The sequence below is a fragment of the Diplotaxodon limnothrissa genome, linkage group LG4 (assembly GCF_057381915.1).
Source record: "Diplotaxodon limnothrissa isolate DT_005_m linkage group LG4, D_limnothrissa_male_GT1.1, whole genome shotgun sequence".
Classification (NCBI taxonomy): Eukaryota; Metazoa; Chordata; class Actinopteri; order Cichliformes; family Cichlidae; genus Diplotaxodon; species Diplotaxodon limnothrissa.
This window is the reverse complement of record NC_140599.1, coordinates 4,861,482-5,149,839: the sequence shown is the minus strand read 5'-3', so window position 1 is coordinate 5,149,839 and position 288,358 is coordinate 4,861,482. Positions and strand designations below refer to the sequence as shown.

Sequence of the window (288,358 nt, the reverse complement as noted above, 5' to 3'; positions counted from 1 at the left end):
GAACCTTTTCCGCACATATACAGTCTTGAATGACCAGGCCCCATCTTACTGTATCACCCCATTACAGCACTTCACTCTCAGACTGCAGGCTTACTTGTGGTTCCTGAGGCATTTAAATGTAGAACAAAAGGAAGAGCCTTTAGCTTTCAGGCCCCTCTTCTATGGAACCAGCTATGGGTTTGGATTCAGGAGAAAGACACCCTCTCTACTTTCAAGCTCAGGTAGAGGCAACATCCTGGGGGTTATTAGATTCAGGATCACCTGATCCAGCCCTAACTATGCGTTGAAAGAAAAGTTTTAAGCCTAATCTTGAAAGTAGAGAGGGCAGTTTTTCCTTCCCACTGTCACCAAAGCCATTGCTCATAGTGAGACGTGATTGTTGGGGTCTTCTCTGTATTATTGTAGGTTCTTTACCTTTGCAAGTGATTTCCTATAGCTCAAGCGTTAGAGCGGGTCCTCTACTATTAGGAAGGCTGGTGTTTTGATCCCTGGTTGCTCCATTCTAGCCAGATATCCTTGGGGATAACCTCAAGTTGTTCTCTGATGGATGCGGTGCAGTGTGAATGTTAGAAAGATGTCTTTGTCCTTATTATGCCTTATAATTGATCCATCCATGGTCTCCATGGAATTGCTAAATTGAAAATCAGTCACAGCAGGTCTTATGGTGTGATGACTCCAAATTTGAAATATTTGGTTCAAACAAGAACTGCATGTTAAATAATGAAGAAGAGGAGGCAAAGTTTTTTGGATTTATGTTTTAGGACACAGCTGTGGAGCATGCATCTAAATCTGCTTAGGTAATGTGGCACCAAGTACCGGTGTACACTGAAACAACAATTGTTGTTATCTCCGTTTATTTGTGACCTCAGTAAGCACCTTCCTGACGACTTGATGGTCTAAACTGCTAGTTTGAAAGTAGGGTATGTTTTACCATGTCATTGCTAGCCTATCAGAGCCAATGTCCCTTGGTTTCTCAGACAAGTTGACACTCTGAAAGACTACATGACCGGGAGTATTCACTGATGTCTTTGTGGCTCTACATTTTTATATTCAGTCTGTGGAAGCATCACACAGAGTAGCTGCTGTTCAATGACAGTTTTGTAAAATGCTAGCAATATTTCACTTAACAAGTAGCTTGAAAATTGTTTGGTTAGCTCTTCATGCATCTAAGGTCATTAGTTGTTGAGCAATATTTTGGAAAAGACTACTCAAGAGGAGAAAAAAGAGGTTGTTAATACATCACTGTAACGTCCTGTGAAGGTGCAAAAGATATCCGTGGCTTTCATGAGAAACACCCCGGGAAAGAGGGACTAATATTTCCTCTTTGCTGCATGTGCCAAGGAACACCTGATGAGTGGAAGCATGTAATTTGATCTGATGAGATCATTTTGTTCCGCAAGACATTCAGGATTCATCGTTTAGATTCACCTGTCACTCAACGTGCCCAAATCGTGCAAACTTAAAGCCTTGAGATAAAAGGTGAACAGGTCAGCTAAAAACAATAAACAAACAAGCAAAAAACAACCACGTTACAGAGACAAAAAACTGATACAAGCACACTAACACAACAGTGGTCTATTTTCACATGCGGATTAACACGCATTTGTTACTCTACGAATCATATAACGTAACCATGTTGCTCATTGACTTTCTCCAGCAAAATAAATGTGCCTTTTGATTAGATTTATTTCTGCAAATTACCTTTTGGCCGCTAGATGTCGTCGTCGCGAGCGCTTCATCGCGACTACGCTGGTTTAACTGAACCCAGCCCAAGCATTCTGTTGTTTGTAGCACGCGCGCGCACCCAAACACACACACTCCGCGTATTGGCCACGCCCCTCTTATGAATAATGCAGCACCTCCCGTCGACCGGAGGAGACTCGTGCCACCGGAGCTCTTCAGACGTCAGCTCGTGCTCACCGGTGGAAGGAGAATAATGAGCGTAATATAACCAGTCCATCTACTGATAAAAATATATTAATATCCGGTAATGAACGGGGAATTTGGGAAGTGTGGGAATCCGCCTCGCGCACAACAACGGGTCCGCTGGTTTGTACCGGGGTTTTACGGAGGAGGATACACCGAGGGCTGGATATTAACCCGACCGTGACCGACCTATTATCCACCGGTCAGACGGTTGTTATTCTCATCGCCGCTGAATTGAGGAAAAACAACACTTAAGGTAGGCCTTGTCTTTCCTGTGTTTCTCTGTGTTTATACGTGTATGTGAGCGAAGGAAGGAGCTAAATATTATAGTAAGGTGGTACGTACGTGTGTGTGTGTGTGTGTGTGTGTGTGTGTGTGTGTGCGTGCGTGCGCGCGCGCGTGTGTGTGTGGACGTACAGCCATAATATCGTGTGTCATATATATATATATATATATATATATATATATATATATATATATATATATATATATATATATATATAACGTATTACAGGCCCATTAATCTTAAAAGGTCCATGTTTAGTATTATTGTTACCCCGTGTTTGTGTTTTTATTTAATAATCATTGTATTGTTGGTGCTTGTAAAAAATGTGGTCCTATATTAATGCTGAACTCAGCACGGCAGCTCTTAGTCACTGCAGAAATATTGTGTTGACAGCAAAAAACATCACTATAAAATTATGCTTGAAGACCACATGAGCACATTCTCATATTCTCTGAATCATATTAGAATCATTGCTGTTAATGTAAGGTATAGCTGACACACATTTGAACATCACGTGTAAAATACAAAGCAACAATAACAGCGGGAGACTGTGGCTGTACTGAGATATAAAAAAAAGCAGTTGAAGATAAAAAGGAGAAAATAACAGCAGAGACAGTGAAGGGAGCATCGTGACAGACTGGAAAAGATGACCCTCACCTGGAACTGTGTGCATGTACATGTGTGACACGGGTTTTACTTTTCCCGCCCTGGTGTGGTCTTGTTTTTCTCACACATTTTGGTCACATTTTAGTTTCCCCTGCCTCCACTGCTGGGCCGGATGTGTGATGGAGCCAGCTGGTGGTTTACAGTTGTGTTCGAAGGAAACACAAATCCTTTGTTTGGAAATGAGTGGATTATCTCCCACACTATGTACATGCTACATTATTGTGATGTCTCTGTTGGCTGGAATGGCTAAATCAGATCTGTTTGTCTGTGTGTGTTGTTATTTAGCTAACATGTTACAGGTTGAAATTAATTAGTATAGGTACAAATTACACCTAATTACTAGGGGTGAAGAGAATGCACCATCCAGATATTTGTCTTACTTTCAATTTATACCTTACTGACACCTATATGAGTTGACATTTATTGATGGCAGTGTACCAATATCGACATTCTTCTAGAAGCATATCTCAGCACTTGGAAGCCATCTTGGTAACACATCTTATGAGCAGTTAATCTGAGGCATTTTGTACACTAACTTGCATTTCAGTGGTCACTAGAATAAAGCAGTAACAGTATTATCCAACACCAGTCAAATCACCATTCTTAAGAAATCCTTTTTCTTCTCTGGAAGGTCCCACCGTCTTTGTTCTTACGAAATTCTCCCATATATGTAAATTCAGGAGTCTTTCGAAGACATGTCTTATAATGTGTCTTGTATTAGTGGCAGTTATAGCTAACTATTAGCGGTGTAATACATGGCCAAATGCTGGCGCTGATGCCAGTGGCCAAAGGCCTTCTGGAAGGATCTGGGGCATCACTGAATACACCAGCCTGCATCATATTGGATCATATCTGCACAACCTCATCCAAATAACAACAAAACATAAGCGCTTTGTGAAAAAAATTTTTTTTGCTTCTTTTGGTATGGAAATGGGTATCCTTTTCAGTTTGATAGGATAGTTTGTTGAAAAGATGCAAAAATGGACTAAGGAAAAGAGAACGATAAAATGAGCTGGTGCTTATATAGCACTTTTTACAACATGCCTCCTTCATATAAGTACCTTTCTCTATGCCTAAGTGCTTTTCTACTTAACACTCACACGAATACATCCAGAGGCATCCAGAGCAGCCAGGGATCAAACCACCAACCTTAGTAGATGACCTGCTCTACTTCTTGAGCTACAGAAAACCAGACCAAATGTGGAAAAAAATTATTTGTATTTTGTGACAAAACTGTTGAACTATTTTAACTGATTATTGTTGAATTTGGTCGTATCAGTGGCTTTTTGGAAAACAGCAGAAATTGTATTTTTTGATTGCAAAGTGTTGTAATCAACAGCAAAAATTTAAGGTCCTGGCAGCTGACTCCCTGACAGTTAAAGAATATTAAGGTATAGTCCTAGTTCTGTCACTGTGGCTAAATGATCAAAGATGATATGATGAGGAGCTGTAAGAAAAGAAACTGGTTCTTTATTGAGAATAATGGTGTCGTTTTTTTCCTGGAGTCAAAGAAAATATCAACAAAATTTCAACAGCTTACTGAGACTTACTGGTAAGTTAACGTAACGTTTCAGTGGTAACAAAAAAGGAAAACTGCACCGGTCAAATTTGATTTCACCACCATCAGAATTCTCTCATAGATTCTCTCATGATATCTCTGATGATTCATGCAGTACTCCCTAAAAAGTGTTCAAAAGTCACACATAGAAACTATTGTCAGAGTGTGGGAATACAGAAGTCTGCAGAGTATAAAAAGTCACATTTCATATTATAACCTTTTATCCAAAGTACCGTCCAGACCTCAGCATTCAGCAAATATGAGGTTGCAAGTCAGAATTGCTGAATGAGGGTAGTAATTTGTGAATCTATTCCACTTCCATACTCGAGCAGAGCATAAGTTGATTTGCTTAAAATATTTAAAGAATTTAAGCCATCAAGAATCTTCCCTTTTAGGCCCTGATATGTAAAACAAATCAAATAAAAACCTCTTTTCACACAAGAAATATCTGTAATGGACTGAAATTAAGCATTAGCTTGAATGACCTAAAACTTAAATCGTCCCTAATATAATTTCAGCTCTAGAGTTGTGCAAAGTAATGTAACCTTCCTCTTTTTTTGTCAGTATTCAGGACTCTAATCTTTATCCAATAAACTCTGTTGGATTCCTCCCTATGTTAAAGCTGGTAGGCAACAGCTGCTGAGGCGTGATGGATAGAACTGAAGCTGAGATGGTCTATTTTTCACCAAACTTTATTTTTTCAGGATGCAGTTAAACGTCTCTGTGATGGAGTTGTTTGTCATGTATTGCGCACTCCCAGCCTTTTGCTGGCTTCTGTTCCTAGACAGTGGGAGTGCAGATGGGCATAATCCTGCATTAATCTGCCTAACCCTGTACTTCGTAGTCTGGGTTTAACGGCGCTCTGATTAAAAGCCTCCCCCTCCCCACCATGTCAGTCATTAGTTTAATTAGATCACTTGCGTGGCCTCACTAGTGCCAATTAAAGGAATACAAACTGAAGTGCCCCAGCAATGTAATTTTATTAGGATTTTTTTTAAACACTCTTCGCAAGTTCAACATGAATTCCAAATTCACCCAGCAAATAAAACCCGTTCTCCCAAACCTATCTGCCTGATTAATTCTATTTTTGAGCTCAGCGCAGTGTAATCAGTGATATATTTCTCACAAAATGCTATGATGACTGATAGAAGGGAATCCAGAGTGTAAGTGCTTGTATGTGAGCATACCCCACCACTCTGACTCCCTGTGGGAAGAAACTCTCTTGGAAATGGGCATCTTGTGATTTAATGCCCCACCATCATTTTCCACAGAGTGAGTGTGGACCACCTGACCTGTGTCCTTGATGATCTTTTGAGCTTTTCATATTGGCGTGACTAATGCACCTCTCATGGAGCGAGGGATGCCAATATTTTTCTCTTCCGTCCTTCAGCAGCTCGCCATCCAAAGCGGCCCAGTTGTCATAAAGTAGAGTGATGCACCCTATCAGGATGCTTCCAATGATGCAGTCCATTTACATGAAATGCAGCCCTCTGTGTGGTGTTTGCAATGATGTTTCCAGTTGTTCAGTTATTTATTAGTCAGATGAAATTCAGCAGTAATGTGATGGCTATACTATGTCAAGGAGTGGACTAAATATCAGAAACACCTGATTAGGAGAGGTTTATTATTATTACCACCAAAACAAGTTGAAAAACTTCCATGTACAGTAACGGAGTCACTACTTGCTCACTACCGACTTTGTGGCTTGGCATATATTATCTCCCCCTGCTGGTAATGCAATTTCTGCATGCGTGTCACATTTTGCCTTGATACTAGGTTGCTTCGTTGGATGTTGGCTGCTTTTTGTTCTGTTCTATGCCAAGTTGATCCCACCCTGCTTCAATAATGTTGAGGTCTGGGCTGTAGGGAGGCCATGACTGATGTGTTTTGACTGCATTAGCTGAGACTTCTGCAGACAGTATTGAGCAGATGCATCTCTTAGGTCCTTCGTCAGGTCGTTGCTGGATAGTTTCTTATTTCTTAAGGACTTGACTTTCAGATATTGTTTATCTCTTGTAGATAGTGTTTGATCTTTTGTCCAGTTTACTTAAAATTTTTAAGGATGCACTGTAAAGCATGCTAAGATATGACAGATTTTCTTCTTAGAGACCTTTGGGAATCACTTTATTGGTGAAAAAATACAATTGTATACCTGTCAAACTGTGTTATTGTTGATATTTTTCTTGTAGGTTCCACAAATGGGAGCAAATTATATACACACACACAAGAACTTTATTATTCTCATGGTTAATTTTTGTGACATTTATATGCTCAGTGCAATAAAAATAGAAACAGGAGCAGAAACAGAAACATCATGTGTGAAGTCGCACACAGACCAGAACAACAAAAATACATTTAAAACAACATAATAAAGCTCTGTTGCTGAAACAAAGATGCAGGATACAGACACAGGATCGAAACCTTTTAAAACTGATTCTTTGCTAAGTTACCTGTTACATGTAAACACAACACTAGTTTGTCCCTTGAGTTAGGTGCCCTTTATGTGCTGCAGTGATTTATTGGTCAGTTAAATCATTCCCCTGAAAATGTTCAGGAAAAAGGACTGTACTGAAAATGAGAAAAGTTGAAAATGAACCACCAGTCAGTGTCTAAAGAAAAACTTTGACAGACTTATAGAAAGCCTGCAGAACTTTTTACTTAAGACCACTTAAAAAAAACTAGCTTGGCTAGCAAGCTGTATCTATAAACTGTATAGGTATAATAGACAGATGTACATATCAGCTAAGTAACAGACTAATAAAATATTCCATCCATCCATCCATTCATTCACGTCCGCTTATCCTTTTCAGGGTCGCTGGAGCCTATCCCAGCTGTCATAGGGCGAGAGGCGGGGTACACCCTGGACAGGTCGCCAGTCTGTTGCAGGGCTAACACACAGGGACAGACAACCATTCGCACCTAGTGGCAATTTGGATTATCCAATTAACCTATCCCCACAAGCTGCATGTCTTTGGACGGTGGGAGGAAGCCAGAATAACCGGAGGGAACCCACGCAAACACGGGGAGAACATGCAAACTCCACACAGAGGTTAATTATGGAGTTCCACAGGGTTCAGTGCTAGGACCAATTCTGTTTACATTATACATGCTTCCCTTAGGCAGTATCATTAGAAGACATAGCATACATTTTCACTGCTATGCAGATGACACCCAGCTCTATCTGTCCATGAAGCCAGATAACACACACCAATGAGTTAAACTGCAGGAATGTCTTAAAGACATAAAGACCTGGATGGCCACTAACTTTCTGCTTCTTAATTCAGATAAAACTGAGGTTATTGTACTCGGCCCTGAAAAGCCTAGAAATATGGTATCTAACCAGATTCTTACTCTGGATGGCATTACCTTGGCCTCCAGTAACGCTGTGAGGAACCTTGGAGTCATTTTTGACCAGGACATGTCCTTCAATGCACATATTAAACAAATATGTAAGACTGCGTTCTTCCATTTGCGCAACATCTCTAAAATTAGAAATATCCTGTCTCAGAGTGACGCTGAAAAACTAGTTCATGCATTTATTACTTCCAGGCTGGACTACTGTAATTCATTATTATCAGGATGTCCAAAAAACTCGCTGAAAAGCCTTCAGCTAATCCAAAATGCTGCAGCAAGAGTGCTGACAGGGACTAGAAAGAGAGAGCAGATTTCTCGTGTTTTGGCTTCCCTTCATTGGCTTCCTGTTAAATCCAGAATTGAATTCAAAATCCTGCTCCTCACATACAAGGTCTTAAATAATCAGGCCCCATCTTATCTTAATGACCTTGTAGTACCATATCACCCTATTAGAGCACTTCGCTCTCGCTCTGCAGGCCTACTTGTTGTTCCTAGAGTATTTAAAAGTAGAATGGGAGGGAGAGCCTTCAGTTTTCAGGCCCCTCTTCTGTGGAACCAGCTTCCAGTTTGGATTCAGGAGACAGACACTATCTCTACTTTCAAGATTAGGCTTAAAACTTTCCTTTTTGCTAAAGCATATAGTTAGGGCTGGACCAGGTGACCCTGAATCCTCCCTTAGTTATGCTGCAATAGACATAGGCTGCCGGGGGATTCCCATGATGCATTGAGTTTTTCCTTTCCAGTCACCTTTCTCGCTCATTATGTATTAACAGACCTCTCTGCATTGAATCATATCTGTTATTAACCTCTGTCTCTCTTTCACAGCATGTCTTTATCCTGTCTTCCTTCTCTCACCCCAACCGGTCGCAGCAGATGGCCGCCCCTCCCTGAGCCTGGTTCTGCTGGAGGTTTCTTCCTGTTAAAAGGGAGTTTTTCCTTCCCACTGTTGCCAAAGTGCTTGCTCATAGGGGGTCATATGATTGTTGGGTTTTTCTCTGTATCTATGAAGCACCTTGAGGCGACTTATGTTGTGATTTGGCGCTATATAAATAAAATTGAATTGAATTGAATAGCATAATAAAATGTTAGACTTTAATTCACTAAAAATGTAGCAACACTTTATTAGATGGCATGTACCAGACCGCAGGGTAGAATATTAATCGGGTAAGGAATTAAAAATGCTCAGTTCAGTTCAGCGACTCTAAATAGTAGAGACAGACACTCAAGAAATGTTTTTGCTAATCTTTGGATTAGCAAAAACATTTCTTGTATCAGCCACAATGCTGTAAAGTGGAACATTATAACATTGGAGTCTATAGGGCCGAACTTTCATACCCATTGGTCATGGAAAATCCCCTCACTCATATTTTTGAAAGTTAAGTGGCTGCTAGCTTCCTCCTGTTTCCGTAGCAGCTGTAGCAGAAGTGGTGCTCTGAAGATTCACTGTAAGCTTGAAGACCACTAACCAGAGCCTGTAGCAGTGGAGTACTGGTTGATGTACTCAGCCAAGCTCCAGGAAGCTTCAAAGCAGTACAAGGACCACCAGTACCAGCTGCAATCCAAGATGGGGGAGTTAGACTTCATCCATGACATCAGATACTCCCTGAAGAAACTGATGGTTACTGCTCTGTTTTTAGTGTCACAAAGTAGGCTCACCTAATTTATTTAAGAAAGCCCCTGCTACCACTACTGTACATACATTTCAAATACTATCTATTCTAGTGAAAGACAGAACTAATGCCCCCAAAAACTGATTCTGTTCAGATGAACAGATCTATTTTGGAGGATTTACTTACTATCATGCTCATATCATTGAGTATGCATCAAGAGAGAAATAATTAATGCTAGCAGAAAATAAATATTTTGTGTACTTTTACAAAAATCACACAAGATGAATCTTTGAATGTTTGGAGAGCAGAGCAACAGCCATTAGCAATAGCGAACATTATCCTGGTAACTTAAGAAGTAAACAAGACTCAATTAGTACAATATGTGACTTCATCACTTTATCACTGAATCAGCATTTTTATGCAAAATGCTGATTAAAGTCTAAACTAAATGTTCTTATGAAATGAATAGTATTTCATAGCATGCTGCTTTCTCTGTCTGTTTACTTTGCCCCCTTGGACTGACCAGTGTCCCCAGAAAGACTGCTGGAGCTAGACAGTCTGGCTTAGTGGAGCTTAATTACAGTAGATTTGTTTGGTCAAAATGGTTGGCCGATTTTTAGTTATTTCTTACAGAACAGTTATAGGTTGTGTCTGTACATGAGACCGCTTGTTTTTTTCTAAATCACTTTTCACCCCACTGTGGGAGGGCAGTGGTGTGAAGTTGTCTTGTGAAGCTTTAAATTACTTCAAAGAGTGGAAAAGTGATGAAGTGTTTACACCATGAGGAAAGGGTAAAAGGTGAGCATATCACTTAGGCCTTTGTTTGTTTATCTGCAGGAAGCTGTTTTGGGGGCCACACACGCACACACACACTCTCATTCCCTTCCTGTACTGTATGCGGGCAAGCCAAGTGAGTCCTGAGTGATTGCAGGAAGTCAGGATTGGCCTCTCTGGGGAAGAGAGATAAGAGTCTGGCACAGTGCATGTGTGTGTGCATGTACAAGTGGATTCAGTCTAATGCAAGACCATCTGCACTCAGCTATTGCTAATAACAGACACACCTATAGATACACAACTAAAGCTAGTCAAACAAACCTGTGTGCTCTAGGTTCAGTGTGTTTGAAGTTGTGTTTGAGTGTGTGGTGTGAATATCACTGGTGATTTCCTCTGCTTATATAATCAGACACTCTTTGGGTGGTTGATAAAAAGGGAAATCTCTCTGTGGTGTTGGGGGGCTATCGGTGCAACACCCAAGATAACCTAACAGGGAGGCGAGTAGGACTACATCTCCCAGTACACCTTGGGTTATTTTAGACTCCCCACAGAGCTGCTGGAAAAACATGCCCAAAGTTTGTCTTGGAACAAGTAGAGCAGAGGTGGGGCGATTTGAATTAAATTTGCATGCTATGTCAACCCTGCCTGAGAACTGCAGGGTAAATAATGACTCTGTTGTTTAAACCAGGATCCACACTGGATCCATAAAACTTTGAAAATGCCTTTGACCCAGTTTTACTTTGAAAATCTGGCATGACAGAGACTGAGACTTTTGGAAACTATGATGCAGAATCACTGTGTTTTAGTTACCTTCCTTTTAGATTAGCAAAGCTGCGACACCAAGAGTGCAGTGGGTCAGCAACGATCCTCAGTAGTGGCTCTCTGGTTTATGACAACGGGAAAAGTTACACAGAGAAACAATCTCTCTAGCGGTCTCTCTAGTCTCTATAAAAGAAAAAAAAACTGCTCTCCACCATGTCAACAGCATAATGCTGTAAAGTAAATTTAACAAAATAAATTTGGCAATGAAGGAATTCTTTGTACTATATGTGCAAAGAGTCAAGAGTCTTTATGATAAAATATGACAGATTCAACTTATGATGTAGAGACAAACAGAAATAAAGGGTTATCTACAATACAAGTACAGTTTAAATAAAGACCTATTCACTACATTTCAAATAAAGGCATTTTAGCTGAGTAATTAGTTGTTTTTGTTTTGTTTAAAGCAGCCATAAATTGAATTCTTGATTTACTACTTTACTGTATTCATCCATAGTACCACTGTAGCTCTCTCTGAGCACAAATGTGGTTAGACAGAAAATGTGCAGTTATCTAAAGTAAATCCAGACCATCAGCCACATGTAGCTAAAGGCACACACTTTATTTAGTGTTTGTAAATGTCATCAATATGGTCACCCTGGTTATACTTAAAAAGTGTATCGGGCAGTAATTGAGTCTTTTATCTGTGCTGTCTGTTCATGTGCTTTGTGTCAGTGTATTTCTGGCCCTAAATGTGCTTGCTTGACAGTAGCAAAGATTTTTGTACCAAAGTGTGCTAGTATAACGGCACCAAGGTATTTCTGTCCTTACATCTGGTAGCATGATGGTATATAGCTCATATGGAAATATGCTAGCTAACATATTTCCATGCATAAATGTGGTAGCACGATAAAGAACATAACTACTCAATGTTAAACTTAAATATTTGATAGCGCAAAATAAAGTAAAACCAAAAACAAGCGACACTACTTAATAGTAAGTTATTAAAATATGTTCATATTACTTGATTCCAACTATCAGTTATAGTCTTCGTTCTGTAAGCTGTTAGACATGAATGTATGTGAGTTTGTTAACTGACAACAATACAAGTAACGGAGGGCAACATTTTTCTTTACACTGGTGTGAACGCACCATTACATGGATGATAGATGGGTGGGATAATAATATGTAACACTTTAGGGTTTTAGGGTGTTTGTTTGGCATCAACAGGTAGCTGTGCTCTACAGCAGTATGCATAGCACCAGCTTTTTCAGGCGCACATTTCATCTGTTCGTGAATGCAACTATCTAATCAGCCAATCACATGGCAGAAAGCAACTGCATTTAGGCAGGTAACCATTTTGAATGTGAAAGAAAGATGATTGACGTGATTGTGAACGTGGCATGGTTTTTGGTGTCAGTTGGGCTGAGCAGCTGACCTGCCCATCAGAAAGTGCTGATCGACTGGGATTTCTCTACACTCCCATTTCTAAGGTTTACAGAGAAAACAGTGACTGACAACAATGTGATGTTAATGTTAGAGGTTTAATAAGAATTGGCAGATTGCTTTGAGCTGATGTGGATGATGTTTTAGTGGCACATTTGGGCCCGTTAGTATTTGAGCGGTATTTAATCGCAGCAGCCTACCTGAGTATTTTTCATTCCCATAAGACCAGAGTGTTCCCGTCTTCCAATGGCTGATTTGACCACGATAATGCACCATGTCACAAAAGCTGAAATCATTCCAAACTGGTTTCTTGAACTTTACAGTGAGTTCACTCCACAGTCACCAGGTCTACATCCAATAGAGCACCTTTGGTGTGTTGTGGTGGTAGGAGATTGGCATCATAGGCGTGCATGCTGACAAATCTGCAGCATCTGCGTGACATGTCAACATGAACCAAAATCTCTGAGGAGTGTTTCCAATACCGTGTTGAATCTACACCATGAAGAGTTCAGGGAGTTTTAAAGGCAAAAGCGTACTAGCAGAGTGTACCTACTAAAGTGTTTGGTGAGTGCATATATGAGCTGAGTTTCTGCAGCTCAGCCGGCTTCACTATTATGTATATTTTGTGCTACAGTTAAATCTGGAGAGAACTCTGTTTTTGTGACACACTCACTAAAAGTTCGAGGAAGTCAGATGGAGGAGGAACTCACGACAGATGGTGTGTTTGTGTGAAAGAGAGAGAGACATGCAAACAGCACGCTTATCTGTGGCTTTGGCACTCACATGAATGAGCTTCTCACCACGTCAGCACTGAGTCACGTTTACTGGCCTCCGTCTGATCAGAGTGACTCACATCAGATTCCTCGTTTCCCGCATGTCTCCTCAGTTCTGCATGTTTTCTGGTGTGTTTGTGGTGATGTAGAGTGCAGATTGTACACATTTGGACAGCAGCAACATTGTTTTGTTGTTCAGTCTCTCCTTCAACACAAAATTTCAAAGGTTGCTGGATACTGCAGCGAGTTTCTTGAACAACTTCCTGACATAATGAATGATCTGTCTTCAAAATGCATTAAATTGTGAATTCCTGTGTTGTTACATTAAATTTTTTTATATTAATGGTTAGCTTAAGTTTCCACTCACATAAGTGTTGTTTCTCAAGCACCACCACTGGATGTTTTTCACAGAAAAAAAATCTGTCGAAACTTACTCAGCCACTAACATTTTGTGGTTGCTAACTTTTGGGGGAGAAAAGTGTAGTCCCTATGGCAGTTAAAGAACACAACTGGTGAATGTCGGGCTGAAATGGCGCAGTTTATCACATTCAACCCCATAATTTTTATTCTTGTACTTTACTAGAGTAGCTTTGCATAATTTATAGTTTAAAATAATCCTTCTTTAGTTCATATCAGGCCTTGATGGAGCTTCTCAGTTCATTCACTGTCTGAAACAAGATATTTCAGCTTCTGACTGTTTAAGAGAACTTCCTGCTGATTGGCTGTCCCTTGGAAAAAAGAGCTGAGATACTCTCTCCTTATGACATCATACAGAGTCGAAAGAAGAAGAAGAAGCTGTTTACAGCAGTTTAAATATGAAGCTTTATCTTGCAGCTGGGACACACTTCGATTGTTTGATAAGAGGATCCACCACAGGAACTCTGTGACTGGAAATAAGAAAAAAAACACAACTTGTTCTGAGGCTGCTTGATTAAAGTAGAAATCATAATTAGGATCATTATGGTCAGTATTATTGATCATAATTATTTATGAAACTAACAATTATCTTGCTGTTATCAGTTATAAGTTAAAAATATCTCTTTTCATGTACATTTTTTATTTAAACTTTAAGAATAATTTGAATGAAAAAGTGTAGAAAAGAGAGAGTTTACATAAAGCCCATCTTACAATTACAACTGGCTTTACCTACTGCTCTGCTTCCACCGTGGGATGTCTGCGAGTGGAGACTGGGATTGAAGAGAGGCCGAAACAGCAGCCGACTCGGGGGGAGTCTGAGAGTAAAGCTAACAAATCTGGGTCTACATCTTCTAGCTTTCACAAGCTGCAGTGAAAGATCCCTGCCACCGCTCCTCCTTCATGGCCCATGCTCCAAGAATTCTGATAGTGTAGCTTGCTGGTGTTGATTCTGTCACTTATTCAATTATTGAATCATCTGCTAACAGGGACTTAGATGAGCTAGACCTAATGCATAATAGTTAACATTTGCCTGACAAAGAGCTAGGCTGGCACGTTGGCTATAAAAGCATTTTTACAGCTCATTCTGTTTACCCAGGTGGCCAAAATAATAGTTACTGTTGCTTTATGATTGTCTGAATCAGTGCACTGGTTTACCGTTCTTTCAGTTTGATAGAAGTACAAAACACAGGCTCCACAGCCTCCTTGTGTAACAAACCATGCGTGTAAGTAGACAAAGTTTATGTTAACTCACTTAACAGAAGTTTGTGTATTTTTCTCTCATTTTTGGCAATTTGATAAACAAAAGTGAGACCAAGCTTAAAAAAACGGATCTAAAATGCTTTTACTACAATCCTGGTGACTTTTCTTATGTGGTAAATACAAAAACATTTTTCTCATCAAACCCGTCTTCTCCTTTTGTTTCATTTGTGTACGTGAACATTTTTATGTTTGTTATTGCTTGCCTTCTCATTTTTCCATCTCAGGCAGACACAAAGGACTCGTGGTCTATTTTCCATTGTCTAATTTGTCTTCAGTGCATTTACATAAGAAGGCCAACATCTCTCATTTCCCAGACACATGCACTGTCATATTAATATATGTGCTGCAGTTCAGTCATGCGCGTGCTGTCGATTGGGGGGGTGTCTGGGTTTTTATTTTTTAGACTCAGTCCCGTCACTCCAGCTTACTTCCCTTCAAGGATTAGCACACTGACACACATTACACACCCATGCAAGGCTGAGCTAGTCACTGCTGTGTGTGCATCATATCTAAAGAGCCAGTAGTCCTCTAGCTGCTGCAGCTAGAAGCTCTTTGTGGGATTCTTTCTCAGACATGGATTAGGCTTATTCCTAAACTCCCCTCGCAGATAGCCATGGGGTTTATTTGCTCAGGTTTTGAAATATCTGCTGCCAAGAGAGGTTGCACTGGGAATGAATGTTATGCTAAATTAATTTCAGCACTATGCTTTTCTTCAAGAATGAAATTAAACATTCGAAAGTGTTATTTACTGACAGCAGTGGCTTATCTGACTGCACACACATGTTCCTCACACACTCACTGAAGAAAGGTTCGTCCTTGTGGAGTCACTTCGCTCTCTTGCTCATAGTGCACCTGGTAGTAGCACCTGATCCACTCTCCCTTGGGCACACAAAAAACACACACACACACACACACACACACACACACTAAACACACACACAAAGGAGAATGTTCCCAAGAGAAAACATAGTCAAACACAAAGGGAGAGGAAAAGAGGAAGAGGCTTGGACAGCATAGAGACTCTGCCACATTCTGCTCACAGTAATGATGATATGCTGAGTGGTTTCCTCATCCATCATGTACCTTTATGCACGCGTGTGTGTGAGTGTGTGTGTGTTTTTGTGTGTGTGTGTGTGTGTGTGTGTGTGTGTGTGTGTGTGTGTGTGTGTGTGTGTGTGTGTGTGTGTGTGTGTGTGTCTTTCCAGAAAAAACAGAAATCGAAACCATGGAATATGAGACTAACAGTAAAAGAAAAGAAGAAAAAAAGTGGAAATAAAAACAGCCGATGGAGAAAGAGCTGCTCAGACTCAAACTGGCAGCACAAGTTTGGATGGAAATGTGTCATACATATATGTGTGCACATATTTCATAAAGTCTTTTCTTCCATCACGACAGTGTTTGTTGTTGAAATTATTTAGGGCATGCACAGACCGCTGTGGTATTTTTGAATGTCTGTAGTCAATAAGTACAAACTCACTAAGACTGTAAATATGTCCAAAAAGATTTTACTTCAGCAGCTTCACAACGTGATGCAGCTTTGTGAGTCCTGCATGGTGAGGAAAGGGCAGGCAGTCTTCAGTGATGAATGTGAGTTACAGTCATCAGGAAAGGCATAAGGGTGCCCGCTTAGCTGACTACTTGTGCCTTTTATAGCTTAAAGTATAACACAGTTAATAAAGACTGAACTGAAAGTCAATATTTATTATGACTACCTTTATTTTTCTAGCATATCTTTATTTGTCAGCACAAAAGTTTAAAATAAGCCCAATTTTATGGCATTCAGAAGCATTTTTACTGCTTTGCTTACACCATGTGGCTGCTTTGGTTGACAGGTTTGTTCACATGGGCAGTTTTAGATCTGAATGTTTTGAAGAAAAAAAACCATTTTTTGGATCCACTATAAATACTTTCTGATGTGTGTCAGTTAGAATGATTCTTTTCTTCTTCTCCTTCCAAAAAACGTTTTTATTATTACATTTCTGGTTGTATAAGTATAATGTAGCTTATTACCTATGGTGACTTAATCCTAACAGGGTTCATGTAGGACTGTTAAAAGCAGGAAAATATTTGAAATTTCAACTTTAAATTGTTGATGTAGTGAAGTCTCCCAGCATACATTGGATTCATTTTAGATTATATCAGGAAACGGGTAGTGCTGTGTCAGTCATTTGAATTAAATTTGCTTGTCATGTGGATCCCACCTCATAATTGCAGGAAGCCTACATTTCCATTATTAAATAATGTGTGTGTTAAAGATTGTGCAGTTTAAACCTAAGGTTTACCTCCAGTGTAACCCCAACACCCCAACAAAAAGAACTGGACAAAAAGAACTGAAAAACAGTGATGCTCTTTTTTGTTAAGCTTTACAGTGGGGCAAAAAAGTATTTAGTCAGCCACCGATTGTGCAAGTTCCCCCACTTAAAATGATGACAGAGGTCAGTAATTTGCACCAGAGGTACACTTCAACTGTGAGAGACAGAATGTGAAAAAAAAATCCATGAATTCACATGGTAGGATTTGTAAAGAATTTATTCGTAAATCAGGGTGGAAAATAAGTATTTGGTCACCTCAAACAAGGAAAATCTCTGGCTCTCACAGACCTGTAACGTCTTCTGTAAGAAGCTTTTCTGTCCCCCACTCGTTACCTGTATGAATGGCACCTGTTTGAACTCATCATCTGTATAAAAGACACCTGTCCACAGCCTCAAACAGTCAGACTCCAAACTCCACCATGGCCAAGACCAAAGAGCTTTCGAAGGACACCTGGAAAAGTATTGTAGACCTGCACCAGACTGGGAAGAGTGAATCTGCAATAGGCAAGCAGCTTGGTGTGAAAAAATCAACTGTGGGAGCAATCATCAGAAAATGGAAGACATACAAGACCACTGATAATCTCCCTCGATCTGGGGCTCCACGCAAGATCTCATCCCGTGGGGTCAAAATGATCATGATCACGGGGGGACCTGGTGAATGACCTGCAGAGAGCTGGGACCAAAGTAACAAAGGTCACCATCAGTAACACACTACAACGGCAGGGAATCAAATCCCGCAGTGCCAGACGTGTTCCGCTGCTGAAGCCAGTGCATGTCCAGGCCCGTCTGAAGTTTGCCAGAGAGCACATGGATGATACAGCAGAGGATTGGGAGCATGTCATGTGGTCAGATGAAACCAAAGTAGAACTTTTTGGTATAAACTCAACTCGTCGTGTTTGGAGGAAGAAGAATACCGAGTTGCATCCCAAGAACACCATACCTACTGTGAAGCATGGGGGTGGAAACATCATGCTATGGGGCTGTTTTTCTGCCAAGGGGACAGGACGACTGATCCGTGTTAAGGACAGAATGAATGGGGCCATGTATCGTGAGATTTTGAGCCAAAACCTCCTTCCATCAGTGAGAACTTTGAAGATGAAACGAGGCTGGGTCTTCCAACATGACAATGATCCAAAACACACCGCCCGGGCAACAAAGGAGTGGCTCCGTAAGAAGCATTTGAAAGTCCTGGAGTGGCCTAGCCAGTCTCCAGACCTCAACCCCATAGAAAATCTGTGGCGGGAGTTGAAAGTCCGTGTTGCTCGGCGACAGCCCCAAAACATCACTGCTCTCGAGAAGATCTGCATGGAGGAATGGGCCAAAATACCAGCTACTGTGTGTGCAAACCTGGTAAAGACCTATAGTAAACGTTTGACCTCTGTTATTGCCAACAAAGGTTATGTTACAAAGTATTGAGTTGTATTTTTGTTATTGACCAAATACTTATTTTCCACCCTGATTTACGAATAAATTCTTTACAAATCCTACCATGTGGATTCATGGATTTTTTTTTTTCACATTCTGTCTCTCACAGTTGAAGTGTACCTCTGGTGCAAATTACTGACCTCTGTCATCATTTTAAGTGGGGGAACTTGCACAATCGGTGGCTGACTAAATACTTTTTTGCCCCACTGTATATTTGAGTAGCACACCTGTGACACTACGAGTGCAGTTGGTTTACTTTACTGTAACTTAGGGTCGGTAAAAGCAGAAAAAAATGTTAATGGAAGAAAATCAGAATTACAGATGACTTCTTGTGATCACTTGGTAGTTTTGATGTTGTACAGCACACTACAGTTAACCATCCTGGTAAGACAATGACATAGCTTTTATTTTCGTAACACTATTCACCTTATCAGACATCTAGATTTCTTTGCTAATGTTATGCTCACATATTGTGACATAGCGTTCAACCAAAAATCAAACTTCAAATGTATCTATTTTACCTCCAGTCTGTAGTCCTGTTCATCTGTCTGTAATGTTTTGGAGTAATCTCAGCTTTGGAGATGTCAGCTATCTAGGTATCTGGCTTATTGTCATGGTCCTGCGGCCATGACTCAGTGACTTTGTGTTTGTGTTCCTTATTGTTATTATTCTCTTTATTATTCTTGGGCTGTTTTGGGATGGTTTGTGTTTTGGGATTTTAGATACTGGGTTTTGGGTTTGTGCTCCCTCTATTGGTCCCTGGTGTTAGTGTTCCCCTGTCTCGTCAGGTTAATCAGGTCCAGCTGTGTCTCCCACCTGTGTGTGATTTCCCAGTGTCTCTTTGTGTACTTTAGTGTGTGTTTTCCTCTGCTCCTCGTCGCGTCGTCTGTGTTCATACCTGGTGTAATCCCCTGCGTGCTCTCCCTGCTGTTCTCCCTTCATGCTCAGGTTTGCTATTTCTTTGTGTAGTTTCTCCCAGTTAGTTCGTCCTTAGTTCTGTTTGCCATCTCCACTTTATGTCTGGTATTGTTAATAAATCACCCTTCACGTCTGAATAAGTGCTGCATTTGAGTCCTCCTTCCACTCTTCACACGGCCGCTGCCCCGAACCGTGACAGTACGACGCGACCACAAGATGGACCCAGCAGCGCTTAATCCGTCCAGGGAGCTACGGGAGACGCTCATCGATGCCACACAGGAGCTGATCGACCTGTGGCTGGAAAGCCCGGGTGGCACGTCCCAGCGCGCTATAGAGAGGCGGCTACAGCGTCTGGTGACCGGTCTCCCATGGCTTCTGGACTCGCTCTGTTCGTGGGAGCAGGAGTTTCTCCTTTTGGACCTTGGACTTCACCCCCCGTCTGCATTTACTTCCGAGCAGCCCGAGGCGGTGAGTGAGCGGGATGCATGGGCTTCCCCAGATTCCGGGACTTTGTTTTCTGGGGCTATTCAGAGCGGGATGGGAGACTGTACGGGTCGCTTACCCACCTTCGTGGTAACAGATCCTTCGCAAGTGGGCGTGTACAAACCCTCTGTAAAACCGAGAGACTGTTTCTCTGCCGCCCCTTCTGAGCCAGGACTTTATCGCCATTCTCCGGCTCAGTTCTGTGTCCAGCCACAAGCCTCCCAGTCTGTAGCTCAACCGCTAGCCTCCCCAAGGACACAATTACCTGTTCTGCCGCCGCTCCAGTTAGCCACTCAGCCACCACCACCGCTTGCATCACCGCAACCCGTAGTTCAGTTAATGGCTGAGTCACAATTTTCACACTGCTTTTCCACCGCTGTTTCTGAGCAGGGAGACAAACTGTTTCACTACGGACCTGTTCCTCAAAAGCTGGCAACATTAGAGACTGTTGCTCACTCCGGGGCTTCCCCAGAGGCTGGGTTTCTGCCCTCAGCTTACTCTGGACCCCTGGAGGCCAAGATGCCAGCTGTGAACTGCACCGGGCTGTCACTGCCTGAGCAGGGTCAGTGCTCTGCGCAGCTGCAGCCCTCCTTATGTGTGCCGGAGGCCCACGTGCCTACTGGTTTTGTTTCATATGTGCCAGAGGCCCACGTGCCTACTGGTTTTGTTTCATATGTGCCAGAGGCCCACGTGCCTACTGGTTTTGTTTCATGTGTGCCAGAGGCCCACGTGCCTACTGGTTTTGTTTCATGTGTGCCGGGGGCCCCGGTGCCCACTGGTTCTGCGGCTGTTTTCGCTGGGGGGCCCGAGGAGCCCGTCCAGCCTCCTGTTTCGCCTACTGGGGGGCCCGAGGAGCCCGTCCAGCCTCCTGCTTCGCCTGCTGGGGGGCCCGAGGAGCCTGTCCAGCCTCCTGCTTCGCCTGCTGGGGGGCCCGAGGAGCCCGTCCAGCCTCCTGCTTCGCTAGCTGGGGGGCCCGAGGAGCCCGTCCAGCCTCATGCCACACTGACTGCCACGTCGGCTGGGGGGCCCGAGGATCCCGTCCGGCCACCTGTGGCTGCTTCTCCACCTGTGGCTGCTTCTCCACCTGTGGCTGCAGCGCCGCCTCCTGCAGTATCATCACCTGCAGCGCTACCACCTGCTACTGCCACGCCTCAGCCTGAAGCTTCAGCCTCGCCTGGTTCTGGTCCAGCTTCGTCCTCACCTGGCCCAGCTTCAGCTTCAGCTTCAGCCTCGTCTGGTCCAGCTTCATCCTCACCTGGCCCAGCTTCAGCTACAGCTTCGTCCTCGCCCGGCTTCAGCTACAGCTTCTTCATCGCCTGGTCCGGCTTCAGCTACAGCTTCTTCATCGCCTGGTCCGGTTTCATCCACGCCTGGCCCGGTTTCATCCACGCCTGGCCCGGCTTCATCCACGCCTGGCCCGGTTTCATCCACGCCTGGCCCGGCTTCATCCACGCCTGGCCCGGTTTCATCTCCAGCTTCATCCACGCCTGGTCCGGCTTCATCCACGCCTGGCCCGGTTTCATCTCCAGCTTCATCCACGCCTGGTCCGGCTTCGGCTTCGGCTTCAGCATCGCCTGGTCCGGCTTCTGCTTCAGCATCGCCTGGTCCAGCCTTCGTGTCTGCATCCTCGTCTGGTCCAGCCTTCGTGCCCGCATCCTCGGCCACAGCATCCTCATCTTCACCCACTGCGCCTGGTCCAGCCTCCGCTTCAGCATCCTCATCAGCATCGCCTGGTCCAGCCTCCGCTTCAGCATCCTCATCAGCATCGCCTGGTCCAGCTTCAGCATCCTCATCAGCCTCGTCTGGTCCAGCCTCCGTGTCTGCATCCTCGTCTGGTCCAGCCTCCGTGTCTGCACCATCGCCTGCAGCAGCGTCTTCAGCATCCGCACCATCGCCTGCAGCAGCGTCTTCAGCATCCGCACCATCGCCTGCAGCAGCGTCTTCAGCATCCGCATCATCGCCTGCAGCAGCGTCTTCAGCATCTTCGCCCGCTGCGGCCCCGGCTTCCGTGCCTTCAGCCTCGCCTGGCCCAGCCTCGTTTGGGTCTGGAGCTAAACGGCCGTTTTCTAGACCGCTGGCTAGGCTAGTGGCCGGGCGCCGTCGCCTGACTGGCCGCCGTTGCCTTCCGCACGGCCGGCCACCGGACCGCCATCGCCTGAGCGGCCGCCGTTGCCTTCCGCACGGCCGGCCCCCGGACCGCCATCGCCTGAGCGGCCGCCGTTGCCTTCCGCACGGCCGGCCCCCGGACCCTCTTCGCCTGAGCGGCCGCCGTTGCCTTCCGCACGGCCGGCCCCCGGACCCTCTTCGCCTGAGTGGCCGCCGTTGCCTTCCGCACGGTCGGCCCCCTGAACTTTTTGCGCGCTGTCACGGCCTTCTTCGTGGACGGCCTCCCGAACTCTTTACGCGCCGCCACGGCCTTCTTCGTGGCCGGCCACCTGAACTGTGTTTTGGACTCTGCTCCCCTGTGAGTTTTTTTTTGTGAACATTTGTTTGGGACTCTGGGGCCTCCGTCTTTGGTCTTGGCCCGGTCCCTCCGTCCTGGGCCCCCTGCCGCCCGCCCGGATCTGGTGGTGTGTTTCTGTGGCTGTCGGGGGCCAGCCCTTGAGGGGGGGGTACTGTCATGGTCCTGCAGCCATGACTCAGTGACTTTGTGTTTGTGTTCCTTATTGTTATTATTCTCTTTATTATTCTTGGGCTGTTTTGGGATGGTTTGTGTTTTGGGATTTTAGATACTGGGTTTTGGGTTTGTGCTCCCTCTATTGGTCCCTGGTGTTAGTGTTCCCCTGTCTCGTCAGGTTAATCAGGTCCAGCTGTGTCTCCCACCTGTGTGTGATTTCCCAGTGTCTCTTTGTGTACTTTAGTGTGTGTTTTCCTCTGCTCCTCGTCGCGTCGTCTGTGTTCATACCTGGTGTAATCCCCTGCGTGCTCTCCCTGCTGTTCTCCCTTCATGCTCAGGTTTGCTATTTCTTTGTGTAGTTTCTCCCAGTTAGTTCGTCCTTAGTTCTGTTTGCCATCTCCACTTTATGTCTGGTATTGTTAATAAATCACCCTTCACGTCTGAATAAGTGCTGCATTTGAGTCCTCCTTCCACTCTTCACACGGCCGCTGCCCCGAACCGTGACACTTATTATGAATATAATGGAACTAAAGGGGCATGTGGCTCCACACAGTGTCTAAGTAGCAGTGTTGCTTGTGATCTTCTTGTGATTAAAATATTCCTGCCAATACGGCTGGGCCATATCATACCGTTCACGTTAATACCGGTATAATGTTGGGCAACGATAAGAAAATAAAATATCACAATAGAATATGGATAAAACGCGCATGCGCAGTGCTTTTGTTTTACACACATGGCGGAAAAAGCACGGCGGCGGCGATGGAGAATGAGAAGGGCGAAAGCGGATCGTTGAATGAAACGGATGAACCAGAGTTGGTTTGTTGTTGGTTTCTAAAACTGCTGCAACTTCAGTGGTGTGGAACTGGTTCAGCTTTCGTCCGTCAGATACACAACAAAGCACTATTTTTGGTAGAGCATGCTAGCGGGCCGTCGTTATTACCGTGTTTTTTGGAAAATACGGCACACTTAAAATCAGTCCTTTGATTTTTCTGAAAATCGACAGCGTCCCTTATAATCCCGTGTGCCTTGTGTATGAATTCTGGTTGTGTTTACTGACCTCAAAACGATTTTATGTACACGGCGCTCGAAAATCTGTCAAATGTTTCAGTACGACTTTGCTAACCTACGAAGCCGCACCGCTTGATGGATTGCCGGAGCATTACGGCTATCGTAGGCGGAGCCTCGCGGGGTGATACATACTGTGCTTCAACATAATATTACCGTATTGTGTGTGTATAACCTCTTTAAGTTTTGTGGATATTATACATGGTTATGCTGAGGATATGTCGGCCAATTTCCACTGGAAATGCCTTTTGGTTAAACTGTCAGCGAGGAATTTGCATTTGCACTGTTAAATTTTTATATAACTTTAATGCTTTAACGGTATGTGCTCCTCCCCTTTGTGAGTGTGGACGCTTCATCTCTTTGCTCTTGAATGCTTTGCTTCTTATATTGATTTTTATTGATTTTTATGCTGATTTTTTCCCTTTTTTCCGTGTGAGCTTACCTGCGATAACTTCTGGACACTTGTAGATCATTAGGACTAGAGTGTTCTTAACAGAAACAGCAACATTTTATGGTTACCTTATCCTCAGCGCTCCGTGTGTCTGTGGCCTAGACACAGCTGAAGCCTGATTACAGCGTCTGGGCACCGAGCAGCCTCAATAGCCTGGAAAGGTGCTAACCGCTAGGCTAACTAGCAACAAGATGCCTTCCCTCTCCACAGATGACTACCACAGCCTCCTGCAGAAGATTGCAGTACTGGAGACAAAAATTCATCGCTTAGAAGTAAACGTGGAGGTAAATGGACTGTGTGGAAATGAAACAACCTTGCCTTTGATTCAAAACAATGGCGATGAGCAAGCTAGTACACAGCTAAGGAGCACAGATAACATGACCAAGAAAGTAGACTCTGTGCATTATTATAAATCCTCAAGTGATAATCCCCCCTTAGACTGTCTTGGTGCAAAACCAAGACATAAATCATGTCTCCTGGAAGGGGGAGGACGTATCACAGGCAGGGCACAGCGAGCTGAAATCTCTGAAACCGACTGGCCTTCACTTCCTACGAGACAGAGAAGCTCTTCTACCCCTGTATACGGGAGGAAACAGGACTGGACAACCGTGAATAGGAAGGTTAACAACAAACCTCCAAAACAACTGAATGTGAAACTGCAGAACAGATTTGCTCCACTATCAAAGGACCCTGGATCTATATCGGACAACCATCCATCTAAAAGCAGCGAAATAAGGTCTGAAAATCTGTTGAAAAGTGAAAGGCCACAGGGAAAGCTAAAGGCTAGGCCTGAAACTCTGATTGTGGGTGACTCTGCCGTAAAGGATGTACAAAGGATGTGCGGTAAGAACACTAAAGTCCTCTGCTTTCCTAACGATATGGTCAACAACCTGAAGGAGAGAATTCTTCAAATTGCAGATGAATATCCAACTGTGACAAACATTGTTCTGCATACAGGGTCAAACTATGTGTCCAAACAACAGTCGGAGGTTCTGAAACGGGACTTTACTGGATTATTAAATACTGTAAACTCTCTGAATGCAGCTGTATTCATCAGTGGACCTGTACCGCCGGTCAGAGGAGGAGACGAGAGATTCAGCAGGTTGTTTACACTGAATAAATGGCTTATATCAGCATGTGCTGACCACTCAGTGCACTTTATCGACAACTTTAATATTTTTTGGGAACGCAGGCATCTGTTCAAAGCAAATGGATTTAATTTTAACAAGTCAGGGGTGAAACTGTTCACCTCCAACTTGTTTTATTCCATACGTCATCCATCCGTGCTTGGTGCCAAGGCTGAGATAAACGAGGAGTTATCTCATAAAGAGGAACAAACAGTACTCCAAGAACAGACAAAGCCCAGCAGAAACCTTGAGGAGGAGCTCCATTTGCCCCCACCCGGGAAGAGCCTCAGAAAGGAGAGACATCCATGGCATCTGAGGAAGAGCCTCAGAAAGGAGAGACATCTAAGGCAAGAAGAGGGGTCCCTATTTGCCTCCAACTCTCTCAACAACACCAACGACCAGGACAAGGGACCACGATCTTCCCCAGTCCCCCAAACCCCTGACAGGCCATCACCCTCCTCCCCCTCCCTTTCTCCCTCCTCCCCACACCTGAAATTCACTGAGGAGATGATGGAGCGGGTCAATGCTGGGCTCAGATCTACCCCCCGTCCCAATCCCTTTTTGTCCCCCATAAACCCCCCACCAGAGCGGCCAAAGGTTCGCCATCGAGCCCCACCCTCAACAGAGCAATCGAAGTCACATTGCCCAGCCTCGCCCCCCTTAGTTCCTCTTCATGCCCTGTCTCCGCAGTCTGATGTGTGATGTGTGAAGGGTCCGGGCTGTGAGGATTATGGCAGTGATGACTTTTCCCAGGAGAAGCTGGGACCCTGTTTACTAGAAGGTTTTAAAATTTCTGTACTTTTAGGTGACAGGAGACATGTGGCCTGGTCAAAACACAGAGAGCTGCACTCTAAAAGATCTTTAAACATAGTAAACATACCTTGTGTGCCACAGACTGCTCCCAAACACGAGGGGACAAGTAATACCTCTAAAACACTTAAGTTGGCTTTATTAAACATTAGATCTCTAGCTGGGAAAACATTTTTAATTAATGATTTAATCACTGAGCACAGCCTTGATTTTATGTTTTTAACTGAAACTTGGTTGGACCAAAGTAACAGTGGAGCTGTTCTCATCGAGACGACCCCTCCTAACTACAGTTTTATCAGTGAGGTCAGGGCGAGCAGGAGAGGAGGAGGGGTTGCTGTCTTATTTAATGAATCATTTCAATGTAAGCAGCTGTCTCCTGGAAGTTTTCAGTCTTTTGAATATGTGGCTTTACAGCTGAAGGCCCCATCCAAAGTTGTGTTTCTTAATGTTTACAGGCCTCCCAAATACTGCACAGACTTTTTTAATGACCTCAGTGAACTGCTGTCTGTGATCTGTGTTGATTTTGACTGTGTAATTATTGCTGGGGATTTTAACATTCATGTGGACAACCCTCAGGACAAAGGGACTAAAGACCTGAGTAACACTCTGGGCAACTTTGGGCTGACTCAGCATGTAACAGAGGCCACACATAATAGAGGACACACTCTTGACCTACTGATCTCCAAAGGCCTGAGCATTTCAAAGGTTACTGTGTCTGATGTGGGCCTGTCTGATCATTACTGTGTTTTCTTTGAAAGTAAAATCTCAGCCCACACAAATATATCAACAACAGTGATCACAAAACGGTGTATAACTGAACACAGTAGTGCAATTTTTAACCAGGTCTTCCCATTAACACCTGACCTGCCCAGAGGGTCAGTCAATGAGCTCGTCAATAGCTTCAATGCTAACATGTTAAATGTAATGGACACTATTGCTCCCATTAAGGTGAAGGTTATCTCTGGAAGGAAAAAGTCTCCATGGAGAAACTCCACACTGGTGAAAAATGAAAAAAGAGAGTGTAGGAAAGCTGAGCGCAGATGGAGAAAAACAAACCTCCAGGTTCATTATGACATTTATAAAGAGAAACTTCACAATTATAATTTACAACTGAGGAATGCAAGGAGGTCCTACTTCTCTGACATCATCACTAAAAACAGCCATAATGCTCGGGTCTTATTTTCTACAGTTGACAGGCTAACAAACCCTCCTGTGTCAGTGGCAGCTGAACTTCATTCGACCATGGCCTGCAATGACTTTGCCAAATTCTTCACTGAAAAAATCCAAAAAATTAGACAAGCAATTGGTACATCAACAGCAGATCCAGGATATGTACTGTGTCCACCAAAAAACTGTTTAAACACCATGAAACAGTTTCAACCTATTAACAGCAAAGACCTGGAGGACATCTTAGGTCAACTGAACTCCTCCTCCTGCTGTTTAGATGTCCTGCCAACAAGTTTTTTCAAAAAGGTCTCAAAGACTTTAGAGTCAGACCTGTTACAGATCGTCAACTTTTCTTTATTATCAGGTGTGTTTCCAGAATCACTAAAAACTGCTGTAATCAAACCTATACTGAAAAAGGACAATCTTGACAAGACACAAATGAACAACTACAGGCCGATCTCAAATCTCCCGTTTTTAAGTAAGATCATTGAAAAAGCAGTTTCCCAACAGCTCAGTTACTTCTTAAAACAGAATAATTGCTACGATGCCTTCCAGTCAGGTTTTAGACAGAACCACAGCACTGAAACCGCTCTGACCAAAGTGTTTAATGACATATGTCTGAATACAGACAGTGGAAAAATGTCAGTCCTAGTTTTACTGGATCTCAGTGCAGCATTTGATACAGTTGACCACAACATATTACTCAAACGACTGGAGAACTGGACAGGTCTTTCAGGAACTGTACTAAACTGGTTCAAAACATACGTAGAAAACAGGAAATACTTTGTATCAATAGGTAACTTCACATCTGAGCAGACAAGTATCACATGTGGAGTTCCCCAAGGTTCCATCTTGGGACCCCTTCTGTTTAACATCTACATGCTCCCACTGGCACAGATTATAAACAACAACAAAATAAACTATCACAGCTATGCAGATGACACACAAATATATATCACAATGTCACCAGGAGACCGAGGCCCTGTACAGGCTCTTGGTAAATGCATTGAGGAAATCAATGACTGGTTGTGCCACAATTTTCTCCAGCTAAACAAAAACAAAACTGAGGTAATAGTCTTTGGCGCCAAAGAAAAACGATTACAGGTCACCAGAGAACTTCAATCTATACATCTAAAAACCACAAACCAGGCGAGAAATTTGGGTGTAGTTATGGATGCAGACCTAAACTTAGAAAAACACATTAAGACAATAACAAAGTCAGCTTACTATCACCTCAAGAATATATCAAGGATAAAAGATCTGATGTCTCAACAGGACCTGGAAAAACTAGTCCATGCATTCATCTTTAGTAGGCTTGATTACTGTAACAGCATCTTTACAGGTCTACCTAAAAAATCAGTCAGACAACTACAGCTCATTCAGAACTCTGCTGCTCGAGTCCTCACTAAGACCAAAAAAGTGGACCACATCAGTCCAGCTCTGAGGTCCTTACACTGGCTGCCTGTCCGTCAGAGGATAGACTTTAAAGTTCTGATGCTGGCCTATAAAGCTCTGAATGGTTTAGGACCAAAATACATCAATGACCTCCTGACCCAGTATGAACCATCCAGATCCCTCAGGTCATCTGGATCCGGTCTTTTATCAGTTCCCAGAGTCAGAACCAGACACGGAGAAGCTGCATTCAGCTTTTATGCTCCTTATATCTGGAACAAACTCCCAGAAAGCCTCAGATCAGCTGAAACACTCAGTTTATTTAAATCCAGGTTGAAGACTCACCTGTTCTCAGCTGCATTTGAATAAAGCACCAAATCCACACTTTAAGCTTAAATTTCAAAACTTACATTTAACTACTGATTTTATCTACTGTTCTGATTTTATCTGTTTTGATTTTATATACTGTTGTTTGTTTGTTTGTGTGTTTGTTAATTAGTTAGTTAGTTTATTTGCTTGTTTTATTCAATTTTAAATCATGCTTTTTATTTGTTCTTGTTTCTAATGTCTCTGTAAAGCACTTTGAATCACCTTGTTGTTGAATTGTGCTATACAAATAAACTTGCCTTGCCTTGCCTTGCCTTGCCTTGCACATAAAAAACAGCTGCTTGTTTAAGTGAAAATACATTGTTTTTTTTTGTTTTTTTGCACTAATAAAGTTGTGGAGTTGTAAAGTTTTTTGTCTCGTGTCAATTATATCGTCAGTTATATCATTATCGCAAATTTTCAAATGTATATCGTGATATATATTTTTGGTCTTATATTTGGACTTATGGTTGTCAGACATATCCAGTAAAAAGAAAACACGATAATGATAAATCATATAGAAACCTTATGCCATATGTCGTATTTCGAACTGGAATAAGCCAGCAGTAACATGACAGAAATTAGTGTGTGTGTAAAAGCCTAATTAATATGCACTGTTGCTGACACGAGTCACACTGGTAGTTTAATAAAGCTGAATGAGAGTACAGTTATTAAATTGCTGTGCTGTGAAAACATCAGTTTCCCAGTGGAAACTATATCTATGCTGCTGTTATCAGCAATGGTCAACAGAGGGGGCCAGAGGTCAGTGCTTCCTTAAACTGTTTAAACTGTAAACCCCTGGTGTGGTTTCAGTGCCAGTCCTAAAACTATTCAGTGCATGTTGTACATGGATTTTTTTCAGAGTGTAAATCCTGAAGCAGAGACATTTTCTTAGTAAAACAGTGAGGAAGCAATGCCACTGCGACTCGGGCTTCCTGTGTTATTTAAACGTCCCTCTTGCCATGTAGGCTCTCTCACACAAGACACAATTTGGTTTTGTTATGTAGCAATACTTTGAACCAACTGAGATTAACCCTGTGAGGTCTAAGTCAGCATTGGGTTCCCTAACTGTAACCCTAACTCTATGCTATCAGGAAATATAACTTTTGTTTTTATTTGCATTATTCTCCCACATTTTGGAAATCAGGGAACAAAGAAAATAATCCCTCTAACTGACATCACAAACTATTTAAATTTTTTACAAGGAAGTACATTTACTTTCCTCCACTCCACTTATTCATAGTACCGCATTTGTTTCTGTTTGCAGAGGTATTTGCCTAAAAACCGAACAGTATGTAGCTCGACGTAGATCACGCTCTGTGTAGATTGAGTGCTGATTGGAAGAAAAGTGAGCTGGAACAGGAAAGGGATCACCAGCAGAGTTCAGAACACAGGGAGAGCGAAAAGGCACGAGGCATGAGCTAAAATTGACAGCAGCACCGTGCACCACGCTTTGGCGTCATTTTGCCTTGGATACTCTCAATTTTTGAAACCAGCATGGCCAGTGTGGTCAGGTTAAAGATGTGCATGTACAATTGCGCCTGTATTTACCATTAATGATATATCAGTATAAGAGCTCAGAGATTCCCAGATTATACAGAGAGAAAAACAGCAGCATCTTGAAAAGATGAGTTTTTCAGAGTTTTTTCGGAGTGGCGATAATGTCATTCAGGAGAAGACCGAAGGGATTTCAGCTTCCCCCCACATTGATAGTGCAAACAACACTGTGTCGTCTGATGAAGTTACAGCTGGAACACAACAAAACTAATGCAGCGCGTATTCGCTACCACATGGCTAACCCCAAATCTGAAGTCAACACTAAAACACATCTTTTGTTCCCAGATGTCAGGTACCCATACGTGTAATCAAATCAGTGCCCTTGAAATGTAGAGTACATCTTCTTTATCTTCTTACCCCTCTGAGATCTAAGAAGTAGGTGGTAGCCCTAACCTATCCCTATATTTTGGAAAAATATAGTTAGAATGAATAAATTTTTTTTTCCTGCTGACTTAGGCGAACAGTTTAATAAAACACAAATGAGGTATTCATTAGATTGCCCAAGGTCGGTTAGGGTTTGACAGCTTAGACGTCACAAGGTTAAAGATGTGCATTTGCCATCTTCAGTTTTAGGATATATGTCAGAAATCTGTTTTTTAAATCAAACTATCTTTCAATTGAATAGTTTCACATATTTGTCCTGAGTGTCTTTCACGTTAAGTTAAAGTTGTGTAAAGTCTCATGGAGTTGCTTATTTGCTCAAAATCAATAACCTCACACTGACACAGTGACCCACATCTGAAGTTCTGTAGCCTTCATACGGCACAGATAAACCAGAGAAGCATACACCACCAGGCAAAAAGGGTTACATCAATATGAATTATCATTAGGGGATTGCTTAGCAACCGCAGATGGTTGCCTAGCAACAGCATTGCCAGGCAGCAGTATGGGTGTGTTCAAAAGTCACACTGTAGTAAAGCAAAAGAGCAAAGAAGGGAAATGTTGTGTGATGTGTGATTCTGTGTAGAATCAACTCTTAAATGTAATACAGCTTTTTAGTTTTCCATGGATAGACCCCACCTCCACCATCTTGGACTGCAGCTGCTGACAGTGGTCCTTGTTCAGCTTTGGAAATGTGCTCTGAAAAGACTGAATTCCCAACTAAAACTTGGAGGCTGGAGAGTAGAAAAAGGATTTTAGTCCGCAGCTACAGTCGTAGACAGTGGTCATAAAGGTTCATAGAGGGTGCACCACACACAACCCTCTGCTAACACCAAAAGTGGGTTGGTGAGCTTATTGCTATAACACTAGCTAACTGGCCATGGTATATCTGTAACATACTTCTGGTTATTTCAGCACGTGTTTAGACCCCATTATGAGCAAATGACTGATTAGAATGAAGTTCTGAGCTCATATATGTTTAGCTGTGGGTCAGGAGGTAGAGCATACAGCTCCTTTGGTTTGTATATTTAAGTATCTTTAGGCGAGATGCTGAACCCCAAGTTGCCCCTGATGTATCCATTGGTCTGTGAATTCTCCAGGGGAATGTGTGAATGTTAACCCTATAATGCCATTTGTATCATATTTCCTACATTAGTTTCTGAGACCTCTATCTCATGAACATGATCAATACTTGCCATAATTTCAAAATGTTATGGACAAAACTCTTTTTTGTCTAAAATTAACATTGTTGTTAACAAAAAGTTGCCAAAAATGCCCAATGTATCAAATGCCATACAAAAAATATATAATAAATATTAGTGCTGTCAGCGTTAACGGGTTAACGCAGGCTGATCTGCATTAACGCGTTAAAACGGGCTAATTCGCGTTAATGAGTTAACGCAGATCAATCCATGTAAGGGGTTACTCAGCATCCAGCGTTAATGCAGCTTAAACATGTTAACGCCATCATCACGACTAATGCGATGAACAATTAACCCGTCTGGAGCGCAGACTGACTCAAAATCCCTGAAATGACTCTGCTAACGCATTTCAGGAAGTTTGTCCAACGTGTGTCCATTCTGCGCTCCAGATGGGTTGAGCCCTTTAAAAATTGTAATCGTGTTAATCGTGATGACAGCATTAATGCGTTAACACTGACAGCACTAATAAATATATAATAAAGATATACCATAAACAACATGCTATAGCAAATATATACATGATATAGCATTTTGTTATAAGGTTTATTAAACATCTCAGTTCCAAAAAAACAGAATTTTCTGGCTGTTTTTTGATGGGTTGGGTCTTACGGGGTTAAGTCAAAATTGATAGTATGAATGTATGTGAATGAGGCATGTAGTAAGAAACTGAGTAATCAAACAGAAAAGAACGGGGCTGTGTAAGTAACAGTCCATTTATGTATGTATTAAAGCATCGCAGCGGTATGACGCCTTTGCTAGCTTCACAGAGCTTTCAACTGGATGTGATGAATCAACACATCTGACAAAAAAATGATGAGCTTAAATCCTCCCTTACTTTGCTGCAAAAGGTCTAGGCTGCTGGAGGATTCCCATGATGCACTGAGGCTATGACCACACTAGCCCGAAAACGCCGTCTCAGTGTGGACGGGAGGCCAAAACGGAGAGAAAACGATGCATTTTCAAACGAAAAGTGTGCCTGAGTGTTTCACTCACTATGTGTTTATACACCTCGTGTTATTATTAATCTCTGGTTCTCTTCCACAGCATTTCTTTGTCCTGTCTTCATCCACTCTTCCCTAGCCGATCACGGCAGACAGCCGCCCCTCCCTGAGGGTGGTTCTCCATGAGCCTTCTTCCTGTTAAAAGCCACCAAAGTTCTTCTAGAAACAAGTCATGCTCCTTTTTATAATGCCAGAATAAATGGAAATCTGATTCATCTTCTACCTGACAGAACCTATATAATGCACATAATCCTATAACAGATGTATTTCCTTATCCTTTTATTAGTCCTCCGTGCTTATCACTGATGCAATGCACAACAACAGAATTCTTACATATATTTCTATTCAGGATTCTCAGGCATTCAGGAGTGCCACGTCTCCTCCCTGTTTTCTGTTTCTGCCACCCAAGCTACATAAGTGTCCTTTCAGATACTCTGGGGACCTGCTGCTATTGATGTTATAGCACTATAGCAGTATACTGAGTTCGGTCAGAGACATTTACACAAGGAAATGACATTCACTGCAGATGATTAAACTGTTAGAGCAATGAGATTCTGTTAAGGAACACATATGGATCATAACATGACTGGACATAAGGAGTCAGCTGGAAAAGGAAGTGATTAGTTCTAATGGTTTACTGACACACTCTCTCTCTGTCTCCATCTCTGTAGGAGTGTTGACAGGAAGTGTGCTCATGTGTGTTTGCTGACATCGTGAGCAATCATGTTCCGGAACAGCCTGAAGATGCTACTGGGCGGCAAAGGTCGCAAGAACAATACCAGTGGTCAGTAAATTCATATTATATGTGTTTTTCACCCGTCGTTTTGTGCTCCGACCAGAAGCTGTGCCTCTAGTCTGTGTGTTTCAATGAAGCCATGTCATGGATGTGTAAATAGATAGATATGTTAATGCTATATTACACAAAATATTTTCGTCTAATATTGTTGTAAAACACGCAGATCATGGGTGGCTGTTTGTTTGGGCACATACAGATGAGTTCTTCTTATGTACACCACTGTTTCATGCAGCAGTGTCTCTCTCTTGCTCTTTGTCACTTTTCCAATAGGTAACACGGACTCAGAGGCATCAGAAGTCAGGATGATCGAAGGATTCACTCGTTCACTCCCCTCCTCTCCTCTCCTTAACCTTCGCCTGGGCAAGAGACCTGGTAGGACTGTCTATTTATCTCAGTGCGTGCTCAATGAAAGGTTTCTCCCACTGAAAACGTTACGTCCAGATGAACAGAATCAACCTTTTGGGGCTGTCTGTGTAGCTCAGTATGTTGGTCGATCACTCATGTTTAGTATTTGATTGTGTGACGTAGGGCTGGGCCATATTATACCGTTCACGGTAATACCGGTATAATGTTAGGCAACGATAGGAAAATGAAATATCGCGATAGAATGGGAGTAAAACGCGCATGCGCAGTGCCTTTGTTTTCATACGCACATGGCCGATTGTTGAGTGAAACAGATGAACCAGAATTGGTTTGTAAAAATGGTGCAACTTCCGTGATGTGGAACTGGTTTGGTGTTTGTCCGTCAGATACACAACAAAGCACATTTTTTTGCAGAACATGCAAGCAGCCGTTGTTATTGTCGTATTTGTCGGACTACGATGCTCTTAAATCTGGGAGTAATCTGGGTCCTAAACTCCGTATGTTTCAGGTCAAACAACACTGCAGCATCACTTAGAGTTAAAAACTGTCTAAATTCTTTCATCTTTAATAAAACGATCAGCATTGCTGCTTTACCAGGTGTAACTATAAAGTTTAACTTCCAGGCATCCATGAAAACAAAAGTTATTACATTTAACGGAGTTAGAAGTTAGCAGGAAGCTAGCGGAAGTTAGCTCGCTAGTTTCGCTAGTTACCTAAGCATGATATTGCATGTTCTGACTGAGAGATTTCTGAAAAAATTCAAACGTACAGCTCTGCTATCACTTCCAACATAAATGAAGACAGGAAACTAAACAGCAGTGACGTTTGTAGGGTTACTGAAGTTGGGCTAGCTGCTATATAATGATGTGCTACGTGATCGCTAGCGACACAGCTATGTTAGCATAACATAAACAGTGAAGCTGGAGGACGAACACTAACACTTTTCCACTTATAAAAGTTAACGTGAAGGTTCTTCATGGTTAGAGACAAATGCAATCGCATGGCAGGATGCTGTAAACGGACCAAACTTCAGTCAGGAGAACAACTGAGATAATCCATCCACAATACGAGGTTAGTCATTAATATACTGCAACAACATGGGAATAGAGCAGCTGCCAGAGAATTCAACATTAATGAATCAATGGTACAGAAGTGGAGGAAGCAAGAAGAATGAGTTTAATAAAGTTTGATTTATCTGACTGCTTTGTTTCGCTTAATGTGCCTTATAATCCCGTGCACCTTATGGTCCGAAAAATGCGTACTGCACACTGCAGTTTAATGTTGCAAAGCACCTCTTTTTAACTTCAGTGGATATTATACATGGTTATGCTCAGGATATGTCAGCCCATTTCTACTGGAAATGCCTTTTGGTTAAACTTTCAGCAAGGAATTTGCATTTGCACTGTTACATTTTTATAAAGCTTTAATGTACATAAAAACCAGCTTCTTGTTTAAGTGAAAATAAATGGAAGGTTGTCTTTTTGCGCTAGTAATGTTGTGGAGTTGTATTTTGTCTCGCATCAATTATATCGTCGGTTATATCGTTATCGCAAATTTTCAAATATATATCGTGATAAATATTTTTGGCCATATCGCCCTGCTCTAGTGTGACGTTTATGTGGTCTTATAAAAACAACAAGTAGTGCTGGAAATATGTGTGCAAATATTAGTCACAGTATCTGTGTATATATTTCTGCATCTTATAAATAGAACGTGATTGTAATTATTTGTTGACATTTTTATTTGCATTTAAAACGGTTGATAAAAAATATTTTTGTTGATATGGCATAGGACTCAGAAATAACTACCAGTAGTGATGGCTACTGTGATATTTTAAAACCAAAACTTTAAATTGTCTTTAAATATAATATATAAACTGTACTGCACTCCTTCCTTGATTTTCTTTGTTCCTGTGGCTTCTTCTCCCCGTAAATGCACTGATCCAATTCCTTTCCTGTTCTGATCCAATGTACATACCTTGATTTTATTTTACCTTACTAATGTGATACTCATGTTAACCATCTGAGGTCTAAATAATGCTGGGAGTTAACCCTAACCTGTACATTTTGACCTGGGAGCACAGTTTTTGAAAAGAACAGAAACATCATGTTCTGAAAGCACAGGATTAGGGCAAACTCATCAATGATAACGACTTAGACCAAAAAGGGTTAATACCTGCAGTGTTTCATTCATTAGTAACCAAGTGTCCACTGTCAGAGCCACAGCCCTGGTTCTTTTTAATGGACAAGACCTACTTTTTTATGTTGTAACCCAATGAAAATATGAACACACTGGTAGGATATACAAATATTTATAAATCTGCCCTTAAATCTTACATCAGAGCTGTACTTCCTGAACATGTTTATGATGTTATCAGTATCAGCGTCACTGAGTGATAGTCGAAGGACTTGGAAAGAAAAGCAGCTGGACTTCTTTAAAAAGTTGTGCCAATTGATCTCAATGGGTCACATGATTGGTGAGGGAAGGTCTCACAACGGTTTCACTCGAAACCTCTGCTGATAATGACCCATACCCTTTTTCACACCTTGGCTTACATCATAGGCGTCAAACTCCAGGCCTCGAGGGCCGGTGTCCTGCAGGTCTTAGATGTGCCCTTGATCCAACACAGCTGATTTAAATGGCTAAACATGTCTTGAAGTTCTCCAGAGGCCTGGTAATGAACTAATCATTTGATTCAGGTGTGTTGACCCAGCTTGAGATCTAGTCGCTTTTCTTTTTTTCAAGTTCCATCCATGACCTGGATGACTGAACCTGCACAGACACACTGAGTGATAGGTATGTTTACATTCACAGGTGCACTAGAAGCAAGAATAACTACCAGACAATTCTGCATGCCTTTAGTTGTTTAAAATAACAAAAATGCCAACAAATAGTCTCAATTCATACCTCATAATGCCGCTCACTACATGATATTGTGGATTTTAGATACTAACTCACCACGCTAAATGCCATCTTATCCCCCAGCTTGTGTTAGCTTGTTTAACTGCTACAGTGCTGCTGGTGCCACCACTTAGTACAGGACGAAGCTGTAAGTCTTGGGGGGTTGTTGTATTTGTGAACCACACACAGGGAAAATACTTCAAAAAATCTTAACTCACATTATACTAGATTACTTCATCGTTTCGTAGCTAGTAGTTAATGTTTGCTAACTTCAGTTAGCTTACCCTTTGCTTTTCCCGTTGCTGTAAAGTGAGCCTATATAAAAAATAACCAACCAAAACACTATGTCAGCTCTTTCTCACTAGTATTTTAGTAGTTCATTTTTACTTACCATCAACTTCTAGAAATCCATACCTGGAGTAATGTTTATAAGGCAAAACTAAAATAGTTTCTAGAGGGTGAAGCTCAACTCCTTCGAAGAAAAAGTCCTTCAAGAATAAATGAAAGGTACAAGACTAAAATACATTTGTGTGAGAGATGTAATAAACATGTTGGATATACATGTATACATATGAAATGCATCCTTGCAAATTCAAGAAACCTGCCCGTTGTTGTGAAGCGTCGACTCACGTTTATCATGTGAGTACACTTATACAGTGGAAACCCACAAATGTTTGCCAAAGGAGGAGGAGGAGGACAACCAGTTAGTGTAACATATTGTCAGGATTTCAGGAAAGTCCGTATGGCTGTTAATGCAAAGTTAAATCATAACCCTCCAGCTGCACACAGACAATGGCAGTAAGCTGGGGAATCCTTCTGGAACAGTCTGAGCTGATAAGCTCTGTCATTAAGCGAACGTTTCAATGAAGATGAAACATTGTCAACTGACAACATATTCATATCTGTCTGTGTCGTTTCATCAGTTGATCTTTGCAAATGCTTTGCTGCTTAAAACGTCATGTTTGGTGTGAAACATGCTGAAACAACAGGATTCAAGCTGCTGGGAGGGTCTGTGTCCTCTTCTGTGTGCATAATGAATCTATATCATAAGAAATCTATACGCGCAATTTATGCAAATCTTCTTGTAACCATGGTAACACAAGCCTGTTCCTCATTAAGGCACTCGAAGGCAGTTAAAACTGCAGACTGTTTGTGTCATCTGCGCACTATGTGTTTTCTTCCTCCCTCAGACACACAAACACACACACACACACAGAGCTGTGACCTGTTACACAGCGTATGGTAGCAGATGGGGGTGGGTTGGCCTTTGACCCTGTATTTGATCGTCCCACTGTGCCTGAGTGAGAGAGAAAACACTGAAATATTACACCCAGCCCCCTGCCAAGCTCTCCAATCCTCTCCTCACCTAAACTCTTCTCCCGCTGCTCCTCTTCCTCCTCCTCGGGGCTGATTTGACACACTTGTCTTAAACATTACCATGTGGAGTTTATCTCTCTGCCCTTTATAAAGTACGGCACTAAAGAAGGGAGACTTCTTTAGTTATTGCACAACGTCTACACACACAAACACAGACAATCTCAGATTTGGCTTATTTCTCTTAACCCTTTTTTTTTCTTCCCATTGTGTTTTTCCCCCTGTGCTTATACTCTTTTTCACCACCCCGGCATATCCCTGTCCTTTGTTTTGTCCTGCTCCTTTCCGTGACTTCTACACATCATTAGTTGCTGACATGGATCCACAGTTTGATCCTGGGAAGAGACACAAATACCTTTGAGGTTGTGTCAGGAACAAGCAACACAGAGAGTTGTTGCCTGTACTGATCTCAGATAGAGGCAGTGTGCAAAGTATGTTGTGGTATGTAGCTTGGGCTATAGCAGTAATTAAGTGTAAGCTAGCTTTTTAATAGCTAAAAGTAATTTAATTGGAAATTAAGTTGTTGCTTTGTACAAAAACATTTTTTATTGTGCCAAATATTTAGTTTTTTAGTAATTTCATAATAAATAAATTATATGTCCTCAATCCAGAAAAAGGAGCTAATGCCTGCTTAACATTTCAACTCACAGTTATGCTTTTTTTAAGCCACAGATGAACTTTTTGTCAACAGTAGTCTAAGGAGCTTGGAAAGAAAAGCGTCTGGACTCCTTTAAGTTGCTTGAAGATGTTTCACCTTTCATCTGAGAAGCTTCTTCTAGGGTCAAATGGTGGAGAGTCCTAGATTTAAGCCGATTTAAGCAGATTTTTGTGAACAGTAAAATCTTTTGGCCACCAACATTTAGCATCTTTCATTTTAAGAGCAGTGAATGGATATCTCTTGCTAAAATACAATTTGGGACTTGTATTTTGCTTAGTAAACACTATAATCTGATGAATTATTATAAAACTATAATAATTCACCATAATTAAAGCCTTTGCAGTTAAATTCAGTCATTAAAAAACAAAAAACACAAGCTAACTCTAGCTCAAGATTGACTAGAGCTTATCATATCTGAGCTTAACTGCAAGGTTAGCTTTTAGCCTTTTTTCAGTTTACAATATTTGATAAACTTTCTTTGAATAACATGTTTAAACCTCCCGTTATTAACTATGTACGTGCTGTGTAAATAAGCTGCAAAGACATTATTAACATATAATCAGATTTTATGCTGGTATTTTACACTAACTAGCAAAAATTTACTAATAAGTCCAACAGTGTAAAAGATGGATGTAGTTCGGGGGTCAGAAAAGTTCATTCAAAACTGAAGTTGCTTAAATCTGAATTCTTTTTAATGAACACGGAGGGATCCTTCAACCTGAAAACACTTTGTGTTGGATACAATTCTATCTGTGTCTGGTAGACTCTTTATTAATGAGTTTATAGACTCAGAAAGGAGGATTGTTTAACATATTGTCATTTGCTAATAAGGTTGGGCGATTGGATGAATATATCGACTATTGACGATAGGCCGAGCCTTTCGCCGATCGTTTACACAAGAGCGGTGTATTTATTTATTTGCCCACGAGTAAGTTTGCTAATATTGTTTATTGAAGCTAAGAGAAGCGGTCAACCAAAAAAATAATAGCGCTGTTTTAATGGCACACTCTTCCAGCTGTGAACAAATGCACATAACTCAGAGTGCGCAAAATGCAGCGACTCCTTTACTCAAACTCAAAAAGAACGAAAGGCAGCGGCCTGTGTTCAGAAAAAACACAAAAACATTTTATTTGAATAAAAAAACAACAACAATGGTGGGGAGGGAAACAACGAGAAACTGCATCTTTTTTCTACTATAACCGTGTTTACAGGCTGTTCCAGTGTTTGTCTTACAGACTCGACCAAACTACAAATACAAATTAAACAAAAAGTAATTAAAAAATCAAAATGTCTCTTCCAGCCAGCACAAAAAAAAAATCTCAGACGTAATGTTAAGTCTTTTGTATGATTTGGCGAATCTCAAACAAAGAAATAAATGAATGAATAATCCAAAAAGTAGCTATATTAATACTGAAACAAACAAGAAAAGAAGGTAAAATATTCCCTCAACAAACAAAACGTATAAATTCTAAACGCGAAAATCAGTCCATGCATGATTACATGGCTCCGCCCATCAAAATGTCTGTGCCTGCGCGAATATATCGCCTGTCATCGGTTGTTGGACTGCCAACATATCGCCCAAGCTTATTTGCTAATGACTATTCAATCAGAGGAGGTTATTGTTTCACAGTCAGCTCCACTTTTCTATTATCACATCTGGCTTTCAAAGAGATGCTCATGGTAAAAATGTTTGACTCGAGCCTTTATAGCAGGACCTCACAGTCCAGTGGGTGACATCACAGAGGCTTTAAACTGTGGCTTTACAAAAGGTTCTTACTCTGTATGTTTTTAGAAAACTAAATAAAAAAATAAATAGTGTAATAACGTTCTAAGATGAGTGGATAATGCTTTAGATACATTATCTCTAGTAGTTTCATTTTTCTGTACATCTATATGTTACCTATAAGGTATTAATGTAACCTGTTAAATGTTTTAGGTTGCACTAAAACTATTTTTAGGTGAACAACAAAAGGTCAAAGATAAAAGTTGGAGACATTATAGAATCATAAACCAGCTTTTTGTGTTTTTTCTTCGTTCTTCCACAAATTTCAGCCTAAATCTTTCCTTCAAGTCTTAAATTTAAACCCGTTTTTTCTGCACTCTTTCATAAAATCACATTTTAAATAATATTTGTTTCAATTTAACTAGTTTTTTTTTAGTTCATATACATTTTCCACATTTCTTGGTCTAAAGTGGATTACAGTCTTCCATGTTCACTGTGATTTGTGGTCGCACTCTCCTCTGTTCTTGGAAAGAGTTTCACTTTAATTGCAGCATTTCTTTGCTCTGCTGCTTTTCAGAAATTGTTCTGTCTCTGCGCGTTTTTTCTTCTTTTAGAAGAGACAAGGCTGAACTGTTTTTCTAAACTTTCCTCGTGCTTCTCGACATGTAACAGATTACGCTCTCGGTTCAGCTCCTCCTGCAGGCTTTCTGTTTCTCGCCTGTGTGGGGTTTTTTTTCTTTTTGGGGGTTGGAGGAGGGGAGGTTTTAATTTGCGGTGCAGTCGGACGAGGGAGGTCGTCTTTCAGAACAGATATGGAGGCTCTGCTGGTGGAGAAAGAGGCTTTGCACACTTAGAAGTGTTCTTTTTTGTGTGTTCTGACCTAAGAGCGTACCGTATGTGAGAGGATTGTTGTGGGCTTTTTTGCTTGTTTTTGCACTGGATGCTTTAGTTGTTACTCTGTTTTCTGGGACTCTACCTGTGAATGAGAAAGGCTTTCATTTTTCTGGCTACAAAGGACAATAACCAGTGGAAATGCATTTCCCAGGTTTGTGTGAGTTGCAGTCAACTTTAGAGCACTTCTCATGTATGCAGATTGCTGTTTCACCTCTGAAGAGTAACAAAGAAGTTCATCTGTTACCACTGGATTTGCATGTTTTATTGTCCCGCAGTCACTCAGCCTGAAAAGTCGGAGCACCTCTGGTGTGTTTTTTTTCTTTTTCCGGAGAGTCTCTTCCTCTTCTTATCACTTCACTTCTACCTCCTTCATCTTTTTCTCCCCCTCTCCTTTGTGTACTCTGGAGAAGGAGGAGCTCGATACCAAAGTGAAGAAGACGGGATCATGATGTCATCACATTTTCACCAACAAAACTTAATGGAGAGGGAGAAGAGCACAACTTCAGCTGACTTAGTTTACTCTGCCCCCTACATGGAAGTACTGTGAACCAATCAGAGTCCTGCTGACAGCTAGCCATGGACTGCACGGCGGCTATTTTGAAAGCATGCGCCCGCTCCAGAGCCAAGTGGTGTTGCCACGGGCGCTCCAGTGTCCGTCACCCGTGGGGGCCGGCGAATGGCTGCGGTTGTGGTCGAGGTGTGTTTGCGGGGGGCTTCGTCAACCACACCTCGTCCCTCCTGCGGCGCTTGCTGTTGCACGTTTGCTGTTGTCACTCTCACGAGGAGAGTTCGCAGTTGTGTCGCGATTGGGGGGATTGTCCGATCCAAGGAGTGGAGAGAGATCGAAGAGGAAGGAGACAGGAGGAAGGTGAGAGTGATGGATCTCTCTATGGCCAGAAATTCTTGTTTTATCAGTCAAATACCATATTTTTTTAATTTACTCTAATCTGTTATCTCTAATTGTGTTTGATTTTTTTCAGATTTTGTACAAATAGTATGCGAAAATATCTTTTTTCCCTTTAAATTTAGCTAAAAAAAAGTGGATTCTACATTTCCCCCCAAAAATGAGTCGAGCTGCTCAAGCTGGCAAAAACCTGGTGATGCCATTTAATGTCTGATTAGTATGTTGTTCCAAGCGTGTAAGCAAATGAATCTAAAAAAGTTTGTTTTTTATGAACAGAAAGGTTAGAAAAAAACTCGCCTGTAAACATGTTTACCTGTGCTATGATTTTACAGTCAGCCCCAAGTGGCTGTTTGAAGAACTGCAGTTTTGTTATTTTTTCAGCTATGCAGGTGTCCACAAGGCTCACATGTCTTTCTTGCCAGAGCAGGAAAGTTTGTCCTTTTAGTTAAGGAACGTGATTATCTGCATTTTTGACAAAGTATTACATCGCTATATATCGATATGTGGTGACTCCTCCTCTTCAGCAGCTTGTGTCCTAGCCTCAGGTTGTTCACTGTTGGTTTTGTGTACTCCAGCGTATACACTCAGCTGCTGCTTTCATTTCTCTTTTGTATTTTCACTTTGTAAGAGGTTTTTTTTCTGAAATAAGGGAGAGAAACTTGTGTCTTATGTCTTCGCAAAGAACTAAAGCAAGATCATATTGGTTTCCAAACAGATGTTACAATGTAGAAATGAGTTAAGTTATATACTAATGGCCTTTAGAAAACCCAAGGTACTTACTGTGACACTGAATGATGTTGTTAAAATGAAGTCAGGACCTCTCACAAGGCTGTTTGGTTAAGTAATGTTAGCTGATGTAGTCACAGCTAACTCCTTAGACTGAGTTTGCCCTCAGGACTATGTGTCAGGCTCTCTGTGAGGTGGTTAATAGTCTTGTTCACAGCCTCGTTACCTCCCACATTGACTATTGTAATTCTCTCTTACATCGTCTCCCCTAAAAATCCCTCCATAAGCTTCAACTGGTTCAAAACTCATGCATTATTACCAGAACCCCCTCCTACCAGCACATCACCCCCGATCTTCAGGAGCTTCACTGGCTCCTTGTGAAATTCAAGAGAGTGTGCAAAGTTCTTCTGCTCACCTTCAAGGCCCTTCATAACCTTGCTCTTCCTTACCTTTCTGACCTGTTAAGCACTACTTCTTCTGCTCGCTCACTTCAATCTTCTTCTATCCAGCTCGCTGTGGCTTCTGTCCGCCTCACCACCATGGGAAGCAGAGCTTTCAGCTGCTCTGCTCTCAGGCTGTGGAACTTTCTACCCCCAAATATAGGAAACACTGGTTCTCTCCCCCAGTTTAAATCCCAACTCAAAACCCATCTATTCAAATCTGCATATTCACTGTGAACTAATTTTTTGTTTATCTTGTGCCTTTTTTATTGTTCTTTGTTGTCATTGTTCTATTGTGTGTTTTATTCTATTGGTAAGTGTCCTTAGGTGTCTTCAAAGGCCCTTTTAAATAAAATTTCTTATCATTATTATTATTATTATTATTATTCAGAGAGTTCACAGGGTCTATTTTAGCCACCATACTTTCCCAAAAATATAACCAGCTTGTTCTGTTGCTTTCACTTACAGTGGGGCAAAAAAGTATTTAGTCAGCCACCGATTGTGCAAGTTCCCCCACTTAAAATGATGACAGAGGTCAGTAATTTGCACCAGAGGTACACTTCAACTGTGAGAGACAGAATGTGAAAAAAAAATCCATGAATCCACATGGTAGGATTTGTAAAGAATTTATTCGTAAATCAGGGTGGAAAATAAGTATTTGGTCACCTCAAACAAGGAAAATCTCTGGCTCTCACAGACCTGTAACGTCTTCTGTAAGAAGCTTTTCTGTCCCCCACTCGTTACCTGTATGAATGGCACCTGTTTGAACTCATCATCTGTATAAAAGACACCTGTCCACAGCCTCAAACAGTCAGACTCCAAACTCCGCCATGGCCAAGACCAAAGAGCTTTCGAAGGACACCAGGAAAAGTATTGCAGACCTGCACCAGACTGGGAAGAGTGAATCTACAATAGGCAAGCAGCTTGGTGTGAAAAAATCAACTGTGGGAGCAATCATCAGAAAATGGAAGACATACAAGACCACTGATAATCTCCCTCGATCTGGGGCTCCACGCAAGATCTCATCCCGTGGGGTCAAAATGATCATGAGAACGGTGAGCAAAGATCCCAGAACCACACGGGGGGACCTGGTGAATGACCTGCAGAGAGCTGGGACCAAAGTAACAAAGGTCACCATCAGTAACACACTACAACGGCAGGGAATCAAATCCCGCAGTGCCAGACGTGTTCCGCTGCTGAAGCCAGTGCATGTCCAGGCCCGTCTGAAGTTTGCCAGAGAGCACATGGATGATACAGCAGAGGATTGGGAGAATGTCATGTGGTCAGATGAAACCAAAGTAGAACTTTTTGGTATAAACTCAACTCGTCGTGTTTGGAGGAAGAAGAATACTGAGTTGCATCCCAAGAACACCATACCTACTGTGAAGCATGGGGGTGGAAACATCATGCTATGGGGCTGTTTTTCTGCCAAGGGGACAGGACGACTGATCCGTGTTAAGGACAGAATGAATGGGGCCATGTATCGTGAGATTTTGAGCCAAAACCTCCTTCCATCAGTGAGAACTTTGAAGATGAAACGAGGCTGGGTCTTCCAACATGACAATGATCCAAAACACACCGCCCGGGCAACAAAGGAGTGGCTCCGTAAGAAGCATTTGAAAGTCCTGGAGTGGCCTAGCCAGTCTCCAGACCTCAACCCCATAGAAAATCTGTGGCGGGAGTTGAAAGTCCGTGTTGCTCGGCGACAGCCCCAAAACATCACTGCTCTCGAGAAGATCTGCATGGAGGAATGGGCCAAAATACCAGCTACTGTGTGTGCAAACCTGGTAAAGACCTATAGTAAACGTTTGACCTCTGTTATTGCCAACAAAGGTTATGTTACAAAGTATTGAGTTGTATTTTTGTTATTGACCAAATACTTATTTTCCACCCTGATTTACGAATAAATTCTTTACAAATCCTATCATGTGAATTCATGGATTTTTTTTTCACATTCTGTCTCTCACAGTTGAAGTGTACCTCTGGTGCAAATTACTGACCTCTGTCATCATTTTAGGTGGGGGAACTTGCACAATCGGTGGCTGACTAAATACTTTTTTGCCCCACTGTATCTAAACCATAACTGAAAACAGAAAATAACATCAAAGAAAGGACGTCTTTCTTCATTTAAAAATGCATTATGTGACCAAAATGATCTGACCAATCAGATCTCAAGTATGTGGACTGCATTTGCACCTTTACCTGTATCCAGTCACTTGTGCTTAGATCAGCTAAAACGCACGCTAATCCCAGTTTACAAAGCTCTGAGTTTCTAATTTATCTAAACGTCCTTGCCCCAGGATTATGCTCTTGATGCTGTTCATCATTTTATTCACTGAATGTTACAGGAAGTCAGAGGTGCAGTTAACAAGCAGAATCATAGTGACACTTTCAGACTGCTCCAGAACTTCAGAAATGATTGCATCATTTTACTGACAGAAACATGTTAGAGTTTCTATATCAGGATTCTGTTATAGCAGAAAGTCCTTCTGGTTCAGGAAGAAAGGAAGTAAAGAGAGTACATGAGGGCAAAAGAAAGAAATCTGGGAGGGAAGAGATAAAAGAAATAAGAAAGAAAAGAAAAAACGGAGGAAGGAAAAACAAAAGAAAGATGGGACCAGAGAAAACACAAAGGGTGCAAAGAAAGTCGGAAGAGATAAAGGAACAAAAGAAGGAAGACTAATGAGGGAAAGTAAGGAAAGAAACTGGAGGAGAGATGAAAAACAAATGGTTAGAAGAAGAGAGAAACTATGACAGAAAGAAAAGCTGAACGTAAGAATGGAAAGGAGGAAAGAAAAAAGAAGAAATACACAAAGAAAGAAGAGAAGAAGGGACGGCAAAGGGAGAGGAAGGCTCCTAAGGAAGGGAGGAAAGACAGGAGAAGCAATCAGAAGCTGAACTAGTTAAGAAAGCAGAAATGGAAATGTCTGCGCGCTCTGTATCTGATCTTTCCATTTTATTTTTCTTCTGCTAAAAACGACTCACAACCCTGTCATTGACTGACCACACACACGCATGTATGTGCACACGTACACACACACACGTGCTTTGTGTTGGATGGCTTTTTTTTTTGGTGTGTGTGTGTGTGTGTGTGTGTGTCTGATTCTTCACCAGCAGTCAGCAGTTTAAAGCTGTAATTACAGAGAGAGAGAAACAGAGTCGGAGCTTTCGTGCTGCGGCTTACATTCTTGTCTTGGTGTGTGTGTGTGTGTGTGTGTGTGTGTGTGTGTGTGTGTGTGTGTGTGTGTGTGTGTGTGTGTGTGTGTGTGTGTGTACGTGTGCAGTGCTCTTGGATTATTTAGGTCATGATAGTGAATACATTAATAGCAACATCAATCACTGTTTTGCATGTGCTTTGAGTGAGTTGCAGCGTGTGTGAGATTCTCTGAATTGTTCTATTTTCATAATTTCTTCTGATTGGATGGACTTATAACAGTGTCTGCTCTTGAAGCCAGCACATCAAATTGGGACTTTTTAGCAGGTTGCCAGTGGATGTCTGTAGAAAACTGTGATTGAGGCAGCTTTATGCTGAGCATATGCTGACCCCAGCCCAGCAGCCAGACACTGAACTTCAACAGATAACAATCTGATGAGCAGTCAGGCTACAGCCTGCATTTCTATCTGTTCATGTTTTAAAGTCTCTTTGTGCTGGTTTTCATCTTTGCTTTGTGTTCTTACCTACGTACTTAGAGAAAGATTTGTGTTGGTGTGTGGGGCTGTAGCCTGTGGGTTTATATTGTTAAATGGTAATCATGAGACAGTGTGTTTCAGGTCATTTTATGGAGAAACATGAAATTAATGTAACGTGTGCTGGATTAGAAAAGTGTTCTGTGTAATACAGAACACTTTTTTTTGAGTAATGACTCCAACCCAGATGGCAAGAAAGAGGGGACATACCTCCAACATGCAAAAAAATGTAATCACCCAGCATGCAATTCATTTGCACAAATGTAATGTGTTTGATAAGCTGCTTGGCGATGGCGGTGACTCTCAAAGTGACGCCATTGAGAATCAATAAGGAATGGACTCGATAAGTGATGGAAGTGGAATCACTACAGTCCCACACACCAACACAAATCCCCATATGGACACAAATACGGACGGTGGACACACATGGAATATGTATGAGCGTATGAGAGACCTGAAAACAATCATCACAGTGATTCTACTATGAACAGGTAGAAACAGAGGCTGACTGCTCATCACTGCTTTGTCTTGTGTTGAAGCTCATCCTCTCCCTGCTCATCACGCTAGGTTTTTCGCTAGCCCTGCGTTAGCATGTTGTCCGTGCTTGCAAAAAGCTCAAATCTTGCCACCAGTATAATCCAGTTGTTTCTGTCCTGCATGCAGATTCAACGTTATCATCACGCTCTCGTCCCTTTGTGCCATAAAAATAAAATGAATGTCCATATCTCATTCCTGACAAGCTGTAGACTTCATCGTTCTGCTTCTGCTGCACACAAGCTGAAATCTTTGTAACACAAGTACTGGCATAATTGCAACTGGAATTACATTTTTCACTAATGGTTTATGTTACTGCATTACTGAAAAAATGTAATGTGATTATAATACATGAAGGTATACGGTCTCCATTGCTTAACATGTCACAGTCAACAGTCAGATGACATCATCAGCATAGTATTTTTTTTTAATTCCCTTTTCTTCACTCGTTAGGTGAAGATGAGGAGTTAGGACCACCCCCCTCAGTAGATGAGGCAGCTGATGCCCTGATGACGAGGCTTGGTTTTCTACTTGGAGAAAAGGTCATCAGTGGAGAGCCAGGCTCCCCTTACCATGCTCAGGATGGGCAGGTAAGTAACACACACGCTTTTGTTCCACCTAAATCATCGAATGCTCTTAGGTTCAGAGATTTAACTGTGAATCTGCCATACGATGTTTTATCGAGGTCGTGGAAAGTCTCGTTCCACTGACAAATCTATTTCATCCATCCACTGTGTTTCTATTTGAATATTTAAAGATGTTTTGCCAAAAAATGCTAACTTATACAGACACATGATAACTATAAGAATGAGAACTGTACGATATAACATTAATACCTATAATGCACAATAATAGAAGAATATTTCTATTTTTCTTTTGCCTTTCCCACAGAGGATGTCTCCTTCTTCCAGTCTGGCTAGTAGCAACACCTCGCCCAGTTCCACACTGCACCCTCCCACTGGTGCTGAAGGCAGTAGTAACAACAAGCACGCTTCCCCGAACCACGCCTCCGTCACCTCCCCCACCTCAACACTGGAGAGCAGAGACAGTGGGATCATAGGTAAGGGGCAGTTGTCTTCAAATGGGCCATTAAACAACCAGCTCTTGTTGCTAATGCCCCCTGTTTCCCCTTCTCTCTAATTTTCAGCCACGCTGACTAGCTATTCTGCTGACTCAGCTGCAGAGAGGGATGACGGCGCTAAGTATGCAGGAGAATGTTACCATGGCAGCAGTCTCAACCTGTGGCAGCAGGGGGGTCGACCAGTGGTGGCGTCCACTTCGTCTACCAGTGTGGTAGCGTCAGGAAGCAGAAATGAGGGTTTTCTGTATAGGGTGGACGACAGCATGGCTGCCTCCACTTACAGCCTAAACAAACTCCATCCAGATCGAGGCACTGGCCTCACCCAGTCATCAGGTTCCACCTATTCCATCCCCCTCTACTTCATGCCTCGCCCTAATTCGGTTGCTGGTAAGATGGCAGATGAATGCGATGTGGCCTTTTTTGCCTTTCAGCACAGTGTGAGGTTCTGTTGCATTTTACCAGATATTTATAGTCAGTGTGGTCTAGAAAAGTCACAACTAACTGGCTGACACCAACCAACCATAAAAGTCCAGCTTAACAAGCTCCACATATAAAAGAATCTATAATTTTGCAGATTGCTTACAGATAATTTCATTTTAGACCAAATCGTAAAAGAAAACCTGGTAAAAAGAGAGCCAGCGGCAGGACAGGGAACTCAGTTTAAACTCAGCACAGCTCACTAAGCCCATAATCTGGCTTCATAGTGCATCCCTCTGCTCTGCAAAAGTGAATTCAGAGTGTGTCCCAGTGCATACGCAACGCACTTGTATTCAAATTTGTATACAAATATACAAACAATTGCAGTGAATTGTGGGGGCGACAGTTAGAAAAAGATTCCTATATTATTAATAAGTGACACGGAGGACTTTATGGGCACGTTCATTCATTTTGCATCAAACTGAATAAAACATGAAATTTGTTTTTTAATGTTGCTGTTATTGTAAAAACCTGCCAGGACACTTTGCAGTGTGATTGGATCACATGCACGCAGTAGTGAGGAATTAAAACACAGCTTGTTCTCTAGTTTATAATCTGTCTTTAAAAAAAACCTCACCTTTATGTAAAAACATAAATATAATAATAAATATATATATATAAATATATAATAATCATACAGGTTAGGGCTACAGTTAGACACAGAGCGTTAAAGACAGTGTTTCAGAAGCACACATAGAAAATCACAGTCCTGGATCCAGGCCATACTTCACCAGAGACATAACTGAGGCACGGGCAGATGTTAATACAGAATCCTTATCACCTTAAAAAGAGCACCTATTAAGACTGTCTGGTTTCTTTCAAGTTTCTGGTTTATTTCATGTGTACACAGGCAGGTGTGTTAACAAGCTCGTCATTGGTAGTTTATAAACTGCTGATAAAAGGCAACAAGCTGAAAAATGGAGATGGTGCCTGGGTAACGTGTTCAGAGCCCATTCTCCTTTTCCTCTTCTCCTTCTCCTGTTTCAATAAAAGCTAAAAGTCATGAGCACTTTGGGGAAGGAAGGAAGTGACACACAGGATACAAGGCACAGCCTGCACTCGTATTCTCTGCAGTGCAACAGGATTGTTACTGGAGTCATTAAGACAAAAGTTCTGGTAGGTTTCTCACAGCTTTGTGTTTGCAGCCAGGGAAAGTTAAAGTTTTTAACTTGTATTAGTCCTTTGTTAGGTTTTATATCAACTTTTTAGGAACTGTCAAGATGCTGAAATCCTAGTAATCCTGCCTGTTTGCTTTGCTAACAACAGATACGGAAATCTGTTCTAAAGCTATAAACACGTTTGTCTTCATACAAGCTAGAAGACACATGAGTACTTTTGCTTGGTTGGTGTTATGTTAAGATTAACTTGTTAAATTGTTCATACAGCGATTTGTAACATATTTGTTACTGAGAGTTTTTAAATATTTCTCATTGTTGTGGAGCGTATTTGTGGAGGTATGTTAATGGTAAATGAACAATAAGAACAGTTTTAAAAGAGATTTAAAGTCTAGGAGCTATATGAGTCCATAGAATGTAAAACAAGAGTCTCGCTGATGAAGGTGACTCTACATATATATAGCTCTAGGCTACATAAAAAGACTTCACAAAGCAGATGGTGACATCATGTTGGCTACATCCATCTTTTATACTGACTAATTTCTCCTAGCTGTGTCCTCCTTTAACAGAAACAAGAATTATAAGAATATTCTCGTCTAACCTTTGGCAAGAACGTGAATGCATCGGTTTACCAAAGTGCCAGACCTGTTTGTACCAAGTAGTAAGGACACATTCACCATAGCTAACTTAAACTTTGGAGTTTCTTCAGTGGAAAAAAATATATCTACAAACGGCTCTAATTTAGTTTTCTATAACCAACTTAGCATCTGTATAAAGCACATTATGTCAGTTATTTTGCAGCAGTCTTATTACAGCATTTTTTTTTTTATTTCTCTTTAGCCACTAGTTCAGCCCACCTTGAAGACCTGGCTTATCTTGATGAGCAGCAGAGACACATCCCTTCAAGGACATCCCTCAGAATGCCTAGACAGAATTCTGGGATTCGTAGTCAACAGGACCACAGAGGTAAATGCACACATGGTGCCAAACATCCTGAGATGCAGTTATAATAAATGGCAGCATTACACGCGCTCCTCTCTTCCCTCTCTTCCAGCAGTTCGTTTCACTCCCTCTCTGAACCTGAAGCCGCTTCACTTTGAGGTTCCTGGTCTCTCATCTGATTGGCTCTTCACCGGCAGGGAGTGGCTCTTCCAAGAAATGGACACCTGCCTCCGCAGTGATGATCCAGCAACCAGCCGGGGCGCGGTTATCATCGGCAACATGGGATTTGGCAAAACGGCCATCATTGCTCGCTTGGTGGCACTTAGTTGTCATGGAAACCGTATGTGGCCAAATGCTTCTAGCAGCCAGACCATAAACAAACGTAAGAGGAAAAGATCCCTCCTGTTTCACAGCTCTGTAAACTGTGTCGTACAAGAGACATTATGTGGATATTAGCAGAACCCTAGAAAAAACGTATGCAAGAGTTAAACTGTCTTCTGGTTGCGTTTGCATATCAGAAAGTTCATTTCTTGTGTAGCCTCTCACCACTGACACTGGAAAAGAGGTTCAGCAAGATAAAGAGCCAAAGCACACAGCCAAGACGAGGCTCTGAGTGTCTTTGACCAGTTTAGACAAAAATGTTTATGTACTTAAATTCACTCAGACTAACAGAGTCATCATATGTAACCCAATAAAATCCACAGGGCCAGTAGCCAGACCCATAGCTGAGCCAGGCATCAGAAAAACAGTGTAAAATCATGCAGTTAATGAAGGCAACAGCTGCTCAGAAAGAATGACACGTTTGTATGTTTGAATTTCCCAGATGTGGAGACTTTTTCCCACGACTCCCTGGGAAGAGGTGGAGGAGGAGATGAAGGGGGGTCAGGAGAAAGCTGTCCAGGCACACCAGAAATGAGGAGGAGACAGGAGGAGGCGCTGAGGAGGCTCGCAGGACAGGTAGTGTCCCTACTTCATTCCTCTTTCTACTTTTTAATCAAAGATGACCTGTTGTGCTTCTCATAATTTTCTGTAGGCTGCTTGTGTACAGCAGTGGAAATGACCATAAAAGACCCACATGAATTAGACTGCTGTAATACCAACCAGTGTAATGAATGATCACTTAGTCTCTCAAGCTAAAAGGCCAGCGTGTGAATCCACCTCAGCAAAGTTTTACTGAAAATCTACAGATGATTCACCGACTTTCTTCTGCCTCTGTTTTGTAGGTAGTCTCATATCATTTCTGTCAGGCCGATAACTGCCACACCTGTCTCGTTCCGGAGTTTGTCCACAACATGGCGGCTACATTAAGCAGCGCGCCTCAGCTGGCCACCTATCGTGAACTACTGCACCGGGCGCCACAGCTCCAGAGCATGCTCAGTCTGCGCTCCTGTATCCAGGATCCGATCTCTGCCCTTCAGAAAGGAATACTAGAACCGCTCGATGCTCTCTACAGAGGTACAGCTTCTACTACATTCTGCTGTGGCACATTAACTGATGTGCAGTGATGCAATGTGAGTTTGTTTTGTTTGTTTTCCAGAAAATAAACTGCATGTAGAAGGGGCGGGCCTTATTGTACTGATTGATGGGCTAAACGAGGCAGAGTTCCACCGGCCGGACTACGGCGACACGCTGACCTCCTTTCTATCCCGAACCATCCAGAGATTTCCTTCCTGGCTGAAGGTCATTACCACTGTCAGGACCAGTCAGCAGGTAAACACAAGTCACAAACACACAGAAGTGTAAAATCACAAAGGTGACCGTGAAATGGGAACAAAAGAGCACACAGGTGCGTTAGAGGGGCAACAATGAGGCAACCCCCAAAACAGGAATGGTTTTACAACTGGAGGACACAGACATTTTTCCCTCCTCATCTTTTCCGACTGTTTTTTCACTACTTCTGCATTTGTTTGCATTTGACTGGGGTCACCTGGTAGCATGAGAATCAGAATCAGAAAGGTTTTATTGCCAAATGTTGAGCAGGTTTACAACATTAGGAAATTGCTGCGGTGCTTCAGTGCAAACATACTGTTATAAATTACGCTAAAATAGACATGAAAAATAAATAAATAAATAAAAATAAGAATAAGAATTAAAAGTGCTAAGTAGATAGATATATACATGATATATACATGAGTGCAGGTGGTGATCAGTGCCAAACACGGAATGATGCAGTGAACACAGCGTAGGGTCATGTGTTAGTGGTGGGAACAGTCATATGGTTATTGTTCATGTGTCCGACAGCAGAGGGGAAGAAACTGTTCTTATGGCGAGAGGTTCTGGTGCGAATGGACCGGAGCCTCCTGCCTGAGGGGAGCAGGTCAAACAGACTGTGTCCAGGGTGAGAAGGGTCAGCTGAGATCCGAGCTGCACGCCCCAGTGTCCTGGAGCTGTACAGGTCCTGCAGAGATGGGAGTCTGCAGCCAATCACCTTCTCAGCAGAGCGCACAACACGCTGCAGTCTCTGTTTGTCCCTGATAGTGGCTCCAGCGTACCACACGGTGATGGAGGAGGTGAGGATGGACTCGATGATTGCAGTGTAGAATTGCATCATCGTCCGTGTTGGCAGGTTGAATTTCTTCAGCTGCCTCAGGAAGTACATCCTCTGCTGGGCTTTCTTGATGACGGAGGTGATGGTGGGCTCCCACTTCAGGTCCTGGGTGATGGTGGTACCCAGGAAGCGGAATGAGTCCACAGAGGTGATGGGGGTGTCAGTCAGGATGATGGGGGGGAGTGGGGCTGTGTGCTTCCTGAAGTCCACAATAATCTCCACTGTCTTCTGGGCATTCAGCACCAGGTTGTTGTGGCTGCACCAGGACACCAGACGTTCAACCTCCCTCCTGTAGGCAGACTCGTCCCCGTCCGAGATGAGTCCGATAACGGTGGTGTCATCTGCAAACTTGATTAGCTTGACAGACTGGTGGGTGGAGGTGCAGCAGTTGGTGTACAGGGAGAAGAGCAGAGGAGAAAGAACACAGCCCTGAGGGGAGCCGGTGCTGATGGTCCGGGAGTCCGAGACATTCTTTCCCAGCCTCACGTGCTGCTTCCTGTCCGTCAGGAAGTCAGTGATCCACCGGCAGATGGGATCAGGCACATTCATCTGGGAAAGCTTGTCTCGGAGATGGTCTGGAAGGATGGTGTTGAAGGCAGAGCTGAAGTCCACAAACAGGATCCTGGCGTAGGTTCCTGGGGAGTCCAGATGCTGCAGGATGAAGTGTAGGGCCATGTTGATGGCGTCATCTACAGACCTGTTGGCTCTGTATGCAAACTGCAGGGGGTCCAGGAGGGGGGCCGTGAGGGTCTTGAGATAGGAGAGAACCAGGTGCTCAAAAGACTTCATGACCACAGATGTCAGAGCCACGGGTCTGTAGTCATTTAGTCCAGTGATCCTAGGTTTCTTGGGGACAGGGATTATGGTAGAGGACTTGAAGCAGGCAGGCACATGACATGCCTGCAGTGAGGAGTTGAAAATGCCAGAAAACACTGGGGCCAGCTCGTTTGCACAGTGTCTGAGGGTGGCAGGAGACACACCGTCTGGGCCAGGAGCTTTTCGAGCATTCAGACTCTTAAACTGCTTCCTCACACCTGCTTCATGAATATGAAGAGTTGTGGTGGGAGGAGGTGGTGTGAAATCCTCTTTTGTGTGGGGTGAGGAGGGGGGTGTTGCAGGTGAAGTGATTGAAGGTGGTGATGGCTCTATGGAGGGGGGAGAGGTGGGGGAATGAGTGTCCAAAGTGTCTCTATTGTTGGGGCCGTTGGAGGTGTGAAGGCTGCCTGATGGCTCGTCAAAACGGCAGTAAAAGTCGTTGAGGGTGTTGGCCAAGAGCAAGTCGTCAGTGGAGTGGGGGGTTTTAGGCTTGTAGTTGGTGATATTCCTAAAACCTTTCCACACAGAGGCCGAGTCATTCTCTGAGATCTGCTGCTGCATCTTCTCAGAGTGCTGATGTTTAGCAATGTCCACTTCCTTAGTGAACCTGTACTTGGCCTCTCTGTAGCAGTCCCTGTCTCCGCTTCTGAACGCCTTTCTCTTTTCCAGCCACAGCTTTTTGAGTTTAGGAGTAAACCAGGGTTTGTCATTGTTATAACTCACCCTGGTGCGTGATGGCACAATGCTGTCCTCACAGAAGTGGATATAGGAGGTGACAGTGTCCGTGAACTCGTCCAAGCTGTTAGAAGCAGCCTTCATTGTGTCCCAGTCTGTAGACTCCAAACACGTGCGAAGCTCCTCCACAGCCTCGTTGCTCCACAGTTTTTTGGTCCTCACGACAGGTTTGGAGAGCTTCAGCCTCTGTCTGTACGCGGGGATTAGGTGGATCATGACGTGGTCAGAAAGTCCGAGTGAAGCGCGGGGCACCGCGCGATAGGCCCCGCTGATCGTGCAGTAACAGTGGTCTAATGTCCTCTAATGTCCATTAACAGTGGTCTAATGAGGTGATACCTGGACCCTACAGAGGTCACACGGGTAGTCCGGCTCCTGCCAATGCGTGCCATTCCTGCAAGGTTTGCTGTGTCTTTCAGCACAGTCTCAAGAACATCGAAGAGATTCCAGGAGACTGTAGGAGACCTGGACAGGGTTGAAGAGGATGAGAACATGTGTGAATGATTCTGACCAAACAATCAGAAACAGACTTCATGAGGGTGGTCTCAGGGCCCGATGTCCTCTAGTGGGCCTTTTGGTCACAGCCCAGCACTGTGGAGCCTGATAGACATCTGCCATACAAATCCAGAACTAGCAGCTCCATAGATGAGAGCAGGTTCACCCTGAACACATTAAAGGAGAAAGACTCTATGCTAGTGCAGTGGGTCCTAGGTTCCCGGCATTGTGAAGAGAGCATAAACATACAAACAAGCACATGGGGACTATTTTGAGTTGTGTTGGTTTCTGCCATTGTTACCAGTGTTAACTGAATATCTCTTATCAGTTTGGAACCTTCTGAATATGATTAAAATCATATTATTCTGAAGCAAATACTGTCTGTGCTGCCAAATTACTGTGAGCAGCACACACAGCTAATAAACACAACTTTTTCTGAACTAACAAAATCTGTTTCTTTGTGTTTTTATTCAATCAGGACATCACTCATTCTCTGCCCTTTCACCGCATCTCTTTAGACCGAATGGATGAGAATAGCGCCATAGACCAGGACCTGCAGGTAAGGTGTAAATACATTTCTATTTCTCTGTCTGTCTGCACATCTGTACTGCATCGGTCTGTCTTTTCTCAGGGTTACCTGATGCAGCGTATCCACAGCAGCACTGAGATCCAAAGCAATGTGTCACTGAGCAATGGCCGCCTCGATAACACTGCACTGTCCAAACTGATCAGCCACCTGAAGAGCCTGAGCAGAGGCTCATATCTCTATTTAAAACTGATCCTGGACCTGATAGAGGGGGGATACCTCGTTCTGAAGAGCTCCAGCTTCAAGGTGAGATGGAGAAAGAAGGTAAAGGTCAAATAAAGTCCTGAAGAAAGTCGAGACTGCTACAAACTAGACTAAAGAAGTAACTGACAGTTGAAGTATAATCGACACAGATTAAAGCACTTTCATTTAAACACGGATGAAATAAATCAAGCAGTATTCATAGTTTCCACATGACATCACATTGTTACAGGAACTCCACATGGACGGCAAAAATTATTTTCTCTACTGTCTGCTTGTCATTTTTACCAGATTTGTTTAGCCAAAATACAGGACAGTTACTAATCTTCCCCATACTGGAAATATTTAGTGTGTGCTACTGTTTAAAAAGCTATAGACACATTCAGTCAGTTACCGTGCCATACCGCTGGAAAAATGTCCGTCACAGTTGGCTCTTGGAGATTATATCAGCATTTGAGTAAATGTATTTAAAGGGACTGACTGTTCTGACTACATTTTATTTTAAAATTAGTTTCAGTCATTGAATTTTATGTCAAACAACTTTGTGAAAGGGACAGTCTCTGAAACTCAGCAACATATTTTCCACTGAAAATCACCAACATCAGTTTCAGTCGACCCTGAACTTAATCTGTATTTGAAATGTGCATGCCAAAAAGTTTACTAGCAGCGATTCTGTGACTTGTTTAAGTTTCAGTGTAAACATAATATAAACAAATGTCAGCTGAAATAACTGAAGCGTACAAGAGCGAGAGCATGTTAGTTTAAATAATTGGACACTGCGGAAAATAGTGGGCGTGGCATTTTCAATGTAAACAAAGAGATACTGATGTGTAACCATAAAGCACAAATGTGTGCACTCTTTGTAGCTCATCTGATATACTGAAAAGGCTTTTAATGGGTGTGTGTGTGTGTGTGTGTGTGTGTGTGTGTGTGTGTGTGTGTGTGTGTGTGTGTGTGTGTGTGTGTGTGTGTGCGTGCGTGCAGGTGGTTCCTGTGAGTCTAGCAGAGGTTTACCTGCTGCAGCTCAACATGCGCTTTCCCACCCAGTCGTCCTTCCAGAGAGTTCTACCTTTACTCAACGTTACTGTGGCATCACTGCACCCGCTGACTGACCAGCAGGTAAAGGCTCAGTCGCAGTAGAGTAAAAACAGGACAGCAGCTTCCTTGCAACTAGGAAAAATCAGTAATTGACTGCAGGTAGTACATTTATCATAGTTATTCGTTTTAGCATCACAAAAACATTGCATATAATTGCTGACTTGACGCCAATCAGTTGTAGACTGATTCTGTCTTATTGCTGTTATTCTGCCATCTTGACACAGCAAAGTTGTTTTGAGGATGGCAGCTGACTGAGCTGACAGGCCTGGTCACCGTCTCAAAACAACCATTTCAAAGGCAACAAGTTTGTAGTAATTTAGTAATTTGTGGGCTGTGGTCCCCAGTGTGATTGTAGCATAGCACACCAGCATTTTCACGTTGGTAAACTTTATGTAGTATACTGTGGACTCGGAACATGATGAGTTTACTGGAAGTAACGTTTGTAACACTACTGAATTTTGTGAGCACACATACACGAGATACTTTTTTCTTCAGTGAAGATGACTGTTTAACAAATATACACACCGAATAACTCTAGTGAGCATTAGCAATACTGACAACATATTCTTCCCCCGCTGGCTCAAAATTGATTGTTGGTCCCTCCTTCAGGGAACTGTACAATGTTCCTCTGTCATCTTTATCACCGTTTGTGGTGGGGCGTGGTCTGCGGTGTTGTGCAGGGAGGGCGGACGCACCTGCACGGCATCCTTCATCACGCCCGCCTAGTTATAAACACGGGGACTCAGGGGTTGGTGTGTTGTGGTGTGAATATTGAATAAAATGGCTCAAACCTATGATCCCTGGACCCGCCGTGTCTCATTCACACCACACCGTTATAATTAGACCATGATATTACTCACAGAGCCATATTTGATATTGCAAATAGATTTAAGCCCTCAAAGTAATGACTTGAAATGCATCGATTGTGTGTATAATTGTGTCACCTTGTAAGAACCGTCCTTTGAAATCAGTGACCTTATCAGGATATTTTTTTATGAACAAATATCATCAAACTTCCTGATGTGCCTTTCAGACTCAGCTGTGCTTCAGTTAGTGCTAGCATGCTAATAGTTGCTAACAGTGGATACAATACTGTCAATGCACAGCTGTTTGAGGTGGTAAATGCGGGCACCCTGGCCGGAGGTTCGCTGGAGTGGGCGGAGTTCTCACAGCGCCTGGAGCAGCTCTCCTCGTTCCTTTTGCGGCGCAGCGACGGCAGTCGGATGCTAAACCACACCTCCTTCAGGGAGTGGCTCATGTGGAGGGAGGAGGGCCAGGATGACCGGTTCCTCTGCGATCCCAGGTATAGTCAGAGGGCCAGAGGGCATGAGTGACAAATGGAGAGAGAAGAAAACAGGGACAGATGTTTCTCACTGAGCTGTGTGTCTCTGTTTCCAGGAGTGGCCACACTCTCCTGTCCTTCTGGCTCTGCAGACAGGCAGGAAAGCTGACCCGACAGCAGACACTGGAGCTCGGGCATCACATCCTGAAGGCGCACATCTACAAGGCGAGCTCTCACACACAAAGTTAGACACGCATACGCAGATACATGGGGCTGGAAACCACACCAGTAGATTTTTTTTACAGATCACAAACCAATGAGATGCCACTGTTTTATGTCTAACTGTTGGTTTCTGTCGCATTTGTTCTCCTCATCCAGGGCCTGAGTAGGAAGCTAGGGGTTTCCTCCTCAGTTCTGCAAGGGCTGTGGCTGTCATACAGCACCCAGAGCCTGAGCCCTGTTCTTGCGTCACTGCGCAACCTCTACACCCCCAATATCAAGGTAACAATGCATACTCACACACACACGAGTGTATTTCCCACCACAGTTCTGCTGTAACTTTCCTCTTTTCCTTTTGCAGGTGAGCAGATTGCTGATTATGGCTGGGGCTGATGTGGATTACTGTAGCGATGTCCTGAACAACGCCCCCCTGCTGTGTGTCCACGCTCACCTGGGCCACACTGATGCTGTAGCACTGCTGCTTGATCATGGAGCACAGGTAAGGAAAAAGAAAAGGCCGTGGAGCTTTTTAAACATCATGTGAGTTCATAGAGACGCGTCATTGGGTGTTAACAAGAGCAGATTTACTCCAACCACAATTCCACCTTCAATTTTTAGCTGGATGCTTGGTCACATGACGGTTTGACTGCACTGGGATTCGCTGCTGCAGCTGGTCACCTGGATATCGTCACAATGCTGAGTCAGCACAGAGCCAAGGTAGCTACCAGTTCTACTCCACATGTGCAGTTTGGTGTCAGACAGATGTTTGCAGCTAATGTAAAGAATGACAACAGCAGGATTTTCACAGGCTTCTGTGCAGTACATCCCATAATTCAGTAGCTTGTAGATCCACCATTTGCTGAAAAAAGTAATAGTTTTCTGTCCCTCGCGTTGTTCCAAGGTAATTGTGCACAAAAAAATATCACCGTGGTATGCAAGGGGCCAACCTTATACATACAGTGAAATATGTTAAATAAGGAAAATTGAGATTGTTGCAGTTCAGTTGCTCTTTTTCTTTTGATTCTTGGTCTCATAACCTTTTCTGATAGTCAGTGGCATCACTGCAATTTAACCTAGAAAGAGTCCCAACCCTGTTTTTGAGTGTCTGTCTCCCCTTGGGTGCAGGTGGGTCACGTGGACGGCTCCGGTCGGTGCGTGCTGGTTCACGCAGCCCAGCGAGGCCACCTCGAGGTGCTGCGCTTTCTCCTAAAGAGGGCGGAGTGGAGTTGTACTACCTGCTGTGGACAGAAGGGGGCAAGCAGGAGCCAAGCAGTGCAGCAGGCTTTGATTGCTGCAGCCAGCATGGGACACACAGAGGTGATACAAACACACACACACATACACACCTTTAATGTATAACACTGTGTGGTACAGAATATACAATCACATAGTCGGGTGTGTGTGTGTGTGTGTGTGTGTAGATGGTGTCATACCTATTGGACCTTCCAGAGGAAGATGAAGAAGGGGAGGAGAGACCTGAGATCAACACATATGACAGTCTATGGGGAGAGACAGGTAATGACCATGTAACTACTATTGTGTAACTACTTTGTCACGGCAGGCTTTGTTTTTCTGTCAACCAGACGCCATCAGTGTGATAAATTCACGTGGAACATGGTGGGAAACAATGTTTTCATAAACATGCTTTGGTTTGCTTAAAAGGTCATTTACAATAACGGATGATGTAGCAGGATCATTTTCCCACCACAACCTCATAATTAATGAGAGGCAAACAGGAGACAACATGACTGATCACTATACTTTACATTAGTAGCATCTAGTGGACGAAAATGTTCACTTCAGTAAAAACAGAAAAAATAAGTATTTAGACTCTTCTACATGTTTGGTTCCTCTGGCCAAGATTATTATATTTATATTATATAAGAGCAAAAAACCAACACAATAAAATAAGTCTTTGAAAAATATAATTAAAATGAGACCAAAAATAAATAAATAAAAATAAAAACATACAGTAAATGTGAAAAACAAGCTGATACAATAACAACTATACTGAAGCAATAAAAACGAAATGGAAACGAGCAAATACACAATAGAAAACTACACTGAAAACAAAAGGTTCTCCTAAGAAATACAGAAGTTTTATTTATGTACTCATCTCGAGGTCCTTTATGTTGTAAGATAAAGACCCTAAAGTAGTACAGTGAAAATCCCAACATCAGACGTCCCCTCGGTGAGAAAGCGCTTGGTGACAGTGGGAAGGAAAAACCTCCAGCAGAGCCAGGATCAGACCTGGGTGATTCTGTCTCATTGCAAATTTTTCTTACCAAAGCTCAGACGTGGATTCATTTAATATCCGTCGCGTCATTTCAAAATAAACTCTGGCTTCTATATTTAATGTTTGTTCTCTAACACCTACCACAGCTTTATAATGCCATGTGTTCAGTTACAGAGCTGAAGTTTGTAATCGTCTGGTTTCCCTTGTCTCACTCTGTGTGTTTGCGTCAGCTCTGACAGCAGCAGCAGGATGTGGCTGTCTGTCTGTCTGCAGGCTGTTGTTGGATCAGGGGGCAGCTGTGGAGCAAGGAAACAAGCAGGGTGTCACTCCACTTTTCAGCGCCGTGAGACGGGGTCACTGGCAGGTATGGTGGAACCAGAAAGCAAACAGGCACATGATCACACGATACCTGCAGCAGATAACTGCAGTCTTCCTCCTCCTGCATCCTTCGGTCAGGTGGTGGAGTTGTTTCTGAATCAGGGGGTGGAGGTGAACATGGTGGACCAGCAGGGGCGAACATCTCTGATGACTGCAGCCTCAGAGGGACACATGAGCACTGCCCAGCTGCTGCTGGATCATGGTAATCACACACTGCACTCTGCAGCCAGAAAAACAGCAAGAGTTGCTGCAGCAATGCAATTAAACCAGCAGTCACATTGTTTATGTCCAACTTCAGTTCAGTCAGAAAGTATTTTTTACTTTTTCTTTTATCAGGAGATTCCGATGTTAAAAAACCCTTGAAAACGAGATTGGTCCTAATCAATAATACTTTAACTACAAACGCTAATCTTAGAGGACAGCTGTGATACTGTACAGTATTCTCAGCGTGTACACTGCTGTAAAAACGTGTTTTCCTCTTTCCTGACACTGACAAAAAAGTAGAAGAAATATGAAATGAATCTGTTGTCTTCGTGATCAAACACTCCACTGTAGGAATTGACGGTTTTAACAGAAATGGCATGTGTGCTGAGACTAGTGAGGCCATGTTTGTAGCCATTATTTATAAGGTCGTCCTTAGAGCCCCCATTCTAATCACTCTGACCCTGACAATAGCTCCGACCCTAATGAATCTGTCTGTTTCCAGGAGCCTCCCTCGAACAGACCGACAGAGAAGGGCTAACGGCACTGAGCTGGGCGTGTCTAAAAGGCCAGCTCTCATTGGTCAGAGAGCTTGTGGAGAGAGGAGCAGCCACAACTCATGCAGACCGCAATGGACGCACGCCTCTGGATCTGGCTGCATTCTGCGGAGACCCAGATGTGGTGTGTACAGCCAGAGTAACCATGATTGTGTTAGTTAATTTAGAACAGTTACCTGTCCTACCTGTTCTGCAGCCGCTGCAGAGGGCAATGTAATGTAGCCGGAGGAGAATTTATAAAAGTGGTGAAAAATGTCGCTTTGATCCGTGTCCAGGTGCAGTACCTTGTGGATCACGGTGCGTCAGTGGAGCATGTGGACTGCAGCGGGATGCGCCCTCTGGATCGAGCAGTCGGCTGCAGAAACACTTCTGCAGTCATCGCTCTACTGAAAAAGGGAGCCAAAATAGGTAGAAGCATGAAGCATGTTCAGTTTAACAGCAAGAATTAAACCATGGATGTTGTAGTTATGCAGTAAGCATCTTCACTGCTGCATGGCCGGACTCCCATATAGTTCATTTCCATTAGCAATACATCATCCTGCAGAATGAACCTTCATGAATTCTAAATCATCCTTCATATATCCCTAAACTAAACTTGCATGTGTGTGTGTGTGTGTGTGTGTGTGTAGGACCTGCAACCTGGGCCATGGCGACCTCTAAGCCAGATATCTTAATGGTTCTGCTCAGTAAATTGATCCAAGAAGGAGATAAATTGTACAAGGTAGCGCACATTTCCATCTTGATGAGATTTGATTTGATTGACTCGATATCGATTTGATTCGATATTCCAAAGTTCTTTCTGAAAGAGTTTCTTTTTTTTTCTTTCCAGCAAGGTAAAGTGAGGGAAGCCGCTCACTCCTATCAGTCAGCTCTCCAGAAGTTTCCAGGAGACGAGCTGAAGACGTTCAAACAGCTCAGGGTGTGCGTGCTGCTCAACCTCTCACGCTGCCGCCGCAAGATGAACGTGAGGCTTCTTCTTACACACACACATGTTGAGAATATTTTGCTTATTATTTTGAAACAAATCTCATCTCGAAAACTTTATTTCAGTATTGATATATCGTTAATCTTCCTTACAGGACTTCAGCCTTGCTGAGGAGTTTGCTACCAAGGCCCTGGAGCTAAAAGCCAAATCTTATGAAGCCTTTTATGCCAGAGCCCGTGCCAAACGCAGCCGCAGGTAAACAGTGTCGTGAGAAATTGAATAAAACTAACTGATCGTCATCTTCTGAGAGTTTGGGTTCTTTGGATCTTCAGTAGTAGAACTGTGATGATTTTATTGTTTGACATTTTTAAACTATTTGAAACTTAGACACGAGATTGCAGTGAGAAAGAGTTGAGTAGTTTTAGGCTCACTACCATGTAAAGAAAACCTGAGAGATAGAGTGACCTGAACTGTAAGAAGTAGAAGACATATGTGCTGTCAGGTAAGGGTCTCATGTGTTTTAACTTGGCGGGGTGTTGTCAGTTTCCAGTTACCTCCATGCTAAGGCTCTACACAGTTTGCTAAGGCCTCAGTTACACAGGCCCAGAGACCAGCTGGCAATCCCCTGTTAACCTCCAATCACTAGGAAAGCAAAAAGGGTGCTGGACCAAAAACCATCTTGTGATTGCTTTCATTGCTAGAAGATTACTGCGGTCACTCATAGTTTGCGTAGAAGATGCCAGCTTGTCTGCACTCAGTCACTAACTAACCACCATGTAGTGGTGAAGCATGAAAAAGTACAGCACAAACCAGAAACGGAGACCATTTCCCTTCAAAGTAAAAGTATTCCACTCTGTGACCACATGCAACTTCCTGCAACCGCTTGCCAACCAGACACACTTTCCACTAGTGACGAGTGGTTACCGTGGGGTCACTGACTGGCACCGTTCACCAGAGAGTAAAGACCTAAAGCTTTGACCTAGCATTGCCTTACAGTCACAGTGACTGAAGGCATAGATTTCAGATGGAGGGACACATTTTTAAGCCTGTTTTTTTTTTGTGAATGTGATTGCAGCAAATTTCAGGTAACCAGACATCGAAAGATTGGAACAGACCTTCTAAACACTGACAATATGAAACCTATAATTCCGGAAACATTCTGATATACACATTCTCTGTCATCTTCTGAAGTTTGTCCTGTTTTCACTCCTTGTCACTATCACAACCCAGACAATTCCACGCTGCTTTGGAGGACCTGATTGAAGCCAGCCGTTTGTGCCCATCCAACCGGGAGATTCAGCGCCTGCTGTCACGGGTCAAAGAAGAGTGTCGGCAGGCTGCACAGCAAAAGGACATTCATCCTCCATCATCTAATCACGTCTATCAGCAGAACATGTCCATCAGCGAGGCCAGGTCTAGAGATTCAGGTTGTTTGCAGGTACAGGATAGAGAGGGGCTTACAGAGGAAGAGGAGGAAGAGGAGAAAGCAGAGAGCAGTTTCAGGGAAAGAGACTCCTCTCCCTGTCACCTTCAACCTGCGGTTCAAAGTCTTGACACCCGCTGCCACTCTGGGGTACCATCGCCCTCCTCCCTTTCCCCCACTCATCTGTATCATCACCTCCCCAGTCCCACCCACGCAGCCTCCCTTTCTTCACCTAGTCACTCTGCACCTCCCCCTCCTTCCACATCTTATCACGATTTCAGCCCTACTTCCTCCCTAATCCAGCATCAGCAGCGAGGTGGCATAGTGTCTGAAAGTATGCCTACATTGTCCGAAAGTGGAGGTGTACAAAACTATCCACAGTCTGACTTAGATCAGAACCAGGGAGTCCAGCGTCACCCCCATCTGGCTGGTCAGAGGTTCCAGAAGCAGAACCCCGTCCAAGGCCACTGGCTCCAACCAGCCAAAGCACAGGTGGTCCGAACCAATCAGCCCAGTTCTTCTACCCACTCCAGCATGGTTTTGGGAAGTTCTGCCTATTCCCAGTTCGCCCATCTGCCCAAAGAACTAGCAGAGCTTGGGGAAGGCTTTTGCTCAAATCCTATGGATGTCAGGCCTAGCCCATTGGCTCAGCCTGGTCTGAGCTCTGGAGCTTCTTATGTACAGGATGAAGAAGAAGAAGTTGACCTGGTTAGCCAGGCCAGAGGCACATCTGGCTATGGGAAAGCAGCAGGAGCCGAGTGGGCGGGGGTAAACCGTTTTGGCCAGTCCCGTCAGTTCAGCCGTAACCAATCCAAAGCAGCCTACTACCCTTTGGAAGTTACAGAGGCAGCAATGGGGTCTTCAGATAGGCTTCAGTCATCGCACGATTATCAGTATCAACACCAGGGTGGTCTTCGACGTCCACTCAGTGCTCACCCAACCTCCTCCTCTGGTCATTCCCCTAGGCCTCTCATCCATTCCCAGAGTGTCAGCGTCCGTTTCTCCCCCAGCAGTGGTAGTCTTGCTACTGGACAGCCAGCTAATCTTGGGCCAGGCTTTAGGACATCGGCCTCTGTTCAGCACATGGATCTACCTTCAGATCTGGCCTCTGCTAGAAGCATTAGTGGTTACCATGATGATAACTTCCTGATCGCCTCTCCCCAGTCAGAAATATGCATGTCAGGAGGCGGGACTTACCCTGGAGAGGTGGGACGTTCATCTAGGAACACTCCTTTTATGGGAGTAATCGACAAGACGGCAAGGGTGCACCAGCAATATCAGCAACAGGCTCCGTCCAGCTCAGCGTCCTGTCTCAGTCCGTCTCGCTCCTGGGCCGTGTCTTCAGTGGACACAGTTGTCACTTCGCCCAGCAAAAACCCCCCTCCACCCCAGCTCTCATCCTTTGCCTACCACAACCGCAGCAACAACAATGCCCACAATGGTCACGCCTCTTATGATAACCAGCTGGACTTCTATGACGTGACGCCAGGAAATGTTCATCAGGGTGAGGGCTCAGTGCAGGTTGCCTGTCAGAATCTCTCCTACATGGATGTGAAGGTGGCTCGGACGCTGCCCATGATCCACAGCTGCTCGGACAGACCGACTGAGAGACGTACGGGTCCTACGTCTCCGGTTAAACCAAAAAGACCCTTTGTAGAGTCCAATGTGTAAAGACAATACAAGAACATTAATGAAAAGTGGTATAAATGAAGTCACTGTACCGATATACTGGAAGACTGTTCTTGAAACAAAGTAATGTCAAGTTCCTACATTTAGTACTTGGAGTGTTTATAAGAGCAAGACACACCAAGTTCAGACTGGGTAAAAGCTTTTGTTTTCATTTGGTTGTATTTGTTAGTATGCTTCAGAGAACTCCACCTCACTTGCTAGGTTAAGTGATTGCTCTATGTTGTTTTTGGAAAGAGTGCCACTTCATCTTAGGCATACTGACTCCTTCATGGTGAAGATGCCTAACCTATAAGAACGGCATGGAACATATTCACCAATAATGAACTGGTTCTGCCATTTGGAAGTGAAACATTAACAGGTGTTCACCTCACAAAGCACAAGAACGAAGAAGATAATTATGGAATAAGACTGTATTCTTCTTCTTGCACAATTCTGGCTTGAATTACATTTTAAAACTGCAGTTCAAGTCTAAATGGTGACGTCCAGACAGGAGAGAAAAAGCACCGCAATTACCTTTGCCTGCTGCCGACGCCTTTAATAAAGATCTCATTTCAAGATTGAAGCGCTTAAATAACACTGACTTGAAAGAAATGGACGAATCCAGGCTCGCGTCATTGTACCAGTCAAACGCTTGTTAGTGACCCAGACCCAAGCCATAGTTTGAGAAACTCGAAAATACTGTCATTGAATAAACACTGAGTTAAAAAAAGGAGAAAAAATTGTATTTATCTTTTTAAGTTATGTCTGTATCAAACTGTAAAGTTTCTTTTTGTTTTTTCTTAAAACGGTATTCCTTTGGGATTTGCCATCGTGTTTATTTTGGGGGATCGTCTGTGAGAACACGTAAACTGAAACTTTAGAGTTTTAGTTTACATGAAGCAGAAACTCTAAAGATGTTGGGTTAACATTGGTCTCTTTCTGGGTTCAATTAGAACGATATAGCGCATTTGTAAAAATTGGATTTTTTTGGAAGGGTCATCCATTCAGCCTTTTTCTGTGCTCTCTGAAGGCCTTTTATATTCTGTAGTCCTAATGGTCTAATTATGCAAACCATATGATTCCAAGTGATACACCAGGGCTCTTCATACTGTATTATGTTGGAAACATTTTGCTTGTATGTGCCTCGGTTGTCAGTATTGTCAGTCACTCTCACTCTGACCATTAACTAGGCTTGACATGTAATTTCTGGATATTTGTCCTCAACAATGTGCATTTGAACTCTTTGGATGGTGTTGTATGTTTTTCTTGCCTTTCCAAAGATAACTGTGTAAAATTCCAATGAAACAATCTATTTATCTGCGCGAAACCAGCTTAATTTATGACCATGCCAAGCTAACTATCTTACCACCAACAGCAGCCACAGAGCCTTACCAATGAGGCCCAAAAATGTACCACTATTCAACTACATTCATTTACTGTGTTGAGGTTTGTTTGTTTTTCAAAAACTAAAGTTCAGTTCACTCTTTTCATCTTATCATCCACTGTGTATTTCACAGTCAGATCAGAATCGTAGCCTCACAAACATTAGCATACGTAGCCGTGTGTTTACTTACTCTTCAGATGGTTCCTCCAACTTTGGTGTGTTTCTGTGCTTGTTATAAACGCCTGCGCTCAGAAAAAGTTTAAAATCTTCAAACAAAATGTGAAGAAACAACTTCTCCAAAACATGTACATTGTACTGTGTTGGAGTAACACCATCTTAAGTTGTACTAGAGCCAGGCAGGACTTTTCATGTGAAATCGGTTTGTACCATGAGCTGGTGCAGTGAATCAATATAACCTTTATTTAATAATGTTCTTATTTATAGTGCTGTTCTGGGAAAAGGCAAATTCTCTTGAGGCAACAAGGGCAGAAATAAAAAGAGACAAGAAAAGTTTTTTTAAAAGTGGTGAAAGTTTTTGTTAGAATTTGCAAAGTATAATTAAAAAAAGGAAGTTTAGGTCAGAACATAGACCTAAATTTGGATGTTAAATAGGAAAAAAACTGCCGTAATCAAAGATGATAATTAAAATGTTTGTCTGCAACAAATGATTTTAAGTCATTAATCAAAAGTCTTATTATATAACAAACATTTATAGTTGTCGACAGTGTTTCTGCTTATGTGATATCAAAGACTAGGCGTCAGTAACAGTAACTGTGACATAAAAAAAGTTTTCCTCATTGTGCCACGTTACTGGGTTTTAAAAGTCGTTACTTTGAATGGAAAATGCGTTTTTCTTATCGTACCTTAGATGCTAGGGCTAACAAACATCTGCTGCAATACAGAAATTACGCTGTTTCTTTTTTGCGTTTCCCAAAGTGATCACCATCTACTTGGGATTTTGAATGTTACCAATTTTTAGCACACTATCGTTTATGAATCCATCAAGCACATGCTTATTTATGTCTTTACAAGGTTTTCCTTTCAAACCAGTAGTTTGCCTAGCTTGCTAAAACAGATAAAACAGACAACATATTTATGGCAAAAGACACGGTTTACTGCTCAAAATGCTTTTGTCTATGTCAGCAAGGAATGATTTAACTTTTCCATCTTAACCTTGTTAACGACAAGGGGAGGTGGCTAGCTGAATATTTAAAAGAGGGACAAGTTTCACTTTAATGATATATTAAGATCAGGCTTCTTTAAAACTGTCTTTTATAAACATGAATGCCAGTTTTTGTACATTTGTAGTGCTTTTTTCCCCCAAACTTCTCACTTTCAGTTGCTGTTGCTGATGAAACAAGTGATGTCTGACATAGCACACACAGTACAGTCTCTGACCACTGCCATCATCTCGTACTGCTCAGGGGACTGCAGCTGTGAGATGATATTAGCAATTTGATGTTCAAAGTGAAAACGTGGAAAATCTGTTAGCAAAACTGTGTGTTGTGCATCACATGTAGGATGTTTACCTTCTGTCTGCATTGGTGCCTGACTGTGAAATATCCCGTCAGAACAGAGCCAAGTCAGTGTGTACTTTGGGCTCTTTCACAGTGTGTAAGATGAGCTTACATTTAAAACCAAGGATGGTGACGAGAAGAGCTTCATTATCAAACATTTCAAGCAACATGAATGTGTTTTTGGCTCATGTGGAATCACTGAGTTAGAAAGAGGAATAAAGCTGAATAAAAGACTGAACTGTAAGTCTGTCTCTCATTGTGTGACCCAACAAGGAAAAGCTTTTTTGGGTATAATCTTACATTAGAACAAGAACATTACCTTCTTGTTGTGTTGATCTTATATGCAGTGCTCTTACAATAACTGATTGTTTTTTGGCCACTTGGGGGCAGCAGAAGCAATCTAAATAGAATATTGATTTTAACATAAAGCACCAGTCAGTGGGCTATCGGGCCTTTTATGATTGCTTTGTAAGAATGAGCCAGACTGCTCCTTCGGCCATCCTAAACTTTTTTCTGTGGAAAACTTTAGGAGTGGCAAGCGCAGCTCTCAGGGTGAACTACAGATCTTTTATCTGTTTAACCTTTCAGGAAATAAAGCGGGAACAGACCTGAACTGGCCATCAAACTGCTTTTCAGTTCCATGTCCAGTTACATTTGAGCGTTAGAAAATGTAAACCCTGAACAGTTAACGTGATCCCCACTTAGATTATTACTGAATGTCTGCACTTCAATGACATCTTGCCTGTGTGATTTAAAATCCACTATGTTGGTGTACAAAGACAAAACGACAAAACTGGTGCAGCTTAATGCGCATAAAGGTGACGTGAACAGCTTGTTACGTACAGTAAAAATGTTTGTTTTAGAATGTTCATTTTAAAACAATCTACAATTCAAATATGTTTTCTTGCTGCTTTCACATCCAATGTTAAAAATCTGGGGAAAATAATTTCAAACACTTTATTTCAGGTTGTCCTGATGAGATCGCGACTTCCTGTGAACAACGACACTGTCACAACTTACAGAAAAATGAACAACCTCCACCAAGCTCTCTCTGAGGCACAAAGACTGAAGTCCGAGCCGAAGGCGAGCAAAACAAAAATAAGTAGATTTAAAACATACATGTAGGTATTTGAATACACACAACAGGTTATTGAAGCATTTAAACAGGAACAGTTAATGATAGGATTCGGTCAGAAAACAGGACTTTATGGTACTGCAGGTCACGAAGACGGAGCAACAGCAGAGGAAATTTTATCATACAACCAATTCACACCACCTTTAATGCCACATATTGACCCCAAAATGAACGTGGACCTGTGGCTCTTTAGTTACACAGAGAGGAACATGAGGGGAACTCAACCAATGTTCACAGACAGAAAAGCAGCACGGAGAGTAGACAGCGGCTGCGGAGAACAGTTTTTGAACACGTGGTTCTCCAGCAGAGCACAGAGTCTATTCTACAGACTACCAGCGCACCACCCTGCACCACCATGCTCCACCCTGCTCACAGAAAGGCTACGTTTGCAGGATTTGTACAATTGTTCTGAGGGTAGTGTAGCTTCTTTTTGAGCGTCAAAGTAGAAATTTGTGTTTGTGGTTTCTTTCTTTAGTCAAATTTAATTCCCCTGATAAGGTGCCAGATTTACTAAAAAGGATAGCATCAGCACAATCACCAAATAACGCCCATGTCAGCCATCTGCTGTGACTTTCTGGAAGGTACAACTTGAATCTTCTCACACCGCTGTCTGTCTGAGGGTTAAGACCTGGTTTTAGAGTTATGTTAGGTGTGAGATTTACTGTAGTTAATATGGTTAAAATTGGGGGTGAGACGCTGGGAGTGCATTAATGTCAATAACTGTCCTCACAAAGCCGACACAGAGCAGAGCTGAGGAGGAAAGGACGGGAGAGGAGAACACTGCAGCTACTCCGGTCGGCTGATGCTACATCTTTAATATAGTTAAGACACAATGATAAAACACAAGTGAAGGAATCCAAGACACATTTAAGCAAAACGAGAATCCCAACCTAACCATGAACACTGCACAACAGGAAACAATAAAATATAAACTGCGCCCTTCAACTACACAAACATCCATATCACAATGTGTAGTGAAACAGTACATTTTTAACTATGTTTGTATAAATGTTTTTCATGACAAAGCTGACAGAGCTGGTTGGTATAATAACATGAGAAGGACAGTTATTACAGATTTCTGTTCTTACTTCACTGAACCTAAAGCTGAACTCATTTTCTGACAGGTATGCAGGTACTAACAGAGACTGGTAGCACAGGTGGTCTGTTGGCTCTGTAGATGTAGATCACAGAGAGGCTTCAGAGTGAGATTAAGGCGTGGTTGGTGATCCCCCGTCAGTCAGTGTCTTGAAATGGACGGACAGAGCTTCTTCCTCTGGGTTTGGTGGGCGTCTGTACTCCTCCCTCGTCATCAGGTGTCCCAGCACCAATCCAAAGCACACCAACAGGATACCCAAGACGTTGGCCAGCACTCCCTCTGGGGTGAACTTAGAGTAGGTCGGCCTGGCCCCAAGGAAGCAAGGAGACATCATAAGTGGGTAAGGGCATAGTAAAATTTAAGGTTAGTTGAGATAAATCAGGAGCAGATGGTGGTTATTGAGGATTTGCAGACATGTGACCACAAACCATGTGATGTTAACTTGTCTGACATTCTGCACTTGTGACATTGTGGGATCAATGAATGTAGGTCACTCAGTGACCATCCCTCAACCAGCAGTTGTGAGGGAAAATTTAGTACTCCCCGACTTTACTGCGAGTGGTTGGTGGAGTTTGCTGGGAAATGATTGCTTAAGGATCACACAGACCTACAGACTGGTCAGTGATCAACCTGGCAACCACGTGTCACCAGGGAAAAACTTATTCCGGTTGGCAATGACCTTCTTCCGATTGCTTTGGTCACTATCATATTGCTGTGTTTGTAGTTTGAATGGAAATGACAAACTTGCATTTTGGAAAGTTTTGCTACCTCTTAGCATGTCATTAGCAAGTATTTACAGACAACGATTTTTAAAAATTGCTCACAACCTCAGCAGCCTGCTAGGAGGTCTTTGGTGTAGCGCCTTCTTTGCAACCAATTTCATGCAGCCAACAACCTCCAGGAACCACTACACATTTTCCTTAGCAACTGGTGATTGTACCATGTCCACCATGGTAGGCAACAAGAGCAGTGTGCGGATGTACTGGATTAGAGTGGTGGATTTCTTTTTATCAGAGCCATCTGACTTCTGCGATCCAAGCTGTAATCAGCGATGACCCTAGCTAAAAAGGCCTTTACGCACCAGACTCGTAATATCTGATATGAAGCCATTAAAACCGGCCATGTTATATTCCCTGGACAAATGTCCAGCTTTATATTTTCAGATCAAACCACTGGTGCTGAATATACAATAATGTGGAAATAGTCAAATAAATGTAGTTACTTAAGCAAGAAATGATTTCAAAAAGAAATGACAAAAACACAACGACCTTCACAAGCCACTCGTGTGATGTCATATTGTCTGTGGTTTATGCCTAAAGAACATCACTAATGAAATGAAGAGGAGACGAGGGGGCAGATACTCGAGTACAGACATACATGATGTTGAAGAGGAGCGTCTCCGTGATGCCCAGCAGGCTGGTCCCTACGGACATTACCAGCAGAGCCAGGCCACAGAACACGTGGACAGGCAAGTATGAGGCTCGTAACCATGCCGACGCAACAGGAAACAGGAAGAACATCAAACCCATCACCCACTGGCAAAAATGGAGGGATAAAAAGTTTAGTGTTGTAATGTGTTACATTTGCTGCAGAGATTCAGTCTGTGTGTGTGTACCTGTAAGCAGAACAGGATTAGGGTAGTCATACCGCACCAGCTGTGTAGAGAGTACATGTCAGGAATCTTGGCTGCCCTGTGGTAGTCAAACACAGCCACAAAACCTGCACGCACGCATAGAGCAACATGTCAGACGGACACACACATGGTTATTTAAAAAAAAAAAACATCTGCAGCAGTCAGACGCCGGCTGATGTAGCTCCCTTACCTACAATACTCATGATGAGAGCGAGCAGGTGAATAATGCCGTGAAGCAGCTTTACGTTCTTCTTCGGCTCATTGTGAAACACTCTGTAGACCAGGATGGCTGGAGAGGCAGACAGACAGAGACATGGAGACAGAGGGAAGACTATAGAATCCATTAAATGCATTTAACACTGATCAAACATTACACACATGTTAATTGCTGTTTGTTCTTTTTTAGACTTTTGTTTTTTCATCCAATGCAGTCTGAAACAGCAAAACATGATTCATACTCATATTTCATAACCTCAGGGTCGGTGGTTCGATCCCAGGCTGCCTCCTGGCTGCATGCCAAATATCCTTGGGCAAGATACTAACCCCATGTTTGCCTACTGGTGGTGGTCAGAGGGCCCAGTGGCGCCAGTGTCCGGCAGCCTCGCCTCTGTCAGTGCGCCCCAGGGCAGCTGTAGCTACAATGTAGCTGCCATCACCTGTGTGGACCCATTGTCCATCATTTTTAAAGGTGCCTGGCAGAATGTGACACGTTACTAATGAATGAAGATGTCTGCAATCAGTCTTTAACACGGTGCACGCCTGTAAGCTGTTTGCATTGACCACTGGGCAACAAAATTAGAAGACCATGTAAAGTATGGAAGGAATCACAAGTAAAAAGAAACAATTGTTATTTTGAGGTCTATCTTTACTTTGCTAGAAACATAATCTGTATTTTATTCAGAATTCAAGGCAACACAACTAAACAGCATGATTGTGTGTCACTTCCTGCAGTGACACCATTATTGGAGCTAACATTTGATTTTCTATAAAATAAAGCAATTACAGATTCCTTCCTTCATTCCTTCTATCCAGTATAAGGTCACAGTGGGGCTGGAGCTTATCTCAATGGTTATGGCTCCAGAGGCAGAGTACACCCAAAACAAACTGCCAGCCTGTTCCAGGGTACCAGATACAGACAGACAATCTGTCAAGCTCACAGCCACACACTAATTTAGAATGAACAATCACACGACCCCCTATAAGCAAGCATTTGGCAACAGTGGGAAGGAAAAACTCCTTTTTAACAGGAAGAAACCTCCAGCAGAACCAGAGTCAGGACGGTCCAGCTGGAAGTGAGGGGACACTGTGGTAAAAGGTCAGCATTAATACTGTGCAGCAACTGAGCCTCCAGCTCTACCACACACACTCTCTAATTGTTCTCAGCATAAATCCTTCATTCACCCACCTGAGCCAACAGCTTTGTTTAATTTCCACTTCACAGCGTCACAGAGATTTAAGCCACCTCATGGGGGTGCAAGATACTCAAAAGAACCCAATATTAAAGGCGAAGGAGGGGGGCATGAGCTGAAGTGTAACAGCATTAGTGTGGACATGTGTTTGTTTCTGTGTGAGGAACACCCCCAGGAGGTTTCCATTTCACATCAAGATCCTTCCTCAATCTCATTCTAATGTCCAGTTAACCTTTGTTTTTATTGCTCTAATGCAATCTAGCACTGAACCAGTTGAGCTAATGTGGTTACTCTCATTAGAACGGTACCCAGGGCTGCGGACACAAAGCAAAGTCTGCTGCAGCATGAGCAGGTGGCAGCAATACGTCAAAAACAGTGACGGTGTGTCCAAAACAAATCAAGTTGAGCTGGATGACTGACGGCACCATCAAAAGGGAAAATCTGCATTAAAAAGAAACTGAACACGGGAATTGGAAAGAATGGCCTAACCAAGCTGCTATATAGTGTCATTTAGAAACAATGAATGAATGAATACATTTAGACGTATTAATGGCTTGTGTGGCACAGTAATTGCTGGTGGGCAGTCTCTCCACATCATGTCCACATACCAAGCGCCTGGATCAAATGAACATGTGACATCTGAAGTTCAAGTCAGATTTGACAAAATTCCTACAATTTTTATGCTGTTTAAGTATTTAGGTCACCTCACAAAACATTTGTGTGTGACAGAGCAACTTCACCTCAGCTGTCATTTGCACTTCCTTTAATCTGGCTGTGTGGATGTGTATGTCGTGTGGGCGTGTCATCCAACTGTCTTAATGTGTGGGGTCAAGTGTGTTCTGCATTTTTCACTGTTGTAACGTTGTATTGTGGTGATCTGAGTTCAGTCTTGAATGATGTTCATCGTGCTGTTGCAGAGTGACTAAGACTAAAGCTACATGAAGACTACATACAAAAGCATGCAGTGCTGTGCAGACATCTTAAGCCACTCTTCATTTTCTTATATTTTCCGTTTTCAGCAGTCAGACTTTCATTATGTTTTTCTTAAGTCTTCTTGAGCAGAAACTCTTCCAGCTTTCTGAAGGTCTTACATTGACTGCATTTTCACCCATTTTCAGTCCAGTCCTTGTACCTGACCGTTTGAAGAGGAATTTTTTTTGTTTTTTGAGCCACTTAACACTGGCCTAAAAAAAAATCAACAATACAGTGTGACAGATATAGAATAATATTCCTGCACCAACAAGGTGATTTCCCGAGTTACTAGCAGTAACCCAAGTTTCTGGCAATCCGTCCAAGGATTTCTTTTTGACACCCAATGGCCATCAGGATGGTGTCGACTAGCCTGTAGAGGTCAGTGTGTCCCATCATGGGGATGCCTCCCCACACCATCACTGACCCACCACCAGAGATGTCAGTCTGAACAATGCTAAAGGCCGCATCCCATTCTCCAGAGCTTCTCCAGGGTCACGTGTGTCACTCAAGGTGAACATGCTCTCAATGGTGGACCGGCCAGTTCTGGTATTTGATGGCATACAGGGCTCTACGGTACCAGACGGTACCGTAAAGTCTGTTTATGATTTTTTTGGGTCAGAAACATTCACACCAGTGGTCTGCTGGAGTTCATTTTGTCGCTCTGGTAGTGCACACCTTGTTCCTCCTTGCACAAAGGAACAGATACTAGTCCCAGTGATGGATTGAGGGCCTTCTACCACCCTGTCCAGCTCTCCTACAGTAAATGCCTGTCCCCCAGAACCTCCTTGTGGCAGTGTTGGGCAGCTGATGATATACTCTGATTAAAAAGTGTTGCTTTATTTTTTTTTGTAGAGCCTCATCCTTTTGTTTTCATCGAGTTATAACTAGTTACATTTGTGCATAAAGGATGACAAAAGGCAGAGTAAATACATGAAAAAGCTGAGTCAAAAATATTATTTCACTTTCATCTAACAAACTAACTTCCTTCTTAATGTCAGGTATCAAATTAACTGGTAATCTGGTAATTAGCATGAAGGTCAATTGCAACTAACCTGAACTCTAACACAAGAATATTTGATTTTGTTTATACAATTTTGACAGTCAGGGTGCAAATAACATAATAATTCCAACTGACACATTTTAAAACTGGTGGAGTGCAGCTAGCAGCGGTTAGCTCAATATATCCAGCACAGGGAGGCTACAGCATGAACAAACAAGAAGACCCAGTTCTGAGAAATACCATAATTGGACAAGAGAATTTAAAGACCAATAGAGTGGAGGCCCTCTGCTGTCAGTGAAAAATATGCTGTTGTTTGCTGACTGGTGCTTTTTTGTGCCACTTTTCCCTTTAGAGTCATCCTGTCAAACCTTTACTGGATGCGTGACAAAAACACACACGCAAGCTGTTTACATTCATTCAGTGATGCAAACCATTCCCCCTTTCCTCTGTTTGTCTCAGTCCTGCTGGGTCAGGTTAGGGAGGATTGATGGGTGTCTGGCCAGCGTTAGCTTAATGTAACAAGTCAGCAAAACAGTGGCTTGAGGCTACGATGCACTGGTGCACACTCATAAGCTCAGACACACACACACCAACAGTCCTACTAATTTAGAGCAGCCATTTTCTGTTGAGCATTTTGCAAGGAAAAAAAGAGAGAGGAACAATCACTGACTGCAAGTTTTTCAAATTATTCTAACATTTTCAGCTGAGCTCTGGCTAACTGGTCAGCTGGATAGCACTTTGATATTTCAGCAAGAACTCTCTGCTCTGCTTCTATAAAGCATTTATGGTGCTCAATGGAAACAAGCCCACGATTGGGAGCAGGGCTGGCTTGTGTTTTAGCCACATGCTCAATAAACAAATATCAGTATCAGCTACGAGATGTTACATTTTAAATTAAGTCGCCTATTTCTACCCCAGGTGGTGCAAGTTAAGAGTTTAACTTGAATAACATTGAAACACTTACCAAAATGCTCAACTTGTTTTAAATTGAACATGATGTCTTTGTTTGATTTCATGTTGATTCTGGGTTTTGTGTGTGTGTGTGTGTGTGTGTGTGTGTGTGTGTGTGTGTGTGTGTGTGTGTGTGTGTGTGTGTGTGTTTGCATTAATAACCTCCTGTCTCTATCTTTATTCTTCGTACAATGTGTTCTGTTCAATAAATCTTTTATAGATGATACAGATGATATTTCATGACTTCCCTGGATTATTGCTTAACACTAACATTAGGGATCTAAAATGTTTGACAGTAGCACGGTCGGTATGTCTGCTGGAAAAAAACCAAATACATAATAAACAAACATTTTATATCAATTTTATTTTATTTATGCAGAGTAAATTTGCAAAAGCAGTCGCCTCAGGTACTTTATCTTGTAAGGTAGAAACCCGACAACAATACAGAGAAATCCTCAACAATCAGCCGACCCCTTTTGAACAAGCACTTGGCCACAGTGGGAAAGAAAAGCTCCCTTTTAACAGGAAGAAACTTCCAGCAGAGCCAGGCTCAGGGAGGGGCGGCGATCTAGCCTGACCTGATGGGGAGTGATGGGTGAGGAAAGTAAAGCCTTTTTTTAACAATGAAAAAAGTATAATACAATCACAGAGATGCATCACTCAGTTTGAGCCACATCCTGATTAGGCTGAGGTTCTACCTGTACACTCATTGATCAGTGTGGACTCACCATCTCCATGCAGAAAGACCAGGCCCAGCACCATACACAGAGGGTGGATGTTAAACTCCTGCTTTGAGCCATTCCAGGCAAAACCTCCACGGAAGTGACCCATCCACACACCGGTTAGCACCACCGATGCCAAACCCAGCACCTGGGACACTCCCACCAGCCCCGCAAACGCAGCGCGACTACGACGGGGGGCAGAGTCCTCCATGATCTGAGAGACAGGAACAGAGCAGTTAGAACCGATGCCTTAGGCTGCACCATTTGCTGAATAAAATCAAAGTAAATTCAATTAGAAAGATGGGTTAGACAAAGATAAACACAGAGCATCAACAAAGTACCTCATAAACATTATTTTTCATCATGTCACATTATAAAGAGTTTGACTTATTTGAGCTTTTGAGAGGAAAGAAAGCTAAAATAACTCATATTTGCTTCAGGAAATTTTGCAGTACGAGAAAATCTGTACCCATGAAACATAACATCAGCCAACATCACTCCTGCATTTGTATTCCATCTTTAGGGTCTGTCTTTCACCAGCCAGTGTCAAAGACTGGGCAGTGAAAAGACTCACCAAGGGGCCGTCTACCATGCTAAAAGGATTTAGCTGAACAGTCTTCCATCTATAAAAAGAAATATAAATATCTAAAAACAGATATACTGAATGCCCTCTGTGACTGATTCAGGATTCAGGCCTGCTAGAACATAAAATCAGGCTCTAAACCCTTCATACACTGGTAACAAAAAGCACTACACATACATCATGACATGTCTGTTATCGTGTGCTAATATCCGGCAACGACACTCTTCTCATTCCTTACAATAAGGAATGAGAAGAGTTATGGGTTAGTTTCAGTTTCTTGGGTAAGTTTTTCATAAGATGCCGTATTAGTGTATAAAATAAGCATAGAGCATGTCAATTATATTAACATGCAAGTACCACATGCACTCTGATCAGGCATAACATTAGGTCTGATCATGCCTATTGTGTTGGTCCCATTTTGCTGCCAAAGCAGCCCTGACCCACTAAAGCATGGACCAAGTAGTTAGCAACAGATCCTTTAGACTTGGAAGTTGCGAGGTGGGGCTTCCAGAGACTGGAATTGTTTGTCCAGCGCGTCCCACAGATATTCACTTTGTGGAAGGGCATATTTTCCTGCTGAGAGAAGCTACAGCCATCAAGGAATACCGTTACCATGAAAGGGTGTTCATGGTCAACGCAATGCAACAATGAACCTCCATTTAGCAGCAATAACAAGGTTAAAAAAAAAGGTTTACTGCTGCTAAAGGAGACCGTTCTTGCTCTCTGAACTTCCAGTTTCTTAATGGATGTCCACCAAGGGAAGGAAATCACCTGCTGTGCTCTACTTTGTCACTGATAGTCGGTTGTTTATGGCCATTCCAGGCTCTGGTTGCCTGAATTAATGAATTTGCTATCCTGACATAGATCTGTTATCCTTTGCTCTCATGTTAGTAGTCGCATTAGTCAAAATAGCTGTTGGTCCCAAGTTTAATTATTCTCAACTCTGAGGCAAGCGATTAAAGGAACAGCCAATGGGAATGCAGAACACTGTTGATTGACATAGGACAGCGAATAGGCAACAGGTGTTCTTCTTCTGTTTCACAGGAAGTAGTTTGCCTGGAAGTTTAGAAAATGTTGTTCTGGTGCCAGCACTTATTTCACCCATAGTCACTTGAACGTCATTGACTTTCTATGGTCTCTGCTCACCTTGTGGTTGTTGCTCTTAACCTCTCACTGAAATTCTGCTAAACATCAGCTGGACAAGCCTAAATCCTGATGCCACTGCCACCGTGCTTCTTCTTTGGGTTGATGTTTTCATGCTGTTAGGCATTCCCTAATGTGCGTCTAAGAAATGCATTAAAAGGTATAAAAATAGCATAAAATGGAATAACCTATTTGTAATGGCTCCTTCATGTACTTACACGTCTTTGGCTCTGAACTGCGCTAAACTACTGACGCATAAAAGGAGCAAAAAGTCTGTTTCGTTTCACAACAGGATCTTAAAGTTCCTGATGTCACTGTTACAGAACAGAATCACCATGGCACGAACACAGCCAGCACCACACTGGCTTGAAGCGGAAGATTTAAAAATAAAAACACACAGGAGCCCGTGTCTGCTGTGTTTTATCATGTTTCATATCAACCCAAAAGGCACAAGGTATCAATGACGCTCCCAATGCATAACAGGAAGTGTGTCACAGCTGTTACATGAGGACTGGAGCACAGAACAGCCGAATCCAACGGATTTCCACGACTGCAGCTCAAACTCCATTATCAGCTCCTCTTTGTTACAATTCACCTTCCACGCACACGGCGCGCGCGCACACACACGGGAAGAATGACAGCAAGTCAAACAGTCGTGTTCACGCTCCCACGGTGCGCTGTTACCTGTGGGATCAACGGGACTCTCCAGCCTGCTTTAGCTGTGTCTGAGTTATGTTCACAGTGACTGTGGAAAGGCACAGAGCATAAGGTTGACAGGAAGCGTGGAGTACTTACTGCGCTCCACGGTCTGCTCGGCTGTAGCGAGGAAGTCCTGCAGAGTGGACTTTACAGATCCGCCTTCCTCCTCCTCCCCTGCCTGCCACCGGGCTCAAGTGCGCCTGTGTGTGGGTGTGTGTGTTTGTTTTGGGTGGCCTTATTAGACCAAAAAAAAAAAGCCCACGTGACTTTAGGACGGCGATGAGCAGTGGAAAGCATACTTATGTTTATATATGTATGTGATCGTGTTAATAATATTAATATTATTATGAGGATGATGATATGGGGATCAAACTCTGATGTACACACAGCTCACACAGAGGATTCCAAGAAAAATGAATCATGAAAATGAGATTTTACGTGATAAAACGTCACGACAGCGTCAAGGGAGGGGTGGGAGGGGGTTGTCTGCGTGGACTTATGACTAACAGCTTCGATGTAAAGGTTTGTTGCCTTGACAACGCTGGAGTGGGAAAGATGGAGGTGGGTGCGTGAGCGAGAAGAAGAGAAGGAGGAAGATGGGAGCGCTCGTCTTTGAATGAGAGCAGCTCGTTAGTGGAGACGCAGACAGTCATAGCCACCAGTGCTTTTAAAGGCACTACCCACTCGTGTGGATTCTCAGTTTGCGTTACCTTCCAGAAAGCAGGTTTCACTCAGAGTAATGAAGACAATGGACGCAGGGGCGGAAGGGGGCGGGGGTGTTGATGTGGCACAGTAATCGGAAAAATTCACCAGTGTATCGCTGTAAATGTATAACTATGAAACACTATCGATGAAATATGTTGGGTTAATAGATGGAAGCAGCACTACATCTTATTATTAGCTCTAGCCCTATTAAGTCACCATTAAACCTTCTTTTTTATGTTTACAGAATTCTGGTGGGTCTGTGCACATTAAAATCATTATAATTCATTGAATTATCAGATGCTTTTGTTTGTTTAAAAAAAATTTCTGATAGAATTTCCCAACTTCTTAAAACAATCACGGATACAGATCTACGTTCTGCGCATCATTTCCTGCATTCTCTTAAACCTTTAAGCATCAATATGTGCATGACAGCAGAAATATATTTATTCCAGTAAAGGAAAGCACACACACACACACACACACACAAGAAAAGCAAATCATGCAGGTAATAACATCAGCTACAATATAACAGTGAGGCTCTGTGGCACTCTGTGTCGCTGTCAAATTTTTCCTGTTAGCTGTTGTTGGACGGCTGTGGCTCAGGAGCAAATGCTGCTGTTTCAATGTGATCATGAGTCATTGCTCTTGTCTTGTAAATTTTATCAGGAGTGAATATACGTTCTTGATAAACATCAGGAAAAGAGATTGAAATGTACTTCAAAGAGCCGAGCGTCACTCTGAAGCCTTATCCGTGTTGTCAGTTGTCAGTTGGGAAAAGTGTCAACCTGTGGAGCTGCTGAAGTACAGTTTTACTCATGAAAAAAAAGGTTTAACATAGCTTTGATTTTTAGTAGTCATCTTCATCTCCTCAGTGTTACTGAGGCTGACTGAAGACAAGAAGGTCAGGCCAATAAATCCTTAGGATTAGTCACCACCAACGCTCCTAAACTTCATAAATAGTAGACTAATAGAATAGGAGACTTTGTACTCAGACTAAAAAAACCCAACATTATATGTTCTAATAATTTCCTGCAAAAATCACAGCATGATTTTGCTGTGTTGTTTTTTTTTTTTTTTAACACAGTAATATTCTGTAAATAACAATGCATTCTGGGAGCTTGTGGCTGTTTGGCCTTTAAATCACAATTACAAGCTCCACTGTAAATTTCACATTTACAGATGCACTCATTTCTAGTGGACTTGGACAAGCAGAAAAAAGGGTGAAAAAACAAAAACTATCGATTGAAGTGCACTTAAAAATACTGCGTTTACTCCTAAAATGTAGTAAAAGTACTGCGTTATTGCAATCACAGTAACATCCCTGCACTCTGCCTTCTTCTCCTCTTGAGGGCGCTGCTGTCTCGGATAATTCACCTTGTGATCGTGTGTTTAATGAGCAGCAGCCAAATCCTTGATGGTGTTGATCTTGGGGTTCTGGGGAGTTGTTAAGGGACAACAACAGATGACAGAAAATATACATCCTCCACGACGAGGTCTAATATCTGCATATACTCAATATTATCCAAACGTCCAGCTGCACTGCAACACAGGATGTGTTAAACTCACGTGTTTCTCAGGTGTGTGTGTGTGCCTAAAGCCTTACGCTGTCACCTTTTTTTAGAAGAAGGAAAGAGAACAGTTTGTCAAGGATATCTTCATTAATGTCAGAAATGGGTGGCTACAGCCCTGTGTGTGTGTGTGTGTGTGTGTGTGTGTGTGTGTGTGTGTGTGCACGCTCTCTTTTTCAGTCTGACATTTCTGATTTCTCCTGTGACTCACTGGAGGCTGACTCACCACTGCTCCTTTTGCGTAAGTGTGTGTGTGTGTGTGTGTGTGTGTGTGTGTGTGTGTGTGTGTGTGTGTGTGTGTGTGTGTGTGCGCGCGCCACATATTGACATGCTGTTTATTAATCTGTCCTCAACAGCCTCCATCCCCTTCCTTTCTTTTCATCTTTTAATGTCTTCTAACTTTTAATGACACCCATGTGCCCAGTTCTCCCCCTCTTCTTTCACTCTAATAATGAAGTCTCTTTGACCCTCCTTCAGTATGAATAGATTTTTTCTTTTTTTCCTACGGCTGTGGGTTTGAACCTGTCACATTTCTATTACTCTAAGATTGTACTTCCACCCACTGGTGCTGTATGATGTCACAATTAAAGAAACACTCGCACGTAAAGCTCACTTTTTCATTTTATAAAACTATGTTAAATACTTTTAGTTGCTAATGAGTATATTAATACCACTGGAGCATTGTACTCATTTAAAGCTTTGGATATTTACTCATGGACTCTACTGGATTATGTTTAATGATTCAGAGTTGAAAATAATCCTCATTCAAGCTCTCAGCTGTATTTAGTAATTCTGGTTCTTGACAAAGACTTACATTGTATCTCTTCTTCTCTGCTGCAGATTTCTCCCGTGTGTGTCACATCTCTGCTGTGTATTTTTGGATATTACGCCTGCCCCTGACCTTTGCAACACTCACCTGGATACCTCTGTCAAACTTGTTCTCTGTTTGTTGTAAATAAACCCATTACCTTTTACCTGTTGTCCTCTCCTGCATTTTGGTCTAGTGAAACTTAGCAGGCCTTGGTGCAGTCCCTCAATTTATTGCTGTCTGAACAAGCTGTTTCGTTTACCTTTGCCTTTGGCTAGCTTTCTTCTGATTAGTTACCCCCTGTAAACAGAAAGTTTGAACAGTATGTGGGTGGGGCTTCTGTTCTCATAAATGACTGTATTAGGGTCAAAAGTAAAAAAACAAACAAACAAACTCTTAACCCAATACTACTTTTACCCTTTCAGTAACTATATTGAATGAGTAAATGTAAATACGCAGAGCTTTTTACTCTATCTGAGCACTCAAAGCATTTTCTACAAAATGCCTCATTCACCCATTCTTACAAGCATTTTTTTCTATGCCAAAGTCCTTTCTGAAGTGTGGACTGGAGCAGCCAGGTATTGATCTAAGGCCCTGCATTAGAGATGGGATGAGGAGCTTGGTAATTTGGGAGGGGCTCAGAGTACAGCCAGTTAAGGTCATTCAGGCAACAAGTATGCCTCCTTCACAGCTCCTAGGTGGGGTTTGTCAGGCATGCCCAACTGAGAGAAGGCCGAAGGCTCGACCTGGGACCCGCTGCAGATGTTACGTCAATTGACTGGCTCAGTCCTCCACCTTAGTGTCCTCTAGTAAGAGCTGGAGGAGCTGGTCGGGTGAGAGGGATCTCCGCTTAGACTGCTGCCCTTGTGACCCCAACCCTGATAAATAATTCTTGTACTCTATATTGCCAAAAGAATTTGCTCATCTGCCTTCACATGCATATGAATTTGAGTGACATCCCATTTTAATCCATTGGATTCAATATGCTGTTGGCCCACCATTTGCAGCTATAACAGCTTCAACTCTTCTGGAAAGATTTTCCACAAGGTTTAGAAGAATGTTCATGGGCGTTTTCTTCTTCCAGAAAGTGAGGTTACACACTGATGATGGATGAGAAGGCCTGGCTCAGTTTCCGCTCTAAATCATCTCAAAGGTGTTCTATTGGGTAGCGGTCACTGTGCAGTCAAGTTCTTCTACACCAAACTTGCTCATTAAAGGTTCCAACAAAGTTGGGACATGAAACTGTCCAAAATGTTCTGGTGTACTGACGTATAAAGAGTTCCTTTAACTGGAATTAAGGGGCCAAGCCCAACTCCCGAGAAACAACCCCACACCATAATCCCCTCTCCACCAAACTTCACACTTGGCACAGTGCAGTCAGGTAAGTAACATTCTCCTGGCAACCACCAAATCTAGACTTGTCCATTGGATTGCCAGACAAAGAAGTGTGATTTGTCACTCCAGAGAACAAATCTCCAATGCTCTAGAGTCCAATGGTGGCAAGCTCTTGGGTGAAGCTGCTTGGCCATGGAAACCCTTTCATTAAGCGCTCTACGCACTTGTAATTTACTACATAACAGTGTGTAGGTGTGATACACATTTTACTATCACTGATGCACCTCATTCATTTTAGCTTTATTTCAATTCATTTCATGACTCGTCAGAGGGAGAACATAAAAGGAGGGGATAAGAAAATATGTAGAGAGTAATCGGAAGCAATGACACGACCTTTGACATCCATGTACACCAACCAATCCATAGCCTTCTCTTCCATAAACCCCTCCAATCAGCACAGTTCCTTAGAAATACCCACGAGGCACCTGTGGAGTAGCCTGAGCGAGGACAGCATCTCCATGGCAACAACATCATTACCAGAATAGCTCTTTACTTCTCTATTTCTGTCTCTCCATTTTCTCCGACCTTTCATTGCAACCCATCCTTTCTCCTCTTTTTGGCTTAATGCACATTGTTTCTCCTCTCCTCCTCATGTCCTCCTTCTCAACCCTCTCCTCCATTTCCCACCTTCTTTCCTTTTTTGTCCTTTCTACCCCATCTCTCTCCAAACCTTTCCTCCCTCATTTTTTTCCCAGTCTCCATTTTTTATTCCGTCCACCTCCTCCGCATGTATCTATTTAGCATTTTCACATTGTGCAAAGAGAGAATATATTTATAGCCTCAGCTATGATTCCTCCTCTCCTCTCTTTTTGTTTACTGTGAATGAAAGTGAGATTCTGCAGCGTTTCTTCTGAGCTATCCAATTAAATCTGACAGTTGTTTTCACCTGTTTACATCAGACTAATTGCTTTTTAAAAAAATCAGATTTTGACAAATTTGAACTGAAGTGCTCCTGCATTACTGATATGCAGGACTTTGACTCTGATTGGCCTAATATTAGAAATTTGGTGTCCATTATGATGTATTACTACATCTTATCCATGCCACCATATGTTTAGTGGGCTACAGTGAGATTCAGAAATGCCTAAAAAATGGCAACATTTTCATGCACCTCCGCACACTTGACATGACTGACATGATTGAAGTGCTGCCCTCAATAAAGGTAGTTATAATAATAATAATGAAAAAAAGAACTATTGTGTCTTATTGTAACAACGTATCCTTTTCAGTGAATGATTGTCTGAACTCAGCAGAACATGGACATCACAAAATGCTAAGCTTGCTCCCTAAAATAATTTGGTAGGCCTTCACTACAGTTGCCTTCAGTTATTGCTAACTTATGGGTTTTTTTGCCATCAGATTAGTCTACAGTAAGTAATATAATGCTCAGATGAATTGAGTTCAGGTTCCTTAATTTCCCATTTGAGAACATTTCATTACCTTGTTTTGAGTCACTTTTACAGTTCATTTTGGCTCATTGTCCATGTGTACTGTGAAGTAGTGTCAAATGTTCTGCATTTTTACTAAATCTCAGCACAGAGTATAGCTTCAGAATCTACCCTGTTACTTATAAGCAGTCACACCATCACTAAACAGCAGTGACCCATTTCTATTGGCAGCCAAATGTGTCAGTGCCACAACACTGCCTATGGACAGGTCTAAAGACTACGCTGTTCTGGACAGCAATCTCAGATGTTGTTCCTGGGATCTGCTGGAGCCACTCACCCAGTTTTGGAGGTCAATGCCCTGAGTGCTCAGATTACCATGGGGACCACTGCTGCCTCCACATTTTCTCTAGCTCCTCTCTCAGTCCCTGCTATTTCTCGTGCTTTTTGTGGTCCTTTTCACATATGTTGATATCATTTAGAATAGTTACATCTATCACTAAGGCTTGCTTCCTCTGCTTGTCCACCACTATGATGTCAGGTTGGTTAGCCGTCACCATTTGTTCTTCTGTATCTGGAAGACCCAAAGGATCTTAACTTGGTCATTCTCAACCACCTTACGGACCGCATCCCACTTTGACCTGGTGACTTCCAGGCCAGCCTTGGCACAGATGTTCCTGCATACTATGCTAGCCACTTGGTTATGGTATCCCATGTATACCCTGCCTGCTAGCATATTGCACCCTTCCATAATGTGATGGATTCTTACACACTACACCTGGAATCTGGCTTGGTGTAGACCCCATCCTCTATTGATCTTGTCCTTAGAGCTTGTTCCTGTGTTGCCATGATTAATGCCTTTGTGGTGTCTTTCAGTCCAGTTTTTTCAGCTATTGGTGTTGGTAGCCATTTTCCAATATCAGCCACTGCTTCTACCTGCAAATAGTAGGCTCAGCAAGAGCCTGTTCTTCCATGATGGTTCCTCTTTTTGCTCCTTTTCTTTCTCTTATTTCTGCCTCCTGAGGTATTCACTAAGCACATTATTGGATGGATCTTTGTTGTTTCATCCTGGATCATAGTTCTGACACTCACTGGAACAGTACAGTATCAGGGAGGTCAAATCAAATCAAATCACTTTTTTATTGTCACATCACATGTGCAGGCACACTGGCACAGCACATGCGAGTGAAATTCTTGTGTGCGAGCCCCACAAGCAACAGAGATGTGCAAACACAACAACACAAACGAGCAAAATACAAGAATGGCCAACCTGAAACTAATAAATATATGTACAATATATAATAGTGTATGCATTTCTGGATGTGTATACTAAATATTTTCCTACGTGTGTGTGTGTGTGTGTGTGTGTGTGTGTGTGTGTGTGTGTGTGTGTGTGTGTGTGTGTGTGTATACACATTTTTACAAATTAAATAGTAAAAAAAATAAAAAATAAAATAATAATAATAATAATAATAATAATAATAAAATATATAAAATATACAGAGTTGAATATGTGCAAAACAAGTGGCATTTATATACAGTGTGGAGTGCATAATGTTAAAGTTCCAGTAGTGAAGCTGAGGTGTCTATGACGTGTTCAGCAGTCTGATGGCCTGATGGAAAAAGCTGTCTCTCAGTCTGCTGGTACGGGACCGGATGCTGCAGAACCTCCTTCCTGATGGAAGCAGTCTGAACAGTTTATGGCTGGGGTGACTGGAGTCCTTGATGATCCTCCCCGCTTTCCTCAGGCACCGCTTCCTGTAGATGTCTTGGAGGGAGGGAAGCTCACCTCCAATTATCCGTTCAGAGCACCGCACTACTCGCTGGAGAGCTTTGCAGTTGTAGGCGGTGCTGTTGCCATACCAGGTGGTGATGCATCCAGTGAGGATGCTCTCAATGGCACAGCGATAGAAGGTCCTGAGGATGCGGGGGCTCATGCCGAATCTTTTCAGTCTCCTGAGAAAGAAGAGGCGCTGCTGCGCCTTCTTCACTGTTTTGTTTGTGTGTACTGACCACGTAAGATCCTCAGCCAGGTGTACGCCAAGGAACCGGAAGCTGCTCACTCTCTCCACAGCAGCGCCGTTGATGGTGATGGGGGTGTGTACTTCTCTGCACCTCCGGAAGTCCACTATCAACTCCTTTGTCTTTGCGACGTTGAGGGTGAGATGGTTGTCTTGACACCAGTGGGTCAGGGCGCTGACCTCCTCCCTGTAAGCCGTCTCATCACCGTTGGTGATAAGACCCACCACTGTAGTGTCGTCCGCAAACTTCACAATGATGTTGGAGCTGTTAGTGGCTGTGCAGTCGTAGGTGTAGAGTGAGTACAGGAGAGGGCTCAGTACACACCCCTGTGGAGCACCAGTGTTCAGTGTGATGGGGGATGAGGTGATGCTGCCCAGTCTGACCACCTGGCGTCTGTCAGACAGGAAGCTAAGGATCCAGCTGCAGAGGGAGCTGCTCAGTCCTAGATCCTGCAGTTTCCTGTCCAGCTTCGAGGGAACGATGGTATTGAATGCTGAGCTGTAATCTACAAACAGCATCCTCACATACGTGTCTCTCTTCTCCAGGTGTGACAGGGCAGTGTGTAGTGTCAGGGCTATGGCATCATCAGTGGACCTGTTGTGGCGGTATGCAAACTGTAGAGGGTCCAGTGAACCTGGGCTGAAACCCTCCATGCATTGCAAGGTGCTTTCCAGTCTTGATGTCAGTGGCTTTCATCTTCTTCTTTGGCCAGCTTATGACCTCAGCAAGGTATCTAAAGACTGGCATGGCATAGGTGTTGATTGCACGGATCTTCTTCCCATTCAGCTGACTCCTCAGGACTTGCTTTATTCTCTGCAGGTATTTGGTGGTTGCTGCTTTGCTTTCCTAGTGGCCTTTTCATGGTTCCTATTTGCCAGTGGGATTCTAAGGTACTTGTAGTTATACTTTCGCCAATAGGTGTGAATCATGTCAGGGCCTGGTGCTGTCCAATGCTTCATACTTGAGACTCAAGACAGTTCTTGGCTTACTGGATCCTGTTCAGGGAGGTTGCTGTGGTCTGTTCTTAGATCCACTAGCAACTGAGTATTGATGTGTTGCATCCTCTCTTCCATATATCCTTACAGTATTGCTCAGTCTCCAGGCATAGTGGCATTGTTCTTATATTGTTTCCCTGCCACTGAGAGTATACTTTGGATGGTTCAGTGGAGGACATCTGTTTTTTTATCCTAGCTACTATTTCTCTGGTATACTTTTTCGGGGGTTAGCCAAGACTATGAGTCTTTCCTTGGCAATTTCTAAGGTCTCAGGTATGGCCAGCTTGCCTTTCTTCAGTCCTGATAGTTGGCTAACTTCCCTCTGTACTAACCTGTGGAGAGAGTGAGCAGCTTCCGGTTCCTTGGAGTACATCTGGCTGAGGATCTTACGTGGTCAGTACACACAAACAAAACAGTGAAGAAGGCGCAGCAGCGCCTCTTCTTTCTCAGGAGACTGAAAAGATTCGGCATGAGCCCCCGCATCCTCAGGACCTTCTATCACTGTGCCATTGAGAGCATCCTCACTGGATGCATCACCACCTGGTATGGCAACAGCACCGCCTACAACTGCAAAGCTCTCCAGCGAGTAGTGCGGTGCTCTGAACGGATAATTGGAGGTGAGCTTCCCTCCCTCCAAGACATCTACAGGAAGCGGTGCCTGAGGAAAGCGGGGAGGATCATCAAGGACTCCAGTCACCCCAGCCATAAACTGTTCAGACTGCTTCCATCAGGAAGGAGGTTCTGCAGCATCCGGTCCCGTACCAGCAGACTGAGAGACAGCTTTTTCCATCAGGCCATCAGACTGCTGAACACGTCATAGACACCTCAGCTTCACTACTGGAACTTCAACATTATGCACTCCACACTGTATATAAATGCCACTTGTTTTGCACATATTCAACTCTGTATATTTTATATATTTTATTATTATTATTATTATTATTTTTATTTATTTTATTTTATTTTATTTTTTATTTTTTTTACTATTTAATTTGTAAAAATGTGTATACACACACACACACACACACACACACACACACACACACACACACACACACACACGTAGGAAAATATTTAGTATACACATCCAGAAATGCATACACTATTATATATTGTACATATATTTATTAGTTTCAGGTTGGCCATTCTTGTATTTTGCTCGTTTGTGTTGTTGTGTTTGCACATCTCTGTTGCTTGTGGGGCTCGCACACAAGAATTTCACTCGCATGTGCTGTGCCAGTGTGCCTGCACATGTGATGTGACAATAAAAGTGATTTGATTTGATTTGATTTGATATATATATATATATATATATATATATATATATATATATAACAACACCCAGCACGCCCCTGCGGGCAGTTTATCCTTCAAGCTCGGGTCCTCTACCAGAGGCCTGGGAGCTTGAGGGTCCTGCACAGTATCTTAGCTGTTCCCAGGTCTGCGCTCTTCTGGACAGAGATCGCCGATGTTGTTCCCGGGATCTGCTGGAGCCACTCGCCTAGCTTGGGAGTCACCGCACCTAGTGCTCCGATTACCACGGGGACCTCCGTTACCTTCACCCTCCACATCCTCTCGAGCTCTTCTCTGAGCCCTTGGTATTTCTCCAGCTTCTCGTGTTCCTTCTTCCTGATATTGCTGTCATTCGGAACCGCTACATCGATCACTACGGCCGTCTTCTTCTGTTTGTCTACCACCACTATGTCCGGTTGGTTAGCCACCACCATTTTGTCCGTCTGTATCTGGAAGTCCCACAGGATCTTAGCTCGGTCATTCTCCACCACCCTTGGGGGCATCTCCCATTTTGACCTCGGGACTTCCAGGTTATACTCGGCACAGATGTTCCTGTACACTATGCCGGCCACTTGGTTATGGCGTTCCATGTATGCCTTGCCTGCTAGCATCTTGCACCCTGCTGTTATGTGCTGGATTGTCTCTGGGGCATCTTTACACAGCCTGCACCTGGGGTCTTGCCTGGTGTGATAGACCCCAGCCTCTATGGATCTTGTGCTCAGAGCTTGTTCTTGTGCTGCCATGATTAGTGCCTCTGTGCTGTCTTTCAGTCCAGCTTTGTCCAGCCACTGGTAGGATTTCTGGATATCAGCCACCTCCTCTATCTGCCGGTGGTACATACCGTGCAGGGGCCTGTCCTTCCATGATGGTTCCTCGTCTCCCTCCTCTTTCTTGGGTTTCTGCTGCCTGAGGTATTCACTGAGCACTCGGTCAGTTGGGGCCATCTTCCCAATGTATTCTTGGATGTTCGTTGTCTCATCCTGGACTGTGGTGCTGACACTCACCAGTCCCCGGCCCCCTTCCTTCCGCTTAGCATACAGCCTCAGGGTGCTGGACTTGGGGTGAAACCCTCCATGCATGGTAAGGAGCTTTCTTGTCTTTATGTCAGTGGCTTCTATCTCCTCCTTTGGCCAGCCTATTACCCCAGCAGGGTACCTGATCACGGGCAGGGCGTAGGTGTTGATGGCCCAGATCTTGTTCTTACCATTCAGCTGACTCCTCAGGACTTGCCTGACCCTCTGCAGGTACTTGGTGGTTGCAGCTTTTCTAGCGGCCTCTTCATGGTTCCCATTCGCCTGCGGGATCCCAAAGTACTTGTAACTGTCCTCTATGTCTGCAATGTTGCCGTCTGGTAGTTCAATCCCCTCAGTTCTGACTACCTTCCCTCTCTTTGTTACCATCCGACTACACTTCTCCAGTCCGAACGACATTCCAATGTCATTGCTGTATAGCCTGGTAGTGTGGATCAGTGAATCGATGTCTCGTTCACTCTTGGCATACAGCTTGATGTCATCCATGTACAGGAGGTGGCTGACAACTGCTCCGTTCCGTAGTCGGTATCCGTAGCCAGTCTTGTTAATGATCTCACTGAGGGGGTTCAGGCCTATGCAGAACAGCAGTGGGGACAGAGCATCTCCTTGGTAGATCCCGCACTTGATGGTGACTTGTGCTATGGGCTTGGAGTTGGCCTCTAGTGTTGTACGCCACATCCCCATTGAGTTCCTGATGAAGGCTCTTAGGGTCCCATTGATCTTGTACAATTCTAGGCATTCCAGTATCCAGCTGTGGGGCATTGAGTCATAGGCCTTCTTGTAATCAATCCAGGCAGTGCACAGGTTGGTCAGTCTGGTCTTGCAGTCTCGGCTGATTGTTCTGTCTACCAGTAGCTGGTGTTTTGCGCCTCTGGTATTCTTGCCAATTCCTTTCTGTGTCCCGCTCATGTATTGACCCATGTGCCTGTTCATCTTAGCCGATATGATGCCTGACAGGAGCTTCCATGTAGTACTGAGGCAGGTTATTGGTCGGTAGTTGGAGGGGACCGGTCCCTTCTTGGGGTCCTTGGGGATCAGGACCGTCCGACCTTCGGTTAGCCATTCCGGGTGTCTCTCGTTAACTAGCAGCTGGTTCATTTGTGCTGCCAGACGCTCGTGGAGTGCAGTCAGCTTCTTCAGCCAGTAGGCGTGAACCATGTCGGGCCCTGGTGCTGTCCAACTCTTCATACTGGAGACCCTTTCTTGGATATCTGCCACTGTGATGGTTACTGGACCCTGTTCAGGGAGGTCGCTGTGGTCTGCCCTCAGATCCTCTAGCCACTGAGCATTGCCGTTATGGGTTGCATCCTTCTCCCATATGCTCTTCCAGTATTGCTCCGTCTCCAGCCTTGGTGGTGCTGTTCTCTTATTGTTCCCTTGCCACTGAGAGTGTTAGTGTTGGTAATCGTGGTTGTAGGTATTGCCCGTAGTGCTGCATTAACATCATCTAGCAGACCTTCTGAGGGTACTTCACGTAATCTTGGTAACCGGCTACGGGGGATCCAGGTTTGAACAGGCACATGGGTCAATACATGAGCGGGACACAGAAAGGAATTGGCAAGAATACCAGAGGCGCAAAACACCAGCTACTGGTAGACAGAACAATCAGCCGAGACTGCAAGACCAGACTGACCAACCTGTGCACTGCCTGGATTGATTACAAGAAGGCCTATGACTCAATGCCCCACAGCTGGATACTGGAATGCCTAGAATTGTACAAGATCAATGGGACCCTAAGAGCCTTCATCAGGAACTCAATGGGGATGTGGCGTACAACACTAGAGGCCAACTCCAAGCCCATAGCACAAGTCACCATCAAGTGCGGGATCTACCAAGGAGATGCTCTGTCCCCACTGCTGTTCTGCATAGGCCTGAACCCTCTCAGTGAGATCATTAACAAGACTGGCTACGGATACCGACTACGGAACGGAGCAGTTGTCAGCCACGGTACATGGATGACATCAAGCTGTATGCCAAGAGTGAACGAGACATCGATTCACTGATCCACACTACCAGGCTATACAGCAATGACATTGGAATGTCGTTCGGACTGGAGAAGTGTAGTCGGATGGTAACAAAGAGAGGGAAGGTAGTCAGAACTGAGGGGATTGAACTACCAGAAGGCAACATTGCAGACATAGAGGACAGTTACAAGTACCTGGGGATCCCGCAGGCAAATGGGAACCATGAAGAGGCCGCTAGAAAAGCTGCAACCACCAAGTACCTGCAGAGGGTCAGGCAAGTCCTGAGGAGTCAGCTGAATGGTAAGAACAAGATCCGGGCCATCAACACGTATGCCCTGCCCGTGATCAGGTACCCTGCTGGGGTAATAGGCTGGCCAAAGGAGGAGATAGAAGCCACTGACATAAAGACAAGAAAGCTCCTTACCATGAATGGTCCAGAAATCCTACCAGTGGCTGGACAAAGCTGGACTGAAAGACAGCACAGAGGCACTAATCATGGCAGCACAAGAACAAGCTCTGAGTACAAGATCCATAGAGGCTGGGGTCTATCACACCAGGCAAGACCCCAGGTGCAGGCTGTGTAAAGATGCCCCAGAGACAATCCAGCACATAACAGCAGGGTGCAAGATGCTAGCAGGCAAGGCATACATGCATATATTGTTCCAGTAGCCCACTTCTCATTAGAGTATCCTGGTTCTTTATCACCTGGCCCAAACCAGGGCCACATCTGAGCCATTATGGCTTCAGCTATATGTCTCTCGCTCAGATTCCGATGTAGGGTTTGATACCATGGGCGTAGCCTGAGGACCCTTATTGGATGTATGCTCTGGATGTATGTCCTAGTGTATATACATATATAAAGGCTTTTTCTTAATTTGAGCACTCAAAGCATTTTCTTACTACAAAGTCTTATTTTCCCATTCAAGCACTTTGCCTAACATTTACACTCACACACACACTGCTGCACACAATAGGACAAGACAAAGATTATGCCATTCATAGTAATTTTTACCAAAACACTTTTTATTGTTAGCAGCTCTGTTGGAAATGCACTTTGTTTCTGAGTTTTGCTGTGTTTATAAAATCTGTAATTCACCAGTCACTTAAAAACAAATTAAATGATGAGCTGAGAAATGAATGGTGGCACATCTTGGATGTGTAGCTCACGGATCTGCAGCAACTGTTTGATGCTATCATATCAATATTGACCCAAACCTCACAGGAATGTTTCCTGAACCATGTTTAATGCATGCCACAAAGACTTAAGGTAGTTCTGAAGGCAAAAAGGGTCTAACCTGGTATTAGCATGGTGTAACTAACAGTGAGCAGTCAGTGTAAAAAAGCTATAAACTGTGAATCTATAATTTACAACATATTGATGTTGTAAATGATATATGCTTTCGCAAACACCGTGCATTGAGTACAATTAAATGTATAATTAGGGTTGTATGATGTGGTAAAAAACAAACAAACAAACAAACAAAAACAAGAAGCTGAAAAAAAAAAACTTATCAAAGAGCACTGGATGACAAAGTGGTGCAGTGGCCTTACCTCACAGCAGTGGCGGCTCCTGAAAAAAATCTCAGGGGGGGCAATTTTTATGATATCGACTAAAATGACCCATTTAATGAGTACATCAAACAACACAATTTTAATTTAAATTTAAAATGAACAACCATATTCTGGCCATTTGTATAGATTTGTAAAAATGAACAACCATATTCTGGCCATTTGTATAGATTTGTAAAAATGAACATAAACAGATTTTTTTTTTTTTTTTTGAATGAATGAAAAATAACTATTGAAAACAACAACTGTAAACTGATTGGGGGGGTGGGCTAAAGAGAGAAAGAGAGAGGGATGGAGAAAGAGAGTAAATATGGTTAAGGGTTCTTATTTGTACAAGAACTTTGCTCGTCTGTCTTTCTGAGTGGCAAATTTCTCGATGACCCTGGTGTTGAAATCAGGAAGTTCTTGTGTGAGTTTTTTCTCTATGGACAGCATAGCCAGAGCGTTGAGCCGATCCTGAGCCATATTGTTTCTCAGGAAAGTTTTTATCCTCTTTAAAGTAGAGAAACACCTCTCCGATTCTGATGTTGTCATTGGTGTGGTGATGAGGATGTTAAGAAGACTTACAGTTTCGGTGAATGTGTCTTGAAGGTTGTTTTCCATCAGAACCTGATAGAGCGCCAGCGCACCACTACAACTCTGAAACTCCTCGTTGTCGTAGATCAGGGACAGTTCTGTTTTAAGTCTGGCTTTGTCCAATGAGGGATAGGCTTCCACTGTGGTTTGTAGTGCTGCATCTGGAAAATTTTTGCTGTGTTGTTGGAACAAGTCTCCTTGCAACAGAGTGGCGCTGACAAGGTGCTTGGTGAAAGAAAACCTCTCCTTGGCATGGCTCATAATGGTGTCGCACACCTATCCAATAATATATAATTGGTAAGAGTTAGATTCAGTGGTAAGACTTTGGCACATGTCTCATGTTAATCATTATTCTGAAAAAAAAAATCTGTCCATAACAAAACAAAACAGTCATGACCACTATATCAAATGACATCTGACAGCATCGTCATTAGATTTTATCTGATGATCCGATTTAAATCAGACCAAGCAGCTAGTGCTTACCTCCAGTGCCAAATGGTGTTGCCTGTCTTCCCCCAATGTTCTCCGTCTCTTTGTGGGTGGGTCTTGAACAGGTCCCCTGTACTCCTCATCCACAACCAGATTAGGAAGTGCCTCCCTGATCCAATACATAAGTTTCATTAATGGCTTCTGAAAACTGAATAGGGATATATTAACCAAACACAAACCAAACAAAGGTTGTGTTCTAATTACCGGGAATTACCGGATTTAATTAATAACCGGACCTGGTTTAATGGCTGGGGGAAAACCAGTGCAAGTAAATAAAGGCCCTGGCCATAATTTCAGGAAATAGCCTATGGTATAGGCTACATCAAATCATTACTGGGAATATACTTCATCAAATATACTTAATCAAATATTTTTCATAAAATTACTTCAAAGGCTGATATAAATCAAAATTATCTGAATTCCATTAAACATTTAAGTCACAGAACACAGAATATATGCAGAGAATTTGATAGAATCTATGCATAGATAATTAACATTTATTCTAGGTTACATATTTATGCTTTTATGCCTACCTGATAGCCTGCATGCGGCTGATGAATGTCTGGGTGATCCCTGCGATGGTGACAGAATCGATGTTTCTCTTCTGTAGGTGGTTATACAGCATGTCTACATGTGGCATTATCTTGTGAAACAAGGCCAGGAAAAAACAGAAAGCTTCGTTTTCCAGCATTCTCACGAAACCACCGGCATCTCTCTTTGTAGGGGCATCAAATCCTTCACTGTTACGGATGGTCTGAAAACACCTCACCAGATCGTCTTTATGTTCATACACTGTATTCACAGCACGACTGTTGAAGTTCCAACGGGTTGCCGATGCACTTGGAAGTCGGTGCGCCACCACCTCGTCAAGCACTGCAGTCCTCTTGCTCGATTTAGTAAAAAAAGAAGCGAATCCTGCTATGTCGGAAAAAAAGTGACTGATTTGAGGGATGTGGGAGGTTGCTTGTTGCATTACCAGGTTTAACTGATGGGCATAACAATGTACGTAGTGAGCGTTAGCATAAATGTCCTGTATCTTACGCTGCACTCCTCCAGTGGTACCCCTCATTACAGCGGCCCCATCGTAGGCCTGGGCGATCAACTTTCTCTCTTGTCCCTGGGGGAGGATGAAGCGCAGCCTCTCCGATAAGGCACTGGCTATTGCATCTGCACAAGCATTGGGTAGCTTGATGAATTCAAAAAAACGCTCTTGAATACGGTTTCGTTGGTCAATGTATCTTAGCACCATGACTAACTGACAGTGTGTAGAAATGTCAGTGGTTTCATCAGCTTGAATGGCTAAAAACTTCGCTGCCTTTACTTCTTCCACGATCCTTTCTCTCAGAACTGCCAACATGCAATCCAGGATCTCGTTCTGGACTGTTTTCGAGGTGCCTTTAAATACAGTAGCATTTTCAAGGTGTTGCCTCAAGTCGTGATCAATTGATGCCATCAAGTCGACTAAACCTCTAAAAATCCCTGGATTGTCTGAGGAATCACTTTCATCATGTCCCCGCATTGCTAGCTCAAAAGCACCACAAAACTTAATACAATCGATGATTTTAGATAAAATATGACGGTTTTTATCTACCTCTTCGTTGTGCCTTCTTAAAGCAATCCGATGTCCATCATCTAGCTGCGCCGCTATGCTAGTTTTCCCTAGCACAGCTAGCTTTACACTGTTGTCCATATGAACTCGTGAGCTTTCATGTTTCTTGATTCGTTCGGAGAGGTGCTTTAAGTCGGTTTGTCCAGATTGTGTCCACGTCAAATCACACTTGTCACTTTTGAACAGTATGCACGGGAAACAAAAAAGTGCATTAGCTGTTCCACAGCCTGTCAGCCACGACTTGCGCTGGAACCAACTCCGACAAAAAGTCCTGTTGTATGCTTTTGACTTCTCCTTCGTTGCCTGGGTTAGTTGAATTTCGGGCTTGTCAGGTCCCAACTCTTTAACTTGCAGTTTTTCTGCCATTGTCCTTCTGGCAAAAGGGTAGGTTAGAAGCGATCTAACCGAATTTGGGGGAGGCTGTGCCTCAACCGCTAACAATACCGCTGCCATCGTCTCTCTCTGACCTTATAGCTCACTTAGGCTACTGACTGAGGTAAAATTCTAGAACAGCAAATCTTCGCGCGTTTTCTGCAGGGGCGCAATTTTAAGCGCCCCCAAACCATTTAATTCAGCGACGCTGATAGGTCAAATATTTATTATTTTCCCCTGGCAACCATTTAATGATAGGCTATTTCGCTGCATATCAAGGGCGCTTTGACGAGCGCCCCAGAAGAAGAAAAACACCGTTTGTTGGTTGAACTTTAATGAGTCAGCTGGTGAAAATGTTAAAATACGCCTGGCTGTATATGGGCACACACATAGTAAAACTATCATTGATGAATTTTTTAAAAATATATATTTTTACTCCTCCACATTTGGGGGGGCGGAGCCCGAGCGCCCCCTATGGGCCAGCCGCCACTGCCTCACAGCAAGGAGGTCCTGTTTTGAATTCAGCCCAAAACCTTTCTGTGTGGCGTTTCTATGTTCTCCCTGTGACTGTAAGACTTGTGGTTGTCTGCCTCTCAGTTAGCCCTGCAATAGATCGGACACATCTTATGACAGGGATGCGCTTCAGTACAAGTAGACACTGTATTCCAAGTTTCTACTTGAATCCTGGTCTCCTGGATGTGAAAATACTATCAAATCACTAAGAGTTTGTATTAACCTTTTATAGAACTTCTTCAAACATGTCTGGATTTTAAAGCGACTTCTGTGAAATCAAATGATTAGCTTAGTGTAATCGCCATACTAGAGCTCTAAAAAAATAACAAAAAAGGCCATGCAGTGTGATAGTAGAGAGTTTGCTCATGAATAAAGCAAAAAATATTCATAGATGATAAGAATCTTAGCACTCTTCACAAGTTCATAAACCTGGCAGTCAGCTTATTTATTGCTCATGAATTGCGCAACTAAAGGGAATACTCTTAGAAAGTCTTTCCTGTGTTATCTGTTGCTCGAAAGTAAGACGCTGTCCGGTTGCCTCCACTAACGAAGATTATCTGACAAAGTAAGGTGAAGCAGGCAAACAAGCCAAACTTTACGTCTGTCTGTCTACTTCTGCCTTGTCTGTCTGCCTCCATTGGTTTCTATTGAGTCTATTTTTAGCCTCAGCAGACTGGTCACGTGGCAAGAGGAGGACGTCAATAATGTTGTTGTTGGTGGTGGGAGAAAGAGCGAGAGAGAGGGAGAGAGGCAGACGGTAAATATGGAGGAGGTGAAGCGGTAGGAGGTGAGACGCGTCCCGCTTGTTAAACTACGCGTTTTCGTGTGAATTAGAAGCGCAAAGGAGCTCCACGGAGGGACACACCGTGCCTCGGCAGAAACCAAAGCCGGGAGGAAGCGACCTCTGCTCTAATACACATTCCAAGAGGAGCCGCCGACATCCACGGTACCGTGGGGTTTTATCAGAGGGAGAAAGCGGGAGAGAGGGAGAGCGTGAGCGAGAGATTGAGGCGCGTGCGTGTGTGCGTGACCGTCCAAGAACATTATGCGTAGACATTTATTTGGTCTTATTTTGCTGCAGAGCTAAGATGTAACATTTTGTGCTTTTGCTATAACGTTGTCCTCACTTCTGCCGTACAGTTAACGCATAGGCTAACTTGGAAACTGTGTAGTTAGTGCTAAGGCTAGCTAAAATACACAAGCTCACACCTGACAGATACAACAGCTAACTAGCTACCAAACAGGTAACAGTTATTACAGCTTCATACAGGCACTAGCGGCGTGCCAGGAGTGACATGATAGCTTCCAGCTAACTAGTACAGAACAAACAGCTGACAACCACAAGTTAATAAACTAAGAGCTAGCAATGGGCACCAATTAACTACAAATATGGTGGTTTTACTTGCCAGGGGCTACCAATGAAGAACATAACAGCTGCTACTAGTAGCTGTTATGGGTACCACTACCACTGCTGGTATGAAGTCTTCACATGTATTCAGACACTAACTTATGTTGAGGCTGTCCAGTTTTTCCCCTGAATCTTATTGCATCTGCAGTGCCATTAAAGCATCATTGTCGAGTTGTATACTGACTAAAAATGTCTAATTTGTATGTGCATTTTTGCCATCTTGCTGCAGTTCAGGAGTTGTGTCATCTCATGATTAATGACTCCTTATTATGGAGCTCACTGAATTACTCTTTAGGTAATAGAAGGAGCATAAAAACAAGAGAGTGTAAGACAGTCAGTTTAAGAATAAGAGGGGTAAGTAAAGTTGGTAGAAAGATATTTGTGAAAATCACAAGCAAGCAAGCCTCAGCTCTTAACCTGTAAGTCTCTGCAGTGAGAATACAGCATTAACAAATAGTCATAACCTGCTTACATCTTATAAAACTTAATTATATTTTACATTTAACAACAACAACATGCTAACTAAAAGCATACAATGAAGTAATATCATAACAATATGGCTCTAAAGGGCTCTAAAGTAAATATAGAAGTAATTCAAGTAATTTACATTAAAATGTTAACCCTCACACATCTCTGTAAAGTGCTTTTCATATGGCACTATTTCTGTTATTTTGCTTACCTAATGCTAACCGCGTCTGAGATTTTAAGCAGAACCTTACAGGACTCATGGAGATTTCAATTAACCTGATAACTTGCAAGTTGCAAAGTTGCAAGTGAAGCGCCTCATAAGTCGAATCTGGAGTGTTCAGTCCTTCTCTCTTCCCTTTTTTGGATCAAGAGGCAGCTTTGTAATGTTTGGCAGCCCATGTAATCATTGATGTTATGGAAGTATCACATACTCAAGATTTATAATACTACACTGGATCCATACAAACAAAATATGGTTACATTACAGAAGTAATATTCAGTGCTGATCTTTAATGTCTGCTTTACCTTTTAGTCCCAGTAGTGCTAATGTAAAAATCGCAGACCAGGGTCTGGTTGCAGCAATATTACAAAACTTATTTGTGAATATGTTACATTTATGTTTGAAAAAATTACAACACTTTATAGCATAACATAATAAAATCACCCTAATGCTGATAAAATATCATAGTTCTGTCAGTAAAAAGCATCATATTTATGTTTTTCTGTAATGTGATGGGACATCTTGTTACATCGTCACCAGTCTCAAACAGAGCGCCACAAATACACACCCAACAAGCTAACCTGCAGCCACATTTTCTTCTCACCCCTGAGCTGGCTGTAGCAGATATGCTGCCCCCACTGTGAGCCTGGTTCTGTTGGAGGTCCCCTGCTGTCAGAGTTCTTCTTCCCCACAGTTGGTCATAGCACTGCATTATAGGCATGCCACAATACCTGAACGTTTGCAGTCTTTGCCAATACCAGCAGAATTACATGATTCTTGATACCTAATCTGAAAACAAAACAAAGCCAGTATCCCATCTACTTAAACTCTTTCATTAAAAAGTGATTTTAAATCACTTACATGATGCTGGCAGACCATTTATTTAAAATGTTAATGATATATTCTGTTGAGAAGACATAGATGGTTTCACATCTGTCTCAAACAAAATGGTAATGTATTTTTGAGGATAACATAATACTTTGGATGTTGGTAATATGAACTGAAACTCATTCACCTTGAATTGTTTGAACAGATCTGAATGCTGATCTTTCAGGTGCTTTGCTAAATTAGAAGCATTTCATTCCTTTGTCCAAAAAACACAGTGGGATTGTTTGCATACTGCCTCGTGTCAGTTAGCATGTCCTGGTCATCCACTTTCGACACAAAGTACTTTCATGCCTGACTGTTTCTTATCAATGAGGCAGGGCTACTCGCCATGTTTTTTTTGTTTTGCTTGTGGGTGTCCTTTGTTTTCGGTATGTAAAGTTAGACAGGTGCCCCAACTGGCTTTGGTACATACGCAGTGTTTAGATTCTATGGTTTCTATTAGAGCTGGGCGATATGAGATTTTTTCATATCACGATATGTTTTTTTCATTTCAGGCGATAACGATATCTATCACGATATAAGCCAAATAACTATATTTGTAAGATTTAAATGTGCCGTTGCTCACAAGTAAAATTTGAAATTATCAGCAGCTTGTTTTTAAATATTTATTTCCCATAATAAGTTCAACAGGGTAGATGTACTTAAGGAACATGAGACTTTTTCAGATAAATAAAGGCAAATATTACAAACTACACAAAAGGCAGCCGCTAAAGCGTTTAAGTTTCAAAATAGAACAAATGAAACAGACTAAATTGTCAATTCCACTTAGAAACAAAATATTAATTCTAAAAATAAATCTTAGTTTGTTTTACAGAAGAACAGACAAAACTGACTAACTTTTGTCAATATCAAATAAACTGAGAACTAAAAGGAAATTCTCAATCTCTCCTTGTTGTATAGCTGAGCTTTTCAAACAGTTGTAACAGTTACTTTAGTCTGACAAAAGCCGAATGACGAATTAGCGCTTCCAGTCAGAGACTGAGGCTACGTCCACACGTACACGGGTATTTTTGAAAACGGAGATTTTCCGTTTTCGTTTTAAAAAATAATCCGTCCACACATAAAGGCAGAAATGAAGGAAAACGCTGCTATGAACATGCCAAAGCAGCAGGTGGCGCTAGATTCCTAACCGTGCAGAAATGTTGGCCAATCAGAAGTCTAGAAGCCTCGGTGGGAAAAAGTAAACAAAGCTGGGGCATAGAAGCAGAACCGAGTCGTATGTGTGGAGGGACAGTAACGGTGTGTATATGTAAGCATTTAAACACTGCAGAGTAGAATTAACAGTATTGTAGAAATTCATTTCACCGAAACAATAACGTGGCGCGCAGTGTGACGCATGCACCAGTTTATTGTATTTCCAGACTTGCTTTCGGCACAATTTACAGTGCACGCTACTCTGTTTTTTGTCAGACTTGAAATAGCCGAAGTACCTTCAAACTACGGAACTTCTATGGCTCTTCCGTTCGACAATCTCTCCGGCATTGGAACCATCATTTGTTTTCTCATTTCCTCCATTATGCGCTGGCTCCATTACCCGCTGGCTGCTTCCCAAACAAACACACGTGCGGCTTGGCACTTGTGCTGTACGTAACAAGTCACGCGACGTGACGCTGCGGCTGTGATTGGTTCGGCTCTGCGCTACTTAATTTGGATCGGCTGACCTTTTTTTTTTTTTTTTTTTAAGAGGACAAGAGCGGCGAGGTCTATCGCGATAGCTTAATTTCTCTATCGAGTAAAAGTTATATCGCGATACATATCGTTATCTTTCTATCGCCCAGCTCTAGTTTCTATGGAGCTAAAACAAAAACTAGTACTTTTATATTAATGTGAAAGCCAAAATGACAATCAGTCATCGTGTATGGAATTCTCTGAACATCAAGGTTTTAGTTTCCTTTTTGCAAAATAAGACGACCACAGTCTGTCTTTATTATTAGATTTGTAATCCCGCCTCCTTGCATCTCTGCTGGAAAGTTAGTGATTTGCAGTTGGACTAGATGACAGTGTCTTTGTCTACTTTTATTTTGCCCTCTGGCAATATTAAACCTCAATCTATTTCAAACAAAGAACAATCTGAAGAAATTGATGTTGTATTGGACAGTAGCACTCATCACTAATGCTTGTGACCAGTATGACTAGGGACTCATCCGCAAATCATGCAGGTCGGTTATGGTGATAAAAATCCAAAAGCTTTGCCAAAACCACTTGAAAAGGGATTAAAGTTCAGTTGCACTGATCCTGCATGGTTCTGCTGAGTATTGGTCCTACTCCCAAGAGGGAGCACAAATTTGTGCGTCAGCATCAGCTGTTGTGAAAACACCTAGAGGCTGAGTTGTTTGGCCATAGATCATCCAGCAACTCAAAGCACAGGCTGAGGTAGAACACATTTCACGGGTAGGGATGCACGTCACAAGGACTGAATAGTAGCAGTACTGGTAATGCTTATCTGTATTAACTCTTATCAGTACTCTTATTCTTCCTTAGTTTAATGATTCAAATTCATATAATTGCTGTATTTATAACTGGACCCCACAATGTGCCCCTTATTCATTTACTTCATAAAAACTGCTACATGATCATAGCTTCCTCTTAATTGGTGTTTCCTGGAAGAAATAAAAAAAAAAAAAAAAGATAACAGGTTGATATAGGGCTTCTTTTTTTTTTTTTTTTTTTTTACATGTATTCAATGTGTGTGAGAGAGATCAACCAATGACTGCCTTTCTATTTTAAAAGCCATTGGTAAAGGAAAAACAACATTCACAGAGAGGCTAGTGTGTTAAGAGCAGTGAGTGAAGGAATAAGTTCATGTCACACAGATAACACGGCACATGTATGAAAGTCTTTGAAGTGGATGTATCATCTATAGACATAGTTTACTTCCAGGGATTTTTGTGAAAATTTTCCCTGTTAACCCATCATTTGGGTTAACGGGCCTTAGACGATGGACAGTTGCCACAGTGTGTTTGAGTGTGGACAGAAAAATCTCTTCCCTAAAGAATGAAAAAAGCTTTATTGGTTCTGTTAATGGTCATTGATCAAACCCGGGACACTCATGCTACCATAAGATGTTTTTTTTAAATTGTTACCATGCTACCTGTCTTTGGTTAGTACTATTTTGTTAGTTACTAGTTATTGGTGAGGTCATGTCTTTTATAGCTTGGGGTAAACTGCACACAGTGATGTTGCAATATTGACATCACTGTGTGCAGATTCATTATTACTGCTTATGGTGGCTTTGAATTTTAGACTTTTAACAGCAGTCTAAGGTCTAAGTCTAAACAATCTAAGGGTACTGAAGGGTACTGAATACCCAGCACTTCTATAGGTAATTTAGAATCATCAGTTAACCTATCCCCACTAACTGCATGTCTTTGGACTGTGGGAGGAAGCCGGAGTATCCAGAGAGAAACTACGCAAACACAGGGTCTGTGTGTGTATTCATGAGGTCATATCGGCCTGTCCTAGGTAAGACTGAACAGGTACTATGTGTAAGGTGAGGTTATTTCTGCCAGTCTTGTTTTTCTGTTGTTACCTAAAACAGCCTAGTAGTAGTAGTATAGGACAATGATTGGTTTGACAATAAACACTTAGCTTAAGGCCTGTCATTATGGATTTGCATTCTCCTGAGAATCCAAGGTAACTGGATGCCATACAGGTAATTATACATACTGCCTGTATTTAACTGCTCTGCTCTAAGAGTGTATTGAAACTCTTGACTGCTACTGTAGGTAATATGCATAATTACCCATTATATCTGATTTGTAGATGTTCACGAAGAGTTTATAACAACCCCAAGGGTAATACAAGGAACAAGCAAGAATTTTCTTTATCATCACAATATTTTAAAAACCTTAAACCTAATAAGTGGTTGTGCTATCCTTGGCAGCATTTGCGATAACTGGCAATGAGTCTTTCACATCACCATGGAGGGATTTGGGCCTGCATCTTTGCACATATATTTAATTCAGTCACATTGGAGGGTTTTTGAGGAAGAAGGGCATGTTCGTGCCAAAGCATCTCAGTGTGATTTAGGTCTGGACTTTGACTGGGCTGCATCCATACTGGAAGTGAATGTCAGTGATGTCATGACCAGAGACTGTAGAAAGTGAAGGATGTTTAGCGACTTCAGGTGACTGCTGGTGACATGAAGTGAGCAGGATGCAACATAAACTTTCCTCAACTTCCAGCAGAGCAACTGAAGCGACTACCACTGAGAGTATAGCTGATTGACATGTGACCTGGTAGTAAAAACATTAGAGAGTTACCAAGGCAACCGGAGGCTTTAATGTCCACAGGTGACAGGCAGTCAGCTTCAAAACAATGTGTGAATCAGTTGCAGTGTGGGAACAGCCTTGAACTGCGCTTTGTTTGACAGCTCTGATAAACTCAGCATAGCATCACATGAACTAGTTCCTCCCCTGCCGCAGGTTCTGGTTAGAGCGACCCTCCACCTCACAGCACATTTTCATTGCAGACTGCTGGATGACAGTCTGAAAACTGTGACTTGATGATCCTGCAAGCAGGGAAATGTGACACTGGATGGGGCGGTGCTGGCTAGTTAGCGGGGACTGAACTTTCAAACTAGTAAGGCAATTGTCTCAGACTGAGAAGAGTCTATGTGTAAGTCATTGAATATATATTAAAATGTGTTTAGTAAATATTAGCAGAGCTTTTCTTCATTCGGTGATGTAAGTCTGTAATGTAATGGTATTAAAGTCTCAGTAGCTCTGGCTCAGTTACTCAGATCAGAACAAAACAGAATAGTGATTTGGCTTAAATGATATTGATTATCTGCCTTCATGTTTGGTTAGAATTTGTTACACTTTGTGAATTCTACCATCATGTTAGCAGATATTTCTTTATTTCTTCCGTCCTTCCTCCAAAGTCAAGAGGTCAGATCTTGGAGGTAAAGGCCAGCCTTTTAGTTATGTAAGAGCGATAATCATCTGCCATTCATTTTGACCTCCAGTGATCATAATAATTGGATTCTTGCTCTGTTATGTTACTCTGTCTCATTGCCTTCCAACTTTGATGCTTCTTGCTTTCTATTTCTAGAGCTTTCAGCCACTTCAGAGCCTTCTTTAGTGACAGGTTGTTGTGATGATTACGTCTCTCTGTAAGGGCCCTGCAGTGAACCCAGCAGTATGTCAACACTGTAACAAATTCAATTCAGTTTTATTTATACAGCGGCAAATCACGACAACAGTCACCTCAAGGTGCTTTATATTGTAAGGTAGATCCTACAATAATACATACAGAGAAAAACCCAACAATCATATGACCCCCTATGAGCAAGCACTTTGGTGACAGTGGGAAAGAAAAACCCCCTTTTAAAAAGGCCCGGCAGAACCAGGCTCAGGGAGGGGCGGGGCCATCTGCCGCAACTGGTTGGGGAGAGAGAAGGAAGACAGGATAGAAGACATGCTGTGGAAGAGAGCCAGAGATTAATAACAAGTATGATTCAATATCATTCAAATAGGTCACAAAATAGCCCTCAGGGTTTGTTGTTTTTGTTCTGCTGGACAGTGTAACACTGAGTGAAGCAGAGGAATATAGAGAATTATCTTGATAACACTCGAAGGAGGAATGACTAATGGTTGTATAAATGTGTGATTATGGTGTTTGTCCCTGTCGTGTTCAGGTTAGGACTAGTTATTATGTTAAGAGATAGAAAAGCTGTAAAGCATCAGTTTTGTAACAGTCAGGATGTTTGCGCATTATTAACTCCCTGAGGATTAAAAGCTAGTCGCTGAAGCTTTAACAGTTATTTTAAATATGTGCTGATACAGTAAGGTCACTTTGGTAAAGACAGCTACACCATGTGTGTGTTGGCGCGTTGGAGTTGCTGTCTCCTTTCTCCTTGAATGTGCTGGACTCAAGGCGGGGGGGGCGGGCAGTGGGACCGGTGTTAAATGCTGTCATGGTCCAGCAGCTTGCTGTGTGTGACAGAGAACAGGTGAGAGCAAGCAGGACAAAGGGACTCCAAAGAAATCCTGCAGGAGATCGCCTCTGACATTAGCTCCACATCCTGCTCCCCCTGTCTCCCTTGCTCAGGCTTGCTGTTTGTTTAGGGAAGAGGCGTTCAGGTGAACCGTTACCACGGCACCCAGCTCCGTGGTTGCCAGGCAGCACTTCCTGCTCCTTTCCAGGTTGGGAGGGGCCAGGTATTTTAGGAAATGATAGTGTGAAGAGGAGGAGGAGATGGCAGAGTGAGAAACAGAGTAATTTATGTTTCTTGGTTTTCTGGCAACATTTGGACACTGAAGCAGCAGCTTCTGCTCTTCTGTTTTCACGTATTTCCTCTTTCTTTCTCCCGACCTCCCCATGCGTGTGTGTGTGTGTGTGTGTGTGTGTGTGTGTGTGTGTGTGTGTGTGTGTGTGTGTGTGTGTGTGTGTGCATGTTATTAGGCTAATGGAGTAGTTGGCCAGCAGGTTAGTCTGTCATGGCTAGTTAGCTCTTTAGCCTGAGTGCAGACACACACACATACACACTCACTGAGGCACGCAGACATGCTGACACCCACAGCGTTTCATCCCATTATATAGGCCCTGACACTGACATCCTGTGACTTCTTTCAGGAATTAGCGAAGTTGGAGGAGAGCTGCAAAGGCAGCTTTCCTCCAGTCGGACAGCAGCCAGTAACACAGTCAGTCCCAAGCTAATTATAGGCTGAAATGTTTCACTTGTTGTGTTTGATTTCTGATATTATTGAACTGTTGTGTGTTACACAAGCTTTGCAATAATTCTTGTTTTGCATGTCAGGACATCCCGTTCCTCCATAAAAGTCCACGTTCATTCCCCACCAGTTTAAGTTGAATAAATCCACTGTTGTTCCAGGCTGTGACTAATCGTATTAAATCATTTTGACCCTCTGACTAATTATTTTCACACTTGCGGCACTAATTGTTTGGACTTAATGCGAGAGCTAATTATACAGAGTTACAGTTTTCTGAAAGCAATCTAAAAGGAAAACAAAAAACGACACAGAACAAAGTTAACATAATAGGTGAGAACCGGGCCCCGCAGAGTGCGAGCCGTCGCTTTTCTTTTTTCATTCCTGGCCTGTTTTCTCTCCACTGCCTGACACTTTTTTTTTGCAGTGTGCACGGTCGTTATTAGTAAGTAACACCAGCCTACCTCTGTGTAAATAGGCAGCTCATTATTATCATTTGCATTGTTGTGCTTTCAGTTGTGATTAAAGAAGTGCACCTGTGTTGCAGCACAGCAGTAGTTTGGTGTTGCGTAGCGGTTGTTGTGAGCTGTGAGTGTTTTTAACGTGTCCAACAGGACAACGTGTTTCAGAGCTGGAAAAGCGCAGCTGCTCCTGCTAATTTCAACAATAGCTCTGTTCATTTCTGCCTCAGCGAGGTCCCATGTGCACCAGCAAACCCAGGACCTGGCTCATTAATGCTGTTAATTACTCCTCTGTTTTTCCTCTTTTAACATGTTTACATATCTGCCGGGAAATGATCCGGCCACAGCTCCATTATCGTAAATGCACTCATTTTGTTTCAAAATCAGTGAATGCGACAAACTAGTGTTTGCTATCAGTAATGTCGGTTACATTTGTGTCGTATTGTTGTCAGTAAGAGCAACAGTGACTTTATTTGGAGCTCATATGGTTGTTCTTCAGCAGCTTCTCTGGGAAACATTTGTTCCTCTAGCTGATCTCCACTGTGTTGTAGTGCTAGGTCAATATGTTCAGTTCCTTTTTAACACTTAATAACTGCTTAAAAAGTCTGAACTAAAAATCACAAACATACAGGTCGTATTTCTTAAATGTGCTGAAGCTATTCAGTCGGTGGGATTGTTAAGGTGGTAGAGGAAAATGACAGCTGAATGATTTATTTCCTCATGATTTATGCCTCAGTTTTGTGCTCAGCTCTGCTGTTTTCTTCAGTGGTTTTTCATTTTTCAGCTTCCAGAGCTGCTCCTTTAATGGCCACTTGAGGCTGGCTCCAAAAGCGAGTCAGTCCCCGTAGACTTCCATCATAAAGTAGCCAACTTTACAGCATTAAAAACATATTTTTAGAGTGGTTTTGGCTTCTGTGCTTAATTTCCCTTTTCACACAAATCTGGTATATTTTTAGAAGTCAGCAGTAGTTAGTGGTGTGGCTGCTTTGACTGACAGGTGTGCAACGCAGGCAGCAGTAGGTGGTGTCTGCTTGGCCTCTCCTTTCTTTGTTATTAATCTGGACCTCTTTACTTTGGGTGTGCTGTTTGAGGATTTTAATGTATTTCTAATGGATTACACGACTAAAGTATGGATTGCTGTGTGGTAAAGGTTCACAGAGGGCGGAGACTGCGCGAGCTACCCCAGTCTGAGAACTGGGGTACACCCTGGATAGTTCATCAGCCTATCAGGACTAACACAGAGAGGCAGAAACTATGACCAGTTTAGCATCAGCTTTTAATCTAACAGGCATGTCTTTGGGCTGTGGGAGGAACCTGGAAAGAACCCATGCAGACACAGGGAGAGTGTGAAAAGTGCTGGCAAACAGCCTCAAAGCGCTGTATAAGAACCAGTCCATTTACTATTTACCATTTACCAGTTCAGTTAATTCAGTTTTATTTATATGGCGCCAAATCACAACAACAATAATACAAGAAAACAGAGAAAACCCCAACAATCAAATGACCCCCTGTGATCAAACACTGTGGTGACTGTGGGGAAGAAAAACTCCCTTTTAACAGGAAGAATCCTCCAGTAGAACCAGGCTCAGGGAGCGGAGGTCATCTGCTGCCACAGGTTGGGGGTGAGGGTAGGAAGACAGGATGAAGACATGCTGTGGAAGCGAGGCAGACATGAATAGTAACTAGTGATTAAATGCGTGGTTTCAAGTCTAATCTTAAAAGTAGAGAAGGTATCTGTCTCCTGACTCCAAATAAAAAGAGCTTTTAAAAACCTTCTTGTTGTGAGCTGACACTGAAAACTAATGCTCTGCTGGGCCACCAGTTATTCCAGTTTAATGTGTATTCCCAGCCAGTCTCCAGTTCCAAGTACTAACCAGGCCTGACCCCGTCTGACATCACATGAGCTCAGATGCAGCCTGGTTGTGCTCGAGTTTTCTTCTTGTTAAAAGGGAGTTTTTCCTTCTTGCTTGTTGTTGGGTCTTTACACTATAAAGCGCCTTGAGGCGACTGTTGCTGTGACTTGGTGCTATATAAATGAATTAAATTGAATTTGTGGGCATACAGTACGTAGGCACGCACCTGTAGGCTTGTTTTTATCTGCGTCTGTAAGCAGTCCAGTGTACTTTCAACCAGTCAAAGCCATTATATTGTACATACAGGTTAGTTGACTACATGTGTTAAAAAGGTTTATTTTGAGCCGATTCAGCTGCATCTACAGGCGAGTAAATGTTGGATGTATGTGACATTATGACAGCGATGAAGAATCCACCCACGCTGAGATGTCCCCCTCCATCAGTTAAAAGCATTAATCGACTGCTATCAGTGTTTGGGCTGAGAGCCAGCAGTCCTCACACAACTGCCGCCACGCTGCTCTATGTCGGTGTGTGTGTGATGTGTCCAAGAACAAATGAGTGTGTGTGGTTTGAGTGACACAAAAAGAATGGAGGAGGTGAGGGGACTTTAAATCACATTACAGCTAAGTAGCCAAGGACTCAGCTGCAACACTTAGACACACACACACCTATTACACACTTTATTGGGAACTATTTAGGGTGTCAGTATATTTTCCATAAACCCTTTTTCAGTACAAAACCAGTAGGTGGAGCCAGAGGATCAAGCAGCATCAGCGAGCCTTGGGTTTTCTCTGTGTTTAAAATAATAAAACAAAACAAATGTGCTCATTATTCTAGATCAGAACAGTCTGACATATAGCCAGTGTGAATGTCATCATATCAGACTGTACTTCATGATTCTTTGTGATGTTATTGTCGTATATCATAATGAAACAGCTTTTCTGTCAGTGTAGAGAAACGTAACTGAACATTTAATCCCTGCAATGTTTGATTGATTGATTGATTGGTAATTTATTTCAACATGTGAACAATATACAAGTACATTTAGAAAAGAAATGAGAGAAAAAAAATATACTATACAAATTACATACAAAAAAACATTCTGATTAATGTTTTAATATAAGACAAACAAAGTGTGATTTCAACTGCACGTCTCAGTTTCTTGACATGATAAATGTGTGAAAAGACAGAAAATGTATAAAGTTTTGTTAATTCACAGATTATTTTTTTTTACATTTAAAAAAAATGTGGACCCACTATAATAAAAGCAGAAATTTCTGTAGTAGATAGTGGAAAAAGTCTTGTGTCATTTGATTATTTTTCTGTGGCTTTGGTGTAGTATGAATGTGTGGACTCTTTATCAGCAGGAAAACCTATAAAACTTGTGACAGTTCAGCTATGCACTGGTTCATATTGTCCAAAGCCTTCCAGCGGTCCAGATTGGAGTCTTTGCCGGGCCAATTGTGGCCCCCAGGCCTTATATTTGGCAAAAGTGCATAGAGGTGACGGGAGCATCTGTCACAAAAACAGAAGATTTTATTACTACATGTATTGCTAGCGTTTGTAAGAATAAGACATAGTCTATATAAGTAGCTAAAGCTTATAAACAGTAGTAAGTGAATGCTGCATCCTGAAGGCATTGCTGCTAGAAAGAGACAGAGAGGACAAGGAATGGCAGCTTTCAGTAAAACATAAAATGAAAGCTTGTGGAAAAGTGTACCAGCAGCTTGTGTGCATAAAGATTTTATTTGAACTACTTCTGTATTCATTTGTGCTATTGATGAATGGCTTTTATTGGTGTAAAGATTGACATTTCATTTTAATATTTCAGTTAATCCACAGATAATACAACATGTACAGTTGGGCCCTGGAATGTGAAACCCTATCAAAAACACCTAATAATAATAATAATAATAATAAATTTTATTTATGAGCGCCTTTCAAGTCACCCAAGGATCTGGAGGTATTTGTTGGTTAGCAGTTCAGACCTGTGTTACCTCCCTTTACTCGTTGTCATTGAAGCTGTTTTCAGATGAGGGCAGATTAGGACATAAAGTACATCAACCTGTAGCCATATTAAACTTCAGGCACAGCTGTATTATATGGCTTTGGCAATTTTGGGGATGCGAGGTATCGGTACTAAGAGAGGTCAGACTTTCTCACCATCAAAACATGACAGGACTGGATCAGTAACTAAGGTTATCTTAGTGACTAAGATAAACCTGAACTTTACAGCAGATGATGGAATCCTGTTTTCTGATGTTTGACAGAATTTGTTGCAGCAAGAGTAGAATATAGGTAAAAAGACATGAAAGAAATGACACGGCAGATTAAATCAGTAAGGAAATATGATGGAGGAAATATTAAAGTCTCTTGATTTGGATTCCTGCAGTGCATCCTGATCAAGGAGAAGTAGCATTTCATACTTCATCTTTGTGGAGAAGGATTCACAGCAGGATAATGAGCCCAAACACACCTCAAAGCTTTGAAGAACACCAGAAAAGACCTCAGACTTATGCCTGTCATGGACTTTACTCTGAAGCTCAAATCAAAATCACGATTAATTGAACATTTTACCATCATTTTACTGAATAAATACTTATTATTTTGCACAAAGACACACACACACAAGCTGCTCGGGTTGTGCAGTACATAACGGAAGCAATAATAAAATAAAAAACAAATAACCAACATGGATAAAATGTTCTGAATGTCAGTTTTGATTCGTTTTGTGAACGACTGCCCAGCACTGCCTAAACCCTACTGAACATTAATGGGACCTATTGAAGCTTTACAGACATCACCAGTAGCTGCAGTAACCTGGATTATTGGACGTGAGCAAGTGCTATAAAAAGCTGTCAAATAGGGAAATTTCAGAGATTTAACTCAACACTAAAATGGTTAAGCTGGCATCATTGTTTTGAATGAAATATTTTATTGACACATGCCAATAAAAACATATTCACAGGCATTCTCAGGCTTTTGGATGCATCTGTGAAAAGTAGGGAAATAAAGAACTCCAACTATACTGTGGCTCTGACTTGACCTCTGGCAGACAGAAGAACAGAAGCCAAGAGAGACATTAAGCATGCTAATCTTTGCAGTTAACTGTCGAGCAGGATCAAATCAACCTGCAGTCCGAGTTTGTCTGCTACGCTGTGACTGGGCTGTAGCTGTTTGGTTGAGGTGTTGGTTGTTTTGAGTGTGAATGCTGAAAAACGCAATTTTGTCTTTTGCAGAAAGACGTCGAGAAGAAGGTCTGAATCATCCGTGTGTCCTTCTACACATGGCCGACTCAGAGGACCCGCTTTAACCCACACACACATGTACACACACACAGTGTAAGGGCAGGGGAAAGAAGTCCAGGTTCAGCCATCATGAATTCATCACACCCCTCAGGTAAAGTCTTCTTCAAACAGCATGATATGTAATTAGTTAACAGTGGTCCTGAATCCTGGAAGCGTAAAACTGCCCAGTTTGGACTGGTGAATGTTCATTTTTTCATGCAGTGTCTGTGTTTAATGTGTCGAAGTTCTAAGCTCCCAGATAAATCCATATGAGCAATGCAAACTTTGGCCTTGTTCTTGTGGTTGGGTTACTGTGCAGTGTGATTTTGTTGTTGCGCTTTGAGCTCAGGTCAATTATACTGAGCGCTGGCTCAATAAGGTGCTGAGTGCTGTGTAAACACTGTGAGTACGACTAAAAGGCTCGATGCTTCAGTGGCACTTTCTAGCAGATGTTTGGCTCATCTAAGCTGTCAGTATCAAAAGCAGTCATGTCATCATACTGTAGGTAGCTTTACTCCAGCTGCCTGACAGCGCTAAGTGTGTGTGACTTCCTCCTGTGGCAGACAAAGTGTCTCTGAAGCCCGCTCTGTGCTTTATCTACAGTGTTTTCTCAAGTCAGGTCAAAATTTAGATTTGTCCAGGTCAAAACTGACAGCCTTGCAAGACTTGAGCTTATTTTATAGAGCTGTGTTGGTTTGAGAGCTTGTGCCATACTGGGCAGCATGTTTGTAGGTACATCTTGAACAGTTATATTTACTGATTTGTATACTGGCTGTGGCATTAGCATAAGGAGCAAGCTAGATCCAGTTACAGTCTGTTACACTGTGTTTCATCCATCTGCACAACAATATACTGTCTGTGTTGAACATACAAAACAATACTGTGTTTACACCAGCAAAACAGACCTAGGAGGGGTGCTCCCATCCTCGTTTAGTATAACTGTGATAATATGCACATGTCACAGTACAGTGTATAATTACATTATTTTGGTTTTCTAGTTACATCATGTTGGTTTTTGCCTTTGTTACACAGATATTGTGATGATTATTATCATCTACACAGATCAAAACACGTCAACCTGATCGTTTTCTAGAGGGAATCGTAAAATACTATTCAGAAAGAATGATTTTGCACAGTTGGCCTTTTTCTATCTGAGCTGCACAAACCCTCCTGAGTCAATCGACACCTCGCCCCTTATAGAACCTGCTCGGTCAGTGTAAATCATATAATCATCAGTCACATTCATTGCATGAATACTAAGCAATGGTAGAGATCACCTAAGATATAAATTAGTTCCATTCAAAGCTACTTTTGCTAACATGCTAATGTTGCTACTATAAAGTTCCCTGAAAATGCTCCTCTTAGTAAATTGAATGCAAATATTTTAATTGGTTGTCATTTAATAAAAGTGAATACGTAAGTGTTAGCGAACCTTAACAGCTGTGTTAAAACACAGCTTGTAGCTCAGTCTGTGCATTTGGTGGCTAGCATCGGTATCAGTCTTTGATTACATGAGTTACATGTGACATGACCATGTTACATGATCGTGTGTTACATGTATGAAAATGCATCGTGTGGTTGTGTTGCTACGTAAGACATCAATAAATAACTAGAAAATGCATTTTCTGAAGAAACTGCAGTGTGAATGCTGATTAGGGCTGCCACGATTAGTCGACTAGTCACGATTATGTCGACTATTAAAATCGTCGACGACTAATTTAATAGTCGACGCATCGTTTGAAGCTTTGTAAGATCACAAAGGACGCAGGAATGAGTAGTAGGATTTAAGAGTGTAATAACAGACTGAAACAGAAGATGGCAGCACTGCATGTACAAGGATGCCAGCTGCCGTTAAACCCCGAAGAAGAAGAAGCTGTGTCCCAGAATTCATAGCGCAGCCCAGCGCAGTTTCCAACAATGGCGGCAGCTAGTTAGTTTTAATGTTACTCTTATTATTCTTTCTGGGTCACAAAATAAACGTTTAACATATTTTCAGGCGAGAATGTAGCTGTGTAAACCTCAAATATCTGCTCAGTTTATCAAGACACCACATATTTTCAAAAGCGCTCCGACGTTTTCGGAGACGTCTGTTACCCACTAGCTCGTTAGCTAGGCGGGGGCAAGGCTAACTAGAGCCGTGAGAACACCGGACTCCCGGCAAATCGTTTTCAAACCCACCGCCGTCTTTCGCTAGTCAGGTTAAACATATATATAAGTCACTTAGATAACTTAAAAATGTTATTGTTTGGCTTTCTTTAGTATTTTATTTGTTCCTGAGTAAATCGGTTTGGCTGAGATTAAAGTTATAGTTTTTGCACAGCTAAAACTGTCAAGCAGACAGCTGATTATCAGAAGTGTGAGACGCTGGAGAATATACTCCGGTGTCCTGTTATATTTTAGAAAGCAAGGAGTTTATTAAACTTCACCGAAACAATCTGCAAATTTCATTAAAAATTAATAAACTACCATCTTGTCTTTATTTTTAGTTAGCACAAACACTTCAAGCTGTAAGCTAATGATAGTTATATAAGACCAGATGCTGCTGGTGCAATAAGCTGTACGCTGTACGTCCAATGGATGATGATCTGATTAGTCGACTAATCGCAAAAATAATCGGTGACTAGTCGACTATCAAAATAATCGTTTGTGGCAGCCCTAATGCTGATAGCTGAATGTTTTGAGCTGAAATGAAGCAAATGCTGAATTTAAGTAAAAAATGCTGAATGAGATTAAAAATACAGAAATTTTCACCTGAAAACAAAAGTTGAGAACTGTTGAAAGCTGACGTTCACACAGAAGTTGAAAAGTAGGTGAACATGTTTAAAATGTGAATTAGAAAAACCTGAGTAAAGACAAAAGAAAATTTAGAGTCAGAAAACATCTGAATGAATATGAAACCTTATATTATTTAAATCTCTGAATGACTGAAATATGGGAAAATCCACTAAAGACAACTAAATGTTGTAAGATTCAGTCAGAAAAGATGATTCTAAGTCATCATCTGACTTCAACTGCCGAGATCTGAACCACCAATGAACAATAAGCTTGAATTTAATGGGCCAATCAGAATGCTGTATTTAGCTGGCCTGCAATAACTACTGGCATACTGTTATTCCGACCCGTGGCACTGACGTCACATCTTATGAAGACTCTAGAGCAGCTCCTCCTCAACCTCCTCCGACCACAGGTACAACATGCCCAGGACCCACTACAGTTTGCATACGGGTGTCGGATGCCATCCTGTACCTCCTACACAGAGCCCACTCACACCTGGATGGGGGAAAAAGGCACGGTCAGGATCCTGTTTCTTGACTTTTCCAGTGCCTTTAATACCATCCGGCCCTGTATGCTTCAGGAAAAACTGAACAGGATGGAGGTGGACCCCTGCCTGGTGGCTTGGATCTCCGACTACCTCACCGACAGACCACAGTACGTCAGGCTGAAGGACATCACGTCTGACACTGTGGTCAGCAGCACAGGAGCACCACAGGGAACTGTGCTGTCCCCTCTTCTCTCCACCCTGTACACCTCTGACTTCTGCTACAACTCTGAATTATGCCATATTCAGAAGTTTGCAGATGACACGGCCATCATGGGGTGTATCTGGGATGATCAAGAAGAGGAGTACAGAAGTCTGGTGAGGAACTTTGTCGCATGGAGTCACACAAACCACCTGCAACTCAACACCTCAAAGACTAAGGAACTGGTTGTGGACTTCGGGAGGTCCAGAGAAGGTCCACTGCCGGTTCAGATAGAGGGGGAGGAGGTGGAGGTGGTCAACAAGTACAAGTACCTCGGGCTGTGGGTGGACAATAAACTGGACTGGTCATGCAACACAGAGCACCTGTATAAAAAAGCCCAAAGCCGACTGTACTTCCTCAGGAGGCTGAGGTCTTTTAACATCTGCAGGAAGCTCCTGAGGATGTTTTACCAGTCGGTGGTTGCTGGAGTACTTTTCTATGCTGTGGTGTGCTGGGGGAGCAGCACAGCAAAGAAGGACTCATGCAGGCTGGAGAAACTGATCAGGAAGGCTAGCTCTGTGGTCGGCATGAAGCTGGACACTCTGGTGACAGTGGCAGAGAAAAGGACATTAAAGAAACTGATGGACATTATGAACAATGCTGGGCATCCTCTGCACACGGCCATAAACAACCAGAAGAGTCTGTTCAGTGACAGGTTGCTTCTCCCCAAGACAAGAACTAACAGACTTAAAAACTCCTTTGTCCCACACGCCATCAAACTGTTTAACTCCTCTCTGGAGGGGAGAGGGAGGGGAAACAGGAAACAGGAGGACAAAGGAGGGGGGAACAACTAAGCTGTAGTGCCTCTGCACCTCACTGTACAATACCTTGTGCAATACTTTTTGTAAATAGTCAACAGTGCAATAGACTCAATACTTGAAATGTGCAATTCACTTGTATTTTTATTTTTTATTCCTATTTATTCTATTTATCCCCTTTGTATATTTTATTTATATTTGTCTCTGTATTTATATATGTGTGTGTATGTGTGTATATATATATATATATAACATTCTGTAACTGTAACTTCTGTCGGTGCTGTGCTTTTTTGGAAATCGAATTTCCCAGAGGACCCACCCGAGGGATTAATAAAGTTCTATCTTATCTTATCTTATCTTATCTTATTCTGTGGCAAAACCCTGTCAAATCTGCTTTGGTGCACCTGTTGAAAAACTGCATCTAAATCCAAGACCATAACTCGTAAAAAACAGCTTTTGAACTGTGAGGATCCCAAGGAATTGTTCTACACAACAGTGTCCAGGGTCATTTACTTCTTTTTCTCCAATCACACTCAATGACTTAATTGTAGTAATAGGTAAAATGAAATCCTCATCATGCTCCTTAAATATATTACCTCCCTCTGTCCTGTCTGGGACTCTCACCAGCATTGGTCCCACATTACTATCCATCATCAACAACTCACTGAGGCAAGGCTGTGTTCCGTCCTATTTTAAACATGCTGAGGTAACCCCTCTGTTAAAAAAACAGAATCTAGATCCTACCTCCCCTAGTAGTTATCGTCCTATTTCAAGATTGCCATTTATAAGTAAATTACTAGAAAAGATTGTAGAAAATCAGTTCAGGTCCTTACTATGCCGATTGCAGATTTTTGACCCTTTTCAGTCTGGCTTTCAAAAGCAGAACTCTACGGAGTCCGTTCTCTTAAGGGTCTATAATGATCTACTAATGGCATCTGACGCAGGAAATTGTTCCGTGATCATTTTTCTTGATCTTAGTGCAGCCTTTGACACCATCGACCACAAAATCTTACTCAACAGGCTGAAGGTTCTGGCTGGTGTATCTGGCACTGCCTTAGACTGGTTTTCTTCCTACTTATCAGACAGAACTTTTTCTGTTAGGACTGATAGGTTCTCCTCTAACACTGCTGCCCTAACTTGCGGGGTTGCACAGGGTTCAGTTTTGGGTCCATTATTATTTTCTTTTTATATGCTTCCTTTAGCTGGCATTATTCAGTCTTTTAGTGACCTGTCTTATCATTTCTATGCAGATGACATTCAGCTGTATATGTCCTTTAAGCCTCATCAGCTGGATAGGCTGTCCACCCTAGTCCAGTGCTTAACTCAGGTTTCTGACTGGCTTTCTAACAATTACCTTGTTTTAAACATGAACAAGACAGAGACCATGATCATAGCTCCTCCTGATCTATATTCTAAAATCAGTCAGGTTCTTGCCCCTTTCTGTTCTTCTGCTAAGCCAAATATTCGAAATCTTGGAGTAATATTTGACTCTTCTTTGGGCCTTGACTCACACGTAAAATCTCTGTCTCGTTCCTGTTTCTTTCATTTAAGGAATATTTCTAAATTGCGACATATGGTCTCCTTAGCTGAACTGGAAAAAATTGTCCATGCATTTGTGTCATCGCGTTTAGATTATTGTAATTCCCTGTTTACCAGCTTGGATAAATCATCTCGTTCTCGCCTCCAAGCTATACAAAACGCAGCAGCCAGACTACTAACTCGCTCTAGCAAGCGAGCTCACATCACTCCTATTTTATGTTCTTTACATTGGCTCCCAATAGATTTTAGAATTCGTTTTAAAATTATTGTTTTAACGTACAGAGCACTAAATGGCCAAGCCCCAGATTATTTATCCAAGCTTCTCACAAAATACACTACTGCTCGCAGTCTCCGCTAGAAGTTAGCTTGCTAGCTTCTATCTAAATACAATATAGCATGTCCTGACTGCGGGGTTTTGGAAACAAATTCAAACGTACAGCTCTGTTATCACTTCCAACATAAATGAAGACAGAAAACTAAATAGCAGTGACGTTTGTAGGGTTACTGAAGTTTGGCTAGCTGGTATATAATGATGTGCTACGTGACCGCTAGCGACACAGCTATGTTAGCATAATATAAACAGTTATGTTTGAGTTATGATGCAGCTGTTATACTGGGCAAAGTATGGGACTAATCCGTGGACAGATGATTATAAGTTGTATTGTAATAGCTTTGTGCTAACGATGCTATTTGTTAACTCAGAGCTGATATTTATTTCTTTACATCTTAGTTCTGGACATTATAGATGAAAATAGGGCTGCCACGATTTGTCGACTAGTCACGATTACGTCGACTATCAAAATCGTCGACGACTGATTTAATAGTCGACGTGTCGTTTGAAGCTTTGTAAGATCACAAAAGACGCAGGAATAATAGCAGGATTTAAGAGTGTAATAACGGACTGAAACAGAAGATGGCAGCACAGCATGTACAAGGATGCCAGCTGCCGTTAAACAAGAAGAAGAAGAAGCAGCTGTGTCCCAGAATTCATAGCGCGGCCCAGCTTAGTTTCCAACAATGGCGGTAGCTAGTTAGTTTTAATATTACTCTTATTATTCTTTCTGGGTCACAAAATAAACGTTTAACATATTTTCAGGCGAGAATGTAGCTGTGTAAACCTCAAATATCGGCTCAGTTTATCAGGACACCACATATTTTCAAAAGCGCTCCGACGTTTTCGGAGACGTCTGTTACCCACTAGCTCGATAGCTAGCCGGGGGCTAGGTCACTAGCGCCGTGAGAACACCGGACTCCCGGTGTTCCAGATCTACTGGCGTTTAGATCAACTGGCGTTGATCGAACAGATGTGTGTCAGTCTTGCGTTTCAGGAGCTGCTACCGACAAACCAGCAAAAAAACGCCAAATGTGTCATCTGTGACATTTGTGAGGTTGTCTCAAACACACTCCGTCAGTCTTGATGCTGTTGAACAACAAAATGTTTACAAATGTGGCGAGTTTACCTGGTGATATCCTCATGCGCGACGCGATCGCGAAAACAGCAAACAAGTAACACCACGCCGTTGTTGTTCACAGGACACAAAGAATAAACGATCGGGAGACTCTTGTCGTCGTCATCGTTCCCCTCGCACGGTTTATTTCTCCGAATTCAGCGTTTTTGCTTCACAACTAAAGCGAGCAGTTTACTTTGTGCACTAACATGGAGTCGAGTCAACCAGCGCCACCTCTGGCCAAGTGCCACAGCCTACAGCCAGATCAACCTGTGACACACATCTGCACCACGTTTGAATTCGTGTCATGCACATTTGTACCTTTCAATTGTGTCTGTTTGTGCGTCATGCAAATAAACCTTTGAAAAGAATGAAATGATATCATATATTTATTATCAGCCTACATTTGTACAAAATTCCAAATTATATACACAAAGTCATAGAAATCACCACTCCAATTGGTCATCATGATTTTGATATTCTCTTTTTCCATAACAATGAAATACGCCTTGGACAAATATGACACATCAATATTTCATTAGTGTTGTAACATCACATGTCGCTAGCATAGTCTGTCTGTGTCTTTTCCCTGAAAATGAATATTTCCAGCCAATATAGGCAATTCATCAACATGGCTGGAGTTATATACAGTCTGTATAAGTGTGGTTAATCTAATGAACATTTGTAAGGAGACGGCAGTTACTGTGAATTCACAGCAGTTACACAGTGATTAGTAATAAACAGCCAGTGAGAGTGAGTGGATATGACTGTTCCCACCACTAACACATGACCATAGCCCACTACTAGATTAACTTGTGACACATCTGCACCTGCTGCTATGATCACAGTGAGTAGAGGCTGAGTGGCTGCACTTACCCCTGGTACATCCAAATCTGCCCACAAACATGTTGAAAGATGCAATGCCAGCAATGTGGATTGTCAACACTAAAAACAATCAGTAAGCAAAGACAACAGGGATCACTTTTTTCTGTTTATTTAGCACCCACAACATTTGTAGTCGCCTTCTGCACAAGGGAAGTCCACACACACCGTGTGGTACCACTTTCCACAGAAGGTGCAATCTGCAAGATTGAATGAGATTGTCAGAGTCATTGTCTGGCTGTTTATTACTAATCACCTGCTGTACATTCACAGTAACTGCCATCTCCTTACAAATGTTTATTAGATTGACCACACTTATGCAGACTGTATATCACAACCAACTCTAACATGTTTGTTTGCAGAGGGAAGACACAGGCAGACTACGCTAACGACATGTGATGTTACAACACTGGTGAAATATTAGTGTGTTCACGACATTTTTCGTATGGGCAAAAGTATTGATATCAGGATGGTGATTCTTATGTGTATGTCATTTGGCATTTTGTACAAATGTAGGCTGATAATAAATATATGATATCATTTCATTCATTTCAAAGGTTTGTTTGCATGACGCACAAACAGACACAATTGAAAGGTACAAATGTGCATGACACGAATTCAAACGTGGTGCAGATGTGTGTCACAGGTTGATCTGGCTGTAGGCTGTGGCACTTGGCCAGAGGTGGCGCTGGTTGACTCGACTCCATGTTAGTGCACAAAGTAAACAGCACGCTGTAGTTGTGAAGCAAAAACGCTGAATTCGGAGGAATAAACCGTGCGAGGGGAACGATAACGACGACAAGAGTCTCCCGATCGTTTATTCTTTGTGTCCTGTGAACAACAACGGCGTGGTGTTACTTGTTTGCTGTTTTCGCGATCGTGTCGCGCATGAGGATATCACCAGGTGAACTCGCCACATTTTTAAGCATTTTGTTGTTCAACAGCATCAAGACTGACGGAGTGTGTTTGAGACAACCTCACAAGTGTCACAGGTGACACATTTGGCGTTTTTTTTTGCTGGTTTGTCGGTAGCAGCTCCTGAAACGCAAGTCTGCCACACATCTGTTCGACCAACGCCAGTTGATCTAAACGCCAGTAGATCTGGAACACCGGCAAATTGTTTTCAAACCCACCGCCGTCTTTCGCGACTCAGGTTAAATATATATGAGTCACTTAGATAAATTAAAAATGTTGTTGTTTGGCTTTTTTTTTTTTTTTGTATTTTATTTGTTCCTGAGTAAATCGGTTTGGCTGAGATTAAAGTTATAGTTTTTACACAGCTGAATGAACGTCAAGCAGACAGCTGATTATCAGAAGTGTGAGATGCTCCAGAATATACTCCGGTGTCCTGTTATATTTTAGATAGCAAGGAGTTTATTAAACTTTACCGAAACAATCTGCAAATTTCATTAAAATTGAACAAACCATCATCTTGTCTTTATTTTTAGTTAGCACCTTAAAAGCTTAAAGCTGTAAGCTAATGATAGTTATATAAGAGCAGATGCTGCTGGTGCAATAAGCTGTAGTTTTACGTCCAGTGGATGATGATCTGATTAGTCGACTAATCGCATAAATAATCGGTGACTAGTCGACTATCAAAATAATCGTTTGTGGCAGCCCTAGATGAAAATGAAAGAAATCAAAACTGAATGAGGATCTGATGGTACGGTCACCGGAGCAACCTGCAAATCTAAAGGCGACCACAGCATTTAAATCATTACATTGGGCAAAACATGCTAAATTGAGCATGTGCAATCGTGTGAGAGTGGTTTGGGGTCTTTGAAAGGATGAAAAGTAGTTTTCTTGAAATGTGCTTGTTTAATTTGCTTAGCTAGTGGAGTGTAACTTCAGTGTAAGGCCTCAAATCAAAACCTTGATTAACTGAACAGTTTACAGTTATTGATTGATTATTTTATTCACACACACTTATGTCATTTTTCATTCATTGCTCATCTCAACTATAAACAAAAATGAAAATTCGGCCTTGACAATGACACCAGAGCATGCAGAAGGATTTATTAATGCATATCATTTGAATGGCAACAAAAATGCCAGTGTCATGGTGGTGCGAGAGGAAAGGTGAGGGGATCAGCACACGTGATAGAATTCATCCTCTGCACCATAGACTATGATTGTTTGGACTAAAGGCACACGTGGAGAACTGAGCATCATTGCTATTCCTATGTCAAGCTGCTAGCATGCTGGGAAAGAAAAGCATATATTAATATATTACAAGTCTCTGGGTGTCGTTGCAGACGTGTGCTTTAACGAAAGCAATACGTTTTTGAACACTTGTGAGTCATCTTCGTTTTACATCATCACTGGTAGGTGTATGTTTAAGGGCACTAAATGTTGGGACACATGGCTTATGTCAGAAATCTGAGTGGACCAGGTTGGAGTCTTTAAATCGAGTTGCCGACAGTCCTCATGATTTAAAAAAAATGCTTGATATTTGCTACTGATGGAGTTAGTCAGGTGAGGGAGACATTTTTCATTCACGGTGAATGTAACGGCAGCTCCTGCTTTGCTCCATGTGCTGGATCGCTTTGGTTAACTCCGTTCATGTTTGTATATGTGTGAGTAGTAGGTACCTGTGCGTCCTTCTCACAGCTTTTTTGACAGCTTTGTCTTGGGACGAGTGACGGGGTGACTGACTGGCTGTAATTTGGTTGTCATGGATACAGATGTAGTAGATACACGCGCACACGAGCACGCACAGACAGCAGTGTGACTCCAGGGGTTGATGCGCCTCAAATAGAAACGCAGAGATGAGTCATCCGCCAAGCTGCTGCAGTACACACACACACACACACACACACACACACACACACACACACACACACACACACACACACACACACACACACACACACACACTCACCTTTAGTAGATGTGTTTGGTATGTTAGACCACTGAGATGTCAGACATGTTGCCTGGACAGTTTCATCTGCTACTATAAACACACGAAAGGCTGATTTTAAGCTAACAGCATGTCTTTAATAAATAATCATAGTGTTGGATAACAGAGCAGCAACACAGCAGCCCATTCAGTTTCAACAAGACAGGACACTTCAAGTTAACTTTCTGTATTTACATTTTTTCCCTTTGCTGTGTATATAGTCTTTACTTGTGAGTCATACTGAGGCAGCCTTAGATCTGCTGGAGGACACAGGGAGCTGTTTACACAGGAGGTGAGGATGATGAGGGAGATGAAGGTGATGAGGAGGAGGTGGGATAGAAGTGATGATAAAATGATTCAAAGAAACATTTCTGGAAAGGAAACAGCAGCGACAGTGGTCAACGCAGAGATGAAAAGCAGACAAATACATGAATTAGACGAGTCCTGAGCTGGTCTGCTGGATTTGTTTGTCTGTTAAATGTAAAATCACTGATTATACAGAGCTCAGTTTGTTCTCCTCTTTTGCTTTTTCTAATCCTTGCACTCTGCATTTGCCAGCAGCTGAGACATCCCATTATATTTCGTTATGAGGACCAAAACCTATTCTTAATCTCTAGCTTCTGTTATGACTGAATACTGAATGGAACAAACAAATTCTATAAAGAGCAGTTTCAATGAATAATATCCACGCTGACAGCAAAGTGAGGCGTGTAGCTTCTGGTTACAAAGAAGCCTTTGCAGGATTCTCTGTGACAGTTTTCTATTGGAAGTGAGGTGACTGAAAAATGTCCGAAAGAATAGAAAATTTTTTTTGAAGCACGGAGAACGACTGCTCAGGATCAGAATATAAGAAAACAAAAGTCTGGCTCACTGGAAGCAAAATGGGAAGAAATCAGAGGTGACTTAAGACTTATGCACAGTCTTGTAGTTATACTTAATTTAAATTCCTTTTTGAAAATTAAATTTTTCAACAAAATGTGAAGAAACTGTTGTGAGTTTGTGTCCAAAAGCGTCTTTGTATTGTGTTTAAGAGATTTTAACGAAAGCCTAACTAGATCTGGCTGTACTTTAACTACCAGCTTTTAACCACAAGATGGTGCAAGTGAGGCGGTGTACTCTTTGTTTAACCCAGCAAGTCCTTAAGACCACAGACGTATTGGCAGCCTGGCAAGCGGCAGATGCTCTTAAAGAAATGGTGGTAGCGAATAAAAAAAGTTAAGCAGCCATCAAATAATAACATCTTAAACTAGTAAAACACTGCCCCCTGATGGTGGAAGTTGTAGCTAATTCAAACAAGTGTCTTTAAGGCTTCAACGTTTCTTTTCAATAAAAACCTGTTTATGGGTTAAGTGAATGAAGCCTCACAAAAACAATGATTAACAATATTGTTAATGCAATTTAACAGCAAGTACAGCTTAAAGCTGCAGAACCATTCGCAGCACCAACCTGATGGTGGTACTAAATGGAACAGTTGTCAGGATTCCTCCTCTGGGAGCCATGAATGTTGGCCAATCCTTTGGCTGAATGTTGACATATTTTATTGGTCAGGTGGACATATCGGCCAGCCGGTGGCACTAAATGACCATTCAGCAGATGAGCAGGCTTTATCCTCTTGGCACTGTGGATGCTTGGAGCTGATATCACACTGCGATCTTACACTGACTGTGCCATCCCCCAGTGCCCGCTGCTAGCTAACATAAACACCTGCACGGCCACAATTTGTGCACCCAAAAAAAGGGGGGTCGTGGAGCTAGCAGAGCAAGAAGAGGTCCACAGTGCCCGCCCACACTCTTTGATTGACATACAGTATTTGGCAAGCACAGCACAGAAACATGAAAGCACCCAGCGCCACCCTCCCATCCCCACCCCAGAGCTGCAGGCTTACTGCTCCCTCCTTCTCTCCTTCTCTCCTTCTCTCCCCTCTCTCTGTCTATTTTTATCTCTAGCTCCTCCTCTACCCTAGCAGGCTATTTTCAGCACTGTTCCCCCACCCCAATCGCCTGTGTTTGTAAATGCTTCTCTTCTCTTCTCTTCTCTTCTCTTCTCTTCTCTTCTCTTCTCTTCTCTTCTCTTCTCTTCTCTTCTTCTCGTGTCCTTGCTCCCTCTCCTTTCTATGAAGTAAAATGAGCTGTTGTTGACTTTTCTCTGTATCCGTCTAACTTCCTTTCCACCCAGTGATCTACTTTCAGCCTCTCTCTCTCTCGGTCACCCTCCTCCCTCCGTCTCCTGTCTCTCTGTCGACGTTCATTCAGTAGCTCAGTGAGCGTCTCTCTCACACACACACTCATCAGTGACTCTCAGTCAGTGAATATTAGCCGTCTGACCAGCAGCTGTTTGTGGTCGCTGTGTGGAGCTCCACTATCCTCTGTCTTATGATAAGAGGACAGCGTGCCATCTCCTCTCCTGCTGCTCAGTTTCTCAGTGAGGACTCCAAACTCGCCGTCCCAGCGTTCTTCCATTTCCTTCTCTGTCTGTCATTCTCTCAGTGCTTCGTTCTAATTTTGGAAACATGGAACCTCGGGGAGCGCTCTCCCAAAGCTATTTACGTCCTCGCCTCTCCTCCTCCTCCACCTCCTCCTTGCTCTCCTCCTCTTCCTTCTCTTCCTCCTCCCTCTCGTCAGCCAGGAGGAGAACAGCGTGAGGATTCTTTGATGCACACAGAGCTGGGGAATTGGGCTGCTCCTCTGTCTGTATTTTTATTGTGTTGACGAGGCTGCAGCAGCTCCTCTCGTCGTCGCTCCTCGCTCTCACAGCCTGTGGGTGACTGGATTTTCCCTCGCAGCTGAATGGAAGAAACAAACTTTCTGTTCCTTCCATCTGCAACACACCCCAACAGCACTGGAGCCAGCACTGTGTTTCTGCATGGATCAGGACTCCAGGTGATGTAGGTACAGAGAAATAAACCAAAAGACCACACAGACACTTTTCAGGTGGTCTCCTTTGGCTGTTGACATTTTGATTGATCTGCGAAACCCAGCGGAGGGGAGGCTTTCTGTGGGCTGCAGCCGAGACGACGATATTAGAAAGGAGGAGTTTGCTCAAAGTGTCGCCCGCTCGTCATCACAACTCGAGCTGAGCAGTCAGAGACGGCAGAAGCTCCAGGAGTCCGATGGAGACTGGATTACACAAGAGAAGCACAGAGCTGTTCGATTATTTTCTTTTCTTGTAATTTGCGGCCGTTCCCTGCAGAAGTTAGTTTTGAAGTTTTCAGTTTAACTGTATGGGTCTACGGCATGCCTGCGTCTCGGATGAAGAAGTGACTGGTTTAATAAAATAAAGCGCCGGCTCTCGCCTTGGCATGCTGTTGCATCCCACCGTGTCAGGATTGTGCGCCATGTTGCAGACCATCTATGAGACTGAGTCCTGTTTTTCCTCCAGCAGCACAGACAGCCACCATCAGCCTCTGGAGCTCCTGAGCGGCAACAGGGGCTCCAGCGCTGCCATGCCCACTGCTGGTGAGTCATCTATGGGAAAGTAGGGGTGGGGGGAGAGGGAAGGTGGGAGGGAGGGAGTGGGGGTGCTGCGGTGTGCTGGAGTTTGATTAAAACTGATGAATAATTTGATGTTTTCTCTCATAAGTAACGCCTGTGTGGTATTTGTGTTGAAGTTTGTCAGCTGGAGCAGCAGCACTCGCAGCTCGCTGAGGAGACGGTGGTACCTGAGTACACTAAGTGCTCGGTGTCCACAGTTTGCGTCAAACTGTGCACTCCACAGATACCTCATACACGTATTTTTAGATTCAACGTGACTTCCCACATCTTGTCTGTATCGTCTTCTCCAGCAAACACATTGAGGATAAATATTGATGGATGTGTTTAGAAATCATAGATTTAAGTGGAATAACTGTGTGCAGGTTTCCAGTGCTAGGCGTCAGTGTTACAACGCAAAAGATACCCAACCTCAGAAAATATCCTGGTTCCATAGTTTATCCCTGCAGTACAGTTAAACAGACATTTTCTCACAATTGGAACTTTTAACTCTTTAAAAAAAAAATCGAAATATGTGTAAAAGTCTCTCGTTTGACATTGAAAGAGAAAGCTCCACATTTTATGTTAAAACAAAAAGAAAAATGAATCAGATTTTTAGAAATAAAGTGCAAGTTGACGAGCCTGACAGAAGGTCAAAGAGAGATGAGATTCAGTCTTCTTTGTAAGAAGAATATTTCACTCTTAAAGCAAAAAAGCAGTTCTCGCTCTTCTTCACATTTCTTAGAGAAGAAGGGCAGAAAGCCCCGACCAGTCTCTCTTGATCTCTTGTAAAAGGTCTGAGTATTTTTGTAGTTTATGTAGATGGTTTCTTTTTAGCTGTCTCTGTCTGGACACACTTTCTGTCATTCCGTCTCATTCTGTAGACTAAGTTAGCTTTGGGAATCCTTTGGGCATCTTTAGGAAATTGACAGTGTTTTAATTATTTATTTTTGGCTACTCCTATAATGCCAAACACAAATGTACACTAGTAGGAAACATGGGTGATAAAATGGATTTTCTGAGCTTTAGGTAGAGTAGAACTGGCCAAACAATGGTGCCAAAATGAGGTAAAGCAATGTTGAAATGTAGCTTGATGACAGCAGGCTGGAACAAAGAGGATGTATATTGACTCTAATCTTCTTTTGGCTGCAGTTACAATGTTGGCTCCGTGCATGTGTGTGTGTGTGTTCAGAATAAAAGACTTGCAGAGATTGAAGACGCTGTTAATGAAGTAGCTCAAGATTTGTTAGATTTACATGTGTAGTGGCCCAAAATTCCTTTAAATGAAGTAATGAATTTCCTCTTAGATTGCAAAATGAAAACAACTCCTGGATCAACACACCTGATAACCGCCTGTTTGTTTATATCATTATAACTGGTGAACTATGTGCACATCTTAAGCTTCTCAAAAAAAGAGAATGTCACGAAAAAGAACTTAACAAAAGAACTTTCACTTGTACCTGAAATATATCGAGTCTTCTTTTGTTTGAATTTTGATTATAGCTTATAATCAAAGCCAGCCTCTCTTATTATTAGAAGAGATATATTACAACACACAAATGGCCAAAATGTTCAAAGAAATGTTTGTCTGTACACCCATGACTCTACTCCGTTACTCCTTTACTGTGGATTACTGCGTCAGTGCATCGTAGTTGTGGCATTGCAAGGCTGTTATTGAGGTTTCTTTGATAGTGGCCTTTGGCTTTTCTGGATTTTGGGAGTTTGTCATTTTCATCTAGACAGTACTCCAGAGATTCTCTGTAAGGTTCAGGTCAGGTGAGTTCGTTGGCCAGTTTCATTTTGCACTGTGGGCAAGTGCTAATACCTAGATAAAGATATCAACATCTCGAGGAGACTGGATCCTTCACACTGCACTTAAAACACTGGGATATCTTCCTTTAAGTTCTTGAGCCTTGATTTCTAAATGCAATGCAACATTTACTTTCATCTGAAAAGACTTTGGGCCACTGATGAACAGGTAAGACATTTCTCAAGTCTTTGGTTCAGTAGTGGGTTAATCGTAGGGAAGTGACAGATGTAGCATCTTTTCCTGAAGACGTCTGTGCACGGTGGTTCTCGATGCACTGGCAACAGCCTCAGTCCATCCTAAGTTTAGAATCAACTTTTCTTGACCATCATCTCAAGACGTCAGTCACCCGGGCTCCTTTTGGATCTTTTCCTATCACACTTTTCCCTTCCACTAAACTTTCCATGCTTTGGTACGGCACTCTGTGAATCCTGTGTATCCAGCCTTTTCAGCAATGACCTAATGTGGCTTACTCTCGTTGTTGCAGGCGTCAGTGACTGTAATCTGAACAACTGTCAAGTCGGTAGTTTTCCCTTGATTGTGGTTATTTGTATTCTACTAGCGCAAGAGATGCACGACAGTTCTCTTGCTCTAGTAGGCTGGAACTTTATGTAACCACAAAGTAAAAGTTTACCTTTATAAATGAGATTGTGAAAAATAATGAACTTTGTATGATATTCTACCGTAAGTAACAGCAGCTGTCACCTATTGCTATTCCTGTGGACGTTACAGGCTCCTGTTGTATAGATAACCCTTTAATGTATTTACCACCCATCAGCCGTATCCTTTTTTCCTATTGGTAGTTGATCCAATCCCTTGTCTCAAAGTTGAAAGTTTAAATTAGTCCTTGCCCACTATGTGTCAGTAAAGGTTATTTTGGCTTTGTAAGTAGCTTAAATTCATTGACGTTCACAACTATAATCAGTGCTAGTCTGTGTGGACCCATCTGTTCAGTCATGTTTAATTAAATCCACCACTGTCTGTTTTGGTCTCCACCGCCTGTTGTAGGAAATGTGCTCTGCTTTGTTCATCCGATACTTTCTGAACTTTTCCATCTGCTTAACTGTAAGCATTCAATGAGAGCTTTTTGTACTCTAAACTGATGTCGGATGCTGAAATGACCAAGCAAGATCACAACCGTGAGACTCAACCAGAAGCTATAGAGTGTAAAAACACAATGACGAAATGTACAGTGTTAAACGCTGAGGAGGCCTGCTTCATGGGGTGATAATTCTTTGAGGTTTCGTTACTGTTACTGGTTCACTTTACATTGTACGTGACCACTGAAGTTGAAATATAAAAACATAACTTGGTGCATCTTTAAAGCTACGTATATTCTGTGGCACAATTAATTGTACCAGATGTTCTCAGGTACTTTCAGCCCAGTGTAACACAACAGACAAGATCCACTGTGGATGACCTACAGTCTGCCATCCCATAATGCTTAACCCACCCATCAGTCTCTATAGCAACACCACACATGTGACTCCTCTCCCTCTCTCTAAGCTTCTAATTTGTCTAAAGTACACACAGCCATTATACTATTTTTACCTCACTCTCCCTCTTCCTCTGCCTTTTCTTTCTCTTGCTCTGTCTCTCTGTCTCATGGCTTTTTTTAGAGTGTTTTGCAGGGCTGACGTCATAGTGCCTATTTTCTTTTAGCAATGCAGAGTGAACAAGACGGGGAGAAAGAAAGCAGGAGAAAAATATTGGTTTGCAGAAATACCTCCCAGCAGAAGCAGCACCAGTGTGAAATAGGAGTGATAGAACCAGAGAAAGAGTGTAAAGTAATCCAAATTGGACTTCAAACTCCACATCCCTGATGGGATACATCATGCGATTTCCAAAATATTTGCAGTGACAAATCTTGGCCAACACTTAGTAAAGCATCTTTGACTCTGTCTGGATACTGACCGGATCACAGTTGCTTTAAAGCAGCCACATGAGGTATTCCTGTCAGAGGCATTAGTGGGAAATTCCCAGTTAGTAGATTGTAGGACTGTAACGCTGCAGCCAGGCTGACAAAGAGTCAGAGGTCCGCTGAGCCAAGCATTCCTTTAAACTGAACTAGTAGACTTCATTAATTTCCTCACAAATAAAATATTAAATATTCAAAAAATATTCAAAACCACCTCACAGACATATCATTATTTACAGATACTTTCAGTAGTATGGATATTTATTTAGACTCTTTCTCTCTGATTCATTTTTCTGAGTTAACTTCAGTAATTGTTTTCCTCCAAATCATCAACGTGTCTGTTAGATTCCATTCCTACAAAAGTGCTTAATGAAGTCCTACCATTAATTAATGCTTCAGTTTTAAATATAATCAGTCTCTATCTCTATTACTGGCCTGTGTACCACACACCTTTAAGGTGGCAGTAATTAAACTGTTACTTAAAAAGCCATCACTTGACCCAGCTTGCGTAGAAATTATAGGCCAATCTCCAACCTTCCTTTCCTCTCTAAAATCCTTGAAAGAGTAGTTGTCAAACAGCTAACAGATCATCTGCAGAGGCTTATTTGAAGAGTTTCAGTCAGGTTTCAGAGCTCATCACAGCACAGAAACAGCTTTAGTGAAGGTTACAGATGATCTTCTTATGGCCTCTGACAGTGGACTCATCTTTGTGCTTGTCCTGCTAGACCTCAGTGCAGCGTTCGATACTGTTGACCAGAATATCCTATTAGAGCGATTAGAACATGCTGTAGGTATTACAGGTGCTGAACGCAGTGGTTTGTATCATATCTATCTAATAGACTCTGGTTTGCTCATTTAAATGGGGGAAGTCTTATAAACACACTAATGTTAATTAGTTCCGCAGGACTCTGCTTACATTATACATTCTTACATACATTTTCATTGCTATATAGATGATACCCAGCTTTATCTGTCTACTAAGCCAGATGACCACACCAATTAGTTAAACTGTAAGAATACCTTAAAGACATGAAAACCTGAGTGACCTCTAATTTTCTTCTTCTAAACTCAGGATATTGTACTTGGCTCTAAAAACCTTAGAAACATGGTGTTTAACCAGATACTCTGGATTGCACTACCTTGTCCTCCAATAACAGTCAGAGTCATTGTTGACCAGCACATGCGCATATTAGACAAATATGTAGGACCGCTTTCTTCCATTTGCACAATATCTCTAAAATTAGAACCATGCTGTCTCAGACTTACGCTGGAAAATTAGTTCATGCATTTATTACTTCTAGGCTGAACGAGTGTAACTCATTATTATTAGAATGTCTTAAAAACTCTGTGAAATGCCTTCAGTTGGTCCAAAATGCTGAAGTGAGAGTACTGATAGGGACTAGAAAGAGAGAGCAGATTTATCGAATACTGGCCTCTCTTTATTGGCTCTGTTAAATCCAGAATCACATTTACGTTTTTTCTCCTGATGAACAAGGTCTTGAATAATCAGGCCCCACCTTATCTTAAAGACCTCATATTAGGGCGATTTGGTAATATGTGTTTCCTACAATATTCAAAAGTAGAATGGGAGACAGAGCCTTCAGCTTCCAGATCCCAGATTTGATTGCTACTTCTAAGAATAATATCCTTTTTCATAAAACTTATAGTTAGGGGTAGATCAAGTGACCCTGAATCTTTCCTTAGTTATGGTGCAGTTGGCTTCACCAATGCACTGAGCGTTTGCCACCTCTTTTCACTCATCATGTTTTTTTACACCTCTACATTTAATAACTAGTTATTATTAATCTCTGGCTCTCTTCCACAGTGTGTCTTTTATCCCGTTTCCTCCGCTCACCCCTAACCCGTCACTGCAGATGGCCCCGCCCCTCCCTGAGCCTCATTCTACTGGAGGTTTCTTTCTGTTAAAAGAGAGTTTTTCCTTCCCACTGTTGCCAGGTGCTTGCAAATAGGGGGTCATATGATTGTTGACTTTTCTCTGTATTATTGTAGGTTCTATTATAAAGCAGCTGTTTTTGTGATTTGGCGCCTTATTAATAAAATTGAATTGAATAAGACACAAATGGTTCATTTCACCGGTCCAAGCAACAACAACAACAAAATAAAGTACTTGGGGATTTTTATCCTGAATTTATAGTTGAGCGGCTGTAGATCATTTTTATTTCCTTCATGCTCATTATTATGGAGAATATTTATATGGTTTGCAAAATCTAAAATGAGCCATTTGACAAACAATAGTAAATACTGAAGAATCTTAGTTTCATTATGCCAATTCTTAGAAGAAAATGGAAAAATGTAAAATTCATTTTTTTTAAAAAGTAACAATATTTAATACAAAATGAAGTCAATAGTTACTGCTCTCACATTTACACTGTTCTACTTTTCTGTTAATTAATCTTTTTATCCAGTAGTTTGACAATTTTCCTGAAGTACCTTTGGCCAAATGGAATCTCCTTGTGCTGGTGATTTCAGTGCTTCCTTGTGTGATGGATGGATGCACAGAGTGTACAGACTTGCTTTTATGGACGTAGCGTTGGGCGATGGAAGCTAACAGTCATTGCATTTGTTTGCTTGGTCCTTATCCATTAATTAAACTGCAATTTGTGGTCCATTGATTAGCCACTTCAACTTGCTGTTTGAATAAAGAGGACATGGCTAGTAATAGAAAATCACAAAATGCTTGCTAAATTACTAATGCTAGCTGTTTCCATCAACCCACAGATAGTACCTGATCTCGGATCAGGTAAATCAGAGTCAGCAGCGGGTTATCTAGTTTGTCTATCCACTATTAATCTACCCTCAAAGACCAGAAGTTTGTTCACAATGTGCATGCACAAATTAACAGTCCTCCTAGCTTGCCCAGCTCAAGCCAGTGTTAATGGCACATGCACATGCTCATCAAATCGACCGGTGCTATGTATTCTAGGGAGGCAAGCATACTTAAGCCTGCTTACAGAGTTAACAGCTAACTGTGGCTGCATGATGACAGTAATTTAAAGGATGGTGCACACATGCAATGAGAGAAGCTCATGGGACAGAACACTCTTTGAGATGCAAGGAGAAATATTGATGTTGATTTTTTACATGTTACTGGACAAGCAGTAACATGTTTGTCCAGTAACATGCAGTGGTGGCTTTGCTTGCCCTGATTGAATGCCACTGATACACATTTATTTAATTGGAGTTCTTCACGCCTTCATTTTTAGCTTGCTTTATAATAAACTCTCTGGTTTTACGAGGTTCATTCATTTTCTTGAAGAAGTGTGCCTGTGTATCTTATTAGGGCCAGGGTATAATGACCAGTCCGTCTTGTTTCCATCCAGATTCATTGACTGGACGAAGTGGACCCACAGTCTGTCTTTCATTCTTTTTTACTGCATCTGCCGTGGTGCATGAATGACTGCGTGGTGCTGCAGTGAGCAGTAGTCAGTTAGAAGCCGATACTGGATGATTGACTAAAATGTTGCCTGAGCCCTGCCTCTGTGTCAGACTGTACGTTAGTGTGTGTGTTTACCAGACTATAAATGTCTTCAGTTTGACGTCAGACGCTGGCTGCTGTGGAATGCTGCTCTGTTGCCAAACGGACTGTTGTACCCACACTCACAGACCGGTCTCTCACGTACACACACATATACAGACAGAGTGTGTGTTGTAGTGGAAGGGGAGACACGTGCGTCACAGTGAAACTCCAGAATATTTGTTTAGGTAATTTGTGAACGGCTGCACACATATGCACAGGCACACTTGTTTATCCAGAGCTCCCACTTTTTGGGCATTTTTGGTCACAAACCAGCAGCCTGAAAAGCTTCTGCTGATTTCATATACCTGTGTCATGAAGCACTTGTTCACTCGTTGTAGATCCACTTCATGTTTCTCTTCAGCTCTGCTATGATCTGAAGCCAAAGTCGTCACAATCTAACAGGCTTGGCCCTACTGTCGATGTTCCTGTTTGATTAGCTTAGAAGCCACATGGGAAGCGTCAGACATCAGAGACCAATCGGTCCAACTCAGAAAGGTCAAAGGTCAGACTTCACAGTAGGTAAAACCTAATTAAATTTCCTCCCTGGTCTGCAGACAGGAAATGTCCTGACGTCACAGCGTGCTGCCGTGTGTGGCGTTTCCTAAGAAATAGCCTGATCCTCTCATAGGGTTCACCAGGAGAGCAAAGGCAGGTCACGGTTACAGCCCTTCTCCCGGACACAGTGATGGCTGCTGATGGAGCAGGAATACGAGGACCTCTCTGCCCCTCTCTCTCATTGCTCTCATCTTTTACTCCCAGCCCTAAATTACAAATGACCAGAGTCTCCGTTATATGGCAGCCTTTGGGAGTGAAGAAAGTAAGAAAACAGATTTTTATTGGTTTATTAAAGTTACCTTTCACATTTTATCTGACACCCCCTTCACTGATGTAGACAGAACGTAGACAGAAGAAGAAGGTTTTCTGTGTCTTGCTCAGACCCTCTGAGGTGCGGGATCTGCAGCTTCTCCGTCCCAGCGTACAGACTGTGTGTTGATGCTGACGGTGCTTGTTGGTGCAAATGTAACACTTCTTTGTCTTGTAAGGGAAAAACACAAACAGTCTATGAAAACATTTAGGGAACGTTTAAACATTCAAAGTGAGAAAAGGAGAGTTTTCCACTGCCTGGCTCATAGTTCATCTAGCATTGCTCCAGGTATCTTATAGCAGCAGCCTGGAGAGCACATCATTATCTAAATTACAGGTTATCTTATCTAAAATATAAACATGGGCTAATGATCTAAGTAAATATTAGCAGACAGACTGTTGTGGGTGCGTGCATCGAGTCCAACATGGTTAAAACGTCATCTGATCTCCCAAAGTCCCGGACAGCTACGCAGGACCTTTGCGATACTCATCCCTAGTGTTAACCTGTTGCTTCTTTGCGCTTCCAAGGGCCAAAACTAAAGAATCAGTCCAAATGAGATCATACAAACTCTCCCCCCCTCTTCCTCTTTCTCTCTAACATTCACTTATACACACAAGTGATCAGTATAAGCTGATTGGAGCTGCTAAGCTGATTGGAACCTTCCAATCTAAGCGCTGCTGAGGCTTGTAGCTTAAATGTACTTGTGAAAAAAAAGAAGAAGAGTACATTGCAACAAATGCAGCGAGCGAGTGACGACAGTCAGCTTAAACTGAGTGCATTTCTGTACGTACACAAATGATGCTTCATTTCTGTTAAAATGAAGCCGATCTTATAAGTTATTGTGAAAAAGTCTTTAAGAGAGTAGCCAGTGTCCAAAAGCAGGTTTTGTTTGTAGGTTATATTAAGGAAGCTCACCAATTAATCAGTATCACAGCTCGTAATTATTAATCAGAGGTCATAGCCTGTTGACACACTTAAAAAAAGTCAGCTGCTGGGCTTAGCTAGGCTTTGTCTGAAGCAGGAAATCAATATGAATCTGGCATTTCAATTAAGAACAAGTGTTACAGAAACGAGTGTTACAAGACACTTTTTCTTTGTTCCTTTTTCTTTGCTTGCTACTCGTACTACTGTAATAATCTGTCACTATTAGTATGTAAAGCACATGTTAGCATGTTGCTGCAGTGTCCTTTAGTGTAGCCATGCTGAATAAAGGCTGACTTCAGCGCTGGAGCTCAGTGCTACCCACTGCTGCTTGTGAATATTTTTAGGCAGCAGGACTGTCCCCCTCACTTTTCTTACAACACTATCACAGCCCATCTGAATGACATGGAAGCTGTCTCTATGTGGGTGTGTATGCGATGAGTGATGCAATAATCTGCTGTGTCCCTGACATTTTCCACACTAATCAATCACTCATTTCTCTATTCTCGCTCTCTTTCCTGCAGTAGTGGAGGTGAAGAGCAGCCTCCCATCAGGCATGCAGAGCCCAGTAGGAACAGCAAGCGAGCAGAGAGGAGGAGGAGGAAGTGGTGGAGAAGGTGGTGAGTAGGGAGTCCTCTAAGAGTCCTTGAAGTGGGAGGTGTGTGTCTGTGTGTGTGTGGTGGTACAAATTTTAAAAAATAACCAGAATGTGGGAAGTGAAGTGTCTGATGCTTCAAATTTGACGCTCACAGCGTGCCTAACGTTCCTCACCCCAGCGAATGATATACTATGGCTATGTATGTCATATGTATCATGGACAGTGTGCAAGAATGATGTAGTTATCGTGATGTCACCCACCGGTTTGTTTCCTGGTACGAAACTTTCAAATCAGAGCTGGTGTTTGTGGGTGTTTGTGATGAGCGAGGGGGGGGGTCTGACTACAACGTGCCATTCATGAGCCAGTGTAAAGTGTAAAACCCTTCTTTAGTAATATCAGAATAACCAAAACTGGGCTTAACCTAGACTCATATTCAAAGTGTTTACAGAGGTCATTTTCACACGGACCACAAAAAGTGTGCAGGAATGAGGCAGCCAATCAGGACTGTGCTTAGCCTTTACATTTCAAGCACAGGCCTGATTGGATAAAACCTTCTCCAAAGCATCCCTTCTTATTTTAGCAGGTTGTAAGCATCTGTGAGACCAGTTGCTGGACTTCAGAGGGAGAAATGTTGTGCCATTCCTGCCTGATAGATTTGAGCAGCTCATGAGTCCTGGTTCTACTTTCTTATAGTTTTCAGTTTAATGAAGCAACTGTTCCACGATGCGCCCATGCTGCTGTAATAGATGCAGGGTACAGTTTAGCATTGCCTTGCTGAAATATGTAAGGCTTTTCCTAAAAAAACATCAACTGGATGGGAGCACACATTTCTCTTGAACCTGTGTATAGTTTTCAGCACTGATGATTTACAGATGTGCAAGCTTCATACCTTCATACCAAGTGAGCACTGATACTGATGATCTTTAGTTTGGAGGACTGAGCTTCTGTTTTTGCCAAAAAGAATTTCAAATTTCTAATCATCTGAAGACAGAAAGGTTTGCCTCAGTCCATTTTAAATGAGAAGACGGTGGTGTTTAGCGATCATGTTCACATAGTGCTTCTTCTTCTTCTTTGCACATAAGAGCTTTAACCTAAGTTTGTGGATGGGACGGTGCACTGTGTGCTGAGAACCTGAAGATCAGGGTCGTCCAAGACTGGTTTTTGGCCTTATCCTCTTTGCACAGAGATTTCTCAGATTTTCATAATCTTTTGATACTACTGCTTTAGATGATAAGATATTCAAAGTCATCACAATTATACATTGAGGAATTTTTCCAAAGACCCAATCCTGTTACTGACGTGTTGCCAATAAACCAATATTAGATGCAAAATGTTGTTCCAGCTCATTTTATTAACACTTACCTTTGCAGCCTTTAGTTTCTCTTTTTTGTTGCTGCTGCCAGAATATAATATTTTTCATAAAATAAATAAAAGGTCTCAGATTTTAGCTTTTAAATAGTGTCCAGTGTGATGGCTGCTGTACTGTTCTTCACACAGTTTTGCTGGAAGGAAATAAAAAAATTAATAATTAGGAAATGGAAAAAATGCAGTAATTCAAATCAGACTGCAGATATACAGAATCAGAAGCTCAGCTGTGCACTTGGCTAAAGTTGATGCCATGTTGTTTTTGACATTTCCAGGTGGGAGTCCTGGAGAAAGCCCGGGAGGAGGAGGAGGAGGCCCGGTGGACCTGCGAACTGAGCCCAGGGTAGGGTCTGTGTCCGGGGGGGCAGTGGTGGACACAGCCATGAGAGAGCAGCAGCTCCAGCAGGAACTCATTCTCCTCAAGCAGCAGCAGGAGCTGCAGAAACAGCTGCTGTTTGCAGAATTTCAGAAAAAACACGAAGTGCTAACAAGACAACACGAAGTCCAGCTGCAGGAACACTTAAAGGTGAGCTGAAGCACCAGCTCTCTTTCCCGCTGCCTTATTCCAGGAACCATTCAATAACCTGTGTGTGTATTTGTGTGTAGCAACAACAGGAGCTGCTGGCAGCCAAACGACAGCAGGAGCTGGAGCAGAAGAGGAAGCTGGAGCAGCAAAGACACGAAGAGCAGGAGAAACAACGGCTGGAGCAGCAACTGCTGCTGCTGAGGAACAAGGAGAAAGGCAAAGAGAGTAGGTCATCCTGATGCTACTCGCAGACCACAGGCTGTTTGCATACAGACAGGGAAGTGGCCTGATTGCTTTGTGTGTTTGTGTGTGTGTGTTTTGGAAGGTGCCATTGCCAGCACAGAGGTGAAGCTGAAGCTGCAGGAGTTCCTTCTCAGTAAGAAGGAGCCTGGTTCTGGCGGACTAAACCATTCCTTCTCCCCAAAGTGCTGGTGAGGACCAAAACTGTTTCAGAGTGTGTGTGTGTAGAAATGGGAAAGTGTTTCCCACTGATGGTTTGATCTTCTGCACCAGAACTAATATAACATGCACTTAACACACTTCGCTATGAAAACAAAACAGAAATAAAACAAAGCCGGACCTGAGAGATATCGAGGAAGCACTCTTCACTTTCCAAGCTGAGGAGAGTGTGAGGGTGCTGTTTTACCCGCGATATCATGAAGTTGTGTTTAGTTTGTCTTTATGTAGAGAAATAAGCATTAAAACACACATGGCTTTGGTTTTACACAGTTATACCTCGTTACCATGGTTATATGTAGTATTTGAGGGAAAATGATGCAATTTGGTGAGCAGCTCTATCTCATTAAATTGACAGTATGCAGTTAATGTACTAGAGTCATGTCTTAGGTCACTGGATAGTAACATAATCACTGTGACACCACGGCATGTGCATGGTGCAGTGATGCACATGCAAATCCTCTGTGCTATGGCTCAGCAATAGCAATAGTAAGCAATGTTTATCTATGTGGCACTTTTCCAGACACGAGTCACCAAGTGTTTTATGGAAAACGCTGTGAATAATGCAAACAGTGAGAAAGAAACCTGAGGAAAAACTTGAGAATGCAAAAATACTGCTCGGATAATTAAAGAACGCGGACATTAGTTAAAGAGAAGTTACAAAGACAGCAACGTACACAGCAAAGAAGAAACACGTTACTCGAACATCCGAGGACACTGCTCTGTCTTCAGCTGACTTTAACAGCAGAGCTCACCGGTGCAGGTGCAGCCGTCCACAGGCCGGACTCATGGTTCCAACAATAATGTAACACTGTTAGAGCTGAGTGAGCAAGCTCAAGGGTGAAGATGACGCATTTAGGACACCATGCAAGGGAGCGTGTGATGCTCTGGAGGAGGAAACATTCAGACCGGATCCTGAATGCAACAGAGAGACGTTGAGGGTCATGCTGGGCATCGATTTCCATTTCTAATCGATTTGATTTGAATCAATTTTGACTGACAGTCAGAAATACAGTGGAACCCCGACTGACGAAACTAATTCGTTCCCGAGGGTCTTCGTAAGTCGAAGCACCCATCGCGCCTTTTCAGTGAACGATAGGCTACAGGCTAATTGCTAACTGCAACAACAATACGTCGTTTAAGTGGAACAGCGAAGTGCAAGTACCAAAGCCAAGGGGGTTGTCACATGATTCAGAAGGCATTCTGGGCTCAGCCAATCAGAGCCAGCGGATTTCGTTACGTGGGCATTTTGCCGTAACACGGGCAGAAATATTGCCGTTAAGTCCCTCCGTAACTTGAATTTTTTGTTAAAGGGGGTATTCGTAAGTCGGGGTTCCACTGTATTATATTTCTGATCATTTATCAGTATTGACACTTGTGAGATTTCATCAGAGGTGTAAACATCACAGCAGATGCCTTTGTGTCAAAGTAACTGAGGATAAAACAGAAAAAACATGAAGCAGATTTTCCTGGCCTGGCTTTTTATAGCAGATGACCTAAAAAATATTCTGCATTAGATCGAAAACTGAAGAAAACCATAAATCGACATATGAGCATTATCTGATGCTGCTGACGTGAAGCAGAGCAAAGTTAGAGGTTTCATTAGAGACACAGCAAAGCAATTTGGAATTTGGCATCATTTTAAAACATTGACATTTCTTCGGTGTTGAACAGCAGAAATCAGGCTTTCTTATCGGAGGTCATTTGTGTACAGCGCTGTACAAAACGGTAATAAGCAAGCTAATAATGCAGAAAACAGAGATTTGAGATGGGAAACCGTTCTTGAAGTACACTGAGAGAGAGAGGAAGTATGATTTTATCGTGGTGGAAGCAAAACAGCAAAAGTAAGAGGGAATCCATGACGATGTTTATCAAACGTGAAGCAAAATTTGGATCTTTTGCTGCTGGTTCAGCGAGAGCGACAAAACCTGCAGCATCAGAATCTGTGAGCTGTCGGCTCTCAGGCCCGGCGGCGTGTCCGTGTCCGTGCCGTCGGGTGAACGATCCGCGCTTTGTATTTACATCTTTGTGTGGAATCCGTGTACCTGCTCTCATTTGTTGTTGTAGCTGTTTAGCGGTTGTTGAAGTAGTTTTGTGAGCTTCAACCTGAGATTCTGGCATTTCTGGCAAAATGCATTTTTATTTAAAAATATTTCAGGATTTACTTTATTTTATTGAAGCTAAAGTCGATTTGAATCTGGAAAATCAATTTTTAAACCCAGCCCTAGTTGACGGGACTCTTATGTAGACTAGCAGGAGCATTTTTGAATTTGGGTGGGAAGTGAGTCATGTACTTTCCCCCTTTTTATTTTAGTAAATGTTTCCCACTTTGTTGAACTGGCCTCTCGAGTGTTTTAGTGCTGTTTATCTAAATAAAAGTTCCCGCCTGTATTAAAACTCCAGCAGTTTCGAGTGTTTCAAAATAAAGTTTGGTTGTGTTATCTTAATGAGGCGCTGTCTATGACAGCTATTAAAGCGTGGACCCAATCCCAGTCCACGAGGGCCGGTGTCCCTGTAGGTTTTAGGTGTGTCTTTGATCCACCACAGCTGATTTAAATGGATAAATTACCTTCTCAGCATGTCTTGAGGTTCTCCAGAGGCCTGGTAATGAACTAATCATGTGATTCAGGTGTGTTGACCCAGGGTGAGAGCTAAAACCTGCAGGGACACCGGCCCTCGTGGACTGGGATTGGGGACCCCTGTATTAAAGTTTCATTATGGCCTGTTCTAACAGAAGCATCACATGTTCAGTTTTCCTACAGCAGAACGGACCAAAGATTGTCCAGTTTTGATCCTCCTATAGAAAACGTCGATCCCAAAGCTGCTCGCGTTGTGTTTTCAGTGAGCTGAGCTCTTTTTCGTTTTCTACTATTAATAACAGCCACAAACCCATCGTTCTGTGATGTATGTTTTTTTCAGTCTGATGTGTGGATAATCACCTGAATCATGTTAAAAAATATTGCTCCAACACCTCAGACACATCTCCATAACACACGCTAACATACCAGACACCTACGCCTGAATGACAAAAAGCTGTCACTTCCCATGAACGTAATGAGTTCCCAGTCTGAAAAGGGCCGCAGACAACACGATGCCACGTCCTGTTAGAATCAGCAGGGCCAGAAGCAACCGGCAATGTTCACTGATCTACAACAACAACAGAAAAGGTCAGGTTTGAGTGTCATAAGCTTTTACTCAGACCCGTTCTGCAGCAGCTATAACACAGGAGGAAATTAAAGGAAGAAGCACAGAGAGAATGTTTCCACACTGACAATCAAAGGAAATAACGCAGCATTCTAGGAAGTGTAGGAAATGACTAAATGACGTACACGTCCCTCGAGAACCTGGGCAGAAAATGACATTCAGCGCTTGGTCTCATGGTACGATAAAAGGGTTTTCCCAGGCAGCTAATCTGCCGTCTGTTTGGGTGTTTGTGTCTGCAGGGGAGCCCAGCACACCTCCCTGGAGCAGAGCTCGCCTCCGCAGAGCAACACACCGGGGACTCCTCCTTCCTATAAACTGCCCCCTCTCCTGGGGAACTATGAGGGCAAAGACGACTTCCCACTCCGCAAGACGGGTACGAGTGTGTGTGTGTGTGTGTGTGTGTGTGTGTGTGTGTGTGTGTGTGTGTTTGCACGTACACAATTCATAAGGTATGCAAAGGTGGTGCAGTATTGTCATATAATTATTTACTTGTGAAATAAGTGTTGCAGACTGCCTTACCTGGACCTGGAACAAAAGTGTGTAGATACTGCCCAATGCAACGGACAATTCCAACCTACCAGACACATCTCATATATATTAAAGGTGTTTAGGTGGATCCACACATGACAACAGGTGGAGTCCCGATGGCTGAGCAGTTGTTCCTGTTATACTTTGCAGTCTGCTGCCTGGGTGCATGAGTAGTCGGTGTAATCAAAGTCTCTGTGGAAGACGGAGTGAGTAAAGTAAATTTCGCTCACTGTTCGACCCAAATGGACCCTAGTGGACTCGCTGATGGAGAAAGTTTAAAACACACGTAACAATGTAGCTGTGATATGCTACATGCAAAGCAACTGTGGGCACGTCTCAGGTTCATTTTACTCAGCAGCATCCATGGAGGTGAAGAAAACCTCATTTTACTTATGAAGGGGCGTCAAACAATGACACAGTCATCTGCACAGTCCGAGTCTGTGTCTAACAGGGACCGGCTGTCCGCCATAAAGCGATGAGCGACAAGCCCACAAACTGAAGCTCGGTCACAGTCAGAGCACATCAGCTGGTCCCCACGTCAGCTGACGATTTACAGTTGCTAACTCTTACACAGGGAGCTGTGTTTAAGCTGCTTGAGCCTGCACACAGATGCTGGACATCTGGAAGGGAGTTTGCAGCCCACCTCCACCCCAGCTCTTTCTTTCATGCTATTTCTGAATTGTCCTATCTGTCGTCATTTGTCCTGTGGTGGGATCTTGTTGTTGCTCTCCCCGCCTAAGGCTTTTCATGTGTGCACATGGAAAGTGGAGGTTCTCAAATAGATGCCGCCAAATATAAATGGCTGCAGATGGAAACATCATTTTCTTTTGACTGTTGTGGTCTCAGCTGAAGTAGCAGTTACCGGATAACATGTTTGCCTCTGTAGTTAAATTGTTTAAATGCTCAGCGTACAAAGGTCGCCCACAACACTCCAAGACAGACAAGAGCGCAGCAGCTGGGCTACGTGAAGCTCACATGGATGTGTGGCAGGACCTCCGTACTGCATCTGCACCACCCGACTGCAAAGACTGTAGTTGTCACTCGTGCACAGCACATAGGTCTGAGGTATTTTAGCTTTACTTTATATAGTAAAGCTAAAATGTGATGGATATATATATATATATATATATATATATATATATATATATATATATATATATATATATATATATATATATATATATATATATATATATATATATATATATATATATATATATATATGTGTGTGTGTGTGTGTGATATGATCATATACATGTCCATAAACCCAGCTTCTGATGCTCCTACACTGAATTATAATCATAGTCTGTATCATAGCCAACACCAGGGTGAAGCAGTTTCGGTGTAAGGTTAGCACGAGGTTGTATTTTAGCCACATGCTCTCTTTCATGCATCATGGCTTCACAGTTTGTCTCTTACAGGGTTTCTGTTTCAGTTATGCCATGTAGATGTGCACGTACCCTAACCTCCCAGCAACCTGCCAGATTTTAAGAGGTTCAAATTTGTGCTAGATGGAAAATTGGCTACAATTGCAGATAGAAGCATCCATGCCGTGATGTTTTCAGCTCTAAAGGGTTCTTCCTTTTAGCCAGTCATCCAAATATAGAGGCAGGAACACTTTGTAGATGTGCATGACACGGGTGCTCTTCAGTGGCACTTGTGTAAATCACATAGACCAGATTAAACTCACTCTTTGTAAATATACTCCAGTGTGTCCCGGGATACTGTGTGCAGGTTCTGCTGCCTGGCTCACAATAATGACAAATGGTTTTTAGCATAACAAATGCCAGGCCGAGCTGTCATTGGCTGCCCTGATGCCACCGGGTAAGCAGTGACATGTCATCCCTCTGGATCCAGATACTGTTTATGCCACTGAAAACTTCATGTTTTCCCTTCTACTGTTTATTATCCTCACCTTGACCCATACACCAAAAATAGCTTAAACTCCACTGTGGCTGCTCGTTTAGCAAACGACCCAGCCAAATTGTAATGTAGGATTAGCAGACTTCTCAGTCTGCCCTGATAGAATCTTGTTGGCAAGTCACCAGGTGACTTAAAATATCACTGAAGCCCTCTGCCAAAACAAACCACTGCATGTTACCAGTGACCTATAATGAAAAAGAAACAAGACAGATCAGCAGCCGACAAAATAACTGTTCTTCTTTCACCTGCGTTCCGAGCACAGCTTAGTATTTACAGGAAATGGTCTGCGTTACACTGATGTCTCTGCGCTGAACAGTTTTATCTCCCCTCTCTCTTTACTCGTCCAGTCTCTGAGCCTAACCTGAAGGTGCGTTCACGCTTGAAGCAAAAGGTGGCAGAGAGGCGGAGCTCCCCTCTCCTCCGCAGGAAGGACGGAACTGTCATCAGCACCTTCAAGAAGAGAGCCATAGAGATATCAGGTGAGCAGAGACGCTTACGTTTTCATTCTGAGAAGAAGTGCAAATAAGCTCTCAGGTGCAGAGTGTTTAGTGTGAATAGCTGCTTTAATCAGAAATTTAAAATGAATTTGCTGCTCATTTATTCCTGTGTCTGTGTCTCTCCACCAGTTTCCTCTCTCTGTAACAGTGCTCCGGGGTCAGGTCCCAGCAGTCCCAACAGTTCCAATACAGCTATTGCCAACGGCAATACTGGATCAGTCCCCAACATACAGACTGAGGTACACGTGCACACACACACAGGCTGGCTTCATTTTCAGTTCTTCAAACTCGACACGAAGCTCGAGTTTGCCCCCTGCAGTTCAGTGTGGAGCACTGAATCAAAAATGACGATATGGGGGAAACTGTAACAGGCGACATGTAAGCAGCTGTGTGAAAGTGATGATTGAGCAGCAAAAGGCAGCATTTAATCACCTTGAACTTCTGCAGGAACTCTGGCTTTGCCCCTGTGTTGTCTTCTTTGCTGTATCTGCAGAGTGTTTCTGCGTGTAGTTGTGCTTTCTGTTCTGTACGTTGTGTTTGCTGTGCATACTTTGATGCTGTTTGGGTCACAGCCAAAGTATAAACCATTTTAGCACTGCAATCTTGGAAAAGAAAACATTCTCGAATTTTTATTGTTTGTCAAATGTCAAAGATAAAATTGCTCACTTTGACGCAGAAATAGGGCTGCAAAAATACTAAGTTATAAATATCTAACTGTACCTTTAGTGGTTCAGAGCTAGTCACTGGAGGGAAACTCTAAAGTACTCCCTGCACCCTGGAGGGGGGATTTTATTTGTACCCTTGTGGTTTGTGCTTACAGAAACAAATCTTGAACCTCTAATTACAGTTTCACAATAGTATAACTAGAGCTGGGCGATAGAACGATAACGATATCTATCGCGATATAACTTTTACTCGATAGAGAAATTAAACTATCGCGATAGACTTCGCCGCTCTTGTCCTCTTAAAAAAAAAAAAAAAAAAACAGGTCAGCCAATCCAAATTAAGTAGCGCAGAGCCGAACCAATCACAGCCGCAGCGTCACGTCGCGTGACTTGTTACGTACAGCACAAGTGCCAAGCCGCACGTGTGTTTGTTTGGGAAGCAGCCAGCGGGTAATGGAGCCAGCGCGTAATGGAGGAAATGAGTGTGCCGACTAGAAAAATCAACCGAGCGTGACCAAAGAGAAAACAGATGATGGTTCCAATGCCGGAGAGATTGTCGAACGGAAGAGCCATAGAAGTTCCGTAGTGTGAAGGTATTTCGGCTATTTCAAGTCTGACAAAAAACAGAGTAGCGTGCACTGTAAATTGTGCCGAAAGCAAGTCTGGAAATACAATAAACTGGTGCATGCGTCACACTGTGCGCCACGTTATTGTTTCGGTGAAATGAATTTCTACAATACTGTTACTGTTAATTCTACTCTCTGCAGTGTTTAAATGCTTACATATACACACAGTTACTGTCCCTCCACACATACGACTCGGTTCTGCTTCTATGCCCCAGCTTTGTTTACTTTTTCCCACCGAGGCTTCTAGACTTCTGATTGGCCAACATTTCTGCACGGTTAGGAATCTAGCGCCACCTGCTGCTTTGGCATGTTCATAGCAGCGTTTTCCTTCATTTCTGCCTTTATGTGTGGACGGATTATTTTTTAAAACGAAAACGGAAAATCTCAGTTTTCAAAAATACCCGTGTACGTGTGGACGTAGCCTCAGTCTCTGACTGGAAGCGCTAATTCGTCATTCGGCTTTTGTCAGACTAAAGTAACTGTTAAAACTGTTTGAAAAGCTCAGCTATACAACAAGGAGAGATTGAGAATTTCCTTTTAGTTCTCAGTTTATTTGATATTGACAAAAGTTAGTCAATTTTGTCTGTTCTTCTGTAAAACAAACTAAGATTTATTTTTAGAATTAATATTTTGTTTCTAAGTGGAATTGACAATTTAGTCTGTTTCGTTTGTTCTATTTTGAAACTTAAACGCTTTAGCGGCTGCCTTTTGTGTAGTTTGCAATATTTGCCTTTATTTATCTGAAAAAGTCTCATGTTCCTTAAGTACATCTACCCTGTTGAACTTATTATGGGAAATAAATATTTAAATAAAAACAAGCTGCTGATTATTTCACATTTTACTTGTGAGCAACGGCACATTTAAATCTTACAAATATAGTTATTTGGCTTATATCGTGATAGATATCGTTATCGCCTGAAATGAAAAAAACATATCGTGATATGAAAAAATCTCATATCGCCCAGCTCTAAGTATAACAGAATAAAAAGAGACATTTAAAAAAGGCCACAGAAAACCCAGAATCGTTTTGCTGTGAGGCATCTGCACCACCCCTACAAGATCAAACTTCTGTAATGTCTACAATTATTTTTGGAGAAAATAAAGCAAAACCTACAAATCTAAATGTAAAATTATAATTTAACATAATTTCTTTTTTTATTTGACAGAGTATTGATTCTCGATACTGGAGAATAAAATCAAGAAGAATTTGAAGTATGTAGCCTTTACTACTCATGAATGAGGTACAGTGATTAGTGTTAAAGGGTTTCAGTGGAATAATACACTTTTCCTGTGCCCTTATTTTTAGGAATGTAGAGTGTGTGATGCAAATTACATAGGTCCCATAATGGAACCCTGTGGTACACCACCAGATGTGCCATATCTGCAATAAGTTTTGCTGTTTTGTTGATAAGAAAGGAACTATACTAAGATGATATCCAGAGTTCACCTAACAGACAAACCGTAGTTGTAGGGTTGATCTGATATCCTCGTGTTGGTGTTGTTCCCAGATCATCATACTAAATGTTGTTCCAGGATCAACATTGCAAGTGACCAATCAGAATGTTGTGATGTCATACTTTTGCGACTTCAGGAAAAACCGGCGTAAAACAAAAAACTGTACCTAAGCTGCGTGAAACCGCCTCTGTCTGCCGATCAACGGACCCTGACCCTAACCGTAACCCTTTAATAAACAGTAAGCAGAATTGATATTGTCCTTGCAACATTGGAATTTCATAAATGCACGAATGGCTTGGCGCGCAAAAGAATAACGTCACAACAATGTGATTGGTCACTTGCAATGTTGAACCTGGAACAACATTTTCATGATGGTCTGGGAACAACACCAACATGAGGGTATCAGATCATCCTAGTTGTAGCCTCAGCAGAGTTGGTTGGTTTTGATTGGTTATTTCAGTATATGACTTTAAAGACACATGAAATGATTCCCCTGACATTTTTTATGTTTTCGTTGTAGGTCTTTATGAAGATAATATGACAAAGCAGTTAAATAATCATGTTTCGGATTACTCATTTACACTCATTGCCACTTGAATTAACTGGTTGTTGTGTTTGGCTACAAGCAGGTACGCAGAACGCCCTCTGGTGGTCAAACTATCCAACATCAGTGCTCATAACATGGTTTCCTGTCTCTTTACCTTTTGAGTTTTCATTTGTTGGGCATTATAAACACTGATACTGAGATATCAGTCGGGCTCTAGTTAGAGATTAAAGACAAGCATGGCCAAAGACAGTGTGATTTCATTTTTTCATTTTATTCCAGAGGCATATTTCTAAGAGTGGTGTTGAATATGGATAATATACTGGGCACAACTGTATCAAATGCATGTTAAAGCAGGCTGTATGGAGTAATTCTTAAAGGCCTTCAAGGCTGACAAGACTCCTCTGTTTATTTAAGTTGAGCGAGTGTGGAACAAATGCCATGGAAGTTTCCTGTTTTTGTGCTCTTCCAAGAAACTTCCAGGAAATGGTCTTCTTCTATAACAAGAAGAAGAAGCAGTTAATTATATTTTGCCCCAGTATGTGCTAAATTTAACAAACTGAGTTCTCCCTGTGCAGGACACTAAAACTGCTTGCGTGTTTGTTTTTCTGCAGCTGAGGTCTCTCCATCAGACGCTGGGGGCTGATGGGACATTGAGTCCTCTGAGTCTCTACACCTCACCCTCCCTGCCGAATATCTCGCTGGGTCTCCCTGCCAACACACATATCACGGTGAGTCACTGCGGTGCATGTACCCATCGACACAAGAACACACAAACACACACTATACACCCCCACACTGATGGACTCGCCACACACACTGTTACACAGTAACCTGTAGTTCTATAAGTATCTGCGTATCCTGTTTTTTCTGAGCTTGGTTCTGGTGGAGGTTTCTTCCTGTTAAAAGGAAGTTCTTCCTTCCCACTGTCACCAAATGCTCAGTCATAGACAGTTGTGGGATTGGTGTGATTGCTGGGGTTGCTTACCTCTGCAGGTTCTTTACTTAACAATATAAAGTACCTTGTGCCAGCTGTTGTTGTTAAATGGAGCTGTATGAATGAATTGGGAAAAGGTTTACTGAGGGTGTCAATCAGTCATTTGCCAGTGACTTCTTTCCAACTGGCCTCCTTGTGGTGAGCGTAGAAGTCGCCTCCTTGTTGCTTTGCTTTTTAAACCCAGGAGTTTCGTCTAGCTGACGTGCACTTTTGTTACAAAGCAGTCAGTCTTACTCACTTACACTAAGTGATCCATGAAGCAGTGGCTCTTCTTTTTCTATATGTGTGTAGTTTTCCACACAGAAGTAAACCAAAGGAGGCCTTTTTATTTCCATGACTGTTCATTTTGGTGAGAGATCACTTCTAGCTTGCATGTGTAAGCGAGTGCTATCCTTAAAATGTATGATTTTGTTAAAAGCTCTTTCTCCAGTGGGATTTTTATGTCTGCACATTTCTACACGAACCCAGTGGAAAGATACCCACAGGCTGCTTCTTATGGAATACATGGAAACAATAAAGAGTCCTATTCTTGTGTTTCAGTGTAAAGCTAGTTATTCCTGCATTTTCATAAAGGTAAAATATGCTAAGACAACCAAACACGGTGTTGAGACTCCTTTGGTCTTGGCTTTGGATACATTTTCATGATGAGTTTTGGTTGCTCCGTTTGCTTCGAGCTCTGTTTGCACCACTGTAGGAAATCTGTACCATCAGAAGGAATCCAGCACTTCATAGATTTGTTGTTCTGAGTTCTGTGTTAAATAAACAGTTCCTGTTCAAGGAGAGGATTTAAGCAAAAAGCTGAGCAGCTGAAAAAATGCCACGCTATTATATGAGGTGCCTGTCAATTTGTGTCTGTGTGGTAACTATGGTAATACTCCCTCTAAAGCCCTCCCAGAAGCTGTCTGCCCAGCAAGAGGCAGAGCGTCAGGCCATCCAGTCGCTGCGGGGGGGTGGAGCTCTAACAGGAAAGTTTCTCTCCACGTCCTCCCTTCCAGCAGGTGAGCTGGACCGCTGCTCATATCAGAGTTTAGTGAGTCATTGTGCACTAATCATAAAAGTGCATCGTGACTGTAGTTGGTTTAAATTGAATTCTTTAGTTATGATTTAATATCTCTTTGCAGGTGTGGGACATGATGTGGAGACTCCGCCCCCCAGCTCTCATTCAGCCCATTCCTCGTTACTGCAACACGTACTACTGCTGGAGCAGGCTAGGCAACAGACTGCTATGCTAGGTGGTGCAAACACAATCGCGCACACAGCACATACACAAAAATTCACGACAGCGCCTAACTCATCACCTTTTTCTGTGACCCTTGACCTGTCCAGTGCCCATGTACAGCCAATCGCCGCTGGTTACGGCAGAGAGAGGTGTGTCGGGTGGCATGCGGGCCGTCAACAAGCTGCCTCGCCACCGGCCGCTGGCTCGTACGCAGAGCGCACCTTTGCCCCAGTCCCCCCAGGCCCTGCAGCAACTGGTGGTTCAACAGCAGCACCATCACTTCCTGGAGAAGCATTACAAGGTAGACACAATTACACACACACACACACACACACACACACACACACACACACACACACACACACAGATGAGCACACGTGCAGATTCTCACATAATCTTTGTGTGTTTGTGTGTGTGTAGATGCTGTCAAAGGGGACAGATTTACCTAGGCCACCACCCACTCACCCAGAGGAAACAGAGGAGGAGCTTACAGAGACCAATGACATGCAGGAGGAGGATGAAGGGGTGGGCCTTCACAGGTGTGCCAGTATTTCTGTGTTTGTGTGTCTCTGTGTGACACACAGTGCTTAACACATTATTAGCCCCAGCCTGATGTGAGGTTTATGCCAATGCCAAAATCCTCGTTCAGTAATGGTTCCTCCAGCAGTATGTGGAGGCTGTTTAATGCTAAATAGAAATATTGTTTTTATCTGTGATGTTTCAAATTTGTTGCTTTACAAAGAAGCTGAAAAGCTGTTATTTGTTTTTAATTGAAATTACAAATACAATTCCTGAATATAAAAAGTGAATGTTCTGTTCTCAGAGATGTCCACTCCATTAGCTCAAATATGAGTATAAAAACATGAATTCAGTTTGTTATTATTTAGGCTTTGTTATTAGGCTGGTTAATAACAATATAAATATAAATATAAATATATATATATGTATATATTATTATATATCTGTAGAAATGAAGAGTGTGGCTGCTCCTATTTTTACATTTTTACTGATCTTGTTGGCTGACGTAGTCATCACAGTTTCCTCTTCTGAGCTCAGAGTTTTGAGAAATATTTAAGTGACTCACAACACGATTTAGGTTTGTGGTTGCCTGCCATTATTTCTACACATTATCTTAACTGGTGTTCCTGGCATAGCTGAGATGGTTGTTAGCGGAACAAGCTTATAATGGGTGGCTCAAACTGTGAACCCAAGTGCTTTGGTGCTAAACACATGCAGGTCATGGATCTGTTACAGAGAGTCAAGTGTGCAGTGTGCAGTGTTTTTGGTTTATAGTCAGATTTCTGTACAAACGTTGGGAGTGAAAACTGCAGAGAGCTATAGAGCTCTTCATCATCACAATTAAGCTTTTAGGAATTTTCTATGACTTGCATAACAACATAAAGTGTGTCGCTTCTATTATTGATGTAGATATTTGACTGCCTAATCATCCCATCAGTCAGCTGTCAGAGTTCAGGTTTGTAAGGTGGAAATGAAACAGCCCTGGACACAGTCTTAAGACCCGAACGGATCTTGTTCAGTTTCCTTTGGTTTTGCTCTTGAATCAAAACATTTTTCTGAATTGCTGTTTTTCCTGGAAGGAAACACTGTAATACATGAGCTTGTTATGTTTGTCAGATTTCAGCAACAATAGATGACTCATTCTCTCACCAGGTCCTACTTGTGTCCAGCCTGCTAATTTGTGCTGCTCTTGGTAGATCATGCCGACATCATTATTGAAATGAACCGGCTGTGCCTGTTCGCATAGCTTTACACTCTCGTTGGTGCGTTGTTCAGTTGCAGGTTGTCGATCAGTTGCCCTGCTTTGTAAATCTGACCCAGAAGCTAGTTTTCGTAAAGAGCACGTGTATCTGGCTCCTGGACACACCTTTTCCCTCTGTTCTGTCTTCTCATCCAATCAGGCTTCAGAAGGAGGGGTCTGATGATAGCACGCCTTCATCTGAGCGTCTCGGCGTGCACGTGAAGGGTGAGGAGGAGTGTGGAAGCGTGCATATCAAAGGGGAGAGCACCGAGAGTGAGCTGGAAGAAGAGGAAGAGGATGAAGATATCATTCAGTTGAGGGAGGGCGACGAAGAGGAGAGAGGGAGTTACAGTCAGGTTTGTGTATGAATACAGTGCAGCTTTGCATCATTGATAATCAGCTTGGTTCATGTAAATGGGTGTGGTCAGTTAGTGAGCTTGGGCTCATCTGATAATGACAAGGTGTCCAACAGGAGCTCCTTCAAAGCCCACGGTCTGTCTTAAAACTCAGGACTTGTTGGTTCCACAGCGTCATCCCACAGAGGGATGAGTCACACAAATGCATCACTGACCGCCTTCCTGCTGTTTTGTATCTCGCTGCGTTTGCTCTGTTACAGCGGTTGCTTTGCGTTAGTGATCTGACTCATCCCAGCTAATGGTCGGCCACTTACTTCAGTCTAAAGCTGAGGTGGCTTCAGGTGTTTTTCACCCACGCGCAACTGTTTTCACACATAGCAATTCTGAGCTGCAGTACATTTACGTATCACTTCAGAGTATTCCTTTTGGGCTGAGCTCATTGCATAACGTGTCTTATCTGCTTTCAGGAAAAAGAACACACATTGAATTTTCCAAAATTTGCCAAACGCATATTTTTCTCGTCTTAGACGAGGCTAAGCGTTCTTGAAGAGCCAACTTATACAATGTGATGCTCAGACCACTTGGCAGTGTGCAGGGTGGTGACGTCTAACTGTGTGAGCACAACACTGTTCAAGGACTCTGACTGAACGTAAGGATCACTTTGCTCAAAGTGGATCAGTGATGCTAACTACATGAATTCTTTCCTATTTAGTCTGCCATCTGGTATTCTAAATATGTCGTTCCACAATCAGACTCTGATGCCAACATTTGGTATCAACAGTTGAATTGGCCAAAAACAGAAGGATGAGCTGAGCAACACCAAAAGACCACGGAGACTACACATGGCAGATAAAGGTGATAATCACAGTTGAGTTGTTTCCCTGGTAAACAAAAGCCCTACATAACATTGAGTAAAGTTGAGAACATTTAAATCTACAGTTAGTGAATGTAAGTAGAGTTTAACCTCAAAGTGAGTGGCTGCAGTGACGAGCACAAACAGCCAGATTAGAACAGCCTTACAAATGTGAAACATGATAAGAGCATGAACAGGGACAAGAAAGCATCATTATTCATACACCTGATCGCCTCTCCAACATAGTAGAGACGGCATTAAGGACGTACCTGTCATATCTAAGAAGTAAAGCCTCAACAGAAATACTTTAAGCCTGCCTTTTATCAAATGGCCAACAGAGGGCGACTTCACCAGCTCTGAAGAAGTGCCGACGTTTTTTTTGTAAACACTTCTGCGATGAGTTTATGGTCACAATCATTCAGTTCAGGTCACCACTCTTCTTTATTGATTATGTGACTGCAGGTGCAAACTGTACTTTCAATCAGATGCTGCAAAACTGATAAGATAGTGCTTCACAGTTCAGCCTTGCAATGGTCCAACAGAAGCACCTCTTCAGTGGTTACCAGCTTACCTGAGCACACAACACTGAAGCCACAGAAGGAGAACTCTCAGTTTTTGGTTTGGCTTCCGAATGTTTAAAGGTTTCTGATATACTCAGTTATGGTACACTGCTCTTGTTACTGTGGAGGGAGTGTGTATAAAAATAGCTGTAATTCCTAAATGCTTAATGCAAGATTTGTGGTCAGCCTCTTGAATTAAAGCTGAAGTTTCCACTTCAATCGCATCTTGATTGCTTCATTTCATTGATTTAGTACGGAGGCAACATTTCTGTAGGAAAATTGTGCTGCTATCTAAATACTTCTGGACCCGACCGTAAAGGTCCGTGTGTGACGTGCGTGCTAGCGGTCATTGAGTTTAAGTGCATTTAACCTGCACATTTCACTGTGTTTTTCAGTCATCTTTCTCTCTCCAGCCCCATGACACCTCTGACCCGTGTTCACTGTGGGTGGTACTTACTGAGAGGAGGGTTAAAGTGGATGCTGTGATTGTGGAGAAACAGCTTTATTTATTTATTTTTGCACCGGTACTTGATGAGTCATCAGAAGAAGAAGAAATCAGATGCTTAACCAAAACAAAACAAGATGGCATTTGAATATGAACAACTTCACTGCTTTTATGCAGCGTATACAGTAATATGCAAAATCAGAGGGAGGATGCTTCCTGGGAGACTGCATGATGAGATCAGGGCTCTGCAGGGGTTCACGTCCTCTGCTGCAGGACCTGTTGTTGCTCAGTACTGCAAGTATCAGGTTGGATGTTTGGGGCACGTTGTTGAACAGTGGAGGAAAGACAAAAGCCTTTAAAGCTGACCCAGCCTCAAGATAATGATGCACAGACACATACACACACACACACACTTGTTGATGCCGCAGTGACATCACCAGCTGATGACTCAACCACTGGACTCACCGCTGTGTGTGTATGTGTGTCCTGTATGTCTGTATATCTTCGAGTGTGTGTCTTTTAGTGTCCACCCACGCGTGATGAGTCACCCAGATCCCAGCAGGGAGCACAGCAACACTCCCTATATATAGACACCACAGAGTGTGTGTGTGTGTGTGAGGGGAGTGGTTACACAAACCTGAAATCTCACACACATACCATGAGGGGGTGGTGATCAGTTAGATTTCAGGACAGTCAGTCCAAATGTCATGAAAACGGAACACAATTTTTGTGAATGATACAATATTTTGAATAGTGATTTCAGTGTGTGTGTGTGTGTGTGTGCAGAGACAGAGAGACAGGACTGGTTTTAAGTGTGCTCTCCTCTTAAACACACACATCCTCCATCGCTGCAGTGAATGAGCTGATCTCTGATTCATCCTCCTGCAGTGAATCATTACTTTCTATCTCTTCTCTCCCTCCATCCCTGTCCCATCAGGCCTTGCAGCAGCTGGGTGTGTTCCAGTCCTCGTTGCCCCACAGACCCCTGGGTAGAGCGCAGTCCTCTCCTGCAGCTGCCGTTAATCCCATCAAACACCTCTTCACTACCGGTCAGTTTTCTGTGTTTGCGCTTCTTATGTGGTTGTGCGTGCGCACATCTGGTTTCCCATTGGTTAACAATGTGATGGTGTCAAGTCTGCCTACTGGAGGCCTCCATACTTGTTGCCTAGCAACAGGGAGCTGACTCTCTCGGTTGACGGTTCAGATGAACAGCGCATGAGCCCATCACTCGTACCTTGTTTTATATTTGATTATTTTCCAGTAAGAGCTCTTCCTGTTTTGATGTTGCATTGATGTGCTGGGACGAGAACGTGCAGGTCAGGTCAGGGTGTTCTTTACTGTATGCTCTGAATCCACAGGACAACAGCTCCATATGAGACTTCCTTGCATGAGTACTGTAAACTAAACTGTTACACAGAGGAGTCTGAGCACTTCACGTTTTAATCGCCTCACCTAGATTTACTTCAGCTCACACTGTGCAGCTGGCACACTTATAAAGTTTATTCAGACCGTAAGCTGCGTTCTTGGCATTTTCAAAGCCAGAGAGAGGGAGCGTCACAGTAATGACCTGTTCTGCTCCAAGTTTGAATTCTTGGATTTGAATCATAGTTCATAAGTAATCCTTATTCATCTCACACTGCGTCTGTTATTAAACAGATTTATTCTGGTATTAAATTAGCTTTTAAGTCTTTGGTACCAAATAAAGACTCAAACCATGAGTTTTGTGCTGTTGTTTTCCTAGTCCAGTTCTTTTATGTAGAAAAGGGTTCACTTTAACATGAGCTTAGCCTGAGATGGGGTCTGACCAGGATGAAACGAGGGCAGATCTGACAGATGTGGCCTTGTAAAAATGCAAGCTTGAAAACAGAGGCTCCAGAGAGCATGCTCATGTTAATCCTGATAATGAAAGCTGGTGATTAAGGTGACCCGTCTCTCTTTGACAGTTATTTCAGAGTAAACGTGTGGCTGTAAATTTTGAAATCTTAAATCTTCATAGATTGTGTTCTTATTGTGCTGTTGTGACTCATTTCATGCTTAAAGTGGATCTTTTGTTTTCCACTCCGTAACAGACCAACCAGTGTTAAATTCCAGTTTACGAATATAAAAACAGACTTTATGCAGCTGCACACAAATACATGTAATTGGTAGTTGCTCCTGACATCTTGTGGTGATCATTGGGTACTACAGCTGCTGTTGACCCGGTGTCCATACCACTGAACTACAGGCTTTTATTTCATTGCAATATCTGTGTGTATCTTTTTCCTCTCCCTCTCCAGGGCTCGTATATGACAGTCTGATGCTGAAACATCAGTGTGTGTGTGGGAACGCTCACATCCACCCAGAGCATGCTGGGAGAGTTCAGAGCATCTGGTCCAGACTGCAGGAGACAGGCCTGCTGGGCCGCTGTGAGGTACACACACATTCTTAAGTTTCAGATAAGGCCTTCACACTGACAGCAGAGCCTGCAATGATTTGTTCAATTCAGTTTATTGATTTATACACTGTGTAAAAGCAAGTACAGCACATCTGTCATTTCTTGCAAAGTTGATTTTGTTGTATGCAAACATTACTCTCTGTCTGTGTGTGAGCAGAGGATTCGTGGGCGTAAAGCATCTCTGGATGAGATCCAGTCCGTCCATTCAGAGTTCCACACCCTGCTGTATGGAACCAGTCCGCTCAATCGGCACAAACTGGACCACAAGAAGCTGCTCGGTACCCGTCTGTCTGTCTAACTGTCTGTCTACACTTTCTATACACTGAAGCTTGACTAAAGTAAATCTGTAAATTATAAATTACAGAGTAAATTATAGAGAAAAATGCAGCCCTGGCTTAACTTTTGCTGTACGAGTTAGCATGAGTTTTATCGCTTCTTTAAATGTTCCTGTTTAATTTTTAGAAATAAAGCAATACATCAATCAGACACCCAGATCAATTATCCTCACAGTAACTCCACAGAGGAAAATAAGACAGGAATGTCACAGCATCCTTACTGTAAATAAGCTCAGGACCCAGCAGTGTGTCCACTGTAACTGAATACTTTACCCAGGAAACATCATTTGTAATTACATAAAGGTTGATAACATTGAGATGTCGTGATGACTGAGTGTGTGTTCTGACAACCCAGTTATGGTCCTTCCATCCTGTGTTTGGCTGTTGCCTGTGTGGGTGTCGTACCCACTTTACTGTTTGCCTGTTATTATTATTTCCACTTGTGATAAATGTATCGAGCACTTCCTGTGCCGTAACCTCAACTCTGGCTGATTTTCGTTCCAGGTCCGATTAGCCAGAAGATGTACGCTGTTCTTCCCTGTGGAGGAATAGGGGTGAGATTCTCTCTTTCTAGCTGGTCTGCCTGTGTTAGTGTTAGCCCTGGTCTGAACTGTGTGCTGCCCCCTGCAGGTGGACAGCGACACAGTGTGGAATGAGATGCACTCATCGGCTGCAGTGCGCATGGCGGTGGGCTCGGTCATCGAGCTGGCCTTCAGAGTGGCTGCAGGGGAGTTAAAAGTAAGGCTTTCACCGAGGCAACCACAAACCATGAGTGTGAGCTCATGCTGCGTGCGCGTCCCCCTCACTCTGTGCTTGTTTCTCTAGAATGGCTTCGCAGTTGTTCGTCCTCCAGGGCACCATGCTGAGGAGTCCACGGCTATGTCAGTACACCTGTCACAGAATTCTGACTACATTTCTCTCACTACATCTCCAGCTTGACTAATATGTTTTTTTAATGTGTTTGCACAGGGGCTTTTGTTTCTTCAATTCAGTCGCCATTACTGCCAAGCTGCTGCAGCAGAAACTTGGAGTGGGCAAGATCCTCATTGTGGACTGGGTGAGAGGGCAGACACACACACACACAGTCATGTTTTCATATTTTTGTGGGGACATCTAATTGACATAATGCTGTCAGCCTAAACCTAAACCTAACTGTAACCCTGACACTAAAATCACATCTCAAAAATGCCTTAAGCCCGTTCAGTTATCTTAGTGAGGACCTTCATTGACATAATGGTTTCCCTAGCCCCTTACCCTAACCCAGGGGTGTCAAAATCAAATACACAGTGGGCCAAAATTCAAAACTGGATCAAAGTCGCGGGCTAACGTTAATATTTATTGAAAAAAATCTTCCTCCAAATATAGCAAGGAATCTTTTCTTATGGACTCAAACAAGTTTTGCTGAAAATCTGAATATGGAACAAGCAAAGCTTAATACTGAACAATATATATAACTATATAAACGTATGTATAACTTAAAATTGCACACATGCAAAATCAAAATTCCAATTAAATAACACATCAGTGGAATTCATTTCTTAAATAAAAATGTATTTGCAGCCTTCTGAATTAAATTTTATCATTTTATCATTTATCAGATTTTCATCATATTCTCCCACCTGTCCAGAAAGCTCCTGTTTTCTGCCTTTCTTTTTGCCATTTTGGAATAGATAGCATGGCAGTATTTGCATGGTTGCTATGGCTATGGTCAACAGAGGAGAGGGTGCTAATGGGTCCTGTCATGACTGACGCGCCGAAACACCAACAGAGCATTCTGGGAATTGTAGTATTAGCAGTACATGCACTGTATAATACTGGCAGGCCAGCTCTGATAGTAATTTTGTATGGTTTCGCGGGCCACCTATGCCCTAACCATTAAAAATGAATGCCTAACCCTAATACCTAACCATAACCTAATTGTAACCCTGACACTAAAACCACATTTCGAGCCTCAAAAAGGCTTCAAACGTGTGAGGACCAGTGTGTGTGTGTCCTCACAAGTGACTGTTGGTTTTCACAAGTATAGTAGAATGCAGATTTCGGTCCTCACAAAGATAGCTAGACAGGAACACACAGTTTCTCTATGACTATAGAAAACATTATATTTACATACATTTTTTAGGCATTTCATATTTAATAGAAAGTGTAATAATAACTTCATTTTTACTCCAAACTTCCCCCCCTGAACAGATGAATGCTTCTTCAGTTTGGGTGAAACAGATTCATGTTAATACATTCATCTATCAATGTACTGAAAGATGAATGTATTAATGATGCAGCTGGAAGCAGGATTTAGGCTTACTGGGGTAAGATCAGGGTTAAATGTGACTGTTCATTATTGCAGGTGAAGTGACGTGATTGGACAAAGATAATTTGAGTAAATACAAAATGCACTATTTGAATAATGATTTCATGTGTTAAAGGATAAAGAAAAGCTATCCAAACCTACCTTTTGTGTATGTAGCCTAGTGGACTCATTGTATCTTTGTTAAATTATGAATTATTTGTGATTCACCACATTTTATTAGGATATCACAGTTCAGTTTTGCTAGCCACACCCAGACCTGATTCCTAGCAGACCTGCCGAATCAAGACATCAGTTATAGCGTCAGTACACCCTCTACATCGGTCCTTTCACTCACACAATGTTATCACACAGTCATTTCTATTTATCCCGCTTTAACTCTCAGAAAGCTGCTGAAGTATTCTCCATCTATCTGTCTGGAAATGGTTATAAAACCGTTTCTAACGCTTTAAGACTCCAGTGAAAAACAGTTAGAGCAAAAGGAAAACAAAGCCATGTCTCACATTTACCAGAACAGCATCTTGACGATCCCTGAGAGTTTTGGGAAAACATTTTTTTAAAAGGTTTTAAAAAGTTAAACTAAAAGGGAAATGAATCTGAGTGAAAGGCTAACCCGTCCCTGTGTGTCCACTGCGTCTGTACCATACGTTCCCTCTAACCTTCTCTCTGACGCTGCTGTGATATGTCACTGCAGGACATTCACCATGGCAACGGCACTCAGCAGGCCTTCTATAGTGACCCCAACGTCCTCTACATTTCCCTCCATCGCTACGACGACGGAAACTTCTTTCCTGGCAGCGGCGCTCCAGAGGAGGTAATCACATAATCCCACCGGTCATTCTGTGGGTGTGAGGATTCGACAAACCAAAAGTTTCAACCTTGGCTGACCAAACTGGCCAAAAAGATCTCCACTTGCATAATGTAGTGCACAGGAACGAACAAGAGGCAAATCAACGAGAAGCGGTGGCTATTTGAGTTTAAATGGCAAATATGGTCACAGGAGAGAAAAGACCTGATTGCAGGATGCAGGAGGCCAATGACTGAGAAAGCAACAAGAATACAGAGAGAGATTAACTGATGGTGAACAGGCAGGCAGACAGCTGGAGGCTCAAAGACACAAAGTGAAACTGACAGAAATGCAAAGACAGCAGAGTTTACAAACAGAATGGCTAAAGACACGTGATGATGATTGTTGCTCTGTCCCTGTTTGTCCTGCTGTCTGCAGGTGGGATCAGGTGCAGGTGTTGGTTTTAATGTGAACATAGCGTGGACCGGGGGAGTAGATCCCCCAATGGGTGATGTGGAGTACCTCACTGCTTTCAGGTAAAACTTTTCAACGTGGAGATTTCATCGTTTCGTGATGTTTGTACTGCCATGTATGCATTTGAATGGTGTTAATTCAGGTTTGCAACATAAGTGGAATCAAATTCTGTTGTTGTTGTGTGTGTGTGTGTGTGTGTGTGTGTGTGTGTGTGTGTGTGTGTGTGTGTGTGTGTGTGTGTGTAGGACTGTGGTGATGCCCATCGCTCAACAGTTCAGTCCAGATGTGGTCCTGGTGTCAGCAGGCTTCGATGCAGTGGAGGGTCATCAGTCTCCTCTGGGAGGCTACAATGTCTCTGCCAAATGTGAGTACAGCCTTTAGTTTGTTTTAATTTGGGGTTTTTGCTCAACTTCTTTTTTCTTTTTTGACCACAGCTGTTTTTCAACAGTAAGACAACAAACGAATAGAAACATGCTGGCTCTCTACAGAGCCGTCTTCTGAGGAGTCTATGTGACTATGGTTCACATGCAGTGTTTCTCACGTGTGACGGTTGTGTGTTGGCAGGTTTTGGTCAGCTAACGCAGCTGCTCATGGGTCTGGCGGGTGGGCGGGTTGTTATGGCGCTGGAGGGCGGTCATGACCTCACCGCTATCTGTGACGCATCGGAGGCCTGCGTCTCTGCGCTTCTGGGAGACCCGGTGAGAGTCAGAGTCTAATATTTATGTCTTAACCTTAGACTTTTACCACCTGGAGGTGTTAGCCACAACAGTATGGAACAACAACACCAGTGTTTACAAGGTTTTGTGATGGTTTGAGGTGACTGAGCGCAAACTGCAATTACTGCTTTGTCCAAATAAATTCACTCAAATGATGGAAAATCTGCTTCGTAGCTTTCTTACTGGGACAAAAGCTATGAAGCCGATTACACTGTGATACACACACAACCACATTCACACCATGTAGTGCATGTCTTTGGACTGTGGGAGGAAGCCAGAGTATCCACTAACTCATAAACTAATAAAGAGATAAAGCATGTTAGCTAGCCTGTTCTGTGATTCAGTGATGAGAACATCACTCCTCACTGGTCAGCAGACTTTCTTGAAGTGTTGAGCACTTATTTTTTGGTTTTCCCTTCTCTCTGTCTCCGTCAGTGCGACTCTGTGTTTCAGTGGCCTCAGGAGCAGCCCTGTCCAAAAGCCTACGCCTCCCTGGAGAGAGTAATAGAGATCCAGAGTAAGAAACGCTCGCTAAACTGCCAGAAACCCATGAGATCGTATCTTCTCAACTTCCTGATTGTATTTCTTTCTCTCACTGTGTCCCTGCAGGTAAACACTGGTCCTGTCTCCAGAGTTTGTCTCAGACCAGTGGACACTCACTACTCGACGGCCCCTTGGGGGCTCAAGGCCAGTCAGAGAAGGATGAGGCGGAAACGGTCAGCGCCATGGCGTCTCTGAGCGTTGATGTTGAGCAGCCAGGCTCTGTTCCTGATAGCACAGAAACCAGCAGGTCAGCAGTGCACAGTGAAAGCTTTATGCTACAGGGCCAGGAGAGCACGCATGTCATCCAAGAACATTAGTGTTGTAATTCACAATGAAATGAAACGAATCATGTTTTCAAACAAATTCTCAGGCTTGTATTTATTCATTTATGTTGTTTTGCTTTGACCTTCTCTCAGGTCCACAGAGGAACCAATGGAAGAGGAGCCCTTTTCGTAGGAGGAGCTTAAACAAGAAGCCCACCAAACTTCCACTTACATCTCCTTCTAGCACCTCTCTTTCTCTTCCTCTTCCTCCATGGAGTGTGCATTGGTAAACACAACACACACACACAGAGCGCAGTCGTGCTGTTGTGGAGGACTCCAACTGGCAAAGGAGAACTTAACGGAGGAGAAACCGTGTCATGCGAAAACATGGATGCACTTCTTTTCTCTACTGTTTCGTCCATGCAAGGAGGAGCAGACGACTTGTTAGCACCTCCGTGGGTCTCAGCAGAGAGGGAGCCCTTGAATATTTGACCACCTGTACACAGCACCACTGAAATGTTCTCTTCCACCCTCCAATCATTCTCGTGACCTTTTTATTCCATCCCTGCTCCTTTGTTTCCACTGAGGGACGATGACTGTGGAAAAACTTGAATCTTAAATGCCGCACACCAAGCGGACGACTGGTCCTCTTGCGTGTGTCGAGCGCAGGGTTGCCCGTTGGAGGAAATAACTGGTTTTAATATTCGCAGGGGAGGAGGAGGAACTAGGTGCCTTTTTTTCTGTCCACAAAAACTAAAACTAAGTCCAGAAAACACAAACCACCACCGCAGCACCTCAGTACAGCAACCAGCTGATCAGGACTGAAGAAGCACACTTTTAAACACACACGCAAACACACACACACACACGCTGTTGTTGATCCAGTTGGTCACTTCATTTCTGAGTCCTTGTTTCTTCATCTGGATGCCTTAGTTTGTCCCAGTCTCACTATTTAGCAGCCTGTAGAGAGATGGAGAGAGAGACTCATGAGCTCATGTAAATACATATTCTGCTTCTTGACTATTTTTTAATATCTGGCTATATTGCAAAAGACTGAGTTTTGCTTTTTTTCACATTTTTGAGGGAAGAAACCCCTCTAAAGCCATCCTCACACACTAGAACTCTCCAGTAAAAATCTCAGTTGAATATTAGTAATAAGATTAAAATAATATTCAATCAGACTTTTGTGGAATCTGGTGGAAGCGTCTCAGGATCAGATCAGCTTTAGCAGGATTCATGTAACTAATGAAACTGCAACACCCATCAGTCCTCTCTCTCCCTCGCTCTGTCTTTATCATTTGTGTTGATCTAGTCATGTGACCTAAACCCTGCACCTTCTTCTTTGAAGGAGGGGACTGTGGGATTGTACTTTTGAAACACCGCAGTGACCACCACGTCCCACGTTATCTTTCTCTCTCTCTCTCTCTCTCTCTCTCTCTTTTTTAAAAAAAATAATTGTAATATTTCCTGTTTGGTGTAAATAGCGTCTCCTGTCCTGTTGGCCATGGTTACATCACAGCAGGTTTGGTGTGGTCACTTTTCTATATCTGTACATACACATATGTATAAAACCACAAAAGACTTTCTCTTTTTGTATAAAAAAGCAAAAACAATATTCTATATAAATATATATATGTAAACAGTGTTTTATCCAATCAGATTGGATTTCTGAATATATTCTATTTGAAGATTTGAAGTTTGAAAAGGTTTGGCTGTTAGACAGGAAGTAAGCACATGGTCTGATGCGATCAGACCACGACCTGTTTGTTTGTTTGTTTATAGATGCTCAGGATGGCTGAATATTGTTGTGTTGGAGGGGGGGTGGTCAGCAAGCTCTAGTTCTTCTAGCAGGACTAGCGCTGCCCTCCGCAGGCAAACAGCAGCAACTACAGAAAGGTGATATTAAGGTCAAAAGTCATGGCTGAGTAAAATAGGCTGGTCCAGTGATTATGTGTTTTTGTAGTCCAAATGACGCTAGCTCCTCCAGAGACTGTGGTATTCATTCTACATATCACACGATGGTACCAAATCATGAGCCCTGTAATTCTCATATGTTAGGTTTGTATCAGCTCTGATCCAGGAAGCAGTGAAGCAATGATGGTCACTTGATGGATCGTGAAATGAGGTACAGCAGGAGTGTTGAAAACAGCCTCGCTGGATGGATGACAGTCAGACCTCTTAAATGCTGTTAAACTCACTACCATCCATTTTCTAGAGGTCACAGCAACAGTCTAAGCAGACATGCTAAGACGGTCTTCCTCAGCCACGCCCTCCATCTCTTCTGGGGTGATAAATGGGTGTTCCCATTCCAGCGTGCCCTGGTTCTGCCCCACATTTAGTTGGACATGCCCAAAACACCTCACCCAGAAAGCATAATCACCACCTTACCACAGTGGAGGGCTTTGGCTGAGTGATCCCATGGGTTCAGAAGTCATTGTTGCCCCTTGTAGGGTCTGTCAGGGTGAAGTGGTCCTGGGTGAGGACCAGGGGATCAGCCAGAGCCTAGACCATGAGGCTGGACTGGGATATTGGTATTTCATCCCCAGCTGTCCACAGTAAACTTGAATAAACTCACTACAAACTGATTACAATCAAGGTGAAATAAGCAGTAAGTACTGAGAGCGAGGAAAACCTGCTTCCTCAGGTATTATTGGACGTGGTTTGCACCAACTTTAATGGAGAAGACCGTTTTTTGTTGAGGACACATCAGGAAGCTGCATGCATGAGTTAGCAGTAAATGTCCAGGTTGGCACTTGGATTGCCTGAATTGCTGTTAAAGCTACATGATTCTCAGTTTGTGCATGTTCAAATTGGGATGTTATCACTAGTTTTCCAATGGTGAACAGACACAGGTCTAAAGGTGTGTATTTCTAATGGGAGCAAATATAATCCTGCATATATAATCCTAAACAAATATGAGGAATTTAAAGATATAATCCAGGCTGAAAGCTACACAGCAGCTGTAGCCAAAGCTGGCAGAAAAATGTGCAACTCAGCAGGCTTATCAATATCACTGTTACATCAATAGATCACAGGGAGATCCGCCTAGAATTAGAATTTCTTGATAGATTCATTTTCTGTTTTCTCATATTGTTTAGTTGCATCCTCGTGTCGAGATGATTTCTCATTTCAAGCTTGTTCTTTTTCAAATTAAGACTTAAGAGCATTGCTCAGATTTTTTAACAGTCTCGTTTGAGTCAAAAAAAAGTACATGCTTTGTTTATTCTAAGGTTTTAAGTATCGGGCATAAACAAAATGACTGAGTCGTCACCAGCTCTTTAAATGAGGTCATTACAAAGTCAGATAAATAAAAGCTGGGATAATTCAGTAGTTTGTAGAAGCACAAGCAGCAGTAACCGCTGTATGACTATCATTTCCTCACACTGTTGGAGGAACAGCTCTTCTTTACAACATTGCTTTAGTTCATACCCGAGGTGCTCTGCCTGGGTTCATGTCAGTTTCTCTGACCTTGGGGTGATTCTGAGGTTGCACTTTATCTGATTATGTACTGATATGTGAAACATTAGAAGTTACATAGGGCGTACTTTCTTATTACCACGACTATATATCATGGTGACTTACATCCAATGAACAGAGCGCATATGAAGGCTGTTAAAACTTTTAACACAAATTTCGCTTCCATTCTGTGACAATGACTGAGAATGCATCGTGTGCTGTTCCTGGATCAGTGCTGACAATCCACTATTTTCAGTGCAGTAATGAAGGAGCGAGTGCTTTGTTACATGATATAATCCTCACATCCTCATTAAAAAAGTGCAGTCAAATTGCACCACTCATGAAATCTTTAAAGTGAATGTTTGAAAGTGTTGAGGTTTGTTCAGTCTCAAAAACTCAACCTACCCAACTTCAGGCTCAAGCCTGCTGACTGCTGTTTGGCCACCACCTTCCCATTCTGACCAATCACACAGAAGCTTCAGAGCTGGACCGGCCTATTATGAAAACCTATTGAAACTCAACTCAGAAACACTATACTGGGACGTCAGGGGACTAACTCTGATCGACGTAATCGTCAACCTCACTAAACTTCATTTCCCAGGACCCTTTGTGGTGTTCTAGCCGACGCTGCTACCTCTGGGTCTCGTCCATTTAAAGCAATACCACAGTGGTAGAACTGCAGTGACGGGAACAGAGCGAGAAGGCCATAGCAACCGATGATCGGAGGAACTCTCTGTACCTTTTTACACAGTGTGGTTGAGTGCTCTTTGTGTATATTATCTGTCAGGTGGAATGGAGAGGCAGTATTGATTGATTGATTTATTGACCTGTGTTTCCAGGTGGTTTAGTGTAGTCTTTTTGTACTATTGTAAACACTAAGGGCATTTTGTCCATTTAACACGCAGTCAGTAATAGCAGCGCCTTGCGTCGGGTTCGTGGGGGCCGTAGAGTGAGCGAGAGCTGGACAGGTCGATCGTTTTAATGACCCGACACCGCAGTGCTACACGGGGTCAGCTTCTGAGCTCGACTGGAGTTCATGCAAGCACAAAGGGAGCAAATGAAGAACTTTGGAGGCAAGCAGCAACTACCACAGGTGTTGGTTCAGATGAAAAATACCTTAACATTTATAAAAATGAGTAACAACAAGTAAAAGATTCACTTTGTTAAAGGATCTTCCATTCCCTCAATAACTAGACTAGCATCTTGTGGGCATCATGGTCACTGTGGCCTAAACCAGCGGTCCCCAACCTCTTTTGCGCCACAGACCGGTTTATGTCTGACAATATTTTCACCGACTGGCCTTTAAGGTGTAGCGGGTAAATGCAACAAAATAAAACCAGTACCAGTACCAAAAAAAAGAAGATTTATTCATAACACACGGAAAGGACCCAGGGAAACCGAGTTAACGAAAAAAACGATAAAAAAATAATGCTAAAAAACCCTGAAAACCATGAATTTCACACCTGAGCCTCAATACTCGCATCCCGGCACCAAACTACTCATGGACCGGTACCAGTCCCAGGCCCGGGGGTTGGGGACCGCTGGCCTAAACTGTTAAACCAGTGAAGAAGAAAAGACTGAGTTGATGTAGTTAAACAGTAAGACTTTGTTTTCCATTTTAGAAAAGATGATATAGAAATGTAGTTTTGCTTTTTGTAATAATTAGGAAAAAGGTTCAGTAGCAGCAATTAGCATCTAATCTAATTGGTAGGTTTTCCTTTGAGATGCAAACAAGTGAAGAGAAACCAGTAAAATGGAAACAACCAATAAATCAGATGTTGGTTTTCTAAGTCCTTTGATTTGGAAGTGCACACAATTTTTCCAATTTTCCTTGTTCTTGCATTCACAAAGGGAACAAATTGTTAGTTGATTTCCTGTAAATCAAGTTTGGATAACAATTTAGGTATTTTCAAGAATTAAAATCACATTAAAAAAAAGCCTTGACCCAACAAGTCAACATGTAAACCTATAAGAGCTCATGATTAGCTACCTTATCTCGCTAGGTCAGACTTATTTTGTGGTTTTTATTAGTTCCACAATAAAAATTAAAGATTTAAAAGAATTAGAAAAAAAATAACAGGAAAATCCTCCCAAGATGTTGTTCAGATGGGTTTCTTGCAAACTCAGTCGGATCTAGAAACGGAATTGCCAAGCGAGCAAAACTTGACACCAGCAAAGTTTCCAAAGTATATGACGGCAAACGTTTATCCCTTTCTTCACACATGGTTGTGAACAGTTCTAAACTTTGCTCATCTTTAAAAATACCCAAATTTCATATTAGCATTACTGTCCAAGATTCGATTTTGAGTGAGCTCCTCTGTGTCGTCGTAGTCGACAGATGCGATGGACAAACCTGGCCTAATTTGGAAAAACTGAATGAACCACTTGTGGTTGCGTTGATTTAGCACGTTACCAAGAGACGGCCAAACCCTTCAGCTGTAGTGGTTGCTGCTTGGTGTCGAGGACACTTATGAGCACAGATCGAGGTGGGAAACATTGGGATCTTGCCTCAGCACGGGGGCTGATTGCGCTAGCTGGAAGAGCCCAAAGAGAAGAGGGAAGGGAATGGAGAACTCTTTCAGGACACCGTGCTGATGCAGAGAGATGGTTTGGGTTGTCAGGGCACCTCCCCAGCCTGGAGGCCACATAGCTTTACTGCTGCTGCCACCCACACGACACTGAGGTGAAACGCACACAGTCACACACACTCGGACTATTTTGCTACGAGTTGATACTGTGTATTTCTTGATATGTTTGATACTGTGGTGTAAATGTAGTGTCCTGCTATCATGCGGTGTTCAGGGGCGGGGGTGGGAGAGCGGTACATTTGGGCTGTCGGGTGGGAGGGAGACAGAGGAGGTTCGCCCTCTCTCCCTCATTTACCTCCTGTTTTTTGAGGGGAGACGTTCTCTCTGTTACCTTTCACTCGTTTCAGCTCGCGCCTGAAACGTTGTTTTTTTCTTTTCGGGAAACGCCATTTTTGTTGAAACTGATCACGAGCACATTCCTGACTCTTCTCTGTCTGTGCTGTTGTTTTCTCCAGATTCTTGCCTGTTGCGACGATATAACATGTGTCTAGTTCTTGCTGACTCACATGTATATAAAGTGCATATATGTGTACACATGTGCAATACACGCTATTCGAGCAATCTATTACTGTGACTATTATTGATGATGATACTTGTCCCTTTTTTGAAGTTTCAGCCTGTTTTTTGTTTGTTTTGTTTATTTTTTGTTCCCCTCCTCGTCCTGATTTGCTGTTGATGGATTGTGTTGCAGGAGCCTAAAAAGGGAAGGTGACTATTGTGATTCTTCACGCTCAGTTTCATTTCAGGGGTTTGTGGACATTTTAACGAAGCCCTTTTTTTATTACTCTCGCTGTAATGTTGTGATGTTGACCCTGATTACCTGTTTCTCTGTTTTTTCTTTTTGTTGTTTTTTTTAAGTGGGCTTGTTGTTAAATTTGTCTGGAAACTCAATAAAGCAATTCACCGATGGTCTGTGCAGTAACTTGTATTCTGAAACTTACAGAGCGCTTTTCTAGTCTCAGATACAGCAAGAGGCTGTCTGTATACAGACTATGGATTGTTTGTAAAGCCTGAAAGTTGCCATCATGATGTGATCAACTGGCGCTAACTCTTGAAGGAATTCAGCTCGACTTTTGAAATTGATACCACAGGCGCGTCCACTAGGAGGCTGAGAGCTACCCTGGTGGGTGGCAGTATTTTTGAACTCTTTGTTCAGTTTAGCTTTTTGACTGTCTTGATTTTCTCGAGCCAGAAGTGAGCATATTTGAGCTAGCAAGCGTGGTTATCGAGCTGAAGCAAGCCAAAACTGAAGCTCAGGCGTGTCTGTACCACACAGCGAACCATATTGTTTCATATGATTCCAGTAAAATGGTTTAAAGATGACTCACAAGTCCACTTCTAATTAGCAAAGATGAGGTCTGTGTTGGAACATCTGTCCATGGCTAACTAAGCCTTAACAAAACAGCAGCTGAAATTAGCCATAGACTGAATTTCATTGTTGAAGTTGGGGTTTTTGATGTGATCGACTTGTCTTTCAAGTGGCCTGTAGAGCAAGTGCTCGGGGTTGTACAGCCTATTGGCTGCTTGCTGAAAAGTCATACAGTGCACGAGGAGAACCCTCCTCTGAAAACTCTGGATTGGAGAATGGAGACCAAACTTTTGAAGTAATCATCGTTATGGACACTGTTAGCTTAGCACTAAATCGCTATGAGCCTTTGAATCGCATTTGGATAAGGTTTTATATTTGGTGTAGACATGAGAGCATCATTAACCTTATGTTGTTTATGCCCTACTGTCAGTCATTAGTGTGATCGTAAGGTCATATCTGAAACAACTCTTCCACTTGTTAGATCAGCTTAGGCAAAAAGGAAACAGGACACACACACACACAAATGCTTTCTAGGCTCATTCAAAATGCATCTGCTCCTCTAAGAGTGTGTTCACACAACCTTATTGATTAGTATATTTATTTTTCTTCCAACTCCTCTGCAGTTTGTTTGAGGAAAGGGCCAGATCTCATTCTAATCCATCTCCATTAGCATGTGTCCTCATTATGGGATGCAGCAGAGCACTCACACCATAGAAACTGATTCTACTAGGAGCAGCTCGACAATGTTTCTCTGTGCAGCAGGAGAACACTTTTTAGGTTTCTGGGTAAAAGGGAAGTGAACCAAGTTCCCAAACTGGTCGTGCCTCAGGTCTTCTTTGGGCAGAACCAGGCCAACGGTTCAACAAGGCCACAAAGATGAAGTTGCATCTTACAATCCACCATGTAGGAGTTTAAACATCTTTGCCAGGTCACAGACATTTTTATCAGTAATGACAACTTATTTGTGAACAACTCATTTGTGAGGAAAAGACCCACTGACTGATCTGCTTTTATGCTAACTGTGACAGGCCTAAATCTGGTCCTAGCACTGGAAAAAGCTGCTAAAATGCAGCCAGTTTGTAACCAGTAACCCAACTGGTGACCAAATTAAGGGATCCTGCAAATTCCTCAAAAAAACAAAAACAATTACACTCCTATTAGATTTCTTTTAATTAGGCTTTATTATTATTCAATTTTCACTTTGACAAGAGCTGAAACTTAGTAAAAAAGAAATATTATTAAAATGAATTAGTTTTTTCAGAAACTTTAAGGACATTATTAGTTTATTGTATAGAAAAAGGAAAACAGCTGTGAATATCCCTCAAATATAATTTTCATATTGTGTCTGTATATCATCTCTCACACAGTTGATCTTGTCTGCTTTGACTGCTTGATGCTTTAGCTCTCTGGTGAGTAGATCTTGATGAGGTGTTGCAGTTCGGTGGGATATCCGGTGACTGGGCAGCGGTGGTTACTTTTCACGTATGTGTAAATGCAGCGGTAACAGAACACGAAGCCCGAGGTGGACAGCACGGTGGCATTGGTGTGGGGCTTCCTGCACAGAGGACAGTTCCTGCTTTCTGAGCCCAGCCCGCCCTGATCCTGCTGCAGGTGGAGCGGGGGTGGAGGAGCCGGCAGGGAGGTGAGAGCTTTCACTGTGCTGAGGTTCTCCGACGAGTACCACCACTCCAGGAACTGCAGGAAGAAAACACCCATAGAGAGGGAAGAGGAGACAGACACAGCCATGCCCCTCGCTGCTTGTGACATCATCCACCACGCTCTCTGCATCACGCTGTGAACACAGAAACAATGCATTGTGGGTGTTTAGCAATGTTTTTTTTTTATGACATTCCTCATTCAAGAACTGTAAAAAATATCACTGAGTGTATGTTTGTGTGGCCTCAAATCAATTCACCAAATGAGCTAAAGCCACACAGTGCACATCAGCAAACATTAAACTTGATAAGTGTTTAAAGTACTTAAACCTTTGGCCAAACAAAGTGAAATTAATCTCACTGTCTGAATATTCTCTGTGAAAAACATCTGTTTTCTAATGTGTTGGATCTGAGCCATCCCAGCAGACAGGCTTGGACCATAAGGACACAACAGTTTTGTGGTTTTTACATCACTGACTAAATGTACTTTAATGCATGGAACGTTGTATCAGCAACATAGAGTTAAACAGGCTGCATGAAAAACTTCCTTCAGTTTAGAATCTGCAACTGGTGATCTATCCGGGTACAAAGCACACCTGTTAGGACACCACTGTGGGTAAAAACAGAGACAGCAAGGAGTTTGCGAGCTGTACCTTCCTCCAGCTGGTCTCCCGGGAGTCCTGGCTTTCCACTCCATGTCTCTGATATCTTGAGTGTTAAGTCGTTCCAGTCTGACCCCGGCCAGCCACAGGAGAGGACTGTGGGTCCTGGAGACTCCAAAGACAAACAGCAGCTGCTGACAGAAGATCCAGGTCTGCCAGGCTGAGCTGACGTACGGATATGCTGCTACGGCCGCCCGGTACAGCCTCTGGCTCCTCGTCTGCGCCAACCGGATGGAGAAATCCTCCTCATCCCTCTGCCGTGCCAATGTAGCCTCTAGCTTGGCCTGCAGGTATGGCAGCAGGCACAGAAGAAGAAGAGACCACCAGCGGGATGTCCTGGTCATCCCGAGGCGCACAGGAAGTCTCTGCCTGCCTGAAACTCTTTTCAGTCCGTAGAAGTTCTCCGAGAAGGAGGCACTGCAGTTAGACAGGAAGTGGTTCTGAAGGAGGAGGTCCAGCAGCAGGTAGAGCTCATCAAAGCATCGCCACAGGAAGCCAAAGCGGGATGGGTTGGACTCTGCCAGAACCTGGAAAGGACACCAGGAGCTAGGCTGTTAGAACCCTAACACTGATCTATGGAAAGTATAAGTACCACCACACACACACGCTCACTTTGACTGCATGTTTCAGTGCCGGTCTGACCGCCTCCATCAAAGACTCCTGTGCCAGGACTTCAAACACTGATGGCTGCTCACTGACAACCGTGGATGTGAGATGGGCTCCGGCCTCAGCCATGGCTGCTGCACAAACACAGCACAGTTACCTTTTACTGCCTTTTGTATGACCACTGCACTCAAGTCCAGACTGAGAGACTCTTCCATCTGTATCTTCCACCTAGAGCAGGGCGATATGGCCAAAAATATTTATCACGATATATATTTGAAAATTTGCGATAACGATATAACAGACGATATAATTGATGCGAGACAAAATACAACTCCACAACATTACTAGCGCAAAAAGACAACCTTCCATTTATTTTCACTTAAACAAGAAGCTGGTTTTTATGTACATTAAAGCTTTATAAAAATGTAACAGTGCAAATGCAAATTCCTTGCTGAAAGTTTAACCAAAAGGCATTTCCAGTAGAAATGGGCTGACATATCCTGAGCATAACCATGTATAATATCCACTGAAGTTAAAAAGAGGTGCTTTGCAACATTAAACTGCAGTGTGCAGTACGTATTTTTTGGACCATAAGGTGCACGGGATTATAAGGCACATTAAGCGAAACAAAGCAGTCAGATAAATCAAACTTTATTAAACTCATTCTTCTTGCTTCCTCCACTTCTGTACCATTGATTCATTAATGTTGAATTCTCTGGCAGCTGCTCTTTTCCCATGTTGTTGCAGTATATTAATGACTAACCTCGTATTGTGGATGGATTATCTCAGTTGTTCTCCTGACTGAAGTTTGGTCCGTTTACAGCATCCTGCCATGCGATTGCATTTGTCTCTAACCATGAGGAACCTTCACATTAACTTTTATAAGTGGAAAAGTGTTAGTGTTCGTCCTCCAGCTTCACTGTTTATGTTATGCTAACATAGCTGTGTTGCTAGCGATCACGTAGCACATCATTATATACCAGCTAGCCCAACTTCAGTAACCCTACAAACGTCACTGCTGTTTAGTTTCCTGTCTTCATTTATGTTGGAAGTGATAGCAGAGCTGTACGTTTGATTTTTTTCAGAAATCTCTCAGTCAGAACATGCTATATCATGCTTAGGTAACTAGCGAAACTAGCGAGCTAACTTCCGCTAGCTTCCTGCTAACTTCTAACTCCGTTAAATGTAATAACTTTTGTTTTCATGGATGCCTGGAAGTTAAACTTTATAGTTACACCTGGTAAAGCAGCAATGCTGATCGTTTTATTAAAGATGAAAGAATTTAGACAGTTTTTAACTCTAAGTGATGCTGCAGTGTTGTTTGACCTGAAACATACGGAGTTTAGGACCCAGATTACTCCCAGATTTAAGAGCATCTTAGTCCGACAAATACGACAATAACAACGGCTGCTTGCATGTTCTGCAAAAAAATGTGCTTTGTTGTGTATCTGACGGACAAACACCAAACCAGTTCCACATCACGGAAGTTGCACCATTTTTACAAACCAATTCTGGTTCATCAGTTTCACTCAACAATCGGCCATGTGCGTATGAAAACAAAGGCACTGCGCATGCGTGTTTTACTCCCATTCTATCGCGATATTTCATTTTCCTATCGTTGCCTAACATTATACCGGTATTACCGTGAACGGTATAATATGGCCCAGCCCTACTTCCACCTTTCTGTTAATCTTTGAACACAGAGCGCAAAGCAGGGTTTACACTGGCATGGTAGAAGAAAATCACCATGTGGTGCTGCATTTGAGGAACAGCTTGAAATGCACTTTCTTGGGAATCTCACGACTAATATTAACTTGAAATCTGTCAGTCAGTCACGTTTAAACAGTTTTAATTCCCGTTTGAGGGGCAATTGTGCAGTTTTTATGTCCCGGCGCTCACTAAAACTAAAATTTATTCAAGTTAGGGCTGCTCAATTAATCGAATTTGAATCACGATTATGATCTGGGCTTTCAACGATCATTAAAAATGACTGAGCCGATTATTAGCCCCTCCCTCGTGCTTTACTCTGGCGCTGCTCCGTGTGGCAAATCGAGCGCACCTCTCTGCATTTCGAACACGCGTCACAACAATTAAGAGGACCCAAGGGAAGCTCGGAAAGCTATGCAGAAGTTATTTGGAGAGGAGAGTGACTGCCATTGGTTGAAAAGAGAGGTAAAAAAAACTTCAGTGGGTTCTGGGTTCGCGGAGTCGAGACGTGGGTCAAGTAGACATAGTGTGTAAACTTTGCTACAGTGTCGTAGCTGCACCACAGAGCAACACTGCAAAGTTCACTAAACATAGATGTTTACATTTTTCATTTATTTTTTATATTGCAAACATTTGCACTGTAATCAGTATTTGCACACTATTTTATATTATTTTTTAAAGTCATTATTCAATACATTGTTATTGTTAACCCTTTAAATCCCTGTAGAACCGGAGCTGCGTAAGCTAGCGCAATAATTTGTTTTGCATATGAAATCGGAGGAGTTGTACTTACATCTTATGCCATCAGCTTGTCCTCGGTCACGGTTTGCTTCCACATAAAGCTTTGCAAAAACTGCATGAAAAGCGCTTGCAGGAACAAAAACATAATATTCCAGAAACACGCTTTGCCGATCTGATCAGCTGTTCGTAACACTTCCCACATTGAAAAAGACGTCAACGCGAACTATCGCATGTCCGCCATTTCTTGTCCGAAACCGGAAGTGACGTCATTTTTCGCGGAAAATTTAGTTTTTTACTTGTAGGCCTTAAAAGCCTATACTGGTGTTTTTATAAGTCATGTTTGACTTGTTTCTGGAATGCTTAGAACTCGAATTGCACTGCTGGAAATAGTTTATTTTGATGCACCTGCTGATTTCTTTGCAAATTTGCATCATAGGATTGTTTTTTGTTTTTCCTGCAGTATATAAAAATTGCTGTATCTCCAAAATAAAACTATGAAGACACTCAAAATAAATTTCCTGTGGTGGGAAACTATTTTTTGCAACTTTTTTGTATTTAAAGTTTTGAGGGATAAGCCTCTTAAATTTCCCCAAGTAGAAATATATGTAAAAAAAAACAAAAACGATTTTCAATTTTTTTTGTAGTTTATTGCACTTTTTTGCAATTAATGTAGTTACTCTGGACTTAATGCATACATATTATTAAAATATGGGCTATGACAGTTGTATTGATGTATAGCAACTTGAAATGCTCCCAAAAATGGCACTACAGCATGTAAAAAAATAAATTAAAAAAAAGCTCTGGAGGACTTGGTTCTATGGTAGGTCTTAAAGGGTTAAATGAATATCGTCAAATAATCGAGATCTTAATTTCAGTGAAAATAATCGTGATTATCATTTTTGCCATAATCGAGCAGCCCTAATTCAAGTTTGAAAATTGCTGCCCAAATGAGTCTTAGGAACTATTTTAAGGTGGCTGGAGCACAAAAAAGGAGGTTTCTATCCGGGCTTTGTGATTCACACTTATCTTGTCTCCCTTACAGAGATTCAGTAAGCAACATGACGGATACACGCGGCTGCTGCATGAACTTAGAACCGAGGTACAAGGTGCAAAGCTGGCATGACCTACTTCAGCGTGAGTTGTCCCTGAAGGCTGCATGTGTCGTTAAACGGCCCAGGTGTCTTCAGTGCAACACTCTAAAGTCTTTAAAACGCAAGCCGCGTATATGAGCATTTGTGAAACACTTAATATGTCAGTGACGTTTTGAAATGACGGCTGGTAAACACCAGCTAGTGTCGCATCTTACTCAGTGCTAACGCCAGGTAAGTAAAGCACTGGACAGGTGCTATTACCAGTTTAACACAGTTTAATAGACTAAACAGTAAGAAGTACTGACGGCGCGGGGTAGCATTTACTTTTCACTACTTTATTTCTGTGGTCACACGTACCTTCCTCTGCTGGTTGCTAGCTCCCAGCTAGCAGGTCTGCATTAGCGTCGATTCTCTTTAGGCTCCTTCTAACTCACACGGCAGCGCTGAGCAAAACATTAGGACGGAGTTTGATTTTGTCCCATTTCTCTCCTCTCTCGCCCCACAACGTGTACTGTCCACAACAATTCACCATTTCCGTTTACACACGTTCTGTTTTTTTCTTCAACAACGTCATCGCGCAAGAATACGTATGCGACTACCCTGTAACTCTACGGTGATTGGCTGTTTCGCTATCAAGCAACCGATGACGCTATAGATCCTAGGCCACCGATAGGTGGACGCAGCCAGGCGGTGCCAAATAATGGTAGTCTGCCAAAAAAAGATGATTGCCTGTATTTAAACCGTTGTAAATGACTTGTTGGCCTATAAGCTCCCAAACATATCTGTCATTAATTATATTAAGTAATTTTTAGCCCAAAAAATCACACTAGTCACAAGGTAGAAGATGCAACCAGTTTTTTGCAAAAGCGACGCTACATCCTTTATTTATACAGGTAAAAAGTGCAATTGACCTTAAAAATCCACCTCAGGAAGAGGGAGAGTCAAGAGGGCAGTTATTAGACAACTATAAAATAACAGTTGTTTAAACATATTTTTAATTTACGTTATTTACGGATTCATATTAATTACTTGATTTTGATGTATCGTCGATTTTAATCTGGGCAGCGTTTTTCTTTACATTATTCTATACATACAGCAGTCGAACAAAGCACCGAGTCCAAATAACACAGAGAAACACATAGACCAATCAGGTAAATTGTAACACATCTTACGAGATGCAGAAGTCCGAAGTAGCAAAGTCAAGGAAACAGAAGGGAGGAGTTGAAGCTCATAGTTTACATGGGACATGTAGTAAAGGAAGAAGAAAAGGGTAAACCAGCTGCATCTTTTCATTATTTTTATTTTAACTTAAAGATGACCATTTTTTATACTTTTGAATGTAACATTTATTTTAATTAAAACAAGAAATTAAGATTGCATTATTTTATTTTTACGCTACACCTTATTTCATTGTGGAAATTAATAATACACATTGGTGAACTAATGTGAGTTTGGCACTGATAGAAATTTTAGGCTACTTTGTTTTACAAGAAAAATGTTCGCCGCCCCCCCCCACTACTAACTCTTTTACTCTACGTCCACACGTAAACGGCATTTCGAATCACCGAAAACTGAGATTTTTTTTTTAAACGCCGTTTTTAGCGTTTACGTGTGGACCGGGAATACAGAGTTCGTCATGCAACTCAAAGGTATGTGCCTTTTTTCACGTCACGCTGTGCGTCACGTTATTGTTTGCATGAGATGAATTGCAGAATGGCAGATAGAGACAAAATACTGTTAATCTGACTATCTACAGTTTTACACTCTATACACACGCAGTTACTGTGCCCCAATTTAGAAAGGCAGAGGCGTCACAGTGTAATTATTTTATGTGTAGTTGTTTTTTTCCTGTGTAATAATATGCAACATTGATATCAATACATTTCTCAAAAAAATGCCTCTGTGTGCAAAATGGATTCAAAAACAACTGTGGGATACTGTTAGTCCGTAATTTCGAGAGCACAGAGCATGCTCCCGACGAAAGGGAAACTAATTCTGTCGCAGAGACCTACCTGGCACTTGTGCAGGTGAAGCCAAAGGGAAGATAAGCTTCAGCATATTTACTAGCATTTGGCTTGGAAGGAAGTTGGTTTGGAAACATATTTGGCGATGCTTCATCTCCAGCTTTGCGTTTGTGTGGGAGCCCCGTCAAAAACCTGTCAATGATGCTAGCAGTGTCCAAGGGTTCTTTTTTTTCTCTTTCTTTTCGATCATCTTATATATATTCTCTTAATATGATGTCATCTAATCTATTTCTGGTTTTATCAAACAGCCACTGTGCCTTTAGAAGCAGTGACAAACCAGCAGGTGATATAAAACACATTATTTTATATACAGTCTGTGAAACGTGATGGTTCTGCTTCCTTATCCGTTCTGCCCACATTTAGCCTGTGAAGGTTCCTCAATCAATCAGGAAGGAATTTTGGAGGCTGTCTTTGTGCTCTTTTCCTTGTTGTCTTGTGTCTAACATGGGTACCTAAAAACAAAAAAAGTGATAATTAAACATGAACAATATCCAGCTCTCCATGTGGGTCTGAGTCTGGTTTAATCTCTTGATCCTATGCCCTTCTCTCTCTATCCTCTTCATTTTCTGCCTGCTCTCAGTTGTCTGAGTTCAGTAAAGGCTTAACACATAACAAAGCAAAAATCTGTAGGCCCAATAACATCACTGCAGCAGTGCAGCTTGTTATAATGACCTTGAATTCAGGGACTGTGCAGTCCTCCTGGTGAATGGATGCTGGGTATTTAACCTCTTGATTGCATAATGTGCTGAAATTGTTGTGCACAAACAAGAAGACAAAACATTTTAATCCTCATATATGCAAATATAAATTCCAACATTACACATTATTCAACATTTTGTGGCTTTTCTTCACTTATGCACTGAATTATCGTTTATTCTGTAAAATAAAACACAGTCAACTTGACAGCACATTTACAGTGCTGTGCCAAAATGTTGGCTCACTTGTAATTTCTGAAGCTCACCAAAGCCTCATCAGAAATTGCACAGTAGAAATTAGTTACTGCTAGTTACAATAAATCAAGCATGCGTCTGCGTAGATACTATAAAATCGTAGACTGTATATAAAAATGGACACCTTTTTTGTGAACCCTCAAAATAAATGTTTTGCCATCACCATCTTGGTGTGTGTTGAAATCAGATGTGGTTATTTAGGGGCCGACCTAACTGAGGCATTACATCCTAGTAACCTAATGTTGTTGATCACATGATAAAGCTTAGTCCCCGTTGTCCTTTTTTGACTTTAAAACAGACTTTGATTGACAAAATCATGTTGTATTTTAAAAGAAACGACCATATGGGGAAAGTGTACTGAGAGCAAAGGGAGCTAAAGGCTTGTCTTATCCAGTCGTTAAGTCTGACGTCACTAGCCGTGTCTGGGCCTAAACTCCGCTGCAGGTCCATATATCAGACGATCACTATGGCATTACTGAGAGTTGAAAAACTGTCTAAAGTCTTTCATCTTTAATAAAATGATCAGCGTTCTGCTCTACCAGGTGTAACAATTGAGTTTAACATCCAGGCACCCATGAAAACGGAATTTATGACATTTAACGGAGTTAGAAGTTAGCAGGAAGTTAGCTCGCTAGCTTCTATCTAAATATAATATAGCATGTCCTGACTGCAGGGTTTTGGAAACAAATTAAAACGTACAGCTCTGCTATCACTTCCAACATAAATGAAGACAGAAAAGTAAACAGCAGTGACGTTTGTAGGGTTACTGAAGTTGGGCTAGCTGGTATATAATGATGTGCTACGTGACCGCTAGCAACACAGTAGTGATGGTAAATTTGATTCTTTTTACTGAATCTAGTGTTAATGAGTCACTCACCAAAGTGAATCGGGTGTTTTGAGTCATTTGATTCACTGAGTCAGTTGACCACAGAGTGCAAAAATTTTACATTTTCACTCAAACTTAATTTGTTTCCCTTTTCATGTAAATCCCACTGCTAACATGAATGATTAAAAAAAACAACTATTTTATAGAGAACAAAGAGCAAAAACATTTCTAAAATTAAGCAATTTCTTATCAAAATTGCTTAATAAACATTTATTTTGTTTATTTGTATTTTATTAGTATTTTCCTTAAGTGTGTCAAATATATATTTTCTCATCTAAATGTCCACTGCGCTGTGAGCCAGGGGGCGGTAATGCGCCTTAACATTGGTTGCCAACCAAGAAGAAGAAGAAGCTGTGAGCCAGGAGGGAGGGGGTGTGTCACTACCCGATCCGTACCGGAAACCCGATCGGTACCCCGCATGCGCGAAAGGTGTCTACTTCCGGTCGAAGCATTTTACGATAGTTACAGGTCAGAGTATCTGTTAAGATGTTAAGAATAACAAGTATCTCTTAACATGTTTCCGATAATGAAACATTTAATATAATGTAGACAAAAATAAAAAAAATTAAAAGATAGTGACAGATCGGGACTCCCGATCCTTACTGCGCATGTGCAAAGTCAGACCGTACAAATCGGGTCTACCCGATCCGTACCGCGCATGTGCAGGGGTTTTCTTCTTCTGTTCGTTTAATGGCAGTGTACTCCCCAGTGTACGAGGATACCGCCACCTGCTGACTGAGCGAATGAACCCTATTGTAAACTGAATTAGCGTCATTACAAATGTGTGTTAAATTTGATTTAGTGATAATCGAGTGTGTTTATGCTTGTCTGTGTGGAGAGGATTGTTGGAAAAGTGATGATAATGTCCGCTATCACTGTCAATTGCCAGTAAACACTTCATCTGGCTGCTGAATCTTCACGTGACATATTATAAAGTCTGTATTATTAACTCTGTCATTAGGCACCATTCTTCTTATTTTACGGCGCTGTTGTTCAATTGGGGAACGCTTTCTGTTGAGGAGAAAAGCAAAAATTTGTTGCGGATACGGATTATTCATTGTTTAAATGTCCTGGTAGTCGAAAAGGAGGCAGAGCTGCAGAGAAATGCTAGGAGCTAACTGGGCGCTAACCATATCATTCAAATATATATATATATATATATATATATTTTTTTTTTTAAATAAACTTTATTTAACAAACAATGAGTATACAACATACGAACAGATGAAGTATACAAAACAACAGAACATGAACACACAAAGCCAGGGGTAAAAGAAAAAGGTAACAATTATAAGAATACACGCAAAAATTCACATACATAAATTGTTTTGAGAGCCTTTTTGTTGGTGGAGTCTGATATTGATTGTATGTACATTTCCACATCCTTAAAATAATGACAGAAATATGGTGTTTTGTTAGTAAACTTACATTTATGGATATAAAATTTAGCTAAAAGTATTAACAAATTTATCATAAAAAAACATTTATCATGCTTCTTGGGGAACTTAAAGAAACAGAATAAAACATTTTCCCATCGTAAAGAAAACTCCCTTAAAATATGGACAATAACAAACCCGCTAAATTCCTTCCAGAATCTCTGTGTAAAAGAACAGTACCAAAAAAGATGTGTCACAGTTTCTGGATGATCCCCACAGAAAGTACAATTAGTATTTATGTCCCTTTTAAATTTTACCATGTAGTGACTGGCTGGATAACATTTATGTAGAATTTTAAATGAGACTTCTTTTACCTTATTTACAATCAAATATTTATGGGGGACCATCCAGACTGTCTTCCACTTGATATCTGGAACAAATCGGTTCCAATAAGATATTATATATGGGAGAGAGACGATATCTTCTTGGAATAAACTACGTATTCTTTTATTGCTATTACCAAGTTCCTGTGAAAAGCAGATTTTTCCTATTGGTGACTCAGCTGGACCAGAGAGAGTGACTGAGGTAGAGATCGAGCTGTCAGTGTTTTTATATAACATTAAAGTCCCTGAGGGTATGGCACCAAGCACCATTGAGAATTCCTGAACACTGATTGGAAAATTATATAGTGCAATAAAGTCGTTGTAAGTAAGTAGTTGTCCCTCTCTATTAACCAGCTGAGCCACCAACAGGATCCCATTTTGGATCCAAGTTTCCAGGAAAAGTGATTTATTTTTATATAAAATATCTCTGTTGTTCCAGATAAGGTATTTGTGAGGTGAGAAGTTGTGTTTATAAATGAGGGTCCACGCTAAGAGGACCTGCTTATGGAAGGATGAAAGCTTTACAGGGAGTTTCTCAACATTGTAATTACAATTTAAAACAAAATTAAAGCCACCAAAACGAGAGAAAATATAATATGGTATAAAGTTCCAGATAGAGGTAGGGTTTTTAAGAAAATGTTTAGCCCAATTAATTTTGAAAGTGTTATTTAAAGTAGAAAAGTCTAAGACGTTAAGCCCACCTGATTCGTACTTATTCATCACAACAGTTTTTCTAATATAATGCGTACGGTTTTTCCATATAAAATTAAAGAGCATACGGTCAATATCTTTACTAATTTTCTTATCCAGATGTAAGGAGAGAGCAGCATATGTTAATCGGGATAACCCTTCAGCTTTAGTAATTAACACTCTACCTTTCAAAGACAAGTCCCTTTGCAGCCACTGGTTGAACTTTTTTAGGGTTTTCTGTATAATTGGAGTGAAGTTTGAAGAGCATCTTGATTTTTGGTCTTTGGATATTAAGAGTCCCAAGTATGTGACTTCTTGTTTAACAGAGATATTACAGATAGTATTTGCAGGGCAGTCTTTAATTGCTAGTAACTCACACTTTTTAAGATTTAGGCATAAACCAGAGGCCTCAGAGAAATCACTAATCACAGTAAGGGCTGGAGGGATTTGGTTTGCATTCTTCAAGAAGAGTGTGGTGTCATCGGCTAACTGGCTGATGACGAGCTCCTTATCAGCTATGGTGATTCCTTGTACAACACTGTTTGAAATATTAGTTGCAAGAATTTGTGTACAAAGTAAAAATAAATATGGTGAAATAGGACATCCTTGGCGAATACCACGTTTCAGGTCAAATCTCGGGGTGGAGCCGTTAATCATTTTAATAGAACTATTGCCATTTGTGTATAAGGTTTTGACAGCTTTACAGAAAAACTTGCCAAAGCCAAATTTTTCCAAAGAGTGGAAAATAAATTGATGTTCAATTGTATCAAAAGCCTTATAAAAATCCAGGAAGAGAATGAAACTATTGTCAGGTATCAGATCAGAGTAATCAAGTAAATCCAAAACCAGTCTAATGTTATTAGAAATGTGTCTGTTTCTCATAAAGCCTGATTGTGTCTCATCAATAATTGTTTCCAAGACCTCTTTAATTCTGTTAGCAAGTATTAAGGCCATAACCTTATAGTCATTATTAAGCAGGGAGATGGGTCTCCAATTATCAATAAAGAGTAAGTCTTTGTTTGGTTTTGGAATAAGTGTTATGAGACCTTGAGTAAGAGAAGGGGGGAGGGTGTTATTCTCTATACTTTCTGTAAAAACCTGCAGTAAAAATGGAGCCAGGAGATTAGAAAAGGATTTATAAAACTCTGCAGTCAAACCATCTGTGCCGGGAGATTTATTGGCCTTAAGTGCAGAAATGGAATTACAGACTTCCTCCACAGTCAGAGGGCTGTCACAATAACTTCTATCTTCCACAACAATAGATTTTAGGTTTTTAATATTATTGAAAAATCCTGTTGAGACAGCCTCATTATATTTTGAGTTGTATAGTTTAGTATAGAATTCGGCACAGAAATGTGAAATTTCTCTAGGATTGTCAGAGACAATGCCATTAATATTTAGTTGATGAATAGAGTTTGTTTTTGATCTGTATTTTTCAAGTCTGAAAAAGTAAGCAGAATTTTGTTCGCCCTCCTCCAGCCACCTCTTCCTGGATCTTATGAAAGCACCCTCAGCCTTGCGTCGATATAAACCGTCCAATTTATTTTGAAGTTCTAGTAAACTTAATTTATCTTTCTCTGAGATTTCTTCTGGGGACTTCTGGTAATAAGAGGCAATTCTGCTTATTACTTCTTGTTCTTCAGCTTTCCTTAATTTAGCAATTTGACTCCCGTATCTTCTCAAGAATTTGCATGCTTCAAATTTAAAAAGTTCCCAATTGGTACAAAAGGACTTCTCTCTGTTAGCTTTGTTCCAATAATAAACAATTAAGTTATTAATCTGCATGTTAACCATTTTATCTTTTAGTAAAGAATTATTTAACTTCCAATAAGAGAATTTATGAGGTATAGTATCCAGTGTAAACATTTGGACGTTAATGTGAATTGCTCTATGATCAGTGAGGGGGGTGGCAAGTATATTAACGGTAATATTATCTTTATCAATACAGTCAGAAACAAGCCAAAAGTCAATACGTGATTGCCTGGATCCTGTCTTATTGCTCCAAGTAAAGAGTCTATCATCTGGAAATTTTTCTCTCCAAATATCCACAAGATTAAATTTTCCCATAAATTTTTTTAAGTTTGCACTGTATGAAGACTGCTGCCCTGGAGGCCACCTATCAACCGTATTGTCTAAAGCAATGTTAAAGTCTCCACCAATTAAGAGGACTGAATTTGGGTATTTGGAGAGCCAGAAATTAATTCTTTCTTCTAAGGAGTCAAGTAATTTATCATTTTCAGTTTTATTATTGTAACCATATATATTTACTGCAATGAAAGTACTGTTATTGTGTCTGATTAGTGAGCAGAGGTAGTGTCCTAAGGTGTCACAGTCAGAGTGTAACACATCTCCAGAAAAAGAATTTTTAAGCGTGGCAACTCCAGCAGAACGCTCAGAGCCATGGGACAACCAGACTTCATTACCCCATTGTGATTTCCAAAAATTTGTATCAGCAGGTGTGGAATGACTCTCTTGGAAAAAGCAAAAATCTGTTTTAAATTGTTTGGCAAATAAAAACAAAGCTTTGCGTTTACATGTTTGTCTTAAACCCCTGGTATTAAGAGAAACAAATGAAAAAGACAAAGTTATTAGAAAAAAGAAAGAGAAAAAGTAAGTTCTAAACTTCCACAGCTAAGAATAGATCTATAGGATAAGGGGACCGGGTGCTGCACAATTTAGGTAGTAGAACAGTAAAAACCCTGAGTATCATTCAAATATATTGAATGTCGCAATGTTGGCAAAGAGAGGAAGTGACGTAAGATTTGCGCATGCGGGGTACCGATCGGGTTTCCGGTACGGATCGGGTAGTGACAGGGTGAGTGAGTGATTCGTTTGCTACTCTCTCTGGTCCAGCTGAGTCACCAATAGGAAAAATCTGCTTTTCACAGGAACTTGGTAATAGCAATAAAAGAATACGTAGTTTATTCCAAGAAGATATCGTCTCTCTCCCATATATAATATCTTATTGGAACCGATTTGTTCCAGATATCAAGTGGAAGACAGTCTGGATGGTCCCCCATAAATATTTGATTGTAAATAAGGTGAAAGAAGTCTCATTTAAAATTCTACATAAATGTTATCCAGCCAGTCACTACATGGTAAAATTTAAAAGGGACATAAATACTAATTGTACTTTCTGTGGGGATCATCCAGAAACTGTGACACATCTTTTTTGGTACTGTTCTTTTACACAGAGATTCTGGAAGGAATTTAGCGGGTTTGTTATTGTCCATATTTTAAGGGAGTTTTCTTTACGATGGGAAAATGTTTTATTCTGTTTCTTTAAGTTCCCCAAGAAGCATGATAAATGTTTTTTTATGATAAATTTGTTAATACTTTTAGCTAAATTTTATATCCATAAATGTAAGTTTACTAACAAAACACCATATTTCTGTCATTATTTTAAGGATGTGGAAATGTACATACAATCAATATCAGACTCCACCAACAAAAAGGCTCTCAAAACAATTTATGTATGTGAATTTTTGCGTGTATTCTTATAATTGTTACCTTTTTCTTTTACCCCTGGCTTTGTGTGTTCATGTTCTGTTGTTTTGTATACTTCATCTGTTCGTATGTTGTATACTCATTGTTTGTTAAATAAAGTTTATTTAAAAAAAAAAAAAAAAAAAGAGTGATTCGTTTGCTCGCTCTATGATTCAACACAGGAGGGAGGGGGTTAGCGAGTCCTGAGTGATTCGCTTATGCTTACGATTCAGCACAGGAAGGGAGGGGGTGAGTAGCTCAAATGTGCTGTTAGCATGTTAGCAGCGCGATGCTACTGTGAACCGAGGAGATATTTTCTTGATGTGAGCTTCTACTTAGGGGTTTTTCTTCCAGTTCAGAGCAGAAATGCTTTTGTTACGAAACTGGCTGTTGTTTTTCCCCCCACAATTTTAATTATAAGCTAGATATATTTCTCCTAATGGAATTAGTTTGCTAACAGCAACAGGGATGAGTCAGTGAGTCAGTTGGGCTTGTGAATCATGATTCACAAGTCTGTAAAGTGATTCTCGATTATTGAACGATTCGTTCACGAATCGAACATCACTAGTGAGTAGCTCAAATGTGGTGTTAGCATGTTAGCAGCGCGATGCTACTGTGAACCGAAGAGCTATTTTCTTGATGTGAGCTTCTACTTAGGGGTTTTTCTTCCAGTTCCGAGCAGAAATGCTTTTGTTACGAAACTGGCTGTTGTCCCCCCCCCACAATTTTAATTATAAGCTAGATATATTTCTACTAATGGAATTAGTTTGCTAACAGCAACAGGGGTGAGTCAGTTGGGCTTGTGAATCATGATTCACGAGTCAGTAAGGTGATTCTCGAGTATTGAACGATTCGTTCACGAATCGAACATCACTACGACACAGCTATGTTAACATAATATAAACAAGCTAACTTTTTTTCCACTCGATAAAAGTTAATGTGAGTGTTCTCGGTGGTCAGGAACAAATGTAATCGCAAGGCAGGATGCTGTAAAAGGACCAAACTTCAGCCAGGAGAACAACTGAGATAATCCATCCACAATACGAGGTTAGTCGTTCATATACTGCTGCATGGGCTGGGCTGTAGCTACATCCTAAGGTTTTAAAAACTGAGCTTAAATAAATGATTAGTGGTAATAAAAGCCGAGGGAGGTCAACAGGGATCACTGACTGTTTTAGGAGCTTTTTGAGATTAAATAGAAGAAAATACATAACATTAAAAATTTTAACAACACAAAAGCCATATTAAACGCAGACTACTTTAGGCCCGGAAGTAGGATTCGCCACGCCATCACTTAACGACCGGATAGACTTTTTTACAATCTTAACTATTTTTTATATCCACAGTATTTGGCCCCCTGCCGGTCATGAAAAAGAATGGCAGTTTAAGGAGCTTCCACAAAGGCTTGTCTTTTCAGAACTGTAAGCTGCATCTGTCTTGCAAGGCCCAGGAAATGAACCTTGCAGACCTCCAGAGTTTTCCTCTGTGATTTATGAGCCTTAAGTAAATTAACATGTTGTACTTCTCCTCTCTAATTTATCTAGTATAAGAATTAATGACTGCAACAATTTCTAGAAGTTCTTATCAGTTGTTATATTGATGCTAATAGGGGCTAAATTTGCAAGTAGTCACTAGCATTGCTAGCTAAAGAAGCTGTAGAAACAGCTGACTCTTTGTATTAAAGTAATAATTAATTAATAAATAGCCCAAGTGAATTTTCATAGTTAAATCTGCACTTATCCTTACTTGTGTGCTTCTTTACTTACTTAATAAAGAAACACACAAAAATATACACAGAGACACACACGCAATATTCTCAAAATGTTAAGAGTCTTTATATAATATTTAAGTCGGTAAAAGGGACAGATGGAGCGATGCCTAGGAAACCAGAGGGAGGGTGGACAGAGAGAGAAACACCATGACAAACATCAGACGAGTTCAGTGAGAGAGAGAAAGCGTTTGGCGATTGGAGAGGATTAGAGGATTATTATCGCAGCTGACTGCACTGGAAGGCTCCATCAGCATCATCGTCGTCCTGTCTTTGGTTCTCTCGCTCCTTCCTTCCTCTGCCTGTTGTCTCAGCATCATCCATCAAAGCCGAGGGCATGTACAAGTTGAGGAGCTAGCATGGATATATTTTGGCTCTTCAGCAGCAGAAGGGGTGAGTCAGGTATCCATTGTCAAAATAACTGATAAAAAATATCCCACTTGTTAAACTTTAACTTTATTGATCCTCTTTGTTTGCTGTCTTTATTTTCTTATTTTTTACCATGGAAAATGTTTTATTTTGGAGATTGTTTTTCCAAAATAAGCATTAGAAAACTACATGCTAACAAATAAAATAAAAAATTGATACAGTAAAAAAATAGCAGTTTCATCAGACTGGCTGAATTCATTCATGATCTGATTATGCAGCTATATCTGGATGAGGCATGGAGAGACGAGATAAAGACGTATCCCTGTAGTCCTACAGCCTGTTAGGTAAAACTGTCCTTTGGAGATTTACAGAAAAAAAATGAAGAAAGTCATGTTTATCATGTCGTAGCTTTTCAGAACTTTTATGCTCATTGTTTTAATTTCTAAGCATACAAATTCAACTGTCATAAACTGTGCCTTCATTTGCAGGAGGCAGAATTGATATAATAAACTGTACAGTATACTGATGAGTACAGTGGAACAATTAACAGCTAATGATCCAAACATTTCTGTCAGGACAAGTAGGAACCCAAACAAACAAAAAACCAGATAAAACTTGTAAGTTTTTGTGTGCAACTTTACATTTTCTTCTCTTTTTTAAATTCACTCTGTTACAGTTCTCTTTTTTCTCACCTCTATTCTTAAAGGTGTTTTATAAATATAGCTTACTACTTCCACAAAAGCCATAATTTCTTTGGTACTGTTTCCATGTGTGCATGTTATTCTGTCTTTAATAAAACCTGCGGATAGGGTGAAAGTGAACTCAGTGATTTATTGGCTGGAAAATTGGCAAAAAGCCTTAGAAACTATGATTCTTACAAGTTTGGTGTGAATTATCAACATATATAATATGTTATCGATATATAGTAAGTACTGTATAAAAATTTGAACTATCATGTCACATTTGACCTTTAAACTCCCCTTCAAGGTCAACAGACTGATCCTAACGCCAAAGCGATAATAATGATAATATAGAGCTTTTAAAACGATGTTTCCTACTGCCACTATATGAATTGACCACATACAGGCATATAGGGATACACAGGGATTCTCAATATCACATTATGGTTTGCGTCCATAACCTCTGACCTCACTTTGACATGTCACATCTGCCTTTTTTCCAAGTTGACCCCAAAATGTGTCACATGTTTAAAGAAAGCATTATCAGGTTATCAGTTACAAATGTACTAACTAGGCACTCTCAAGTTATTCATGTCCAGTTATTTACAAATCAGCACATATTATCTATTGATCCTACATAATGCTTATATATATAAAAAAACAATACAATTCCCTTAAAAGTAAATGCTGTCCAGACAGTGAGCTACCTTGGTGGAGGTTTGTGCTCTCGGAGTGCTTCTCCACGGCAGCCTGAGCTGATTACAGCATGAATAAGGGAGAACTGGATCAGGGGGGTTGTTTCATGAAGCTCACAGATATCTGTAAGCTTTATCAGTTAAAGAAAATGATTTTAAATTCATTTCTGGATTTAACAGCGAGCCAGTGAAGACTACACTATTATTAGTACTGAGTATAGTATTATATTCTGATATAGAAAATATATTCTGTTTCTTTCTATTGCCAGTTACTTTGGCTGCTTTGACATGGACTGCGAGGTTTGGGAAAAAGAACAGCAGAATTAAACTCCCGCCCTTCAGTGAGCTTTCTGCTTCTTAAAATCTCCTGACCCTCCTTCAGCTGTCCTGGGAAATATGAATCTTCTTTCCACAACACATCTCTTCTTCCTTCTTGCCATTTACTCCCCGCAGTCCCTTCTCCCATGTGTTCAGTGCTCAAAGTTGTGTCCACACAAGTGCATTTGTTATGAGCATGCTGACCTGGTGGACTGCCGCGACCGTGGGTTTGAGCACGTTCCCAGGGGTCTCCCGCACGGCACGTGGCTGCTGGAGCTAGGAAGAAACAATCTGAGTGTGATAGGCACTCAAGCCTTCAAAGGACTGTGGTCCTTACGGGTGCTGGTGCTCACCAACAGCCAGATAGAGGAAATCCAACCACAGGTAAGAACAAAGTGGTGGAAAAACTATTTATGCATCTGAAAATGTTGCACAATTACAGTTGTAAGGATAATACGAAGACGTATTTTAGAGATTTAATATGTAACTAAAGCAAATTATCACAAGCATGGAAAACACTCCAGGGTTGGGTTGGCTGCTCTCCGGTTACTCTGGCTTCCTCCCAACGGCCAAAGGCAAGTAAGTTAGCTTAACTGGAGATCCCAAATTGGCATTAGGTGTGAATGTGAGTGTGGGTGGTTGTCTGTGTCTAAGTGAAAGCTCTGAAACAGGCTGGTGCTGGTCCAGGATGTACGCTGCCTCTTTGCCTGTGACTGACTATCTGTCTGCAGCTCACAGATAGATAGAAAATAAATTGCAACTTTGTATTTGTATAGAAATCGACTTGTATATATAAAAAATAATACTTTATATTTAAAAAACACATTTACAGAAAATAACAGAAATGAGAGACATGGACTGCAAGGAAATGTGTTTACCACTACATCACTGCCAGTCACTGATATGTCATATAAAAACTGAATCTGTCACGGTTGCGCTGGCAGACCGTGGGGATGTGGGGAAATTAGAACCCAAAGGCAGGGCTCTTCGATGCAAAGCAGTGTGTTTATTTACAGTGAAGTAAACTGACACAGTGCATTCCCGACTCCGTGCTGTGTCCTCTTCCCAGAGTAGTGCCCAGTGTGTCTGCGCTCGGCAGTGTTCGAGCACCCCGTGCTCACTGCCCTCTCGACTCCACACACCACCTAAGAAATAACAAAAAGGCAGCTGTCAGAACACACCACAATTGCGGCAGACTAACCTTCTCTAACTGACAAAGAGACTAACGTGAAGTCACTCAATGATCCAGCGTTGAGAAGCACTCAGCCACACTGCTATGTAGCTCCCCTAACGATCCTTATCAGCTGCAGGTGTGTGTGTTACTCCTCCTCGGGTGTGGCCAGCCTCCCAACAGGATACACCCACTAGGCCTGGTGGTCCAGGAAAACCAGGACATCACACACACGCACACACATACACAATACAAAGGGAAACCAGGGGCACAAGCACCACACAAAATCATGGTACACACAGCAACAAATAAACAAGTTCAAAACTGCTCATGGACCCTCAGACCCAGGTCCCTGACAGTAGGAAAGTTGAAACAGCACACCTAATTGATGCTTTTTGTCTTTGAATAGGCATTTTTCTCATTGTCCTTTCTGGAGAAACTGGATCTCAGTTGGAACAAATTAAAAACTCTCCCTGTGGACTTCTCATCCAGTCTGCCTGCTCTCAAAGAACTGCGACTGGAGCACAACATCTTGCATTATCTATCTGGATACAGGTACATGGCTATCTGTGGGTCATCAGAGTGCCGTGAAACTCCATCTCACTTTTCCATCAGCTTCCATATTTCTGTTTATCGTCTGGCTTAACAGGAATATGTTTAAAGTGATCCAAAAGACCAGGAGCTGTCTTAATAATAATAATGGACTGGATTTATATAGCGAATACAGTTACAGACAGTAGCATTCAGCACAGAGCTTCTCTCTGCCTGTCTCTCACAGTATCTTCTCACTGTCTCACGCTCTCGTTGTCTCTCTGCTGCCAGCCTGGAGTTTCTGGACAACATGGAAAAGCTGGACCTGAGTTATAACAAACTGGTGTCTGTTGGCCCCGACGTGTTCAGAGGCCTCTCCCGGCTCAGACAACTCTATCTACACAACAACAAACTGACTGTGGTGCAGCATGGGAGCCTGGACATGCTGCCTGGACTGGAGGTGAACAGACTTTTTTTTAAATGGGTAAATAAACTGGTACCTCAAAGTTTTTTTTTGATTGTGGACTGTTGTAGATTTAGCCTCTAAAAAGTATAATAATGTAAATGAATTTTATTTCATGTCTTAATTCATCTGCACGTAAGACAGCTAGTGTTTTGGTACACTGAATAATGATAAGTTTGAAATTCATCATTAGTTATAAAGTATAAAGTACTATGATATCTCTACCTATTAATGCACACTTTAATGTGCTGCTTTGGAAGAATTGTCTAATTATTGTAAGAAGAAGTGGCTCAAAAACAGATCCCTGTGGCACACCATTTTCGATGACTTCATTATTCTGTATGTCTGCCTTTCTAATTAGTATCTGTTTGTCTGTCTTCCTAGGTACTCCAGCTGAGCAACAACAACATCTCTCAGATAGATACTGATGCCCTGGCACCTCTGTACAGCCTGGCTGTTCTTGATCTGGAGGGAAACAACCTGCATAACCTCAAATTTAAGACCTTCATCAGCCTTCATACAACAGCAACACACATACAGCTGTCAGGTCTGCAGAAATACTTTAATTCTATTTCATTCATTGTTCTCCATGTCAGAAACTGACGGAACAGACTGAAATATGTTTAAAACGTTTGGACTGATTATCATGCAATATAAAATAGATGATGTTGATCAACACCCCCTCTTCTACAATCAAGTTCTGACTCAACACTCTGACACACAATTTTAAGGTTTGCATTCTTTGTTTAATTGAACTCTGTATACCTGCCTTCCTTCTTTCCCTGCCAGGGAACCCTTGGAGCTGTGACTGTGAGCTGCATCGTGTTTTCAGTAAGATCCTACACGTCCGGCACCTCCACATTGACGACTACCGCAACGTGACATGCCAGGACCCTCCGCAGCTGATGGGGGCTTCGTTGGCCTGGGTAGACAGCCAACTCTGCGTGGCTGAGACCGCTACTGTACTCGTCATCACTGTCACTATGCTTGTCACCGTGGTGGCCGCTCTGGTGATGGCGGAAAGGAACAGGAAGAGGAACCGAGGGAAGAACTGGGACACCGAGTCACAGACGCAAACTCACAGCCCTCCATCCTGAGGCAAAATTAGTGAGAGGATAAGCAGATGTTTCTGGCTCCTCTGGTTACAAAAATGCTTTTAGCACACACTTCCTGACTGCTGCCACAAATGGATCGTACTTGATTTCTTTTTCCTTTCAAAAAGTGAAAAACAGAGTTGGAATTAAAACTGAAGAAGACCTGGAGTATCTGTTCAAATTTAATATTGCAGCTGTGATCTGCTGCTACCAGTGAACTGCTGTAAAAATGTGGTTCTTTCGATGAATTTTTAAGAACGACCATTGTCAGCAATGGGATTTTTCGCAATAAAAGCCATACTTTGGTAAAGACCAAAGGCCAATACACATAATGTGGAGTTTGAAGAGTAAAAAAATGTCTGACTTGTATTAACAGTTGCCGAGGTTTCATTCACCTGTAGTCTCTTGAAGTCACCAAATGTCAGATTGACTGTCTGCGGTCTCTTGTCACACATCACTGTGAATCGCTCCCTGTGTGGATACAGCTGAATGTTCACACATAATCTGACTTCTGTTGTGCTTTCTTTCTTTCCCTTTCACTGATCTCGTTTCCACCTATTTTATAATACCTACGCTAATTTGAGCTTTTCCTTAATCTCACGGGATCACCACAGCAGGCAGCTGTCGTAGATGTTTAATTTAGCAGGTTTTTACACCCTTTCTTATGCAACACCCAAGGGAAGTCTGTTCACTCACAAAACACATCTTTGCATGTCTGTAACTCATAATGTAAAATAGAAAATTGCAAATAAATTATTTAATATTTAATAGAAGGTTTCTTGAATATACTCTTTGTTCTTTGTAGTTTATCACCATAGAAGCCCCAGGAATGTCTGAACCTATTGATTGACAGTCAGACCGAGAGTCAGCAATAGAGATAGAGGGGGTCATGAGGACCATATGTGTCTGTACTCCACAGGGGATTAGTGCAGGACTGATGGAGGGAAAGAGAAGGACAAAGTCCCACAGAGGTCAAAGATGTCAAGATGATTACTGCTGATCTGCAATACAGTTATTAACTGTGAGTGTGTGTGTTGGAGGTATTAAACAGGCAGAGAAAGAGAGCCGTCTGGCCTCCAGCAGTAGACTGCCCTCCTTTCATCCATCTCTTCTTTAATTGTTGTGTTTTTCTGTCCTTTTGAAAAATCTTTTAGTAATGAAACTATTAGGACCAGTATTGGAAACTTTGTCACAGTTTCCAGCAAACAGGGTTGAAACCCAAACCTCACCTCTGATTAAAGCTGATCGTGGTACTGTGCCAAAAACAGAATGGTGGACAGATGGATGTCAGTCTTATTTCCAAGCAGAGTAGAGGTTGGGTTTGACTTGGCTTACAACTCGAGAAATACACATCAGATTATTGCAAAGAAGGATTAAAGTGTTCACCTTTGTTTTTTCTCAAAAAACAACAACTAATATGCGTAGAACTGATGGTGATCAGACGTCAGTCGTCTCCATGTACACAGACTAGTATTACTGGAGCCTGTTTTAGGAAAAGAAATGACACTGTGAAGCTATTGATGATTTAATATTTCTAAATTCTGCATCGTGTGATTATGCTCGCTCTGTCTGAGATGTCAGCATCATAAACTCAGGAATGCTGCTGCTCTTATGTGCGGTTAGTTAGTTTAACAAGATAAGAAGTGGGCCGAACACTGTTTGAAACATCAGATATCTGCTTGTTCTTTTTATTGAGAAACGTTAAAATGTTTTACATTTTGTTTATTCTCATTACCAAATAGATAATAGAAAACAGTTACTGAAAACAAATTCTTAGTGATATTGAAAATATATGTCAAACTGACACTGTGATAATGTCCCTAGTGTCGTTTCATCTTTAATTTTAGTAATATTTTCCAATATGTTTGCTAGGGTGCAGCTTTAATTTCAAAATGAGAAATTTGGGTTTAATAAGCAGCTAGCCCCACAGTTTGGTCTACTGATCCAGCACTGAGCTTATTGTTAGCCTCTGTGACTGTACAGCTCTCTACAAATATTCAGTGGACTTAGACTGATAATAATTGATAATAGTTATTAATAATATCGAGCAAGCTAAAGTGGAACCAGACCAGTTTGGAGTTAGCAGAACATGAATTTCTCCAGTTTAGGTACATGCTAACTGCTTGCACTTCAAACCAAGCGAATGTTTAGCTGCTAAGTGGGCAACAGCAATTTAGGTTTTCTGAATTATTCTTAACTGAACCGAGCCCAGGCATGTTTACTCTGTTTATTCTTTGAAACACTCAGATCATGACAAATGCACTGCAGTATTTTCCAAATTCCAAAGAAAAGAACAGCTTTTTCACCCCACAAGATATAATTTTTCTAATTTGAATTCTTTTGAATAAGTAATGGAAGCTCTGCAGGAGCTGTCTAATGTCTGGTATATGGTGCTTTGTTTAGCTGTGTGGAGGGTTTTCAACAGTGCAGTGAATGGGGCACTATTTATAAAGTTTAGTTTCTCTTTATACAGCCATGGTTATCGACCAAACTGTCTGCTTACATACACATTATTCCAAATATCACCCCACCATCTAACCCCTGATGACAATTAAAAACACTGGTGACTGCCCGTGCTACCCCACAGCCTCCTTGTAGATGGACTCGTGTTGTTTTTCCTGCGCATTACTGCCACCTCTGATCAAGTCAAACTCCAAGAGTGTTATGTTAAAAATTGAATAAATAAAGAGTGAATATGCAGTTATTAGCCCATTTGCTGTAGACCTGTTGTTGGTAGAAAACCCTGCAAAAAAACCCAGGAGGAATAAAGACACAATGAGACAAAATTACTTTCTGTGCTAAACGTGTACACGGGTGAGCCGCTGAGAACGACTCACACCATGAACAGAGGCTTGGCATTTTTTATAGGCACAGATCACAGAGACAGTGAGAACAGGATAAGAAAATAATAAACAGATAAAATAAAACAACTCCATATATGGTGCTAGTCTAGTCAGCAGAGAGCTAGGAAAGATAAAACAATCTGAAACAATATGTCCTTGCTGGGAAAGTCTAAAAGGCACTTCTAAACTAATCTAAACACAGACAAAGGGCATCTTTGTACATTTAAAGAAGGTAAAGAAGCATAGAATCATTTTTCCTCTAACACCTGTAAAATCTAGAGCAATGAACTGATGAACCGACGTCATACAGTCAACCTCTCTTTGACTTTTAGGTAACAGGTTTTAAAGCTGGAACAATAGGGATTAGAGTGAGATTCACTCCACATCTGACTGACAGAAAGGACGTGGCAGAGTGAATTTTGGGAGCTAATGATGATGTTTTATCTGCTGGATGACAGCTGCATTTACAATGACATTCTAGGTGAACAGGATGTTCCTAATGTTCACTTCAATTCAATTTTATTTATACAGCACAAAAATCACAAGACAAGTGTCTCAAGGTGCTTTATATTGTAAGGCAGACCCGACAATAATACATAGAATATTGTAGGGTCTGCCTACATTATTGGACTGAATGAAACAAAATCAATACTTAGAGATGGTTATGAGATCGTTCTTTGTTAAGAGTTGATCAGTTTGGAACTCTCTGTGGGAGGGAGTGGAATAGGCATTGCTGTACACATAGAGTTGCAGCAGTCGAGCAAAGGCATGATAGCTGTTTCCAGGTCCCTAAAATGTTGTGTTTGGTGTGATTTTGTTAAATTTCTGCTTCCATTGTATTTTTTATGGAAACACAATGAATACACTTTGTGCTCTTCCAGCATTTTTCTATTTGCTGGTGTTTTCCTAGGGTGCAGTGTGTTTAACAGTTCATATGATATATGAAGCTTAGTCATTTCCAGCTGTGCTCCACCCTCCTAGAAGCACATGTACAGTATGTTGTTGAGGATAACAGACTAATATGTATTAAAGAAAGTGACAAGTGGCTCAATGTCAGTGTAGGAGACCTAGGTACAGACACAAACCCAAAATCAATTGTCTTCTCTGGCATGCTGCTGGCAAGTGAGGGTGTGTCCATGATAGGAGTGAAGTATAGCTCGTGCCCTTCTGGGTAGCAACAAGCTGACCGGCTCTGCAACCCGGAGCATCACTCTGTCTCTGTTAGCCATCGCTCTGCAGCTCTGCTGGATCCTCCTGGATTAATTGCAACTGTGTGTGCATTTATTCTAGTGTAATTTTCTGGAGCTTGATAGCTTTTCTTCTTTAAGAAACATTTTAATATTTAAGATTCACTTTGTTCCTTCATCCCCAAATGTGCCAATAAAATCAATCATGTTCATTTTGAATCATTAAAACATTTGAAAACTATTTGTGCTGATTTTTGTTTTATGTGTTAAACTTACCGTCTATAGTAGCCTTTAAGCTCTTGATGTAGTGGCATGGTTTGCCCAGCAGATGGAGACACTGATATAGTGCAGATGCATCCTATGCATGGCTGTACGATGTTATTCTTTAATTAAAAGACCAGCAGGCCTGGGTGTGTTACTCTCAGGAACACTAGCACTCTCTGATTAAGGTAAACATATTTATAATTTATTAATGTACAGCTTGTTTCATTTCCCATCAGTCACAGCTGATAGATGAACACAGCACTGAAGTTGTTCCTGAGTTGTTCCTACACTAAGCCCATCAACACTCCCTCAAAACTCTAAATGTATAACCTGAGCATGTTCATAAAAAGAGTGTTGAACTGTGATAAGTTTTGTAATTTTACTATCACATCTGTTACTCTTCTGACAGATAAAACACATACACAATAATAATTATTTTATTACAAAGCACTTTGGTGGCCAGTAAGAGTAAAAATAGCACAAAGTGAATACCATCCCAGTGTCATACTTAAACTACAATCATATTTAAACTGGAAAAGCACCTCAGAGTGTGAATTCTTAAAGGACATTTTAATGTATTATTTTAATATCTTCCAGCAGATGCAGGAGGTGGCTATTGGTAAAGAATAGGCAGCGTGTTTGAGTTCAGTCTTTCTCACGCAGTCTAAAAATGAGAGCAATTATCAGGCGATAGAGGCAGATCCCAGTTTTAATGGTAAATATACTTTAACAAAGTTAGATTTGATCTCACTTTCAGATAGAGACTGCTGTTATATGAAGGATGTGACGTGTGGGGAGAATAAAATAGACTAGTTAACATATCCCCATGAAACACTCCTTCATCTGATAATGCAGACTAAGGGGAAATATGAGGTTGTTCTTTATTGAATTAAATGAGCTGTTTTTTTCCAGCCCTGGGCTGAGTTGGATTAACAAAAGAAAGTGGATGGACAGATGTTAGCTTTATGTACTAATAAGAAGTCAAGCCCCCCAAAACGATTTATTATATTATAGTTTTATTATAATCATTGTAGTTTATTGTTACCTTCTTGTTATGTAATGCTGTTGTGAGCATTAAAGGATTACGGTCAGTACTCTTAACTCTGAAGCAGAACTCTCAGCTTTAGGAGATCAAAACTCTGTTGTGATATAAACATCCTCTGATTAGGAAAAAGGAAATGAGCACTTTATTGTGTTTGATAGTTCTGATGAACTTATGTGACCTCAAACTCTAAATAAAAGGCTGCAGTAATGCGTATGCACACAGAGCAGCTGCTGTCTCCCAGCGTAGCTTCAGTTGACACAGTTAGTGTGCTTGGTGCAGCGCTGCAGAGTGGGGAGCTGGTGCACAGGTGCGTGTTAATGCTTGTGAAGGTTGCGGTGAAGCGGAAGTCTGCACCTCTGAAGCTTCTCAGCAATCTGCCGCTCGCTCGTCTCACTCTGTGACCACATCCTGTGCTCTGCTGTTGCTCTCAACGCCTCCGTAAGCTGTCATGACCTGGTTTGTTCCTCACAAAACAACAGCTTCAACCTCCGTCTCTGGAGAGAGGAGAGTATTGATTTCCTGTTCCTACGAGCTGTGGTTGACTCACATTTTACACACATACTTCAATATGTATAGCCCTCCACCTACTGTGAAAAAAACACAGCTTTACTCACTGAGAATGGAAAAAGTGAATCTTGAACAGGTTTTACAGATAGGGGAACATGTCACAGTAAAAATGGCCCAATGTTTTTGAGTTGGAGTTCATAGAAAATGGAAAATATAAGGGTGAGTTCTCAGAAACCCAACAGATAACAGGCTGCTAAAAATAGCTCCCTGCTAGCCATGCAGTGTAGTGAAGGCTCAGACATAAATGAATAATACCTGAAACTGCACCTGATGAGTAACTGTATGTTGTACTGTCAGGTAGAACTGCCTCAGACTCATATATGAAAGAAATAAACAGTTGTGTGTTTAAGGAGTACTTTTATTAAGAAGCAAACTGAGCACAAAGCACTTACACAAACTAACAGAATAATAACTAATAACAGCACAGGATGTCCACTTATTTATATACTAAATGGAAGAAAGTCAAATGGAAAGCAAAGCTTTAGGATAATGTGAATGTTTTTGTTTTCACAGAAAGCAGCTCAGTCGTTCAGCTCAGCTCTCATTTCTCTGGTTTTCTTGAAAACCCCTGTGAAGACAGGAAACACGTTTTCAGTTTACAGAGTCGCTCTTTAAACAAAGGTTTAAATGTAAAGCCTCATGTCTTCAGTGAGTCTTCACTAAACAAACTGACTATAAAGAAGGCAAGCTTCACCTTCCTACTAATTTTTAATTATCAATCAAGCACAAAGAAATTCAGAAATGACGTGGATGTAAAGCAGTTTTCTTGGATACACTAAATGATAACTATAAGAAATCCTTTTCAGAGCTTCTGTGGTAATAATGAGCACTTTGTCAGAGTTTTTACATATATATTACCACCGGTGCTGAGATTACTGAGAAAATATTATTACACTAATTTTAAAAGTGATTGATTGAGATATTTAATGAAAAATACTGCTGGGGTGACTGAAATATTGTCATGGAGAATCTATAAATCTATAAACTTTAAACAACATCAACAACAAAACCCCTTCCTTGTTATTTTAAATGATACCTTTATATTCATTAGTTTTAGCTCATTAGCTTTTAAAATGTTTTCAATAGGTTTTAATTGTTGAGTGATAGTTGCTGAGAAAAAAGACATATTCAAGATAAACAGGCTAACTGATGTTTTTCTTAGCTGCTAATTTTTACGGCGGTCTAACAAATCGATCCTGCATTACATTTAGATTCAGTTTCAGACAGGTTCCTTTGGAGGAAGAAGCACGTGGTGCTGTTAAATGATTGTTTTGTATTGAGATATGTTTCATATAACGACCACTGCTCGTGGCACAAACAGGAGCTGGATCGTTTTGGACCAACCTGAAGTTTCCACACCAGGATGATCACAAAGAGTCCGTAGATGCTGCTCTTGATGATCAAAACCAGATATGACAGCTTGGCATTGTGGGTGGTCTTCAGATACTTGTCTGCACAAAATTGTAAGATTTGTATTATTTTCCCAGCTCAGTATAGAGCAGACACACTGGGTTATTATTATTAATAATATTATTAATAATATTTACTTCTTATTGCTGCAGCTCCTGGATCTAAGAAAAAGAAAAACGATTTCTTTCAGTGAAATCAAGTCAAACTATTTCAGATGATTTTGACACATTTAAAGATTGTAAATGAACGTACTTCGAATGCCTGCGACCCAGCCTACACGAGAAACCGTCTGTTCCCCATCAAAGAAGTCGACGGTGCAGGTGAAATTCTTGCCTGGTTTGAACCACTGTGAAAATAAGACTCTCAGCCTGCTTGTGATGCGGTAGTGGGTACCATTCCAGTGGGCAGAGTGATCGGTGGCGACGCCATCTTTGACGTCCACCCCATCAATCTGCCAGGACACATTCACATGGTCCGGGTAGAAATCAGAGGCCACACACAGCAAGGTCTTCTTGTTTTTCTTGTGTTTTTCATTTTGACACTCCTTTGTTGAAGGTTTAAACACTTTCACCTTTGGTGGCTCAACTGTTCTATTTGGTGCTGTGGGACAAAGAGAATCGAATCATTAGAATGCAAACAGTCTCATTATTCCCATTTTGAATACCCAAAGATAAAAAAAGTAACACTTGTAAAAAAAACCCTGCTTCATCATTTTCTTTTGGATTTTTGGATCTTTTGGAAAAACAGCAGGTGATTACTGGGTAAAAAGAAAGTAAAATGAAATAAATAATGGCGTAAGGTGTTAATATGTAAGCTTCTGACGCCACATCTCTTTTTTTCTTTTTTTCTTTTTTCCAAAATGCTGCTTTTGCAACATATATCTTAGATATAGAAGACATTTGAAATAAATTTCATGGCACATTGTTTTAAATCCACAGCAACATGTTTATAACTTTGTGATTCTGTCTACACCCAAATATGAAAAACGACATTCAAACTTTGCTCTTTTTACAGCCCTAAACGTACATTAGAACTTCTCAGAGGTTCTCGGCAGTGGAAGAAAAAACATGCATAAGGTTTCTTACCCAAAACTGTCAGTTTGGTGCCAGTACCAAAGTAAGCAGGGTTGTAGTTTGCCACACTGATATGCAGCGTAGTAAAAATTGTTTGTGCTATCAACAGCTGGAAACGATCTTTTTTTTCTCTTTATGAAAAATTCTAATTTCTCCAAATTTACTCTTCATAACAAAACCTAATTAGACAGATTTTAGATTTTAGACAAAGTCAGGAACCTTAAATGATGCTACAGTAACTCAACTTACTTACAGTTAGGTTTTAATTTATGGACTATTGCATGATAAAATAAATTTGTGCCTGTTAAAATGTTCTATTTTTGCACCTTACCTGAAACTGTGAGTTTAGTTCCCAAAGTGAGCCTCGGACTGGGAATACGCAGTCGCTCACAGAGCTGATCAGAACTCCATATAGCCACAGATAATCTGGGCATAGAGCCAATTCTTTTATAGCTGCAGCACTTTGCTGAAGACTAATCAGCACTGACACAAGACTAACTTTGTGCTTTAATAGCTTTCACTTTTTAAAAACAGCTTGAATATGTTTATGGCTGATTAATAAAACCACCCAAAAAGTGAAGCACACTTATCACACATTATTTCTATCATATTAAGACGTGCAGTTTGAGTCTTCGCTGCAGATTATCTTACCTAAGACGGTCAGTTTAGTTCCAGCGCCGAAATAAGCCTCGCTGAATGAACACAGAGCTCTCAGACTGTTACAAAAACCTCTTCCTTGTCTCTTGGGGCTCCTCTTTGCAATTTATCAAGCTTTGTCATAGTTTCAGACATTGAGCGTTTCATAGAGATCGACAGTAGTCGACAGCTAGAGTCTGCTAAGGATCGCCCTTGAAACGGCAGCAACAGGACACATTTTTATATAGATATATATATATCTATATAAATATAGTGAGTTTTATGGCTATTATTGCATCGCTCATTACCTGAAGGTGTCATTCAGGCTTTTGGGTATTTTGCCATCAGATGAAAAACAACCATTAAATGATATTCTGATTTATATTCTAGTTCTTTCACTTTATTTCTTAACTGAAACAGTCAACCTGGTGCCTCCATCGAAAAAAGCCTCAAAAACAAAACCACCAGCACAGTAAACTGAACTTTACTCCAATCACCTTAAACATGCCGGATTTGCTTTCTTTTGTACACACAGGCTAATATCCAAATACTTTCCAACATCTACACATTTGTAACGCTTCCAAAGGGACGAGCGGACGTTTTACTCACCGAGAACGGTCAGTTTTCTGCCTGCACCAAAATAGGCTTCGTAAGTAGCACTGTGGACCAGCTTAATATCAAATAGCACGGAGCTGGACCAGTAATAAACAGGACCACATTTTTGTAGGTCACTGCTTCAGCCATAGTCTAAACATTGCAAAGGTGTTTTTTTTCTCAATGAACAGAAAGTGTGAGGGCCCCAACTTACCCAGAACAGTTAGTCTAGTTCCACTTCCAAAGCAGGCTTCAGCTCCAGTGTCACATTGAACGCATCCTTTGTGAAAAAGTAACCAAACAGTCCAGAGCAGGCACTTGAAATGAGACTAAATTCCCACTAAACACTTGGAATTTTAGCAAAGGACATGTTAATCCCACCAACTGAGTTTTAGTTTAAAAAAAAGATGAGTGAAATAAACTCAGAAGCTGCACTGTGTTTAAAATTTTATTGAATTCTAAACAAATTCCCTCACTAATCATATTTCTGTGCAGTAAGAGCAGGGCTACCTGCACTTTTTAAAATACTGCTCATTTTATGCTTGTCAGGTGTTGAAAATAATCTGCAGAGCTCCTCGCTGTGCATTTTAAATGCAGGAGGTTTTTGTACGGCGGCTCTATTGGTTTGTATCACCGTGCCCCCCCTGTCCCCACAGTGAAAAAGCACTAGACAAAAACCTGACTTCACTTTGCTGCTGTCTTTCCTCCCCCCACCCAGCATCTCCATATCTCAGCCTCCATCTTTCTCTGTTGGTGGATGAGAGCAGCTGTGCAGGCTGCCTGGAGGCCTGAGGTGAGCATGAATGCTGCTATTTCTGTGACTGCTAAGAAAAGACGCACAAAGAAAACGAAGCCCGTGTTTCTATATACAGTAGCTGCACGGTGACGTCTTCTCTGGTCACACCTCTTTATTTCCGCCCAGTCAGTATAAAACTGGAGGAAATCAGCAGTTCCACATCATCATTGTGATAATGTTTCCCAAATTACAGTGATTAAACCTATGGTTTGACACCCCTACAAGGCTTTTAGATGAATAAAAAGGAAAGCGAGTATATGATCAAACTTATCAGATATGAAGGGAAACCCTTTCAAAGTCAATCGCAGTCAAGACAACATTTTGTTTGCTTTCTTTTCAGATTGTTCATCCTGACAGAATTACACACACTGCTGTGGAGGCTCAAATTATTCACTTTACTGTTTTCTAACCACAACTAAACTTTTAGATGGAAAATAAAAACATATCAAACACATTAATACTGATGTTACTACTAGTGCCACAATCCTAAAAGGAAAAAAAGGGGGAAAAAAAAGGTCTTATGTGATTTTGTAATCAAAAAATATAAACGTAAACGCGACATGAGAAATAAAGTTGTGGGACAACTGATAAAACATTTGTTGTTCTTTCTTAAAGAATTTTAACAGTGATGCAGTTGGACCTCAGATCATGCTTAAGCACAAAGTTAAATCAGTCTGGTATAACTTTAGACATAAATATAATCTGAGATCGGCTCATTGAAGGGTCATCATCAGCATGATTTTTCAGACATATGTAACCCCAACTTCAGCCAGCAGAGGTCAGGCTGTGATCAACTTGTTCTTAAACAAAACAACTGTGTGCTCAGACAGCAAACACTTAAAGAATAAGAGAAAAAGAAACGCAGAATAGCAAAATGCAAGATATGTGGATGCTGAGAAGCTACACTGTACGGGACACTGCTCCCTCTGTTATAGCACCTGTGTACTTATCTAACTGATCAGCTTTGTGGTACTGCAGACACGTCAGCGAACTGAAACAGATACGTTTTTATGACTTCATGGATCAGCGACTGCTCCTCTGCTGCTGATCAAGTTTTGCTTCAGCTAAATTTTTCTAGAAAAAGCTCTATGTGGTAAAACCAGAGAACATAGTCCAAGCAGCTTGTACTTTTGGATTACACCATGTCAGAAATCTAAAAACCGCAGAGCAAACTAAAGCTGATAAACAGATAGCTTGTGACCTTCGATTTGGAAGGCAGCGTGTGGCAACTAGAATATCAATCATGCTCAAAGAGAGACGAGAAGGATCAGAGATTATTTTCACACTTTAGTAATTTTTGATAAACTGGAAATGTAAGTGAAAATATTAGCTAATGTCCCATTTCAGCGTTTTTAATCACGTATTGGTTTATTCATATTGTGAAATGTCTGTCTGTACTGTGCTGAGGTTTGCAGTCAATTACTATGTTGGACTGCAGCAGAGCAGGCTAAGGCTACCTTAGCCCCACCTAACATCAGTTTAAATGCTGATTTGATTCATTCACTAAATAAGACCTTTGCACTAGTTCTATAGTGTCAAGAGGTGAAAGGTTAGGCATGATGGCTCGGGATGTCTAAATCCAAGACGTAGTTTGGTATCAGCAGAGAAAGCCGGCTGATCTCTATGCAAAGAAAAATCTACCACAGAAGAATGAATTGTGACTGAGGGTTCCCCCTTGCTAATTTCCACTTTAACCCATAATTGTCTTAATATACACAATTGCACGTATAGTATAAAGTACTTATTTTATCATAGTATACACAAGCAGGAAGATCATTTCAAAATTGGAGAATTACTGTGAGGTGTAACAGGTATAATTTATACACAAGGACATCATCTACCAGGGTTTCAGTGATATTTCAACTGAGGAGCTGAGCGATTCCTGAGTGGCAGTGAGGGGATGCTGTCATTTTCTATTTCATTTCAACTTCAACTGGTATGCAAACACTGCTGCAGGGACTTTTTCCACACTGTGGAATTGTTTTTAGGCAGACTAGAGCAAATGTAACATTTCAGTCACGAGATGGTCAGCTACTGTAATCTGATTACTTTTTTCAAGTAACGAGTAAAGCAAGGGATTACTATTGCAAAAAAGCAATTAGATTATTGTTACTTTCCCGTAAGCTCGCAGTGTTACTGCGTTACTAAACTGTGATTTTGTTTTTGAGAGTGTCTCATGACATTGACGTATGAGGCAGCAACAGACGTGTGCAGATTAACAATGAACAATATGGAGTGCGGGAGAGAGTACGACCATGCAGCGTTTAAAGCTTGGAAGTACTGACATTACTTTGAGTTTGATTCTGTAAAAGTGGCAAAAACATTAGCGTCCGCTGTTACTCTGAGTGGGAAGAAAACTTCTTTCTTGAAAAATTAAACTTCAAATCTGAGTACGCACCAAGCACGCTACCACGGGAATGTGAAATTCACAGAGAAACCCCCGCTGTGATGACCGCTGCTGCACCGGCAAACCTCCATCCGCCCCGCTCCTGCTAGGTGAAAATTAGATTTAAGAGCGACAGGACTCAGAGCTGCTGAGTCTTTGATTTTATTTATTTTCTGCTGTGTTTTACTTGCATCTATTTGAAAGAGGGAGTGTAAACACAAAAACATTATCTTATTTTATATGCTGAAATATGCAGAAAATAGGTTTAAATGTTAAATAATTTCTGCAAGTCAAAGACAGCTGCATATAATTAAATTTTTGTTTAATGCAATGTGCATAAAATTAAAAGATTAAAACTCATAAAACAATTTTTAAAAAGATGTTTTCATTTGATTCAATTTTATATGGATTATGCAGGAAAAAAATAGATTTGGGCTGAAAGGTCTGTTGTTTTATTACATATTCAGGTTGCGTATCATGTTTTTAAAAAGTAACTAAGTAATAAGGTAAGTAATTACTTTTGAAAACAAGTAATCAGAAAAGTAACATATTCTCTTGGAGAGGTAATCAGTAACGAATTACTTTTTTAAAGTAACTTGCCCAACACTGGTCACCAGTCTTTGTTAGGCCTCCCTCCTGTTATTTTGTCTTTGTGCTGCTGTTATTTTTTATTTTTTTAAACTTGTGCTTGATTTTTACTTTCAGTTTCGTGTTTGTGCAGCGCCTTTTATGACTTTTGATATCACTGAATGTGTTTTGTCATGTGACTACCTGCAGGTCTGCCTTGGATTTTTGTCTGTGACTGTTTCAGGTTCTGTCATGTTTCGGCTGTGTACAGGCAGGAGAAGGACCCAAACGCAAAACTCACGACAACGAAATTAAACTCAAAAAGCTGCTTTATTGCAGAATGGCGTGGAAAACTAAACTGGGACATGGATGACTAACACACATGGAAACACAGCCATGAGGGAGACTACGACACTGACAAAGAGAAACACAGGGCTCAAATACACAGAGGGATAAGGAGGGAACAAGACACAGAAGGAGAGCACAGCTGGGAGTAATCAGGCCGGACGAGACAAGGGAAGCAAAACTAGAAATACTGACATGAGACACGGACCTTCAAAGTAAAACAGGAAACACACTGACTGAACTCTAGACATGCAAACTTAACAGCAACTGGGGAGACAGAACATAGGAACCTGAAACATGGTACAAAAACGTCACAGTAGACACAACATGGAACACAGGGAAGCCATATTACAAAGCCAAAGAACTAAACCTATGATAACCATAACTGAGACCTAGGGAAACAAGAAACAGTACAAAGGACTCAAAACATAAACCATAATATAAAAACACAAGATCTCTTCAAAATAAAATAGGTAACATAATGAGACGCAGACATGACAACCAGAACTTGACAACGTAAGACACAGACATGAAACATATGAAGAGCAGGGGAGACTTAACATGGGTTGGAAACACAAGGGGGAACTAATAAGCAAATGAACATAGGAGACCTAAAGAGCTTAAACATACTTTAAACATCAAAATGAACTAAAACTCAAAACACTGGCTCCTAAGACCCAGGATCGTGACAGGTTCATATTTATATTTAGTGCTGTAAATATAGCAGGGTTTTGAGGCATTTTAATGCAAACATAATATGCACAAAAATGGCCTTATGTAATGTATAACGCTTGATTCATTTCAATGTGTAACAAAATATATGAACAAAACTTTTCACAACAGTACATTTAGAGAAAAAATAGTAAAATGATTAAAACAACAGTAAAAAAAATTGGATTACAATTTTCTACAAATTACATAAATAAATAAACAAAATTTCAGTCTCATAACAAACAGGATGCTGAAATAATCTATGTATCTTAATCAGGACAGAAAAATTATAGATAAACTGGAAATCTGAATCATGTTACCTTCAAATTGTAACAAATTCAAGAGCCTTATTTTCTATTCTTTTCTTAAAAAATTAAGAAAATTAAGAAAAATACTACCATTACATTTCTAAATTACACTTTTAAACAAATAATTAACTTAGAACTTAGTTCCTCCAACGCCGAGCGGCGCATCGGGCAGCTAGTGATCTCCATCGATGTCGGTCAGCAGCGACTGCTTCGAGCTTCGTCCCAGGCAATGTCGACAGTTCTCAGATCGTCCATAAATGTTCGACGCCATGTGGTCTTTGGTCGGCCTTGCTTTCGCTTGCCAGTGCGTGGACGCCATGTCATGGCAATCTTAGCTGGGCGATGAGGGGGTAGGCGTAAAATATGTCCCGCAAAGCGAAAGCGCCTTTCTGCAACAACATCGGCTACTGGGCGGGTGCCTGCTCTTCGTAGGACCTCCTCATTTGTTATTCGGTCCCGGTAGGAAATTCTCAGGATTCGCCGCAGGCCACGTTGTTGAAGCACGTTCAGGTGTTGAATAATTGCACTTGTTGAGCGCCAGGTTTCACTAGCGTAAAGTGCAGTAGGGAAGACGATAGAGTTCAGTAGTCTGATCTTGACCCTAACATTCAGGGAGGTCGAGTTCCAAATAGGTTGGAGACGTCGCAGGACACCAACTGCCTTCCCTACTCTGGCGTCGACATCCCGATCAGAGACCCCGTCATTCGAGATGATGCTGCCAAGATATGTAAAATTCTCCACCTCTTCAGCACGTTGTTGGTTGATCATGACAGGAATGCGGGCACGTGCATAGCCAACTCGGAGTACCTTGGTTTTTTTGGCGCTGATTCTTAATCCAACTTTCGTTGCCTCCCTCTGCAGGGCCGCGGTCAACTTTTGGAGGTCTTCCTGAGTCGAGCCCAGCACCTTCCAAACAAATAATATACAAATATAATCAAATCTAATATATAATTTAAAGACAAATTCTTAAAGTCAGGCCAAAGCTTTACTAATTGAACACAAAGAGTTCTGACAAAAACAAACATCTGCAGGGAGACTGAGTGAGCTGCTTGTCAGCCGTCGACCTGCTGTGATGTTGGGGTTGTTGATGAGCCACAGAGTGAGTCTGTGCTACTGTGGCAGTCTTGAGGCACAGTAATACACAGCTGAATCTCCAGGCTCCACTCGCTTTATGTGCAGACTAGAATTACGCACCGCAGGACGTGACATGAAGTACTTTGTTTCATTAAATGGAGCTTCAGTGGTTTGAATACCTTTATTAATAGAATACGTTAACAGCTGCATTTGCCTAAAGTCTGTGTGTTTGTACCAAAACATGTATAAATATTCATCATTGTCCTGTTCACATTGCAGCGTCGCCGATTTCTCTCCTTCACGGCTCAAAGTAAAAGGTGGTTGATATATTTTCACACTGCAACAGAATCCTGGACAACGAAGAAAACAAAAAGGTTAATTGAAGGGTTTGGTGTAGAGATCAAGTCAAGTAAAACAAACAAACAAAAACAATTTTCTTACTTGAAAACAGGAGAAGTGCTAGAGAGAAGAGCTTCATGTTCATTAGGGTTCATCAAAAGGAATGTTCACATGCTTGAATGTTTCCTGAGTTTTCCACGAGTGCTCCACCCACAGTCACTGAGAACAGCTACAGCCCTGCCCATGGTGGCGTGGCCTCTGTGGGGAGGCTGCTGACTGCTAATTCAAGTCATTATAAAAGGCTAATTAATAAGCAGAAACCCTTTAGTTCAAGTTCAAATTAATTCCACCTCAAGGTGCTTTATATTGCAAGATAATAAGCAGTAAGCCAGAATAATGACAGTAATGGATTGGCCAGAACAGTCTCTGGGTACGAACCCTGCTGAGCTGCTGTGGGAACTGTTTGACATACTGATGGTAGGGAGGACGCTCCAGGAAGGCAATCTTGTGGGAGATGTTCCAGGAAGTGTGTGGTTAAATGTCATCAGATTACCTTAAAACATGAGCTGTAATGTGTAGGAGCTGCCAGACTGTAACTGCTGCAAAAGGTGGTTTTTGAAGTTTGAACAACGCGTTTATTCATTTATTCCTTTTGAGCAGTATTGTATGTATGTGTGTATATATATATATATATATATATATATATATATATATATATATATATATATATATATATATATATATATATATATATATATCTTAAATCTTTGTGAGGCAGAGTAACACCATTGCTTTTCTTTTTTTCACTGAAGAAAAACATTATAAAGTGCTTTTTGGGTTAATTGTCCAAAGTACATTGTTGTTGTGCCATGACTGTCATCTCACAGCAAGAACAATTTGGAGATGGATGTGCTGGTCCTCTGCAGCTGCTGATATAAGTGCACTCTGTGGTAAACCTGTGATCGGCTGGTCCTCTGTGTACTCAAACACTTCAGTGCCCCCTCAGTCGCTGCCCTATAGCCCTAGTTAGATACAGAGTTAGTGGACTGAAGAATGTCCTTTTCCTTTTCAACCAAGTTCCAAAAGTTTGTTTTTGATGGCTTCATAGGAGCACATTCTTCAAGATCGTCTTCTACGATACTGTAGTGTTTGACCCGACACACTGTATTACTTTGAGTAGTGTTTATTGCAAATCGCACAAAATGCTTTCTTGACAGGTTTGGCACCCACTTCAGCTTTTCAGATGGTCTCCAGCACTCACACCTCCTTCCCCAGGTCTCAGGCTTCACTCTAGAGGGAGAAACCTCGCTAGTGGAATCCCAGACACCTGTCCCTCCAGCCTCCTTGGCACTCCCCCCTTGAGCTCACTGCCCTACTGTTCCCCTGAGCCAGAGACGACACCTCTGCCACAACTACATTTTTGTCCAAATGTCCTTTTCCCCCCTAAGTGATTTATGATATTTTATTTCTTCTTCAAATATGAAAAAAAAAAAACCCAACAAAAACAGTAGGAGATGTCTTTTCCTTTGTTGCCTTTAATTTATTATTATTTCTGGGACTGTTATTGTAGGGTCTATTTTACAATATAAAGTGCCTTGAGATGACTGTTGTTGTGATTTGGAACTGTATAAATGAAATTGAACTGAATTATTACCTTTACTTTACCTGCATTTATCTCAAATCTATTATTGCAATTCATTGGAAAGTGGGGTCTTTTATTTCTTTAACTTAACCTGATTCTGTCACAATTACTAGGTAGGACTGAAGTGCAAGTGGAATATTTACATATGTACAGTGAGAGGGGGAAGAGGGGTCCAGAGATTCCGTAGGCAGGTCCAGGCCTGGAGAACAGACATGCTCACACTCACTCCACTCGTGAAAGAAACACACTCGGTCCAAAAGATCCACGCTGTGCCTCAGTCACACTCTCACTCATCCAAAAGGGTTCCAGGAAAGGCAGGCTGGGGTCCAGGGTACAGGGGAGACGGAGAAACAACGATTAGCCAGAGAACCATAAGCACAAGGAAGAATACAACAGAGAGCTGGGCTACACTAACTGAGAAGAGTACAATGATCCAGCGAAGCCTTAAATTAGATCAAGGCAATCAGCCAGGATGAGCAGGTGAGCAGATAAAGGATGGGAGATCCAGGGAGGCACAGGTATCCAGACGCAGCCCTTGTGGAGAAGGCGAGTACCACCACCAGAGCACATTCTCTGTGCTGGTTTGTGTCTGACCTCCTGCTCTCCTCATGTGCTTTGGACAGGTCAACATGGCAGCTCCAAAAACTTGAGTGATGAGAGATGTCGATCTCTACAAAACTGTTGCAGAAATATGCTGTCTCGCACAGCATGGCTGCACAGATGGTTTTAGTAAGTCTGTGTCACTGAACCACATCACTGTGTACTGGCAGCGCAGAAATACACAGCTGAGTGTGACAGTTTGACACTGGGGAGGCTCAGAGCTCCTTTCACTCTGGTCTCTCTCAAAATCTCGGTGTGATTCTGAAACGCCGGCTCATAGTCGGGTTTGTTTGTGTCATAGCTATATCCAATTAAGCTCATCGCTCCATAATCCCTTTGCTGGTACCAGAGCATCACGTATAAACTGTCATCATCGTGGCTGCATTGGATTTCTACTCTTTCGCCTACGTTGACTATCCTGGACTGAGGTTGCTGGAATGTCACACAGCTGGCTTGATCTACAGGAAAGAGATTTAAAATGTGGTTAATACTAGTTGACAAAAACAAGTAGAAAAATTCTGAAGGTTGTTATTGTTGAAGAAAAATTACATGGAAATAAGAGCAGAAAAAAAAGTGTGATTCCAGCTGAACACATCTTCGAGTATGAGACCGACTGCCTATCTTCTCTGCTCTGTGAAGACATGCTTCCTCTGACGTAAGAGCTGAAGAAAAGAAGACGACACTGAGGGACTTTTTGTGAGGGAGCAGTATTAAACCACACCCCTGTGTGCTGGCAGAGTAACAGGTTTGCTGTGGGAATAATCAGAGCTCCTTTGACGTTGTCTTCTCTTTCAAGCTTAAATTCTTCTTTATATTGACGCTCGTAGGTCGGGTCTCGTGTGCCATATCCAAACCCAATGAGGGTCATAGACTGACTGCCTGTTCTTTGCTGGTACCAGAGCATCACAAGGCGGGTCCCGTCACCGTGGCTGCATGTATGCGGACCTTAGAGCTCACGTTCACAATCTGAGGAAGACTTTGATTAAATATGATGCTGCTGTGGATGTTTGGATACGATTATTACTGCAGTACAAACAAAGAGGACAGTTATAGGTTTATGTATGAGGGAATGTGAAACTGAGGCTCTTACTTGGAAAGCAGAGGAAGAGAAAGCCAAACGTGTGGATGAAAGGAGACATTGTCATCACTGCTGTGTGAAAAAGTAATGTTTGCTCTGAGTGACTGAGCTCATGTATTTCTGGAATGGGGAGGTGCTACCCATCCCCGGCTGCCTCCCTCTTCCCGCTCCAACACCCCCACCCACACAAGTAGGGCCTTGGGGTGCGGGTGTGTCACCAGGGTGCAGGGGAGGCATTCCCCCCCCCCCCTTGTCCCCTTCTGGCCGCCTGTGCCTCAATTTTATTCCACAACTTAGACATGCACATTACTCACGCTCTCATAGCATATACATATATTGTGGGTGGGCACGTTAACGGCGTCCAGTGGACGTCTGTGTATTCAACCCCACCTCTGGCGCCGGTGCCCACCTTTCAATTTTAAATCCATGTAGACATTGAGGGTTCTCGGGAGGTGCCGTGCTAACACCTGCTGCTCTCTGGCAGCAGCACCATGCTCTCCCGTGTTTTAAATTTTAAATGCGTGTTTAGAACAACACGCAGCAACACTACAGGGAGTGCAGAATTATTAGGCAAATGAGTATTTTGTCCACATCATCCTCTTCATGCATGTTGTCTTACTCCAAAGGCTCGAAAGCCTACTACCAATTAAGCATATTAGGTGATGTGCATCTCTGTAATGAGAAGGGGTGTGGTCTAATGACACCAACACCCTATATCAGGTGTGCATAATTATTAGGCAACGTCCTTTCCTTTGGCAAAATGGGTCAAAAGAAGGACTTGACAGGCTCAGAAAAGTCAAAAATAGTGAGATATCTTGCAGAGGGATGCAGCAGTCTCAAAATTGCAAAGCTTCTGAAGCGTGATCATCGAACAATCAAGCGTTTCATTCAAAATAGTCAACAGGGTCGCAAGAAGCGTGTGGAAAAACCAAGGCGCAAAATAACTGCCCATGAACTGAGAAAAGTCAAGCGTGCAGCTGCCAAGATGCCACTTGCCACCAGTTTGGCCATATTTCAGAGCTGCAACATCACTGGAGTGCCCAAAAGCACAAGGTGTGCAATACTCAGAGACATGGCCAAGGTAAGAAAGGCTGAAAGACGACCACCACTGAACAAGACACACAAGCTGAAACGTCAAGACTGGGCCAAGAAATATCTCAAGACTGGTTTTTCTAAGGTTTTATGGACTGATGAAATGAGAGTGAGTCTTGATGGGCCAGATGGATGGGCCCGTGGCTGGATTGGTAAAGGGCAGAGAGCTCCAGTCCCACTCAGACGCCAGCAAGGTGGAGGTGGAGTACTGGTTTGGGCTGGTATCACCAAAGATGAGCTTGTGGGGCCTTTTCGGGTTGAGGATGGAGTCAAGCTCAACTCCCAGTCCTACTGCCAGTTTCTGGAAGACACCTTCTTCAAGCAGTGGTACAGGAAGAAGTCTGCATCCTTCAAGAAAAACATGATTTTCATGCAGGACAATGCTCCATCACACGCGTCCAAGTACTCCACAGCGTGGCTGGCAAGAAAGGGTATAAAAGAAGAAAAACTAATGACATGGCCTCCTTGTTCACCTGATCTGAACCCCATTGAGAACCTGTGGTCCATCATCAAATGTGAGATTTACAAGGAGGGAAAACAGTACACCTCTCTGAACAGTGTCTGGGAGGCTGTGGTTGCTGCTGCACGCAATGTTGATGGTGAACAGATCAAAACACTGACAGAATCCATGGATGGCAGGCTTTTGAGTGTCCTTGCAAAGAAAGGTGGCTATATTGGTCGCTGATTTGTTTTTGTTTTGTTTTTGAATGTCAGAAATGTATATTTGTGAATGTGGAGATGTTATATTGGTTTCACTGGTAAAAATAAATAATTGAAATGGGTATATATTTGTTTTTTGTTAAGTTGCCTAATAATTATGCACAGTAATAGTCACCTGCACACACAGATATCCCCCTAAAATAGCTAAAACTAAAAACAAACTAAAAACTACTTCCAAAAACATTCAGCTTTGATATTAATGAGTTTTTTGGGTTCATTGAGAACATGGTTGTTGTTCAATAATAAAATTATTCCTCAAAAATACAACTTGCCTAATAATTCTGCACTCCCTGTACAAAGAACAAAGAGTATGTTCAAGAAACCTTCTATTAAATATTAAATAATTTATTTGCAATTTTCTATTTTACATTATGAGTTACAGACATGCAAAGATGTGTTTTGTGAGTGAACAGACTTCCATTGGGTGTTGCATAAGAAAGGGCGTAAAAACCTGCTAAATTAAACTTGCCTAATAATTCTGCACTCCCTGTACACATGAGCAAGAGGAGGGAGGTTTGGGGTCTTCACACACCCCTGTTCTCTGCTGGCCATCGGGGCGGGGGGGGGGGCTGGAAGGAGGTGTTGGCCATCTGATTGGGATCTGGGATGCGGGGCCTCCCTGCTGCTGGGGATGCCTGGGGCGGTCTGCTTGCCTCCACCCCGGGGGAAAGGGTAACATCTCCTGGGACTAGGTGCCATTTCCCCCTCCAGGGGCGAGGGTACCTGGACCCGGGGTATAGAGTATGTTTGGGGAGTGTGATTGTGTGTACATGTCCATTTATGTCAATCCTTTTTTTTTTTTTTTTTTTTTTTTTTTTTTTACCAAGTGGATCATCATGGCCTTGCCATATTGGTCCATTTGATTGACCTTTATTATAATTATGAATTTATTTTATTTTCAGTTGCAAACGGGACAGACATGACTGTGGGATAAGATAAGATAAGATAAGATAAGATAACCTTTATTAGTCCCACACGTGGGATAGGACAGGGGGAAAGAATGAAAGAAAGAGAGGGAGAGAAAGAAAGAAAACCAAAGGGGAGAAGAGACGGTGAGAAGGGGGGGAAGAGAGAAAAAACCAAACAAACAAAAAAAACAAAACTCCTGGGTCACCTGTATGGAGAAAAAAAACAGAGGAGACAGCAAACAACAAAGAGCAACATAATAATAGAAAAAAAAAGCACCATCACAATAAACTAGCTAGCCATAGATATCAATAGTTACTAAATAATAAACGATATTGTGCAGCACGCAAGATAGACAGCGCACAGTGTGCTTTGATGCAGCAGCCAAGAAAGCTGTAGTCCGCGTCTGTGAATACCCATGTGTACACCTGTGTGCATACCTGTGTGGATCAGGTTCAAGGTTCAAGGTTCTTTATTTGTCACATGCATAGTTATACAAGTATAACACACAGTGAAATGTAGCCTGACACGCTCCTCGACATGTGCAAAAATTTTGGGGGGGGGGGGTGTAGAGGAAGAACATTATATATATATATATAGCATATACACTGGGTGAATGTGCAGTGGTAGCAGCAAGCAGGTGAATTCTGTACATTAATATGAATAGACATCTGACTATTTTACAGGATAGACAATATAAACATATTTAAAATTAAAGGAATTTGAAATGTACATTGTTCCTTGGTTTAGTGTCTGGAAGAGTCCTGTCTCAGTCAATTATAGATGATGTGAGAGGGCGGGTGTGTGTGTTTAGGGCACGGATGGCTTGGGGATAGAAGCTCCTCTTGAGTCTCTCTGTCCTTGCCCGGAAGATGCGGAACCTTCTACCAGATTGCAGAAGTTGGAACAGTTTGTTGCCAGGATGGGACGGGTCCTTCAGTATCTGCGCTGCTCTAGTCCGGCATCTCCTGGTGTAGGTGTCCTGGAGCGGGGGGAGAGCAATCCTGCAGCAGCGTTCTGCTGTACGGATCACTCTCTGGAGAGCTTTTTAAGAAAGAAGAAGAAAGTGTACTTTATTGGTCCCCGTGGGGAAAATCCCTCTCTGCATTTAACCCATTCACTCAGTGAAGCAGTGGGCAGCCATTGGGCGCCCGGGGAGCAGTGTGTAGGGACGGTACCTTGCTCAGGGGTACCTCAGGGTAGCTGTTCAGGGGAATCGAACCCCCGACCTTCCGATCATGGGGCCACCACTCTACCTACTGAGCTATCCCTGCCCAATTTTGGTCCTTCACACAGCTGTTCCCAAACCACGATGTCATGTTCTGTGTGAGGATGCTCTCCACAGTGCCTGTATAGAAAATCCTGAGGATCTTTGGAGAGACCCTGAACTTCCTCAGTTGTCGTAGGTGATACAGGCGCTGCCTAGCCTTTTTGGTCTGGACCTGAATGTGGGCAGCCCATGTCAGGTCTGACGAGATGTGGACACCAAGATACTTGAAGGACTGCACCCTCTCCACTGGAGCTCCATTGATGATAATGGGCTTGTAGTCTCTGTGCTGACCCCTTCTGAAGTCCACCACCAGCTCCTTGGTCTTGCAGACGTTCAGCTGGAGGTGGTTGTCCTGGCACCACGATGCCAGATTCTTCACTTCATCCATGTAGGCCGCCTCATCGTTGTTGGAGATGGCACCCAACACCAGTGTGTCGTCAGCAAACTTCACAATGGTGTTGGAGCCATGGGTGGCCACACAGTCTGAAGTGTAGAGGGAGTAGAGCAGTGGCGAGAGGACACATCCCTGAGGTGCTCCTGTGTTGATTGTGATGCTGTTGGAGAAGCACCTGCCCACCCTCACCACCTGAGTTCTGCCAGTGAGGAAGTCCAACACCCATGCACACAGACGGCTGTTAAGTCCCAGATCCCTGAGCTGGGACTTAACAGCTGGCTGTAGCTCAGGTGGCAGAGCAGGTCAGCCACTAATCAGAAGGTCGGTGGTTCGATCCCAGGCTGTACCCTGGCTGCATGCCAAATATCCTTGGGCAAGATACTAACCCCATGTTTGCCTACTGGTGGTGGTCAGAGGGCCCGGTGGCGCCTGTGTCCGGCAGCCTCGCCTCTGTCAGTGCGCCCCAGGGCAGCTGTGGCTACAATGTAGCTTGCTATCGCCAGTGTGTGAATGGGTGGATGACTGAATGTAGTGTAAAGCGCTTTGGGGTCCTATGGACTAGAAAAGCGCTATACAAATGCAGGCCATTTTGTGAACAGTCTGCAGGGCACTATTGTGTTAAACGCTGAACTGTAATCAACAAACAGCATTCGCACATAGTTACCCTGTTTCTTGTCCACGTGGCTGAGAGTGGTGTGTAGGACGTGGGCGATGGCATCCTCTGTGGATCTGTTGGATCTGTAGGCGAACTGCAGCGGATCTGTGGTGTCTGGGATGGAGGAGGAGATGATGTTCTTCAGCAGCCTCTCAAACACCTTCATTACTACCGAGGTCAGTGCAACTGGCCGGTAATCGTTCAGGGATGAGGGTTTGCTGTTCTTGGGCACAGGGATGATGGTGGATCTTTTGAAGCATGTGGGGACCACAGACTTCGCCAGGGACTCGTTGAAGATGTAAGTGAACACACCTGCTAGCTGGTCAGCACAGCAGCGCAGCAGACGGCCGGTGATGCCGTCTGGCCCCGCCGCTTTCCTTGTGTTCACTCTCCTCAGTGCCGCTCGGACGTCATGCTCCGCGATGCTGGTCACCGGTCTCTCGCTGATGACGTCACTGTCCTCGGTAGTCAGGCGGTAGATAGCATTAGCCGCCTGGCTAACCTCGAAACGGGCGTAGAACCGATTCAGCTCGTTGGTGAATGCAGAGTCGGCGTTAATCGGCGCAGTGTCCCTGGCTTTGTAGTCCGTAATGGTGCGTAGTCCGTGCCACATACTCCGTGTGTCGCCCTGGTGGAAGCGGGACTCCACACGTTCCCGGTACCGGTGTTTGGCATTTCTCACCGCACGCCGTATGAGGCAGCTTTGTAGGCGCTCATATCACCAGTGGCGAGACCCGCGTTGTAGGAGGCGGTCCTGGCGTTTACTGCAGTGCGGATCGATCTGTCCACCATGGTTTCTGGTTTGGGAATGTGGTGACTCTCGCAGTGGGGATAATCTCCTCCACTAGCATATTGACGAAGCATACTGCTACTTCCGTAAACTCGTTGATGTCGACTGCGCATGCTCTGAACATGTCCCAGTCGACGTCGTTGAGTGCGTCCTGTAGCGTAGCTTCTGATTGGGCAGTCCACCATTTTACCTCCCTCGTGGTCCCGTCTTCCCTCCGTATGCTTTGTTTATACTGGGGAATGAGGAAGATGGCATTGTGGTCAGACTTCCCAAAAGCCGGGTGTGAGACAGCTTTGTAGCCCTGCTTGTATGGCGTGTAGCAGTGATCCAAAATCCGATCCCCTCTCGTTGGACACGAGACATGCTGGTATAAGTTTGGCATGACTTGTCTGAGGTTCGCTTTGTTAAAGTCTCCTGCTACAATGAGGGCTGCGCCCGGGTCCTTGTTTTGAAGCGAGCTCAGCACATCATGTAATTCGGACAAAGCCATACCTGTGTCCGCTTGGGGTGGGATGTAGACCACCGTGGCGATGACTGAGGTGAACTCACGGGGCAGATAGAAAGGGCGGCACTTAATGCTCAGGAACTCCAGATGTGGCGAGCAGCCGCTGGAGAGAGTAGAAATGCTTCTGGCATCGCACCACTTTCTGTTTACCATGAAACACACTCCTCCGATCAGCATGCTTGCATTCCAAAGGTTTCTCCATGTAATGATCTGCTAGGGAGTGTGGGGAGCCACAGCCCTGTCCTTTATGGTATCAAGCAGGTATGGAGGAGATCAAGACTCCAGACATCCAGAGGCCCCCAGAACACAAGAGACCAAGGAAGACCCACAGAGGGGCAGCCGCGCCACTGTCCCAGTAAGAGCTGAGGAGAGTCCCAGATGAGGGCTCATTCAGCAGCCGCGGAGCAGAAGCCAGGGGGAGTTGCAGTGACGCGCCCGTGAGCTCCGCCGGCAGCCAGCTGTGCCTGAGTGACCGAGCCCCAGGCCGAGAGGCCGGGGGCACCCCACCTCCGAAGTGGCCCGAGCGAGCCCCAATAAGCGGCCGCCAAGGAGTGAGCCGGTGTGTACCTGGACGCCCACCCCCAGATACAAAGAACCACCAACGCACCGACACCTGAGGGAGTCCGCCACCGGCAGGGGAAGTGGTGGTGGGTGGAGATAGGCCTCCAAACCTTGGAGGGCCCGAGATGTCCCCAGAGAGATGGCGTCTGATACCCAACCTGACATATAGACACAAACATACAGGCACACACAGACACAAACATCCATTCCCACCCTCATGCTCTCATGTGCACTTCACACTCAACCGACGTGGAGACAGACATAAAGAGACGCTGTACACACGATCACACTCCCCAAGCGTACTCTACAAACCGGGTCTAGGTGCCCCCGCCCCTGGAGGGGGGAACTGCACCCAGACCCAGGTGGTGTTACCCTTTTCCCTGCGGTGGGGAGAGGCAGACCGCCCCGACTCCGCAGCAGCAGGGATGCCCCACACCCCAGACCGCAGTCGGACGGCCAACTCCTCCTAGCCCCCCCGCTCCAGCAGGCCGCAGAGAATGGGGGTGAGAGAAGACTCCAAACCTCCCTCCACCCGCTCATTGTAGTGTTGATGCATGTGTGTTCTAAGGTGCAATTAAAACCCAGGAGGGCATGGAGCTACCTGCCAGAGAGCAGCAGGTAAGCGCATAGTCCCTCCTGCTAGCCCTCAATGTCTACGTGTATTTAAAATTGAGAGGTGGGCAACGATGCCAGGGGTGAGGTGTACACCCTGATGGTAACTTGGACTCCGTGCCCACCCCCAAGATCCTATATGTATGTGTAATGAGGGTGTGAGTAATGTGAATGTCTAAGTTGTGGGATAAAATTGAGGCAGAGGCAGCCAGAAGGGGACAGAGGGGAGGGGGGTAGCCTCCTCTGCACCCTGGTGACATACCCCTACTCCAAGGCCCTGCATGTGTGGGTGGTTGTGGTGGAGCGGGAAGAGGGAGGCAGCTGGAGATGGGGAGGGAAGGAAGGGAGGGGCAGGTGACCCCTCCCTGGGGCCAGCTCCCCCGCTGACCCCAGTAGGCACTCCCATACTCCGCGACCCGCCAGGGAAAGGGGGCCCAGGCCCATCCAGACCGGGGCCCAGCGCAGCAGCGCCCCCCGGCCCCACAGAGCCCGGGACAGTCCACCCAACCCCACCACAGAGAAAACTGCACCCACCCCACCATCCACTCATCTTCCAGACTACATGAGACAATAGACGCCCAGGCTGAGATCTTCCTCCACCTCTCCTGTATCTCCCCCTCCTGCAGAGAGTTCCTGAGGGGAGGAAAGCTCCTGCAAGGTGTGACAATCTCCCCCACCGGTTGAAGAGCCCCACAGGCGGCTCGACACACCGGCGGCACCCTGCGCCAGGGATGGGCCCCCATGCACCCACCCGCCCACAACCCCGGCAACACACAAACCAGGACCCAAGGCCCCGAGGCCCGGCCAGGGCCCCGGCCCAGAGACGGAGCGCCCCCAGACCCTCATGCCCATCCCGGACCCACCCAGGGGCAGACAGGCTACCAGGTCAGTAACCCACGTCCATCAGCACAGACCCTCCCCTAGCCCCGCTGCACGCAGCCACGAGGAAATAGTCAGAAAAGAGCCCCCAACCGGACATTACCGCTACCCCGGGTTGAGCCCCCCAAGGAAGTTGCCTCCGGGGAACCCCCCGACGCCCTAAGCCTGTCCCTGCCCCCACACCAATCACAACATTGAAGGCGGGACCAAACTATGACCCCCCACCCCCACTAGGTGATGGAGCCGATCAAAGGAGCCCAGAGCAATTGATCTGATGTGGTGGCCGAGGCTGTATCAAAACTAATGTAATCTAATAGATAATTTCTATATTGGTTAGAATTAAGATTGTTTTTATTTTTCCAGTTCATGAGGACAGTTTTCTTGGCTATGCATAGGGCAGTGAAAACCATATAGGCTACATTCTTTTCTGAAATGACATTATCTAAGCTGCCCAACAAACACACTAAGGGGGAAGTTGGAATGTTACATTTCAGACACTTTGATAAGTCTTCACATATCTCGCGCCAAAACTTCTGCACTGGTGGACAGAACCAAAGAGCGTGAATGTAAGTGTCTGGTGTATTGCTTTGACAGTGTGAGCAGTTGTTGGAAGATGTAAAGCCCATCTTGAACATCCGATGACCTGTATAGTGCACTCTATGTAGTATTTTGTATTGTATTAATTGCAGACTGGGATTTTTAATCAATTTAAAGGTTTTTAAGCAAATCTGAGACCAGAAGTTTTGGTCTAAACTGACTGATAAATCTGCTTCCCACTTTGCAATAGGAAGGGATATTGATTCATCTAATTTAGAAAGTGTTCTGTATATTTTAGATAATAATTTGGGGGATTTAAGAGTAAGGAAATGTGCCGCACTTGGTGGTGTTTGTAATTCAACTTGACTGAGGTTAAATTTCTTTTTTATTATGGATTTAATTTGTTGATATTCTAAAAATTTTTTCTTGTTGATCCCATATTGTGCAACTAGTCTGTCAAATGGGATAAATTCTGTTCCCTCTAATATATGTTTTAAGTATTTAATTCCTTTACAACTCCATTCTGGGAAATTAATCATATTATTGTTTTGTAATATGTCAGGGTTATTCCAGATAGGTGTACGTTTGCATGGGATTAGTGAAGACTCCGTTATTTTTAGAAACTCCCACCATGCTGTCGTGGCTCTGACATCTGTGGTCATGAAGTCATTTGAGCGCCTGGTTCTCTCCTATCTGAAGACCCTCACGGCCCCCCTCCTGGATCCCCTGCAGTTTGCATACAGAGCCAACAGGTCTGTAGATGACGCAATCAACATGGCCCTACACTTCATCCTGCAGCATCTGGACTCCCCAGGAACCTACGCCAGGATCCTGTTTGTGGACTTCAGCTCTGCCTTCAACACCATCCTTCCAGACCATCTCCAAGGCAAGCTTTCCCAGATGAATGTGCCTGATCCCATCTGCCGGTGGATCACTGACTTCCTGACGGACAGGAAGCAGCATGTGAGGCTGGGAAAGAATGTCTCGGACTCCCGGACCATCAGCACCGGCTCCCCTCAGGGCTGTGTTCTTTCTCCTCTGCTCTTCTCCCTGTATACCAACTGCTGCACCTCCACCCACCAGTCTGTCAAGCTAATCAAGTTTGCAGATGACACCACCGTTATTGGACTCATCTCGGACGGGGATGAGTCTGCCTACAGGAGGGAGGTTGAACGTCTGGTGTCCTGGTGCAGCCACAACAACCTGGTGCTGAATGCCCAAAAGACAGTGGAGATTATTGTGGACTTCAGGAAGCACACAGCTCCACTCCCCCCCATCATCCTGTCTGACACCCCCATCACCTCTGTGGACTCATTCCGCTTCCTGGGTATCACCATCACCCAGGACCTGAAGTGGGAGCCCACCATCACCTCCGTCATTAAGAAAGCCCAGCAGAGGATGTACTTCCTGAGGCAGCTGAAGAAATTCAACCTGCCAACACGGACGATGATGCAATTCTACACTGCAATCATCGAGTCCATCCTCACCTCCTCCATCACCGTGTGGTACGCTGGAGCCACTATCAGGGACAAACAGAGACTGCAGCGTGTCGTGCGCTCTGCTGAGAAGGTGATTGGTTGCAGACTCCCATCTCTGCAGGACCTGTACACCTCCAGGACACTGGGGCGTGCAGCTCGGATCTCAGCTGACCCTTCTCACCCTGGACACAGTCTGTTTGACCTGCTCCCCTCAGGCAGGAGGCTCCGGTCCATTCGCACCAGAACCTCTCGCCATAAGAACAGTTTCTTCCCCTCTGCTGTCGGACACATGAACAATAACCATATGACTGTTCCCATCACTAGCACATGACCCTACGCTGTGTTCACTGCATCATTCCATGTTTGTCACTGATCACCACCTGCACTCATGTATAAGGGGCAGGGATAGCTCAGTAGGTAAAGTGGTCGCCCCATGATCGGAAGGTCGGCGGTTCGAATCCACTTAACGGCTACCCTGAGGTACCCCTGAGCAAGGTACTGTCCCTACACACTGCTCCCCGGGCGCCTGCTTAGTGGGCTGCCCACTGCTTCACTGAGTGAATGGGTCAAATGCAGAGAAAAACAAGTAATTTCCCCATGGGGATCAATAAAGTATCCATTATTATTATTATATCATGTATATATCTATCCACTTAGCACCTTTAATTCTTATTCTTATTTTTATATTTTTATGACAGTATGTTTGCACTGAAGCACCGCAGCAATTTCCTAATGTTGTAAACCTGCTCAACATTTGGCAATAAAACCCATTCTGATTCTGATTCTGATTCTGAGAGAAGCTGATGTTGATACTTTTAAAGCATTCATGTCTTTTGATGTTTGAGCTAATAAATGGTAGGTCTGAAATCTCTAGATCCTTGCATAGTGCCTGTTCAACATCTAGCCAGGGCTCATCTAGGAAGGTATGTTTTGACCATTCTGAGATGAACTGAAGCCTGTTGGCTAAGAAGTATTGGTGAAAATTAGGCAGATCTAATCCTCCTCTATCCTTGGTTCTTTGTAGCGTTTTTAAGCTGATACGCGAGGGTTTATCTTTCCAAAGGAATTTGGAAATATATGAATCCAGAGATCTGAACCAATCTTGTGATGGTTTGTTAGGGATCATCAAAAATAAGTAATTTATTTTTGGCAAGATCATCATTTTTATAGTGGCGACCCTTCCCATGAGTGATATGGGTAAAGATTTCCATCTAGTCAGATCGCCTTCTACTTTCTTTAGAAGTGGGATGTGATTTAATTTAGAATAGAATAGAATAGAATTCAACTTTATTGTCATTGCACATGCACAGGTACAGGGCAACGAAATGCAGTTTGCATCCATCCAGAAGTGCTTTAGTGATATAGATATATTACAATATATATTAGCAATAATATAGATATGTGAGTATATTACAGAAATGGGTCTATTATGGTATGTTATAATGTACACGGTATGAAGTATGTTGTGAATATTCTATAACTATAAGTATGTACAGGCTGTAGTGAGTACAAGCTATGTACAGGATATGAACAGGATATAAATATGAAAAACTATACAGAATATGAAATAAATAACTTTACAGAATCTGGGATATACAGCTATACAGAAATGGGAACTATGCAAGTTGTAAACAGTTGTAGGATTAAAGATTATCGAATGTACAGAATGATTATTTACACAGAGCTATACAGTAGTGCAGTTAAGATAAGTGAGGGTGTAGATAGTTTCTACAGAGGCTATATAAAGTGCTAGTGGTTGTGAGTGGTGGTTCAGTCCATGTTATTATTGTGTTTGAGGGTACAGTTGTCCATTGTGGGTGTGTGTATGTTCAGTCCATGAGTTTAACGTGGGTCAGATGTCAGGAGGCAGAGTTCAGGAGTCTGACAGCTGTGGGGAAGAAGCTGTTCCGGTACCTGGTGGTCTTAGTCCGGAGGCTCCTGTGGTGCCTCCCAGAGGGCAGGAGGGTGAAGAGTCCATGTGATGGGTGACTGGGGTCTTTGATGATTTTCCCAGCCCTTTTCAGACACCGCTTCCTGTAGATGTCTTTTATGGCAGGAAGTGGTGCTCCGGCGATGCGCTGGGCAGTTTTCACGACCCTCTGCAACGCCTTCCGGTCCGAGGCAGAGCAGTTCCCGTACCAGACTGTTATACAGTTGGTCAGGATGCTCTCGATGGTGCAGCGATAGAAGTTCACCAGGATGTCTGAGGACAGGTGGTTCTTCCTCAGAGTCCTCAAGAAGAAGAGGCGCTGGTGAGCCTTCTTGACCAGCTTGGAGCAGTTGGTCGTCCAGGTGAGATCCTCGGAGATGTGGACTCCCAGGAACTTGAAGCTGCTCACACGCTCCACAGCCGTCCCCTTAATGTGGATGGGTGGATGTGGGTCAGCATTCCTCCTGTAGTCCACGATGAGCTCCTTGGTCTTCTCGGTGTTAAGCAGCAGGTTGTTTCTGTCGCACCACTCAGCCAGACGATCCACCTCCTCCCTGTAGGCGGCCTCATCGTTGTCACTGATGAGGCCAATCACCGTGGTGTCATCTGCAAACTTAATGATGGTGTTAGAACCATCAGCAGGTCTGCAGTCGTGGGTGAAGAGGGAGTAGAGGAAAGGGCTCATCACACAGCCTTGTGGTACACCGGTGTTCATTGTGATGGTAGATGAGCAGCGGTTATCCAGCCGGACATGTTGGGGGCGGTTGGTCAGGAAGTCCAGTAACCATTTGCAGATGAGGGAACTGATGCCCAGGTCTGTCAGTTTCCTGATGAGTTGTGAGGGGTGGATTGTATTGAATGCTGAACTGAAGTCTATAAACAGCATTCTGGCGTAGGTGTTGTTGTTGTCCAGGTGTGAGAGGACAGAGTGCATTGCGATGGAGACTGCATCCTCTGTGCTCCTGTTCCGGCGGTATGCGAATTGGTGGGGGTCCAGGGTGGGGGGGAGACAGGATTTGAAGTGTGCTAGGACCAGCTGCTCTAAGCACTTAGTGATGATGGGGGTGAGTGCTACTGGGCGGTAATCATTGAGGCAAGATGGGTTGGAGTTTTTGGGTATTGGGACGATGGAGGTGGATTTAGTTAAGTCTGAAAGCTTAGGAGAAACATTAATACCTAAATATTTAATATTTCTGGATTGCAGTGGGGCAGAGGAAGAATTATGGAAGGAGCAGTTAATTGATTTGATTTGATTTGATTTTATTGATTAGCATTCAAATTCAAATCTCAGTGAAAACAGTGAGAAAAAAAAAACAAAAAACAGTGAAAACAGAACAAAAATCTACCATAAAGAAAGAAAGCATGAGACAAGGCTAATCAAAAGGTATTGGCTGAAGCATTTGCTTATTACGCCAACCCTTTTCACAAAATATCTTTTTGTATGCAGCTCCTGTACACAGGGCTTGAAGAAAATAATAAAACAAAGCAAAAACCAAACCAAACAAACAAACAAACAAACAAACAAACAAACAAACAAACAAACAAACAAACAAACAAACAAACAAACAAACAAACAAACAAACAAACAAACAAACAAACAAACAAACAAACAAAACAAAGAAAAAAAAACTTTCCACCTTAGATAAGTAACTACATCAAAGTAAAGAATCAAGAGGTTGTTGTTTTTTTTCTCCTTTTTGTTCTTTTCATTCTTGATATATATATTTTTCTAATACTCTATTTTTAAACATGTTTTTAAACAAGGAAAATGAACTACACCTTTTTAAATCACTGTCATAACTATTCCACAGGTTAACTCCTCTAACAGAAACACATCTCTGCTTTATATTTGTCCTCATCTTGTTTTTCTTAAAGAAATCTGTTCCCCTTAAGTCATATTGACTCTCTCTGACTTTGAACAGCTTCTGAGTACTGGGGCAAAGCAAGTTATTTTGTGCTTTATACATTATCTGTGCCATTTTATATTCAACTAAATCATAAAATTTCAGGGTATTCAGATTAATAAACAAAATGTTAGTTGGTTCTATATAGTTTGATTGGTTTATAATTCTTATAGCTCTTTTTTGTAACTTGAAAATATGAAGAGTGTTCGTTTTATATGCATTACCCCATATCTCCAGACAGTAAGTCATATATGGAAGCAACAGAGAACAATAAAGTGTGTATAATGATTTTTTGTTCAGGACATGCTTTGTTTTATAGAGAATAGCAATGGTTTTTGACATTTTTGTTTTCACGTGGTTTATATGAGACTTCCAACTCAGCTTATCATCAATTATCACTCCAAGAAATTTATTTTCATACACTCTTTCAATTTCAATTCCATTAACCCTTATTTTAGATACATTTTTCACTTGTCTAGTGCCAAAAATAATCAATTTTGTTTTCTTTATATTTAATGATAACTTATTTACATCAAACCAGTTTTTTAATATATTTAACTCCTTTTCCGCTGTAGTCAGAAGCTGTTCTAAGTTTTTACCTGAGCAGTACAGAGTCGTATCATCAGCAAACAATACACATTTTAACAGTTTGGAAACACTACATATGTCATTTATATATAATATAAATAATTTAGGGCCCAGCACAGAGCCCTGAGGAACACCACAAGTTACCTTCAACTGCTTAGATTTTACATTATTGAATTCGACATATTGATATCTTTCATCCAGGTAACTTTTCATCCACTTGTATGCTATCCCTCTTATGCCATATCTCTCTAGTTTATTTATTAATATAGAATGATCAATTGTATCAAACGCCTTTTTTAAGTCTATAAAAACACCAACAGTATATTCCTTATTATCTATTGCATTAGATATCCCTTCAACAAGTTCCATCACTGCCATTGAAGTGGACCTTTTCACTCTAAAGCCATATTGGTTATCACTTAGGAGATTATGCTTCTCAATATATTTATCAAGTCTATTAACAAATAACTTTTCTAAAATTTTTGAGAACTGTGGGAGTAGTGATATTGGCCTATAATTGGTAAACTGACATCTCTCTCTGTTTTTATGGATTGGAATAACTTTTGCTATTTTCATTTGTGAGGGAAACACACCAGTTTGAAAGGACAGATTACAAATGTATGCGAAAGGTTGCACTATATATTCTATAATACTTTTAACTAATATCATGTCAATACCAAAACAGTCAGTGGACTTTTTATTTTTAAATGTCTTCACAATGTTAATTATTTCTCTATGAGTTACAGCACCAATAAACATGGAGGACACATTCTGAGTAATATGTTTATTTAGGTCATTATTATTTCTTGACTCTGGAATTTCTTTTGCTAAATTAAAGCCAACATTTACAAAGAAATCATTAAATTCATTTGCAATGTCTTTAGTTTTATCAAGCACAATATCTTTATCTTTTTTAAAATAATCTGGATAATTCTTATTTTTTGAGCCCTTTTTGATTAGACTGTTTAATATCCTCCATGTTTCTTGTGTGTTACTTCTACTTTGCTCCAATAATTTGTGGTAATATTCTTTCTTACTTGTTCTTATAATATTTACTAATCTATTTTTATATAACTTGTACTTTATTTCAGCATCTTTTGTCCTCTGTTTTATGAATCTCTTATATAGATTATTTTTCTTTTTACATGCATCTTCTATCCCCTTTGTGATCCATGGCTTATTTGATCTGTGATGCTTTCTAGTGATTTTCATTAAAGGACAATGTTTTTCATATAGTGAAATTACAGTTGATAAGAATGCATCATATGCACTATTTGAATCTTCATTTGCAAAAACCTCATTCCAATTGTGTTCCTTTAAGTCCACCTGGAGGACAGCAATGGCTCTTGCTGTTCTATGTCGTATCATATCAAATATTTGATTCTTTTGTTTAGTTTTAATCCCAAAATAATTTTGAAAAATTGCAAAAACAGGAAGATGATCGCTTATATCAGTTATAAGAAGTCCACCTACTATTTCATGGTCAATTTTATTTGTGAATATATTATCTATCAATGTAGCTGTATCAATTGTTATTCTACTTGGTTTTATAATTACAGGGAAAAGGGAGTTACTATACATTGTATTTATGAAATCTGTTGTTTTCTGATGTCCATTTGGGTTTAGCAAATCTATATTAAAATCACCACAAATTATTTGCACTTTTTTATCATTTAGGTTGCTAAACATAGCAGCAAGTTTTTCATTGAATATCTCAAGGCATGAACCTGGTGTCCTATAGATGCAACTTATAATTATATTGTTAGCTTTTTCAACATGAATTTCAATAGTGACACATTCCAATATGTTATCTATGGTGCTTGACATGCATTCAATCAGACTACATTTCAAAACTTTATCTACATATAAAGCAACACCACCTCCTTTTTTATTCACCCTGTTCATTGTAAATAATTCGTATCCTTCCAGTCCCATTTCACTAACTTTCTCATTATCGAGCCATGTTTCTGATATTGCAATTATATTAAACTTTTTTAACTTACTTAAACATTCTGTAATTTTAGAAAATTTTTTATACAGGCTTCTACTATTGAAATGTATGACCGACAATGCATTTGCCATTTTAATATTCACATTGAATTGGTCATCTGTATAGTACTCACAAGTATTATTGGTGTTATTGTAGAAGTGGGTATCTGGGTCAATGTTACTTTCAGGGTCATTCATGTTGTGCTCTGCATAGTTAAACGTTTTGAAGTTCGTTTTCTCAGCGTGTGTGGCAAAATAACCACCTTGACAGTCCTTTTCATAATCAAAGTCTTCCTCTTCAATATCTCCGAATGGAAACCTATAATCTGTGTCCAAACTTGTCATTTATGTGTTTTTGTTGTTGTTGTTTCCATTGTTTTTGAGCCATAAGGCCAGAAATACTTTCCATACCCATTGTTCATTATCCAATCGTCACTTTTCCAATAGATTCCATAGCAGATTCCTGATTATTTATATTGCTCTAAGTCTTTGAGTTCTCTTATCATCACAACTTTCGCTTCTTCGGGATTGCCATTTAGTCTTATCATTACTTTGCAGTTCCTCGTCCATGTCGCTTGTATCTTATTTTGTTTTCTCAGGATGCGTGGCTGTCTTGCAATTTCAGCAGTCTTTTTCGTTAAATGTTCATTTAAATACACACCAGTCCCTTTTAGCTTCTTACCCTGTTTCAGTAACTCAATCTTTGTTTTGCGACTCACAAACCGAAGAATGATTGCTGGCTTTGTTTTACTGTCTTTTCTGGGGAGCGTGTGGCATGCTGCAATATGATGGCTCTGAATACTTACATTCTTCGTTTGAAGGAATTTTATCACTTGCTGTTCAAGCGTTTGCTGCTCCTCTACCGGGGCATCTTCACCGTCTTTACCTCCGCCAGCTGTTACTCTGGCGTAGGTTCGGTGTTGCGTCTCCAGACCACTTATGATTAAATCATCCATTCTTGTGTATTGTTCAAGGTCCTCGATTCGCCGTTCCAAGTCGTCTATTTTCTTGTCCTTGTCCTTTATGAGGTTTTTTAGTTGTTTTATTTCATCCATTAGGTCATGTAGCATACCTTGTTGTTTAGCCACTTTGCTCAGTTCATCAGACATGAAATTAAGCGATTTCCTAATCTCCTCCAACTCCTCTTCAACTCCTGGGTTTGCTTTTTTAGGTGGCATTTTGAAAATGATGAGATTGGTATTTCCTTGTGATGGCCCGTTGAAGTCACTGTTGATTTATTTGTTGGTGCCTTGCTAGAGGAGCCTGGGCCTGGTGGCTGCTGGAAGATCCTGGGCCTGGTGGCTGCTGCAGGATCCTGGGCCTGGTGGCTGCTGGAGGATCCTGGGCCTGGTGGCTGCTGGAAGAGCCTGGGCCTGTGGCTGCTGGAGGATCCTGGGCCTGGTGGCTGCTGGAAGAGCCTGGGCCTGGTGGCTGCTGGAAGAGCCTGGGCCTGGTGGCTGCTGCAGGATCCTGGGCCTGGTGGCTGCTGGAAGAGCCTGGGCCTGGTGGCTGCTGGAGGATCCTGGGATGGGGAGAACTGTAGATTTTGGCCAGTTAATTGAATAATCTGAAACTCTTGAAAACCAGTTTATTAGAGTAATTACCTCAGAGAGGTTGGTTTGTGTGTTTTGCAGAAAAAGCAACACATCATCCGCATAGAGACTGATTTTATGTTCTATGTTCTTACATTTTATGCCCTTAATTGTTGTAGCCTGTCTAAATGCTGCTGCTAGAGGTTCGATAAAAATTGCAAAAAGTGAAGGGGAGAGTGGGCATCCCTGTCTGGTGCCCCTCAGGAGACAGAAGCTGGAGGATGTCTGGTCATTTGTTCTGATACGAGCTGTTGGGGAATTGTATAATATTCTTATCCAGTTTATAAAAGAGTTTCCGAAACCAAATTTGTGTAAAGTTGCGAATAAAAATTTTCAATTAACTCTGTCAAATGCTTTTTCTGCATCTAGAGATAATATTATGGTTTCGACATTTTTATTGTATGAGTAGTCTATTAAATTAAGTAATCTACGAGTGTTTGTTGAGGAGTGCCGACCTTTTATGAAACCAGTTTGGTCAGGATGAATTAAGAGGGGGGTTATTTTCTCTAATCTCTTTGAGAGAGCTTTGCAGATTATTTTAAGGTCTACATTTAAAAGAGAAATTGGACGATAGCTTGAGGGAAATAAAGGGTCTTTGCCTGGTTTTAGCAGGAGACTAATGTTGGCAGAGTTCATATTTGGTGGTAGTCTGCCATTTTCCTCGATTTCCTGCAACATTCCGTGGAATACTGGTGCCAGAATTGTCCAGAATTCTTTGTAGAATTCTGCAGGGAAGCCGTCTGGACCTGGAGCCTTATTATTGGGCATACTTATCAGGGCTTCCTGGAGTTCACCTGGTGTCAGTGGCGAATCCAGTTCCATTGCTTGACTGTCTAGTAATTTTGGGAGAGTTACGTTGTCAAGAAATAGATCAATTTCATTTTTAGATGGGTTTATTTGTGGTGAGTATAAAGTTTCATAGAAATCCCTAAAAATGTTGTTTATTCTTCCAGGGTCATATATTGTGTTCCCCGATAAATCTTTAGCAGCACATATAGTTGTTTTTTCTTTATTTATTTTTAACTGGTTAGCTAGAAATCGACCTGATTTGTTACTGTGTTCAAAATTCTGCAAGCGAAGTCTTTGTATAAGGAATTGTTTTTTTATTAATAGTTTCATTTAATTCTAGTTTTGTTTTGCATATTTTGTTCAATGTTTCCTGATCTTGGTGGGACGCGTAGGCTTCTTCTAGTGATTTGATGTTTTTTTCTAATTCCTGAATATTTTTGTTTTCTTCTTTCTTTTTGTGTGATGAGAAAGAAATTATTTTACCTCTCATCACAGCTTTCCCTGCTTCCCATAGAACAGAAGCAGATATTCCGGGAGTGTCATTAAAGTCTAAATATGAAGTCCATTCCTTTTTAAAATATTTAATAAAGTCTTCATCTTTAAGCAGTGATGTATTAAATCTCCAGTTTTTACTTTGCGTAGTATTATTCTTGTGCATTAGTTTTAAAGATACAGGAGCATGATCACTGACAGCTATAGGATGAATCTCAGTGTCTGAAATGTCACACAGCAGTGAGCTGCTGACCAAAAAATAATCCAGACGAGAGCAAGAGTGATGAACATGCGAGAAAAAAGTATATTCCTTACTGTTGGGGTGAAGGGAGCGCCATGCATCGCGAAGGCCAAAGTCGCTCATATACTGTTTGATTATATTTGTGGACTGCCAATTACGCTGAGTTCCTGTTGTGTTGAGCCTATCCATGTCTTCATTTAGTCCAAGGTTGAGGTCACCGCCAAGAATGAGTGCGCAATCGAGGTGTTCAGAGAGTGCACTAAAAAATCCGTGGGAGAATGAGGGTTCATCAACATTTGGACCATATATACTTACAATACATAGTTTTTTGTTCAATATTGATAGTTTAATAATTAGAAATCTGCCCTCTGGATCTATAACTGTATCGAGTACTGTAAAATTAACATTTTTATGTATTAAAATTGCTACTCCCCGTTGTCTAGAATTATAACAGGCTGCAAACACGTTAGGAAACTCAGGTGTTTTAAGTTCGTTTAAACCTGTGACAGGTCTGTGAGTTTCTTGTAATAAAACAACATCTGCCTGTAGTTTTTTAAGCTGGTTAAATATTTTTAACCTCTTTCCTCTGGAGCCAGCTCCATTTACGTTCCATGTGACAAACCTCAGCGTGCCCATAATTGTGTGTGTGTATGTCTAATGAAGTATGCTGGGTGTTTCGTTTAGACAGGTGGAGAGAATGTGGAAACATCACTTGTTTGTAAATAGAAAGAGAGAGAGAAAAAAAAAGTGTGGTGAGAGGCTCCATAAGTCTGACTATGTGTGTGAATATTCACTAATATGAACAAGCGTGGCTTGCTTATGTGTCCTGCAAGTCTGTGCGTGCTGTGAGGCTGTTGTGAATGTGCTGCCGTTGAGCTGATGTGTTTGCGTGATCGTGGTGTGAAAATATGGAGAAATAGAGGGTGTTGTTTGTAGGTGAGTGGGGAAGTAGGTGATCACAGCAGTGAAAGACAAGAGAAAGAAAGAAACCACATGAACTGTGAGCAACAACAAAAAAAAGAAACGAAACGGAAACATTCCAATTAAAGTAATGACGGAGGGTGACGGTGTTATATCTGCTATGCGATGTACTCTATCGAAGTCGATGTTCTTTACGGTGTCCTCCGGCAGCTTCAGGTGGATGTCATTGTCATTTATGTCAATCCTTACGTTGGGTGAGTGCTGAGTATTTGTATATGTGTGCATGAGGGTGGGAATGCATGTTTGTGTCTGTGTGTGCCTGTTTGTCTGTGTCTATATGTCAGGTCGGGTCTTACACTCCACCTCTCTGGGAACTCCCCTGTCTCCCCACACCACACTCCCTGCTGGTAACAGATGCCCTCAGGGGTCGGTGCGTTGGTGGTTCTTGGTGTCCGGGCCTGGGCACTCAGGTATGTACCAGCTCACTCCCGGTGACTACTTGGCGGGGCCTGGTGCCTGTTGCTCGGTCAGGCCTCTTCCGGGGCAAAGGGGGCCCTCGGGCCTCCGGCCACTGGGCCTGCGGCTCGGTTCACTCTGGCACATCTGGCTGCCGGCAGAGCTGGCGGGCACGCCACTGCATCCCCCTCTGGCTTCTGCTCCGTGGCTACTGGGTGACACCTCATCTGGGGCTCTCCTCTGCTCTTCCCATGAGGGTGGCACTGATGCCCCTCCGGTGGTCCTCCTTGGGTTCTCGCACTCTGGGGCCTCTGGAAGTCTGGAACCTGGATCTCCTCCATGCCTGCTTCATGCCCTGGGGGGCAGGGCTATGGCTCTCTACATCCTCTAGCAGACCATTACATGGGGAAACCTTTTGAATACAAGCGCGCTGATCCACACAGGTGTGCACACGGGTGTTCACTGTTCATAGACATAAACTACACCTCTATTGGTGCTATTTCCAAGCACATTGTGCGCTGTCGGTCCTGCTTGCTACACAACAACACTCAATATTTAGTATTTACTGCTGTTTACACTTAGCTAGATTAACGTGATGGTGTTGTGTTTAGTATGTTGCTCTGTTTTTTTTTTTGCTTGTTTTCTCTTCTTTTTCTCTCAACAGGTGATCCAGGAGATTTTTTTCCTCTTCTTTCTCTTTTTAAGTGCCCTCTCTCACTGTCCCTCTTCCCTTCTGTTTTTCTTTTCCTTCATCTTTCTTTCTCCCTTTCCTTTCCCTCAGTCATGTCTGTCTGTAACAACTGAAAATAAAATAAAATAAATAATAACAACAAAGATTGATCAAATGGACCAATACGGCAAGGCCGTGATGATCCACTTGGTAAAGTAAATCCATTGGGTATCCTTGTTGGTCTTCAGACAACAATTCTGACGGCTAAAGAACCAAATGGGACAGGAAAAAAAAAAAGGAATGGGGAGGTGCTAATTCATCAAGCCTCTATGCTGCGTGCTCTACCTCCACCTGTTGGCTGAATCTAACCTTTAATAGACTCTGGAATCGTTTATTTTGATAAGTGGATCATAGTTATACTAAATGACATGAAAAAGTGGAGATATTACAGCATTTGAACATGAGAAAGAGCAGGGCCATCATATGGTTTTTTGGGTGGTTACACTATGGGACTTAACAATTGTGGGATTTGTTCTTCCAAATGCACCCCCCTCCCGCCACCACACACACACACACACACACACACACACACACACACACACACACACACACACACACACACACACAAGGAAGACCTTAGTTTAAAATATGTTTTATATATAGCACCAAATTGATGGGGTTAAATGCATAACCATGGTACCCATCTGAACTGGCTTGCAACATCCTAAAAGGAAACCCAAACAACCCTCAGAAATAGCACAAATTAGCTTAATCTTTTCTTCATTGTGTGGTGTAGGTGTGAACTAAAAACATTTGGGTTAACAGAGAAATATAACTGTCCTGAGTCGAGATCCAGGAGTCGTGTACTTGGACTAAACATTCCACAGAGGCTAAAGCGTATCAGTGAAAACACAAGGCTCAACCACCAGAGTGTGTCTCGTCTGTTCTTCTTATCATCAGAAGTTGTGACGTGGAGGGTTTCAGTAACACATTACATACACTGGACCTGCAGAAAGAATTAGCTTCCTTTTCTGTGCCTGACCACAGGAGCTGTTAAACTCACACTGAATTGCTGGTTGGACTGATTTAGGAACAATCATTCACTTCTTTTACTGTAAACTTTGAATTCACACAAAATAAAATTGCTGGAGGATGACATGACTTGCCATAGTTATGTTAATATAATACATAAGCACACACATAATCATTTTTTAATAGATTTTATTTTCACCTTTACAGTTTCCCAAATAAGCATGGAAATTATAATATAGACCAATTAGTCTATAAGTAACATTAAAAACTACAAAGAGTGTTAAATGCTTAAAAACTGTTACCTTTTATTGACTACCAGAAGCTTGAACCACATCATCATTACCCCTCAGCTGTAAAACGCTTGTGGGGTATCGCTTTAATTCTATTGTTTATCAGTCTGTACTGTTATGGAGGCTAAACTGAAGCATCGTTGAAGGAAAAAAGCTTCTTATCTCAGTGCTTTCCAACCTCATCACATGATACCAGTGGTTTACCATCTGTTAGCATATGCAGTTTTTGTAAGAGAGATGAGCTGCATTCATTACTGTGCTATCTTGCGGCACTAAGGTACTCTGCGCTGTGTTCAGGGTGTCTCGGTCTCAGGATGTGAAGATCCACTGCACTCTCTCCATTTCCACTAATGTTGAACTGACCTACAAATGATGGTTCAATAGTTGGAGACTGATAATACATGAAGCCAATCAGCTTCAGAGCAGTGTCTCCTTTGGAGCGCTGATACCACAAAATAGTGTTAAAGTTTTGGTTTTTATGTTTGCAGGTCAGCCTGACTTCCTCATTCGGCGGCTTCAGGAGCTGCTCTGGAGTTTGAAGAACCTTTATTTCTTTATCGAGGGACACTCCTGTAGAGAAACAAAGAAAAGTTGACAGGTTGTAAATTGATGGCATTTCTTTTGAAGGATTCTATGCTCACTGAGACAACTGCTAATTATAGGATTAGAATAAAAAGTACACAAAATGTAGTTCAATCTGAGAATATGACGAATTAAAAGAGGGTTTGTTGGCTAATTGATAATTAATAATACGATTAGACATCAGAGAGTTTATAAACCCTATCCCTAACTCTCTCTCTTAACCTCTTTAAATGACCTGTGCTTGTGCGTACATTCCCCTGGACTCCCTATTTAAAATAACAGCTATTAGCAACTTTAATTCCTAATCTTTTAGAACCTGGTCTGTATTGTCCCGTGTCTTGCTGTCTTGTAGACGGACTCAGAGGGAAGGAAATATTGAAAATCAGAACTAATCACTCTAATGTGGCTGACTATCTGGAACATGTCTCTGCTGAAGGCTGACCATGGAAGGGTAAAATAATTGGAAATAACTAGTTCAGATGCTTTGCAGCACTTAATTTTCCAATAAAAGATTAACCCTTTGTGGTCCTCATTGATGACAGAATCAGAGACTTTATTTATCCCCAAGGGGCAATTAAGATACAACAGAGCAGCATGACTTTAAAAATAAGGACAGGGCATAAACAGACAATAAGAGTGAGATAAATAAAATACTTAAAATATACAGTATGTACACAGTTTTTAAATGACAGTGACTGAATAAGTGAATAAAAAACTATAAGTGACTAACAGTGAATAAAGTGTTGGCAGTATAAAAAAAGAGTGTCAAGTAGTAGGAAATAAGACCGACAGGAAATAATCTCAAGTCGAACCTCTAAACTATCTATTGGACAACAAGTAGAAGAACTCTCTACATAAATAACACAAACTGTTTTTGATATATTTCAGTCACAATGATTTTTGTTACCTGAATGCAAAGACACTGGGGAAAGCACAGCGAGCTATTGTTAGAACTGAGGATTCAGACTTCAGGGTTTAAACTAAAAGTCTGATCATTGAACACTAATAAAACCATTAACTGAATGCAATTATGAATGCCCAAATTACAAAGTTTTATAGTTTTTATACAAATAGAAAACATGGAAACCACTTCTAAGTCAAAATTCTAAAGGACAGAGAGTCTCTATGAATACCTTTAATGCAGATGATGATGTGTATGAAGAGATGAGACCAGTTCATGTTGAATGTGATAAACCAGCTCGAATCCCAGCTGAACTCAACCGTTTGAAAAGGACTAGAATTCGCTGTATCTTTCTGTCAACTTCTCCAGCGCAGCTCCTCCCACTGTCTGCAAAGGTTTGTGGGCATGTGGTTTGCTGCAGGTGTTCAGGGTCAGATGAAGGTTTTTGTAGAGGAATTTCAGGCTTTTCTGCTGTGGTGGGACTAGAAACTGCACAGAAATAATGCCCGCTGTTTTCAGGGTGCCTGAGTTTGCCCAAGTGCAGGAATGCTTCAACCTCTCCATTTCCACTCACGCTGAATAAGCCCTCATAGGTTTTCTCCACAGTCTGAATTTCCTTATAACTTGTAAAACCAACTAGCTTCAGAGAGGTGTCTCCTGCTGGGCAATGATACCACACAATAGTGTCGTAGCTCTTGACTTTGTGTTTACAGGTCAGCTTGTCTCCATCAGTTATGTTCTTCAGGAGATCAGTCGGAGTCTGATGAACATTTTCATTTTGATTTGGTGATGCCCCTGTAGAAAAAATACTAACGTTTAATCAAATCTTGTCATGAAACTTGCAGCATTGAGCAGACAGAAATATTAAGTAAATAATTACCTTTGATCCCCAACAGTGCAATAATAACTGATATTAAAAAACTGTTCATGTTCACACCTGCTGACTGACAGTAACTCTGAGTCTGGTGCAGGAAAGGGAGGAGACAAAGTGGCAACAGCATCTCACCACGATGATGAAGTCTCACGTCAGCACCAGTTAAAGTGTAGCCGTCTCATTTAGAATCTAGAAGAAGTTAAAAGTCAAGTCTCATTTTTAGGGGACAGCGTACTGTGAAAAGATTTTATATTGAGGTGCTCCAAAACAAGTGAAAATTCTCTGAAAAGGGAATTTTGGTGAATACTTGAGAGATTTACTGCACTTAATAAATTAAGAGGAAATAATTAATTTTGTCTGACAGAAAATCAAACAAAAAAACAAAGTTTAAACCTTTAAACTTCTGATGTGGATGGGCACTGTTGTCTGCATAGAGCCAGGAATCGAACCACCAACCACCACAACCAATTGGTAGATGACCTGCTTCTATACCCATCCCATTATAATATACAAAGAATGTATTTTGAATCGAAATTGCTAAAAACAATGACTATTCATCTCTGTGCATCTCTACAGAGGTTTCTCTTAAAAGGGAGTTTTTCCTTCGCCGAGTGGTTTTCCCTGTATTATTGTAGCAAGAGGAACACAATAATTATGTATAGTGTGAAAATGGATATTACAAATTAGTTACATTATTTGCAGTGTCCTTTAACCTACCGCCTACTGGTGTTGGCCAGATGGCGCGATATGGCAGCCTCGCTTCTGTCAGTCTGCCCCAGCTGTGGCTACAACTGTGGTTTGCCTGCACCAGTGTGTGAATGTGAGAGTGAATGAATAGTGGAATTGTGAAGTGCTTTGGGTGCCTAGGAAAGCGCTATATAAATGCAATACATCATTATTAAAACAAAAAAAATGTTGGTGAGTAAAATGAATATCTAGTAAAAAGAAAATGTAAACATGTAATCTGCCTTCAGCACACGTCTCACCCTCTTGTTCACATTTAAATATGTATCTGTGATCAGAAAAAATAGAATATCTTATAAGATAAGAAGCTTATTTTCATGTTATTGCTGTGTTATGGTACTTTTTCCATTGGCTGAACAAAATGATTTCTTTTAAAACATTCAATTGCTTGGAGAAAATGCCAATTTGGTGTCCATCCCCATCCACTGCTAGAGATGGCCTAGAATGAATATCAAAGCAACCAAGTTTTATTTGGTACAACACATTACAAAGAATGTTAAAATGAAATCATTGAACAAATAAATGACTTTTTACTATTACAAACTGATTTTGCACTGTCACATTTGTTTCCACACTATTGCCCCAGTTATGTAAATTTCAGTCTCAGCTGATTCCAAGTCATTATTTGGTTAATGCGTGATAACTAAATAGTATCGTCACACATTATTAGCCCGCCGTAGCCATGTTAGTGAGGTGTATTAGAAAGAGCTGTCAGGAGTTTTTCCAAGGAACCCTATGAATGCTGCTGGAAACACACACCAACCTTGCTACTGTATTTCTGCACAACGTCTTAGGGAAAGAACAGCCTTAATAGGACATAAACCCAAATGAGAGCCACAGAAACAGGTGCCTGCTCCTCTGTGCCATCTACAAATCTATCAGCACTTGTAGCCTGTGCTTTGGGGTTTTTGTAAATACCAGAAAGATTTTGTGTCACCGTGCAAAACGAGCTGCACAATAGTACACTGCACTGTCTTGAGCTCCTGTCAACTGGATTATTAGTGAAACATTTTTTATATCACTTGTACTAAGATCTCCACTGATCTCGAAATTCTGTTTATATGTCTCTTCCACTGTGACATCCCGATAGTTGATATATCCAATGCATTTCATATCTGTCTGGCCAGCTGGCTGTTGGTACCACAGCATCACTCTGTATTCAGTTAGATTGTGGGTGCAGACTAGCTGCACCATGTCATCGGGCTTTTTGATGAGAGCAGGGGGAGTCTGATGGATACCCACACAGCAATCTGGAGAGAACACAAGAACATTTTTTCTTGTTATATATTATTTGCAATGAATAAATGAGAGAAGGAATATGAGTCAGTACCTGCTAGAAAAAAGAAAAAGAGAAAGTAGATCATTTTAATGTCTTCTATAATGGAGAGCTCCTCCTCAGTTTTGTCACATCAGCTTGTGTCTCTGAGGTCTGAGGAGGAAAGAGGATGAAAGGGGTGTGGGTAATGCACAGCATGACTCCACCTCCTTACATGTGAATGGTCATCTGGTTCTTGGTTGTTCCTTCCTGTTTTTTAAGATGAGAACACTTTAACATATTCTTGTGTACATTTTTATATCAGGTGTTGGTATTAATCTAAAATTACACAATGTTCTGAAAAGTAAGAATGGCTCCACCATGTGGCATTTCACAGCATAACTCTCTCTCTCTCTCTCTCTCTCTCTCTCCATGCATATAATACAGAGATGGGCAGTAACGCGCTAATGCGTTACTGTAATCTGATTACTTTTTTCAAGTAACGAGTAAAGTAAGGGATTACTATTGCAAAAACGGTAATTAGATTACTGTTACTTTCCCGGAGGAACGCTGCGTTACTGCGTTACTAAAACCGTGATTTCTTTGCGAGAATGTCTCATGACAGTGACGTAAGCGAGTGCGACGTTCGTGACAACAGCTGTCTGCAGATCAACAATGGATCATATATCGAGTGCGAGAGAGAGTATGAGCGTGCAGCGTTTAAAGCTTGGAAGTACTGACCTTACTTTGAGTTTGATTCCATATAAAGTGACAAAAACATTAGCGTCCGTTGTGCGTGGGAAGAAAACTTCTTTTTACACCGAACAAAACCCTAAACAAGCACCGAGTGCGCAACGACGTAATGGGAAATTCACAGAGAAACTCGTGGATTCTTCCACTGACCGCTGCGCCACACCTGCACCAGAGCACACTCCTGCTTTACAGGTGAAAATAGAGCAACAGGACCGCTGAGTCTTTGACTTTATTTATTTTCTGCTGTGTTTTACTTGCATCTATTTGAAAGACTGAGTGTAAACACACACAAAAAAAATTATTTCATGTGCTGGAATGTGTAGAAAATAGGTTTAAATGTTAAACTAATTTCTTCAAGTCAGAGAATGTTGCATATAATTAAATTTTTGCTTGATGCATAAAGTTAAAAGATTAAAACTGATAAAACAAGTTAAAAAAAGAGACTTTTCCATTTGATTACATTTTGTATGATGGATTATGCAGAAAAAGTAGAACTGGGTTGACAGATCACTTTATCACCTATTCAGGTTGTAAATCGTGTTTTTAAAAAGTACTAAAGTAATTAATTACTTTTGAAAATAAGTAATCAGTAAAGTAACAGGATTACTTTTTGGGGGAAGTAATCAGTAATTAGTTACTGAGAAAACTGAAACTGAGAAAATATCCACTGAGTGGCAGTTTCCTGGGGTTTTCCTGGGGTAGGAATTAACCTCTGTTAATGCCAGAGGTCAGAGGAGAATAGTCAGACTTTTCTGAGCTGATGGGAAGGCAGTCGTATATCAAATAACCACTTGATAAAATCAAGATATGCAGAAGAGCATCTCTGAATACACAACATGTTGAACCTTGATATAGGTAGATTTACAGTGGCAGAAGACCACATCAGATGCCGCTTGTGTCAGAACAAGAAAAAAAAGGCTGGAATCAACCAAAAATACAGGCGGCTGCCAGAGCTACCCCTCAGCATAGCTAGTAGATGCAAATCCTATAATTAGTATTAGAGAGTATCAATCCCACCCAGACTCTTTGGAGGAGGTGGTCTTGATACAGTTCCAAATCAACTCCCGAGTGGTTCATTTATGGCATGAATTTGATCCAACCTCAATCCAAATGAACTATCGGGTGGACATTGTGTCACGGCGAGTGAAGTGAGCCATGTGGAGATAATGAAGTAGGATCCAAACGCAGGCACTTGTAAAGGTGTGAAGGTGGTTTATTGAAAGTAAAGTACAAAATAGAAAAACGGCGAACTGGGCTGCAGACTATCTGAACTGGGAACAACTAAACTACGAAACACGAACCAGGACACGAACATGAAGAAGGATGGGCAGAGGTAAGTGATGACGGACAGCAGGGAGAACACACGGATGAAACATGATGGATACACAGACCTTCAAAATAAAACAGGAAACAAGAAACCACTAAACAAAGACGCAGACAGAGAGGCAGACAGAATATAACACATGCAACTCAAACAATACATGAAATAACAAATCCTTAAACGCGGATAAACAGAAACATGGAACTCTAATAATAATAATCATCATAACATCAGAGAAACAAAACAATCATGCAAAAATAAAACAAAACATAAGAACTCAAAATGCTGGGTCGAACCTGCCCAGAACTGTGACACATTGCAAACTTCCGTGACACATTACCTTGATCGCAAATTGACAGTTTCCCAATATTCAGTCATCTTTGTTGAGTTTTGGTATAGCCTGGCAGGTATCTGCATCAGTGTGTGAGCTGACAGCACAGAGATACACACCACTATCACTTGGCTCCGCTCTCACTTACAATCTTGTTGGCTGAATATTTTTCTTGACTAAAGTTTCCAAAGTCTGGGGCCTTGTAAGGCAGCATGTGGACAATCAACCTCAAGCTCTCCCCTGGTAACTGCTGAAACCAGTACATATGGTAATAACTGCCACGCAGATTGTGATGGCAGTACATCTGGGCAGAGTCACCGGTTTTCAGGAGTAAGGTAGGGGTCTGTGTGACATCGTTAGTCCATATAACAGCTAGAACCAAGCACATGAACAAGTATTTTTTAACGTGAACTTTAGCAATATATGTGTTTTAAGAAGAAAAAGATACATAAAGATAGCATAAAGATTTTAAAACCATACCTGCAGTACAGAGGAGAGAAACAGTGCTGATGATAAATGGTGACATCATTCTCAACTCTCAAATGCCTCTCACAGCAAAGTGACAACTGATTCCCTCTTAATTTCTTCTGTCACATGTTGGTTTCATCAGTCCCATCAGCACTTCACACTTGATACTTTCTTAATGTGAAATCTTCATAATAATTGTTACCTGTTTTGAGTCTCAGTGATGTCAGAAAGATTCCTTTTTTTGCGTGATGTTGAAATAGTCTAGTATGTAGTTGACTACATTATAAAAGCAGCCACAGAAACAGGTGTCTGCCTTACAGGAAACCACAAGTGATTCAAAGCCTGTGCATCATGAGTGATACACAGAGATGTGTTCAGCTCCATATATTCCTCATAATTTAATGCACAGAAAAGTCTGGTCAATGGAAAGTGAACTGCTCTCTAGCATAGTTTTGAGTTGTGTCTGATGCTCAACCACAGTGGGTCTTCCAGTCCAAACTCTTCTTCTGTATTCACACTGATCATGAAGTAATCATGAAGTGTTAAACAATAAAGTTTAACACCTTAATACCTGAGCTGATTCAATTCAACTCAATTGTATACAGCGCCAAATCACAACAACAGTTGCCCCAAGGGACTTTATATTGTAGGGTAAAGACCTTACAATAATACAGAAAAAACCCTAACAATCATATGAGTGAGCACTTTAGCGACAGTGGGAAGGAAAAACTCCCTTTTAACAGGAAGAAACCTTTTGCAGAGCCAGGCTCAGGGCGGGGTTGTCATCTTCTGAGATCAGTCGGTGGTAAGGGGAGGAAGACAGGACAAAGACATGCTGTGGAAGAGAGCCAGAGATTATTAACAACTAATGTTTACATGTAGAGGTGAATAAAAACATGAGTGAAACAAGGTGAGAGAAGGAGAAATGCTCGGTGCATCATTTGAAGCCCCTAGCAGCCTAAGCCTGCTGGGGAAGATTCAAGGTCACCTGATCCAGCCTTAACTATGTGCTTTATCAGAAATAAATTTTTAAGACAGTTCTTAAAAGTAGAGATAGTGTCTGTCTTCTAAATCCAAATTGGGAGCTGGTTCAATACAAGAACCCTGGAAGCTGAAGGGTCTGCCATTCTACTTTTAAATATCCTAGGAACCACACGTAAGCCTGCAGTCTGAGAGCAAAGTGCTCTTGGGGTGATATAGTATTATAAGGCCTTTAAGATAAGATGGAGCCTGATTATTCAAGACATTTTATGTGATTTCAAATTTGATTCTGGATTTAACAGTCCTACATATTTGTTTAATATGTGTATTGAAGAACATATCCTGGTCATAAAGGACTACAAGGTTCCTCACAGTGTTACTGGGGGCCAAGGTAATGCCATCGAGAGTAAGAATCTGGTTAGATACCATATTTCTAAGATTTTTAGGTCTGAGTACAACAACCTCAGTTCTATCTGAATTTAGATGCAGAAGGTTAGAGGTCACTCAGGTCTGCTGTTTAACTAATTGTGTTATCTGGCTTCATGGATAGATAAGATTGTGTCATCTGCAAAGCAGTGAAAATGTATGCTATGCATTCTGATGATGCTGCCTAATAGTGATGGGTCGGTCGCGAACGAAATGGCTCTTAGAGCCGAATCTTTGAAGTGAACGACGCGAGCCGGCTCCTTATCCCGAGCCGTGTTTTTTTTTTCTTTCTCTCACCCTCTCTCTCTCTCGCACTCCCCCCCCGCTTCACTCCGCATACGAGCCTTGTGCTTTATGCTGGTAGCACAGGAATAGAGCCAGAGGGAGAGAGAGAGAAAGAGAGTCAGGGACAACAACGTCACATTAGAAAGGTATAGTAATCATCCACAACTATTTTCAGTTGCAGATGATAAAGGATTCAGAAAGTTTATTCATGCAGGTCCATATGACAGAGAATATGCATCTTCTTTTTGTTTTCATATTTTAATTTATATTTAATTGTGTTGTGGTTTGCAGTGTTTTGTGTTGTTTCACTTTAAATTTTTTTTAAAAGGAAAAAGCTGAAAATTTAAATAGTTAAAAGTTGAAAGTTGAGTGCTTGTGTATAAATACACAAGCAATACACATATGCTTTCATGCTTTCAATTGTGTAATTTAAGTGATCTAGGTAGCTCTGTTTTGGAAGTTCAGTTCATGCTAGAAATGTGTTTTAGAGTTTGTACGTGTTTTGTCTCTAGGGGCCACCGCATATATTTATATATAAACATATATAAATAAAACCACTTTTTTTTTTACATTAGTAATTCCTTTTCTGCATAATTCTATATTATTGTTAATAATAAATTAATTAAAGCAACAAAACAACCTGAAGAGCCGGTTCGGAGCCGAAAGAGCCGGTTCTCTAAAAAGAGCTGGAAATCCCATCACTACTGCCTAAGGGAAGCATGTATAATACAAACAGAAGTGGTCCTAGCACTGAACCCTGTGGAACTCCATAATTAATCTCAGTGTGTGAAGAGGACTCTCCATTTACACAAACAAGTTGGAGTCTATTAGATAGATATGATACAAACCACTGCAGCACAGTACCTGTAATACCTACAGCATGTTCTAATCGCTCTAATAGGATATTATGGTCGACAGTATCAAACGCTGCACTGAGGTCTAGCAGGACAAGCACAGAGATGAGTCCACTGTCAGAGGCCATAAGAAGATCATTTCAGTAAGGAAATATCAACAGAAGGAATTGAACATGATTCACTGATATATAGAATTTAATTAAACTTTTTGGCAATTAGACTCCAATTGTTAGATTTGTATTGTTGATTGTCATTTATGCTTAGAAATATCTACTCATATATGCTTAGAGTTGTATAATCAACATCATGTTGGTAGAGGTTTGATCCTTAATAGTCTGTTCCAGAGTGTTCTGGCATGCACACTCACAATCTTAGGGTCATGGGAAGAGGTCGTATCTTTTCTTGCTGATATATGGTATAGCAAACACACGTATATCTGTGCCTTTTGTTTAGATGAACTGCTGGACTTCCAGGTTTAGGGAAGTCATTTATGGGGTCACACACTGACCCCCCCCCCCCCCCCCCCCCCCCCCCACACACACACACACACACACACACACAGACACTTAGACAACGCACAGGCAAGGTACTCTTTGTGTGTATGTAGACGTCATATGTTAATGAACCTATGTATATTAATGTAACCTCAATAAAAGAGCAGTGTTACGGGGGAGCAGACGAGAGCAACTGGGGTCAAGCGAAGGAACGGCGTGTGTCCAGTTGGTCTCCCTCGTATACGAGAATCATAAAGAGCTCTGCTTGGTGTTCAATGCTTTTTGCTGTGTAGCTGAATTGTCTTGAACGTTCCAGCGAATGGGTTTATGCTACAAACCCATCACCGATGGCCCATCAGGGTAGGACCCCAGTCTAGACGTTAGTGGTGGAGATGAAGATGGAAGCTTAAATAGAGCATGAGCAGTATGGGAGAAGTGAGTAGCAGGTTGGTTCCACAAGGGAGAATGTTTGATGTCCAGTGAGACTGTATGTGGAGTGGAGGCTGATTGGCCCGAAGAAGGGCAGGAAAGTGATTGGATTAGTGATGTCAGCAATGAGCTTGACAGTATGGAAAAGTGTAAGTGATGTAAAGCATAATTAGCCACCAAATACCGAAAAAGCAGACAGATGTGTGACTACTGATCTTCCTGATTGAACTTACGCATTAACTTCATTTGTAACCTTCTGCAATACTGTTTCTGTACTGTGATGAGGTCTGAAACCTAAAACTCTTCAAATAAACCATTCGTCTGCACATGATCAGTTATCTGTTTGACAACTACTCTTTCAAAAATTTTGGGTATAAAAGGAAGGTTGGAGATTGATTCATTCACAACATGAGGTTAGCCGTTAATAGGCCCAAGGCTGGAGCCCACCAAAACAACTCCCTGATAACGACTGTGTGATGACTATTCTTCCCATCCCTGCAAGGACACCTGGATCAGCTGGAGGACTGTTTACTTAGCCTGATTGGCCGAAGGACACTGTGTCTCCGCTGAATTATGTACACGCACACACATACACTTACACTGATAGGCACTAACTCATCCCCCCTCCCCTTCCAACGCCTTCGATGCTTGTTTCCTGCGAGGGAACACGGCGGGTCTGTGTGCCGCGCTGGAATGGTAGCGCTGTGCAGGGCGGCTGCTGTGTTCGCTTCGGATTACTCCTCACCCCCCACCCACCCCTGTGGCTTGTCATGTCTTCACAATGTTGTGCTGTGGACATTTATGTGCTTTCTGTGCAGAGGAGTTTTTTTTGTTTCCTGTTCTCATGCTGTCCTACCATGGAAGCATAGCATGAGTAGGGGTCTCTTTTTTTCCTCTTGTACCCAGTGTAGTGTACATTTCAATGTTTTTCTCTGATTCTACCAATCTCCGACCTGTATCCCCATGTAATGTTTGTGCTATATGTGTAAGGTCAGGGGGGGGGGGGGGGGGGGGTCCTATTTCACTGTAGGGCAACCTGCATGTGACGAATAAAGCTTTGATTGATAATATCCTGCTGTATGATTTGAATGACACGCTATGAAAAATTCCAGATATCCTGATGTCCACGCTGATGTCTTTAGAGTTCAAATATTTGGTGTCTTGCCCATGGGCTGTGATCACATATCAAGGTTTTAAAAACTGAGCTTAAAGAAGTGCTGCACATGAATAGTGCTAATAAAAATCCAGAGAGGCCAACAATTACCACTAATTATTTTTAGAGGCATGTTTGTGTAAAATAAAACAAGAAAAAAAATACATGTAAATAAATTTTGAGTAGCCATTTTTCTTTTACTTCTCCAATTCTGCAAATTTGTATAACAGATTATGTACAGATTATTTTTTGAAAAAGGAAAACATAATAGGAAGAACTGTATAATCACATTAGCTGTTTCAAAATAAAAGTCTGTACCTCCATATAGGAATTGATCTCTCTACAGTAAGAACTCCAGCTGTAACAACTGAAATAAAAAGCTGAGTAGATGCAGGAACAGTAATACACAGATGATATTATGTGTGGTGGTGAGGTTTTTGTGCTGAGAAGCAGCCATAGATAACACTGTGTAAACTAGCTGCACAGAAGTACACCGCATTGCTGTCCTGCTGGAGTTTCTCAATTGTTAAGGTGCAGTTTTTATTCTCATCTGCACTACCATCCAAGGTTGCAGACACATTGGCCTCTAGAGTGGGACGGCTTCCCCACATGTATCCCAGCAGCTGTAACTGTCCACCCTGTGACTGCTTGTACCAGAGGATCCTGTTATAGGTGGAAATGGTGTGCAAACATCTGAGTGTGGCTGTCTCATTTGGGTTTTTGCACATATCAGCTGGAGTCTGGTGGACCTGGTCACTGAGTGAGACACCTGTGAAAGAAACAGCAAAGAACACCATAAAATACTTTACACACAGCAATAAGAAGAAGGTGTGCGCTTTAGGCAGCGGTTATTCCAAAAATATCCCTGTTTCACGCCATTACCTGAAACCAAATGAATATTATGAATCAGAATCAAGAATAAGATCAACATCTTCTTTATTTCAACTATTAAACTAGCTTTGGTGTATCTGTGCTGTTGCCTTCAGTTGCTGTTTTTCTCAGTGAATCTGCAGTCATACTGTTCATCCACATCCTTAACGCACAGAAAATCACAAGGTGGGCGGGAACCTCCTCCCATCAGCCCTACACCATTAGCTCAGTACTTTGTGAAGATATGCTGCCAGTTCATGAGAAAACTGAGTCAGAGTTGGAGAGAGTGATATTACTTACTTTCTGTCACCACCAAACAGGTGTGGCACATGGAGCCAGGTTTCTCCTGTAAAAAGGTATTTTTTTCCTTTGCACTGTCACCAAGTGATTGCTATTATTGAAGGGCCTTTGCAATATGACTCGCTGTCATTTGGTGGTATATAAATAAAACTGAATTGAAGTGATGTCTTGAAATTGCAGGTCTGTTAAAAAATGTTCCTACTTTTGAAGGTGTGATGAGCTACAGATCAATGTTATTTCTAGCTTTATTCACCTAATAGGTTAAATTGAACTGTTTGGCCATGTTTGGCCAAAAACCCATCTCCATAGAGATTGTGTCAGCTCCCAAACAGACCAAAAACCAAACTAAAAACCAGCAATAAACAATTTAAACATAAGAAATCAAAAAGAAAGAACAATACAGTATCCACATCTGAACCAAAGAGTAAAACAGTGAAATGTGGATTATTAAATATTAGGTCTCTCTCCTCCAAGTCTCTGTTAGTACATGACTTAATAATTGATCAACAAATCGATTTACTCAGCCTTACAGAAACCTGGTTGCAGCAGGATGATTATGTTAGTTTAAATGAATCAACAATCAATCGAGTGAGAGGAAGGACGCTAGCATCAACTAGCTAGCCGGTCGTCACGGCAAAGCTACAAGAGCGTCTCTCAGCATGGGCCCGAAAAAAGTTCTGTCAGCCGAGGAAGGAGACGATATTAAGAAGTCGCTGGAGTTTATGACAGAGGAGATTTCTACTGTCAAACTGCAGCAGAAAGCCATCCTGGACCTGGTCGAGGAAGTTAAGGCTCTCCGCATCCAGAACGCCGAGAAGGATCGGCGGCTGGCGTACCTGGAGAACAGAGTGGCGGATTTGGAGCAGTACACCCGGATGAACGATGTTATCATCACGGGGCTTCGCATCAAACCCCGGTCATACGCCCGGGCGGTCGCCACTGACAATGTAGGAGGGCCAGGAGAGGAAGATGTCAACTCCACGGAGCATCAAGTGGTTACCTTTCTACGGTCCAAAGGTGTGGAAGTGGATTATAACAACATTGAGGCTTGCCACCCTCTGCCCCGAAAAAATGACAGTGACAAACCAGCCATCATTGTGAGATTTGCAAACAGAAAACAGAAAACAGCACTGTTAAAACAAGGAAAGAAACTGAAAGGATCCGATGTCTTCATGAACGAACATCTGATAAAAAGAAATGCGGACATTGCCAGGAAAGCACGTTACTTGAAGAAACAGGGAAAAATTCAAAATACATGGACCACCAACTGCAAAGTATTCATTAAACTCAATGGAACACCGGAACAAGCCAAAGTGTTGGTCATCAGAAATATGGAAGAGCTGGACAAATACTGAGGTCAATTTACTCTGGAGGTATGAATACACATGTGACGTGACACACAACACAACACATGGCACAGTCCAAAAGAACTTCATCTGCATCCGGCAACAATATCAACATAACTCATTGGAATTCTCTTTATGATAATCTGGAACTGAGAACATTTCGATACACAGACCATAATGTTCTAGACTTAGAAAAGGATATAGACCCGGAAAATAATTTCTTCTACAACATCAGCAGTAACTGCTGCTACTTCACTGATGAACAGTTTAAGCACACCATCAACACGGAAAATAAATTATCAATAATCCATTTTAATAGCAGAAGTCTGTATGCCAACTTCAACAATATAAAGGAATATCTAAATGAGTTGACAAATCCATTTGGAATTATTGCCATTTCTGAAACATGGATCAATGCGGAGAAAGGAATGGACTTTGGACTGGAGGGATATGAAGTGAATTTTGTAAATAGAAGGAACAAGAGTGGAGGGGGAGTAGCTGTGTATGTGGATAAAAACCTAAACTACAAGGTGGTAGAAAGTATGACAACTGTAATTGATAATTTACTAGAATGTATAACAATTGAAATTTATAAGGAAAAAGAAAAAAATGTAATAATTAGCTGTATATATAGAACACCTGGCTCTAGTATTCAAGTATTTAATGACTTCATAGAGGAAATATTCTCTAAAACAAATCAAAAAGTTATGTTTATCTGTTGTGATTTTAATATTGACCTGTTGAATCCAAAAAAGCATAAAATGACCGACGAATTCCTAAACACTATGTACAGTTTGAGTTTACATCCTAAAATAACCAGGCCTAGCAGAATTACACCACATTGTGCCACCTTACTTGACAATATTTTCACTAACAATATGGAAAACAACATTGTGAGCGGAATATTAATTAATGACATCAGTGATCACCTACCAGTTTTTGCAGCTTATGACACTAATTATAAGAAAAACCAGCATGAAGAACAACTGAGATACAGGCGTGTAAGGACAGAAGAAACTATGACTGCATTTAAGAACGATCTATTAAATCAAAAATTCTAAAATTCACAGATCTGGTTCATTTTCTCACAGCACAAATTATATATAAAGCAATAAATAACCTGCTTCCTGACAATATTCTAAAAATGTTTTCTAAAAGGGAACGGGGATACAATTTGAGGGGGGAATTAAATTTAAAACATCCTCGTATCCGTACAACATTAAAAAGTTTTTGCATCTCTGTGTGTGGAGTGAAGCTGTGGAACAGAATAAGTAAAGATATGAAGCAATGTCCAAGCATGGCGCAGTTTAAAAAGCGGTTTAAGGATATGGTTTTTACAGGGTACAGGGAAAAGGTAGAGATTTGATAGGGTGTTCTTGTCTAATATTTTCATGTGTGTGCGCATGCACGGGTATGTTGGTATGGGTATATATATATATATATATAAAAAACACCCAGCACGCCCCTGCGGGCGGTTTATCCTTCAAGCTCGGGTCCTCTACCAGAGGCCTGGGAGCTTGAGGGTCCTGCGCAGTATCTTAGCTGTTCCCAGGACTGCGCTCTTCTGGACAGAGATCTCCGATGTTGTTCCCGGGATCTGCTGGAGCCACTCGCCTATCTTGGGAGTCACCGCACCTAGTGCTCCGATTACCACGGGGACCACCGTTACCTTCACCCTCCACATCCTCTCGAGCTCTTCTCTGAGCCCTTGGTATTTCTCCAGCTTCTCGTGTTCCTTCTTCCTGATATTGCTGTCATTCGGAACCGCTACATCGATCACTACGGCCGTCTTCTTCTGTTTGTCTACCACCACTATGTCCGGTTGGTTAGCCACCACCATTTTGTCCGTCTGTATCTGGAAGTCCCACAGGATCTTAGCTCGGTCATTCTCCACCACCCTTGGGGGCATCTCCCATTTTGACCTCGGGACTTCCAGGTTATACTCCGCACAGATGTTCCTGTACACTATGCCGGCCACTTGGTTATGGCGTTCCATGTATGCCTTGCCTGCTAGCATCTTGCACCCTGCTGTTATGTGCTGGATTGTCTCTGGGGCATCTTTACACAGCCTGCACCTGGGGTCTTGCCTGGTGTGATAGACCCCAGCCTCTATGGATCTTGTGCTCAGAGCTTGTTCTTGTGCTGCCATGATTAGTGCCTCTGTGCTGTCTTTCAGTCCAGCTTTGTCCAGCCACTGGTAGGATTTCTGGATATCAGCCACCTCCTCTATCTGCCGGTGGTACATACCGTGCAGGGCTCTGTCCTTCCATGATGGTTCCTCGTCTCCCTCCTCTTTCTATATATATATATATATATATATATATATATATATATATATATATATATATATATATATATATATATATATACACATACATACGTATGTATGGATAGATAGAAACATATATGTGTATATATTAAAAAAAAAAAAAATTACACATAACATATAATGTAATTGCAAGGAGGTATTTCTGTAGTCTATTGATACTAGATAGTGGAAAAGGGGTGGGATTAAATAAGCTTATGCTTCTTCCTGCTCCTTTTTGAACATGGACGTTATTTGGAGTTGTGGTTGCTCGTTTTCCTTTTGTTTGCTTTGTTCATTTGTCTCTTTTAATTCTATTTTTTTAAATACTTTTTCAACATGTTCAAAATAAAGATTCAATCAATCAATCAATCAAAACACCCTCGAGTCATTCTAACTACAGAAACCTCGAAGCACAGGCCGAGGGGGCGGTGTGGCAGCAATTTTTCACACCAGCCTATTAATCAACCAAAGACCCAGACAGACTTTTAATTCATTTGAAAGCCTGATGCTTAGCCTTGTCCACCCCAGCTGTAAAACTCAGAAGCCAGTCTTACTTGTTACCATATATCATCCACTTTACACAGAGTTTCTGTCTGATTTCTCAGACTTTATATCTAATTTAGTTCTGAGCTCAGATAAAATAATTATTGTGGGTGATTTTAACATCCATGTAGATGCTAAAAATGACAGCCTCAACATGGCATTTAATCTGTTACTAGACTCAATTGGCTTCTCTCAAAATGTAAAAGAACCCACCCACCACTTTAATCACACTCTAGATCTTGTTTTAACATATGGCATAGAAACTGAACATTTAACAGTGTTTCCTGAAAACCCTCTCCTGTCTGATCATTTCCTGATAACATTTACATTTACAATAATTGATTACACAGCGGTGGAGAGTGGACTTTATCACAGTAGATGTCTTTCTGAAAGCGCTGTAACTAAGTTTAAGAATATAATCCACCCACTGTTATCATCTCCAATGACCTGTACCAACACAGAGCAGAGCAGCTATCTGAACGCTACCCCAACACAGGTCGATTATCTTGTTAATAATTTCACCTCCTCACTACGTACGACTCTGGATACTGTAGCTCCTGTGAAAACTAAGGTCTCTAATCAGAAGTACCTGACTCCGTGGTATAATTCTGAAACACGTACCCTAAAGCAGATGACTCGTAATCTGGAGAGGAAATGGCGTGTCACAAATTTAGAGGATCATCATTTAGCCTGGAGAAATAGTTTGCTGCTTTATAAGAAAGCCCTCCGCAAAGCCAGAACATCTTACTAATCATCACTGATTGAAGAAAATAAGAACAACCCCAGGTTTCTCTTCAGCACTGTAGCCAGGCTGACAAAAAGTCAGAGCTCTTTTGAGCCAACCATCCCTTTAACGTTAACTAGTAATGACTTCATGAACTTCTTCACAAATAAAATTTTTATCATTAGAGAAAAAATTACCAATAATCATCCCACAGATGTAATATTATCTACAGTTACTCTTAGTACCATTGATGTTAAGTTAGACTCTTTTTCTCCAATTGATCTTTCTGAGTTAACTTCAATAATTACTTCCTCCAAACCATCAACGTGTCTTTTAGACCCCATTCCTACAAAACTGCTCAAAGAAGTCCTGCCATTAATTAATTCTTCGATCTTAAATATGATCAACCTATCTCTAATGATCGGCTATGTACCACAGGCCTTCAAGCTAGCTGTAGTTAAACCTTTACTCAAAAATAATCTCTAGACCCAGCAGTCTTAGCTAATTATAGGCCAATCTCCAACCTTCCTTTCATATCAAAAATCCTTGAAAGAGTAGTTGTCAAACAGCTAACAGATCATCTGCAGAGGAATGGTTTATTTGAAGAGTTTCAGTCAGGTTTCAGAGCTCAGCACAGCACAGAAACAGCTTTAGTGAAGGTTACAAATGACCTTCTTATGGCCTCTGACAGTGGACTCATCTCTGTGCTTGTCCTGCTAGACCTTAGTGCAGCATTCGATACTGTTGACCATTGATAGGTTTGTAGCTCGAACCTATTCGCTGGAACGTTAAGGACAATCTGCTACGCAGCAAAAAGCAAGACTCAAGGCACCAAAGTTCTCTGGTTTACTCATGCATGAGGGAGACCTGGCTAGAGCCAAGTGTCGTCCCACCACTTGACCTCCATCAGACTCTCAGCCAGGCTCCCCATAGCACTCCTTTTATTGTGGTTACATGAATATGCATAGGGTCATTAACATATAGCATCTTACATAGATATACATGTGAACAAAGAATACTGTGTGTGTGTGTGTGTGTGTGTGTGTGTGTGTGTGTGTGTGTGGTACTGCTGATCAAAGGGTCATATACATGAAAGCACAAAGGCAAACATCCTTGGTCAGGAAGAGGGTAGACCCCCCCTCACCCTAGATGGTTCACCCTAGATAGCACGGTGAGGAAGTCCAGCAGTTCATCTAAACAAAAAGCACTTAGACTAGAACAGACGTAGCTACGTTAATCCTACCATAAAACAATAAGAAAAGGTACGACCTCTTCCCATGCTCCCAGGATGTAGGTGTGGAATACACACCAAGCCTTTGTAGCCTGTTAAAGATCACACATCCTATCACTACACAATTGATTATACACCTCTAAGCATACATGGTTAAATATTTCTAAGCATAAATGACAATCAACAATACAAAATCTAACAACCATAATATCCTATTAGAGCGATTAGAACATGCTGTAGGTATTACAGGTGCTGAACGCAGTGGTTTGTATCATATCTATCTAATAGACTCCAGTTTGTGCATGTAAATGGAGAGTCCTCTTCACACACTGAGGTTAATTATGGAGTTCCACAGGGTTCAGTGCTAGGACCAATTCTGTTTACATTATACATGCTTCCCTTAGGCAGTATCATTAGAAGACATAGCATAAATTTTCACTGCTATGCTGATGACACCCAGCTCTATCTGTCCATGAAGCCAGATAACACACACCAATTACTTAAACTGCAGGAATGTCTTAAAGACATAAAGACCTGGATGGCCGCTAACTTTCTGCTTCTTAATTCAGATCAAACTGAGGTTATTGTACTCGGCCCTGAAAAGCCTAGAAATATGGTATCTAACCAGATTCTTACTCTGGATGGCATTACCTTGGCCTCCAGTAACACTGTGAGGAACCTTGGAGTCATTTTTGACCAGGATATGTCCTTCAATACACATATTAAAGAAATATGTAAGACTGCTTTCTTCCATTTGCGCAACATCTCTAAAATTAGAAATATCTTGTCTCAGAGTGATGCTGAAAAACTAGTTCATGCATTTATTACTTCCAGGCTGGACGACTGTAATTCATTATTATCAGGATGTCCAAAAAACTCGCTGAAAAGCCTTCAGCTAATCCAAAATGCTGCAGCAAGAGTCCTGACAGGGACTAGAAAGAGAGAGCAGATTTCTCATGTTTTGGCTTCCCTTCATTGGCTTCCTGTTAAATCCAGAATTGAATTCAAAATCCTGCTCCTCACATACAAGGTCTTAAATAATCAGGCCCCATCTTATCTTAACGACCTTGTAGTACCATATCACCCTATTAGAGCACTTCGCTCTCGCTTTGCAGGCCTACTTGTTGTTCCTAGAGTATTTAAAAGTAGAATGGGAGGGCTAGCCTTCAGTTTTCAGGCCCCTCTTCTGTGGAACCAGCTTCCAGTTTGGATTCGGGAGACAGACACTATCTCTACTTTTAAGATTAGGCTTAAAACTTTCCTTTCTGCTAAAGCATATAGTTAGGGCTGGACCAGGTGACCCTGAATCCTCCCTTAGTTATGCTGCAATAGACATAGGCTGCCGGGGATTCCCATGATGCATTGAGTTTTTCCTTTCCAGTCACCTTTCTCACTCACTATGTATTAATAGACCTCTCTGCATTGAATCATATGTGTTATTAACCTCTGTCTCTCTTCCACAGCATGTCTTTATCCTGTCTTCCTTCTCTCACCCCAACCGGTCGCAGCAGATGGCCCCGCCCCTCCTTCCCACTGTCGCCAAACTGCTTGCTCATAGGAGGTCATATGATTGTTGGGTTTTTCTCTGTATCTATTATTGTGCGATCTAGTGTACAATATAAAGCGCCTTGAGGCGACTTTTGTTGTGATTTGGCACTATATAAATAAAATTGAATTGAATTGAATGTTCTGCACCCACATGCACGCACTCAAAATGTAGCTACAAGGCAAGGGGTTTAGCACGATGTCAAGAACCTCATGAAGCTCTGCTAACTGTTAAGAAGTGAGGTTGTGATAATACTAACAGGGAATGGCAAAAAGGTGAAAAATTAAGGACTGGCATTGTTTGAACATCAGGAAGAAGAACACCAGGGCCTGGTCAGGCTCCCAGAATTGCAGGGGTTTGGGGAAGAGTGACGATTTTTCATGGCGCAAACGTGTCAAACTGTCTTTGGTAATGCCATGCCCCACCATTCAAAGTTTTGTTTTAATCCTGCATAATCGGCTGTCTGACACCAGATATTGACAAAGTGTTTGCAGAATGTGTGGTTACAGCAGATGAGTGTGGTGAGGGTTTTTGTTACAGACCGCTCGGGTGATGCAGCAGGGTGCTTCACTTGCAGCAGAAAAATATATCGCACTGCCGTGGGCTAAAAAGTGAAGAGACGAAGCACTTCTGCCGTCTCCGCTCACGTTATAAAGTGCTTGGAATGGGCCTTCAACAGCCTGACTGTCATATCGTGCAAACCCAATGAGAGTCATTTCATTCCTCCTTGTAGACTGCTTGTACCACTGGATCATGTAAAAATCACTGTTACTGTGATTGCAGTTAATCAGGACTTGTTTTCCAGCCACTTTGAACATCTGAGCAGGACTCTGATGGACAGTTTTTGATGAGAGCCCTACAGAAAAAACACAATTGAAGCACACAGTTGGAGTTATTAGAAGCATTAATATTTAAATCAGTACTTACAGAACTCAGGAATTTACCTGCTAGACATAGTGGAAGAGCAGCTAATTGAAGGAGTCTGAGCATCATTATTGTGAAGGTGAAAGCCAGAGAATCACAAAGAGTACTTGTGCAACTGCTGTTGACACTGTGTGATACAGAGACAGCCTAAGAGGTGTTTCCATGTGGTGGCATGGATTTACACAACTGTGATTATTTAGCGCCTCTGCTTGGCATTAATAGGGTACTGAACCCTTGATACTATGAATATAAATAAATGTAGAGTGTGTAGCACAACAGTACTTTTTGTATTATTGTAGCGTCTTTACCTTTCAATAAAAAAATGCCTAAAAAAAGGCCACTGAAAATGAACTGATAAGGTTGGGTTTCTGGAGATTGAAATTTAACTCAAGTATTAAATTAATGGTAAATAAAATAGAAAAGATAGCAAAAGGTGACACACTGAGCTCAAACAACAGTCAGTCAACTCTGAGTAATCCTGAGTTAACTGTGAGCAATGAAAAAGGTTTGTAGAAATTCCAAAAAGATGAAAAGAAAGAAAGTAACTGGGGGAAAACCATATTTACTGTTAATGTTCCATAAACATTTGGAAACTGAGGTGGTGGACTTTTGAGAGAGGAATGTTGTTCCATTCCTGTGTGATAGAGGATTGCAGCTTCTCAAGAGTCCTGGGTGGTATTTTTGTTTTGTTTTGTTTTTGTTTCTGATGCACTCAGCCACCATGGCCTGTAAGCACACTCACCATGCAAGACTTTTAATGTTTGCTGAACAACATTTAGACGAACCTGAGAAATACTGTGGGAATATAGTCTGGTCAGATGAGACCAACATTAAACTCTTTGGATACACACCATGCTTGGAGGTCAAAAGTCACTACATATGACCCGAACACACCATACCAACAGTAAAGTTTGGAGGTGGGAACGTCATAGTGTGGGGCTGTTTTTCAGCATACAGTACTGGCATGCTTCGCATAATTGAAGGAAGGATGAATGGAAAAATGTACAGAGACAAATGAAGATTAAATGAGGGTGTAGGTTTCAGCAAGACAATGATCCCAAACACACAGCCAAGGAATGGGCCAAAGTCACACTGGAGCAATGCATGGGACTAGTTTCTCCACACAGGAGGTGGAGCGGTTGAAACGGTTCTCACCAACAAAGGCTTGAGTAGAAAGTATTTAATAAATTTCAGTTACCAGCCTCAATACTTTTTCCCTGTGTGTTCTGCATTATTACACATAATTTACGGTCATCTATGGTTTGCTTTCTTTGCATGTGTGGATTTCATGTCAATACCATCTTTAGATGATAGAACACTGAAGATGGAAGTTAGGTGGTACAGTAGCTAAATCTGTTACAAAGCTTCTTTTTATTTTATGTGTTCATATATTTAGTAGCTGGTGCCTAAAAGAATAAACAGAAACTGTCCCTTCAAAGATCTTGCTTAAAAGTCATCCTCTAGCTGTATCTGTTCTCTCCTTTTTTCTGGCCTCATCGCACCCTTCTGATGTTTACTCTTGGTATAAAGTCACACAAGCCTGAAGAGAAGCTTCCTCTCTGCAAACAGAACCTCCTCTGTTGTCCGAAACCGGAGAGGTTAACATTCCTCTGCCCAGGCCTCAAATAAAGGCCTAAATTCTTGCGGAAATAATCCAGATTCCCGCCGGGAGTGCAAACCTACCCTCTCTTCCCTGGCTCCCTCAAGGTGGACAATCAGTGTCTTTGTGAAGCCAAGTTGATGCCAACAGTCTGAGAGCAGAGCTGGTTCCCTCCAGCACCAACAAGCCCCTCAGTTCTGCAGTCTGAGATGAGCAGACGGGCTGACCAGCTGTGGAAACAGTGGGGTAAAAGATTGTTGTAGGGACTTGTCAAGATGGACAGAATTACTCATAAATGGACTATCAGGCTGACACTTTCTTGGCGGATTATGGATGTGCATTTTTCTATATGGATTTAATGGCATGGAAGAAGTCACAATGTGGAATCTGACTGAAAGGTAGGCTGCTCTCCTCATTTTTTCTGACCCCCAGTAAGTTGGACAGGTTTCACAATTAGAAGCCGCGTTATTCACCTGCTTATTTTACGTGGCAGCACTCAAAACTGCAAAGAGAAGCAAAGGCTTACATGATCAAGAGACACAAGTCAAGGTGCTACCTTCAAAAATGTTTCAAAATCTGCTAACATCTTTCGTCTACAGAGGAATATATTAGCAAAATATTAAACAAGAGGCAGAAATCTTTCTGTCATGTTTCTTTAATCTTGTCTCTTTCTGTTACTGTACAAGTTGTAAAAAAGGCAAAAGGTGCTTTACTTCAAGTCTCTTCTTTTTTTGGAGGGGGGGAGAAGTGCAGGGGGTCAGTCAGGCAATTAGGCAGGATTCATTGTTCGACCACTTAACATGCTTTATTTCAGCATTCAAAATAATTAAAAACATCTCAATTTATTATACATATACAAAATAGGTACAGATCCTTGTGGTGTTTTCCCCCATGGGTGTGTCTGTCTGCCTTCTCTCACAAACTCTCACTGATGGTTCTCTTTCTGCGCATTTTATCACAGCTCGAATTTTGTTGTTGTTGAGAAACTTCAAGAAAAGAAAAACAAGAAACAGACCACAACAGATAGTTGGTGGACTAGAATCTGGATGACAGTTAAAAGTGAAGGGGGAAGTTCAAAACATAAAAAAAGAGGCTTAAAGAGGCGCTACGCTGGTTGCCAACATTACCAAAGCTGGAAATAGAAGAAGTCTGTCTCATTCTGGACACCAAGAAAAAAAAACTGTGGTTTTATTTTAGCACCATGAGGAGGACCCTGCCATGCCAGAGTGACCGTAGCTACACTACTACACAACAGTATAGTCATACTGAGCAGCCAGCAGACCTCTGAGAAAGAAAGAATAGCACCTTTAGGCTTTTGCCCTCTCTGCTTCTGTTAAAGTGTCTGCAAACCTCAACTACCCCCACTGACCGCCACAACTCTACTGCAGGCTTCACTTTAAAAAACACTGGGCCCTTTTTTTAGAGCTGGAATTCCTTTCACTTCTGAGGTAGGCATAAGGATTTTTTTGTGTTTTTTTTCCTTAAAAAAAGAGGTTTAAACCCATGTTTCTCTGCTGGTGGTTTTAATGTGGCTTTTCTTTAGGAAAAAAAGGGAGACATAGAGAGGAATAAACATGAAAGAGACCACAACAACAAACAAATCACAACAGCTACAACATCAGCAGGTGAGGAAGGAACAACTCTTGAGGAGGCGTTGTCTAGGGGCAGGTGGAAAAAGGGGAAGGGCAGAACAACAGAGACAAACATGGCTGTCAGTTTCACCGTTTATTCATCAACACCTGAAACGTGGTACAAAGCAATTGGGTTCTGTCTGTTGGGACTGTCCTTTCATTCCTCTCACCGCAGAGGTGTATAAAAATACAAAAGTCACCTGTGTCTGTTTCTGTAAACTCCAGAGAGGCCGGGTTTGGCCGCATGATGAGGGGAAGTCAATTTTCTTTTACACTTTACAGAGGCATATATTATTTTCTTGTTGCCAGTGAAACAAAATGTCTTCTCTACAGGATCCTTGGTGTTGGTGATGGCAAAAACAAACAAAAAAAAGTCAGAAACAAAAAAAAAGTAGTGGTCCCAAATGCGACGATGCAGATGCCTCTACACCACCGCCATCTTGTTCTCGTCGAAGTGCAGGTTTTAGGCAAAGCGGACCATCGGAGCAACGGCCAAATGGAAACTTGTAGAACGAAGGGTCAGATTTTTCAGAAAAATGGCATCGGGAGAATGATTTGTTGGGGGCATTTTTTTTGCTTTTGCTTTAGAGAGAGATGACTGCTAGAAAAAAATTAAACACACACACGCACACAACAACAATTTCAAGTCCAGATTTCTCTTTTTACAAGAAACAGACAGGTCCAACTTCAAAGCCAAACTCTTGGTCTGGAGCACCAACGTCCATAGGAGCGATGTCAATGATGGGCAGGCGAGATGTTTTCGATGTCTTGTAGTCAATGACTGTCTTGCCCCATGTACCGGTGTGTGACTGGAAGGAGAGACAACGAAAATCAGAATTAGGGTTCATATTCAGAACAGTGCTGATTAGAACCTCTAGCCTCTAACCCGTCTCAATCTCTGTTAACTTTGAATAATTAACATATTGAGTTTAATGTAAAAGGTTTCCTCACCGTGCATCCATCCTCGAGGACGCTGTAGGTGAAGCGGCTGTTGCCCTCGGCTCTGATCTCAATCTCGTTGGAGCCCTGGAGGAGGAGGGCCTTCTTGAGGTTGCCAGCGGCAGCATCCATGTAGGCGACGCTGTTCTTGCAGTGGTAGGTAATGTTCTGGGATGCCTCAGTGGACATGAGACGCAGGAAGGTCATCTGGATGTTGACATCCTCTGGCAGAGAGCCCTCACTGCCATACTCGAACTGCACAAGACAGTGAATAGGGGATAGATTACTGACTGTGATGGGCAAAGGTGTGATGGTGTTGAAAAAGACTGGGTAAAGACAAAGTGGGAAGAAGTGGAGATGGGTAGAGAGGAGTAGAAGAGGAACCTAAGCAGACATTTAGGAAAGTGGGTAAGAGAAATGAACTCAAGCTGCAGAAAATCACAATAGAACTGCAGATAAGAGAAATATGGAAATTGACAGAAGAAGAAACTATAAAGAAGAATAGAAGAAGAGAGAACAGGTAGGTTCTATAAATTAGGACGCTTACCTGGAAGCCGTCATTCATAGCCTCTCCGAACCAGACGTGCTTCTTCTCCTTGATGTTCTTGCTGATGTACCAGTTCTTCTGGGCAACCTCACGCTGAGTTGGGGATATGCAGGTCTCGCCGGTCTCCATGTTGCAGTAGACCTTGATGGCGTCCTGAGTGCAGCCCTGATCAGGGTCAATCCAGTACTCACCTGCAAAACACAAACAACTTCAAAACTCCGCTAGGCCTACATCTGACTGCCCTTGGACTAGCTCTCCTGTCACTGTATTGAACTGCTCACCGCTCTTCCAGTCAGGATGGCACATCTTGAGGTCCCTGCAGGTTCTTGCTGGGTTCTTGCGGGTTCCGTCAGGGCTGCGGATCTGCTCAATCTGCTGGCTCAGGCTCTTCAGGGTGCTATCAACCTCCAGATCACGGTCACGGAGAACGTTAGCATCATCAGCACGGTACATGCGGAAGGGATCAGGAGCCTTCTCCTGAGGCTGGACCATGAAGCCAAGGTCAAATCCACCACCAGGGGCACCAGGTGCTCCAGGAGGTCCAGGAGGTCCAGGAGGACCCTGCAGAAGGAGAAGGGTAAAGAAAAAGTGTGGGTTGGTTAGTTCATTAGTAATGTGCTGCTTTTATCAAAATGTAACCCTCAAAAACCCTAGGTATAAAGGTACAACGTGGCACAACTTAAGTAAACAGCTGAATGTAAAGAAGGTTAGCTTGTTAGACTTACAGCAGGTCCCATCTCTCCAGAACGTCCACGAGGTCCAGGAGGTCCAGTGGGTCCAGGCAGACCGCTCATACCATCCTTACCAGCAGAACCAGCAGCTCCTGAAGGACCCTACAGATACCAGGAAATTTCAAATGTCAGTATCTGAAAATAAACTAGGTAAAGCTGAAACTACACAACTGCTCCAGACTAAGTTAACTTACTCTAGGTCCAGCGGGTCCAGCAGCACCAGCGGGTCCAGACTCTCCAGAAGGTCCCTATGGGTGCACAAAAGAAGACAATCAGTTTAAAACTAAGTTTACTGGTGTATGGCATTACTTTCTTTGACTATAGTATATGCAGACTCAAGCATAAACTATCATACAGCAGGTCCGGGAGGTCCCTGCATGCCAGTGAATCCTCTGTGTCCCTTCATGCCTCTCTCTCCAGCCTCTCCAGCCTCTCCCTTGTCACCACGAAGTCCAGTAGCCCCCTGTCATAAGGAAAAATGACAGACATCATTTGGTTTAACCTTCCTTGCATGCTCTTCCATCCAGTGTAGTTTTGCAACCAATATTGTTACTTACAGCAGGGCCACGAGGTCCAGCAGGGCCAGCAGCGCCGGCAGGGCCAGCAGGTCCCTGGAAAAAAGGAAAAAAAAAAAAAGTTTTACGTGGAGACAGGGTTGCAGTGACTTACAGCCTTGTCTTTGACTGGCATGACATACCAAGCTGAAACATTAATGAAGCAGATTTGTCACTCACAGTCTCTCCACGGTCACCAGTCTTTCCAGCAGGGCCGACAGGTCCAGGGGCGCCAGGAGGACCAGGGGCACCAGAGGCTCCGGCAGGGCCACTCTCTCCACGGTCTCCCTAAAGGAAAAATAAAAACTAGGTTATCACTAGCTTCAAACAGTGTATCTGACTACATTTGCCCGTTAAGCTTTATGTTAAAAATTCTAGTAGTGTATGAATATGTATGAACATGCTGAACACACATATATATCCTCCAGGGTGGGATTCACAAATCATGGCAGTACTCACAGAAAGTGTGACTTCTTCCTCTGGTTGCCATTTTAGAAGTTGTGGATGATGGCTAATAGGTAAGCTTTAGGCTAGATAACTTGTGATGCTACACAAATTATTTAGTTGCATGTTAACATGTTAGCATGCTAACTTGTAGGCTGCCAACATACTTGGCGCTATGGAACAAAAAATAAGATAGCTGTGTGCTGTTGGTGAGGTCAGCTTATCTTACCTTGGGTCCAGGGGCTCCATCACGACCAGCTGCGCCCTCGTTACCAGGGGTTCCCTTAAACACAGGCACAGAGCAAGTTAAGCTTAACAAAAACCTTCAGAACTGACTTCACTGAAAGTTTGTTGAAAAATTTTAAAATTTATATGGCTGAATGCATAACGAGATGTGTCAGAAATAGTGTTTATAGCAAAATACTGTCACGCAAAAAGTTCTATTAGGAATATAGCAGTCACTAGATGCAACTACATGTTCATGAGCATATAATTGGCCCTTCAATGGGCTTCACAGTTGGTTGGGTAGGGTAACCAAAGGGAGAGCCACCCCTTGGCTCTCCACTTGCTCTAGTGGGACTTTATACCTCACGTCCAGACTCTCCAGGGGCTCCGGCCAGGCCAGGGGGTCCCATGGGTCCGGGAGGTCCACGCTCACCGTTTGGACCACCAGGGCCTTGCTTTCCAGGCTCTCCCTATTAGTGCAACAATTGCAGTCAGTCCAGTTATATTAACCTCATTCATATTTCTAACTGACTGAGACTGGTCTGTCTTATTTTTTGCTTAGCTAAATGAGAATTAAATGTTATTGTTTTGTGTCTTTTAGAAGTAGATAGACTTTTCTCTTGATTTAGAATCATGTAACTTGATGTTCTGGATTTATCAGATCCACTGAACATTTTTAAATTTTTGAAATTCTGGGTTTTAGAATACCAATAGGAACTTACAAGAGCTCCGGGAAGTCCAGGGAAACCTCTCTCGCCTCTCTGTCCAGGCAGACCAACAATACCACGCTGTCCAGCAATACCCTGAGGTCCAGGAATACCAGAACTACCCTGTGAAAGACAGACAGAAAGTAGTTAGACACTGAGACACAGGTAGCAGAAACTGTGCAGTCAGTGAAAGGATGGAAATTAAATTTAATGATATTGCTGAAAGAAGATTATTGAAGGCTATGGTTTATTATAAATTGTGTCACAGCATTTTAGAATGTACTGAAAGTTGATATAACTTACGGGAGCACCATCAGCACCAGGGCTACCCTTCTCTCCAGGAGATCCTGGGGGTCCAGCAGCACCCAACTCACCAGGGCGACCAGCAGGTCCAGTCTCACCACGGTTTCCTTTGGGTCCCTCCTTGCCAGCTGGTCCAGGAGCTCCGGGAGGTCCAGCGTTACCCTGTGGGGAGGACAGGGAGAATTGAAAATAATTCCAGGAAAACACATAGATTTTGCGCACTGTGTCAGAAACACCTAAGAAAAACTTACAGCGGGGCCGGGAGGTCCAACTCTGCCAGCAGCACCAGGGAAGCCAGTAGCACCCTAGGGAGATCGAGGCCAATTAGCTAACTCAGGCTGCAAAAATACTGCATCAAGTCAGTAAAAAACAAACAAACAAAAAACAGACATGTATCAAACAATGGATTTGATGGTGGTACGTGTTTGGAAAATAAATAAAATCTTTCACTACTTTCTTTCCTTTTTTAAATTTTCTTTGCCCAGTTTTATGAAGTATTGCCAGTTTGGCTAGAGGTACTGTCACCTCTAAGCTAATGTCAGAAATGTAAGTTGCTTGGGAAAGTAGGAAGAGTGACTTACAGGAGGTCCAGCAGGTCCACGGGCTCCCTTAGGGCCAGTGTTTCCAACGGGACCCTGAAAGGCAACAGCATAGTGTCAAAGAAACAGCAGCACACAATGTGGTCACATGTATGTCTAAATAGCTGTAATTTGTGAACTGGGATATGCTGGGAGTATGTTATTGTGTAAACCTGAGGTCCTGCAGCACCAGTGGGTCCAGCAGGTCCGGGAGGACCAGAATCTCCCTTAGCACCATTATCTCCAGGCTCTCCCTTAGCACCAAGCTGTCCATCAGCACCCTAGAGTGGATTGGTGGTTGTGAAGAAAAAGCCAAATAGTTTTTTAGTAACTTCTGTGTTAGAGTAAGAAAAATAGCGTGGACACTATTGTAGAATTTACTTACAGGAGGTCCAGCGAATCCAGCAGGTCCAGGTGGTCCGGCCTCACCACGCTCACCCTAAGATGTAGGTAGACGAATCAGAATGAATTCGAACATTCAAAGATTAACACACTTAAAAACTTTAAATTAAACATTATCTGTAGCAGACACAGCAGTGCTTACAGGGGGTCCACGGGCTCCAGAAGGTCCAACAGGTCCTTGGGCACCAGACTCTCCCTTGTCTCCTGGGGAGCCAGCAGGTCCAGGAAGTCCAATTGGTCCAGTCAAACCACGAGGACCATCCTTACCTCCTGTTCCATCAGCACCCTTAGGTCCTTGGTCACCCTGTGTGTTTGAAAGGAAAAAAGATGTTGGTAATAAGACGAACATTCACATAGTATATCAGGTCTTACAATGCTGGGGTCATTTGCTAAGTCACCGTAAAGCCCATCAGCGATTACACTGGGCATTTGCATCCCAATTGTGTCGTAATGACAATAAAATGGATGGACATATAGTAGAAACACTGATCAGTGTTTGTTGGATTGCTAAAGTAAATCTCACCTAGGATAGCAGTCTACAATGGCAGTGACCGCCAATGTACTATCCGAATACTAAGAGTAATAGGACTACAGAAGGCAACTCACTCTGTTTCCTCTCAGTCCTGGAAGACCAGCGGCACCGCGCTCACCAGGCATTCCCTGCAGTCCAGGAGGACCCTGAGCACCAGGAGTACCAGGGGCTCCAGCATCTCCCTGAGGAAGAGATGTTCAGAATAGTGAAATATGTGCAATTTAGTCAATCTACTCACAACTGAGAACTTCTTAGTTTTTATATAAGATGTGTTCACCTTAGCACCATCATTTCCAGAGGCTCCTGGGGATCCACGGGCACCAGCAGGTCCAACTGGCCCAGGTGCACCACGCTCACCAGGGAATCCTCTATCGCCCTGAGGAGAAGAGTAGGTTGGAATGAGTTTATTGGATGGTTTGTTGAAACCATGAGAACTAGATCTGCTATATAGACCTCAATAGACCTCAATACTCGAAATGTGCAATTCATACACTTGTATTTTTATTTTTTATTCCTATTTATTCTATTTATCCCCTTCGTATATTTTATTTATATTGTCTCTGTATTTATATATGTGTGTGTGTGTGTGTGTGTGTGTGTGTGTGTGTGTATATATATATATATATATATATATATATATATATATATATATATATATATATATATATATATATAATATTCTGTAACTCTGAAACTTCTGTCGGTGCTGTGCTTTTTGGAAATCGAATTTCCCAGAGGAACCCACCCGAGGGATTAATAAAGTTCTATCTAATCTAATCTAATCTAATCTAATCTAATATCAGTTCTAGTTGGATGATATTCCCCAAAGGGAGGTTCATATGTGAGGTGAAGCTTTCATCATAATTTATCTGTTCATTTATGAATGACAGGGTAAAACAGAATGTCTGATCAACACGAAGCGCTACTTTGTAAATGGCAGTGCAAGGGTTTTCCTCCTGTGACCATATCGACACTGGTATGGTACCTTTGTTTTGTTTACAGGTAATGTGAGTTGAAGCTAGTGATAGCATCTGCATAGTTGCTATCACTATTAATGATACAGTAGCTTGTTAGCAATCCTAATATTGAAAGTAGCTGGCTAGTTAGCAGGCTAAAAGTTGTTTTCCAGGTCTAACATCGAGCATTTTGGACAAGAATCCACTTTAAAGAATAAAAAAGCAGTTATAAGCTGCTAGTAATAACTTTAATGTGTTTGAACAAGCTAGTTAGCAACTTAGGAAGTTGTTTTCTACACCATGTAGGATTTTGGACAAAGAACTAATGAATATATTTAATTATATTTAAACCACAATTAGAGTCTTATCTAACTGTGAAAATTATGAGGATATGTGACTTACTCTAGCTCCAGCAGGTCCTGGGGCTCCAGCTTCGCCAGGTACACCCTAAAAGGAAAAACAGAAATACAGGAATAAGCACTTTTATTCACTGGAAATGATGCTGTTCCAGTCATAGTTCCGCTTCAATCAGTACCTGCTCTCCGGGCTTGCCACTCTCACCAATGGCTCCCTGGGGTCCTGGGAGACCCTGGAATCCAGGAGATCCAGCAGGTCCCTGCTCTCCTCTCTCACCAGCAGGACCCTTAAGATGAGCAGAGAGGGAGAGTCAGCAACGGTGGCAGTAATGCATTGAGTAGATGTGACTTATTCTTGCAGCTATGTAGCTTTCAGTAGAGAGACATCAACACAAACTTGGGTGCTAATATCGAAGTGTAGCCAGTTAGTGTTGTTTACTTACAGCAGGTCCAGAGGGGCCCTGTGCGCCAACATCACCATCCTTTCCAGGTGCACCCTGGGTAGAGAGATAGAAGGCTTTCACACACACAATCCTACCATTGATGATAGATAACAAGAAAGAAAACAGCAGAATATTGAGCACTCACAACAGGTCCAGTAGGTCCCATGGTTCCTCTCTCACCGGGCTTTCCAGCCTCACCCTATAGACAAAAAAACACGGAGACCATATTTTAGATGCCCACTATTACTAAGCATGATTAAATATAATGTATAGATGTTGTAACGCTACTCACAGCAGCACCCTTGGGTCCGGGGAATCCCATGACTCCAGGCTGGCCTCTATTTCCACCAGGGCCAGGAGGCCCAGGGCGGCCATCTTGTCCGGGGGCTCCCTGTTAAGGAAGATTAAGCATGTTAAGGGTTTTGCTATTTCTTGACATAAATTATAAGAACTAGGGTTAACTATACTGCATACAAACTTACAGAAGGTCCCATCTTGCCATCAGGTCCAGGGTTGCCGGGGCTGCCAGTCATTCCCTACAAAGCAGAGGTCAGAGGTCAGAGGAGGGACTGGGTATAATGAATAAATGATGCTGCGGAGAATTATTTGACAGACAGTATGCTATCCCACCTTAGCTCCGGGCAGACCAGGCTCACCAGTGCGGCCAGACTCACCAGTGGCACCTTTAGCTCCAACAAGACCGGGGGCACCACGCTCACCATTGGCACCCTAAGAAGAAAATAAGAATGGTGGAAATTCAAAAATTAGTTAAACCAAAATTGTGGAAGCCTGCGGGCGGAATTAAGGTTTATATCTGTTGTATGTATGTGTGCATTTTCCTTACTTTGGGTCCAGCAGGGCCATCAGAACCAGGGAAACCACGACCACCAGGGGCACCCTGTAAAGACAATCAAACATGTCCTGCTTAGCTCTGAACAGTAAAAAGTGTTTAAACAGAAATGTGTTCAAACTGTAGGTTTAAAATTGAACACCCTGTATCATGCATACAGTCGAATTCCATCAGAGAGATCCGGGCCTCAGGTCTCTGGCATCATTTTTAACTTAAATTAACATCCAAAAGACTTAATGCTTTTAACCAATGAAATGAATGTTTCTATCTTAGTACTAGCACCACTCAGTATGTCCATATCTGTAATACTCTTGGTCAAATGTTTTGGGAACATTTTGAACCTCACTCAGTAGTTTGGTTACATCATGATTAAGAGCCCAATGGTGTTTATTATGTTTTCATTCCAAGCAGAGATTAATCTGCTTTTTCAGTCAAACTAACCTTTGTAATGTTTACAGCTGCACACAAGTAATCTCAATCATTTAGATTTGACCATCAGTATAAAGATTTCAGTCTTTTGTCCTTTGTGTTGAAACACCACTAGAGGTCCCTCTGCCATCATTTTACAGATTAGGGTACGGATAAAGTGGAATCCAGTGAGATGCATACTCTCTCTCCAGGGCCGCCACGGGCTCCTGCAGCACCAGGCTCTCCTCTGGCTCCTCTCTTGCCCTCCTCACCAGGAGGTCCAGGGGGTCCCTGAACTCCTGAAACACCCTGTAGAAGAGCAATGTAACATGCAATGTGGCATAAGAGGCTGATACACACATAATTTTAGTGCAGTGTGCTCTGTCATGATCTATGGTGAACTCACAGCCTCTCCCTTGGCACCAGGCTCTCCCTTGGATCCTGGGGCACCAGCCTCACCCTATGGGACACAAACAAACAAGAAAACATAAAATTAAACAAACTACAAACTAGGGAGAAATTACTATTATTTGGATAAATCTAAAAGAAAAATAATTTCAGCAAACAACAAATGCCCAAAACAAATCTCTAACTTTTGTTTTTATCTCTGTAGGTTGTAACTGTCAAAGTATTCACACAAAACATACAAGTTTAAATTTTGGGTGATTTTGCTTTTTTTTGGATCTAAGAGATCTTTACTTACAGTGTTGCCCTTGGGTCCGGGGGCACCAGCAGCACCCTGAGGTCCTGGGGGTCCACGGGGTCCGGGGAAACCAGGAGCTCCAGCAACTCCAGCAGCACCCTGTAGGTGGCAGCACACAACAATACAGTCATTTAATGTCATGCTGTAGAAAAAGTGATGACTATCTGTAGCTTTAGTAAAAATAAGAAAGTATTAAAAATAGAGTAAATTTGTTTAAAGATACTCACAGGTACTCCCTTAGCTCCAGCGGCTCCATCAGCTCCAGGGTTTCCCTGAGAGGAGAAGGAAGGAAGTTTATTTATTGTCCCAGAAGGCAGAATTATTTTTAATTTCTTTTAACAATTTAAATGATAATGTAAATTGTTTTATTTTGCCTTGAATCAGATTCTAGTGGCCTATTTTTTGTGGCCCATTTGTTGTTGTTTTCATCAAGGATCTTTATTACAGTCACTCATACTTACGGAAGGTCCAGCTGGGCCAGCAGGTCCGGGGTTTCCGGCCTCACCACGAGCTCCACCAGGGCCCTCGGGTCCACGAGCACCCTGAGCTCCAGCATCACCCTGGGGAGAAAGAAAAGATTATTTAGTAATACAAACAGCTTGGTGGTGGAAGACAAAAAAAAAAAGATAAAATTGTCGGCATAAACAGAAGATTTGTTTTAGAGAAAACACTCAACATCTAACCTCAGCCAAAAAGAACCCCACAGCTTCAGCTATGACCCAGTTCCACATGCACAGACAATTACTGTGAATTTCTATCATAAGCTTTAAAATATACTGAGAACTCTGCAAAAAATAAAAATAAAAATAGCGCCCATCCATCTAATTTCTTAATAGTTACTGTTTATACTCAAACAGTAGTGGGAGCTCAGATGTTTTTTATGACCTGCATTCTACATGTCAGGTGTACGTGTTGGCTACCTACATGCTTCAGAAAATAAATTCTTCAAAGTCGGCACAGTAAAAACACAACTAAGAGAGGAGAGGAAATAGATTATACTGCGTTTCAGAAGAAAAATGGATAGCACTGAGGATTACTGGAGCGGGTCAGGAGCAGTTTATACCTTGGCTCCAGGGCCACCGGGGAATCCAGGGGGTCCAGCGGGGCCAGTGGGACCCTGAGAAGAACAAAAACACAGATACTCAGATATACATAGTGCATCTTTTTGGGTCAGTGCTAACAAAGCTGAGATTTTAAGAACTGAAGCTTTGGACAATGAAAGACTTACAGGAGGTCCAGCAGCACCAGCAGCGCCATCGTTACCACGAGCTCCCTGCAGGTCAAAGACAAACGTGAGTGGTCGACTGGTTTCTCAATTCACTAATAAATTGATTTCACTAGCTGCAACTATGTAATGTATGGACTCACAGCAGCTCCAGTAGCACCAGCACGGCCTCTCTCACCAGGCAGACCGCGAGGTCCCTGAGATAGACAAAGACAGTGTCAGTTAGCCAAAATCAGTTGTGGAGAGAAGAAACTATACTACTATAATTATGTAGCAGAGATGGGGTGCTTGTTTTACTCACCATAGCACCAGGGGTTCCATTCTCACCAGGGGTGCCAGCCTCTCCCTAAATGGACAGAAACACATGGGCCGGCGAGAAGATTAGAATCATTGATTAAACTCTAGAAACTTTATCAAACTTTCAGAAATTATGCTCGTCAATGCAGCATTTAGCCAATCAAGCTGCTATAACTAAAAAGTAGCCAGTGACTGCTAATGTAACTTGCTAGTGTTTAAATGGTTGATACTACTGCTTTTTGTAGCATTATTGTAGCCACAGCTTTTACTGTCCACACTGATACTCAAACTGTTAGCTGTTAATAGAAGTAGTATTTAGCTTTAGGTTAAAATATGTTGTATGACCAACTTGTCGGTGGAGTGGTAGGTGAAGAAAATACACTGGTTATAATGGAGGAAATGCTGAAACTGTTTTAATGATTTTTCTGCATCTATGGGTTAATTTTTTCAGTGTGTCTTTAAACACTAAACGGTACTCATTTGAGAACCATATTGATAGTTCTGCCAGAGATCTCTTCCTGTTAAAAGGGAGTTGTGATATGGTGCTGTCTATAATTACAATTAAATGCGATTAATTTTATTGTACTTCAAATTCTGGCACTAGTGCTCCCACCACCAGGACCACTATGAGTTAGATATCAGTGCCAATATTACAACTACTTTTCAATTACTACTGTCATTTATAGCACTGCTACGATTACAGCTACTCAACACTGCACTATAAGTGAAGTAGCCCACCTGTGGGTGACTTTTTTCTACAACTTATGTGGTGAGAACAAGTGTTATAACAAAGGGAGGGGCACCTTGGGTCCAGCGGGGCCACTGTCTCCCTTGGCACCATCCAGGCCACTGAATCCCTACACAGAATAAGAGACATGCAAAGATGAAGTTTCCAGCCACGACTTTCAACATTTTTTATTTTGAGTTGAATATGAGTTGAATGGGGTGGCACAAGTTCTGACTCACTCTATGTCCCTTGATGCCAGGCAGACCTGGGGTTCCTGGGAAACCACGAGCTCCCTGGGAAAAAAAAAACAAAAAAACAAGGAGGTGACAAAAGTTATTATCTCAGCTCTGTTTTTGTTTTACATATCGGTGGTAAGAATCAGCAACTTACCTGAGGGCCAGAAGGTCCACGCTCACCGGGGCGACCTGGTTTGCCAGACTCACCCTGAGAGAAAGAGAGTTGGGGAGATGGGGACGAAATGATGTCTCAAGACATTCCTCAGTCTCTTTTTTAATATAATATCTACCTATATATATATATAGGTAGATGAACTGATATGATATCAATCCAGTGCACTTACATCCTCGCCGTTCTTTCCAGGGGGGCCGGCAGCTCCACGGGGACCCATGGCACCCTGAAGCGAAAATCAAACATAAGGTGAGAGTGTTAACATCACAGCAAAGTGCAACGTGCATTTGTTTCCCTGTCCTGAATACTCACAGGAGATCCAGGCTCTCCAGCCTCACCAGGGGGGCCAGTGAATCCCTGAGGTCCCTATAGTTGGTAACAAACACAAACACCATCACTACACCAAATATGTTGATGCTACTCACTTTTTCAACACACTGTAAGCAGCAGTTTGTTAATTTTTCAAATTTTTTTTCAAGAAAATAAAAGGTGTTTTTGCAGCCTAACAGTAATCAATATCAATACTACTTCCTAATAGTAATCAATCAGAAAAAAACACAGTCTTTGTGTTATTTCAACAAATAACAAATTTCCCACGTGTGGGACTAATAAAGGTTATCTTGTCTTATTTGCAGCAGAAAAAGGAAGGACTGGATTCATGCCAGCTAGCATTCCAGGTTTCAGTTTTTAACCTAAGCATAGAAACCCCCATCATATACTCACGCTAGATCCAGGAGGTCCAGGAGGTCCACGGGGTCCCATTGGGCCCTATAAATCCAACAGAGAAAAGCTCAGATGCTGCGCATGGAAATATTTTGAATATAGTGTATTTAAATACATATGTAACCTACCATGGGTCCAGGCACAGGCATGGCAGGAGATTTGTCATCGTAGCCACCAGACATCTGAGGGGAGAAGTTCTGGAAAAAAATAAACACAGACATGTTAATCTCACAAAAATACCAAAATGATTGTTTTTATGATGAAAAAATATTAAATTCCATCTGTGTTGTGACATGACATAGGCTACATGTTAGCTATGATGCATTTCAAATCTCAACACTAAATGTACTTTTTCCAGTTGAATAGAATCACTGATTCTGGATCATCTGAGCCATAGTCCAAATTAAATATCTAAATCTTGCATAGTTGTGTCATGTTCCATCAAGTATAGTTGTCTGTTGTTTCTTTTACCATGCACTTCCCCACTGCATAATTTTTTCATATTTCCAAATAAAAGCAAACACAATAACAAAACTGCAGCAGCAGATTTGATGATATGGAATCTCAATGCTAATGCCACTCATAACAATCCAGTTCTAAAATGAGCAGTGCGTATCAAGTCATTGACCTTTGACCTCAACAGTAGTATTTAAAGGTGTCTCTGGAGGATACATACTGTATAATGTAGATAGGGAACATTCTGTCTGAAGTCAAACATATGTTAATGGTGACTGCCAAGTCTCTAATTGTCCAGCTTAACGTGGACCATTGGCATAGAAGTATGTCACTGATAATGTATACACAGGGAAGACTGTAGGAGTTTACTGAACTGTGGTTACATGGAGTGAATGCTGAAGTATGTTAATAGATGTTAAAGTCCTGAATCATGGAAAATTTGACGCTGATATTTAACCATATCTAAAACAGCATCATGCTAACCCTCGGTAAAGTTATACATGTTATCCACGCTATAGTTATTACTTTAGCATACACATATGTAGTCGAAGTTATTGGCAAACTGAAACATAGAATATTTAATTAGAAGTTGATTCTACAAAAGTATGGACTCATGTTTAAGCAAGATACAGAAATGCAAATTAGCTTTGAATGTTAACTAAGTATCTCATTAAAGAATATGAGTGTGACAGTGTGTTCTCTTAATATTTTAGCACAGAGGCAAATGGTAAAATGAATCAGCAAATAATAAATTATATTTTGTTACTATTTAAAATATTTTCAATCAATATTTTTGGTATATTAGCAGTCATGTCAACAACAGGCTGCACAGAGGCATGAAGATATGCAGTGCTAGCCTAGCATGTGGAACAATGATCCTGTAGCAGAATTCAGTCTTTGGAGATGTCAGATCAGATTTCTAAATCAGACCTGGAGTCAGTGGGTATATTAGAATGTAAATAAACCTCTAAAATTAAAAATGGTAGCTTAGCAAACTCTAACTTTCTAAAGTTTGTCCACTTCCAGAATATTGTCTGCTTTCCATTCAAAAGGAAATGAGGCGTCGTTCCATCCTTAGTAATGACTTCTTGACCTTCTGATCAGAGACACTGTGCCAAACTCCAGACACAGCTCATCACACTAATATCACATCACATTTGGGCTTCAGCTTTGACAGTTGACTTTTTCCGCTCTAGCTGCAGCACGATTAACACGCTGTCAATCATTTGCATACATTAAACGACATAGTTACGTTACTAACTGACCGGCCACTATTGACCTTTAATGAGTGAAATACAGAATAACTAAAATTCAACAACTTACTCCACCAAGGCCAGGGGGTCCAGGTGGGCCAGGAGGTCCAGGCAGTCCAGGCTGGCCAGGCATACCATCTCTACCAGGGGGACCAGCAGGACCCTGTAGATAGAGGAAATCAGGGTCATACTCAAGAAGGTCACTTGGATTAAAAGTTCTGATGTCCACAGTCCAATACTCTAAGACAGAAAACTGATTTGTTAAACCATTAATCATGTGCATTTTCTGTGATCTGGCCTTATCATTGAAGACATGTTTGGTTAATATTTGATTCCATGTTTGTGTCTTCAAAGGCTTTTAAATCATTAAAGGTGCAGTTTACTTTGAGGCTGACTATGAGTCTAACCAGGAACAGTCACCTGTTTGTCACCATCATGCTCGGTAGCCAAAATAGCACCACGAAATACATTATTATTACACTATTAAATGCACTCTTAAAAACAACACAGCTGGTCCACAGAGCCTCTTTTACAGTCTAAGATTCAACTTGTAAAGTGACCAATGAAGGTTCAATCAAATCCAATCCAAATAAATAATCAGAAGTCATAATTCCCTCCTAAGATTGCGCCAATTTAAATGAATGTAGCTCCACTGTTGAAAATCATGGATAAAGAAGTTGTTTTTTTCATTGATAAAAACCAAATCCTTATATAGGTAATAATATTTCTCCATGATAATATTTGGTTTGATTTTGAAATGTAAGCCAAGTCATGCTGCTCTGCAGGATTTAACCTGACCTCATCATGTTTTGTGTGAGGTAAAAAAAACAGACTTAAACTATCAAAATTGGATGTAACAAAGGACAACCAGTGCCCTAGGGTGACATTTAAAAACACAAATCAAAAACTACAGTTTACAGAAACTTTACATGTAAGATACTGTTTTCTCCCACCTCACTGCATGAAGATGGGTAAATGGTTTTAGATTAAGTATGATGTGTAATGAAAGCTAAAAGCAGTTTGCAGTTTCACTGCATTTCAAAGTCATCTGAGTCACGTTTCCACATCTGCCTGATTTAAAACACATGGAGCTACATTCTATCAGTGTAACTGATCAGCTCCAGCAAAAACAGTGACAGATCTTGAGCTCACCACACAACCAAAAGTTACTCCACAAGTAAAACAAGGAAAGAAGAGGGTGTGAACCTACCCTGTCTCCCTTGGGTCCACGAGCTCCCACGGTTCCCTGTGGTGAAAAGAAGAAAACAGTGTGTTCAATGTGTATCTGATCTCATGGGAGTTGTACAAACTTATTTACAAGTGTCAGTGGAAAATGTATATTTACCTCAGTCTGAGGCTCCTGGAAGCCTGCAGAGAGCAAACAGGTTTGGCATTAACAGATGAAAGCACCCAGAAAAGCTCATAATAATGCTTTAAGTGTTCAAACAGAAACTAATTTTTTTTTTTTCAAAGACAGTGTCTCACTCACACCAGTAACTCTTGGCATGTCATTGAGGACAGATGATGGATTCGTGTCATGGGGGCAGTTTAAATGAGAACATGTGATGTGCAAAAACTGTTTTGTGTATCTGTGCTTTGTCCAGAGAGAGATGCAGTTATTATACCGTCATCGGGGCAGATGGGGCAGCACTCGTCGTGGGGGATGATGGGGTTGGGGCAGTCCGTTGTATCCTCGCAGATGACCTCATCGCACATCACCGTGCCACTGTCGCACACACAGATCTGACATGGCTCCGGCTTCCACACATCCCGGTCTGCAAACACCTGGCCGTCCAGAGTGCAGCTTTTGCCCGTGCCTGAGGGGGGCGACACAGAGGGAGAGGGACGGTAAGAGACAGGTGAGCTACCTGAACGCACATGCAGACTCAGTATCTACACTGGTGGGAGTCCAGGTAAAACTAGGGCAGGAAACTAAAGTGCTTTAATTATGAAGCTAAAAATAAATTGTGAAAAAACCCTGAATATGTGGATCATTTTCTCAAATTAAAAAATTTGATTTGTTCTCAAATTTAGTCAGACTGATTAACTGAGATGAGAATTTTGAATTACAGTGAAAAAATAGTTTCAATAAAACACTTTTTTGGAGAAAAATGTTAGAAAAAGATAGATTGCTAAACTGGTGTAAAATCTACGTGTGAAACAGGAAATAATGACAGCAGCAACATAAATACACAAAGCTTAGCGGTGATAAAGACGTGGACAGGAACTGGGGGGCTTTGGAATCAGACCGGAACAGGTCAGAGGTGACAGAGAGGGCACCAGTGTGCCGTGTCTGTCTGCAGGTCACGCCATCATTGCACACACAGACACTGATTAAATGGGATTTAATCTCCCTGTACATCAACTCAAAGTCATATTTTCCACCCCGACACTGTGGCGGCTGCATTTGATTCTCAGCAAAACTCAAACTGGGACTCTGCTCAGAGTGCTTTTAAATCTTCCAGCGTACCAAAGTGCTGAGCTCAGAGGGGAAAAGCAGAAGCGCCAGGAGAACTGCAGACTGTAGGCTTGGCAGTGACTGGTGGAAACACTCCACATGTGGATGCAATTAGAGAAGAAAAAAAAAGAGTGGAAAGAAAAGAGGGGGAGGAGATGGCACGGGGGGACGTGGCGGCCAGATGTGTCTGGCAGTGCTGAGAGCAGCCTCTGGGTGGCGTTGTGAGATCGTTCAGAGGGCCAGAAAACATCTGCTTTTTATGCACAGCTGAGTCCTTTCCAAAAGAAGAGGAACATCTGGAAAAACCGAGTTTCGCCTCCTGGGCTCTTGTTTCCAGAGCTGAACTGCTTTTCCTTTGTCTTCTCAGAGGAGAATACTGGTTGTTCTAAGCACCAGCAGAGGCATCCGCTTCCCTCTGACCTCTCTTTCTGTGCAAAATGATCTCTTCAAAAGTCCACCTGAGCTTTTGTGGGCTCTAAAGCTGAAAGCTGGCTCAGGCTGTGGAGGTCAAATACTCCGGCAGACAAGACTACGCCTGCTCCTCTCCTCCTCCGCTCCCTGTTTTCTTCCTACTCTCCCTCTCAGTCACCTGTCCAACTCAGCACTTGGCCTCAGGCTGCAAATTCCCTGTCACATCAATCAGGCCTGTGAGAGGCTTCGCCTTCTGGCTCATATCTCGTGGAAACCATTTTTTGAATGGGTACAGGTGACGCAGGTAGTCGTGTCAAACTGATAAAATGCCACAGGATTAGGGTTAGGCATTTGAATGCTCCAATTTTGGGGTAAAGGGAGGTTCAAACCTATGCAGCTGGATAACCCTCGCCTGGAGGAGAGAATGGAAAACTTGCAGCAACTCGCTCTGCATGCATGGTGGGGAGGTGGGGGTTGGAGAGACTTAGACAAACACAAGGAGAGGGAGAGACAGGGGCCTTCTTGAGATGCCCAATGCATTACACACACCCTGCTTTATCTGTCTATCTGTCTGGAGACAATAGAGCACAACAAAGCAAACTTAATTCTACTTAAAACTTTTCCTTTCTCCTCTTCTCTAAGATCTCAGAAGCCGTCCAGCCACGTAGAGAAAATCCACTTTCCAAACCCAGTAAAGAAAAAAATGCAATAAAGTAAAAGGGGAAAAAGTCTGAGAAGCTCCAGTAAACAGTGATGAAACTTACGGTCGTCCTCGCCCTGCGCTCTGACCAGAAGCACTGCTGCGCTGAGCAGCAGCGCCAGCCGCAAATCCACAAAGCTGAACATGTCTAGATGCCACTAGACATGTAGACTCTTTGAGGCAAGAGAGGAAAAAAAGTTGGGGATGTTTCTTTCTGCTACACTCCACTCATACACGGGTGTTTGGGGCAGGATCCACTCGTCTGTTCACAATCCTCCTGACCCCAGCAGAAAACTCCCTACTGCCTACACTGACTTTCCACAAGGGTTTTTATATGGGAGCCTCAAGAACTGGGAGGTACCGGAGACTGGACCGACTGTAGGGACGCACCCTCATTACCCCGTTGCTGCTTCTGCTCACGTTTAGGGAAGACAAGAATGGACGACTCCTTCAAAGGAAAAAAAAAAAAAACAGCGAGAAAGAAGAAGGGAAAAACAGAAGGTCCCTCCTTCCATGCCTCCACACCAGAAGGGTTATAGTTTGGATCAGAAGAGGAAGGAGCAGGAGGGGAGGGGGGCTGAGCAGGAGGAAACCTGATCCATAAGAGCATCGGACGGTTGGAGGAGGATCTCCTGCAACAGGCATGGGTTTAATCCAGAATTTATTCCTGGTTGTGGTCCACTCCCTGATTCGCTTTGATTTGAGCTAAAGCTAAGACTGTTTAGATTCAGTTTTCTGGGTTTTTTTCACAATCTGATGTCTCAGAATCTATCAGTTTTAGTCCAGTTTTACATCTTGTAGTTCTGGTTTGAGTTGGGGTTTTGGTAGTAGATTTGAGCCAGTTGTTTCAGCTTAACAGAGTGTTTTTATAGTTTTATCTGTTTGAGTGTTAACATGTCCTGAACATGGCTGCAGCCTCACAGACACTTGCCTCAGGCTGTATGTGTATCTTCTGCTTTAGTTTCTAAATTTCGTTGTGATCAGCGTGCAGGTTTCATGTCAGGTTTGGAAAAATTGTTCAAAGAACTGTATAATAACATGCTCCATGTTTAGAACTATTTCAATTCAGTTCAGTTTGATTCTATCAGATTCCATTTAATTTAATTCAATTTCAGTTTATACAGTGCCAAATCACAACAGCAGTGGCCTCAATATGCTTTATACTCTAAAGTAACATAGAAAATGCCAACAATCAGACAACCTCCTATGAGCAAGAACTTGGTGACAGCGGAAAGAAAAGCTCTTTTTACAGGAAGAAACCTCCAGCAGAATCAGAGAGGGCCAGACATCTGCTGTGACCAGTTGGGGTGAGGGGGAGGAAGACATTTACACTGGAACATAGATCATCACACTGACAAAGTCCACCTAATGACTTATTTTAATACAGTATGCATGTGTGTAAAAAGAGAAATCTGCCTTTCACAAGTCCACAAACTATACTGCAGAACTAAAAGACTGGAGTGTCCCAGTAAAGCTCACTTGTGACAGTCCATGGATCACAATCAATAAATAACCAAAAGAATCTGCTGAAAGTCGATGACGGAAGGGATTTGTTTTCTGTTATAGGATTATAAGTGACACAAGAAAAGTTAGCATTTGTAGAACTGTGTCATTGTTTTTGATCACCTGATTCAGGTCTGATGGAAATACATTCAGAACATTACCGAGCATAGTGGCTAATATGTTAAAACTATCGCCTCCTGGATTCACACTCGGGTAGGTAGACCTGTTCTATATGGGGTTTGCATGTTTGGTTTCTCCTAACTTTGGAATACATGCTTACGTCAGTAAGCCCAGGAAACTTTAGTAAAGAGATTGTTAATTTCAAACACTTCACATGTCATCCTGTTTATTTCACAATTTTTTGGGGCCTTTTTCCTTATCAAATTCACAGAACACATGTAAAATATAGAGGTAGCTTCTGGGTTTGTAAAGGGAATTAACAGCGGAAATGTCCTAAACATGCATTATTTCTAATAGCCAGCAGAGGGTGACTCCTCTGACTAAAAACAGAAATTTGACTATATAAAAGCTCAGACCCTAGTAAACTGTTTCCTCGGGAGTTTTTAATTCTGATAGCTATTGTTAAATCTTGCTGAGTACAACAAAATGTTTGTTTTGTAAATTACGACCCCGATTATAGTAAAAAGGACAATAAAGGTGGATGACCTTAAGGGTGGCCAAAATCATAAATTGCTAGCTACGATTGTGCCGTTTCGCATGTTAATGGTAGCTTATGAGGCCCAAAGCAGAGATAAAGAATGGGCTGCAGAGGTTGGTTCAGTATACGTCATCATAACTCAACACACTCTGATTTTCCATTTTAAAAAGTAGATACTGTAGGTCCGTCAATCAGTCCTGTGATTACTTTTTACTTTTGTGTCAAAAAACATGAAACCATGGGACATATGTCCAGAGCAGAAACTCTCTGGTGGTCGTTATAGTCTAAACTTTGTGTATGCGCCCACTGTATGATTATTAGAGCCTCTTTTACACCTGTTCTGGGAAGACAGAAAATCATTTACTTTGGGGAAGGTTATTTTAAAAACCTGCTTTAACAAGATTGATTGTGCAGTTTTATTCCCCTTAGAATTCTGGTGGGTCCTTCATCACCACAGTAGAAACAGAAACGCTGAACAACACTTTTGTAAACAAATGCACAATAATTTTTTCTGCAACTGTGAGTGTTCTTATTCTTCTTCAGCATGTACGGATAGACTAGACCACTCATGCTGTCCCCTTCAGTTCTGGATGAACTGGAGCCTCAGTACATAAAAAGGGTACCATGTGTAATAATTGTCACTTTATGAGATAATAGTAATCTTGTGTAACATTTACGCTTAGAAATGTGTTAAATCATATCACCATGGTCAATGTAAAAAAAACAAAAAACAAAAACCCGACAGGTTTTGAGAAAAACAAATACATAAGTCATTTTGAGATGCTCTGAAGTTAGAAATTTAGGACTTGATAAGAACTGAACCCTTAAAGAGACAATTTACCTGCAAACTTGAAAAAAACAACAAAAAACCCAAACATTCTAATTATGTCTGAAAGTGTTAGAAAGACTACTAAGATCTACTTGAATCATCATACTATGTATTTGATATTTTAACTTGTGTTCCATAAGGATGGAACAATCAAATGACAGATTAAATAACAGATGACTGTTAAAAAAATAGCATATGACTGAACCAGATGTTAGCATTTTTGGAGTGAGCAGCTGCAGTGGGCTAAAACTGCCTCTGTTTAGAAATACCTGCACAATTGTGGGGTTTGCACAGATTATGATTGTTATCGGCTCTAAATAATAAGAGCCCTTTTTTGCTGTTGAATTCCCCCCCCAGTACAAATACAGGTTTATATAGAAGGTTCTCTGCCCCCCCCCCCCAACAGTATTCTGTGTGCAGCGCCGGCCCGACTGCAGGTGAGCTGTAATTAAGCAGAAAGCAGACATTATGGAGCAGATGAGCTGTGGGGAGACACACAGTAGCTTTCTGCCATCTGATCCACCAGCATCAGACACGTTGCACAGTCTGAAGCTGGCCAAGCAAGCCTCTAATTCACTCCTCCTCCTCTCTCTCTCTCTCTCTCTCTCTCACACACACACACACTGCAGATACCTTCATATTATCCATGTGTCTGCCTGTTCGTTTTTTTTTTTTACAGGGAGGATGGAATGCAATCTGTCTTTCAGGAAGAACAGAGAGGGAGAAAAGAATAAAAGGGAGGAAAGCGCCACCTCATCATTCCCCGGCTCGACCTCCAGCTCTGACTGAATCCTCAGAGTTTCACAAACTCGCACATACACACATTTGCAAGAGTTTGCATTTGCTCCCATCTCTAATGAAAAAACCCATCGCCCTCCTTTCAGCAGCACACCTCAAAGTTTGACTTGAGGTTACACATTGAAAGATTAAGTTTAGATTTTGAGAATATGTATTTTTGGCTCTTAGCAAAGTCACTGCCTCAGTAAGTACTTTTTGTCATAAGGGTATCAATTTTACTAAGTTCAAGTTTAGACATGATTTCAGGTATTTGTATATCAAGAGTTTAATATAAAAGTATCACAGATTTATAATGACACCTTTGACGTACCTTTCAAACACACTTGATATGATATGTACTGCAGCAATATGCTTTATGTTACTAATAGTAATAATGCCATTCCTTCTTTAAACTATGGTAAACTGCTGTACTTTCTTGCTGATTACAATCCTCAAAGCCTTCTCAAGTATAAATGGAAAATGTGTTTTAATTAATTGAACAAATTTAATATAGCATGCTATGTGAATAGGTGACTTTAGCACAAGCCAAGAAGCCAGTCTGCTGATATGCTGCTGGTTGCTTCATATTTACTGTACCAACTTGAGAGTGGTGTCACCTTTCTACTGGGAGCAAGAACGTGGAATATTTCAAAAAATCTCATCTTAAGAAATAAAAATGAACTAAAAAATTAGAAAAAAATAAATAAAAACTATCGTTGTATTGTCTTATACTGTATCATATCTCTTCAGTGTATATCAGTCTGGCCCTTTAATGATAAACTCTAAAGTCAGAAGCAGGCCAGAAATACACTTAACTATCAAAGTCTAGTAATGTACCAAAGCAAAATAACGAACACATGCTTAGATGGGAGGACAGCATAGCAACACAGCTAAAATACTCTTGCTGAAGAGGATTTTCTTAATTAAACACTCACCCATGGAAACAAAAAGGATCCCGGACAGCCCCCCATTTACTTTACACAATTTCTGTGGCTGCAAAAAACAAAACAAAACAAACAAACAAAAAAACCCAACTAAAAACAAGGTTGCAAAGACAGTAGGGATTTTAGAAGGGTAAAACATAGGTTGTTTTTTTTTCTCAAAATGGTCCATATTGTTTTGTTTTAGTAAAAAGTCTAAAAATGAGACTGCTACTTACTTTACAATATCATTGTACTACATGGTGTGCAGGGTCTCTAGTCTAGATAGCTTTAGTTGATTTATTTACTGACTATGAGAAATGAACACAACACTTCTCTTGAATGTGAACAGTTTTAACCAGCATCAAAGATTTGTTGAAAGCCAAGACACACTGATGACTAGCCAAGCTATAGCATAGTTGATTAGCCGTAGCAAAATAACTCTTTAGAAGTTGAATAAAACTATATTCTCTATGTAGACGACAGAGGTGAACATTTAGCTAAGTCTTAAGATACAGATTTGTATTATTTCTTACAATTTTACTTTTCTTATCCGGCATATAAATTCTTGAACATGCACAAGCCAGTATACTAGTAAAAACATTGAATCTGCCAAACATGAATTAAAAAAAAAAAGCACAAGATGTTGTTGCTAAACACAGCAATAAGAAATGAAAAAACCTTCTGTGATGTTTGGAATGAAATGGCAGCATACGCATCTGAAACATTCAGTAAAACTGAATTTAGAAAAGATATAATTGAAGGTTTTGCAGTTTAAAGCAGTCCGAATTAAAGATATGGAATGGGATTTCTTTTAACAGCTCCTTCATGCACGCCCTTGTCCCCTACCAACAGGGTCATGCTGGTCAAAATGCAACACAATAAACCATCAAAACGTGCGTGTTTTTCCTGTTGTTTTCTCAGCCAAAAAGTAATGTGACCTAAATTATAGAGTGCATAATCATGTACATTTCCCCCCCGTAAGAATGTACATAAAGGCTTTGATTCCCAAAAGTCATTCCTTGCAGACATTGCATGCACAGAACTCTGGTAATTAGTTGTAAGTTGATTGGCTGGTTTCAAAAAGTCTATGTTTACCATCTTTCGAGTGTCAGGTCAGTACAATAGTAGGTTTGACCCCAGAGACAAAAAAGCCCATTCATATGAGTGCAATGTAATTAAAGAACATTGTGAAGCTATATAGTAATAAAGGCTTGGAGATCAGTGGTGCAAAAAAATCCAAATCTGTAATTTCCGAAATATCACCGGAAGAGCAGAGCTGGATAGAAACCCTGGAAATATCTGGAGGGAACGGGCGGGGGAAAAGAAGAGATTGAAATCATATCAATAATCCCCCAAAGTTCAGTGAGGACATACAGAGACACTAAAATAACTAAAGAAATACCAGAATTTAAATTTTCATTGATTGATTGAAGTATCAAAGGTCTTGCATGCTCTTGTATGCTTGTGCAATGCAGAAAACCATGACAATATTTGTGAGAAAGAAAAAAGCACCAATATAGCACATTAATATAGATTTGTGGACTAAAGTGTTGTCTTCATTTCAGCTTCATGGATTTGGATATATTAACTGTGAAAAAAATTCTTAAAAAGCTGATTTAGTTAAACACTTATGGTGTGACTTAGCTATGTCAACTTTTTTGGTTTGGTTGGAGCACTGGAGAATAAGTAGATGAGCAAACTTATTGTTCTAAAAAATCTCTAAATTGAATTTTATAGTTATCAACTAAAGGTGTTTATTTGAACTGAAGGAACTATCCACATGCTGTGAACTGGCATAGACTGAAGAGACAAAAGGAATTATTGGCTAGATGTCGTTGAAGGAATGAAGAGTCAAATTCTTTTTAATGGAAAATCATTCAGAAAAAATCTCAGCAGGAATATATGGAAAGCTACAGGCAGGGAAAGCAGAAGGAAGACACCAGCACAGCAGGCATCAGTGAAAACAGATAAGATAGAGATTTAGTAAAAATCATTTTAAATGGTTTAAATGATTCTAAGCTTCAATAACCCACTGAAATCTTAGTTAGCCTTAGAGTGACTGTTTGCTGAAGCATTCAGACATTTTGTGTCTGGTTAAGTGTGAAGCCATGGGCATTGTAAAGGTCTT

The 288,358-nt window shown here is 42.0% G+C and overlaps 9 protein-coding genes across 16 annotated transcripts; 4 read left to right on the top strand and 5 right to left on the bottom strand.

The window, feature by feature from the left end:
• The first annotated feature begins 42,388 nt into the window (after nt 1-42,388).
• Nucleotides 42,389-67,086, top strand: tanc2a (tetratricopeptide repeat, ankyrin repeat and coiled-coil containing 2a). Of its 2 annotated transcripts, none has more exons than XM_085351997.1 (27): nt 42,389-42,680; nt 48,557-48,693; nt 48,995-49,163; nt 49,251-49,571; nt 51,617-51,742; nt 51,834-52,100; nt 52,542-52,675; nt 52,942-53,173; nt 53,256-53,428; nt 56,788-56,868; nt 56,941-57,141; nt 58,081-58,215; nt 59,301-59,497; nt 59,593-59,701; nt 59,855-59,977; nt 60,057-60,194; nt 60,314-60,412; nt 60,821-61,012; nt 61,117-61,210; nt 62,162-62,295; nt 62,388-62,511; nt 63,016-63,191; nt 63,343-63,475; nt 63,697-63,788; nt 63,897-64,031; nt 64,147-64,247; nt 65,223-67,086. In XM_085351997.1, the coding sequence occupies exons 1-27, from the start codon at nt 42,389-42,391 to the stop codon at nt 67,084-67,086; spliced, it is 5,979 nt and encodes a 1,992-aa protein (XP_085208123.1). The 2 variants fall into 2 exon arrangements, with proteins under 2 accessions (XP_085208123.1, XP_085208122.1); XM_085351996.1 differs by having other exon boundaries at nt 51,831-52,100.
• Nucleotides 67,087-72,071: 4,985 nt separating this feature from the next.
• On the bottom strand, nt 72,072-81,486 carry cyb561 (cytochrome b561). Its single transcript, XM_085351995.1, has 6 exons — nt 81,424-81,486; nt 78,909-79,116; nt 74,039-74,137; nt 73,831-73,934; nt 73,593-73,750; nt 72,072-72,520 (listed from the first exon to the last, which is right to left on the bottom strand). Exons 2-6 carry the CDS (start codon nt 79,111-79,113, stop codon nt 72,328-72,330), a joined length of 759 nt encoding a protein of 252 aa, XP_085208121.1. The 5' UTR covers nt 79,114-79,116; nt 81,424-81,486; the 3' UTR covers nt 72,072-72,327.
• A 14,900-nt stretch (nt 81,487-96,386) lies between these two features.
• Nucleotides 96,387-98,580, bottom strand: LOC146633088 (zinc finger MYM-type protein 1-like). Its single transcript, XM_085352906.1, has 3 exons — nt 97,661-98,580; nt 97,122-97,236; nt 96,387-96,914 (listed from the first exon to the last, which is right to left on the bottom strand). The coding sequence occupies exons 1-3, from the start codon at nt 98,578-98,580 to the stop codon at nt 96,387-96,389; spliced, it is 1,563 nt and encodes a 520-aa protein (XP_085209032.1).
• Nucleotides 98,581-100,344: 1,764 nt separating this feature from the next.
• On the top strand, nt 100,345-171,819 carry hdac5 (histone deacetylase 5). Of its 4 annotated transcripts, XM_085351309.1 has the most exons (30): nt 100,345-100,378; nt 100,456-100,567; nt 114,830-114,989; nt 138,965-139,060; nt 140,679-140,929; nt 141,010-141,154; nt 141,255-141,360; nt 144,829-144,962; nt 147,388-147,519; nt 147,667-147,776; nt 151,442-151,558; nt 152,711-152,822; nt 152,946-153,056; nt 153,151-153,344; nt 153,464-153,582; nt 154,963-155,158; nt 157,954-158,065; nt 159,293-159,426; nt 159,608-159,728; nt 160,290-160,339; nt 160,416-160,523; nt 160,611-160,666; nt 160,755-160,842; nt 162,785-162,904; nt 163,316-163,413; nt 163,597-163,715; nt 163,916-164,049; nt 164,503-164,584; nt 164,677-164,857; nt 165,027-171,819. In XM_085351309.1, the coding sequence occupies exons 3-30, from the start codon at nt 114,968-114,970 to the stop codon at nt 165,064-165,066; spliced, it is 3,288 nt and encodes a 1,095-aa protein (XP_085207435.1). In that variant the 5' UTR covers nt 100,345-100,378; nt 100,456-100,567; nt 114,830-114,967; the 3' UTR covers nt 165,067-171,819. The 4 variants fall into 4 exon arrangements, with proteins under 4 accessions (XP_085207435.1, XP_085207433.1, XP_085207432.1 ...); XM_085351307.1 differs by having other exon boundaries at nt 100,349-100,567; XM_085351306.1 differs by lacking the exons at nt 100,345-100,378; nt 100,456-100,567; nt 114,830-114,989 and adding an exon at nt 128,376-129,379.
• Nucleotides 171,820-173,407: 1,588 nt separating this feature from the next.
• On the bottom strand, nt 173,408-179,245 carry pex12 (peroxisomal biogenesis factor 12). 3 transcript variants are annotated; one of them, XM_085351992.1, is made up of 4 exons: nt 179,046-179,245; nt 175,156-175,377; nt 174,535-175,070; nt 173,408-174,018 (listed from the first exon to the last, which is right to left on the bottom strand). In XM_085351992.1, the coding sequence occupies exons 2-4, from the start codon at nt 175,276-175,278 to the stop codon at nt 173,625-173,627; spliced, it is 1,053 nt and encodes a 350-aa protein (XP_085208118.1). In that variant the 5' UTR covers nt 175,279-175,377; nt 179,046-179,245; the 3' UTR covers nt 173,408-173,624. The 3 variants fall into 3 exon arrangements, with proteins under 3 accessions (XP_085208118.1, XP_085208119.1, XP_085208120.1); XM_085351993.1 differs by having other exon boundaries at nt 175,156-175,283; XM_085351994.1 differs by having other exon boundaries at nt 175,156-175,280.
• A 13,146-nt stretch (nt 179,246-192,391) lies between these two features.
• LOC146633085 (uncharacterized) lies at nt 192,392-195,575 on the top strand. Of its 2 annotated transcripts, none has more exons than XM_085351991.1 (5): nt 192,392-192,697; nt 193,894-194,039; nt 194,307-194,475; nt 194,863-195,025; nt 195,268-195,575. In XM_085351991.1, the coding sequence occupies exons 1-5, from the start codon at nt 192,392-192,394 to the stop codon at nt 195,573-195,575; spliced, it is 1,092 nt and encodes a 363-aa protein (XP_085208117.1). The 2 variants fall into 2 exon arrangements, with proteins under 2 accessions (XP_085208117.1, XP_085208116.1); XM_085351990.1 differs by having other exon boundaries at nt 194,307-194,499.
• A 6,424-nt stretch (nt 195,576-201,999) lies between these two features.
• Nucleotides 202,000-233,025, bottom strand: LOC146633084 (T cell receptor beta chain MC.7.G5-like). The gene is made up of 8 exons (XM_085352905.1): nt 232,530-233,025; nt 214,124-214,417; nt 208,460-208,479; nt 204,613-204,649; nt 203,141-203,488; nt 203,026-203,049; nt 202,798-202,929; nt 202,000-202,046 (listed from the first exon to the last, which is right to left on the bottom strand). Exons 1-8 carry the CDS (start codon nt 233,023-233,025, stop codon nt 202,000-202,002), a joined length of 1,398 nt encoding a protein of 465 aa, XP_085209031.1.
• An 18,977-nt stretch (nt 233,026-252,002) lies between these two features.
• LOC146633083 (uncharacterized) lies at nt 252,003-252,706 on the top strand. The gene has a single exon (XM_085351304.1). It carries the CDS (start codon nt 252,011-252,013, stop codon nt 252,704-252,706), a length of 696 nt encoding a protein of 231 aa, XP_085207430.1. The 5' UTR covers nt 252,003-252,010.
• Nucleotides 252,707-263,806: 11,100 nt separating this feature from the next.
• Nucleotides 263,807-281,863, bottom strand: col1a1a (collagen, type I, alpha 1a). The gene is made up of 49 exons (XM_085351303.1): nt 281,605-281,863; nt 279,597-279,788; nt 279,317-279,339; nt 279,182-279,217; nt 278,042-278,134; nt 276,391-276,459; nt 276,263-276,307; nt 275,852-275,905; nt 275,712-275,765; nt 275,522-275,575; nt 275,371-275,424; nt 275,208-275,261; nt 274,409-274,453; nt 274,251-274,304; nt 274,111-274,155; nt 273,946-273,999; nt 273,344-273,442; nt 273,110-273,154; nt 272,883-272,981; nt 272,586-272,639; nt 272,381-272,488; nt 271,766-271,819; nt 271,552-271,650; nt 271,404-271,457; nt 271,214-271,312; nt 271,067-271,120; nt 270,922-270,975; nt 270,658-270,765; nt 270,525-270,569; nt 269,444-269,542; nt 269,241-269,348; nt 268,777-268,938; nt 268,618-268,671; nt 268,406-268,513; nt 268,236-268,289; nt 267,906-267,959; nt 267,655-267,816; nt 267,367-267,474; nt 267,007-267,114; nt 266,649-266,702; nt 266,156-266,263; nt 265,979-266,032; nt 265,777-265,884; nt 265,616-265,669; nt 265,416-265,523; nt 264,972-265,251; nt 264,691-264,881; nt 264,156-264,398; nt 263,807-264,013 (listed from the first exon to the last, which is right to left on the bottom strand). The coding sequence occupies exons 1-49, from the start codon at nt 281,684-281,686 to the stop codon at nt 263,867-263,869; spliced, it is 4,344 nt and encodes a 1,447-aa protein (XP_085207429.1). The 5' UTR covers nt 281,687-281,863; the 3' UTR covers nt 263,807-263,866.
• Nucleotides 281,864-288,358: the final 6,495 nt, after the last annotated feature.

Excerpts from the sequence above, each read along its gene's own strand:
- LOC146633088 (XM_085352906.1), bottom strand. The coding sequence starts at position 98,580 with ATGGCATCAATTGATCACGACTTGAGGCAACACCTTGAAAATGCTACT. Across the intron at positions 97,237-97,660 it reads AGCCGCATGCAGGCTATCAG|GGAGGCACTTCCTAATCTGG; the intron begins GTAGGCATAAAA and ends GTATTGGATCAG. Across the intron at positions 96,915-97,121 it reads AACACCATTTGGCACTGGAG|GTGTGCGACACCATTATGAG; the intron begins GTAAGCACTAGC and ends ATTATTGGATAG.
- pex12 (XM_085351992.1), bottom strand. The coding sequence starts at position 175,278 with ATGGCTGAGGCCGGAGCCCATCTCACATCCACGGTTGTCAGTGAGCAG. Across the intron at positions 175,071-175,155 it reads CACTGAAACATGCAGTCAAA|GTTCTGGCAGAGTCCAACCC; the intron begins GTGAGCGTGTGT and ends TGTCCTTTCCAG. Across the intron at positions 174,019-174,534 it reads GGGAGACCAGCTGGAGGAAG|CGTGATGCAGAGAGCGTGGT; the intron begins GTACAGCTCGCA and ends CTGTGTTCACAG.
- LOC146633085 (XM_085351990.1), top strand. The coding sequence starts at position 192,392 with ATGAATCTTCTTTCCACAACACATCTCTTCTTCCTTCTTGCCATTTAC. Across the intron at positions 194,040-194,306 it reads CATTATCTATCTGGATACAG|CCTGGAGTTTCTGGACAACA; the intron begins GTACATGGCTAT and ends CTCTGCTGCCAG. Across the intron at positions 194,500-194,862 it reads ACAGACTTTTTTTTAAATGG|GTACTCCAGCTGAGCAACAA; the intron begins GTAAATAAACTG and ends CTGTCTTCCTAG.
- LOC146633083 (XM_085351304.1), top strand. The coding sequence starts at position 252,011 with ATGGGCCCGAAAAAAGTTCTGTCAGCCGAGGAAGGAGACGATATTAAG.
- cyb561 (XM_085351995.1), bottom strand. The coding sequence starts at position 79,113 with ATGGAGGACTCTGCCCCCCGTCGTAGTCGCGCTGCGTTTGCGGGGCTG. Across the intron at positions 73,935-74,038 it reads TCTCATCATGAGTATTGTAG|GTTTTGTGGCTGTGTTTGAC; the intron begins GTAAGGGAGCTA and ends GCGTGCGTGCAG. Across the intron at positions 73,751-73,830 it reads TAATCCTGTTCTGCTTACAG|TGGGTGATGGGTTTGATGTT; the intron begins GTACACACACAC and ends CATTTTTGCCAG.
- col1a1a (XM_085351303.1), bottom strand. The coding sequence starts at position 281,686 with ATGTTCAGCTTTGTGGATTTGCGGCTGGCGCTGCTGCTCAGCGCAGCA. Across the intron at positions 279,218-279,316 it reads TCCAGGAGCCTCAGACTGAG|GGAACCGTGGGAGCTCGTGG; the intron begins GTAAATATACAT and ends TTTTCACCACAG. Across the intron at positions 266,264-266,648 it reads ATGGAGCCCCTGGACCCAAG|GGAGACCGTGGAGAGAGTGG; the intron begins GTAAGATAAGCT and ends TTTTTCCTTTAG.
- tanc2a (XM_085351996.1), top strand. The coding sequence starts at position 42,389 with ATGGACTGCACGGCGGCTATTTTGAAAGCATGCGCCCGCTCCAGAGCC. Across the intron at positions 58,216-59,300 it reads ACCCGCTGACTGACCAGCAG|CTGTTTGAGGTGGTAAATGC; the intron begins GTAAAGGCTCAG and ends GTCAATGCACAG. Across the intron at positions 63,192-63,342 it reads TCTGCGGAGACCCAGATGTG|GTGCAGTACCTTGTGGATCA; the intron begins GTGTGTACAGCC and ends ATCCGTGTCCAG.
- hdac5 (XM_085351305.1), top strand. The coding sequence starts at position 136,288 with ATGCCACTGATACACATTTATTTAATTGGAGTTCTTCACGCCTTCATT. Across the intron at positions 147,520-147,666 it reads GAGAGCCATAGAGATATCAG|TTTCCTCTCTCTGTAACAGT; the intron begins GTGAGCAGAGAC and ends TCTCTCCACCAG. Across the intron at positions 159,729-160,289 it reads GGACCACAAGAAGCTGCTCG|GTCCGATTAGCCAGAAGATG; the intron begins GTACCCGTCTGT and ends TTTTCGTTCCAG.
- LOC146633084 (XM_085352905.1), bottom strand. The coding sequence starts at position 233,025 with ATGCCACCTAAAAAAGCAAACCCAGGAGTTGAAGAGGAGTTGGAGGAG. Across the intron at positions 208,480-214,123 it reads TGTGTATTTCTGCGCTGCCA|CAGGAGCGGGGCGGATGGAG; the intron begins GTACACAGTGAT and ends ATTTTCACCTAG. Across the intron at positions 202,930-203,025 it reads AGGAGCTGCAGCAATAAGAA|ACAAGTATCTGAAGACCACC; the intron begins GTAAATATTATT and ends AATTTTGTGCAG.